General features: G+C 40.1%; 6 protein-coding genes across 6 annotated transcripts; 4 read left to right on the forward strand and 2 right to left on the reverse strand.

Annotated features, from left to right (window-relative positions):
* The first annotated feature begins 206 nt into the window (after positions 1-206).
* Positions 207-9,788, forward strand: pskh1 (protein serine kinase H1). Its single transcript, XM_088299430.1, has 4 exons — positions 207-540; positions 1,052-1,723; positions 3,958-4,875; positions 6,908-9,788. Exons 2-4 carry the CDS (start codon positions 1,655-1,657, stop codon positions 7,223-7,225), a joined length of 1,305 nt encoding a protein of 434 aa, XP_088155556.1. The 5' UTR covers positions 207-540; positions 1,052-1,654; the 3' UTR covers positions 7,226-9,788.
* Positions 9,789-10,218: 430 nt separating this feature from the next.
* mbtps1 (membrane-bound transcription factor peptidase, site 1) lies at positions 10,219-32,747 on the forward strand. The gene is made up of 23 exons (XM_088299300.1): positions 10,219-10,365; positions 13,198-13,757; positions 14,014-14,277; positions 15,590-15,805; positions 15,888-15,998; positions 16,156-16,265; positions 17,269-17,385; positions 21,671-21,738; positions 22,013-22,115; positions 22,316-22,467; positions 23,134-23,295; positions 23,920-24,064; positions 24,208-24,396; positions 24,531-24,703; positions 26,270-26,385; positions 28,486-28,642; positions 29,661-29,785; positions 29,860-29,937; positions 30,021-30,161; positions 30,263-30,394; positions 30,509-30,635; positions 30,884-31,014; positions 31,897-32,747. Exons 2-23 carry the CDS (start codon positions 13,541-13,543, stop codon positions 32,091-32,093), a joined length of 3,231 nt encoding a protein of 1,076 aa, XP_088155426.1. The 5' UTR covers positions 10,219-10,365; positions 13,198-13,540; the 3' UTR covers positions 32,094-32,747.
* Positions 32,748-37,097: 4,350 nt separating this feature from the next.
* slc38a8a (solute carrier family 38 member 8a) lies at positions 37,098-52,567 on the forward strand. Its single transcript, XM_088299412.1, has 10 exons — positions 37,098-37,298; positions 38,122-38,320; positions 41,962-42,118; positions 43,753-43,857; positions 45,121-45,178; positions 47,590-47,704; positions 49,583-49,730; positions 49,907-50,109; positions 50,189-50,240; positions 52,465-52,567. The coding sequence occupies exons 1-10, from the start codon at positions 37,098-37,100 to the stop codon at positions 52,565-52,567; spliced, it is 1,341 nt and encodes a 446-aa protein (XP_088155538.1).
* A 4,734-nt stretch (positions 52,568-57,301) lies between these two features.
* necab2 (N-terminal EF-hand calcium binding protein 2) lies at positions 57,302-175,896 on the reverse strand. The gene is made up of 13 exons (XM_088299526.1): positions 175,519-175,896; positions 166,626-166,650; positions 139,031-139,139; positions 135,386-135,411; positions 133,782-133,879; positions 104,049-104,185; positions 103,072-103,196; positions 87,932-88,011; positions 76,995-77,051; positions 64,513-64,625; positions 63,452-63,529; positions 62,885-62,976; positions 57,302-60,399 (listed from the first exon to the last, which is right to left on the reverse strand). Exons 1-13 carry the CDS (start codon positions 175,843-175,845, stop codon positions 60,371-60,373), a joined length of 1,296 nt encoding a protein of 431 aa, XP_088155652.1. The 5' UTR covers positions 175,846-175,896; the 3' UTR covers positions 57,302-60,370.
* A 1,385-nt stretch (positions 175,897-177,281) lies between these two features.
* hydin (HYDIN axonemal central pair apparatus protein) lies at positions 177,282-229,651 on the reverse strand. Its single transcript, XM_088298770.1, has 90 exons — positions 229,526-229,651; positions 228,550-228,669; positions 228,149-228,283; positions 227,464-227,663; positions 226,196-226,320; positions 225,615-225,804; positions 225,324-225,459; positions 224,881-224,980; positions 224,580-224,698; positions 224,268-224,491; positions 223,997-224,064; positions 222,947-223,188; positions 222,133-222,233; positions 219,958-220,093; positions 219,612-219,776; positions 219,352-219,510; positions 219,004-219,242; positions 218,653-218,914; positions 216,826-216,969; positions 216,604-216,747; positions 215,865-215,957; positions 215,344-215,564; positions 215,062-215,149; positions 214,546-214,755; positions 212,736-212,927; positions 212,478-212,652; positions 212,300-212,373; positions 211,954-212,081; positions 211,193-211,323; positions 210,818-210,945; positions 210,425-210,538; positions 210,141-210,218; positions 209,895-210,044; positions 209,553-209,792; positions 208,060-208,183; positions 207,879-207,953; positions 207,567-207,737; positions 206,301-206,471; positions 204,991-205,148; positions 203,799-203,873; positions 203,504-203,687; positions 203,262-203,391; positions 203,003-203,159; positions 202,361-202,442; positions 202,176-202,249; positions 201,870-202,034; positions 201,519-201,710; positions 201,231-201,431; positions 200,048-200,256; positions 198,626-198,808; positions 198,340-198,459; positions 198,103-198,262; positions 197,473-197,645; positions 197,184-197,382; positions 196,985-197,078; positions 196,774-196,867; positions 196,508-196,667; positions 195,981-196,063; positions 195,653-195,808; positions 195,400-195,499; positions 193,685-193,889; positions 192,755-192,987; positions 192,525-192,673; positions 192,248-192,434; positions 192,003-192,111; positions 191,550-191,789; positions 190,977-191,122; positions 190,368-190,571; positions 190,121-190,275; positions 189,851-189,945; positions 189,086-189,290; positions 188,394-188,594; positions 188,140-188,266; positions 187,113-187,278; positions 185,632-185,779; positions 185,349-185,556; positions 185,028-185,252; positions 184,454-184,623; positions 184,161-184,359; positions 183,926-184,081; positions 183,678-183,848; positions 183,396-183,505; positions 182,992-183,214; positions 182,484-182,693; positions 179,646-179,809; positions 179,178-179,328; positions 178,876-179,106; positions 178,570-178,794; positions 177,591-177,872; positions 177,282-177,488 (listed from the first exon to the last, which is right to left on the reverse strand). The coding sequence occupies exons 1-90, from the start codon at positions 229,622-229,624 to the stop codon at positions 177,282-177,284; spliced, it is 14,322 nt and encodes a 4,773-aa protein (XP_088154896.1). The 5' UTR covers positions 229,625-229,651.
* A 15,327-nt stretch (positions 229,652-244,978) lies between these two features.
* pnp6 (purine nucleoside phosphorylase 6) lies at positions 244,979-253,987 on the forward strand. The gene is made up of 6 exons (XM_088299243.1): positions 244,979-245,140; positions 248,179-248,342; positions 248,429-248,532; positions 249,180-249,355; positions 249,888-250,078; positions 251,373-253,987. The coding sequence occupies exons 1-6, from the start codon at positions 245,106-245,108 to the stop codon at positions 251,567-251,569; spliced, it is 867 nt and encodes a 288-aa protein (XP_088155369.1). The 5' UTR covers positions 244,979-245,105; the 3' UTR covers positions 251,570-253,987.
* Positions 253,988-260,435: the final 6,448 nt, after the last annotated feature.

Here is a 260,435-nt window from a genome sequence, read left to right on the forward strand (position 1 = left end):
CATATTCTGTACCTATCTACTTTTATTTAAGTAGGAGAGTTTTATTTAAGTAGAATCTGTACTTTTACTTGTACTTTTACCAGGGCAGCTTATTCACACACTTGGGGTGAGTTTGCCACATCTGTTTTACCCCCGTCAACGCCCTCCAACATGTTTTATTTTGAAAATATCAAGCGGAAAAAAACGAGTAAGTACTTTAGTGTGTATCCTGACTAAGAGAAGGTGGTCCTGCTCGACAAACACCGACCAGAAAAACATCCGACGAGGAAAGTTTACGGGGTCCAATGATAACTTTTAACTTGACAACGTATACGAAAGACCCCACCAAAAAACTGATTTGAGTCTGACCGTCGTTCTCACGGTGTTGAGAGGTTTTGACGATTTCATCATGAAGATAGAATTTAAAAAGTTCACGAGTTGAAAATGGAGAGGCCAGCTGAGTGATAGTGGGGTGAGGAGTCTGGATTTGGCAAATTTGGGAGTCCTGCCCTGCTGCTAGCATGCTAGTTAGCTTTGCCATCGCCATTCAGCACGAATAAGGTGAGAATTCAACTTTAGTTTTTATTGATGTGACGTTAACGTTTGCGGGTGCCTTAGCGGGATAAGACACACTGGCCGATTCCATTAATTTTTTTACTTTAGTCTTTGCTTGCGGCAAGTTGGGCATCTGAAGGGCCCGACTGCCCAGATTAGACGAAGTTTTGGAATCGTTTCACATAAGTAACACGAGAATGTTTGTCGGTAATGTGGTATCAACTTTTAAAAATTAATTTACGCCGAAATGTCATTATTTTAAGTAGAATAATTGTACGTAGCTCCCCGAAATGGGGAGGCGTTCTTTTTAACGGGATTTAACAGCAAATGCGCAGCAAAGGATTCCACAATCACATAAATGGTTTTACATTAATGATGTATATTGATATCCTACTGTCTTTGCATGGCAAATAATCCGAGTTTTAGCACTGCTTATACCGTGTGTCGCAAAAAAGGCACTCAACTGATACACAAATGTTTTGTGGTGGTGTTAACAGTATTTATGTTCTGTTTACAGTGTTCATCTGATTCACTTCGCCAGCTTTGCCTTTGAAGATACCGACGTTGACCTTGCGACCTCTTCCAGTGGAGTATTGTTATGCGTACTTTCAGTGGGAACTTTTATCAAAGTTTGCTCTTGTCCTCAAGGCAATTCATCTCAAATTTAATGTTGGATGCCACAAGGCTTTGCTCCCTTCTATTGTCAGTGGATATTGTGTCCCAAGCCTCGCAATTTGATCTGAAGTGTTCAAACTATTTGGTTGTCTGGCATGGACGTCAGATTCAATCTTCAGGCGCAATGACTGGGTGTAGCTATTTCAACCAAAGCAATCAATTGTAAAATGGAGTGATAACATATTTGCTGGAGGCAGGGGGCATCCAACATGTTTGTGATATTGCGGTAATGAAATAGTAGACGTTTTCCGTTAGTGGATGGATCTGACGCATTCAAGATCAGATCAGACTGCTGAATCCAGCTGATTGGGACGCCAGCCCAATTCATGAACTCTCTGTCTGAGTCGGGACACAGCTTGGACGATGTTGAGTCGGCGGATGCTGTGATGAAGCAGGACTCTTGGTGGCCTGCGTGGCTGGCTGGGCGGAGTCCCCAAGTTATGTGATGGGGTGCAGGAACAGTAAGGTCCTCCCTGAGCCTCCAGGGGATGTTCAGTTGGACTTGGTCAAAAAGGTCAGTAAAAGGCATTGTTTAAACTGTGCTCACTAAGCAGTTGATTAGGTACAGCTAGACAACCAGCAATAAATGGATGTGTGTTTCCTTAAATCTCTAAGAGAATTATAATAACACATTAGTTAGCCATTAGTTTTATTCAGTATTAATCCAGAAATACATTTAACTTAGAAGTGCTTCTACTCTCATGATTTTATTCATGACATAACAAATTATGGCCATGATCAATGCTGCAAATAACAAACACGTGTTAGCATTGTTATTAAGATGGGCTTTTGGCAACATTTTCCTGGTTAACTGTGGAAAAAATCGCTTTTATGCTATTTTTTACGTGTTGGGAGGATCGAGAATCTGTAACTGATTATTCTGAACTCCTTTTTCATACCAGTTTGCAGGACTGTAGTCAAGTCAACTTTTGAGTCCAAGCCCATATGTGATCAAAAGTAAACTTTGAGACTGAAAATTACCATTTCCACTACCACAAACTTTGAGAAAATTGCATACCTCTATTAGCTGTGTGAGCAGATAAACAAAAAAAACAATAATGAAAAAAAAAGTTGCTTTAAAAAATGGTGGTTGACCTGCACCGAACACTGAGAGACGACTACAAAACAGCGGCAAACTCCAAGCTAATGAATGAACAAAAATGCGTCCCTGCAGCAGTGTGTGCCAATTAACCAATTAACCAATCAGCTGGGTACTTAATTTTTTTAAAAAATGAAGGGGGATGTTAATTTCAGAAGAAAGATAAATTGTTGGACATGGTCTAGTCGCTAAAAATATTTTGCAATTCTGAATTTAGTCAATCAAAAACAGCGTCGTGTCCACTAGAGGGCACAGGTTCTTATTTTAGCTGTGTTGCGCTAGTTAAATTGTTTTCTTGTTTTGTAAGTAAATTACAAACTAATTATGCAAACATAAAATATAAACAATATACTACACTGCAATATAACATATTTCCAATGAGAGCTGCAGGAATTGAATGACCAGCGCTTTAGCTGGGTCTTAGGGCTCGCAGTACGCTCCATGTTGTCTCAATTGCTCCAAGTCATAATTACTGTAAACAGTAATGAATTCCAGACAAGATCAGTAATCTGATTATTAATATTATAACTTTTGTCATTGCAAAGGTAGAATATATTATTATTGGATGATATTCCACGGCGTTAACCGTATTGTCACATCAACAGCACCAACATGCCATGAAAACAAAGTTCATTATCACTTTGTATTCCCCATGCTGAAATTCAATTGCAACCAACCAGGACTGATTGCAATTGTCAGAGCCCGAGAGTGTGATGATACTGAAACTGACAAATATGGAACCATTCAGACTTGAATGAATTATTAAATGGTTATCCATTATACCTTCAATCTAACACTGTATTATGAAATGCACAAACAAAAGTATTGTGGCTGGATTATTACGCACATCACATGCAACAATGGCAGGGTGATGCCATATGTTATGCACATTATCGTAAGCACCTTCATATTTGCAGTTCGGTAATCAGTTCCTCCTATTTCTGGATTTCTTTTTTGGGAGGGAACCTAGACTCGAGTATTCGCTGGAATCCTCACCCATTTGATTTTGTCCTCAGGTCAAACACAAATCCAAGTATGCTGGTACCAACTTGTGTCCTTGTGGTGCAAAGGAACCATGTTAGTGTGAGTTTATGAGGCTCATTCAGACAAAACAAGTGCTTTTCTGCGATCTTGTAGCATAATGGTGCCAAGGAATTGTTGAAGTTCCTGAATATCGTTTAGACAAAAGAAATGCTGGATCGAGCCCTCCTATGAAGTTCATTGGCACCAAGATTAAATCCATGACGCTCCTCAATTCACTAACATATTTGTTTGGCACCAAGATGTTGCCAAAATAATACTGTTACATGAGATGGCTTTTGACTGAACACAAAAAACAGCAAATATGTGAGTTTTTAGCAAATAACAGAAGACAAGTTACCCCCAAAAGTCTGTGAATTTGCAACTATGTGTGTACTGATAAAAAGGAATTCATCTACCGATGCAAATGGGCGGGTTCCGGAAAACTGTGGCTACATTTTAATTCTATTGAGTGAAGTCTCGGTGACGACATATAATTTACTCGTAGAATTTCAAACCCAAATACAGATTCATGGCTGGGATTATTTAATGTTTTTTTCCCGTAATTTGTTATGTGCTGTTGTATACGTTTTACATGGAACTGACTTTATTTATATTTTTTCGACCAGGTGGATCCACCCCGTCAAACAGACATCTATAAGCACTTCATTCGAGGAGATGGAACGACTAGCAAGGTTGGTGAGGCCGGTGGTGGGGGACGCGACAAGGCAGGCTCCACCTCCCCATGTCTTCCTCAGGCACAGGCTTCCACCCCTGTTGCCTCCACCCAAACCCCCAAAAACCCATCTGAGGTGCCAGACCCTCAACGGAAAAAGGTGGCCAAATATCGAGCCAAGTTTGACCCCCGAGTCACAGCCAAGTATGACATCAAAGCTTTGATAGGTCGAGGGAGTTTTAGCCGAGTTGTCCGCGTGGAGCACAAGAGCACTCGGCAACCGTATGCCATAAAGATGATTGAGACCCGGTACAGGGAAGGAAGGGAGGTTTGTGAGTCCGAGCTGTGTGTTCTTCGGCGGGTTCGCCACACCAATATAATCCAGCTAATGGAGGTCTTTGAGACGGCCGAGCGCGTTTACATGGTGATGGAGCTGGCTACCGGAGGAGAGCTGTTTGACCGCATCATTGCTCGCGGCTCCTTTACGGAGCGAGACGCCACGCGAGTGCTGCAGATGGTGCTGGACGGCGTCAAGTATCTCCACACTTTGGGGATCACACATCGAGACCTAAAGCCCGAAAACTTGCTGTACTACCACCCCGGCGCTGACTCGAAGATCATCATCACAGACTTTGGTTTGGCCAACAGCAGGAAGAAGGGAGACGAGTGTCTGATGAAGACCACCTGCGGCACGCCTGAGTACATTGCCCCTGAGATCCTGGTGAGGAAGCCCTACACGAATGCCGTCGACATGTGGGCGTTGGGGGTGATCTCATACATCCTGCTGAGTGGAACCATGCCCTTTGAAGATGACAACCGTATGAGGCTATACCGGCAAATCCTCAAGGGGAAGTACAGCTTCTCTGGAGAGGTGAGGAGTCGCCAAATAACACATTTTCACAATTTTTCAGTTAGAAATCTTTGCTGTAACATGGCTCAATGTGGACACAATTCCTTCTAGTATCTTTCGTTCACAAGTTGATCATGTTTTTGTTGTATTATATATATACTGTCACGTCTCAGTCAAAAACATTTTATTTTTGATCAGAATAACGATAAATATTACTTTTTTTTTTAAATTAGAAGAAAACAATAATGTGTGTGTATGTATGTAGGTTGGTTTTATTATTACATATATTTTTAAAAACAAAACCCAGCAAAAGATCCAAATTCTGTCTGTGCGGCCTTAGGAGCAGGTCGTAACATTTGCAAAACATTTAACGGTTCATTCCGTCGATGTTACAATGTGGTAATCATTGGTTACTCTATGCTTGTTTGGGAAATGATAGCGTAACTTGAAAAAAAATTTATCCTAGTGAAAAAAAAAAGTTCACTTAATATGACATTATTCTTGTAGTTTTTTTCCCCCAGTGTTGCCCTAATACATATTTGTATCCCTAAATCCGAATATACTAGAAGCAGATTTGCTTTGTGTACGCATGCTAGACATTTTTATTCTGTTTTGGGTCTAAGACCTGATTTTGATATTCTGTTGTTAAATGTTTATTGCATGTTGTCAGTGAGCTTTACAAAGGCACACTCCAAGTTAATGTTTGTCACACATGCAGCCTTCCCAGCACAAATAATAGTCCAGAGGTTTTGCAATAGTTAATGAGAACCACAATGGAATTTTGTGGGCTTGAGTGCAGATTGGAGCTTTTCAAGTGCCTGATAGGTAAAATCAGTCCTGTCCCCAGATCTCAGCCTTAAGGGGGCACATGAAATGCGTACACCTAATATGCCCCGATATTTTAGATTTTATTGACAAAAAATAATTTTCCTCTCTATAGTGGGGCTCACTTCATAAGTTTACAGTATGCTTCTTTCTCGCAATGAGGTGCAAAAACCTGTAAACCTTGTAATCTGATATACAATAATAAATCTGTACATCGTTGGTTTTGTGTCGCGCACGTTCATAGTGTGCATTGAACTACAGGTGCAATGATTTATTGACTACGAATCGATTTATCAAATAAATAATTTTGATAATTAGTCATTTAGGCACCATGATTAATTTTGAATTGTTCTACTCTGAAGTTCAGCCTCTGAACAGTAACTCAGTTTTCTTTAGTGTTGTATGAAATAGACTTATTACCTTTGTGTTTTTTCAAAGGACATTTACAAACATTTGCTGTTCTTTGGAAAACAATCAACCGGTTTGGCTCTATTTCTGACATTCTACACACAACACCAGTCACAGAAACATAATTGGTTTGTGCATTTTTTTGCACTGCCAGTTTGAACTACTTATTTTGAAATGGAATTATGAAAATTAAAGATTTTTTTTTAACGTACTAATCGACAAAATATTTATGATTGACCGAAAATAATCCTTAGCTGCAGCTCCTTGAACATTAGTTCAGAGGTTATTTGCCCTTTTTGATTATTTTTTTCATTTCATTCTTTTGTAACAGAAGAAATAAAAATATGACTACACGTGTTTTCCGATCTAGAATGAAAGGGAGCAGAAAGATAAAATATTTTTTTTTTTATTGTAATTCACCAACTGACCACTAAGTAGTGCAATAACAGTGGAAAGGTAAGACTTACTGTGAATAGATGCATCGTGACGGAGTGAATACCCAAGACTTTGTTTAATCTATCAATCCATTTTCTGTACCACTTAACCTCACGAGAGTCGCAGGTGAACTAGAGCCTATCCAAGCTGACTTTGGGTGAGAGTGTGTCGTGCCCCATGAACTTTTCACTAGCCAATCGCAGGCCGCATATAGACAAACCAGCATTCACTATTTAGTTTCTTCAATTAACCTAAAAAAAAAAAATCATGTTTTTGGAACGTTTGAGGAAACTAGAACACCTGGGGAAAACCTATGCTGGCACAGAGGTGTTAGAACCCAGATTTGAACCCCCAACCTCATTTATCATTTATCTTCTTTCCCCAGCCGTGGCCCAGTGTGTCAAACCTTGCCAAAGACTTTGTGGAGCGGATTCTAACGGTGGATACCAGCGCGCGGCTGAATGCTGGCCAGGCTCTCAAGCACCCCTGGATCGTCAGCATGGCCGCTGCCTCCTCCATGAAGAACCTACAACGCTGTATATCTCAGAACCTGCTGAAGCGGGCGTCATCTCGCTGCCACAGCACCAAATCGGCCCAATCCACGCGCTCCAGTCGCTCAACCAAATCCAACAAAGCTCGTCGTGTTCGGGAAAAGGAGCTGCGCGAGTTGAATAGACGCTATCAGCAGCAGTACAATGGTTGAAGCCGAACTGGAGGGACTAAAAAAGCCAAAAACCGTCAGTATTCCTGCCCCCGGAGAGGAACTCCAAAAACAACCCGATAGGTCAAAAGCCTTGTCAACCAGTAAACTTTGACAAAGTGCCTGCTGCCAGCAAGACTGTCGAATAAATCCAAACAATAATCCCAGAAGTTGGAAGGACAAATTTGGCATAACATTTTGTTCAATGATGTTTCACCACATCATTGTCATTTCTCCGACCATCTGTCCATCCTTCGCTTGAACAGGATTGAGCACTCCTTCCCTTTTGTTCTGTTTCATTTTGTGTGTCTTGACTTGTATTTATTTATTAATGTAGATGGTCTTCATTCAGTTGGCCACTGGATTAAATGACCTTTTATGAGGATCTGTTTGAACATAGGTCTGGGGAATGGCGTGACTTGGGAGGAGGAGAGACATTCCCTCACACCCTCATGATTGATGACAATTGCTGTGAATTTATGTACTATTCAATTTGGAGAGTGGCCACCGGAGACTTGCGGAAACTTCAATGCAGCATTGAAAGGCCAAAATGAAGACATGCCTTCGATCTAAACTTATCTCATCTTGCCATAATTGTTCTGTTTAGTACTAGGATTTTGAACTCTCCAAAAGATTGTGAATCAGATTTTTTTTCAATTCTATATAAATCCACACAGCCTTGCCCAAAGTGCCTTACATAGAAGAGTAGATTCACAGTTTAAATTTGCGCTCCTTCTTGCAATCGTGTTCAATTCACAAGGTTATGCGGCCATTTAGTCAAAGTACCAGTGAGAAAAAACATGCAAGTTACACCTGCCGATTATAGCTTGAGACCACCCTCTCTGAAAACCAAGAAACCCAAATCTTTTTTTTCTTTAAATTAAAGCCAAGACTGCATAGGTTTGTACTAAAGCCTCCATTTTTACTAATTGTAAAATTGTTATCCTTGCATTTATTGCAAAACAATGTGTAGGTATTCCATTTATAATATTTTTTTAATAACCTTTACTTTTGATGCCACAATGACTTTCCTATTCTAAAGTCTGGACAAATATTATGACAGCTGCTCCCAAATGATGTAAAGTGTCATGCTGTCTCTTAGTTTCACAGGTTTACCAATCTAGGGCACATGAAGACACGCTTTACTTTTACTGGAAGCTAGTGCACGATAATCCAAAAGTGCCGTGAGGTAAATACCACTGACAAATATGCAACATTTGGGACTGAATGCTACTTTAATTTTAAATTGCAATGCTAGCACATGCAACTATGCAGCCTTGTGTGGAAGGTTAAAGGTGGCAATCGTACAATTCCTTTGACTTGCACTTATATTGAAAAACCTTATGAATAGCTAAGGATTGACAAACTCCATCATTTGAATCTTACCCAATACCATTATTTGGTACCGGTCAAAACCTCAATAATTAACAGGGAATTTAAACACAATACCAGCAGTGCTCCAGCTCCCATTGTTTTAACAAAGTATTGTTGCAACTGATTTTGGGCTGGATAGGAAGCAAATGGAAATTAATATTATATAATCTGTATACTGTAAATTTAAGTTCTGCTCAATAGGTGAATGTCTGTAAAATGATTAGACCTTGAAAACGGTTTCCTTTGACAGAAATTCTTGAGCAATATTTTATGCTGTTCAACTTTAATATTTCATGTATAATCTTACACGTTTCCCAAATGAGGAGTTTTATGCTTCCTCCCCCGCGACGCACTTTGGAGAAATTTGACAAATATTTCTACAAGCACAGTTTTATTCATTGATGTGGATGTTTTTGTTTTTTTTAATTGCTGCAATTTCTTCATTGAAAATGTTGCTGTGATATACAAAGAATTAGAAAGGCTGTTGTGAACGTTTTAAAAAATACTGGAACTTAGTTGAGCCATTTTAGCTGACCTCATTTTTTCTGTAAATCTTTGGTTCCCTGCGTTTCCCGGCATTCTCATTTTGTTGCTGTTATTTGCATTTTCCTTATGCACCAAGTTGTGTTATTCTGTGAAACGTGTTTTGAGTCTTTTTTTCTTCTACAGTACAGGAATTGAGGCTATCATTGCTACTGATAGCAATACATTGTCGACACAGGCAGCTGTTCAGTGCCTCATTTAGCAGATACTACACCTCATCACGGAGCAAGTCCCTCACAAAATGTGCCTTTCTGGTCTTTCAAGATTGATTTATCATTGACTATTACAATGTACAACTAGAAATCATTTGAAATGCATGAGTTTGCTATCTGCATGGAGTACCTGAGAACATGTATGCTGTTTCAATGAATAGATAAATTCCTTAGTTTTGCGAAAATGTTGGCACAATCGTTCTTTATTGTTTTCCATGTATATGATTCTGATTTGATATAAATGACAATACCTGAAATGAAGTTGACGGCACTTACCCAAAATAATTCATTTTTGATACTATGTATAAATAAGCGACCAAAATCATTCATTTTTGATACTATGTGTAAATGAGCGATACATTTTTAATTCTTCTACCATTATCGTTTTTCATGTCTCATGAGTCGTATGTGTCAATTAAAAAACAATTCAAACCTGACTTGTTGCATCATACTTTTTACTTTTACTATAAGTATATTCACTACTCGTAGTAGTGGACAATGGTTTTGTGACTGTTATAAAATCTGAGTTGTTAGATATTAACTGCATTTGTTTCCAAACAGCAGAAGCTTATTTGAAACAGTTTTCTAATAAATTAACTGCGAAACGGCGCCTCCCTATGGCCAACATGCTAAAATGACCATCATCGTCGGTTCTTGGGGTTGCCAGATCTGAGTAATATCACCATACAGTCATACTGTAAAAACCGACACACGTTTGTTAGAATACGTTCAATATAATAATATCAGAGATTAGTTACTTTATATTCGTATATCTCAAAACAACATGTTAATTTGTCCCGTCTCTATTTGGACATTTTAAGCGTTAAATCAATCCAACCTGGCATCCAACTATGACGAGACGTCAGTGGTCTGCGGCTGTTGGTGAAGATTGCTGCTAGCTTTTGTCCAAGGGAAGCAAAACACTAAACCGAGACGGTGACCGTGCGTCACCACAAGGAAGGTAAACAATAAAACCCCAAAGAAAAACGGGAGCTACGATACGGAGATATATCGGTGAGTAGCATCGTAATCATCTCATGAAAACCAAGTTTTCCCGAAAAAGACTACTACGTTAGCTAGCATATTGCTATACATGTGATAGTCTGCTGGCTCAAAATATCCCTGAACATACTTCTGCATTAATTTAAGAATTTCGATGACCTATTGACATATTGCTTAATACAAGTGGTCTTTTAAGCGTCCAACTCGTTCAGAGATGGTTGCAATTTTTATCGGTAGTATTTTCTCTTTGTAAACAGCTTTGTTTTATTATTTTCCCGAGCAAGTAGTCTATTTTTCCACTCAACTAGAAAGAATTAAAATACTTACTGTGCATGTAAATATAACGCGTTAACACAACGTGTTCGTGTGTTTTATTTGCTCAGAAGTAAACGAACTTTAGTTAGTGTAATACTAAATTTTTGAAAGTCCTGCACATGTCCAAATACTAAACTGCATCTTCATGACATTTTGTATTCCTTTTTATTCCGATGTGTTTGGTACACTGACTTATTGATGTACTATCCAAATACATATTGCTGAGCTGTCTCCACTGATTAGGAGGTTGATGGTCGCACTTGCTTCTAATTAGTAGTTGCCTTGAATTTGAATGCTATCTTTTGACTTAGTTGTTGAGACGAGTGGTCCCCAACCCTTGCATTCTCAGCTCTGTCTTAAACCGCTGGCCTTATTTTTTCCTCTTTTTCTTATAACACTGTAATATCGTTAGGTAAACATCCTATATGCCAAGCAGGAACTAGTGATTGAGCTATCTAGTTATTAATATTACATACAATACACCCCCATTTCCCCGAAGCAGATGTTGAGCTGCAGGTTAGTTTTAATTTTTGCATAATTAAGGATGATCAAAAAGTAATTTTCTATTGAAAGCAACTAACGAGCAACCACAACTACTTTTCCTTCTCTGAACCTGGTGGAATTAAAAACAAGTAAAACGGGTGGCACGGTGGCCCGACTGGTTAGCACAATGGCCTCACAGTGATACAGCAGCGGTCGTGGGTTCGATCCCGGCTCCGGCCTTCCTGTGTGGAGTTTGCATGTTCTCCCCGTGCCTGTGTGGGTTTCATCCGGGTACTCCGGTTCCCTCCCACATTCCAAAAACATGCATGGCAGGTCAATTGAACCCTCTAAATTGCTCCTAGCTATGAGTGTGAGCGCGGTTGTTCATTTCTGTGTGCCCTGCAATTGGCTGGCAACCAGTTCAGGTTGATAAGGTGACCAGCGACTTTTCTGAACTGGAAAGGGAAGAAAACCTACCTGTGGATGCATGTATGGAGGCTTTGTGTCTAGGTGGGTGTGTCTAAGTGTGCAACATTATCTTCTTTGGTTTGTGCCTGTGAACACACGGATGTGTATTTTATGACAGGAGTGTCCTCCGAAGCCGCCCAGAGGGAATTGATCTTTTAGCGTCCCAGAATGTTGCTTTTCTTGCTGCCCAAAAATGCTTTTGTATGCTGTTGTTGGTTTTATCCAAGGGACTGTTGATTGCACACGACATTGGCACACACAGTATGTAAAATCACATGCGCATCCCTAGTCATTTCTACATCAAACTGTGGAAATATAATAGCGATCAACCCAATATTTTGTATTTTATTGACATTAATTGTGAGCTCCTATGAAGGAAAAACCATATCAACTCCAAATATACTGTTTACCAGGGGTGTCAAACTCATTTTAGCTCAGGGGCCACATGGTGGAAAATATATCTAAGTATAGTCATGATCTACAACATAAAACTATTGGCGTCAATATAATGCAGATTAAAGCGATTTGCATGCTGTCCTGATGTTTCTAGTCGTTGAATGCGTCATATCTAACACATTTATGTCGTACTATTTTGTGTGTGTGTGTGTGTGTGTGGGGGGGGGGGGGCTTCCAATAAAAGCATGACTTAAGGTTGTGTTTTAAATAGTGACATCCAGGCTAAATCCTTGTTGAACTTGTTCTACTCGTCTGAGCATTGCTTGTAAATATCACGAATAACACTTTGACCGAAATAATTTTACCCTCCAAATTCGTCGGTTGGCCCTGTGGCTTTATCATGCTGTTTGATGACTCAGTAAAGGCATGGGCGTCAAACCTTTAAAAAAATGTAACTTGACTACTCTTACTTTTCACACACTGGAAATGTGTGCATTTCTTTACAATTTCACATTTCGTTTTATAAATAACTGCCCAGCCCAGCCAGCCGGAGATGCCAAGAGAGAGATGGCTGCAAAGTGTTGATTATGTCAGTGGCAGGCCGTGCATTTCACACGTAGGCCTTCAGTGAAGTCCTACTTAGTCCGACTTAATTTCAGATTGCGATGCAGGCGTGATAACTGTGCCACAGTTTTTAACCAATCAGGAGTCAGACACTCTGGCTAATTCTGATTGGCTGTTTGTGCGTGCTTCACATAATAACAAAGTTAATTTGTAGGGGGAAGCACAATTGTCATTGAGTGGGTAAATGAGAAACGACTGCTTAGTAACACTCCATTCATATGAACATAGAGTATGTAGCAAAGCACTGATTTGTTTTGCGTCTTTCGTTCTCCATTATCTGTATGTGAGATAGAAATGGACTCAAAAGTTGCACTTAACCGCTTGTTAGAAATGTAAACATTTGTTGCCTCTGCAGAGCAAAGTTTAGTTAAAAAAACAAAACAAATCCCAAAAAAACATTCAAACTCAGTTGAGCTGGGACAGGACCAATGAACAACCGATTCAGTGATTGGCCATCTGTTTTTTACTGGCCCACTGTTAATAGCACATTCTAATGTCCAATGTTTTTTATTTTGGCCATACATGCAGCTTGACTATTGTTTTCTCATATCTTTCCAGGTTTAAATAAAGAAAGGCCAGCGTTGATTGATGCCAACTCTTCCTTCATCGCTTCTCTCGCCATCGTCCCATTCTTCCAACTTTTCGGACAGATTATCTTCTCCTTTCTCAGCATGGCGGCTGTGTTCCTACTCTGGCGGTGTCACTGAACTCCACCTTTGCCTACCACCATGGAGAGAAAACGCAGAAAGAAATGATTCGAGCTGCTCAGAACATTTTCATTGTGGACTCACCTTTGGAGATCTGGACCTGATATGTTGTTTCATCCCCCTGACACAGGTTTTAGCTGCTCAAAACTGAAAAGTGCAACTTCAACAGAGTTTCATAAGGATACAGAAAACATATGATTTGTGCACTTTCACAACGCAAAATGCTCCTACTACCACTGTGGATTTCCATGCTTACGGGGCTGCTTGCAGGCTTCTTGCCTGCGGTGGAAATGGAACCATCGCCAGAGGGAAAATCTGGCCCTGGTCAAAGCCCGAACTTGGAGTCCCCAAACCCTAACTGCTCACATCTCACTCTCAAACTAGAGTTCTCCTCCAAGGTGGTGGAGCATGGTAAGAAATAAGCTTAGCTGGGCTGTGATGTGTAATTTCTTTGTCTTAACATTTCTGTGTTTCTAGCATACAGTATTTAAGGCAAAGTTAACATGGAAATAATTAAATTAATTTCCCGTTGCTGGTCATGACACTTTTATGTGCATTTTGAAGCAGAATTTATGCCTTAGTTGGAATGTGAAATTTGGTTGACAACCACCACGCTGAATATTTTCATGTCTGTGTCCTAAAACAATTTCTCCCACTTTGCATCTAGAGTACATTGTGGCATTCACGGGGTATTTCTCAGCCAAAGCACGCAGCCTGTACATAAGCAGCGCCCTGCGGAACGCAAAGGATGGCACATTGGAGTGGCACATTGTTCCCAGGGAGAACCCGGCTTCTGACTTCCCCAGTGACTTTGATCTTGTCCACATTCGACAAGCTTCACCCAGCAGTCTGCTGACCTTAGAAGACCACCCTTACATCAAGAGGGTCACTCCACAACGCAAAGTCTTCCGTTCGCTCAAATACATTCCTTGTAAGTCTGACTATATTGTAAGAAAATATCACCTGTTAATGGAAAAACATGTGTAAAAGTAGGAGGAATAGTGTATTTCTGAAAAGAAGCCGAAAAATGCTTACCTGCCATACAACAACTGTTAATGAAATCAGAGAATGTATTTTCCACTAAGTGTTAAAATAGGACCAAACAAGCCAAGTCTGGTTTTGTTGATTTTGGACGGTGAATGCATGTCTAAATATGTGTGTGTGTTGGGGGATGGGACAGAGACCGTCTGTGTTTGCTCACACACAGAGAGAGAACGTGAGTTTGTGTGGTGGGGCTTGCCGAAACAGCGGGGTACGCCCTGTGCCTGGCACTGGACAAAATACATGGGGAGACCCACCATTTACATAAGACTGCTATTCCTATTTAGTCATTTATTTTCAATAAAGTAAATCCAAAGTATTTTGACATTTGAAAATACAAGTACTGCATTCAACAAAAAATATTTGGGTAAGCTAAATAATTTGAAAAAAAAGAAAAAAAACAAAACATAAAAACAAACTAAACAGATACTATTAAGCTAAGGCGGCATTTGACCAAAGTTTGTTTTTTGCAAATGTTCCACATCTTCTTCTTCTTGGTTTATGGATGGATTTCAGCTATCTGGTGCTTACCTAAACGTGCGTAAAACATTTCCATATATAGTCAATGCCCCACAATAAAATACGCAGGACAGTCTTGAATATAAATAATTTGCCAATAAAAACAGGAGCACTCATTCTCACACATGTATAGTCAATATTGCCCTCGTTAAGACCCCATTAAACAACACATTCAAGATGGGCGTGGTGTGTTTCAGTCAGTCGTCAGCAAAATGGGCGTCTGTCTGTGTGACGGACTGAGAGGAACTTCACTCGATTAGTGACGATTCCACTGACAGACTTCGATTTGTGCTTAGTCCGTCTTTTTTCCCTAGTTTCCTGTCTGTGGTCAATTGTCCGCAAAATGGCCGTTCCTTATGGGCGGGACTCAAGGACCAGTCCGTCATTCGTCGGAATGCCCACATGTGCTATTAAAGACCATAGTTGGAAAATTGGAAAATCTCATGATTTTTTTTTTTTTAATTGGGGAGATTACTTCCAGACACACAAAGAAACTGGATAAGACCTTAATCAAGACTAATGATTAAATAGACCCCGGCATAAAGCACACAGAGAGATAACTTGTGCAAATGTGCAATTCATCTGTCTGAATGTGGTTAAAGATAATACCTCTATGTATTACCACAATTATAATGATTCACAAGTTCATTAATTATTGCATTTATTCTTATTCTAAATCCCAGCACCAGAATCTGCTGCACCCTGTAACACCACCGACAGGATGCAAAAATGGCAATCGTGGCAATCGTCCCGGCCTTTTCGAAGGACCAGTCTGTCACTGGCCTCAGGTTTTTGGCATTCAACTGGGCGCCACTCCAGTCGGCGCCTTCTGCGAGCCATCCCCCGCCATGTCGCCCAGATTCTGCAGGCAGATGTACTCTGGCAGATGGGGCACACTGGTAAGCCTGAACAATTTTGAATTAAGAGAAGGGTAACTTAAACATGTGAAGTGATCATTAATTTTTGCGTGTGGCCGGGCAGGTTCTGGCGTGAAGGTGGCAGTGTTCGACACTGGTCTGAGTGAGAAACACCCACATTTTAAAAATGTTAAGGAAAGGACCAACTGGACCAACGAGAAGACACTGGATGATGGTGAGCAGTACAAAATATGATATTCATGATGAACATTGTCGTGTGTTTTATCATGACTGTCAATGTAATTTCATCATAGTGCAATTAGGTGTCTGTATTGTAATGACTTAGAAGAAAAAAAAGTTCATTCAGGCTTTTTATTTATTTATTTTTCCAGGCTTGGGTCATGGCACTTTTGTCGCTGGAGTGATCGCGAGTATGAGAGAGTGTCAGGGCTTTGCTCCTGACTCAGAGCTGCACATCTTCAGAGTGTTCACAAACAACCAGGTATAGACTTCAAATTATTATATAAACCCAATCCCAATGAAGTTGAGTTGTTAAACATATATGAAGACAGAATACAATGATTTGTAAATCTATTGTTCATTGGAATTGGTGTTTCATTATACGATATAACTGGGTGCTATGATGGCCGGCTGGTAAGTACCTCTACCATCGGCAGAGTTCTGAGCTAGCGGGTTCAAATCCTGGCTCAGGCCTTCCTGTGTGGCGTTTGTATGTTCTCCACGTGCCTGCATGGGTTTTCTATGGGTAGTCTGGTTTGCTCCCACATTCTAAAAACATGATTGGTAAGGTAATTGAAGATTCTAAATTGTCAGTCATAGCGCTGCACGATATTTGAAAAATAGACGATACGGATGGTGACTATCGCAATATCTATATGATTGCAATATTTAACGTACCTAAAGAAATTACATTTTTATTATCTAAAGAAGTAAATTATTTTTTTCATGATGCATAACAATCAAGCTCAATGTAGTTTTAGCAAATTGGTTGGCGATGCACATTTAAGTGTGCATCTGACGATGCAAATACTGATAAAAGCATCCAATTCCATAAGAAAATGATTGATTGTCTTTGAGATATGCAAATTGCATAGGCCATTATCACACTATTGATATTTTTGATATATTGTGCAGCCGCAGTGGCGGAGTCTGTAGACGTGGATGTGATTGCAAATTGTCATTCGAAATGTGCCCTGCTATTGGCTGGCAAGTTTTTCGAAGCTCAGGGGACCCTCACCCAAAGTCAGGATAGGCTTCAGCAGGCCTTAGTGAGGATGAGCTGTAGAGAGAATGGATGGATGGACAACCCTACTGTACTAAAGGAATTTTAAACTTTAACACTGCTATTTATTGACATTTGTCTGTGAATCATATTGTAATAATTAACCATGCAGTAAGCATCCACGTCCAAATCGACAAAATCCGACTATAAGTGATTTTGCATGTTTTGTTTATTTTTCCCTTGTATCTTTTTTACTGTCCAGGTGTCATACACGTCATGGTTCCTGGATGCTTTCAACTATGCTATCTTGAAAAAGATTGATGTTCTCAACCTCAGCATTGGAGGCCCCGACTTCATGGATCACCCTTTTGTTGATAAGGTCAGACACGAACATAGTTGCTTAGAAGTTAGGTAATCTGTCAGTGTAAATGTTCTAGTTGGGCAGCAAAACACTTGAAGTTTTGCTTTATTCCTCAATGGCAGGAGGTTAAAATACTTATGAATCAAAATAATTATGTGAGCACATAATTATTGTAGGTAAATTAATAGATATGTAATAGTCTTGGTCAACTGTTTTATTTGAACCAGGGCCCAAGGCAACGCCCAATTGGAGTGCGCCCAAATTTTGCGATGTGGCGACTGAAACTGTACATGTAAAGCAGGCCGAAGTCTCCTTGACTCCCGAAACAATATTTATTATAAATATTGTTACTTTGACTAAAGGTTTTCGAGAGCATACACACATCGCTTGATGAGTCCCATTAACTTAAATGAGAGATCAGCGGGATCTCCACGGACTGTTGTTGGGTCTGGCAGGCGGCTGAGGCAATGTAAACATGATCGGGCTAGACAAGCAAAGCTATGGCTAAGCTCGTGGCTAATAGTGAGGATAAGTGGTTTAGAAAATGGCTGGATAGCAAAGCTATAACACGGCACTGTGTCCTACTGTACTTGTTGGTATACAAACGCCTCGTTTAATTGCAGCTATGGTGAGGGATATTTTTAACCAGCAACTCTTCTGCTAGTGTTATTTTTGTTTGAATGGCTCTAATTGGTCAATTGCCAGAGAGAGGAATTCTGAGTCTCCCATGAATCAGCTATTTTACCGTGAGTACAGTAGGTTGGCTGTGAATTGGTTATTTTGGAGTGATGTGCAAGCTGACGTGTTTCAGTACTACCGGTTAACACATTAACCGGATTCTGATTCCAGTTGTGGCCATTAGGGTGGTGTCAGTCCAGTAACTTTGTGTTTGCTGATCATAGCCTTACCTTAAAGTGTGAAGTAATTTCAGAAAATAGAAGTAAAATCAAGGTGAAATAATTAAGGATAAAAAAAAAAGCATGAAAAAGATAATTTCTCTTTCGATATTCAACAAAGTAACCATTTTCTCGAAGTGAGATCCTGGCGAGCAACAAAATTTGGGAGTGTGACCTCATTTCAAGAGCAACGAGGGGCTCCACATTGAAAATGTCAGAAATCGACTCAGAAAGCGATATTTCAAACTTATCTGAGGGGATCAAACTGTTTGAAGAGTTGGAAGAAGGAGAGGTTGTTGTGATGATGTAGGTTGGACCAAAAAAATATAATGCTGATAATCTTGTGCCTGAACGAGATGAGACCCATCAAGTTTTGAAGAATAGTAAGATAATATATACATATAATAGGCTGCGGTTATTAGCCTTGCGTTATTGTTTGAAATAAAATTTTGTGCCATGCTATAAATTACACTTGATGTCGGTCCATTTATTTTTAGCTTTTTTTTTTTTTATCATAATTGGTTGTACTCATAGACATAAGCTATTTTTAATGAATCATATAACACAGGTGAATGAGGGAGATTGATTTGTGATTGGCACCACCCATTTTTTAATATTGATTAAATCACACCTATTTTTTTTTTTCAAACCATTCAAGATAAACAAACCGGTTGAGAAAACAGAGCTCTTCGAAGTGCTTGGAACAAAGAACACTCGCCACCGCTTTGCAAGAGCAAAACGGGTCAATTTATGTGCCCTATTCTTATCTTTTGGCCCCTCAATTGTTGGTCTGAATGTGAACAATGCATCGGCACACAGCGCCAAGACATCAACAATGCAGTGCAATGGCTGACTGGCGACTCGGTCTTCTTGAAATTATGTCACACACCGTAGATTACCGGAGATTGCGGAACATGAGCATTTTCGTTGTTGAACACATTATTATGGGTATAATTATTAATCTGAGTGGGTTGCAGTAAAAAACCCCAAAAAAACCGAAGAAATGCTTAAGATAGATTTAGCTGTTAGTATTACTCAAAAAATGGTTTGCCAAGTTTACTTCACACTTGGTACTTAGTTTTATTGTTTTATATAAGTTAGACATTTAACTTACAAGGGGAATGAACGTTTCTTAATTCTAACTCTAACCATTTTTTTAGATCAATATTACCTTTTTTTTATTGACCTCCTACTTATCCTTACTCTAACCATTGCCTTTTATTTTTGTGGGTCCTTAATTATTTTGCTGATTATTTTGGTGACACAAACTGCATTGAAATTGTTTTAACTGCATAACTGTTAAATTATTTAATAAATATGTGAAACAAAATGGCTTGTTTACAACTCCCAACAAGTTGCAAGTAATTGTGGAAAAATAAAATGCTCCGGAGCTGTATTTGAACCCGTATCGTGAAGGGATAAAGCAGCACTTTCTACAGGACCGCCCCACCCACTACACAACCAGCTGGCACACTTTAACCGCCAAATAATTTGTACTTGTAGTTCTTGCGTGATTCACTGCAGAATAATGCTAGCTGGCGAGTCTCCTGACACGACAAAATAACCACTGCAAATTTTTAATCATTTGCATATCGTCCTCTGAACACGCTACATTAGTCGGAAGTGGGCTGGAAATGTTTTATTCTTTTAAGATGCAACATTAGATATATTTGTAGAAAACCAAAAAAAAGTTTGCATTATCGGTTTTAAGTAGCGAGAAGTTTTATTCTGTCGGTGGAAATAAAACAGTTATCGTGCGTCCATAGTTATAAAAGTCCCTGCTGTAATGGCTACGCTGTAGATGCACGTCGTAGTTGTCGCTCACTACCTCACTTGTGCTAGCGTCCACACTTGTGCACAGTAATGGGAACAGAGCTCTTCTTTGATTCATACGCCAGCAAGTTGGAGGTGGGGTACTGCTTTGGACTAACATCATTACAGATGAGCCAGTTGAACCTTTGCACTTCAGATTGAAGAAGGTCTTCAAATGAACTCCAAGCTAATTCCAGTTTTTAGAAGACACTTTCATCAAACGGTGGTACAGAAGAAATCCCTGCATCTTGCAAGATTTCTTTTCCTTTTATTTATGAAAATACTTGACTCAATGGCATGCAGGAAACTGTAAAAGGACATGATCCTCCTACCCACCTGACTTAAACCATTGTGATAACTTGTCGGCTGTTAAGCAGGATATTTAGCATAATCGAAAACAGTACACCGCTCAGACGCTAGTGGTTGCGGTTGCTGCAGCACAAAAAGCAGATTATCAACAGACATAAAAATTGCTAGACTCCTTGTTGTGACAGCTATTGAAAAGAAGGTCAAGGGAAAACTACCATTGGTTACTGATTATTTGTTTGCTAATTTCTTCTGGTAAATTTTCAGGTTTTTTTTTCATTAATTTTCCTGAAAATGCACCAGTGAAATGGGGAAAATATTACATTTTTTTTAATTTTATTTGCATTATGTGTATAATTGTATGAGCGCAAGCGCTTGTCTTGAGAAAGATACAACTTTTTCCATTTTAAATATTCAGGTTGAGCTGTAAGATTTTGCATTGAGTGAGAGCGCTGTTGTTGTTAAAAAGTAAAGTCAATGTTTGAAAAAAAAAAAAACATAATAATTGTTGATGAGGTATCTTTACAAAGAAGGTGAAGGAAGCAGTAGTTTTAGCTTCTTTATGGGAGTAAAGTGTTTTCTCCTGAAAGATTTTCATGGTTCTAATTATAATGATGCTTTCCTACCTTTCAGCACTTAATCATAAGAGCTCTTTAACAGTCTACTGCAAAATGTTCATGGTCGGTATTTTTTCTTTATGCCATGTCAAACTATCTAATTTGTCAGTGTTTGTATAAAATGTCATTAAAGCTCAGTAAAAGGAGGGGGATCAGCGAGTGGAACACACAAACTCACAAAAATTCAAATAAATGCAATATATGATGATGTCTTATATCAAAACATTTTGGGAGGGTCTTTTTTTTAATTATCAGTTTTGAGAATTTCTTAAAATTGGGCTCCTGCAGAAAGGGCATATTTTTCATCCAGGGCAAAAGGGCATAACACTTGAGCACCACTAGGGGTTGATGTTTGTTTGTGTTTAGGGCAATTGTGCTACTAACTTGGGTGTGTTGGTCAAATGCATTTGTCAATTGCTGTATGTTTTTACCCTTCACATGGACGTGTTAATTTTTCAGTTTAATTGATGAATAAAATTTTTGCCTTGTTTTAGCCTGCTGTTTGTAGCCAGGTCAGCGTTGCAAAATGACAATGTCTTCTCAATTGCCTTGCCTGTTCAAATAAATTATTTTTCATAGATTTCAAAAGCTACAGATAGTGATTGTATGCAAATCTAAATTTAACCTGTGAAAATAGCACATTTTATCAGGGGCATCTGTTTTGATGTACAGGTGTGGGAGCTCACTGCCAATAGAGTGATAATGGTCTCTGCAATCGGCAACGATGGACCTCTGTATGGGTATGTTGGTGACTGTATTGCAAAAAATCATGCTTCAGTTAACACATAACTGTTTTCAATGGAAAAAAGAAATAATGGGTTTTTTTTGTAATTAGTTGCACATTGGGTGTAATTTCAGCACTATAATTAATGACATTCAGAATTTTATCTGAAATCCTCAGGAAATCTAACTAACATGCTCCACAATACTCGACATATAGCGGCACTAATTCGGAATGTTTGCTGGTCAGTTCCGCCACTTGACATGCAAATAACATGGCCATCCTTTCGTTAGAACTCTCAACAACCCAGCAGACCAGATGGATGTAATTGGAGTCGGAGGGATAGACTTTGAAGATAACATTGCAAGGTTTTCATCCAGAGGCATGACTACTTGGGTAAGTCTCTGATGGAACACTATTGCTTCCTTATATATACTCCCATATCTTTTCTGTATTGTCATTGTCATCCTTAATAACCATTCACTAGCAGACATTGCATTGCAGAAACTGGAATTTACAATACCAGGGGGGGAAAAAAACTTTATAAGTCAGAGCAACTAGTTTCACAGTCTTGTATTGGACTCTTCTCTATGCAGGAGCTGCCTGGGGGCTACGGCAGGGTGAAGCCCGATATTGTCACCTATGGTTCTGGTGTTCGGGGATCAGGGATGAAGGAAGGATGCCGATCTCTGTCTGGCACCAGTGTCGCCTCTCCTGTGGTGGCTGGAGCTGTTACGCTTTTGGCTAGGTGAAGATCAGAAACTGATGCCTCCTTTTTGTGCTTCTGTTGATAAGTGTTTATGGGCATTTTCATTGAGATCGTTATTAGCATTCTTAGATTTGTTGCCCGTCTTTTACTAGTATAGTTAACATTTACCAGAGAAGCTGTTGTTTTTAAGAAACTGTTTTAGTTGAATTCTTAGTAGCTCAGCAGTAGATCTCTAGAGGAAATTGCCGTCCCATATATATATAATAATAATATAATAATTTAATTTAAATTTGGGCACCTTTCATATCCAAGGTATACAAAAAAGAAATATAAACTACAACCAAGTAGTATGGTATAATATGCAAGAACCAAAATAATTCTAATAAAAGAATGGTCATCCTCACAGAACTAAACATAATGCTGCTTTAGAAATATGTGTTTTGAGTCTTGATTTGAATAGTGAGAGAGGCAAAACGTCTATTGTGACTCGGTAGAGTTTTCCAAATGGTGGAATTTATTTGTTAAACCGGTTAGAAATGAGTTGCAGTAATGAGCTGCTGTGCTGTGTAGTACCCAACTAGCTTTACCACGGTTACCACTCATTTTAAAATAGGTGCTTATTGATTTTTCCACACCCTGTTTTTTCATCCCTAGAATATGACACCAAATTAATCATACTGTATGTACCTGTCCTCTGTCCTCCAGCACTGTGTTGAATCGAGAGTTGGTGAACCCAGCCTCCATGAAACAGGCTCTGATTGCCTCAGCCCGCAGGCTGCCGGGAGTCAATATGTTCGAGCAGGGTCATGGGAAACTGGACCTGATCAGAGCTTACCAGATCCTCAACAGCTACAGACCTCAGGCCAGGTAACACCTGTCGCATTAAGTGGCCGACTGAAAGGCCCGAAAACAGGTTTCTGATTGTTAAATGTGCTGTGCTCTTTCATGTTTTCCTAATATCTAATGAATAATGCAAAAGGATATTGCACTCCCAATATTGATTGTAAGCAATAATCGGGAGCCTTGCCATCATTTTAAAGAGAAATATGTTTAAAGAGCAATCTATAAGGAACACATCGTCACTGTCCTTTGAAAAACGTGTATGTGCTATTTAGTTTTTTTTTTTTTTTAATTGTTCACCTTAATGGGATGTGTAACGTGCAAACCCCATTCATGTAAAAATGTGAAACAAAGAGAAGAAAATAGTGGACCTAGGTGTTTTCACAAGACAGTGACGAAATTTGAGTAGACTTTACCATACTACTTGTGATGTTGCTAACTCAAGACTTAATACATTTTTATTTTATAATTCTATGCTATACTGTATAAATATATAAACATCACAAATTACTCCGGTTGAAAGGGGTAAATGTGTTCAAAACATATTTCCTTTTTTTTTTTTCCCAATTACATGATCACTATTTATCCTCCATGCACCAGAAAGATGACAAAACCAGTCCGTCGAAAATAACGTGTCCTTTCTGCTGTCAGTCTTTCTCCAAGCTACATTGACCTGACGGAGTGTCCTTACATGTGGCCTTACTGCTCTCAGCCCATCTACTATGGAGGAATGCCCACCATTGTGAATGTCACCATTCTTAACGGCATGGGTGTGACTGGCAGGATTCTGGACAAGGTGAACACAATTTTCAATCAAACTTTAATATAATCTGGTGATCTTGACGTTGAGCACAAAAACTCCTTCAAACTTCAAAAACTTCAAACCTGACCTGGTTTGCTTTGTGAAGTTGGTTCTAAATTTGTCCGTCTCCCATTCAGCCTATTTGGCAGCCCTACCTTCCCCAGAATGGGGACCATATTGATGTGGCGGTCTCATACTCGCCGGTGTTGTGGCCATGGGCCGGCTACTTGGCTGTCTCCATATCTGTTCCCAAGAAAGCTGCATCCTGGGAAGGGATTGCCCAAGGCCATGTAATGGTGACGGTGGCATCCCCTGCAGAGAATGATGTGAGTACATCGAGCCTTACTTGTTCTTTTTATCATTGCCGTGACACCTCTTGTCATTGTGGTCATTTGTAAAAATGGTGAAAATGTGCCTGTGATGTGTAGTTGCACTAATATCTCCCCATCATTTGTGTCAGTCGGAGGTGGAAGGGGAACTGACCTCCACAGTGAAATTGCCCATTAAAGTGAAGATCGTCCCGACTCCTCCACGCAGCAAAAGAGTGTTGTGGGACCAGTACCACAACCTACGTTACCCGCCTGGCTACTTTCCACGCGATAACCTCCGCATGAAAAACGATCCACTTGACTGGTATGTGTGTGCTAACCAGGGGTGGGCATTCAATCAGTACCGACAGAAAGTATGTCACTGACGGACGCCCGTTTTGCTGGCGACTGACGAGAAACTTGGGAAAAGGGAAAGACTAAGCACCGATGGCTGTCGGATTTCGTCTGTCACTTCTCAGTCCGTCACTAATGGACTCCCGTTTCGCTGACGACTGACGTAAACACGTGCTGCATGTCTGGAGTTTGTTCATTTGCAGGGGTGACTACACTGGGGTTGCTTCGAGCAGAGCAGAGGAGGGTTTTCTCCTCCTTCTCTGACACAAAAAAAAAGCATTTGAACATTCCTAGTCAATCTGGTCAACTGTGGTGCTTTCAACAGTCACCACTGGCTATGAGTCTGCTTGTAGCCGGCACTCGTGTTACCTTTGATTTGTTGCCATCACAACAGACATCTACATCTGTTTGTTTGAGTTTAGGGCTGGGCGATATATGACTGAAAAGTATATCTCAATACAAATATATCATATTGGTCTCATCTTGTATGACTATTGAGAAATTAGGATACAGAGAAAAAAGAAAAAAAATAGATTTAGCTAATTTTATTAAACATATAATACTTAACCTTTAATCATAGATCAACGTGCTGTGAATGTGCGTAACATAGTAAATAGTATGTCCTCAACGCTGACAAGATGCCGCTGATAAATAATACAAGTGACAGACGCGTGGCCCTGCCGAATGATGGACAGCTAAAATGTACTGATGTGCCCACTTCTGGTGTTAACTATCAAAATGTTTTCCACCTCTCACACCATCAAGTCTAATTCCAGTTAATAAGGCTATGTCCACACTGCACGACGTGATGCCTAATTTTTGTTAAATTCAACCTTTTTATGTACTCGTTCACATTACAAGATCAAATGCGACTTCGAACGTGAGCGTAATGCATCCGTAGTGTGACGCAGCAGTGTTCTGAAGTAAATATAATTCAGCATTTAAGGGGTCATCTTTTTATCATATTGACAGAGGAGCAATGCAAGAGGAGGTAGAAATGATTTGAGGAAATGAGGCGAGGCTTTTTGATCTGTTCATTTCATGGAGACGTCAACTAAAGATTGCATCATGTCCCGGAGACGTCAACTAAAGACGTCACGTTATTGCCGCGGGTAATCAATGAATCGTTTGCGTGGCTGAATTACTACTTTCACTGTAAATATCAATTTTATGCTTCATGTTTCAAGTGCGATTAAATCAAAGTAAATGTAAAGTCAAAATGGTAACACCAAACAATGCAGATTTACAGACGATCATTGTTAATAGTTTCCCTGCCATGCTGACCCTCCTGCGCGGAGCTAATATTTGACTTTTGAGCATTCATACTGCAGATGCATCACATAATTGTCCGATTTATGTCCACATATGAAAGACGCTCACGTTGAATTTAAAAAAAATAAAAAATAGACTGAAAAAAATCTTTGCGTGTCACATCTAGGCACAATTATCAAAACTGACATGCAAGTGTGAACATAGCCAAAATTAATTATCATTCAACTCAGTACAATGCTTTGTTTCCCATCAATTGTGTTCCTAGGAATGGTGACCACATTCACACAAACTTTCGTGACATGTACCAGCACCTGAGAAGTATGGGATACTTTGTGGAAGTGTTGGGCGCTCCAATCACCTGCTTTGATGCCAGCCAATATGGTAGGATTACAGATTGACATCATACCTCCTTTGGATATAAAATATATCCCCACTCCTGATTGAATACTTGTTTTTTGTGATTTTGTGCAATAATGAGGTTGTAGAAATATGTATAACCTCAAATTGCAATGCAGCACCTTTGGCTTTTATTACAGAACACAGGGCCAAATCTACAAAGGATGAACTGCGGCCGCTGATTGCTCCTTTGCTTGCACATATTTGCACTCCCAGTTTGCTTCGTCTTAATGTTCTATTCACAAAGTATATTGTGCTAATGATATACCAGTGCGAACACGCCCACAGTGTTTGACAACTGAGTGCACCTGATTTTCTCATAAGCCACACATGGCAAAGTATAAATGCTGGCTTTGCGCAAAGAACACCGTGACTGAACAATGGCAGCTAGGAAGAGAAAGATGACCGATGATGTGCGAACCGTACTGTCACAAAAAACTGTTATCAGTCGTCAACAAAATTCAAATCTCTATTTATGTCCACATAAATGTCAGAAAATATCAAAACAATAGGCTCGATCTGTTAAAGTTTCTGGATATCAGCATTTTCCTCAATAAGCGACAGCTGTGGAGAGGAAGATGATATTATAATCATAATCATTTATTCATTCAATGTCCATAAAATTAAAAATATCTGTGCGATATAGATCAGGTTATACAGAGATGTGCACAGGAATTTTGGCTCTAGGTGTGAGTGTGAGCGCGCATAGCATGCCCTGTGATTGACTGGCAACCAGTCCAGGGTGTACCCGGCCGACTGCCCGAAGATAGCTGGGATAGGCTCCAGCACCCCCGCGACCTTTGTGAGGAGAAGCGGAACAGATAATGGATGGATGGATCTTTTTCTCTTGTTGTAACTAATATCTATCGTGTATAGAGTTTTTCTGTGATGTTGAATTAAGATCTCAGCCTTATCACTCCATTTTGTCTCATTCTAGGTGATGTTTAGGACGGTGGTAAATAAATTAATTAAACTCTCTGTTTCTGTGACTATGAAGATGAACCAAAAATGAAATGATAAACTGTTTATTTAAAATATGAGTAAATCTAATTATAGAAAACACTGCTCCTATAGTGTGTGGTTTGCACAAATTGACTAACCCAGTACACCACACACAATGATCTTTCCATGGACACTGGTAAGCCTCGTTCCCCCAAAGCTCTCTGTCATTGTACCACAACTGACCAGTGAGAGACAGCGTGGTGCCATAAGACAATCAGGTTGTCGCAAAATGAAAATCAGAAGAAAAGAATAGAAACTCGGAGAGCTTCTAACTTATCTGTTAAATATAATGCGTTTGCCAACCAAACGCGAAATTGTGATAACTTGTGAGTAGGGCTGGAATATAAATAGATTTTGTCTGTTAATTCTTTTTTTTTTTTCATATATGTATAAAGCAGCTTCTTTATTTCAAAGCCTGCCCTGTTGACATGCACTGCTTCCTCTAACCTGGCTGTGAACAAAGAGGAGCTAGTTTACAAAAGCAGCCAGTGTTGCCAATGGTGATTTGGTCACAAAATTTAGCAGCTATTTTACCCCCTCTATGAAATCTCTTTTTTTTTTTCTTTTTTTCTATAAAAAAAAAATGACAAATGTATTTTAATTTACACCAAGGGTCTGACATGTTTTCCATGTGCAAAGAAAGGAGCCTGGTGGATTGCAATCACACTGATTTTTTTTTTTTTAAAACACTGTGGGCAATTATACGTCGCACCAGCAGTATTTGAAACTTTAACTGAGTGAGACGACAAATATTTTGTCAAACATACGAGACCTGCGAGGGTTCGGGTGTTAAGTGTTCGACAACATACAGAAAGACCACACAGACTATTATTACTTTATTTTCGGCAACTGCTTGACCTTCTGATCACTTTCTAATTGGTTCCGCAAATAATTGGTTTACACATCACAATCATGGAGTCTGTGGATCTGCTGACCTTGGTGTTCACCACACCTCTAAAGATGTGCGATCAAATGTTGAGAAGGTTTTGACTCAGTTTTAAAAGCATGTCGCTTCAAATATTTGCCACAACTTTAGAAAATGAGGAGAGACAAATAATGTGGACTCACTGACTTTTTCACCAGGCACATTGCTAATGGTGGACAGCGAGGAGGAGTATTTCCCTGAAGAGATCACCAAGCTGAGGAGGGACATCGACAATGGGCTTTCACTCATTATTTTCAGCGATTGGTACAACACTTCTGTCATGAGGAAGGTCAAATTCTATGACGAAAACACCAGGTACTCTCCTTATTCTTGACTGCTGCCCACAACTACTTTTGTATAACATGCATGATTGACATTTTAGTGACTATACAGTGAATGGCCCCTTTCAACGGCGCATTGTGACAGTTTACTGATTAAACAGCATTCACCTCACAACAAGATTAGCTGCGCTTTGCACACTTTTTAATCGATGCAAAATGTACCACATTGTTCGATTCCAAGATGTATTTACGTCTCCTCCTTGCACCATTCATATTCTACCCCGAGCCTTTCTCGCATTGAAGGGATTACATAAAGTTAAAAATAGACTGCAGCTTTGAAGGGATATGCTGAGGAAGCCCGTTTTTTAAGAATGGCATATCATTCATGGGCTGCTCATTTAAACCCTTGTAGTTTGTGAAATAGATTGAAATTGAATTATTATTATTTTATTTTTGGGAGCAATACACTCATGATGCTTTAATGTGGTGCAGTATTTCCTGAAATCTACTTGTATGGCTTTGGGGGAAATTACACTGAATGAATTGTTGTCACATTTCGTCAGTAAAAAATGTATACAGCATTACAAGGGTCACCAACCTTTTCAAAGCTTCTTAGTATTGATTGTGTGAATGGTTACGAGTTTCATACACACTTCTGAAATAAAATATTTGCTCGATTTAACCTTAATTCTATCAATGGTACTGGGCAACAGTTTTTTTTACAAAAAGTTTGGTATACTTTTCTAGATTGCTCCATTTTTTTGCGCTGATTCTGAATCTGCTGTGGGTTGTTTTGTGTAGCACAACAGGTTTTCACAATAATAACAACTGTTTGGCCTCGATTTCTCATTATGTGATTGGATCAACGCATCACTAATATTCAGTAATTATTTATGGGTTCAGGGTTAATTTCAGCAACAGATGAAATGTTTATTAAACCAAAATGCGCCATCACTGGTAAGCTATTTTTACAACAATACTCATGTAGTTTTTAAGGGATACCGCTGCGGTAGCGTATATAATTTTTTATTTATTTTTTTCCTCACTTGCAGGCAGTGGTGGATGCCAGACACAGGAGGTGCTAATGTGCCGGCGCTGAATGACCTGATTTCAGTGTGGGGGATGGCTTTCAGTGATGGGTTGTATGAGGGCGACTTCACTTTGGCGGATCATGACAGTAATCAAACATACACTTCTATGTCTTGTTCTACTCAGATGTCCATTTATAACATATTGTCTCTTTCTTGCCAGTGTATTATGCCTCAGGCTGCAGCATAGCTCGTTTCCCAGAAGATGGAATAGTAATTGCCAAGAACTTAAAAGACCAAGGTATGTATTTGTGCAGCTGTCACATTTTAATGAGGCTGCCTCTCAATGAAGATCCAATGTGCATGCTTGTTTTGTTTTCAAAGGTCTCGAGGTATTAAAGCAGGAGACTGCAGTGGTGGAAAGGGTTCCCATCCTCGGACTGTACCAAACACCATCTGATGGGGGAGGACGTATTGCTCTATACGGTGACTCAAACTGCATAGATGACAGCCACAGACAAAAAGGTAACTTTTGTCTGCTTTGCATTACACCTTTTTATGTGCATCTATTTCTAACAACACAATTTGCTAATCCAGTCAACTATTGTTGCATGTCATTTGCTCAGATTGTTTCTGGCTATTGGACGCTTTACTTCAGTACACATCCTACAGCATGACACCTCCCAGCCTAAGCCACTCCCACAGTCGAATGGCACCTCCCACAGGGACTGAGCGGCCAATGCCACAGAGATTAGAGGGTAAGCAGGGGAAATAAAACAATTTCTGTCGATGAGTGGCAAATACTTCAGCAGAAAACTACAAATAAATCACGTAAAACTGATTATAAAGATGTTCTCGTTCTCTTTTGACAGGTAACCATCTTTATCGCTATTCAAAAGTTCTGGAAGCTCATCTTGGAGACCCAAAGCCCCGCCCACTACCAGCCTGTCCACATCTCTCTTGGGCTAAGCCACAACCCCTCAATGAGACAGCACCCAGGTGGGGTTGACTAGATTCCAGCAGAGTAAAGTTAGACAATTTACTGCTCTGCATTTCTCGTTGTCAAGGCAGACATTTAATGACAAGTCACAGCAGGAACCTATGAGTTACCTTCCAGTTAACAAATATAAATAATCCATAGATGGATTGTCACCATTCTGCGCACTTTTAACTTTTAAGTTTAGACGAGGTTTGCGCTCAGACTGTATATCGTTTTATCCTGCGTGTGCCCTTTGCTTTGCTTTCAGTAACCTATGGAAGCACCAGAAGCTTCTTTCTGTGGATCTGGACAAGGTGGCACTGCCAAATGTGAGGTCTTACCGTCCCCAGGTCCGACCGCTGTCCCCCGGGGAGAGTGGGGCCTGGGACATCCCTGGAGGTGAGCATTAATTCTCTTATATGATTACTTGGTCTGAATCGAGTGTTGATTTAAATGCAATTTCTAATGAATGAATGTTACATTTTGGGTCTTACAAATAATGTGGTTGTAGGCATTAAAATCACTTTCGGAAACTCTATCTTTTGTATCTTGACCACGGTCGTAATTCAAAACACTTGCTTGTCAAATCACGTCTCCTCCACCTGTCGTGGCTACCTTGGCATTAAGAGAGTGGTTATTCAAAGTAATGTGGTTGTTTATAAACACGCAATATATAATTCCCTTTTTTTTTGGACAATACAATAAATAGCTTGAAGCCTTTGTTTTCTTTTAGCAAACTATTTTACTTTATACCAAACTGCTGCTTATTTTGTTGTGAGTTAAGTTGTGTTGGTTGCCACCTGAGCGTTACAAAGGAAATTATGGGCACTCCTCAAATGACTGCAATGTTTGGTTATTGTTACCTAACTTCTCCATTTGTGCCATGTTTGTAGCACAGTGGATCCACATAGGCACCTGTTTGTGGATTTTTTTTTCCCACATTTTTTTTAGTCATTTTTCACTTTTTTGGCTTTTACCTCAATATAATTCTTTAGCACATCATCAGAGCTGGGCTCTTGGCCATTTTTTGCCGGTCAGTCCCCCGCCCTCCGGCCACTACTATGGTACCGTTCCGGCCTTGTTCCTCTGGCCTTTTTCATAAAAATTGTCAGCCCCCAACCCCGTTCCGGCATTGCGGACCGCCCAGCTCTGCATATCATCATCTTGCATTAAAGTTTTGTTCTTTTTTTCTGCATTGAATTGGACTTGGGATGCGATGTTATAGTGGTGTCTTAAAATGCTAACTGTGACATTTGACCTTCCATCCTTCCATGTCCACAGGAATAATGCCTGGGCGTTACAACCAAGAGGTTGGCCAGACCATCCCGGTGTTTGCTTTCTTGGGGGCGATGGTCGTCCTGTCCTTTTTTGTGGTCCAGCTCACAAAGGCCAAGAGCAAACCCAAGCGCAGGAAACCTCGCATCAAACGTCCCACATACTTTCAGCAGACAACAAGTGGGAAAAACCCCACAGTTTGACCAATATGGACATGTGGTTGAACAGCTGGGCGTGCCTCCATAATGTGTACTGTACATTGCTTAAGGAACAATAACCTTGAACATGTGGATCACAAATTAAGTCCAATGGTGTCTTGAGAAAGACGTGTTCAGCAAGTGGAGCCTCTACCATAATGTGTGTATAACAAGTGACTTGAATGTGACAAAACAGTTTTTGTGCCAATTGTCCTTTCAAGGTGTCTGCATCTGTTTGTGATGTCATGAACTGTCTTGCAACGCGCATACAACGGGATTCTCTTCTGGATAGCCGTTTTAACCTTTTCCTCTCTGCTCAAGATTATTTGACCAAATTGAAATGCGTTTACTTTTTCTATTTATTACATTTGTTTGTACCCTAACATATTCCCACTCAGGCTTTCAGATGTACATAAACTGTTTAAAAAAATTAGGAATACACAAAGGAAACGCCTCATGCACACTTGATTATTCCCATATAAAAAACAATCGGAAGATCTGCTCTATATATCTGTTTCTCTACCTGTTTTTTTTTTTCTGTTTTTAACCTTTGTACAATAATCTTTCTTTGGATATTCTATTGCTCTCCCAAAAAACGACAGCGAGAGACTTCTTCAAATGAACTTCATCAATGAATACGAATAAAAAAGCATAATGAAACACACTCTGTACTTTACTCCCAGGCAAGTTCCTGATTTAAGGGTGGTAGTTCCTGCTGTTCTCAACTTTGAGCAATGGTTGTGTGTCACGTTTCTTATGTACGTAAGCCTTGTTGCCTTTGAGGGTACATGCGTTCATATTTGTATGAACAACTTTGTGTACAGGGTGTGAAATACACTCGATTCCTGACACCCTCTCCATCTTTTATTTAAAGTGTGACCACATCCTCCATAGGGAGAGAAAACTGGAGCACGCCTAAACATCAATCACACTGCAATCCCCCAGAAGCCGTTTTCTACAAGTAAAAAGAGCTGTTCTACTTTCTCTGTGTTGGGCCGTACCATGCAATTTTCACACTGTAATATAAAAAAAGTAATAATCTTACTTTATAAAAGATATCCGACAATCTCCATTTAAAATAACCAAATGGAAAGAATCACAGTTTTTTTTTTTGTCAGGCAAATGCTGAGTATGGCTTTTGTTCCAACTGTGACCGAGGCAACAACAGCGCGAGAGCCTTCTCAATATTACCAATTTAGTGACTTTTTTCTAAATATATTTTGTGACATACTACCACCTTGTGCAACAAATTCTGCTACTTTTTGTGCAGTCACATAGCAAGATGCTGAAATTCCTTCCAGATTAGATGTTTGTAGCTGCATCCAAACTGCAAATGAAAAGCACTTACGCAAAGTCAACCACCAGCTAATTTTTTAACCCAATTTAACAGAGTTGTGACACCACTATTGTGTCTTATGAGACAATCTCAATATTACAGAAGATGCCAACATAATTGTTTGCATGACTAGCTATTGAGACAGAAAATTTACGTTTGTTGCTGCTGTCTGATCAGTCTGGCTTGATTAATGTCATTACTCGCTCTGGGATTTAGTATTGGTCATTAGGTCAAATCAGTGATGCAGGTTGATTTGATCAGAGGTGATGTGCATCTGTGTGCAACAGGTCTGAGCCCTGACTGCTTTTGCAAGCCTAATAGGCCAGGTCAGCCTGTGAATTTGTCACCCGTCCGTAGCGGAGAACTAATCTCCCCAGGAACCTTGGGAAAGTGGGAAATGACTCTGAGGCCAGCTCGCTGTTCTAACAAGATTTGGGAAAGCTGGTGGTGAGTGGAGGTCACATGCCCTTTTCACTCCAAGGTTCCCAGATGCCAGAGTGTTCCTGTCTGGCCAATCAGGTCAACCGCTCACATACTGAACAGGCAGTTGAAAGAGACACCATGGCGACACGTCTTTCTCCCCGCCAGCCCCTCGAGTTATGTTCCTCCATTATATGTCCCAAGCCGACTTTACTGCTCACACTAGTCCATGTCCACAAGAGGGCCGACCAAACATCCAAACACAAGCTGCCCCATGGAAGATTAAAAAATGTGTCATGTGCTCAAGTAAAGATATTTAAATTGTGACCTTACTTAGATCTCAACTTTAATACCTGCGACCCGTGACCACTTAAGCCATTTAGAGACATCCTGTCCAAACCTTAAGATTACAATTGCAGCATCTTAGCTTTTTTTTCTTGACCCTGCGACTCAATCAGCCAACCAGTCTCGTTGCATGACTATAGTTGGAATTGAAAAAAAAAAAAAACAGTCAACAGTGGGCCTGGTCTGCTCTTGTGGATTTAGTTCCATTTTTATACCACGTCATGCGAAGCATTGACTACCTTTTGTGAGTTGATAGATCAAATGTTTGTCACATATTTAGCAAGTCTAAATTTATTTGTGTCATCCCGCTAGCCTTTTTTTATAGAGCTGTTTATCTATCTATAAATAACTGCGTCATAATCCCAAAAGTGTCGTTTTGGCGACAATTTTCTTTGTGTACGTGTGTGCGTGCGTGTGTGTGTGTGGGTGTGTATGCGTAACGGCTGTTAATGTTTTTACAGGTTTTTCCTGTTGTGCTGGGTGCTTCTCAGCTACTGTAGCGCCCACACTGGTGTCAAACTCTGCTCCTCGATGGCTACTATCCTGCATGTGTTCGACGTGTCCCTCCCTAAAAGACCCGATTCCTCTCATCAGCAAGCTTTTCAGGAGCCTGATCAATTGTATCAGGTGTGAGAGGAAACAAACATCTAAAACATGCAGGACAGTGGAGCACCAGAGTTTCACACCTGTCCTCCAATATGTTGTAGAGCAACTTGCTGTCTGCCCTGTAGATAAATTCATTGAAGGTGCAATGAATCATATGTTGACCTTCACGCAGTTGTTTGCTTTTGGGCATTTAAAAAAATAATAATTTAATGAATTTGTGGCAAAGATGACAAAGTCCAGAATGTGACTAACACTGCATTCCTGCTGTCTTCACTACAGTAAGCCCACAGCTCTGAGGTGAAATTTTAAATATTGGCTCTGGCCTTCCTACTCTATTTGAAGTTTGCAAATTGCTTGTTTTCCGTTTGCTTGAGAATTTTTCCCATATTGCAATTACATCCAACCATTCATTACCCGATCCACTTTTCACGAGGGTGTACCTCAATATGTATAATTTTCTGTGCATTTATTTTTGTGAAAAAAAAAAACATTCAAATTAAGTTCTTGCATTCAATTTTGGTTTCTTGTTTAGCAGTTTTGTGCTGAATGTTCACTTTCATGCAAGAAAGACCATTGCCCTGGAAAAAAAATACAATATGTGGTTATTTTGTTGTTTGCTTCAAACCCATTGTTGAGTTAGGATAGTCGATCTTTTATACATGCATTTAAACATGTATTTTTCTAAATGAAATCTTTTAAGAGCACGTGTTTTTCAAATATTTAAAAGAACATTTTTGTCATACATCTGGTAAGGAGGCGAGTGGCCCCCGAGTAGCACTAATTAACAATTGTGCCCTCCTACCTCATTTAAGTTGACCGTCCTTGTATTGCTACTCCTAAAACTACAAATAGTGAAGTAGTGTGTTAATAAACACCTCCACTTGTCTGTCCTTGGGTGTACAAATTCAAATTCCAGCCTTCCTGAGTTTGCATTTTTGGGCATTTGCGTTCTCCCTGTGCTTGCATAGCTTTCCTCCCTCCCGCATTCCAAGAACAAGTTTCATACGTTTACTTAAGTGAACCAACCAGTTGAGGGTGTATAGCCCACCTCTTATCTGTCATCAGTGTTCTCAGATGTGGCGTCTGTGTCCTTGAGAATATGTCATCAAAATACCTCATTGTTCAGCTTAAAGTGATTTGAGTAGTCGTTGTAGAAGTCTGAATTGTTTGAGGATGCAGGGAAACAGGTTTACGATTAATCATATCACAGTGACAAAAACAACTAGCCATACCTCTTTGGGGCTGACATGGCCACCCACATATTTTGAAGGCCTCCATGAACATACTACTTCTGTAATCGCATGCCTTTCTGTTCTCCCCATCCGGGCACAAAGCTGAACGTCAAACAAAACCGCTGCAACATGAAGCAACAATCGTCACAATAATTTGACGCTATTCTCATTTCTCTTTTATTTAACGTAACAAGCAACAAAACAAACTCGCAGACAAGTTGGCTACGTTGCTCACCCTCATGCAAGTCAAGTTAGCTGTGAGGATGGACTTCTCCTTTCTGTTGACGAGCATCATACATTTCTGTTTTGTGTCCTGGTCTCTGGTTTGGCAGAACTTTCGATCATAAAACACAAACCTGTGAATCTAAATCATGATGCTGTATGGACTCACATCCCGGCATTGTAAGCATCATGCATTCACGCCTCAAGAACTAGCAGCTTGGACCAAATTTGGAGGCTCACTGATTCTTTTGAGTGTAAACAATAGGTTTCTCCGTTACATATCAACAAATCCATGACAATTGGATATCGGGCCCCATTATAACATCTTCCTCCCGCTGAAATAAGGCACGGAAAGTTGCTGTCTATCTGACGTTCATTTTTCAAGAAATTTGTGCAATCTATTACAGTTAGATGGCTTGTATCCATGCCAATGAACTCCGCCATTTTTTGTACTGCAACAATGCGCGCAAATCATCTTTACGTCATCTTTGTTTACGAATGGAATTTGTGTCAATAGGCTTCAGCGCAACTGCGACCCTTGTGCGGATTTGCAGTACAAAACAAAATTATGTATATACGGATGGTTAATTATCATCAGAACTTGTAGTGGAGTTAGAATTTCTCTGGGAGCTCAGAGTAGCACCTGAAGGCATCGGTTTTCCAATTAGGGTCCGCCTCTCCCGCCTTCCATCCTCTCTGTACGGCACTTCAGCACTTCACACACTTTGCTCAGCTTGAGCGCTCACATGCTCCTCTCAATGATAAGGGTCGCGCCCCGGCCGCTAGTTCATGCGGCTTGAATGCATGTAGCCTTTGTCCGTCCCACTGAGAGTTTCCCGTCGGATGACTATGGAGGAGTTGGCCAGAGAAAGCATCAGCCTGCTGGCTTCAGCATCAGCCAAACCTCGGGTGGATCTGGCCGGGCCGCGGCTTGGCTCCCTGGGGGCCATCTTCATCATGCTCAAGTCTGCCCTGGGTGCAGGGCTACTCAATTTCCCGTGGGCTTTTGAAAGAGCCGGGGGCATCAACAGTGCGATTACCGTGGAGTTGGTAGGCTTTTTTTTTTTATTTATACTACTGCTGTCAAGTGATAATTTTTTTAAACTAATTAATCACAAAAAAATCATGATTAATTGTGATTAATCACATTGTTCCACTAGTATTTTTTGTGAAGCTTGTAACAGATATTTACTTGAATAATATCTTGGAATTGATGCAAAATCACCAAATATGAAGTATATTTAAATCAAAGACTGTTCTAATAGCTTTCTTTGATTCTTGAATACAATCTAAATGGAGACATCTTTACCGAGAAGCACAGCTAATATGGCACAATATTTGCAAAGAATGCAAATTATTTTTGAAGTAAATCAAACTGAGTTAATTAAGTTAAAATATTTAACTGAGTTAAAAAAAATTGGGATTAATCACCTGAGTTAACGCTTATTTTGACAGCCCTAAATTATACATTTAATTGAAATCCAGATCATCCCTGTAGACTATTTGTTGTTTGATGCTGATCTTTGGTGGTGTTGTATCGTTGATTTATTATAGTTATTATTTTTTATTTTCCTCAAATGGGAGTGTCAAAGTATTTTGATATATATTCTGCACCCAGTTATATACCATCAACACATTGTGTGACGAGGAACTTATATCTCAGTTTTTTCAGAACGTAATACTTATCACATGCTAAATTAAAGCGGATCTGACGAAACCAGAATTTAATTTATCTCACGGTTACTCTCTCAGTTTGAGTACATGTAAATGAGACCAAAAACAGCCGCCATTTTGGGGTTTTGGGATTTTCCAAACTACATTTTGACGTCATGAAGTTGGAGGTATCAGTGCAATCTCAATTTCTCCCACTCAGGTCTCTCTTGTGTTCCTTGTAAGTGGTTTGATCATCCTGGGCTACTCGTCGTCCATCAGTGGAAAATGCACTTACCAGGCGGTGGTAAAGGAGGTGTGTGGCCCAGCCATCGGTCAGCTGTGTGAAGTCTGCTTTGTTTTTAACCTTTTTATGATCTCCGTGGCCTTCCTTGTCATTGTGGCTGACCAGCTGGAGAAATGTGAGTAGGAGTGTTGGCTCTATATTTCCATTTCTATACTTTAAATAAGCAGCATCTGCTCATGACAATATGGTTTATTATTTTCTCTTTACAAACCACCAAGCAGGCCTTTTACTCAAATTAAATGTATCTTCATTTTCAGGAGGTAATCACGAAATTATGATATTCTTTGCCTCACCTGCACTGCAGCTACAATCTGTGTGTTTTAGCAGCTTGTTTCCTTCACTTTAGTGAAAACCGTCTGCATTTGGGTGAAGATCAGGTGACTGAGTGGCAATTTAATACACTGATGTTGAATAAACAATTCAATTCAAGTTGTGTAGTATTTGGCTGCATGTGAGAATAAGTACATACACTTCACAATCTATAATTGATCTGGATACTTCTATCTAATTAAGCACCATTCAATTTTAACCATTAAACAACCATCCCAGAATATTGTTTTCATCATGTTCGACACATGATCTGGTATGCTGTGGAACATGGGCTGTGCTTATACTTCTCCATACTTTTCTTTTCACATTATTGTACTACAAAGTGACGTCGTAACTATAACGCAACACTCGTCACTTCCTCGTTTATTTGGAAAAAATAAGGGAATAGACCATGTTTGGCCCACATCTGGGTACGTAATCTCTTGTAAAATTTTCCAAATATTTTGGGTTCGAATTCTTCAATTGTAAATTTGATATTTTTGATAAAAACGAAACAAAAATGGACCTCTGTTGATGAATGGATTTGTAATCCATTGTGGATTAGTGGCACCTGGTGGAATTATTATGTCAAAATTGCATACATTTTATTTTATTTTCATAAATCTAGAACATTGGTGAGTCCACACGTGTGTGCTATTTTTTATTTTTTTTTTAGAAATTATTAAACAATCTAGTGTAGAAAAAGCCATGCTCTCTTTGATAATTCAAAGTAGTATTAGTATTTTTTTTTATTGCACAATGTGCAACTAGAGGGAATACAGCGAGACTTCCCCTATGCCTTATGTTAGGGATCACATTAGGCAGTTCTCACCTGGACTTCAGGCGAGGAGCAGAGTTGCTTCAGCTTGTGCTTCCAAAGGCCGGATATTCATGGCTAACCTGCTACGTGCTTGGTGGTTGGATGGATTGAGATACCGGGGCTCAAGGTAGTTGAAAGTCCACTGCCGGAGGTTTTGGGCGGGTCTTGGTGCCTGTGGGTGCAAAATCCAAAACCAAACAAATATCCAAAAAGATGAAAATTATCAAGAGGCGAGAGGTCTTTCATCAGAGATCATGGTCACAGAAACATGGAAAAATAGTGCTGAGATATTTTAGAGAGCTCTAGGGAACCCTTGGAGAGAGTTTCTGGAGAGTGAACGAGCTTTGGGAAAAAAATGTTTTTGGAGAGCTAGCGGACGAAAGGATGACCTTTTATATACTCAAGACAGACAGATGGGTGGAGTATTCGCCCCGAAGGTTGAACTTCTGGTGAGATTAAATGAATTAACTTAAAGTTAGATTTGAGCCTATCGAATTGTGCTTTTAAAACCTTTCTGCAATTTCTAACTTGCATCAATTGTCATACTTCATTCTCATTTTGAACCCCTCTAAAATTCAGGCAACACGGATATTAATTTGACAATATATCAACAGTGTTACATCATAACATGACCAGGAGAATTATTATTATCGTGGCTTAGCGCATTCATCATTGCAAAGTTATCAGGATAAGCACAGTAAATCATACACAAGCATACATTCAAATATATTTCATTTCAATGTAGATAGATAAGACTGCACAGAAATCTTGTTGCTGCAGTTCCCATGGCGATACCTTGGGGCCAGCAATGCTAAATTGGTTTGAGGCCTGTAGTTTGGAAGTTCTACAAGGCATTCTTCAACTTCAAAGAGGGAAAGATGCCACCGTGTCTGGTCCAGGGTTGTTCAAATACACAACAAATTGACTGTAGGAGTTCCCCAGGCAACAACATATATCTTTAGAAATGAAGTTGTGTTGTATCTCCTTATTTGTTTCTTTCTGGGGATCGACCATGTCTTTGTCAAATCATATTGCAGGGATTCCCTAGTGATTCGCTTGTTTTGAAGTTAGATTGGAACAGACATGGTGAGGAGGTCTGAGCTGTGGAATCTTGGATGAGGAGACCTGGTCCACCTGAGGCTTATTTGCAACATATTTGAATTATGAAATGCATTATTTCTTTTTTAAGCCAAAAGTAATACAAAGTTACTCCAGCCACAGGCTCGAGCTCACGGCAGAAAATTCCTCACTCTTTGTTGATAAATCCACTGGCACTAATCACTCCATCTTACAATCATGGCCGTATTGGATGGGTCGAGTTCCCATCAAAGGCAGGAGCTCACTCAGACTGGCCGGAGCCGGACTGAAAATGATGTTGCCTCGTTTGACATGTCAGAGATAAACACATTTATTTTACTCATCCATAATTGTATACTATTTATCCTGCGGATGTAAAAACAGATACTCATATATTTTGAAGTACTTTATAATCATATTTCACTTTCCTTATTTGATTTTTGTCCCTTTCAATGAGACTCACCGGGGTGCCTTCTATTGACTGGCAATCACTGTTGAGTCACGGCCAAATTGGCCCGAATTATATGTATTGTGCTCCATTGAATTTATATCATTTGCTTACTTGAAAAACAACTACTTCCAATACCTAGTTGTAGACAGTCAGAACCAAATAAAGCAAGTCCACAATTACGTATCACTAAGCACAAACACAGGGCGTGAAGTTGAACTGATCACACTTCTGAACACTTTTGTTAGCATCAATGAACATGAGAGGTGTATGGGCTGGTCAAAAAAAAAAAAAGAAAAATGCTTGGGGTTACCGATGCAACACGTAATTAGTCTATTATCCATATCATAAACCAGTGCAATATCAACATTACAAAATAATTCCACTTTGACTCATGGGAGTAACTAATGATAGCATACTAGGGGTGGGCAATACCACACTTTTAGTATTCAATATCATCCTTGTGATTTAATCGATACTGATACGACTACTTCTTTCAGTTCTCAAACAGTTTTCAGTTTTCAAATTAATGGTTGAAATGTTTGATTGACTCATTGTCATGTGACCTGGACCAGTACAATACACCTCCATGTACGTTGATTTATATAATTTACATAATTTCGTCAAGTGGTTCCCTTAAATAAAATCATCAGGATCCCAATATATTTTTTTAAATAGATGTATAGTCTACTTAACAAAATGTATCTGGATTCAGATGATTTTGTTTAATGCAACCACTTGACAAAATACAACTCAGTAAATTCATCAAAACCCATTTTCAGTGTAGTAATTGAAGTCAATTCGAAAGTGATCCATGAACCTGGAATTCTTCTCTTCTAGATAACATCGAAATTTAAGGAAATCAATGTCAAATAAGTAGCGTTGTTATCAATACATCAATACTGCAGTAAAGATATCCCTATCCCATCCGTATATCGTGTCCATCACCTTGAAATAATGAAGTGGACCCACTCGAACCACCACGCTGCCACTTGCGAGTCGTTTGGTTTTGCAGTGCATTTGTCCAATTTTGTTCATTTGTTTCTTGCACTTTCAGCTCTTTCAGCTAATGGTGTTCTTGTTTTCTTATTGTGTCCATTAGTGTGCGGCTCGCTGTATGAGCTGGTAACCGGTTTCCCAGACTCAGAGATGCCCTATCACTTCTACACGGACCAACGCTTTGCTCTCATGCTTCTGTGTGCCTTCCTCATTCTACCTATTTCCACCCCCAAAGAGATCAGCATTCAAAAATACATCAGGTCTGCCTTCCAGTTCTGCTCTCTATACTAATGCAACACACACACACTGCTCAAGGAACTTAAGATAATTTGATTTACAGTGCAGTCATATATTTTGCAATTGCACTTATCTAGACCAGGGGTGTGAAATGCACTGAAGCTCAGGGGCCATGTGAAGCCTTAATTCATGTCACATGGGCCGGACCAGTAAAATAATCGAATTAGTAATATAAATAACAATTAAAAAAAGAATCACTAGGTTTTAATACAAAGCAATAAAGTACATTGGGGGAACACAATCGTTGTATTTCGAAACAAGGCAGTGTCTCTTCCCTACAATGCGCTATCCATCACCTTGGCTTTCTCATGAAATCACAAGTATGATGCCGCCTAACACATTATTGGCCTCACAAACCATCAGAAATGATAAGACTCTGACCACAGCACATAACTGCAGGGTCCGTGTATTATTTTTTTTGACTTTTAAATTCAGCCTGTGAATGACATGTTTTTGCCCATGGAACATGGTTGACACCACTGATCCAGTTTCAAAGTATCACTTCAAAACATCAAGATAAGACTTAAATTAAAAAAGGGAATGACAGATGAAATTAAAATGAACCATGATGGCACAGAAAAAAACATCTTTATTCCAATAAAACTCATATTCCAACCAGACCTTAAATGGCTCAACAATGACATCTGAGAAATTTACTTGTGAACAGTAAAGGCAGAGTAATGAAGGACATTACGATTTCAAACAATCAACAAACGACTCACTGATGATTTATGCATGTTTTTCGACAGCAGTAAGTCCCTGCAGCCTGGTTGATCTGAGATGTGTAATAAAAATATATTCCTCTAGGATTCACTGTTGCACTTTCTCTGAGTCAGAAAAAAAAACGTGAACAGACATCACATAGAATTAATAGGGCTACTAGACTTGTACAAAAACAAACCTTTGAAGAGTTTGAATTTGCTAGTTTATATATATATATATATATATATATGTATATATATATATATATTTTTTTTTTAATTCAATCCAATATTACCTCTCACCTGATACAGTTGGTTCCGCTAGGACTATGTATGTCATGTAATCACTCTTCACACAAAAAATGGGTTACCTGTGGGCTCTGGCGGTTCAAGACAGTTTTACCTGAGGTGGCAAGGTGGTGGCAGAAGGCTCAGTTGTGAGGTCAAAGGTAACACCCACTTGCACAAAGGTGGGAAAGGTGGCTGCTGCCACCTCTTGCCACCCTGTAAAAGTGCCTTTGCCTCAGGAGTTCATTTGTTCATCACAATTTGTACTTCTAGGCTAACGTGATGAATGCTTTTGATATTTATAAACAAGCGAGCGATTAAGCATCATGACAGTTGAACTAAATGCAAAAAGGAGTGTTTTCTATTTTTCAATGGATTCTTTGCAAATTTTTGTATTTTATGGAATCAGATTTACTTTGTTGTTGCTTTTGTGTAGTACTCATACATACACTTGCAGTGTATAAAGAGCCGTCATACATGAATAAAATTTGTGACAGGCTGACATGACCCTTTTCAATTCAGTAACCCATGTTCTCACACTCCAATAATCCACATTTCTCATTTTTAAGCAATGTCTAAATTTGTGTCCTGTCTCTTTCTACTCACAGTGTACTGGGCACTTTGGCTGCGACCTACCTGACAATAGCCATCATCATCAAATACCACATGATGCATTCTGTTCAGGTTCACATAATTCCACTCTCCAGCAGTGGGTATGTACGTGTACGTCTGGCTATGCGTGCTTTGGTTTGTGTGCGTGTGTGTGTATATACGTGTGTGTTTGTGCAATGGCGGTCTAGCCTGAATGGCACTCAGTGTGAGACCCCACTTTGGCCCTCCCTGGCGCACTTATTACTTTGGCATAATGTCAGTTCATTAGAACCAAAGAGAAAATCGCAATTTGCAATCATATAACCTCTCATTCCAGCTTATTACCAAATGCTTGAAGAAGCCTTATAATGTTTGTTATTAGCATCTCGCTGGATGCTTGCTCACTTGCTTTCAACAATTGCAAACAGGCACCCCACTGCTAATATGTATTTCTAAATAAACTAACATTTCGATGTCAGTTCATTTGAATCAGAAGTTTGTGAAGCAACCATCTTGGTGAGTGGCTAATGAGCAAGACATAACAATGGCTCATTCAAAGGCTAATGATTGATATGTCCTCATAACAATTTCAAGGAGCAATTGTTGTTGTTGTTTTTATTTATTTATGTATTTATTTTATGGCATGTTGATGTCCCCACCAGCAGTGTTTGTGCACATTCTAGATACTGCCTGTGTGTGTTTGTGACTAATCAGCAAAAAAATGGTTTTGAAATAGGGACATTTCTTGGTGTTGTTGTTTATGGCTTTCGATTTGCATGGTCGAGTTTTAACTTGCATTTGTACATGTAACAACTAACAAGGTTAACTGACAATAGTTTTCTGTAGTAATCCTGAGTCCACATGGTTGAATATATTTAATTAACGTAAATAATCATATTGCTTAGCTATCGTTGCAAATATTCTTTCTGGAGTATATACTCTGTTGCCCCAATAGTTGTTCTTCTTACGTCACGGATGAGCATGTACTTTGCATTGATTAATTATATTTTAAAATTGTACATTCAGCTTTAGGCTGTGTTTTGTGGGCGCTCGGCCACTCATTCTTTATCTTTGGTTTCACCATCTCCTTTAAAAGCAAATTTGGGTCTTCTGGGATATGCTTTTGGGCCATAACTCGACTTGACAGCCACAGTGACGCTATTAAGTTCGTTCCAGGAAATGTGGCTGCCATGAGTCTTAGCTATAAAACCTGCTTTGAATTGAGACTACAACGATGGACAAAATACATCACCATTCTGCGCTTCCTCATAGAACCATTTTCACTGTCTGGTTTTTACTGAGCTGCACTTGAAAGATGCACTCAAGGTTGTCTGTTGAGGCCAAATCTTTTGAAATGGGTTTGTCTTACATCTCTTTCTGCGTAGGATAAACTCCTGGGCATCCACGTTCAGCGTCATCCCAACCATCTGTTTTGGCTTCCAAGTAAGTATAACGGAAATGTTTTGGTGTTGATGATGTCTTGGCAACATAATGTTATGATCAGCAGGTAACATGGTCTGTCAATGAAAATGAAATAAAATGAATAATGATGAAAGAAAAGAAAATGTGCTCAGTAATGGCTGCAAAATCTCCAGTTAGTTTGTCGTAGTTTTTACTCTTCTTGACTCAAGCAGGAGAATTGGGTGGACACAAATGATCCATAAAATAGTTTTTCATGTTGATTATTTTTTTTATTTGTTTGTCTATAGAGGGACTTATACATAACTCAAGACCAGGTTCTCAGTGACAGATAAAAGAAAGATAAAAAAAAAATGTATTTCAATTGTGAGAATATTGTGTAATGTTACTTTCCTCTTCAGTGAATGGTTTAAAAGGTTTACAAAATAGGAATTTTTCAAAATGTGTGTGTGTGTATGTTTGAAAAATGGTGGCATCCAGTCACCTTTTGAGCATTCTAGCTGCTTCGCACTGATTCAGTTCCTTCAGAATTCTGGGGAAAAAAACAATCACATCTGCACTTATTGCAAAAGGTCAATTGGAAAATAAGAGTTCCAGTGATATGTTGGTGAGAAGTTAAGTGGTAGAAAACTGATGAAGGGAATGCTAGGTCAGCAAACTCATACCCTGAACTTTCTCAAAGATGTATTTAGCGTGTAAAGGGCACCTCGCTGGCAGAGGCAGCGGCAGCTAAGCACATCCCCATGAGTTTTTCATATTTACGGTAATAGGCAGGTCAAGTTGCCGAAAAAGATCAACCTATTCTTTAAAAACAGCACAGACTTGTGTGTAACTTCCCAAGTTGCCAAGGTAAGCCCTTACAGATGCAGGCAGGATCTTCTAAAGAGAAGGGAGCGTGCAAAAGGATTAGCGCATGTCCTCTCGCACAAATGCATACAGAGACTCACCCCCTCAGGGTGAGTGATTGCTGTGCAAAGGTCTGAATGGAGAGCTGATGAGATCCTGGCAAGTGGTGCTTTCTGCAGCAGGGAAAGGGAAATGAGATTTAAACCAGGTAGATGGCACCTGGGATCAAGTGAGGATACGAGTCTGTACCTTGGCCCATGTGATCCTTTAACAGGCTCACTCGTTGGGGCCCAAATCTTTCATTTAATGTCCTATCAAACTGCAGCTTTCCGCAGTGGGAGTCAGATAAAAAAATAACACTCAGACTTTGCTCTGGGAACACCTGAGGGACAAGAAAAGTCATGTTGGGGCTAAGAATGGTTCCTAGAAGACCTCTCGATATCTCTTCATGGATCTCGGCTGCAAAATACAAATGGATGTGGTTTTTTTTACCACTCAAGATATGTTTACCACATTTTCATCATCAAAAGGCACACCATATTCAAAGGCACAGTCTCAGTTACGGGTGCTAGTTCAGTATTTAACACTTACATGCGATGGATTGTATTATTGGGTGCAGGCATGGTAAAACATACGATAGCTTAAAACATACGGAAGCATGAATGCACGCAAAACTGAGTTCTGTTGTACTTTATTGAAGTATTTACCATGCCAGGTTTCCCTCTCATTATTGTCAGAGTCTTGTTGCCGTGCTCTCCCTCACAAATGATGCCGGCTTTTGCAAAAGCCCGAACAACAGCGCAAACAGACACATTAGCCCAACATCCACAATCCATTTACAAATTGTGGTATAACTTGCCCGAGTAAAGCTGCGTTCGCCGTTTCTCATCGTACATAAGACCCCTTCACAGTTTGTAAACCACGTGACGGCTTAGCTGAGAGCAATAAAACACCTAGCAAGCTTGTTTGAAAACTGTTAAAAATTATTCATTCTTTCATTTAATGTAGTAGCTAAACCAATAAGTTACTCTAGTTAGTTGCACCTCTAGTTTGTAGACCACATACGGAAGTCAATAGCCACCTCCACTCTGCCTTGTCAGCAAATTATCACATCATAAGAGAAGAGTAACAACAGAGCCAACATTTAATTGACTGCCTTTTTCCAACAACTCGCCCAAGTAGGACAATTCCGTGTCCATGTCCACATAGTAGCCGTTGCATCTTTGCACATTCACATAATGGATGTGTGGTAATGTCAGCGCCATGGTCTGCTATGGCTACTGATGCTTTCAAACTCAAAGGTGCTGGGGCAGTGCGTCATGGGTGTTAAACTTCACACTTTGGTCACACACCTGGTGTGCTTCCACCTCTGTCGTGCCCCTGATACATCCTAAAATGGATACATCTCGCATTGATATTTAACACACACGTCAGCAAGCCTACCAATATGTTATCAATAAGTCAAGTACTGTTCAATGAGCTACTTGGATTAGTCACAAGTCGGAAAAGTTGCTATGTTGGCAACAGTTGCTTGAATATGAATGGTAATGAACTGGATGAAACAATTATTTTTTTTCCCGGTGTTCCAGTGTCACGAGGCATCCATCGCCATTTACAGCAGCATGGAGAACCAGCGTCTCTCTCACTGGGCCTTCATTTCTGTGGTTGCTATGATTATCTGCCTCGTCATTTATTCACTCACAGGTCAGGTAATGCCCAGTATGCTACCCAACATGTAACACCTTTCAAGTCATGAAGCATAACCAGAAAAAAAAAAACATCAGGGGGTTGTATTTAGAAACAAAACCAACAGGAGGGACGCAAACATGTAGGAGAGCGGCCCTTCAGTTCGGACACCCCTGAGTTAATTGAATCAAAACTTGCAATGTGAGGTTTCACCTCCAAGAGGTGTTAATCCTTCGTACAGCTTCCAGCGTGCAAGAAAAAAGCTGCTGCTCTTTGCATGGGTGAATGTGAGCAATGCGAGATTTGACAGGGGATGCCTTCACTCAATCGTAGCTCCATCCAAAGTGCGTACATTTCATGAAGGTGTGTAAAAAAAGTAACACGCTTAAGTTGATGGAAGAATCTGCAGAGCCCCTCAAGTGGGCAGCAGCGTGTCTTTTCTGTATTAAGCAGAATGAGAATATGTCCCAAAGTGCCAAAGTCAACAATTTATGCTAAATGGGAGAAGTGGGCCCTAAATGTTCTTTCTTTTTTACTTCTTTGGCATCTCATTTATATATTTTATTCAAAAGGCATTGACTTGTTTTTACAATGCTACCAAAGTCTGATTGTATTAAAAACACAGAAATGCATTAGTGGATAATTCTAAAAAAAAAAAATCCATAATCCTAGACTGGATCTGAAATATTGATTATCTCAAGACCCATTCAGATAACTGCCAAACTTAGCATGAGCAATTATTGTTATAGTGATGCTATCGACTGTGACGTGAGGAGCAGAATTTGGACCCAGATGTAGACAGGACACGGAAGTAGTGATGTAAAAAAGTCTTTTTGAACAAAAACTACAAAGACAGCTGGGCTGGATGCAGATGACATGGAAGAAAACTTGACGTTCTGACAATGCGTCGCTGAGCAACTCGAGCTTAAATACTAACACAAAAGACAGTGACAACACCAACATCCCCATTGGGCTTCCATGTCTTAATTAGCAATAAATTCTTAGATGAGCAAAGAGATAGTCTCTACATTTTTAGATTTGAATTGTACCCGTGAAAAATTCAACGTTTGCTGTATCCCTGGCTACTCATATTGCAATGATTGAAAGAGTCATTGAGAAGAAAAAGATTGAATCATGTTATGAAGAGATCAAGTAAAAAAAAAAAGTCACATTTTCACTGAACCAAAACAATGATGTTGTTAATAAATAAATCTTTAATATTTGAAGGGATATTAATTATGATTTTATGACTTTGAGTAATGTTAAATCAGGTACTTCATTGACCACCTTGTAGCTCTATTTCCTTCGTGTGCTACTTGGAACATCATGCTGTATTGAAAATAACTAAAAGCCAGTAGGACTATTGCAACTATTATTGGATGGTTACATCAAAAAATATATATATTGCCATTGTATCATCACATTCCCTCCTGAGCCCTCCTGAGGAAGGAACACATTTTCGAGATGACAAGTTCAAACAAAGTACAACGTTCTCATCGTCATTTCTTAATTACAAAATTGGCAAAATTGAAATCTGATGCGGACCGTTATATTTTCAGGATGGTAGTGTATTTTCTGCAGATTGTTTGCAGGCTATCAATGACGTTTATGTGCAGTGTAAAGAACAGGGTCTCTGGTACATACAACAAATATTTTCATTACCTTCTCAGCACAATATTTCATCCATTGAGCAGGACATTTCTGACTGGAGCAGATTGAAGTGTCACTGCACACATTTTAAGATGGAACTGCGGTAGATATCGTCCGCAAAACACATTATGCTTCCCTTACCAACAACAATAAAGTGTGCTCCTCCACATTCGGTCACAGTATTTGTCTTTTGTGGTATTGTGCTTGTAAGTAAAGGTGTAGGATTGCTGTCTTTGTCTGTTGCAGGAGTTTATGGGTCCCTGACATTTGGGAAGGATGTGAAGGCCGACATTTTGATGTCATACATGGGCAATGACATTCTGATGGTCATCGCCAGACTTCTCTTTGGAGTCTCTATTATCACCATCTACCCCATCATCCTTTTGTTGGGCAGGTTAGGGGCATTTCTCATTAATGTCATCTTTATTTGGTTAATTTGTGTAGTAGTGTATTTATCACAATTCGAGAAATCGGCAAATGCAATATCATATCCCTTCCTCTCCATTGTCAAGTTTTATCTTCATTCTTCACATCCATGTTTCTTTGAAATATTTTTGCACCGACTGTAAGATCAGTGATCCAGGAGCCTCTGCTGAGTTGGTGGCGGAGGCGTGGCCGCGTGGTGACGGTTAAGTTTGAAAGTCGCAGTCGGTACACGCTAACGTTCCTGTGGATAACTGCGACATTTCTCATCGCTGTGTTTGTACCAGACATCAGTAAAGTCATCAGTGTCATTGGTGGGATCAGTGCCTTTTTCATCTTTATCTTCCCAGGTAATGTCTTGTTTTATGTCCATATTTTCTTACTTGTTAAACCCTGCTCACCTAAAAAAAAATCCATGTGTTTGACTAGGACTTTGTCTGATGTTTGCGATGCAATCTGAGCCAGTGTCTTGTAAAACCAGGTGAGAAATGTATTTCTTGGGTGGTTCTCTATTAGGGGTGGGCAAACCTTTTGATTTGTGGGACACAATGGGTTCTAAAATCTGACAGGGGGGAGCAGATGGATTGAGTGTTTTGGTAACCACAACTCACCACATCTCATACATTTAAAACATAGAGAAAACATGCTTTAATTTTAAATGAAAATTAAATAAAGCATAACAACAAAATATCTTTCTTCGAGTGTTTTCCTAGTGAGGGTACATTAGAATCAAAAGGAAAATAAAACATTAACAAGGTTTATTCATTTAATTTTTTCAAGTTTGGCGGGACGGATTACAACATTTAACGGGCCGCATGTGGCCCCTGGGCCATAGGTTGGCCATGCCTGTTCTATGTTACGGTATATCAAATCGGTATTGGAATTGTCTTTATGTAGCTAGCGAACGCTTAGTCCTCATTTTTTGTGACTGGCAAAAATCCTCTAACTCGGAGGCAGGTTCGAGTCGATGTTGGTAATCTTTCAGCCAATTGTAAGTGGGAGGGCTGCGCCACTGTGGGAGCGGTTACAGCCAATTTAATGGCTCTGCCCGTAGGCCCCAAAGACGAAAAGCATCCAGTGGGCGGGCTAAAGACAGTATTTATTTAGCATTTTATGGAGGGAAACAGCCTACTCTCCACTTCGTCATCCAGTCAGTAGACGTTCAGCTTCCGACTGTGTAAAAAACGCTGTGGCGCAGTGGGGTGAATGAGAAGGAAGTCATGTCAGTGAGAAGTATTTGATTCTGAACAAGAGTTGATAGCATTGTAGAACACATTTAGTACATCTTTTACACTTTTTTTGTGGGGAAGCTGAGATTACCTTGCAGTTTTAAAGAAATCGCCACAGCTTTTTACAAAAACCTTGTTTTCTATGTTTTTTTGTCCAAAATAGGTGATTTGGGTGAACCAAACCCATATTGCACTGCTGATTAGCAAAAAAATTGAATAAGATGGAAACAAACTTTTTGGGGCAAGAAAAAAAGAGGGTCTAATTTTTTATTTAGTAGTTTCTTTATTTACACAGTCATAGGACACAAAATTAAGCACTAGCGTCTTGACACATTTGCGCTTTAAAGTGCGCACTTGAAAAGGCCCCTCAACCATGATCATTCGAGTTCCTCCAACCCCACACAAGTGTTGCCCCGTGGGATGATTAAAAAAATATAACACAATGATCTAGAGGGGTTTGCTGTGCTCTACGGTACTTATGAATGAAATATATTGTGGTGGAAACGTCAATCCTGTGCCCGCACTTAGACATGATTTGAGCAGGGCGGATTGAGTTTTAGCCATTAAATTGTCACCCCGGCAGATGCATCTCCAAGACACTCCTTCTGCTGCGTTTAATGTGCCTGTAAAAAATCTTAACGTGGCTTAATGTTAGAAAAATACGACCAATCGCCTCCATAATTCCATATGCACACCTGCTACTATGCCCACTTCAACCTCGGAAAATACCATAGAAATAGCCATTGTATTCTGGATTTTATGGGCATTAAACCTTTAAACGACATGATGCACACAAAAGAGACGATTATGGTACTGTGCATAAAATCTCATGCATTAGTGCAATCGTTTAGATATTTTCAAACACTGATGTGGACATTGGTAGAGATGTGCACATGTTTTTGGGGGGCAATTGGTCATCATTTTCTGATGTCAAGCATTTTTTATGGAGAAGGAAACACTTCACGCCTATCAAATCCCAAATATTGAGCTGATTGTTTTGATAATTTTAGAGGTTGAAGTGGTCATAAGTAGAAATGTGCATGTTAATTTTGGTGGCACTTGGTTGGATTTTTCTTACTCTAAAGCATTGTAAGCTTTTTTACATGTGGCGTTAGAGACTGTGTCGCTGGGCCGCCCTGGCCAGCTTTGCAGAGATCCAAATTGGCAAACATAAGCAGAGAGCTTTGCTGATATGAAAATTAGGATCGCCCGGCTTTTTCGCCACTGTGCAGATGCTGCACCAAAAGAGTCCTTGATCATCAATAGACGTAAGATTCAATATAAACGTATGTGAATCAGACCTGCCAAACTGGGTGAATTTGGAACCATGCTCCCAAAAACTTCTGACTAAAGTGTTCGTTAGGGTTAGTTTGTTTTACGTGTGCCTTTTAAAACAAATAATGACATCTTAATTCACTACTCATGCAAACAAGCATGACCTTTTTTCCATCTTTTGTGCATTTTTCACCTTTTCAGAATTGTTCTCACGCTTTGGGGAGTCGTCACCCTGCTATGCGGCGCGTTCATCTTTGGCCAGAGTACCACCATCGCTATCATGCAGCTCCTTGGGAAGATCTGACACTGAAGATTAGATTTTATCTTGCCGTCGCATGACATTCAAGTTCTTCACTCTTCAGGACTTCAGTGTGCCCTTTGAAAGCCAGTTGCTCATCAGCCTTGATGACAACAAACGTAGACTCTGTACACTTCTGAGCCTTTTTATGTGTCCTCCATTGTTTCTTTGACTTAATTTTTTACAGTTAGACCCTAATGATCACTGACTTATTGCCTCTTGTGAAGAGAGGATATATAATGTCACTGCAACTTAATCACACTCTTCTGCCTCACTATCATTTTTGTGCAGCAGAAAAATGTTGTAGTCGCTTGTTTGGTCAAGACAAAGAGAAAGAGCTTGGGCTCAGGGTCATATGAAGTGTCCAGCTTTTCAAAGTAAGGTTCAGTACAGCAACTGTATTGCACTGTAAATCTAATGCAAGTCAAAACAGTCTTGATTTGAAAACACTTGGATGCTGAATGCTGACAATATTTTTGGAGGTTGGTATTTCAGTCTGCAAACTACCACATTGTAATATAAAGACATCGAATCGTTGATATTGGTGGCAAGCCAATAACTTGAGTTCAGTGTTTTCTTCTCTGTGAAAAATGGGGCAACAAAAATGTTTTTATGTGTGTGTAAATACTCTCCTACTAGATTAGTTTTTTAAACAGACTTGAAAGTGGTGAATAGATTGATGCAATATTTTTTTTATAATTTTTTTATTTAGAATTTTTTTTTAGAATATTGTCCAATTTTCTTTTTTGAGGTGGGGGCACGGTTAAAAATTCTGTGTTTCGGAAATAAAACTGAACTAAAACTATTTATTTTTATTTAAATTATTTCAGGGAATAGCATTTTACGAGAATTCACAACTGATAAGCAAATACATTTATAATCATTCTATATCATCATTAACAAGGAAGTGTTTCACATACATACACAAATAAATAAATAAATAAATAAAATAGTGCCTGAAAAAGAGTGGGAAGGAGAAAATCTGATTGAATCCCACCCCCCCTCAACGTTGTTCCAGCAAACTTCTTGAGTGCTTCTTCCAGGATCAAGTTCCAAATGAAGGCCTCTAGATTGCTTAAACAATCAAACCAAAGTTATTTAGTGAAGTCCAAATCTTGTGTTAGGGTTATGCGAATAACTAAACAATGCCAACAATGGTCAAACTAGTACACCAACAAAATGGCAGAAAAAGAAAGAAAAGTCATACCCACTCACCAGAAATGTCAGTAGACAATGCACCACAAAGGCAACAAAACAACACAAAATGGCACACGTGCACAAAAGCAAACAAAAGTACATACAAACATTGGCCAAACAAACTTACTGCAGAAAAAAATGAAGACTGTTGTTCTTTGCACTGTCACCAGACCATGTGTTTGTAAAGCAATTTAAATGTAACAATTTTGACATTGCTTGCCTAAAATGCAAAAATGTGACTTTTACAACTTGATACTGGATGTCCATTCATCTATTTTGTGCACTTTATCCTCACCAGGTTCCGGGTGAGCTGGAGCTAATCACAGCGAGACGCGTGGGTGTACATCCTGGGTGGCCAAACATTTAAGTCTCAAGATTTAAAACCACCCAAACAACTGAAGGTTATGTCCATAACAGGGGACAATGTCAAAAATACAAATCCTAGTTGATTTACTAGGAATTCCCCCCAAAACTGTGATACACATACAATATATGCTTAAATTGATACTGGTTTTGTTTTTATTGCTGGTAACTGGAGCCCATGTCTTTCTCGGATGACGTTGGATGAGAAGTGGGAACACCACGTACTTTGCCAGTCAAATCGCAGAGCACAAATAGACAAACAACCATTCACACTCACGTTTAAAAATACTATATGAGCAGGTCTTCAATTGACCTAAGAAACACCTGAAACCCAAGCAAACATGGGGAGAACATACTTCCAACAGAAATTCATACCCAGATCTCCTGAAATGAAGTACATTATATATTCAGTGTAATGTGCTGTATATATTCTGTGTGAATCCCAGGGAAAGCACTCACAGAGTTAATCGTGCAGTCAATGCATGCATATCAAGGCAGCAAAGTGTTTTTTAGTTTTATAGCTTTATTGAATTTGCATCACTACATTTTCTAGAATCTTGACAAATACTTGCATCCCTTCAATGTCTACTAGGTCTGTTTTACAGAAACATACATGAAGACTTAATAGTTAAACAATCTCATAAAATTGAATATTCATCCTTTGAATGCCGCTTTTCTAGTCATACATATGTATAGAATATATTTTAGTCTCTGTTTCCTTCATACTTAAGGACTACTAGAAAAAGGAGGAAAACAACGTAAGAAATGCACCAAACCCATAAAGGAATAGCATGGCCTAATACTACGGCAAAGAAGTTACTGGACATTCAGTTGACATGCACTCAGTTGAAGAATAGAAAAAGAACACAATCACAGAAGGAAATAAATGTCGCCTTGATGATGGGAAATTTGGCAAATTCCTGACTTGGAAACTGGAATCATGTACTAAGACTCGTTGAGGTAAACCCAGGGACATCAACTCTCAGCATTGCGGGAGTGCTGATGCCTCCAGGAGGCCACGTCTCCATGTTCTGCATTGCATGTCACGGTCAGTCCTTCAAGTCTGGAAACATTCAGTCAAGGCCTTTTTCACTACATTTCAAAGGCATCACTATTTCGTTTTATGACAAAGCACAAGTTGTACTCAGGAAATCCAAAGTAGAGAGTCAAAACAGGTTGCACAGTGAACAACATTCCGGAATGTATCAACGGGGAACAGTATTGGCATTCTGACAGTTCATTTATCATCAACCTAATTGGAGCGGGCACGTTGTACATTGTTGGGCTGCATTGACACCAACATTCCTGTATTGTCAAACAATACATCCCGTTTTATGACGTGCAATCATTGAGCTGTCCAACATGCCTCTTCTCCAAATAGGCTTACAGCAGCTTGGTCCACACAGATTTGACACAGATTCTATTGGCACAGAATTGCGATTATTGTTAAATGAATACATCTCTTTGTAAGGCAGAATATCTGATACCTTTATATTAGACGTTGTTCCATTGAGAAAGTGGTCAAAATGCTGTAATAATGCCAGTAAAACAGCGGGCTTCTTGATTGTGACCTTAGACTTGTTAAATTGTTTTAAAAGCATGCTCTCCACACTCGCTATTGTTGACAGAAGAAAAAGTTGACTTAACAATGAATTGGCTGGCGAGGTGGTCGTTTCGAACAATTATTTCCCGAACACTAGATTTGCAACAAATCCTCATTATAAATAGACATCAACGAGTAACTATCAAGTCACAACATTGATCCATTTTAAATTGTGCTTTTTGAGAGATTCGTAACTTCTACGGATTTTGGGTTGGCGCTCATTGACGTGATGGGCTCACGAAAGTTCATAAGACCTTAAGCCAGAATGCATCAAAGTTCATAAAAGAGCCAACATTTTTTTTCTTTTTTTTCCTCCACTTCAACCGTAACGTATATTCCATTGAATAGTGGCGATTTATTACTTAACTGCAGTATGTACTTGGCATTCGTTTCTTTGTTACTTCCTGTTACAGTACCTACTCGAACAGCGACTGCTTGGTCAAAGTTACAATAATAAGACAAGATTTTGCACTTCCATGTAGTAAGCAAGCCACAAGGTGAGATTGTTTCGCAAGCTTTGCAGTGACTGAAACGTCAACTGTAGTCGCATACCGCATCTCCATTCCGGTTTGCGCTTGCCGCACTCTCAAGGTTATTTTGTTTGTCGTGTGTGTTATTGAATCTTTTTCTTTTTCTTTTCAACACAGTATTCACATCTTGGTGTGTTCGAAGAATAGAGCCTCACTTTTTAGTTTTCTAAGTCGGCTATGATTTGTGAAATCATTAACTGCATGCCAAGTAAATACATGACGTCAAATATTACAGTAGATGTTTGAATGTATTGAGCAGGCATAAATGGAACATTACCTTGCTTACTGAGAGGTAAAATAAGTGAAAACACGTTTTGAAAAATATCCACCCTTTCCATATCATGTCATGATTATTAAGGCTTTTATAGTCAATGTCAAGAATTTCAGATGGTATGAAACAAGTGTGTGAGAAGCCACTGCCAGTTTCACTGAGAAAAGATTTGTACCAGCGCACTAAAATATTGAAATTATTCAAATATATTCAAATGATAACAGCATTATTCATATACATATATATACACACTCCCTATCCAACTTACACAGCTAAAATGAGCTACCAATCGTCATAGTAGACAAGTATGACACAAACAGTGCAAAAACAAACTAAGTTTCATCTCTCTTATCTCTTCTGTTCAGGTAGCAGCAGACTCTTCATCCAACAGTGACTCAACAACTAGTTTGTTTTGTTAACCCTGATGTTAAATTAATGTTAAATCGTACAAGCCAAAGCGCTAAAAAAGTCTCTTAAGCAATAAGTGAAGCTTGTCAGAGGTGTCAAAAGCATAAAGTGTTTATGTTCATTACTCAAGTAGAAGTATAGGTATAAGGATTTAAAAAGATTTTCAAAATCAACTCGAGCTTTTTACTTAATAGTATAAAAGTAACGGTTTCTGTACTACTCAAAGTATAAACGTAAAACTAACACAAGAAAAAAAAAAGATTGTTTTCATTATATTCAATTTGCCCTGATAGTCGCAATACATTTTCTTGATTAATCTTGCGTTCAATGAATAATAATCAGATAAAGCCACCCCACCCTCAAATTTTTGATTTGGCTTTAAGTTTGGGCCATGTCAAAGCGGCACTGTCGGAACAAGGTTTTATTTTCCATTTTTGGGACAAACGGGACTAAGAAAGGCTGGAAGTAGGTTTTCGTCTGTCCCTTTAATCGCCCCTAAACGAGTCAAGAACCGCTTGTACTGTATTCAAATATTTGCACTCAGAGCAGAATGGAATCTTGTAATGCTGTTGTGCACTGGCCCTTCAACTGAGAGTTCAACTGAGAGTGCGCTAGAGCAAGTGAGAGAGAGAGAGCGCTAGACTCAAAAACACAGAAGCGAAACATGCGACTTCGTGAAGAAGCAATTGAGAGACAAAACAAGCATCTTAAGTTACGTTTAATTTAAGCAAATTCAGCGACAGTGTGAACCCAGTCCTGTGAGCTCACCTGTGAATTTACCTATTGTGACAAGTCTGAGAAAGGTTCCGATACGCTATGTAACGATAGTTTGGTTACGCATCAATTGGGGAAAATAAAATGTCTACACGTATTGGACACCTATTATTCTAAAGCGGCTAATGTGGTTTGTACAAATCCATTTTCTTATGGCTAAATTTAGCTCTTGTGGCTTTTAATCATGTCATTTTATAGCCAGGAAATTACGTAAAATTGATGTAATTAGGAAATTAGTCAGGTAATTTGCTTGATATAATGTTTAACAATCATGAAACAGTCTCTCGTCATGCACGGATGCTTATTTCGGGGGTTAGGGGGTTGAAATGCAAGAACGGAAGCACTTCAAAAGGACAAGGACGAACGTGGATGGAGGGCGATTATTTTTAGGAATAAGGACGGAAGGGTGCCCAAGTTTTTAGACGGAGGGTTAACCAGATTAATAAGGGAAAGTGCCCATCTCTGGTTGTCTGGCTTTGCTGACTACGAACCTCCATGCTGCTGGTGGACTCGGTTGGGACTGCGACATCTTCTGGCAAAGCTAAGCGAATACGTTCCGAAATGAACTACTCCCAATTACTTGCAACACAGCCACAGCTCCTAAGCTCGAAGCACCTAATGCTTGTTTTGCTGCACTCTCAATAACCGAACGGCAAATGTGAGCGATGCTCCGAGTTTCCAAACGGAGTGTGAACTGGTGCGGTTTTCCGAATCTGCCGGTCCGTACATGTATGTGTGGCGAGTTGTCGATGATAAACTAGAATGAACACAATCCAAAATGAAAATGTAACGGGCTTCTTGTGCGTGCGTAAGGAGTAGAAAGTACAGACATTTGCATAAAAATGTAAGAAGTACAAAGTAGGCTGAAAAATAACTACTCCACTAAATTAGAGATACACAAATGTTCTACTTTAGTAGAGTAATGAAATATTTTTACTTTGTTACTTAACACCTCTGAAGCTTTGAAGAACCCTTAAAAAAATTACTTCATCATATTTGTGTTTGTTACAGCTGCAATTACATTTATTTGCAAAATGTGCAAACTGAATGTACATAGATCGCCACTTTGCAAAGAGCGTTGAATAATTTTCAGTGGACGTGCCTCATTGTGACGATGGGCTTCGCAGACTATTTCCTTCTGAGGGAAAAAAAAAGACCGTTACTATTTCATTTCATTGTTATCTTCCACTGCAGACATTAAAATTGTTGTAAATTAGTTGTAATATTGTTCTCTTATTGTTACTTGGATGTGAACTAGCAGTCAGTGTTTAAATATTGTGTAAGTGGTCATACTGACATTTTGCAACACGAAAGTGGGGTTCACCCACGTATGTTACAAAAACTCATCAGGCTCACAAATTGCAGTGTAGCGGTTGAGTCAAATGATTGTTTGCAACTATCATAATATGTGAGGGAAAATTCAATACTGACTTTATGCTTATACTCTTTATATAATGATGTTTTTTTTTTTTCCTGAAAAGTTTCATTGTTTTTCTCGACTTACTGAAGTGTGACACGTTCGCGGTTCACTTCAGATGAGAGAAAGTGTTCAGTCGTCCGAAAGTGACGGTAATAATATAGGAAGTGATATTGAAGAATGGTCATATTTGGTAGCATCAAGAGTGGCTATACAAAAGAACGGTCGATTGAGCCGACCTCTGCCAAGGCTGCACTTTGGTGTCCTACAGATGGCGATCAGGTCTGCCATCAAACATGAGTCAGCACTTTCTCAATGATAAATTTGCCATATCCCTTTCAAAAGGTTTTGTGAAACTGGGTTGAATATATTTGAATAATCATCATGATGAAATAAAACACATGTATGTATTGATTTTAGTGAACATTTGTGCATAAGGAAATAAAATGCAACAAGCAATTGTTTTGATCAGCCATGTGGGCGTTCAATCGTGTGAAGTTTTTGGTCAGCATTTCGAACGGATGTCGCACATGTCAACTGCTATTCTATTGCAACTTCAGCAAATTGTTCAATGAATTTCATGGCTAACGATCAAACAGTTAATTTAGTCTGGAATCTTTCTTTTTAATGAAAATAATTACTTAGAAATATGCACATTTAAGATCAAGTTTCAGTTTTTAGCCCAACTAATGTCGGAATATTTTGGGTTTGTGCAAGGTGATGTGAGGATTACGTCAATGTTTGTTGTTAGCTTCAAACAATAATAACAATAAGAGAAGAACTTCCACAATTTCCAGAATGTTCTCGTCAACTACTTGATCAAATGTGAAATGAATATCTCCTCTGGACTTGCAGCTTCATGGATACGTTTTCTCTAACACATTTAGAGCATGTTCAAAAATGTCTGCATTCTTTCCAGAGTCCTTCGGGTTCCTGCTACATGAAAAGGTTAACCCAAAGTTCTGTGCTACATGACAAACTCCAACCAACTAGAACAGAATTAATGAACTGACCATATTATAAATACTGAGAAGTAAACCACAATGTTTGGATGCAAATGTACTTTTGGAAAATGCACTTTGTTCAATTGTCACTGTAGTTGACGCCATTCATTTGCACTGTGTCAACATGTATTTCAAGAAGTTTGGAGGGACGTGAGGGACGTGACAAGGTGAGGGGAAATGCAAGGAGAAGGTCGAGAAGTCGCTGTCCAAGAGTCTTGGAGTATAGCTGGATACGTTCATGCTCAGGCCTTGTTCACACTGCACCAGGCGGCTGCGGAGAAACGGGATGAAGAGGTTGGGAACATGTAAGACGTGATGGATTGAAAAATCAACTATTTCAAACATTGCCTCGCAAAGGCAATGAGCCCATTTCAACAAGGTGGCTTCCTTCCGACTTTCAAGTACACATGCATCTTACAAAGTCAAAATGGCAACATGACATGAACTTTAGCACTAAATGTGGTTTTATATTTGTATGATACGTGTTCTGATATTTACATCTTTCCTGCAGATTTTTTTTAAAGACTGAACAAAAGTGGTTAATATGTTGATATTGGACCAATGTGATTGTGAATATATCACACGAGTCATTCTGACATTTAGTTTTTTAACTGTACTCAATTTTATTTTAATATTTTGCCAAGCTAATTGAATATTATAAAATGTGCCTTGCCAACAAATTTGACTTTAATGGTAACCTTGATTTGGTCCAATTAGAACGGCATATGCACTACTGAATAACACTTTTCTAGCTGCTAAGTCATGCTATTTTAGGGAGCGACCTGCTCTGCTCATCCATCCTCAACTACACACCCACAGTTGAAAACTTGTCATGTTCTGTTTTTTGTATTTTATTATTTTGATTGTCCTTGTGTCCCTTTTTTCAAATCAAACTTTAGTCTCATGAGGTTTTTGTGTTCACCTGTTCTGTTTTGAGTAATCCAATCATCTCCCTCAGCCACCCTTGTCTTGTCCAGGTGTTCCTCGTTGTCTGGCCAGTTTGCTTGTATGAATGTGACGTTGAGTAATTTTATAGCGCACCAAAAATGGAATGCAGGTGCGTGCTCTTGGCGATCCAAATGGTTGACAAAATGCGCCAGTGCGTTCGGCAGTTCAGATGGAAACAGTTTAAGCACAAGCTGCTGATCAGTTTGGAACACAGGCTGTGTTCGGTAATTAATTGGAGGGGGAACGTGCTCTGCCTTTCTGAACATGCACACACACACACACCCCCACCCCCACACACACGCACCCCCCCCTACTCAGTATAGTTCAGGGGCGTCAGACAGTATTTCCCCAAGTTCTCTGGTGTCTCTCTGTTTCTCTGTCTGTTCATGATTAACATATTCATGTCATTTTCCCATTTACATTGATTCTATTTATAGTGTTTTGTTACGTGTGGCCTTTTTTTTTTTTTTAAATTATATTATTATTTATTTTATTTTTGACCCTTGTTTTCTTTCTTTTTTTTTTGGGGGGGGGGTACTTTTTTCAGAACCTCATGTCCAGCCTTCCTGCTTCCCTCCACTTGAATCCCGATAATGCAACACCACAACAAAACAGTCACCAAATCAAGGTACAGCTGATCCAATCTGAAACAAAACTAGAGTAAAGATTGTTATAGTTTCCTTGTGACATTAAACTGAGGTGAAAAGATCGTGTTTATTTGATGGGGTGGGATGGGGCAGTGATTGATTCGAATGGCTTGAAAACGCACCCTGAAACTAATGGAGTCACGTTATCTGCAACAGTGGCGGCAACATTTTGAGGTAAAGTATAACATAAAAAAATGTATGTGTCCCTTTCCGAAATTAAATGAACTTCATTATAAAGATCAATAATATTCCATAACCCGCGGCTGCAATTTTGGTAGAAATAATGAGTGAATGGAGCAGAGCTGCCCTGAACAGCTGGGAAATTAACTGAACTATTGAAATGTAGATGTAATGAAAGACTTGGAGTTGGAAAGGTTTGATTCTGTTGATAAATGTGGAAGGAAGAGGAAAAAAATGTGAAATAATTTTAATTTGGGAATTTTACTGTCATAAGTGTGGAAAAGAATTATTGTAATATAGAGAATATTGTACTGTAGCTCCCAACTTTGTTCAGACTGATATGAGCAGTTTGAATTTGGAATGGGAACATTTTTGTTGAACTTGGGTGACGTATGAATGGGTTTATATGTCAGCATAATGTGACATCCTGGGAGACGTGGCAATTTTTGGAATGTGGAAAGAAAGTCCTCAATTTTGCAAATCTTTGAAAGTTTGATTTTTTTTTTTGTATCATTTCAGAAATTTGGAGCATTCTGCCATTTACACAATTGGGCTCTATTTTTGTTCCCAGTCCAAGTCTAAAAGCACCAGAGCAGTCAACCTGTGCACATGGGTGGAGTTTTCCTTCTTTGGTATTTTGAGACACTTTGCACAGGTAGAATTGGGTGTAATGGAGCATTTGCATCTTTGTGCACTGTCATGGGAGAGAAGTAATCTTTTCTCGGCCAATCTAGTAGCATCAAAATTAGGGTGATCTGAGCGCAGTATGCCCGAATATGACATGCTTGAAACTGCAGAAAGAGAAATGCACTCGCTGAGGTCCATGCATGACATTGGCAGGCAAAATGCAAGCTATCCCCTTGCAGATTATGTGTTCATTTGTGCATGTGACATTTTGTTTAATACTAAATGAGCTGTAATTTAGCAAACAAGAAAGCTTGTATGACCTATTTTTAAGTTTTGTCATTTTCAAGTACTAACCTGGCACGGCGACAGAGGAAATGGCCTCTGGCTGGCACAGCGTGTCCACTTTCACATGCTGAAAGGCTTTGTTGGGGCCTGACTGAAGGTGCCTGGAAACATCATAGCGAGCTTGAGGTTGAGTTTGCACCTACAGTACATCGGACACTCACACACAAACAGTCGACAGTCCTTCAAAATATTGCCCTTGGCAATTCCTGTAGGAGTTAAAATATTAATAGCAGTGAATATCTGGTGCTGTATGTGAGCGGCAAAGCAGAAATTTGAAGCAGCTTCAACCTCAGTAGCTTTGATACATCTCAAGTGCTGCAGCCATTCATAAAGAAGGCAACAGTGTTTTTCATAAATTAAAACAACATAGCAAAGGATAAAGTAAATGAAACAAAGGAGCTGCAGTGATGTCAAAGTTGATTAAAATGTCAAATGCGCTAAATGAATGAAATATTATGAAAAAGCGGGTCCTCCTAATTGTGCATTTGCTTTATTTCCTATGCCTTCTAATGAAAGCAGTTGACTACTTTGAAATGGTTTGTTTTGTCGCAGAAAATTATCTAACTGCGACTGTACCTTTTCCACTCGTCCTCTCCATCCCAGAACTCATAGATGACAAAGGATAAACCATCTGGCAGACGCACTGCAGTCACACTGGAAAAGAGACAGACATGATGAGTAAGAACGGCCAGAAAATGTCCGTTGTTGGGTAAGGAGAGACTAGATTTTTATTAATTTTTCTGTCTTATACCATTTCCACATTTGTCATGTAATTACAACTTTGAGTCTTTTCTCAGTACTACTGTAATTTGTTCCTGGTACATACCGACTCACAGAACATGTAAAATTACAATGCATGAAATGGAAAAAAAATAATATTTGAGTTATTTGAGGCCTGAAAAAATATGTTAAAAAACTGGGGAAGAGAAAGAGGTGAGAAATGTTCATGTATGTTAAGCTGCAGCTGTCGTGAAATGCACTATGCAAATACAGTCGTCTTTTACCACCATCACTTGACATTGACCTCTTGCATGTTATGGGATGTCTGAGGCCGTTCTCACGTGGAAACTGCTACTAATACCAGGACCATTCATAATATACTGAGAAGCGATTTGGGAAATGGATGCAAAAGGTCTTTGAATCTTTTGCAAAATAATAGACTAACTTATGCGCTGAATAAAATTCATTTCAACAACCTGGACAAAGATGATTTCCCCTCTTCCCCACCTTCCACATTAGGGAAATCAATAAAATCACTCATTAATATAGATCAGACTATAAACACTTTGGGTGCCATATTCATGCCCATGTCTAGAATAAAGCATGGGTGCGGTTTTCTTCTGTAGGCGGGTGCACAGAGAAATGGGCTTTTGCGCCGTTTTGGGAGTGAACACAGCTGATTTGCTTCCCTGCCAATGGAAAAATACTCTTTATATTCAGCACAGGCGAGGCAGCAGAGTGTTCTTACTGAGTTGTAATCAGATTTCATTGGAGGAAAGTGCAGAGGGGAAGAAATGTCTTTGCAGGAAGCGTGAAGCAAAGTGAAATCGGGATGAGCATATGTATACGTTCAGTATGCGCAATATCAATTTTCCTGAAAGTTAGGAACAAAGAAGACAGTGTTGAAGGAAACTTACTGAAAGCAGTCTCTCTGAGTAGAAACATTCTTCAGGTATTGTTTCAGAGCCTCACAATAGTCACCAAGCTTCTTCTGGGAAACCACCATCTCCTGACGGATCAGCAATAGTGACTGCACAGAGGAAATCATTATTTCAAATCATTGTGTTTACTCCATGCACACAACATTTATTGAATGTATTAAACTTTATTAGGCTCTCAGGATTTCAGTTTCTCGGAAACCATCAATGGTTCACTCTAGTGTTTTTCACAAGTGTGTGTGTGGTGCCATTTAACCCAAGCCCATCAACTGGAGACTAGAAATACAATCCACAAAAGACATGAAAGGAAAGAAGTTATTTATCAATTCCCATGCCCAACTGCAATTTCTTGCCGGCCAGTATGACGATTATTCACATGTTGATTCAGGCTAAGCCAACACAGTACATGTGGTCGTCAGTTTACCCAGCAGTTCGCTTCCAACCGTGGCAACAGAGGCCTTAATTTGTTGTCTATCCCTAACAAGTGTGGTAATAGCCAAGTGTCCTTTTTGTGCTGCATGATGCTTTCTTTTTCTAGTTTTGTAACTGTTGTATGTTGAAAACCAAGGACTGCTGTATACATTTTATCATGATTCTATTTCAGTTTACAATTGCATTTGGTCTGGTTTCATAGTATTGTTTCCTCATGTGCTTTTTTTGTCTTCCTTGTTCGGTTTTGTATCCATCTGTACTCGTCATGCTGGTCCCTCGTGTAGACTAATTAGGGCCCTCCAACCTTTTGTGTCCTGTGCAGGTGTTCCTCGTTGTCTAATCAGTTTGCTTGTATTTAAGTCCCTGGTTTCTTTCAGTCTTTGTCGGTTCAATGTCGCTGTCACGTTACAATTAGTGATGTGTTTTGTTGTTACTCATCCTTTTCAGGACGTTAGTGCTTTTGATTTACTTTTTTTTTTTTTAAAGAGTAACCCTGATAGTTAATACATTTTGTTCAGTACACCCTACCTTGCATTACTGCAAAGAAAAAAAATAACTTACACAGAGCAAATATATAATTTATTTTACGCAAATGAAATAATAAGATTTATATTTCTTTCATCACATCATTTACAACTGCATCAGCTATTAGGAGTACCTTCCCACTACATGTGTAAGGGCTTCTGCCTTCAGCCGAGGAAGGATATCACTAGTTTTCAGATTATATCAATCAATGATGGTTACGCAGCACGAGAAGAATTACAACTCACATCCAGCAGCTCGTCCATGTTCAATATATAAAAAAATAGTACGTAAATAAAGGTATCAGTAATTTATTTATTCTTTTAATAAATTATGTTCCTAACCCGAATTGTTCGTAGAAAGATCCGGTTGTAACTCAAGGTTCCACAGTCCTATCTGATGCAAACATTTGTACATTGTACATTCATGGTGTAGATTTCTGTCTATCCACAGATAAAACTAAAACAAATACCGAGACCTCCTTTCACAAACGCTGTAGCACACAAACAATTCCGCTATCCGTCTATTTCCATTGTAAACATCTGTCTCAACATCTGAGACACCCACACATGCACATAAACGCACTGTATAACAGATATGAATTGTTGTTGAGTGTACATCCCATGCAGTACATCTGTCCAAACATGGCAAACCTCCAGCCAACTCAATTAGAAACGTAACATTACCCATCAGCCTTTTGTATGTGATTAACTACAGCCAACTGAGCCTCCATCTAAAAACGAGCAAGTTAAACACAACTATCGCAAGGGCCATATTCAGTCAAAGAAAAGCCTTTGGTAATTAACCTCTTTACTGATATACTGTAATATTGATGAATAAGTGCCCGTATCCTCTCTCCTAACTGAATAAATCTGTTTTCAGTGTAATTGCTTTCGACTCCGCGAATTATTTCCCAAAAGTTGAATCACCATGAAAATTAATGTTAGTTGCTTTTGTTCTGTTGATAACGCAACTTGGCGCACTGGCAGTTGGCGTGTGGCTGGGTTTTAAATCCGTTCATTAACCCCAACGCAACCACACATAATGTTCAATGACCTGCAAGGAATGTTAAGCAAAAGTACTCACGTTAACTTGTGAGTGAATTAATGATACTGTATTAGCAAAAGTAAGACTACGCCAAAATGCTGCTGAGTAACTGTTAATGTTCCCAGTGGGGGACTTTCACAGTGAAATCATGGTCTGTAATGATCTCCCATTAGAACCTTTCGCTTCATTTATTTGTTCCTGGGGAGAGCCCACATAGATGGAACATTCACATTCAACAAAGAAAGGCTCAGATTCAAATGCGAATCCTCTTGCTGTGACACAAAATGCACTCAGTGCTGCCTTCCAGAAACAGCATAAAAATATACCATCTCCACTATGGTGGGTTGTACGATATTGGCTTCTGAGTGTAATCCTTGCATGTATAGAATGCATAATATAGAATGCGGTTTTATATTATTTATTCATGTAGAATTGTAAATGCCCTATGTTGGATTACACAGCGTTCAAGATTCTTCATCGTCATTGCAGAAAAGACAAAAGAGAATTAAGGTGCACTCAAGACCAGATTTAAATCAAATAATACAAAATATACGTAATAAGCACTTCACCGTAAGTTAAACTCCTATTCTGCACAACGCATTATATCATATACTCAGTACCGGCACACGCACTTGAGGGATATAAGTCCATAATATGGCAACGCTGGGGCAACAGTCCTAAGGACATACAGCCCGAAGTTGCAAAAGTCCATTGCTCATAAATCGGAATTAAATGGTCGTTCGTGCAGTTATTAGTACAATAAAAAAAAAACATAAAAACCAATGGACGAGGAACACCTGGACAAGACTCAAAGTGTTGGGGGGAGCTGATTGGGCAAAAAAGGGCTTGCGTAAATTCACACAGGTGGACACAATAAGAATAATGAGACAGACAAGCCACAAAAGAACACAAAACTAAAGTAAAAAACCTAAATCAACAAATCTGATTGAGACACAGTAGCTAAATTGTTTAAATATTTTTTAACCAAAACTAATCTTCAAAGAATTTCTTCACTTCATTTTGTCCAAAAGATTGACAAGATCTACAAATACGGAGCAAAATAGAAGTCAACATTTTCCAAAACACAATTTGAAGTCACCATAATATCACAACAACAAAATATTTTTTGGGGGTTTATATCACAATATGCAGTTCAATAGTCTGTGTGTAGCGGGATCATTCATGTGGGAAAAGATGAAGTATTCTACTACCCTTGGATCGCTTTCAACAAAAAGCAGTATTGTTCATCCATACGGCTTGTAACGCGCACCTGTTTTGTTACGTTTGTCAAGTGGTGTTTGGCTCCCAAAAAGTCACGAAGAGTCCGATATTCGTGCCAAATGCAATTCTAGCGCAAAGCTCAGTCAAACTACGCACATGGGTGGAGTTCTCTTTCTTTTGGTGCCTTGGTGAACTGGGCTTAGTGGGGCATTGGAAGTCGACTTTTCCCAGCTACAATTTGGATCAAAATAAGGGCGGTGAAAGCGTCAACCGGAATACACCATTGCAGAAATACAATGCAAAAAATCACCCGACATAGGGATCAGGAGCTTAAACTCTGGGCTGCCGGCTGGCCAAATTGCCTTAAAACCCCAATAGAACGAACAACTAAGTCTGGCATCTGTTATACACTTTCATATTGAGGACCATTCTTGAAGTAAACAACGCCTTGGTTCAGGCCAAATACCCCTATAACATGCACAATCCGTTATTGATCAGCTGAGCAACGTGCACCAAATACATTTACATCGACTGGGGGAATTGTGTGTGTGTGTGTGGGGGTGGGGGTGTGTGTGTGGGTATGTGGTGGGGGGTGTGTGTGTGGGCGTGTGCTAGCACACGCACACACAGATGGCCAAATGATGAGGATTAGGAACCATTCACTTAAGGATTCCGAGCAATTGTCCCATGCTAGTGTCTTATTTTTGAATGAAACACATGATGTTGACCACTCACATCCGCAGAGTGTAGATTTGTCTGCCTGCATCTTGATCAAATGCACCAAAATCTCGTTAAACGGCCTGCGCCTGAAATTAGCCTTGCTCTTTGCAAGTCCAAATACGGTCTATTTTATTGAACCGAAATTGCTGATGCAAACTCCCAGGGAAGCGTAGCACGTCTACTAAATTCACAAACATGCTGAACTAAACCATTGTTCCTGCACGAAAATGACGATGTGCCTGTTTTAACGCCGAGCACACATTACCTGCTGTCACCAGATTATCAGGTGCATCAGAGCGAGGTTGCTTTGTGTGCCGGCACGCCCTGATGAGCGCAATATCGCCCCAAACGCGCTTGACTAGACTTACCCTGGCACAAAAATTGAGTTACACTCAATTTGTTTTTTTTAATTTCTTTATAATTGGTGACCTCGGTTACATTCGCATATTGTACATATCAGTCCATATTACACAGTGTAATAAAGTGCTCAAATAATTAAAATGATTTCGCGCTGTCACCTTTCTGTTTGCAGTTTAATATGGAAATGGCCTTGGGATGGAAACAATTTTGAAAACTGGTGGTGCATGTTTTGATGTACCTGTGGTATTTTTTTGGAGGGTAATAGTTGAAATGTCTCTTTTGCCGGCAATGGGAGATGCAGATATCATCCAGGGCACGCAGCTGCTGGTTGATGATGGGTGGTCTTCATGATTATTTATATGGAGTTTTTGCCTGCTGTAGAGCTGCTACCATGGAGGCCGTGTGTGAGGACATTTTCAAAGGACCCAAGTTAGAATACCATCAAGAATTCTTTGACAGGTTTACTTCCTGAGAGTTCTTACGAAGTACAACTATTTTCTGCCTTCTAGCGACGTGGTGTTTGTATTCCATTTGAGAACCTCAGAAAAGTGTGTGCCCAGGAATTCGAAGCTGGATATTCTTTCTACCTCTTCTCCATTGATGTGCTGTTGTATATATATATATATATATATATATATATATATATATATATATATATATATATATATATCTCCTATTTCTTCCTGAAATCCATTCTAAATTATTTTTTATGGTTCAATTATTGTCTGTGCACCACTCTGTCAGGCTCCGGATGTCCTTGGTGTGGGCCTTAGGCAACTATCCCCACCAGTCCACCACTGTCATCATGTCTGCACGTTTATGTTGTCGGCGTTATCAGAATCACCTTTATTGGCCAAGTATGTAACACAAACAAGGCATTTGTCCCCGGCAGCTATCTCCATATTTGTATCTAGTGGTAGCATGTCAGCCTCAGAGTCAGGACATATGGGTTTGAATCTCTGTTAGAACAGCTCTGTGTGGAGTTTACATGTTCTCTCCATCTCTCCCCGCGCTCCACTTTGCTCCCTCATCCTCAAAACATGTGTGTTAGGCGAGTAGAAGACTCTGAATTGCTCATAGGTGTCAAAGACTGGTTGTCGATGTGCCATTCGAATCGTGACCAGCCCTTCATCTCCCGATTGAGGACAATAACTCAACATTTACTTTGACTTTGTACTGAACACTTACTGTGAGCTTGACTGCCCTTTGCACAGTAGATTTTGTATTGTTTACTTTGTACATTCAATGACTTTTGCTGCAGCTGTACATTGATCTCATGTACTTGTACCTTACCGCCAATTGCAGAATATAATTCGGTATTTAGTGTTTTTATATTATTTATTTTTGTATTCTATTTCTTTCATTTTTTGATACACAAACCTCACATTGCATTGAATCTGATAATACTACAGTGACCATAAACTCTTTCTATTCTTTTTTCGTATATTATTCTATTCAACAGAGATCTTTTAGCATCTAGAGTAGCTATTGGTTCTCAATTATTAGTTTTTAGCATGCAATTGTATCGAGCTATATTTTCCATTTTTCTAATAATCAATGTGGCATGGTAAAGAGCAAAAAGTGAACAAGCCATGTAGGCTCTCACTTAGTATTCCGTTTGTGCTTTAATGTATAATCTCAGTGTCTGTACAGAGTAAAGGCGGAAGAATACTACATGGGGATGTGTAGTCAGAGGTGGTAAGTCTAGTGTTACCATGGCAACTGAGGCATACTCACACAGAGGTCTCACATTTCATTTTGCTCTCAACCCCTCCCACATGCCCCCCATTTGGACCTTCCTTCCCCATTTCTTCAATTTCTACAGCATTCCTATTCTCCTTGGAAAAACCTTCCTCTCCTTCCTGCAAAGCACCCCTATTTTTTTCCCCTCAGCCCCAATCTTCTCTAATACATTTTATATAGATTTTCTAATTGTTGTCATTCTCTGAACTCTGCCTTTTCCTGTTCTCACTTTTCGCTTTGGGCTTGAGCAATCCGCCATTTATTCAAATTTAAAGTCAGGATCCCTTTATTACTACTGCAACGCTTTGCATATTGTTCTTTGGACTGCAGTACTTTGGATATAGAAGGCTGGGATATGGTTAATGTGGTCCTAACCTGCAGACTGCTGCAGTGGAACGAAATAACATTACAAACGGGAATCACAGTTCACATACAGCGGCGTTCCAAAAGAGAAAATGTTGACCAAGTCCAGGCAGCAATTCAAAATTTCAAAGAGCAGTATTTGTAATTAAGAATAAGGACTTCAAAATATTTGTTGCTTATAACATAATATTAATATTTGTTTGCTTTTTTTAACATAAGTATAATTCTGTTTTAATAATTGTGTTATTGTTAAGGTAACCGGGATCCCCATATTTTTTATTATATTATATCTATGATAAAAATCTAGCAGCCTGGACACAAATCATGTTGTGTTAGCATTAGCAATGCTAAAAAGATGAGTCCAGAGGCTAGTAGACCAAGCTATAAGATCCACCCTTCTTTCATTTTGAGACCTCTGTGGTTTCATGATCAGAAAGTATTGTAATAGCTACACTTCCGATGCACAGGACTTGCAAATTCTCTTCGTTTGTGCCTATGCAAAACCAGACAATCTTTTTGGGACTTTCACTTGCTTATACTCTAAGTTGAACTATATATCGTGACTCGTCCCTCGCGCCCAATCCAAATTCTCTCTCTATTTCTCTCTCTCTCTCTCTCCTTTGTCGGCAGTGCCAGTAATATTGACATTCTGATTCACGTTCATTGAGCAACTGTCGTAGTAAAATAATGCATGCTGACTCAGAGAGACAGGTAATGGCAATTGGAAGATGTGTGTGTGTGTGTATGTGTTTTCTTCCCAGGAAATGGACTGTCCTGTTTGCATTTGTTACATCCGCAGATTTGCCAAAAGGTTTATGTTGCCTTTGCGTTTGAGAGTTGACTGCCAAATACAGATGTACAGAGCCTCAGAGGACCGCATGAGAAGCCCGCAGGCTTCTTGTAAATATAGCTCTCCAGTGATGAGACATTGTGACTTCTAAGGAATGTTTTAGAAGTTCATCATTATTTGAAAATTTGCTGAGATTTATAGAAATAAAGAGTTGCATATTGATGTGTATTTATCTATCTCCCACCTTGGTAAATCATTGTTGATAATTATTGAGGGAAAGCATTGACATTATCAGTGTCTTAACATTGACCTCAATTCCAATGAAGTTGCATGTTATGTAAAATGAAAATATAAACAAAACTAAGATTGCTGTCAGGTTTATTCTATTAATATATGTGATAACTTGTATAATATATTCACCCTAACTATTGGCAAATTATTTTCAAACTATTCAATTGAATTTACCACAAATGCAATATAGTTAATGCACAAAGTGATGAATGCTATTGGAGTTTAGTTTTGTTTTATTTGTGCAGAATGCACTCATTTTGAATCTGATGCCTGGAACATGCTCTAAAAAAGCAGGGACAAGGTAAAAAAAAAAAAATAAAAAATAAGGCTGCCAAAGTGGAGGAATTAAAAAAAAAAAAAAAAATGCACTCCTGTTAGGAACATTGAGCAGGTGAACAGATTAATTGAAAACAGGTGAGTTTCATGATCGGCTTCCTGAAAAGGCTCAGGTGTTCACAAGCAAATTTGGGGCAAGGTTCACGACTTGGTGGACAACTGCATGAACAAATAGTCCAACAGTTTAAGGAATGTTTTTTTTTTTTTTTATCTAGAATTGCATACAATTTAGGGATTTAATCATCTACAGTCCATAATATGATCAAACAATTCTGCACATAAGCGGCAAGGCCTGTTACCCTCGATCCCTCAGGCATGACTGCATTAAAATCCAGCATCGTTGTATAAAGGATATTGCCAAGTGATCTCGGGAACCAATACCATTGCCAGTTAACATTGTTCATCATTACATCCCGCAGCCTATCCGTCAAAATGTGCCTCTATGTAAAACCAGTACATGGGCCCAAAAAAGTTAGGGTCCACTAATGTAGAGAAAAAAAAACTGCAAACCTACTGACATCTAAATTTTACACTACAGAATGAGACCCCAGCTGTTCTGCTAAATAAAGTACGTGTCCACACTCTGCCACGAGCTGGTGAGAAATATTTGCTATACAAAAGTCGAGTTAACACATTTTCATCTGATTCATCCTTGGTGTGATTATACACATATATATATATATATTCATCTGTCCATTTTCTATACCAGATATCATGTTTGGGGAGCCCATCCCATATGCAGTCGGACTAAGCCCGGACGAGTCGCTAGTCAACCACAGGGCATACACTGAACAACAATTGACTTGTATAATCACACTGTCACTGAGTGGGAAATGAACGCAAAGTGCCAAGATTGAAGGGCACTGCAGTAAATGATACTCATATTTTATCGATACTGTATTAGTTTTTGCAACGAGTCTTAATTTCATGAGCTTCTATTCCCACCTTTTCATTTATGAATTGCTCTTAGGTGGAGCAAATCCAATGCAGTAACAGGCAGCTAAACTGTGGCTTTTAATTCAGAGGAGGAACCTTTATTTGTACAAAAGCTTGTGGACTTGTGGGGCAAGCAATTCTGTTGACCTGTAGACAGAGGTGTTATTCCTACATTCTAACTTCCTTCACATTAGCAGTTCCAATTTACTTTTCCGGTAAAGCTAAATACAGTCGGTGTCGGTTAATTTTTCCTAAAAGAAAAAAAGAGACATCTATTTGAGTGGAGGTGTTTATTTATTTAACAGGATAATGTACCCAGCTATTAGTTGCGACATGGCTCCACTATTCGAGGCAATAGGGTAGTTCCATTTGTATTGTTTCGGGCACAGAATGCCAGTTTACCAGAAAGTCAATTGTTGATTGTCACTGCATTCATGGAAGATTAAACTAAACAAAGAGCAATTAGAGGCTGCACTTCTGCAAGATGGGAAATTAGCGTTGGAGTAGTTGGGTGCTCTGTGTAGAGAAACCTTGAGTTCAGTTAATTATGTGTTTCATTGTGACAAATATGGAGCTGTGTGGAAAAAGTAGAAGAGAAAAGGTCACATTCATCATGGTAAAAAACACCCGAGAGTCTTAAAAAAAAGAAAATCCCTTATTCTAAGAAAGAGAACCCAGTTCTGTCTCCGTGACCTCATCGCTTTCTTCTTTTCTATTACCTCCTTCTTATTACACCATAATCTCTGCCCGCCTTAGCCAAGTTGCATTTGCCATTTACAATATTCTACCGTCTTATCTTCTTGCTTCTTGTCTTCTCCTTGAAGCGTCTCCAGAGGATCAGAAGCCTGAGCCGATACGGCAAATGGGCTTGGTCCACCGCACTTCAAATGACACACATCATTAATAGTTTCATGTTCTTTGCTTACAATGGCCCACGACAAGCAAAATGCATCTATAGTAATCCATCTTCTTACTGGTTTCAAAGTGTATCTCATACACGTGATTATCCTCTCCTGCATGGTGGCACTGGACGCCTCAGCAACTTCAACCCAAGCAATCACAGGGCTGCTTAGATGTGGGTAGTCTTGTGGCTGCTACTTCATGCACAATCACTCCAGTTAATGAGATTTTTTTCCATCTTTTGATACTCTCTCAGAAGCTGAATAAGTGAAAGCTATCCACCTTATTCCTGAGGGCTCTCATGCGGAAACAATTATGTTCTTCCGGTAAGAATTTGTTATTTGTTACAGCGGGTTTTTCGACTTCACGGAGCAGTTTATTTTACTTTTTTTTCCCAACCTTTTCTAAGTGATCATAAGCTTCCATTGCATTGAAAAATATTTTGCATGGCTTGGCAACATGTTGCGATGTTGGTGGTTGTGCTAAAAAGCAGACAAAGTTGAATCCGACTACAACAAGAGCAATGTTTTTAACTGGCTGTCCAGATGAGGACGAAACAATGATAACCCCCAGTTTCCAGCACCTTCCCAAGTCTGAGGACCATCGAAAAAAAAAAACCCCTGCTCAAATAGCTTTCCTTGATCCTTGAATATGAACTAAATGGACTCATTTTTACAGAAACTTTTCCTAGAAACAATTCTCAAACCTTACAAAGGACATTTTGTTCTGCCAGCAAGCAGCACACTCCAGCATTGGTTTGCAAGGCCCAGTGGTAACTTAAGCAGTGTATTTTGTTCTGAGATGATGTGCTAAAGATGTACAGCTAATATGATACAATGTTCGAATTGGGATTTGCAAGATATGCAAATTAATATTTGATGTAAATAAAACCGAGTTTAAATATTTGATCGCGTGATTTAAAAAAAAAAAAAATAATCTTGAGTGAACGCTTTAATTTTGAGGGGTGCACATAAGTGGTGCTTAGTTGCACAAATGCGCAGAAATTTGAATAATGGGCTCCAGTTTAAGTCCATTATCTTTTGCGCACTAGAATAGTCAGCCAGTTTGACTGCGGTCAGGCTATCAATTCGCAATTTGAAGTCAAGTCATCTGCCAAAGCGATTTTTTTTTTCTTCTGAAGGCCACCTTCAAAATAAAAGCTAGGCGAGTTATTCAAATCGAAGTACAGTCCTACTTTTTGCACTTTTATTATGGAGTTGACCCACATGGCGCGTCCGTCAAAATACTGTATGTCCGTGGTCAGAGGTGGGCAATTAATATTTTGAATGGCCATGCATCCATTATCTGAGCCACTTCTCCTGACGAGGGTGACGGCGTGCTGGAGCCAATCCCAGCCGTCTTCAGGCAGTAGGCGGGGTACACCTGGACTGGTTGCCAGCCAATCGCAGTCATGTGACTCACTTGTGTTAAATATGAATATAATATATTTTTTATAAAACGGTAAACTCTATTGTTTTAATATGCTGCCATTTTTTTTAGCTCTAGCAGAAAACTGAAATACATATATTAATGATAAACCTTGGCCAGATTTACCGCAAGTCTTTAAATTCATCCATGAGGTCAGTAGGATTAGAAAAAAAATGAGCACAAAACAATGACCTTTGGTGCTCAATTGAGGACATTTTTATGTATACAACCTTGTTTAATACATTTGTACAACTATATTTTATTTTTCTTTAATGCCAAGTATCATTCTTTTTTTAGTTAGGATCAAATGTGTAACAATGCAAAGCAAACCTCTGTGCAACGTAGTGACTCTACGGCAGAATCAAATTTCTACTGAACGCCAAACCATATAAAAGGGAACCAGTATCTTGTGTCAAATAGTGCTGGCGATTTATGACTAGAGTGATTGCGGTTTAAAACCACTAATTGGAGCTTGGGGAGCTCATTTGTATGGATGAAAGTACCAAGATAAGGAAAAAAAATACTCAAGTACATTAAATAAGTATTGTATTGGTACGTCATTTCTCAACTCTGAACATCAGGAACATGGCCGGTTAGTTTTTGAGTAAGTGTCTTGACGTGAGTTTTGGTCCTCTTTAGCTGCATGCGAATAAGTGGAGCTAGTAGCTCAAATTTTGGATCGTAAAACAAAAAACAAAACTAAAAACGGCTCAACTCAAGTGAATATACAACTATAACAAGAAGGCAACACTAATAGTAGCATTTTACACGAAGAGGAAAGGAATGCCTGAATTACATTTCATAACCACACGTGACTACTTATTTTTTTTTTTTTGGTGGCAGTCAACTGGATAAAATAAAACATTTCTGCAGAGATGACTATGCTGGTGTGAAAATAAATGAAACGAGGGCCAAAAAAGTTGGCAGCTACAGTATGCTCAAACCTTGCTTTTCATGATAACATCTAAAAAAAAAGGAAAAACTGGCTCACACACTGCCAGTGGCTTTTCAAATGAATACTGTAAATATATCCGTTATTTCCTCAGTGGGTGTTGGATATTAAAAGTTATGCGTGACTTCATTCATTCTTCTCCAGAATACCCAACATCAATAAATGATTCACATGCAGACAATAGCAAAAAAGAGAAATCTTTATCCCGGGAAATCATTCAAAAGCTTGACTTCTACTGGATTGAAAAAACACAAAACAGGACCATGCAGGCTATATAACAGCGCTGCCACCCCTCAGCCTCCTCACTAATTACATCTGTAGTACTGAAGAGGACATTGCTTCCATAAGGACTTCTGACTGATGCTACACCTGAGGCTGTGCATTAACTTTCGTACTCTTAGTAGTTTTGTGTGGACTTACTGCACTGGTGGTGCCATCTGTGTCTGTTAGCCTCTGGTGCAGATCAAACCAGACTGTCTGTAAGGAAGCACAACAACATGTCAGTCACCTAGACTGGACAGCAACTAAGAAAGAGCGTGCAACATACAAAGGCCACTTAGAGTAGTAAATGGAACAGATCAGAAGAGGTGATTGTAATGTGTGTGTTTTTAAATTAAAATGTGGATTGGGACATTCGTGGTATCTAGAAGGAGATGGACGGTGTATGCCAATAAGAAGCATAATGTGAAGGACAATAAGCTTTGAAATTAATCTCCATTTTGCAGGTAACTGCAACTATCACTCCAGGGGGGGACTTCATACCTTATGTAATGTGTCTCTTGGATTTCTGGCCCTTTCACCCATAAGAAAACTTCAGGTGGTTACTGTTATTGGCCTTGAGTGAAATTCTGCGCTCAAAGTTACTTCATTATGTCTGAATAAGTTCTTCCATCATCAATGGGTGCATTGAAAAATACTTTGAGCATTTTATAGGTGGAAAAGTGTTACATAAGTTAATACAGTTCACCAAACAGCGTGTTGCAGACTACAACAAGAATAATAAAAATACTTTAAAATGAAGACATCAGACAGTGTCAAATGTCTCATGGCGATATAGCACTTGGATATACATATATGTGTGGTCTACCGAAGGAAGTGTCCAGGGGCTTTACATTGGCATATGTGCGGTTAATGTCGCTCTGATGTCTCCATTGAGTACGCTCCACTCTGACAACTTGGGAGTCATGTACATTTTGTATAGTCGGTCACGAGACTTGATGAAGGCCCCTTCCAATTAAGTGGCTGGTAAATGCGATGGCTCCAGTGAATAAATTATGGCTTCCTGCTCACTTAAGTGATAACAGCAGGGGATGCCTTTGAGGTTTGGCTAAGTGGGTAGGTGTCTGTCACACTCACACACACACACCCACACACATGCAAAGCTGATAATTTATGATAAGGTGATAACACACTCAGATCAGAATTGGACAAATTCAAATTCAACTTCACTCTGTGTCAAGACAGAAGCGCAGCACTTGTTTTTCCTTTGACTTATCTAATATTATATACAGTACACCACATCATTTGCGTATTTCCTGATGGAGCTGAAGCAACGAAGGTGAAGTGAGATTTTTTTTTTTATCCATGCAGAATGTTTATCCCATTGGGAGAAATCTATGATATTGTGTGTCGGTTGGCAAGAAAGGGGCTCTCGAGGCCTAATTACCCGTAAATTTGCTGCATATGTGCCTCAGGTTACGGCAATTCAAACAAGATGAATAGCATGAAAGGGCACAGTGAATTTGTAGTCATTTTCCTTAACATGTTAAATTAACCTAGCTAGTAATCTTTGGTTGTAACACCGTGATATTAACACATTTGCAGGTATTAACTATCAATGGCTAATAACTGTAACCTGGAATGTGTTCCTATCACAATCGACTAATCTTTATCATACATTAGATTTTCTGTCACAAGATACAGTACATAAACAACAAAACTTGTTCACTTGAATATTTTCTCTTGCAGGTGACACCAGGTATTTCATCTGATTTAAATAGCTCCAAACAGAAAGTGATTGCGTTCTAAGAAAAATAAATTAAGTGAAATAAAGGCAACAGTTGTGTCTAAGGCACGACACATCATGACCTTCTACCTTGTACATATTTTGTAAACATTTCATCAATTACATCTTCACAACCTCATGGTGATATTTCTTTTGCAACTTTAATACGGATTCCAAGTAGGTAATACCAGGCAAGAACAAGATAAAGGAATATCCAAACTCCTGATGAAAGCCGCATGTTTCAGTCACGACAACAGCAGATGTAATGTCAGGCCCTCTGAAAATTGTAATCCAACACAAAATGTCAATTTCATTTCTTCTGGAGTATACACACATTCATTGAAGCATTTTCCCTCTATTTGCTGTCATCCTCGCAAAGCCCAATTTGGAAGCACTTGAAATTATGTTAGAGAAGCTACAAAGAGAATCCATAAACCTTGTAAGACCTCCAAAGTGAAGAACTATCACAGGGGACACCGCCCTCTTTTAAAAAGGTTGATTTGAGCTAAAGAAATAATTTTTTTTTTTAATTTAGAAATGATCTATAAATTGGCCATTAAGGTCTGCCCTGCAATATAATCATCTATCCATCCATTTTATATTCCATTTCTATTTCTATTAATTCTCTTATAACTTAAAGACATTTGAAACCATTTTTGGCAAAGAAGACACTTTGCATTTATGAAGTATTGAAGATTTTTTTTTTTTGTGGTCAAGAACTTGAGGTGAGCGCACACTGAGTGTATGGGCAGCTCGTGCCGGTGACATATTCTACTATTTTAATCAATAACAGTGTAATGAATGAATTTACCCGTGAGCATACCGAATTAGAGATTGAACATTATTTGATGGTTTTGTTGTGTTGATGTTATTAGGCAACAGTATATGATTGTGTTTTTCTTTTCTCAACAGCACTTAGAAAAGGTAATCCATACCTTTAATATCTCAGCTGGTACTGACTACTGTCATGCACTTTATTTTGGAGTGATCCAGTCCTCCCTCAAAAGTCTCTAGTTGGTGAAAAATGCTCTTGCTCGCCTTCTAACTGGAGTGCGGAAGAGGGAGCACAGAACCCCAATTCTGGCCTCTCTTTGGTGACTTCACCCCTACTCACCAGCCCGCTGCCTCAGGTCTGCGGACCAAATGCTGCTGGAGGTGCCAAGAACTAGGCGGGGCCTCAGAGGAGATCAAACTTTTTCTGTTAGTGGTCCTTCCCACAGGAATGATTTTAAAACCCGTTTAAAGATAATTCATTGGCTTTCGCCCCAACATGATACCGACTGTTCTGCTGTTTTCTGGGCTCAACTGCATTTGTGTTAGTAGCGTTAATTTGTGTTTTAATTTAGCGCTTTGACTGTCTTTGCTGTTGAATAATTGATGTTTTGTGTTATACTGTATGTAAAGTGCTTAGTTACAGCTGCGGCTGTTTTGAAATGCGCCATATAAATCAAGTTGTATTGTAATGTATTTTTTTTTTTGGATTTCCATAAAACTAGTAATTTTGAAGATGCAGGGATCCTGCCTGACAGCGACAATATGCACATCCATAAATACATACACGGCAATAAGATGTACACGACAGCTGGACAGTAAACAACAACTGAGCCCGAAATATAAAATAAAAGTGTAGTCTTACACAGCCCGCAAGCCTGACAAATTGTGGTGTTTCATCAGGAATGTAATTGTCATCCAGGTAGGACTATGCTCGATGCAGATAGAGGACAGTCTCAGCCGCTTCAACAGCTTCACGGTACCTAAACTGCTGCAGGTCCCGGTCCAGAAAGTCCACCTTGCCACAGTTTATCTTTAGCTACAGGTGCTTCTACTCAAGAGCTCGTTTACCTGCTAGTTGAGTAGAAGCGCCTGTGGCTCAAAACAAACTGTGGCAGAGTTTACTTTATAAATCTGGATTGACACCTTTGTCAGATCGTAGGATTTGCATTTTGGTCGTTGAAATGACGTTTTCCAAAGGACAGGGACCTTCCCTGCCTGCAGGCTCAGGTTGAAGAGCACCTGGCCACTTGGTCTAGACAGATGGTCAGCATACTGGTATACACAATATCTGCGCCAGCCACTTTCTTTGGATGAAATTTATTCAGCTCCACTCTCATCTCATCATCTGTAAGGGGCAGTGGGTGGCTGAGTGAAACAGGTGACACCCCTGTAGTGTTAGAGGTGATACAGGGAGAGGGGCTTCTGCCAGGGAGGAGAAGGAAGGGCCGACATGAGTTGGTTGGAATCTAACTGCTTAGTCAAAAATGTTAAAAAAGTGGTTGAACTCATTTGCATTCTCAACATTACTTGTGGAGGCCTGGTTGCTCCTTTGCTTGTAGCCGGAGATGGACTTCATTTCCCTCCACAACTCTATGCTGTTATTTTACTGCCGCTTCCTCTCCACTTTTATTTTATAATCCCTCTGAGCCTGCTTTGCACTTCCCTTAAGCCCCTGTTGCATTTGCGTAGTCATTCCTAGGCCCCCTGATTGTGGAGCCTTTTAATGTTGCAGGTGATCCAGGGCTTAGAGTTTGGAAGACACTGCACAGTCCTAAGCAGGACAAACATATATACAGAAAGTCAAGTAGCTTGTGAAACAGTTGACTTTCCTTTTACTATCTGTGTCCCACTTCTTCCCCTCAGTGTTCTGCAGTACATCCCAGTTTGTGTACTCAGTACTGGCTTCTGGTGTCAACCTTTTGAATGACAGAGTGGTTCCTGATTGTCTCAAAACACAGAATTCATAGCAGAAATCAAGGTTGACTACGTTGTGAGATGACAGGTGGGAGTGCTAATGCAGTATAAGCATCCTAAATATATGCATACAGCAGATCAAATGTCTTTTTTCCCACGTGTTTCAATTGACATTCTGAAAAAAAAAAGTTAATTGTGATGTGAGTCTGACATGGTTAAAATCTCCTGAGAATAAAATGAACGCTTGATGGTGACAGATCTGGATTCTCACAACAATTTTGTGTATGACATCACATGCTACTGCCAGCATGGTGTGTAGCGAACCACAAATCACAATCAACGGGGCAGCCATCCGGAGGTAGACCTGGAAGGGCCTCTTGAGGGTGAACACCTCATGGCTGGGCCGGAGCCCATCAACAGCCCAAAAAGACATTGTCGGGGCTGGGCGCAATGCGAATTGGAAGGTGACTGAAGGCGAGGACCTTGGGAGTGCAATTGCCACTTATGGAAGCTAGCTATAGACATGAGGACTGTCACCTCTCTGGCAGGGAAGGAGCCTGAGCGGGTATGCGAGATAAAGAGGTACTCGATATAGTCAGGCTCGCCTCGACACAGAGATTTGGCTATTCGGTCCAAATATGACTACTGAAAGAGTTTTGTCCACATTGATGGCAATAAGTCAGATGAGTTCATAGCGAGGGTTGAACTCTGCCAAGACTGCCCTGTCATAACCTCTATGAACTGGATTTTTTTAGGTGCATCCAATGCAGGTGTGACCAGAAGGGAGTCCTTTTTTGTGAACTCAGTGATACATTTCTGCTTTTTTGCTGATGATGTGGTTCCAATGGGCTTATCAAGCTTTCAACTCCTCTGTGGCACACTCAACAGCCAAGTGTAAAGAAGTTGGGATGAAAAGTGAAAATCAGCAACTTGAAATATGAGGCCATAGTCCTCAGTCGGGTGCAGTACAGTGGCGGGACAATGGATGCGAGAGGACTACAGGTAGATTAGTGTAGAATCTGCAGTAATGCAAACTTTATTCATTCCAAACCAAACAATGTTTGCGAATTATATTACGAATTAACATTTGAATGCTTCTTTGATGTCAGTTTCACATTGAACTTGGAAGTCCGTGGGTTGTTTCTGCCTGTAACTCAGTTGAGGATTGAAGAAATGCCAAGCAGTTACTCTTTGGAGGACGGTTCATTGATTCTCAGTTTGACCTTGACTTTCTTCTCCCGTCATACCTAGACCAGTTAAACTTCAAAGCTTCATTACGTTGTCTTGCATGATAATTATTTAACTGCCAAAGGCACATTTCTTCTTTTTATGCCATGGGAAGAACTTGTAATAGTAGTCCAAGCTATATTTATATTACAAAGGTCATTTTAAAGGTGGAACAGTGGCCGACTGGTTAGCACGATGGCCTCACAGTGCAGAAGTCGTGACTTCGATTCCAGCTTCCGGCCTTCTTGTGTGGAGTTTGCATGCTCTCCCCGTGCCTGCATGGGTTTCCTCTGGGTACTCCGGTTTCCTCCCACATTCCAAAAACATGCATGGCAGGTTGATTGAACACTCTAAATTGCCCCTAGGTATGAATGTGAGCGCGGATGGTTGTTCGTCTCTGTGTGCCCTGCAATTGGCTGGCAACCAGTTCAGGGTGTGCCCCGCCTACTGCCCGTAGATAGCTGGGATAGGCTCCAACACCCCCCGCGATCCACGTGAGGACAAGCGGTACAGATAATGGATGGATGGAAGGTCATTTTAAAACCTTCTGATCGCCTAAAGTAGCCCCATATCTCACATCTCATTACTGAAGCACAAAACATTTCACCACCACCTCCTTTTTAGATGAGCATTGCATCGTTGAGAACTCGTGTCCATCCACCTGGAACTCTATTCTTTTGGACCATGCAAAAGTAGCTCAGATTCACCAGTGAATAAAACTATTTGAATGTATATCTGAGCCCATTTCAAATGTTTATCCTTGTGAGCGCTGGTTAGGGGTGGCCGAGACAGCCTTTGGAGGATATCGAGTTTCTCCAACAACATCAGATTCACCAGACAGCAGATTCGTACAGTATAAGGCGTCTTTCGTAGCACTCAGTGGAGCTGTTTGAGGAAAGGGGTGATGTGATGGAGGGATGGAGGGTGGTTCGGGTGATGTGGGCAGCTGAATTCTGGATCAGTTGAAGTTTAATGGGGGATTTGTCAGTGAGGCCTAAGAGGAGGTTGTTCTATATAATTAAGCAATACGATTAATTTGCATGACATATCTTTCTTAAACTGTACCTGTGGTGATCAGAAGGAAATGTACATATGGTTTATCAAGAAAAACTGAATTCAAACTTGTGTTGGGTTACACTGGTTGTATTAAGGTAAGCTTATAATTACTTGCGGAACCTATTTGTCAGCATGCCATGGCAGCTAAACAGGTGACAACCCTATAACGGTGCCTGCAAGAAGCGGGGTGGTGACGTAGTGGTGCTGCAAGCCGTCTTTGGCCATAACTCCAATTCAACATGGTGTTTACTTGGTCAGATTCTGACGAATCGGAGTCAGTCTCCCCATTTCCCAGAGGTGACTATTCTGTAAAAACTGAGGGAAGATCCGTCAATTGTCGATGACGGATGCCAGTTTTGCTGACTCTATGTTAGACGAGTCCAGTGAGCAGTACGGAATAAATAATCAGCCACCACATGCGAAAGAAGAAACCTGTCTGTGACGCGGGTCATGTTACGTCCTTTTCATTTAAATAAATGAATAAATACATATCTGAGTCTGAAGGTCCCGTTCATGGCAAGAAAAAAAAAAGACATATTTACACCCATAAGCAAGCGAACTGGCATATCACTCAATTGCAACTGATGCGTGCAAGGGACGGGACGTCACATCTGTTCCAATCACCTTGCATCAATATTAACCAGGGGGATACTTTTGGCAAACACAAGACGAGACAGAAAAATTGGAACACCGGATATTTATCAAGTTTACAATATTGCTCTGTTTCCCAATCAACACCTTGAAATGGGCTGCTGGAGGTACTCTATAATACACCTTTATCTGAATGGACATGTTTACTCTCTGAATCACACACCGATAGTACAATCATCTCACGTGGGATTTCTCAAAATATGCCAGGTTTTCATACCTTTCGCAAAGCACTGGACTAGTGATGGGTAAATGAAGCTTCAAATCTGCTTCATGAACCAGTTGTCGTATTTTTGGACTCCTCTAGATGGCACTCTTTGATCAACATTAGGCTGAAAGCACACTAACTTGCCATTTTTTAAACCCTTCATTAGAACCAACAGTACCATCAAACGGACTAAAAAATACAACAACTGTTTCATGAAGTAGATTTGAAGCTTCATTCTCCCGTCACTACACTGGACAACAGCTTAATCATGGTCTTGGTGTCAATCGCGATCAACCAGCTGCTTGCATGGCTTTAACTCAGTAACTGCCCACCCACACAGTTTTAAGCTATTGATAAAGCTGCCTGTCAACTGCAGTGAATGAGTAAAAAACAAAAACAAAAAGAAAGAAAACGCCCGCCTAACAACTGTTTTGAAATGTGTCAATTTATTGATTTGCAGGACAGCCAATCATTTGATTGTTGCATGCTAGACGGGCAAAGCATTCACGCACACACGTGCGGTCTAGTAGGCACAGGGCCAGCCAGCAGGAGCCATCCTGGTGTGTCACTGCTGTCGATTGGGGTGGTGGTGATGGGGGCAGGGACCCTGCTGACCGGTGATTCACAACAGTTCATCAGCTCAGAAATAAAATAGGCAGATTATTTTTACTTGTTCAAGCACCTCACATGCTGAAATAGTGAGGGCACGCCTGTACTAACTTCCCTGTTAATGTGACTCATTTGGTATCAAACCTGTCTAGGATTTTAGAGACAGAGGAGAAGGAACATTTTTAGAGGGGAAAAAAAAGCACGCTTATTTAACCAAAATATTACTTCAAAACAATTTCAAATACAGTGTAAATACAGACAGTCAATCATACTCATTCACAATGCCAATGAATGGGAACTGAACCCACACTGCCAGCATGGAAGTGGCAGTGAAAGCAAAGATAATCAGTGGAGATTGTGAATCTCGAATTGAGATTTGCCCGTAGCATATCTGTTTTTCCTAAATCAGAAAAAAAGAAAACAAAAAAACTATTTATTATTTTTATTTTTTAACTGTATGTTGATTTGTAACAAACGCTACATTGCTATCATACCAATTCTTGATCACATACTTTAGTGGCCTGGAAATACTGCGTTAGCACTTCTGTTAGTGCCTACATTGCTAGTCAAAGTTGTGTACATTTCTTGTACAAATGTTGTTGCACACGAAAACGATAAGACTATACTGGATGTTATTAGAGTGAGGTTTATTATTAGTGTCTTGCAGGGACATGCATATGTTTGGCTTAAGCTTCCATGTTCTGCAGCGCTAAGTCAGTACAGAGGGACATTTAATATTCAACAGATATTCACCACCATGCATAATATAATAAATTTAACACTAATATGCCTAGTAAAGGTATAAAGGCTCTTCTGTGGGCAGTGTCTTTACAGATGGCGGAAAAGATGTGAGCCATTAGCTTCACATTACATGATATCACTTATCATATTGTATCTATACGGTAGCCATGCAAATGCTGTAGCAATAACACAATTGTCAAACACTGCTCAGCTGTTTAATCAAGACTTTGTGCGTGTTGGAGAGGTATGCATAACTGCACCACTTTGGATGAGTGTCTCAGACACATTTCATCAATTGAACCCAAGTTTGACTCATGATATAGTGGTTTAATTTCTGCTCACAAGACGACAGGCTGAGAAGTCAGGGGTCTTTAGGTGAGGCAATGTTGCCAGAGCTGCGCATGTATCAACAAATACTGGATAACACCGTCTAAACACAATATAGCAAGGATATTGTCCAATTTCTTTAAATTCCCTTTACAGAGACAGAACCTCTGTGCAGCCTTTTTTAAATTTTCATACTCATGTGTATCAATGAACGACAAACCAATTTTGAAGAGGCATCCGCTTTTGAGACAGCCATATAAAGATGAGATGGTGGACATATAGATAGACCTGCAGACCCGAGTGTGATGTTCAAGCGGTCGATGTCTATGACTCCCACTTTTCATTGAGCTTTGGAGCAGTCTTAGTCGAAAGGTTTCTGTCTACATTACATCAGCTGGTGAAATGTATTTTTTTTTAATTATTATTTTTTTAAGAATGACGTCCAATGAAGTAAAATAACAATTTTTTTTAAGCGCAAAGAAACCCTGAAAAAAGGGGTAAATCAGACCGGAATAAAGAACTATATAATTTTCCTTTGCACAGTAGTAAAAGCAGGTTGTTGACTTAAAAAAAAAAAAAAAGATTCCAACAACTGTGACCCAAAGGTTTTCTGTCTGATTGACAGACCAACAATTTTCATTACAAGATTTCAGTATTCTTTTTTTTTTTTGCTATGCTTGGGAGACACTTGAATGAAATAAATCAGTATGGATTTAGCTTTGTCATGACTGCAACATATAATGACGTCCTAATAATAGAAATCCCGTCTAAATCACAAAAATGTGCTCTTCGGACCACATAATGTCACCCATTAGGCACTGCAGAGCATTAGAGGCTCTCTGGATTCAGAGTCATAGTTGATGTTTATTCAACAGGTAAAGGCCGAAAGGTTACAAATAAACCCGAATCATAGATCCACACGTGGGTCCTTAAACCAATTTGACAATGTAGACACAGTACAATCCTGTTAATCAATGGTTTGCAATCTACCCCGGACCCTTTTGTCGTACCATGAGTGCCCTCTTATTCATACGTGTTGATGATTCTTCCAAAGTAGAATGTAGCACATCTGGTTAGTAAAAAAATAATTTAATTTTGTCTCCTTAATTTTAACATTTAATTCTAAGACATTCTGAGTCTTATTTTTTTTTTAACTCAAATTAAACAAAAATAAATATGATGCCTTGAAAATGATTTTATAATATAACATAAAATAAGGGAAATAAATAATCAAACCTCTCTTATATATATTAATATCCCACCAAAAAATGATGCGCCTTTGAATTAGACCCCTTTAAACGTTAATGACTGAGAATATTTATCTATTTATCATCTTTTAAACAAAATATGAAATGTTTCCCTGGAAAGTGATCGCATACAAGCCCTGGTTGTGAAACATTGCTGCACATTACAACACTTTCTTTTGAGTGATTTGTCTCTAGAACTGGACATTGATTGTCCTTTAGTTATTCATAGCTCCTTCTGTCTGGTGTTGTGGTTCACTCGTTCAGAAACAGCTGAGTCTGCTTGGAGGTTCCATTAGGTTTATCATATCGTATCCTGGACCAAAACAACTCGCCCCCCTCCTCCTTTAGCGATCCAACCTGCTCCGACCCTCCTCAAAGTTAGAATCTTCTTGCAACCATACATTTATACAGCTTCAACGAGTGGCAGCAAGATGGAAAAGAACAGCTAAAAATAGATTACATCAGATTTCATTTTACAGCGAGGGCATGGCAATCTGCGGACACTAAGAGTGAGTGAAGCACAGGAGCAAGAGGAGTTCAATTACAGGATGAGGGCAGACACAGACATGTACAGTATGTGCGCGTTTGGATGGTTTCTTACTTTATTCTCCAGTCGACCGATGAGTTCAGACAGGCGATTGATTTGCGCTTCTAGACTCTCTTTCCTTACTTCCATGGCACCTGCAGAACATGCACGCACATGTAGAAATAAATGTATACTTGAACATTTATTTATAGATTATCTCCACAGCTTTGGTGATAAAGTAACAGTCTTGCATTTTATTGCCCTCTCAATTTATTACAGCATAAACCAGCCATTTATTAAATACTGCAAATCCATTTGTGACAAGTTAATTACAGCCACTGCAGTCCGTCTGATTTTTCATTTGCATCTGAATTACTTCAACAATTTCAGTCACTTGGTGTAGTAAAAACAAAAAAAACAACAACAAAAAAGTATGCATTGATGTTCTGTCAGCTTGAGATATAGTTGTGCATTAAACAAAATATTGTAATTAAGGAAATAATGAGATTGTCCCACCAGTCACTTTCCCCCCCAAATTTCCAATATTTCACAAATTCTGCTTGTGTATGTAACCATATGAGGACAACTGCATTAATAAATGAGAAGGTAAACATAATCGAGACATCTAGTTGTAATGCAATGCAGTTTTAAATGACTGTGCACAACAAAAAACAATATGTACTGTACACTGAAAGTGTAATACCTACAGCTCTGATTAATTATTAAATTTTGAGTCAAAGGATAGGCTTCATGTCCTCATGTTATGGCCATTTCTAAGTTAGGAAGTGATCTGATGAACCTCTCGGTGGCTGATTTATTTGAGAATGAGGAACTGTGGAAGTGAGCAGAGCTACATCGATGTATGCTCCAACAGACAGCTTCAGTGTTCCATGAGGTTTTTATCTGAAATCGACGTACACTCACTCGCAAGCGGTGTCGGACAACACATGCGAGCTAAGATTGTGGTAACGCCTTTTGTTTTTACGGCCTGAAGCTAATTGTTGCTATTAGCTGTGCCGTTACCCTACTGTTAGCCGGGATGGTAAGAGGGGGGGAGTAAAGATCCATGACCGCCTGCTGGCTGCCTGCTGCCAGCCGTCATCTGCCACCTGAGAGTTGACACGATTTTAGCGTAGCTTAATGTCCGAAATATAAAGAGTCAGCGTTCGTGTGTGCATTCTTGCTCTTGTCTGTGGAAGTGAAGGAAGGAGAAATCAGCACAGTATTTTTGGAGGTGATCACATGAGGTCACCTCTGATGTAAAAAAAAAATCCAAACTTTTGTTTGGAATGTTTTTATACCACAGATTGAGGTGGACAAGTGTAGAAATTTGCATTAGAATTTTGGTGGCGATCCGTCACCGTTTTAGAGGACAGTATGTATTTTAATTTTTTTTTATTATTATTTTTAGCCCTACCACAATATAGTCGTTGCAATTTGAACTGTACATTACATAATAAAATGTATCTGCTGCATACTGTCCATAATTATTATACCATATCAATCATGATCAGGGGGTGCAGATGGGATTTTGGAACATGCGGAATTGGGACCAAGCTAATAAAAATGTAGAGGGTGCCACAGGATTGTCCCAGTCCCTGACCATAGTAAATAAATAAATACATAAATCGGGTGCCATCAACTCCCATTCCCACCCTGCTTCTGTACAGAATGACTCCCACTCCCATACTGCTCTCAATTTGGAGGTCAGCTACATTAAAAATGGACATCTGTCAGTTTTTTTTCCCCCGATTAAATAATCCTGCCTCCCTCTGTTCCCGTCAGCTTTTTATCCCGAACCATCCCAATCTTGTAATTAAAGGTAAAGTGGACTCCCATCCCATGGGAATTCTGAAAAAATGTCAACCTCTAATAAAAAGCTAATGTAAATTTCATAGGCGCTTTTACATAAATAGCTCTGACGAGTGATTTTCTCGCACTGTTGTAGAAACGATCCTTTCAAAGTGCAAACACAGGCAGAGATTTATAGAAAAAAAAACCTGTTGATATTTATCTGTTCCCTAATTATTGTGAGACATCCTTACCATGATAAGTGTCTGAAAATGAATGTCAATGCGAACATTATTAAAGGCAATTTGAGCAAATGTGTTATTACAATAAACAGACAAAAAGTACTTCTCAATTTCGCAAAGGCTGGTGAGCCCTGTTCTAGCCGTCGGGATTGCCCTACTCACGGAAATTAGAGCAGCTACATAAATAGAAATGTTTAAAACTTGACTTATAACTTATTTTTAAATGCATTCAGTTGAACATTTAGTTGGCCTGTTTGACTGCCGTTTCTTTTCTTTTTCTTTCTCCTTGCTCTCCCTCCGGCGGCTTGGAGTGGCGGCTAGGTGATGATGAATTGGATAAAGTTGTACGGATTCTGCCTCAACTCATCTGTACAATCTTTGAGGTGGAACACCTCCTTGGACGCGTTGCTATGGAGATTTCCGTATTGACCAGGCAGATTGCTTTTGAGGAGGACCCACTATTAAAAAGGTATATATATATATATAATTTATATTCTGGACATTTGTTGTTAAACATGCTTTTAAATTGCTGCTCCTGCACTCCTGGTTAGAGGAAATTTCATTACCTTGAACTTGTGACAATTCTAATGAGAACAAAGATGAATCAAAACCAATCTAATGACAAGGCTAATTTTCACTTTTTAATGAATGACAGGAGCCTAAATAAACTGAGAAAACATCATTAATCATTGCACCTCTTTGGAGTAAGTTCTCCTACTTCTGAGTGCAGTGTGCTTGTGTTTCTTTGCACTCTTCCCCCGCTCCCACCCCCACCTGCAGTCTCTCCAGAGCACTCTTCCACTTTCTTCCCCCTGATGGCTCCCCACAGCTAATTGGCGAGCTGACTGCCCAGTCTTCATTAAAAGCTTTAACAGCCAGTCAATTAGCAGCTACCTTCCTCCACACCAACACAGACAGAAAATCATCAATTAAACCAGAGCCTGTAACCATGGGGGATTTTGGACATTAATGCCAAATGGTAATTTTGACAGACTTTGAAAATAAGTGTCCCGGTCAATTGTAAAAGTGAATCAGGAATTACAGCTTTCAAAATGAGAAGACAGGAGGCCGCCTTTTTACTTTTTCCTCAATTAAAACATACTTTCAGTTATTCCAGATTTAACCCATTTAACATTTTTATTGTGTGCCAGCCAGCAGCTTAATGTTAACATCAGTTATAGTGAAATTAACTGGCTCTTAAGTGCAATGATGCGCCTTCAATTTGATATATTAGGCAGGTCTGGAAATTAGTTTGGAAGGGCTGCAATATGGTAAAAGTCATGAAAACCAGTTGAATCTGTATTATAACGTGATTTATATGGCATTTAGAAATTTTAAGTACCATACATTGTAGGCGTGTGTGAGTGGCTCATTCCACACATTTAACAATCGGGGCTCTATTTTTATATACAGGCGCATGTGCATTCTGGTGCTTCATTCATCTTTGATTTCGTGCCGGGGCAAGTCTAGTTTACTATGTTTTGGAATTTGCCACACTGCGCAATGCCATGCTGGGCATTTTGGTGGACCGAAGGCGTTTTCTATCACACGACCCGACACACCTGACAATTTAATGATAGAGAGTAGACTAGACCTTAGACCAAATAAAAGCAGGTCTAAGTTGTGGCGCAGGTGATGTAATACAATTAGTCTCATTATTATTATTCATATTATTACTACATTTTTAAATATATTTGATAATTGTGTTTATTTTTGCGTGTGTGTGTGAGTGTGTGTGCTTTTCATTGTCACACACAGACACCCGATCGGGGTTTATTTTTATAGATGTTTGATATCCGCGATTGGCTAGCAACCACTGATGTGTGGCATGACATGCCTTTTTGGCCAGGTCACCATTGTAAAAGAAATATTCAGTTTCAAATGGGCTCCTACCATCTTAAATGAAAGGTAAATAAAAATGATAAAATGGACTGTGTTGAGAAAAGTATGCAACAAAGACAAATTAAGAAAGTAAAATCTAACTTTTTACATCTCATTTCAGCCGACTGTCACCAAGACAAGCCGATGGCCGTTTCCATATTCCATTGTTAATCCTTATATGTGTCTTGTGTATAGGAAATGTGGGTAAAGAAGAATTTAATTTTTTGTTGTAACACTGTTTTTGCTGTGAATGGTCGCCATTGGTTCAAAGATGTTCTTTTTTCATTTTAAGAATGAATTTACACTACCAAGCAATAAAGACTCGATTATACACACTAGTCAACATTTCAGCGAGTAAAAGTAATTTTATTCTGCTGCAATATTTTTACAGCATGAAGCCATTTAGTGGCCATCAGATGGCTGAATACTTCACTCTCCCTACAAACAGTTGATTACATCGCCAGCAGTTCTCCACCAACATCAGCAGCCCTGCTGCATGCGTATTGATTTTTGCCCAGTGACAGTATGAACAGCGCATGAAGCAGTGCACACAACTCCTCTCGTCTTTGCAGCAGCTTCAGCTGATTACAGTTGGTCTGGTGCAATTCCCGTAATCTAAAATGCCTGGACAGCTGTGGGTTACCACTCGGGCTTCATTCAGTCTAGAAAAACTGCACTGCATGATCAATTCGTGTACTGCCAATAAAAATGTAGTGAATAAAATACATTTTGAAGCAAGATTTGTTGTAAGTGTGCCCAAGCATGATAGAAACATTGTTCTTTGCTCATGTTAACATAACAAATGATCACATGTAGCTTGTATGTGTACACACGCACGCACACAGACAACATGTACTGGGAAAACCCTGAACAATTAAATGCAGCTGATTTAAAAAAACACAATGGAGAGATGTTGTTAGCCATTGCACAGAAATATAATACAGCAAGCGTCTGCTCAGCCTGGATTCAGCAGGGGGATATTTTTAGCTCTTCGATTCTCTTTCCCCCACTTTCGTTCTCATCTTTTGATCCTTAGCCAATTCATCCCCACTCCACTGCAATTCCACTGCCTTGCATGTTTATCTTTCTCTTGATCAAGTTACACACTCCGTACTATATAGTGGCTATATCACTAGCGCAAAAGAACATTCTGTGCTTTTTTATATGAGCACGAAACAAGACTAATAAAGAACTCGAACACAGTAAGGGAATTCATAGTTGGTTCCCTGGTGATGGTTTAGCTCATATACAAAATCAGAAGAAGAGAAAAAGGCAAGAATGGAATTGGAAATAATTAATAAATTATTCAGGATTGTCTCCACCATCTGCGTACATTAAAAAAAATGAATGTTGCATGATTTTCCAATAACCCAAAGAGCTACAGTATTCTACATAATGATAAATATGGACAGTCATAATTGACTATATACGTTTTATGGCAATGGAAGAAGAAATAAAATAATATTGGATGAATATACTGAATGTGTTCAATTGTGAACTCGGAGACTGTTGATGAACTTCTGGATATCCTGGATGCTGTTGTTCCTATGACCTAATGATTTTGAAATCAAAGTGAAGGAAACCAGAGTGTAAGTAGAAAGGAACTAAACTTTTGACCCATACAGACAATGTCTTTGTAATTTTGACTGAAATAGTAAAAGCTAGACAATAACACTTTTTTTTCTGAAATCATTCATAAGAAAGTTAACAATACAAAAAAACTCATAAACAGAGGTGGGGGTTTTACCCTATTTTGCTGGTCTGTCCTGCTTTGTGTCCTCCATTCATGCCCTTCCGTCCTTACACTCTCGACCTTATTAAAAAAAAAAGAAAGAAAAGAAAAGAAAAATCGCCCTCGGTCCATCTTTGTCCTTTTAAGGTTTTTCCGACCTTACCTTTTAGCAGACGCAACCATCTCACACTCCACCAAAGAAAAGAAAAAAAAAACTGAAATAGGCGACCGGCCAAGGTCTTGGAAGCATACAACACAGCCAGCTTTCTTTACCCGCTGAGCGTATCTTGTGAGTGGATTGAATTGTTTGCAACTGTCTAAGCGTCCTGCAAGATAGAATTTAACTGCCAACACAACGGCCGTCAGTCACCAGACTAACTGCTGACTTTTTTTTTGAGGATGATTAAGCATATAGTGTGGTTCCCCTTTTCTCTCCTACCCAAGGATTTTGGGCCCCAGGAAAATAAATCTCACTGAGAGTCATATTATTTTGTCAGGATTATGATTTTATTAGGGCCCCTAGAATTCTTCTCCGTATTCCCCCTTTTTCGGTGGCCCTGGTCCTACCACAGAACAACTCTCTCTTCTCTTTCTACACTCTACCATCCCATAGCTAATGGAGGTCACAAGCATGTATGCTCTCTTTTTTTTTCAACTGGAAGCAAAGTGAAGTCACTCCCTAATGCACAAGCGGTTCAACTGGGGCACCTGCTGCAAAATTTAAAAGAAAAGAAAAATGATCTTCACTAAAGAGTTTGTGGCTCCAGTGGAATCTTTGAAATGGTTGAAATGAAAAGGCTCTTTCGTTGCAGAGAATTATGTCATATATATATCATTACTTGCTGTACAGTGACAATACAACAAATATAACACTTAATGTAGGAGGGTATTTTATGTATTGGGGCAGTATTTTTAGTGGTTGATGTGGCCAGAGATGTACACATACAATTTGTGAATGGGTAATTGCTGTTTTCTGACATATTAAGCGACGTAGGAGTTTTATTTATTTTTTTAACACAATGTGCCTCTCTACTTCAGTGTTCTGGACCCTCGTTATTTCCAAAAATGTACTATTTTCAGACATGTTATGCCGCACTTCAGGACTTTCACATCCAAACATTCACTTATTAGTCGCATATACGCCTGCGTATCAGATCTTATTTTCAATGAGGCCGTGATGGCTGTTGCAGATAAGACTGGCCAGCAACCAAATAAAAATGACAACACTGTTACTTTATATTTTTAATGTCTTAGTGATAAACAAGTCAAGGTTAGTATTTCACAATACACAATACAACTGCGATTGGCTAGCGACCAGTTCAGGGTGTCCCCCGCCTACTGCTCCAGCACCCCCTGTGACCCTCATGAGGAGAAGCGGTACAGATAATGGATGGATGACATAATAGCGATTGGTCTGCGCTATATCATATTGTGCAGGATAATACCAAGTTGATGCAAGAACCGTCCATATTTGGTAAGCAAATCAAATTGTGGGCCTGTGATTTTTTTTTGGTAGGAGATTCTCACCCCTCATATGCATTCTTAAAATTGTGCAAGCAGAAGGAGCATTTTGATTGAAATAAAAATGTTAACGGCAAAAGATGCACACCGAACTGCAGTGGCTCAGCTCAAAATTAAGAGAATTTGTCATGTGAGAATGACTACTTCACAATGACGGCAGAAACAGTCGTTTAAGTACCCAGACTGCTTGAAAAATGTTGCAGTCAAGCTGTGTTTTCTGCAGCTATTATTGAGATAACCAAGGGGGAAAAGCCATTAATGTGTGTGAAAGGCAAAATGAAACCTTGTTACATCACCTGCAGCTGCCAACGGTTTTATCCAACTGAACTAGTGTAGCAGACAAGTGTGAAGTCCCTGCAAATTCATCAATGGTACGAATATGAATATCAAATGCAATAAGAAATGTAATAATTCATACTGATCTGATTTTCTCAGATATAAAATAGTTATTTTGGTTTATTATTTTGGGATTGTATGACCTCTATGTCTTTAAGTTATTAGATTGTTGTCATTGATGTGCAGTTAAAACTGTCGCTAAACAACGAGACACTGCATTAAAGAGAGACTTTGACTGCGCATTTTGAGGTACTGAATGGGAAACAAAGCAAGATTGTGAAGTTTGAGAAATATCTGGTGTCTCCACCTTTGTGTCTTGTTTTGTAGTTGCCAAAATTGCTGACCGCAATCCCCCTGGTTAATTTCATGAAAGGCGATATGGTAGGAACGGTCGTGATGTCACATCGTTGACTGGGCCTTCCCTTGCAACCACCAGTTGCTATTGAGTGATATGCCAGATCATTATTAGTGTCATATGAGTGGTTCTCAGAACGTACTGTGTAAGAATGTGGCATGAGAGCTCAAAAATATTTTTGCTTTTCTGCTGCTGTGACGGCGTGAGGCTAGCAATGAAGTAACAAGGACAAAAAATGCTGATGAACTGTTTTGCTGATTTGATTCTGGAAATTCTCACTCGTTTGTTTTTAATGGCCAATTTGTTTTAGTCACCACCGATTTGAGTATTGCCGTACTGCTTATGGGTATTTTTTTGCTAGTTTTACAACAACGCTGAACCATATTTACAATTTCATATGCACTTATGACAAGCTGTTGACTCTGAGAGATGGCCAAATACATGAGACTGAGTTCTCCAATAAGGATGAATGAGCATTGGCAGTAAGCCTTAAACATAATTATCGTACCATTTCTGTCATGGTATGTATGACATTGAAAATAAGGTTACACGTAAATATAAAACACAAAATGGTTGCAGTATGTACACTGTATTTCTGTCTGGTGGCTGTGTCTCACTGGTTCAAACACGGAAATTGATTTTTCGTCTATAAGTGAAAGCTTCTGTATATTTGATGGGCTGTACTTTGCAAAGTCGCCACATCATGCAAAGGCAATTCATATTTTGAATCGCCACAAAAGCAGTGGCCGAGATTATGGCAGAAATACACTGAGTGTTAATTGCGCAGCGCAGGCTTGCACAGTTCAGTTCAGTTCCTACCAAACCCCGCTGTGCATTTGTTGTAATGGAAAAGCAACGGAGGCCTACGAAAAACACCCAGCATAGACCATCATGGTTTTGTTCTGTTTTCAGTCAAACCTTCACCTACTGGCCAACCTACTGTAACATTTAAAAAGTGAGCCAAAGCCACACCGCAACACAAACATGCTGCTGTTGCCCTGCTGGTAGCTGGTGGCACCAGCAAGACTTCAGTTGGTTACCAGCTATGAGCAGCTAAGGACAGTCCCAACATGCTGGTCCTGCTGGGCGCCTGTGGCTCAGTTCATAGAGTGGGTTGCCCAGTGACCGAAGGTTTTAGCTGTTCGGATTTTGTTTTGCTCTTGATGGTGTCAGAAGCAAGACCAGCACGAAAACACAACAAAATATGTATGATGTTTTTTTTTTGTTTTTTTTTAGCACTTCATGCTAATACCTGACTTAATACCTGAAATCACACGTTGCTCGAGCCCATCAAAATTGAGGCACAGCTACATCTAAAATGATATGCTGGGTTTCCAAGATTAATTTATGATTGAATGTTATACCTACTCAATCATCTTAATAACATTCTGCGGCTATATATCTATAATGTCAGAAACGTGACTGTGTGCTGACAGTGGTATAATTTTTTTGCATCGCCAACACATTATTTTTTGTGACTGTGTGCGTGCGGGTGTGTGTGCGTGTGTGTGTAGTGGATGGCCAATGGGAGTTTTGTTTGCCGATGCAAAGCTTATTGCGCAGAAGCAAAAATGTGTCTGCCAGAGTTATTATAGTTTACAAATTTTAATTAAAGTTAGTTTTTATTACGTTTAGTTTTTTTCAATTAAGTTTGTTTTAATTCGTTTTCTGGGTGTGTTTGTCAGTTTTTATTAGTTTTAGTTTTTCCCAAAACACTGAGTTTTAGTTATGTTTTAATTAGTTTCAGTATTAGTTTTAGTTTAAAAAAACAGTGTTTTACATTTGATCAAGATAAAAAAAAGACCATGATAAGTATTTTGCTGTAAAAATTCTATAAAAATATTCTTTTAAAAACATTTTGATCATGCTGTGTACAGTTTAATGTTTTAACAGTTCACGGACTTTAAGTCACGATAAGTGCCGTGCATACTGCTTCTAAAGTTAGAAGCAGGCATGCATGCATGCGCCGAAATTATGATAAAGCTCGGATGCCTTGTTAGTCAAGTTGTCAACTTCTAAAGTTGATTTGTGGGTTGAATTATTGTTAAGAAGTATTAAATCTGAGAGTACATTTGTTCCTATATTGTATATATTTTTTATGCATGAAACAAACAAAAAAAAAAAAGAAAAGCACTTTTAACCTAGCATTGCGTTTCGGGCTGCGTTAAAAGTCAAGAGGTGGTGAGCCATTTAAGCTCATGCAACACACAAATTTGCTGCTGATGGATGATGTTATTTCTGTACGACAAAGATTTAGAGGACTACAACTCCCGGATGACTGTACGACCTTCTCTTCTTCTGGGAAACGGCTGTGCCATTATTATCAAAACAAATGCTTCTAAAAACCCTGAAGGCTCGTGCATTAAATTAATTGCGAAAGATGAAATATAAGCACATTTTCTCAACAATTATACTTAGTTTTAGTTAGTTTTGTAAACGTAAAACGTAGTTTTGGTTAGTTTTAAATATTTCAGCTGAACTCATATTCACTGTTTTAGTAAATTGAAATTGTATGAGCAGAGCCATGTATGTTTGTGCTTTATCTGGCCTGCCAAACATTTACATTATCAAGCCCCTTTAGCTAAATATGGGATTGCTGTCATTTTACTAGCAACACTAACAGCAAATGTCACATTTATTATATAGCAAAAACAACAACAACAAAAAAGGAATAGAAAACATGTAATGTTACATCTTAATGAACAGACCAATAAAGTAGTTAACTAATATTATACCGGTGGGATTGGATCATCTGACATCTCTACTTTTCTCATGTAATAGATACACAATACTACAACCACTTTTTTTCCTTTTCATCTAGTTTTTTTCTTTTTGAGGGCCGTAAGTGATACATTTGCTTTATTTAGTTGTCTGTGTTCAAAAGCAAGCCTACCAGTAGGGTGGCGTCTGTTACGAAGATTCCTTAGCCTTGACGTGTCATTGCATTTGTCGACCCCTTCAGCTTTGGGCCCAAGGCATGACAGTCAATGGACTACTAGTTTATAAAGCTGTATATTATTTACGAGTAGCTATAAATTAGTCCCAGTAGAAGCATTTAGGTGTCGTAAAATTAGACCTGTGTGTCACTGTCAATGGTCTGACTCATCTCATGCTCATAGTGCACAAATGAACACCGTTGTGCCAGTGTGAGGGTTAAGGGCCCAACACATTTCCAGGAGTGGGTAATTTAAAGGGAAGACAACGCAAAGAAAGTCTCTTTCCCCCCAGGGATAAGGTAATCAATAACGTCAGAAGATATACTGATTTCATGGTTGGGAGTGTTATGTAATAAACAGAGAATCCTTGTGTTGTCATGTTAAAAATAGAATACGGTCACTGACGTGTTAGTCAAAGTCGAAAACAAGACTTCCAAACCAATGAATCTGAAATACATTACTGCCTGTAATTTATTACAATGCTCGGTCAATAGTACCGAGGTGACAGCAACATACAGGCAAGTAGTTGAAAGAGAATTTCCACAGAATTTATACGCTGTGTCAAACGCAACATGACCAAGTGAGGTCAAGGATGAAATCACAATTTGTTGAAGTTCTCTCCAGTCACAATTTTACACCAATCTTTCAGCTTTCATGGATTGTTTTTTCCCCAGAGGAAACTGGTGTCAGAATTCAGGTCAGTATATTTGACCATTTAAGAGATGCACTTTTCTTCTCTGCTATTCAATGAATTCTTTGTGTATTGATGTTTTAAATTAAAGTATACTTTCTCATTTCCCTTTCCTCATTTTACAATTCTACCAACCCCGCTAGGTAGCCCAAATGTGATTTAATACAAAATAATGTGATTTATGTGTAGTTTATGTGACAAATTGCTTTTCAAAATAAATCTTGTGTTCTTTCATTGTATGCTGTGGCAGTTTAGGTTGAAATAAAAAATCACTGTACAGACACCCAATAAAACAAATACGATTTGTAGGCACTACTGTGTGCCAGCGCCATAAGTTGCTGATGAGTGAGTAACTTTTATAAACGGAGCTTGTGTTTTACACACAGGCTGGTGCAAAGACGGATGGAAGCTCTTTCTTGTACTGTTTGTCGTAGAGTGTATCATGACAACATCTGGACTTCACAGTTGACAGACTTTGACTTTGATAATTGCTTTGCTGCTCAGTAACTGTTCATCAGCAATATTGCTTTTATATCATTTATTTATTAAAATTGAGAGCTTTAATCTTTGCCCTAGTGATCATTTGCTAAATCAACAATCAATAATAAAAAGAAGTGCTGTGGGTACATTATTTACACCACAGATATTAGGAAACTATAAAGCCTGCCCTGTTTATTTTATAATAAACATATTGCACATTTAGGATCCCAAGTGTTTTTCAAAATTGGACTCTTTCTGGGGATTTAAGCAAAAATAAATTAATACAAAATAACGAACAGAAAAAGGCAATCAGTGTTTCTACATATAATAAACAACAATGACGACATAAATTGAAGGCTTTTTTTCTTATTAGATTATGCAAACCAAGAAAAGACAAAAACCAAAGTCTGTAATTATCCACAGCCTTTGCTATGATTATGAAGCTCGAAAAGCAACTCAGCTGCATCCTGTTTCCACTGATTATCCTTGATGTTTGTGCAGCTTAATTTGAGTCCACTATTTGGTAAATTCAATTGACTGGACATGCTTTGGAAAGGCACAGACTTGTCTATATGGAGTAAGGTGCCCTCCACAGTTGCCAGTTCATGTCAGAGCACAAACCAAGCATTAAGTCAAAGCAATTGTCTATAGACCTTGAAGACAGAACTGTCTCAAGCCACAGATGTGAGAAAAAAAAATATGCTGCTTTGAAGGTCTCGATTAACACAGTGGATTCCATAATAAAACAATACAATACAACTTTATTTATTGAAGAAGTCCACGAAATCAGGCTGTATATGTGTACTGAATGTGGCTATCTCCAAGCCAATTCGTTGAAAAAGGTACAAGGCAGCATGCCTTAAGGCACCTGAAGGACGGAAAGATCATCAGAAAAAAATTCCCTTGTCTCAGGAGTCACAGACTAAATTCTTGAAGTGCAGAGCCTGGACCTTGACCCTTTTTTGATGGTCAGTCCCCCGCCCTCAGGCCGCGACCAAGGTACCGTTCTGGCCTCGACCCTCCGGCCTTATTCATAAAAGGTGTCGACCCCCGACCCCAATTCAACCCGCCGCCCAAAAACAGAAAAGCGGCCTTTTCATGATACTGCTGCGGGAGAGATGCTAACAGCAGAGGTTTATTTAAAGATTATTCGCCGGCTAATTATCATTGAAATCCGCTTACCCTATTATGGGCTTATTATGCTTATCATTAAAACCTCTGTTCTCCAGCAGGGTTCATATGGAGCTGTATTCCGATTAGAAAGAATCGGAATGGCCAGGCTGCGTCCGTTCGAAAATCTAAAATGTATCCTTGCTTTTTTAACCCACAATGGCCGAGCCGTGGTGACATAAATTGATGGTGTTATGAGGGGTATTTAATCAAGTCGGACTAATTAGGACTTTACTGAAGGCCTTCATGTGAAATGCACGGCTCGCCACTGCAAGACAGTCAAGCAAAAGGACCACACAGAGACATCATTATGTCAAAGCCAGAGTAACCAGAAATGCAATGTTCGCATAAAATAGCATTATTAGCTTTCAATGTTAAAAGTCTTAGTTGCTTATAACTGGCACATACTCCAATGTTTGTTCTCAGGAGTCAACATCCGGGGGGAGGGAAAGTATTTGTTTTGAGCCATGTCAGGCACGACACCACTAATTCATTGAAGGCGACGGTAATTTGGCAGCTTGCCGTCTTACCAAGTGAAATTGCAATCTAATGTTGAAGGGCACTCGCTTTATGGAGGCATACGGTTAAATTAGCCAATTGCGGCTTCGGGCAAGTCACCATTCTTTTGGGATGAAACATCTGTCGAGGGCTGGAGTTACTGAATCTTTTGGTATATGGATAGCCTATATAAAGTAATAAAGTATCCGCATAAAAATATAATAATGCTAAAAAATCTTAATCATAAACAACCACCGGGTTTTCATTTTTTGATCATCAACATTTAATACTTAAATTTAATCTGTGCATAGCAGCACATTGTTTTCTCTCCAGAAACTGTGAGATTTTACACAAATCTTTCCCCACATTTTTGTTTGAGACAAAGTGACATCACAAGCCCAGTAGTGATTTTGACAGTTAAAACGACACCTTTGAGCAAGCCTGGTTCGTTAAAAAGTATTCAGGTGGAACAGCGAATGTGTCAGGACGTCAGCAACAAAGTGGGCAGTCATTTACGTCTATTAATGCTGGCAACAGGCGGTGTATAATACTATCAGTGTATTTTTTTGAGTGCATTTAATTAGCAATTGAACATCATTTCAAAATAACGTCGGTAGGAGACCAGTCAACTCAGCCATTATGCCATTATCATTAAGATAAAAACATCCCAAGGCATTGATGTCAATATATTATTTGGTATAGCAAGGCTTATTTTGAATTTTACTACGTTACTACATTGGTGGCATGTTTCTGTCATGCATAACATGAACAATTGTTGCTGCGGTTAGCTTGGCTTCTTCTTTCTGACAGTGTCCACGTAAATGTAAATGAGCTGGTACTCGAGGCAGAATAAAATGCTGCAAGCCTTTTTTTGAACAGATACCCAAACTACTCCAGGACCCATTTCAGCCATTTAAAGAAGCACCTTAAGATAACGACAGTGAGTAATAATAATCATGGAAACTTCTTGACACATGCTCACATTGTCATCATTATTCCCATCATAAATTGATTCATTGAATTTAACCAATGGGATTTGATCATTGGATTGCCAAAATAAATCATGTTCAGTCAAGTAGACAATGTGGGTTGACTGTTGTCACTGTGAGGACCACCGAGGGTCACCCCGGCCAGAGGGCCTGTACCTCAGAGGCTTTCTTAAAAAGGAAAAAAAATCAGGAGGTAGATGTGTGTCTTTTTATTTGTTCTCTTTACAGTTTATTGTGGGCATTGTAAATGTGTTTTCACACAGCAAAATAATCATGGACACTAGGCCTACACAATATTTTTACACGTATACATTGATAAAACTAAGAAAATGTTGAAGTTATTGTCATCCTTATCTTGATGATGATATAACGTCATCTGACATGGCCCATGACACAAAACCGTGTGTGCGTCTGGGTTAAGTGGATGAGAAACTGCTGCGTGTCAGTGGAGCATCCTCTGCCTAATGATTGCGGGTGTAAAGGTAATCATACAAGCAGATGATGGATGGCTTCAGCCATAAAATATAAGGAGCTGCTGCAATCTGCGTGTATGCGTGTAGGTGTGTGTGCGTGTGTGTGTGTGTGTGTGGTACCTGAGGCAGTGTTGATGGTCCTGACAGCCTCCCTTGCACTGATTCTGTTGTTAGGGGGATAATCAGGAACAACATTGTCATGGCGCCTCTCTGACATCCGGGGGCTCGTCTTGGCTGGAATATGACTGAAATAGAATGGAATAAATTATTGAAAACTATTCATCTTGACCAATTCAGAAAGCCAATTTTCAGTGCCCTGAAACACTATTCACATGCAAACCAAAGTCACACGTTTGTTTTTTAAATGACAGTACATGCAGGATACAGATGACGAAATAGATGTTATTTATTCACTTCCTACTGCTTATCCGTGCAGGATTGCTGATATGCTGAAGCCTATTTCAGATCACTTTGCGCAAGAAGCTAACGTTTCCCTTTGACTGCCCAAAAAAAAAAAATCACAAGGCATTTACATCATCACGTTAGATTAACACCTATGGGCACGAGCCAACAACGAACATGAATGGGGATGCATGAGAAATCCAAAAGAAAACACACACGCGCACACGCACCCACACAGGCGCACACACGCACACACAAGGGGAGAACATATAAACTTCATAAGTAAGACCTGAGCTGAGATTCAAAACCCAGAACCTTTCAAGTGTGAAGGAGATACCATAAGCAAATGCTCAACTGATATACCAGAAAGGCGATATTCAAGCACTTACTGTTAGTGTGTGCACGTATCAGTCGTGTATTTCGTGAAAGAAACATGCTGTGTATATACTCTTGCTTCTTCTCATGTACTGAACAAAGTCAAATGTCTTCATAGATGCACTGGATGATATTCTGGCCCACAATAAAAGGAAAAACTTGAAGGCTGTATTTGAAATATATATTTTGTGACATCGGTCCTGGAACATTTCTGACACACCTCATATACAAAGCGTTATTTTTCAAGACATACATTTTGAACAATATGCACTGATATATACTATACATGGATTCAGGAAAACACTGCACCAGGGACTCACCCTGACTGGCAGTGTTGTTCATCAATGGCATCCACAGCACTCTCCACTGAATTCAAAAGCGACTGGATCTGATTGGCTGATTCTTTCAGGAGGAAACGGGTCACAAACTGCTCCACGTTTGTTCCTCGCTCATACACCTGTCCAGAGAATGTCACAGTTATTTGAGACAAGATACAGTATAACATATGTTTAGAAGTTAATGTTTTCACAATCCCATTTATTTTCGATCATCATTCTCTTTTGAGTTTCTCCCTTTGAGAGGAATTCCCTTGAATTCTCCTCTTGCATTCACTTCATGGTTGCATCATGTCATCTCATAGTGGTCAACAGAATGCAGGAAGGAAAGAATAACAGTGCTCTCCAATCTTACAAACTACTTGTGGGTGTGAAATTCATTGCCTCATTATTGGCCTCAGAGATTGGGTCAATCGAAACAACAACAAAAAACAACAACAACAACACCTGCAATCATTGAAAGTCTGGGATTTATTGGAACAACACGTACAAGAGAGAAGTTTTCCAGTTCAAAGCAAATCTCAGAGTGCAACCGTTACTCTGATGTGGCCTAGGATGTGAATTGGTTATTCAATTATACTCGGATGTCAAGCCATTAAATAAACAGGATAAAAAGAAAACCATTTCACACTCATGTTAAAAAGCCTGTTGGAACCACTCATGTAAATGTCATAATTGACTGCATTTGCACTCCGGAGAGCAGAGTCAACCAGTCATGTCAGCTTTACTGTCAGAAGTCACAGTTCAGTGATTCAGGGAGACAATTAAGGTTCCAGTGTAGTCAGCCATTCTCTGCTGCTCTCTAATCAAAAGACAAACACTCCCAAGAGACGCACATTCACGCAGGCCACATTGACTTCCATTATCTCAGTTGATGGCTTTCATAAAAAGGTACACACACAGGTCCACCCATCATTAAACATGCACTCAAACAAAGAAACCTAAAAACATACAATCATGCAAAAGCCCTGTTATTTCTTGCGGAGATGTTCTCTAGAGAAATGTTTGCCAAACTATTGAGCGAAGGCACGTAGACATCCATCCATGTTCTTCTTATTATCTAGGGTCGGGTTGTGTAGGCAGGAGCTCTAGCAGAGAAATCCAGACTTACTTCTCCTCAACCTCTTCATCCAGCTCTTCCGGGGGCTTCGCCAGATGTTCACAGGCCAACTGAGAGATGGAGTCCTAGGTTATTCCCGGGGCTTCCCGAGGTGGGATGTGTCCAGATGTCCTCCTCGCAGTCCCCAGGAGGCCCACCTGATCTGGCTGGTTAATGAGACAACTATGAACCCCTCCCGGAGGACGGAACTTCTCATCCTATCTCGAAGGGACGGCCCCGTTTCAGCCCACATTCAATTTTAGCCTTTTATATCTATGATTTTGTTCTTTTGATCATGACCCAGCCAATCAATTGCTTACTTTTTAGATCAACTCCTTCTTCACCTTGACAGATCGCCTACATCACTGCAGATGTTGCCAAGAACTCCATTTAGGGCAGGATCGCACCCCCGACCAGAAGAGGGCAATCCACCCTCTTCTGATTGAGGACCATGGTCTCAGATTTGGAGGTGCTGATTCTCATCCCAACCCCTTCACACTCAGCTGCGGACCACTCCAATAAGAGTTCACAAAGCACGTGTGCACTGGTTTGTGGAGAAGTCTGTTGAGGCTGTAGAGCTGCTCAACTGTTCCACGGTCAGGACGGAAACTACACTACTTTCCTGGATTTCAGATTCAATTTCCCGACAGAGCTTCCTCTTCAGCACCACTGAATACACCTTACGCCATAGTGAGGTCCATGCGACGCCAGTCCAAGCTCATCTGTGAATTTGCCTTGTGTGATAACAAGAGTCTGAGCAAGGTTCCGGTATACTGCGTAACAATAGCTGCGTTCTAGTAAAGTAAAGCATCTACCGGTGTTTAAGGCATAGTTATCGCCCATTTAACAATGTGGAGACCCGCGGCTAGTCATCTGAAACGGCTAATTTAAGTAGAAATTCGTTTTTATTGCTAATGTCCCGCCTCGGTCAGTATCTATTGTGGCTTTTAATTCGGTGTGTTTTGTAGTCCGGAAATCATGGTAAGTGGATGTGAATGGGAAATTAGCCAGCTAAGGAGCTTAAATAATGTTGATGAATTGTGAAAACTCTGCCGTTAGCCCCTCGTCATGCACGGAAGCGTTATTTTTTTTCAGTTAGGAGAGACAGAGTGGTGAAATGCAAGGACAGAAGCGCTTTAAAAGGACGAGGTTGGACGGGGTCCAAAGACGATTATTTTAGGAATAAGAATGGAGGGACGCTGATGAAAGGGTGCTCAGGTTGCGAACGAGAACAGAGGACGGACCGTCAAAATATCTAAAAAATCGCTGCAGATGACACAATTGTGGCCGCAGGGCAACTAATCCACATTAGTAAAAATTGATTGATTGAGATTTAACCGTCTAAGAGGGCACTGCCCAGTAGGCAAATCATTTGTGGTTCAACGCACAATATTAAGACTTTTATTATTAAGCATATGGATCAGATGTTGCATTAATTTTCTGTACAGCTTGGCCTCATTACGGTTGCAAGTGAGCTGGAGCCCATTCCTGCTGACCTTGGGCAAGAGGTGGGGTAAAGCCTTGTCTGCTCGCCACCTAGTTGTATGGCACAGAGTATAAACAAACAGTTCACACACACTAATGGACAATTTAGATTCTAGAAACTTAAACTAACGTGAATGATTTTAGAATGAGGAAGGAGGCTAGTGTCTCTGTAGAGAGCCCACATGAGTACTAGAAGAACATTCAAACTCCACAGAGGAGGGCCCAAGCTGTGTCAAGACTACCACCTCTTGACTGTGAGACATGACAACCACTACTTTTTTCATTTTTCCATTAAATTCTCAACTCAACTTGCCTCGACTCAAGTTCATTTATAGACCACTTAAAAAACAACCACAGATGACACAAAACTGGGAAAATTAAGCAGGGCTCAAAAAACACCTGTTTGACTCTTTGCATGGGTGAACAGCATAATTGCAAAGGTGTTAAGGTTATAAAAGGAGCATTAACATCTATCAACAATGTCCAGAAACGCTGTTGGCCCCAGCTCATCTGAGATGGACTCATATTCAGAGTAAAAGTCTGTTGTGGTCTGATGAGTCCACATTTCAAACTGTTTTGAGAAATCATAGAACTTGTGTCCTCCGGGCCAAGGACGAAATGGAACGTCCAGGTTGTTATGAGCAAAAAGTTCAAAAGCAAGCATCTTTGATGATATACAGGAGTGTTAGTTTTGTTAAAAGGAACGGTGATGCAACACAGTGGTAAACATGCCCCTACCACAGCTTGCAAAAAAAAAAAAAACTATCAGTTTGTCTTTGTAGTGTGTAATATAGGTTGAAAGGGATTTGCAACAGATTGTGTTCTGTTTTTATTTACATTGACCCCAATATCATTGGAATTAGGGTTTGTAAAAGAGAATGGGAGTCCTTGCTACAGCAATGGGCTCATCCGGAAGTGACTCTGGGCTCGATTCTCATGACCATGTAAATCCAGCGTAGCCTGTGGCACAAAAGCATGGAAATAGCTATGCCGCCCAATAGGATGATTTCAACAATTTAAAGGGTTTGATGCGCTCTGTTAACATTTAAGGATACAATACGTCTTTCTGCCACCCAATTCTCACTCCAAGACACTCTTGCAACGCCGGCCCGCCCAGCTTGGCAGAGACCCATCTGCCAAATAGACAAATCTGCGCAGTGAGCATTGCACTGATATGAATATCAGGATCCGCTGGCATTTGTGTCAAGGCGCAGATACAATTAAAAAAAAAAATAGAATTTCAATGCAGACTCTTAACTAAGCTTTGATATAAGTGCACTTCTGCTACACCCTGATATTGTTTCTTCCCATACAGCAATTCTGCACACGTCTATCACACTCTCCCCCTCAGCCAAGTAGGCCCTAAGGGCCACGCTACAAAACCTAAGATAGAAACACTGTGATCTATAATTCACACAGATCATTGACACAAGAGAATGTATACTCGCCCCCTTAACATAGCCTGGCAATTAGCTACTGTACAAAATATTAATAGCATCAGTGTGTCTGTGTCTTTCTGCACACATTTTATCTTGAGTTCAAAGTAGGAAAGGCAACTTAGTCTAAGTATTTCTATGTTGTGATTGGTGAAGGACCACTTCACATCTCGTCGCATCGAACAGGCGTAATAGCTTCATTGTAAATATTCATTTGAAGTCTTGCACATCTTGTCTCAATATGCCCCTCACTGACACAACGTTTCACATTGTTTATTACAAAATGGACCGAAAAGGATGAGATTGGGTGAATTTAATCTGGTAGCAGAATTGATTGAGCCAGCAGGTGCACAGAAGTAGTGTGTGAAAATCTTTGAGTGTGTGCGTATGTGTGCATATTTCTTCCCTCACTATCATCCATCGACACATTTGCTCACTTAATGGCACACAACACGACCTCTCCCTGAGCTCCAGCACACTCACACTCCAACAGTTTATGCAATAGATAAAGAGTTTAAAGGTAGAAATACTTTCGACTCTAAAATGATCATCCCTTCATATCTCGCTTGAACACATCCCAAAGACTGGCATCAGAATTTGGATGGATACTTTATGGAACAGCAGAACTAACTAAATAACCTTTCTAAAATGAGTTTTAAAAAAATATTAAAATGAAATAAATACAACATACATGGCTTTCTTTGAAGAAAGATGAAAAAGACTCCAATGTTGTCTCTCTCTCTCGCTAGTATTATGAGGAGCTGTATAAAGTCTACGAGTTATATACAAACTTGTATATATGAGGCTGGTTAGCAATGGTAGTAATTAGTAAACTGCATGGTATTGAACAAAAACACAGGTTAAAAAATGTCATTTTCTCATGGTCTGAATAAAAAAAAAGCATTTACAGTTTGAAAGAAGAAGCCTTTAGGTATACTATTACAATATGTTCACACACAATAACATACATGGAACACACATTAAATGCAAAAATAAATGTGTATTTATTATAGCCTCTACCGTCCAGAACATTCTCCAGGACATGAGACTGGAGAAGATGTTGAGAGATAAGTGAATCCAAATTCTCCTGAGGAAAGCTGTGGCTTCTGGTACTCTCTTCCACACTGCAGCACACTCGCATATTGCTGTTAATGCACTTTCTTTATTGTGCTTTTCAAATAGCTTCAGGCAGTACAATGCCATATCTCAGACTGCTGAGGTTTTCTCTCTAAAGGATATTGGAGCTGTCGGTTTTTTTTAAAATGCTTATTTCTTCATATTGATGTGTTCTGTCTTGGCCATGACAATCAATGCAAAAGTTAATGTTGCAAAAAGTCTATTTTATCTCATAAAAGTTGTGGTGTTGAAAGGAGGTGTTTTTTAGTAAAGGTGACCTGGACAAGACGGAGGCTGCCCTTCAAAGTAGAAGCACTCAACAAAACAAACAAGAAAAAGAAAAAAATCAACACAAAGTGGCCAAACATTCAAAACCTACCGCGGTGTCATTCATGTATTGAATGCACTCTTATTCCTCATATTTCAAATTAGCAAGAAAGCATTACATATATATTTGATTTCATTCACATAAACTGGATCTAGAAAGTATTCAAAGCGTTTAATTGTTTATTTTTTTAAATTTTATTAAAAAAAAAAATGATCAATTGATTTTTCCCATTTGTACCTCAAGACAATCTTGTCTCGACGGCCTACAGACAATTCCTTTTAACTTCATGCTTGTTTTGTGAGCTGACATGCACTGTCACCTGTGGGACCTTTTAGACAACTGTGTGCCTTTCCAAAGCATGTCCAATCAACTGAATACACTGCAGGTGGACTCCAATTATACTGCAGGAACCTCTCATGAATGATTAGTGGAAACATGATGCACATGTCTGTCCTGTGACTGGCTGGCAACCAGTTCGGGGTGTAGTGCGCCTTTCGCCAGTAGTCAGCTGGGTTAGGCTCCAGCACCCTCCCACGACCCGGTACAGGATAAGCGGTGTGGATAATGACATGATGCACATGAGTTCAATTTTGACCTCCAAGGCAAAAGCTGTGAATATTTACGTACATTGTGATTTCTCTGTTTCGTATCTAATCTAATATTTTAAACTGCTAAAAAAAAAAATAATAATAATAATAAAAATGAAACCCTGCGCATGCAAGCCCCCAAAATACAGAACTTGTATTTTCACTTATGTGGCCCTAGTTTTATGCCCAACAGGAGTCTAGCCCAAAGTGTAGTCAAATGTTGGCATAAGTTGAGTTTTCTCTTCTTTGGCTTTTTCATAGACGGGCGCAGTTAGAAAGGTCCATTTGCACCGTGGTGGGAATGAACATAGCCGATTTGATTACAGTCCAATAAAATAGACACATTTCCTTCCCTTTAAATTCAGTGCAGGGGAGGTAGACAGACATAACAGACTTGCTGAAGTCAGTGCGAAAAGTACCTTTGATAAGAAACTGCAAGAGCTCCACTTGCGAGTAATGTTAAGTTGGCCGCTGTGAAGTGGGCACTTGGAGAATGACATCAACCCCCAATCATGCATCTGTGTGTGGCAACCAGACCCCATTCAACTTCCCCTCGGTCGCCACAACACACACACCCACCCACCCCCACGCATGCACGCACACACACACCAACACACACACTTACACCAGTTGTGCCAGTGGTACTGTATGATTTAAAAATATATGAATATATTAAAGATAATGAATAACTTCACACTGATGTCATGTTTCTGAATGAAATACCAATACCATCAACATAACACAGAATGTTTGCCTGCATCTCAATCAAATTCATCAAAATCCCATCAAACCACCTGCATCACAACTTAGACCTGGTTACATCTGGTCTAAAGTAATGTCTAATTTTTGTCATGAAATTGACAGGTGTGTAATAGAACATGTCCTCAGACCGCCTGAATATCCAGCGTGACGTAGCACAGTCTGACAAAAAACACGGTAAACTATACCTTCCCTGGCACGAATATGAAGGTGTGCCAGTATATATGCCAAGCACAAGTGTACTTGCCTACTAAAATAGATCTTGTGGAGTCAGCACTTTATGTCCAAACTGAACTGAAGCTCTGCTTATACTTAGGTTTTGACATGAAACTGTTTCAGATGATGCAGTCCCACTGCTTTTTGCCATCTGTCAAGTCATGGATGGAAAAACTGTGAGGGTGTGGTATTATGCAAATTAGTCAGTTAACACAGTGGGGCAAGATTCAGATTGTAAAAATCACACACATTACTATTATTCCAATAATAATAATAATATTATTATAACTATAATAGGTACTAGTATTATTTATATATTGAACATTGGTGTGGTCACTAAACTGAACATGACTTTAACCATGACAAACAACTGGTCCAGAAAAGAAACTGAGTCAATCTGATTTAATCTTTTTTGTTAATATTTACTTGTTTTGTAGAAGTTAATTTTTGATGCATTCAAACTCTTTTATGTGAATCACACACTCTGTGTATCATTCACTTCTTCTCATTTTATCAGCAACAATTCTGTCAGCTGACATCCACGCTTCCCTGTGTCTCTCTTCAATTTGTAATCTGATCCTCGTGTGTGTGAAAAGCATAGTGGGTGCATGGAGTGATCATGGTGGGACAGCAGAAGTGTCAGAGTGGAGCGAGGAAGAAATTATCCTTCAATTATTCTTGTAGGAATAGTCAAACAGTCAGCAATTTAAAAAAAAAAAAAAAAAAAAAAGACTAACAGCAGCCAAGCAGCTCCCGTTGTTCACGTCAAAGAATCATATCGTGTGTGCCAGCTTGTTGGCTGGTCAGGGTTGGAGAAACGATTATCCAATTTCTGCATACATAAACCATGCACTTTGATCTGCAGGTTTTTCCAATATAGAAATTTGAAGACATAAATGTAAGCGAAATTGTTTTATGTTGTTTTTCCAGAGCTATACTCTGAGAAATTGCCCTCGATTGATAGAGGAAGAGTCATGTAGTCAGCCACTGTCTTGACTATATTAGCATCACTGCATTCTAAATTAAACCTCAGTCCTTTAAACAATTCAGCAACCATAATTTGTCCTGCAGAACTGGAAATCAAAAAAAAAAAATCAATCCGAATTTTCTGAGCAGCTCTCCTTACATTTCAGTTTTGACAGTATAGTGTTTCAGATCAGTGTAATCAAACAGTGGTGGCTGATTTAAAGGGAGCATGCAGCCAGGATGACTCATTTTTCACGCAAAAAAACTCTTGTTTCATGTTTTATTTTCACCCATCAACACACTCTGTATGTGTGTCTGCTATTTTTATTTAATTTTATTTTTATTTTTTTTTGGTTGCGCGTCTGCTTGTGCGGCGCCTACGGGGGACATGGAAATTGTGTTCTGTCCATGCAGTCGCCAGAGAGGGACGAACTAGACCCACCAGAGTCGACCTGAATTACTGATGGGAAATAAGTGATGGACGGATGCTGCCCACCCCAGGAGAAAATAAAAAACTACTCTCAAAATAACCTTTTCTGATCATCAATACCGCCACGCCGCCTTCCCACTTCCCATGTCTTGGTTGGAACCGAAGGAACCGGACAAAATTTGTCCATTCAAAATCATTGTCATTGTACATTGCTTATAATTTCCAGAAATAGAGATCAATTAGCATATAAATGTATTGTCTACTTAGACCTAATTCAACCCATGAAACGCTTTTCTATGGCTCACTTATAAGAGAGCAAAGGAGGAAATGAGTTGCTGTACCTGCTGAGCTCCATATAACTCTCAAGCTGGGAAGACAAACACTCACACACCTCTGCATGCACTCACTTGTAAGAAAACAAGTATAACATGAGGATGTTAGCGACAGTTTTTTTCTTTAGGAGTCACAATAAATTAGATTAATATAGAGCCTGTCCAGTCACGCAAGGACACTTAAACGTCGAAAAACAAAAAAAATTGGATTGGAGCATGCATCCACTTTATATTGCTTGTTGGTCAGCTAACAAAAATGTTGCATGGGAGAATGCACACTTCACACTGTTTCTTGGCCAGCCACAGTCCTGAGGAGGTGGCAGGGCAGATAGCACCAACGTGAAGGTACAGCATTTAATGAGGGGCTATAGGAGCCAGCCACTGGGCTGAGTATTTTCAGAGGTTGAAGTGGACATAAGTAGGAATGTGTATCTGAGTTTTGTTAAACTAAAATGCTGCCGGTGTTCCTTCATTGACGTAGTCAGGCTGAAATACCGACCATAGATAATGGGTGTCATTAAGAAGTGCTGAAAGCAGTCATACCCCCCCAAAAAAAACACTCTTAAATCCTTAATGGATTGATCAAGGTTGTGAATTTTATTACTGGTATCATTTTTACATACAGACCTATTCCAAAGTCAATGTCAATTTTATTTCATCAAGTGCTCACACAAAATAAAATCATCTGGATGCAGAAGCATTTTTTTAAGTTGACTATACATCCGTCCATTACCTGAACCGCTTTTCCTCGCAGGGGGTGCTGGAGCCTATCCCAGCTGTCTTCGGGAGGTAGGCGGGGTACACCCTGAACTGGTTGCCCGCCAATTTCAGGGCACACAAATACAAACAACCATTCGTGCTCACACTCATGCTTAGGGGCAATTTAGAGTGTTCAATCAACCTGCCATGCATGTTTTTGGAATGTAGGAGGAAACCGGAGTACCCGGAGAAAACCCACGCAGGCATGGGGAGAACATGAAAACTCCACACTGGAAGGCCGGAATCAACCCCACTACCTCTGCACTGTGAGGCCATCGTGCTAACCAGTTGTCCACTGTGCCGCCCTTGACTATACATGTTTTTAAAAATAAATCTGGATGGAGATGATTTTATTTTCCGCAGCCACTTGACGGAATAAAATGAAAATGAAATGAAAATTTAACACCCTTTTTTGATGGCTATGTCTAAATTAAAGTTGCTATACATGCATTACTTAATGAAAGCATCTGGATTCAAATGTATTTCTTAAGTACAGCAGTACTGTTCTTTTCAAATGTGTCAAGAGTCGCCTTGCGGCGATGAGGAGGTGGACCCAAGAAGCGAGGAAGCAGGGGTAGGTGAAGCTTTAAGGAGATTTATTGTGGAGCTTGGTGGGGACGAACAACGGGGCGTGGGCAAAGAAACAACACAGGCAACTGAACGAGACTAACTGGACGATGACAAGGACCAAACACGAGACGGGAACGAGCCAGGCGGACAGGGAACGAAGACAAGTGCAACAACGGGAGCGAAGCGCAAGTCGTGAGAGTCCGAGGTGACGTGGCAACAGGAGGCAAACAGGGTAATGACCCGACACTGCGTTGTCGGTCTGGAAGGTTTAAATAGTCCGGGTACTTAGGGGAGCAGATGTGAAGCAGGTGCGTGATGATGACTAGGAACAGGTGCGTGATGATGACTAGGAACAGGTGCGTAGCTGGTGAGAACGAAAACAATAACAAAGGCACATGGCAGGGAGGTGATGAAAACAATAACAAAAGGCACATGGCAGGAAGGAGGGAAGAAAATAATAACAAAAACACTGACGTGGCAGACACGGGTCATGACAGTACCCCCCCCTCAAGGGACGGCTTCCAGACGTCCCAAACGAAAACAGTCAAAAATGAAACCAAGTCCAAGAACGAGGGTGGGCGGAAGGGGGCCGGTAGGTGGGACCAAGGCCCGCGAACTAGGCCGGTCTGGCGGATGTCCAGGGGGCCAGACCAGCGAGCCCCGACGGGGCCATTCGGGCGGACGTCCGGGAGGCGGGACCAAGGCCCGCGAACTAGGCTGGTCTGGCGGATGTCCAGGGGGCCAGACCAGCGAGTCCCGACGGGGCCATTCGGGCGGACGTCCGGGAGGCGGGACCAAGGCCCGCGAACTAGGCCAGTCTGGCGGATGTCCAGGGGGCCAGACCAGCGAGTCCCGACGGGGCCATTCAGGCGGGCGTCCGGGAGGCCCGATCAACAAGTCCACCCGTGAACACTCAGGCGGACGTCCGGGCGCACCCGAGACCGGAACGTGGAGCGGCGGCTGGTCGTCCAGCCCCGCCGAGTCAGGAACGTGGAGCGGCGGCTGGTCGTCGAACCCCGCCGAGACAGGAACGTGGAGCGGCGGCAGGTCGTCGAGCCCCGCCGAAGCAGGAAGGTGGAGCTGTGGCTGGTCGTCGAACGCCGGCGGGACGGGAACTTGGAGCGGCGGATGATCGTCGAGTGCCCGCGGGACAGGAACGTGGAGCGGCGGCTGGTCCTCGAACCCCGCCGAGACAGGAACGTGGAGCGGCGGCTGGTCCTCGAACCCCGCCGAGACAGGAACGTGGAGCGGCGGCTGGTCCTCGAACCCCGCCGAGACCGGAACGTGGCCCGGCGGCTGGTCCTCCAACCCCGCCGAGACAGGAACGTGGAGCGGCGGCAGGTCATCGCACCCCGCCGGGACAGGAACGTGGAGCGGCGGCTGGTCCTCGAACCCCGCCGAGACAGGAACGTGGAGCGGCGGCTGGTCCTCGAACCCCGCCGAGACCGGAACGTGGAGCGGCGGCTGGTCCTCGAACCCCGCCGAGACCGGAACGTGGAGCGGCGGCTGGTCCTCGAACCCCGCTGAGACAGGAACGTGGAGCGGCGGCGGTTCGTCGGATGCCGCCGAGGCAAGGGCGGCAGGCGGCGGCTGGTCATCGTCCACCGCTGAGGCAGGAATCTGGAGCGGTAGTGGATCGTCGGACGCCGCCGACACGGAGGCGAGAAGTGGCGGTGGTTCATCTGGCACCGCAGGGCCAGAGGCGAGAGGCGACGGCGGTTCATCGGACGCCGCCGAGAACGGGACTTGGAGCCGCGGCGGGCCGGGCGCAGCGGGGACCGGGACTGGTAGCGGACGCAGGGCGTGCTCCGCCGCGACAGGGACTTGTGACGGACGCAAGGCGTGCTCCGCCGGAACAGGGACTGGGGGCGGACGCAGAACGTGCTCCGCCGGGATAGGGACTTGTGGCGGACGCATGGCGTGCTCCGCCGGAACAGGGACTTGTGGCGGACGCAGGACGTGCTCCGCCAGAACAGGGACTTGTGGCGGAGGCATGGAGTGCTCCGCCGGAACAGGGACTTGCGGCGGACGCAGGACGTGCTCCGCCGGAACAGGGACTGATGGCGGACACAGGGCGTGCTCCGCCGGGACAGGGACTGATGGCGGACACAGGGCGTGCTCCGCCGGGACAGGGACTGGTGGCGGACGCAGGACGTGCTCCGCCAGAACAGGGACTTGTGGCGGACACAGAACGTGCTCCGCCAGAACAGGGACTTGTGGCGGACGCATGGCGTGCTCCGCAGGAACAGGGACTGATGGCGGACACAGGGCGTGCTCCGCCGGGATAGGGACTTGTGGCGGACGCAGGACGTGCTCCGCCGGAACAGGGACTTGTGGCGGACGCAGGACGTGCTCCGCCGGAACAGGGACTGGTGGCGGACGCAGGGCGTGCTCCGCCGGACCAGGGACTTGTGGCGGACGCCGAACGTGCTCCGCCAGAACTGGGACTTGTGGCGGACGCATGGCGTGCTCCGCCGGAACAGGGACTGGTGGCGGACGCAGGGCGTGCTCCGCCGGAACAGGGACTTGTGGCGGACGCAGGACGTGCTCCGCCGGAACAGGGACTGATGGCGGACACAGGGCGTGCTCCGCCGGGATAGGGACTTGTGGCGGACGCAGGACGTGCTCCGCCGGAACAGGGACTTGTGGCGGACGCAGGACGTGCTCCGCCGGAACAGGGACTGGTGGCGGACGCAGGACGTGCTCCGCCGGACCAGGGACTTGTGGCGGACGCCGAACGTGCTCCGCCAGAACTGGGACTTGTGGCGGACGCATGGCGTGCTCCGCCGGAACAGGGACTGGTGGCGGACGCAGGGCGTGCTCCGCCGGAACAGGGACTTGTGGCGGACGCAGGACGTGCTCCGCCGGAACAGGAACTTGAAGCGCTGGCGAGGCGCCGGAGCGGGGGTCAGCAGCTCTCGGGAGGCCAGAACAGGCCCCAGCAGCTCGGGGGGAACCGGGACGGGGCTTATCATCTGGCGGGGAGCCGGAACGGGACTCATCTGCTGGCGGGGAGCCGGCACGGGGCGCGGCAGCTGGCGGGGAACCGGAACGGGGCTCGGCAGCTGGCGGGGAACCGGAACGGGGCTCGGCAGCTGGCGGGGAGCCGGGAAGGGGCTCAGCAGCTGGCGGGGAGCCGGGAAGGGGCTCAGCAGCTAGCGGGGAGCTGAGACGGGGCTCAGCAGCTGACAGGGAGCCCGGACGGGACGCTGCGGCTGGCAAGGAGCCGGGACGGGACTCGGCAGCTGGCAAGGAGCCGGGATGGGACGCTGCGGCTGGAGAGGAGCCGGGGCAGGGCTCAGCAGCTGGCGGGGGGGCGACAGAGGGCCGGGCGCAGCAGTCGGACCGGGCACAGCCGAACCGGGGGCCCTGATCCCTATCAGCCTGCCGCCATAGGGAATCAGGGGAATGGGGAACACGAGGGACCGAGGTTACTGGGGCTGGTGAACGTGAGCTAGGGGGTGCCAGGGGAACGTGAGCAGGTGCTAAAACCGATGGTGAACGAGGTGTGCGACGTGACCGTGACTTCCGAGATTTTGGGCGTGAAGCGCGCGAGGTGGAGTGGGAGGTGGTCTTGAAAGACTCGAACGAAAAGGGTGTCAGGAATGGTTCGGGGGGAAGAAGGTGACTGGTACTAACTGTGTCCGGGGTGCGCTGAGCGTCTAACAAGGCGTAAATGTAGTCGGCATCGTACTCGTGATCCGAGTCGACAAAAACGTGCGGGGCGTAGTGCTCAAAAACTTCTGCTAAATCATTATCAACTAAAGCGTGAGTGGGTGAATTGGCCTGGTGATCAAAATTGTCGTCGGAATCGGAATCAATGGTACAGTGGGGAGGAAGGTTGGGAGGGAAGTCGAGGGCGTTACCGTGAAACGAAGACGAGGTACGGGGCTGGTCGGCAGGCTGGTGAGGGGCAGGCACCGGAGGCTGCACGGTCGGTGCAGCTGACGTGGGGGCTGCATGGGTTGCTGCAGCTGACGTGGAGGCGACGTGGGTTGCTGCTTCTGACGTGGAGGCGACGTGGGTTGCTGCAGCTGGCGTGGAGGCGACGTGGGTTGCTGCAGCTGGCGTGGAGGCGACGTGGGTTGCTGCAGCTGGCGTGGAGGTGACGTGGGTTGCGGCAGATGACGTGGAGGCGGGACCCCTTTCAGCCAGCTGTCGGTCGGCCAGCTGTGCCAGCCTCATGCTCTCCACCATCTTGACCTCCAGCTCCGCCATCTGAGCTGTCAGCTCCATGATAGCCTCCCGGGGTGGTACCGCGGCGGCGCCCTTCTCCGCGATCGAGGCCACCTGCTCCGCTATCTGGGCCAGTCGTGCCCCCAGCTCAGCGCGGCGGGAGTCCAAAAGGTAGGCGGTCTTTTCGAACAAGTCCTCGTAATCTGGGGAAGCGGGGAGCGTGGCAGACGTGGCGCTGAGCTGATCGGCGGGTTGGTGGGGGGGGTCCGTGCGGCGGTGTCCATGACGCCGCCGCGAGCCCCTCGCTGGGTCCTTCTTTCGGGGTCGGGTCATTCTGTCAAGAGTCGCCTTGCGGCGATGAGGAGGTGGACCCAAGAAGCGAGGAAGCAGGGGTAGGTGAAGCTTTAAGGAGATTTATTGTGGAGCTTGGTGGGGACGAACAACGGGGCGTGGGCAAAGAAACAACACAGGCAACTGAACGAGACTAACTGGACGATGACAAGGACCAAACACGAGACGGGAACGAGCCAGGCGGACAGGGAACGAAGACAAGTGCAACAACGGGAGCGAAGCGCAAGTCGTGAGAGTCCGAGGTGACGTGGCAACAGGAGGCAAACAGGGTAATGACCCGACACTGCGTTGTCGGTCTGGAAGGTTTAAATAGTCCGGGTACTTAGGGGAGCAGATGTGAAGCAGGTGCGTGATGATGACTAGGAACAGGTGCGTGATGATGACTAGGAACAGGTGCGTAGCTGGTGAGAACGAAAACAATAACAAAGGCACATGGCAGGGAGGTGATGAAAACAATAACAAAAGGCACATGGCAGGAAGGAGGGAAGAAAATAATAACAAAAACACTGACGTGGCAGACACGGGTCATGACAAAATGTATCTGGACGCAGACCTTATTTTGTGCAACCATTTGATGAAATGAAATATAGTATATTCAAGGCACCATTTTTCAATGTGATTAGCAGGAAATGATAAACTTTGTCAGAAGTACTCCTACACAACCATGCAAAAAAACTTGAGGCGGGAAGAGTGTGAAGTTGTTAAAGAGCTACCAGCGGGTCAGAGTGAATTGCAATCAGATGTCAAGCCCACAACGTGACAACCTGACACTGTACAGATACGGCGCCAGCCTTATGGGGTTTTAGAAAGACATGAGAGGGAAATGATGGAAGTGGCAGCAGAGATGAAGAAGAGTGACTGATGATGCCGGAAGAAAAAAGATGGGAGGACAGGAAAGAAAAAAGCAAGGGAAAGAGAGTAAGAATAGAGTTAGGATCAAGAGAAGGATGGACTGCCATTGCGTAAAATCCTTAAGTGTCTGTCCTCCATCTGTTCTCTTTTCACCCAATTACCAAGCTACATATCTCTCTTCTTCACCCCAAAGTATGCTGCATTATTCATGCTTGGGTGTAACCTCATCAGTCAACTCACCCAGCTGACAACAACTCTGCCAGTCGGCTCTCCCTTGACGCACTCAAACATTATTCACGTCCGCATTAACAGCGAAAGAATTTCAAGACGTTCACATTCTCAGATTTGTGCCGACTTTCTCACTCTAGCCTGATGTGTTTCGAATAACTCCTTTAAACGATTAAAAACAAGGTAGGCATGCATCTTTGAAACTTTAAGTGCTGCAGAACTGGCAGCTCCTCTACAGCAACTTTGCAACTCACCGAGAGTGGCTTCCTGAAGGTGATGTCGGGATGGGAGCAACATTTTTTTCATTCCTTCTTCCAGACATTTTCTGTAACACTACACAGGTCAGAATCAAGGGAAGCTGAGGTCTATCACAGCTGAACTAGGGTGAGAGACGGTTACATCCTGGACATTAACCAATAAATCGCACACAGCTAGACAACTATTCTCACACACATAGTTCAGAGTTGTAAATCCGAACCGTGGAAGTGCATAGCTTGCCATTTGTACAACAGAATAAGTCATAGCTTCTTGCAAGAATATTAGTTTGTGTTCAAGTAAACAGGCACACATTTCAGCCCAAGTCAATTTGTGAGTAAATTAAGACAAGATCATCATTACTTCAGTAGTCATCATTTTGTGACATTTTAGTTTGGTGGTGCGCAGTGAAATTTCCCGAAAGTAAAATGGATGATTTGGCTCAGTAAAGATTGGTAATCACTGGATACATACAGTATGCATTATTTGGGACTGTGGGAAGAAAGCAGCAATGTGTTGCAAACCAAGTCAATGTCATTAAACAGTAGTGTCTAGAAAGAAGAATTAGTGTGTGAGAAATTTGGCCTCAGAAGATATTTGCACCATTTTTCTAATTGTGGGACGTTTTCCCCCTCACAGCATCTGCAGAAAGTAGATTACCAGATGGCTACAATCATGTTATGAAAACGATTGTTGGCGTGTATAATGTCTGTGCGTGTGTCTTTTTAAGTTTTTGGCATATGATAAGGGAAGCGCATTGCTTTGCTGTCAGTGAGTTTTAGCATTTAAGTCCGCAGATGGCTGAAATGTCATCTTGTTGATAAACTGCACTTGCAAAGCAAATATTCACATTTCCTCTTATTTATCCACTGTATTATTAATACGTTGCCAAAATGGGTTGCACTGATTATCACTACCATTAATGGGTAGAAAGTAAACACACATGGTCCTCTTTGCCATTGTTAATTGTTTAAAAGAGTTGTGTGAAACCTGCAGATTTGCACAATAACCACACATTAGACAATGTGGCTAATAATTAAAATCCATGATTCCCCCCATAAAAATCCAATTTCAAATCAATTTCAATCGATTTGATTTGTTTTCCTTTCTATACAATGATAAACCAAATGAATATTCAAAACTCTGAAGTGGTCCTTTAAACCCTTGCCCTTAATACAGTTTAACAAAACGTTTCAAATGTATCGTAAAAAATGTTCACTTGGGCATTCGTTTGGTATTCAACAAGCTGTCACTGAACATGACGTGATTCTTCCTAACTGAATTAACCTTTGTCCCTGAAAATGTCCATAAAATCCTGAAACTTTTATACAGCACTCCTGCTACGTGCCAAGGAGGTTGCCTAATTTGTAATTCATTCAAATTTCGGCATGTAAATAATCTTGTTTACAACATGAGGCTTTAGAAAAACTTTTGTTTTCAGTAGGCTGGATTTATGTAATGGTGTATTTAAAGGCCTTAATGAAAAAAATCAATCAGGCAACTGCAGCTGATCCAAAATGCTGCGCCAGAGTCTTTACAAACACCAGGAAACTGGACCACATCACACCTATCCTCACATCACTCCACTGGTATCCAGTGAGATAAAGAATACATTTTAAAGTCTTGCTGCCGGTCTATAAATCACAAAGTGGTCTTGGACCAAAATTCATGCAAGATGTATTAGTACCCTATGAAGGATCCAGACGCCTCAAGATGTCTGGGACAGATCTCTTGTGTGTTTCCAGAACCAGTACCCAGTACCAAACAAAGTGAAGCAGCATTTAGTTACTCTGCTCCTCGCTTGTGAAACAAACTCCCCGAAGACCCGAAGTCTGCTCAAAGTGTCACTTTATTGGAATCAGGTCTGAAAACATCAGTGTTTACTTAAGTATAATCATTATTATTCTCCTGTTTTAATCTCCATTTTGACGCTATCTTTAAATATATCAGGGCTAATATTTGGTCTTAATCATTTTGATCAAAGTATTTTACTCAATTTCACTGTGATTTATGTAATGTCTTAATGTTTTGTTTCTCTTTTTGTAATGCCATAAATGTTTTATGTAAAGCATGTTTAATTGTCTTGAAATGTGCGATACAAATAAACTTGCCTTGCTTTTAAATTGCACCCCCTCTCACAATGTTACCATTACCCGAAAAAAAAATGATGAGGGTCTCATGATTAAACCTTTGAATGCACGGTTATTGTGAAATTACACCCCCAGAAGTTGTCCGCCAAAAAGTGACACACTGTCACTAGATGAATAAAACATACGGCACTAATAAACACGACACTGGTGAATGTTTTATTCATATGAATAAGTCAAAGGACAGACTTATGTAGTTTATCACAACAAAAGAACGCACCATTGAAGTATATGTGTGTTAGTATGTAGCTACTTAATTGTATAAATGGGTAACTTGTCTGAGAATGTTCAGAGCGATCGACTCCTTTATTACTGGGCTCCTTGTGATAGGTAAGCAATGTGAAATACCGTATTTTCACCACCATAAGGCACACTTCAAAGTAAATTCTCTCCAAAATGGACCAGGCGCTTTATAATTATAATTATAATTTAATAATGTGTGCACCGAGTTCCAAAACCTGTAAATGTTGTTGTGTGACTTTGAAGAATACTCCGCTTGATCGACTGTGAGCATTGCCTACCGACACGCTGCTTATCTAGTGAAAGAGGACGCTAAAGGCACCGGTATATTGTGCAGCAAACAAACTCAGAGCATGGCATCATTCCAGAAGGCATGATGAAGGAACTCCACTCGCTGGACATCGGTATAAACAAGCGCGTTCAAAGTGAAGTTGCAAGCAGCATGCGAGCGTGGATGACTGATGGCAAACAGAGCTTTACGAAGACTTGGAGGCAACGCCGGGTGAGTCACGGCACAATTTGTGAATGGACTGTCTGCTTGCACTGTTTTTTGAGCTTTTACAAAAGCCATTATCATTTCCGAGGAGCTGCACAGCAACGAGACTGACTCTGACAAGGACAGCGGAGACCCTACCCTTCACAAATACCTGCAAATGTTTGCCGCTCAGTTGAATACGGGCTTTAGTATCCTCTCTGTTCACAACCATGCAGTCAGTGTTAACAGGGGCAAAGCAACACACCAGCAAAAAAATTATTTAATAATAATATTATTGAAAATGTTAAATTTACTCGTTGCACATGCCCAGGCAGATTAAAAATGTACATGCAGTGTCTCTAATTTTAAGGGCAAAATGCAACCATAAAGGACAGTGGGGAGAATAGTACAATGAACAATGCTAGAATGTCTGAAATATATTGAAATGTATTCAGTTGATATCACATCCCACTCCCATAGTTTTGTCACATTCCCACATCCAACATAATGGATGTAGAATTGGAAACTTGCTTACTAAGAAACAGAAACCTTGCTCCCAAATTGCAAGAGTAATGTGAGCATAATATAGAGGCTAAACTGAGGTCAGTGGACCTGTACTATAAATCAATAGGCAATAAGTCGGGAATGGCAGTAAGGAAGGTACATTTTGCAAGAAATAAGACGCATGGTGAGTGCGAATGACTGTCCGTAGGCAGTGGCATTATTTTTATTTTTTGCCCTGTTTAAGTTACAATGGAAATATTTACACCCTAGAAAAGGGGTGGGCAAATTTTTTGATTGGTGGGCCACAATGGGTTCTAAAATTTGACGAAGGGGCCAGGAGCAGATGGATGGAGTGTTTTGGTTAACGTCACCTCATGTGAAAAAAAAATATATATATATTTTAAATGAAAATTAACAAAAGCATGACAACAAAATATCTGCGTTTGACACACCAACGTATTTAGAAAATAAAACATTAACAAGGTTTATTCATTTAATTTTTTTTCAAGTTTAGCGGGCCGGATTAAAACGTTTAACGGGCCGCATGTGGGCCCCTGTGCTGTAGTTTGCCATGGCTGCCCTAGAAGAACAAACTGTAGCCACAAATACAATTTACATTGTCCATATGCATATGAAATGTAACGCTTTACATCTTTCTCAATGAACTGCAAATTAGCCCTGCTGAATAATAAAGGGACAGAAAACCCAGCAAATATATTCTTTTTGATGTTTGAGTCCTGCGGAAGCAATCTTCCTGCCCCAGAAAATAGTAATGTTAACCAGCAACATATTTGAAATTGTATTCTATATTTGATTTGTACAGTCTTCATGGATACTTTACATTGCAGAATTATTTACCAATGTGTTCATATGAAAATAGTGACTCCTTGTGTGGTTATGTCAACATATATATTTGCAAAGGGGGGTTTTACAGTTATTCTCAATTAAATCGTCCTGTGTTGTGTGTGCATGTCCTGCATAATCTTGGCCATGACTCCATTAAAAGCTTTTGAATTTGGGATGGCAGCAAAAGAAACTATCCCACCAATGACACATATTAACGATTGACTGATATTTTTAACACACACTGTGCTACTCCTTTTCCCTCCCCATCTTTATTTCTACTTCGCAACAATAAACCCCTCTCCGCTTTCCTCTTTTCTGCCATTGATTGCCCTCTGCTCATCCTGCTCATGTTATTGTATATTGAAACACTCCCTCACCATGCTCTATTTCGCCGTAATCCTCAAGACAAAAGGCGAGGGTGAAGTGCATGAGGTGGAGGTGCTGGCAGACAACGGAGCAGAGATGAAAGAGTAGAAGATGATAACAAGGAAGTGAGAAGGAAGAAAATGTGAAGAAGGATGCATTACAATTTCCGGGGTAGATTTAGAAAAAAAAAACGATAAGCTTAACAAGATGACAGGGTGGCATGCGTGTGTGTGTGTGTACACGTTGAAGCTCAGGGAGAAAAAAGGAAAACACAGTATTAATGAGAATGTCTCGTTAAAGGAAGCGTTTATACAAGACAGGAGATTTAATGAATTCTTGCACATACACATACTCATATGAGGGACTTTTACTTTAATCCATCTTCTCCCAAGCCAATTAAAATTGTTTTCTAGAACAACCTCTGACAAAAATAGTTTAAAAAAAGACAGACATGACCAACTGAAAGAGTTTGACACTCTTGCTCTATTTGTAGACAATTAATTTGTTCATGAGTTTCATGTCATTGAAGGGTGAAATTGTCCTGTCATTAAGTGGAAAATGAGTGAGAGCTTTCACAATTCACTTTCAAACTATGTATTGTCTTCACTCGTATCTTAAGCAATTATCAGTTATACTTGAGCAGTCCTCCATTTTGGGAATGGGCACTCTCAGTGACACACATACTGTTGTTAAAATGACAACAACATAGTATAGCGGAGAGGTCTCCAAGTCCGGTCCTTAGGTGCCCCCACCCAGACTATTTGTTATGTTTACACCTGATTCAAATGATCAGCACGACAGCAAACCTGTTCGTGATCCCTCATTTGAATCAGGTCTGCTGGAGCTTGGGAAACAAGCTGCATAAGGGGTATCAAGGACCCATGGTATGGTGTTTCAAACAATCTGTCACTCTGAAGACAAAATGTCTTGAAGCTGACATCCAACAGATTTTTATCATTTGTGTTCAAGACGTAAGGTTGAACACCTATGTGACAGCACTGTATATAAAAAAAGTATTTATATTCTTGGAAACACACTTTGTCACAAATGTTTTACAAAAAAAAAAACAACACATTGTTGTGAACTTCTTGTTCCTCTTTTTTTCGGTGTGATACTCCCACTGCATTGGGTCTTCTCTGGAAAAAGTCAGAAGCATGAACGCTGCCCCGAAAGAATAGGTGCTATTCTGTTTGTTGTTGTGTAATAATTTTAGTTATGATCCACGATGACTTGTTGGGAAATGATTTCCATACACCTCGTCATTATATGCATGGACGTAAATGCAAGTGTATTGTGTTGCTACAAAAATAAAAGTGCGATGCTCACTGCTTCATGAGCGCCACAATAGGCGCTTTAAAAAGACGGATGGAAATTATTTTTACAAATAAGGACCAAATTGTAAGGACGGAAGGGTATCAAAGTCGCAGATGGAGGATGCACCGGGAATATAGGGACAAATGTTTGTTTTCTAATGCAATGCAATGGCAGCATATGAATAATATACATACAGACAAAAATAGTTTAATCTATGTGAACAGAGTAACAACACAAAGTTTGAGAACTGTTCAAGAGACGGCAGTGGGAGTTCTAGCGTCGACAAACGGCGACCTTGTGAGGGTGGTGGCTGCACTATTACATCAACAGGAAATAAATGCCGACAAGACCTCTCTTGAACTACACATTTTTCTCCGCAATTGTTAACAACCCAAAACCTCCACTATTCATCAAAGCGGCGTTGCACGGTGAAGAACCTGTATATCAGGGCTGGCACACAACGGTGTTAGCTCAATTTATTGTCCTCTCTCCTCTTCTTCACAAATACATGCAACCACACACATAAAAACAATCCTAAAAAATAGCCCATAAACTTGATAACTGATAGAAGTTGAGGTAAAACGGCTTTTACTGGAAATATGTCACACCACTCTGCAAATATTCTGTAGGTCTTTATTTAAAAATGGCGTCAGCACTAAAATTCACCCCCTGAAAATGAATCTGGAGTGTTTTAAGGGCTTTTTCGGGATAAAAAAAAAAGTCTGTTTTTTTACCCTTTCTACGTCACAGCAAGGAGGCAAGCATTGTAATGTGTTTTTTCATTCCCTGCTTGGTTTGTCACATTCTGTTGTTACCTAGCGTTTGAAACTGAAGTGATAAATTACCACTAAAATTCATATTCACTTTTCCTACCCTTGTCCATTTCAACTTAGAAAATATAAAAAAAAAATATTGACATCAAATATGCGCCCTATGATTAAAAGACACTATCACTTTCACAAAATAAAATATTGTGCTGAGCAATTAAACAGAAAAAAATAAGCTTACAATGGAAAAAGGAAACTCAATAGTGGGCTATGAATGGATATGAAAGTCATTCAGTGACGAATTGAAAATCTGCATTGGGCAAGGTGGAACTTTTGTTCCAATGAGATTTCTGAAGACGACTGCCTGAAGAAAAAATTGCACATTTTTCACAGTCTTTGTTGATATGGGGTACATGTCAGGTAAAGGCACTGTCGTTAAATATTTAATAAATGCACAAGTTTAAGTTGACAATTTGGACACTTTAACAGTTTAACTACCCTAAGGGAAAAACAATTGATCAGATGGAGAGGGTTATCATGATATTTTCAGAGGTTGAGGCGATATAGACACTTGTATCTATTATGCAGAAGAAAAAGGGCTGTACAAGATTAGGTAGTTGTTATGGATTTCTCTTAAAAAAACAAGAAAAAAATTATTTATATTTATATATATATATATATATATATATATACAGTTGATCAAATATCCAGATATTTTTTTGGGGGAAGGGGGTAAATATGGGCCATCCTGGTCAAGTAATCTCTTTAAGTGTAATATAATTAACAAGATCTAAACAATATTTTCTGATTAAAAATATGTGCAATATCCGAATGTACATTATCACACTACTAGAATTGAACAAATTGAACAAGAAGACAATGTGCTAGAGGGTGTGGCGACCCTCCTGTTGTGGCTGCTTTATTCTCTGTCCAAAGTGATTGGTGATATACTGAGTGAGTCTCTGCTTGTTTATGATGGTCTTTCTATTGGACTTTCAACACAATGTTCAGGTGCATTTAAGCTTGGTGAGGAGAAGACGTTGCTGACAACATGCAGGCGGGTTTGTTCCAAATTCACAAGTTGCATTCACGGTGGACGCACCACTGCAAACTCAGTAAACAGGTGGTGAAGTTATAACGGGAGCTAAAACATGCTTCGTCAGCTGCTGGACCCTGTGAACTCGTGCCTGCTACCAGTGGTCGGCTCTCCCGGGAAGCCACGGCTTTGCTAACCTATGCGCTTCCTTCGACGCGGGATGCATCTCCAGCTTTTGAGGAAGCTTTCCAGAGCTTGCTGGGGTCGTTGACAAAAAGAACGTTTATCATGAGAGGGGGTTTCTCGTCCAATGACCTGGATTTCCTCTGTCTGAAGGAGGCTTGGATAGGTGCCGGTGAGTACCATGCTTTACTTGAATTATTGCCACCTGATTGTGCCGTCTTGGACTCCTGAGGACTTAAGGGGGTGCAGGAGGAACAATGAATATTTATAGAAACTACGGTATTTAAAATATAAACAATGTCCTGTATATTTGTCACATAGCCATGAAGCCACTTTCTTTGAAATAGGCCAAGCTGTCTACATTCTGTGCAAATACATTCAGGACTTTCTAAAAGACTTTTAAAATATTTGCGAATATCATGCTCCATTATGAACGTCGCCTGCGAGCAAGCCTGACATATGAACAAGAACATACTTTATATACCTTGCTTGTGGTCTAACTGTGTCCAACTTTAAAGTCTTGGACAATGTGACTTCGATTATATTATTTTTCTCTTTGATGTCGTCTTTTCCAGTTCCTATGTTCAATCTGCTGGAGTGCAGCCGCCAGATCTTTAAGTCTCACATTGCTGGTCAGTTCTCTAATACCTTTGATGATTCAAAGATGGAGTAACTCAACTCTTGGTTCCACTCATCCTGTAATGCTCTACTCGATTCACTGGCTCCTTTAAAAACGATTAAGTCAAAAGCTAGACTCACGCCCAGGTTTTATGACAGAACGTGTGCAGCAAGGCAGGAGTGCCACAAAGCCAAAGATAGGTGGAAAAAAGTCAAGCTGCACATCTGGAAAGACTGCTGGCCCTGCTATCATTAATTTGATTTTTCAAATCTTTCAAATGGTCTCGCCTCACCTTAAGTCGCTGAGCTCCTCCCCCCCTACGGACCTGCGCAGTGCTTCAGATCAGAAGACCAAACTCTACTCGATGTACCGAGGACTAAGCGGAGGCTCAGATGGGATCAAGCCTTTTCCGTTGTCTCTCTTTGGAATGGCCTCCTTTTGCACCATGTACAGCAATTTGATATGCCGCGGAGGTTGTTATAAAATGGTTTATACAATGCCAGTAAAGTTGAGTTGAAGATGTTTTGAATGGACCGTTTTTTTATTTATAATTGCATGCTTATATGACTTCCATTTATACTGCAAAAGGTAAGCTGTCTGAATGGAAACTGATTTCCATTGTGACTGTGGCGGTGACAATAAAGTTCTAATGTATTCTCCTCTGTACTCTATATTTTTTTTATTTTATTATTCATTCCATATACTTATTTACTCTTGCCATATCTCTTATTGGTTTGCCTTTAACTTATATGGACCCCAGGAAGATAAGCTCTTGTATATTACAAGGGCAAATGGGGATCTAATAAACAAACTTATTCCATAGATCCATAGAGCCCTGTGAAATATACAACCAATGGAAATACATGTTCAATATTAATATATACCATTATTATACAGTATTATATCAATGCTAATCGCACAATACAGTCTGTTTTATGGTTGTGAATGGTGGTGTATGTAGATAGCACCACTAACTTCCTGAAAATAGAATAAAAATAATAATAGTACCAAATATAAAATAATACAAACAAATACCAATGAAGAAGCCATAATGATGAGAATACAATTTCCCCCCAAAAAACTACAACGAACAAAGAACGACCCAAATGCATAAATTGGCTTCATTAATATGGCCAACATTTCTTAAGTACGATCATAGTTTGGGTTGAAACTATGATGGGATGCACTGTTTTCATAGACACTAATTATATTGATCCAATTAGGGCTTCCGTGTTCATGCATCACAATGTTTTGAAATGGACCAAACATAACAGAAATAGGAGTCAAACAAGAAGAAGCCTTTGTGATTTCCATGTGAACAAAACATAGCTTCGACCATTTATACTTGAAACTTATTTTTCAGGCATTTAATATGAATAAATGGGTCCATGTAAACGTAGCCACTGCCACATGCACCAATAACCATTGATTCAAAATATGCAAGTGCATAACACCACAGACATAATGAAAGAATCAAACAAAACAAAACAAAACCCACTAAACCCCACATACCCAAAGATCCCCCTTCTTGATACACCAATGTATTTATGTAGGGCAGTGAACCCCAACGTGCCTTTATTATGACTATCTTTCCATTAGGCATTCTTTTATCCTCTTTTTGAAAGTAGACTGGTAAATGCAATCTTCGTTGCTGGTTTTATCCCTTATCGTTTCTTTACACATAATTAGGAAGATACATGTTATCATTTACTACCGTCACTAATCTGGCAAGATTATTTTAAATCACAAATAACACTAATTAATTTATGATTAGCTGTCTGTGACAATTTATTAATTTAGCCTCAGGCAACAACGCCACAATTACTGAACAATACCTTGACATCAGACTAATTTATAGTGCATAAAGATATTGTAAATATTAAATTTGCATGTTTCTTGTCCTCTTCGAAGCTCGAAGGAAACTTGGGTAAATGTTGCCTCCGGAGACTGTGTCAGTGGAAGTACACACATTGGTGGATATTACAGTTTTTATTTAAAGGCTACACCGTTGTACTACTCTAATTTGAATACTCACAGGAAGAACGAGCTGTACATCGCTAGTCACTGTAAAATATGCTAGTCCAAGAGAAACCATCACCTATCAGCCTGAATTGAAGGTCATCTCGACGTACAATCATTGCGCACATACATGCTCATAAAATTTGACCTGTGCTTTTAACCCATCTCTGTACTGAGCCGCCTTTAAAGAAGGGTTAACGGCGAATTCCTCCTTTCCTCATGTATCCATATTTATTCCTCTAATCAAAACTCACTGGACTCTTAAAAGGCTCAGGCACAGTCTGCAGACTTTGCTCAAACTAATAACACGCTCCATCTTTTAACACCGCCACACCCCACCATCGCTTCACATGTGTCTCGAGATTATTTTGTGTTTCATGGATTTTGTCACAATATTGAGGGAGTATAGCACGTAAACAAAACAACACTAAAACAATCACCTCTCCATTGAGTTTCTTCTTTCTTCTTTTTCTATACACTGCAAATGGGCCAGTGTTAAAACTTTTGTGAAAGTGTTAAAAAAAGAATGTTAGTGTCGCATTATCACCACTCAGTCATAAAACAGCCAGTGTAGGCCAGGCTTTAACATTGCTACGTTGTTAAAGTGGATTCCACCCCAATGGTGTTATAGTAACACCAGCTGATTTGCAGTGTAGACCAGTAAACACAAATTTCACAATTCACTAATTTATCGGGTTGAAAAACTGTACTCAAACCAGTCCTGCCTCTCGACTCTAAGTAGCTACTGCTAAACTACAATGTCATTTTATCCCATGATAAGCACAGATAACCATTCTCAATAGTATATGGTCTGCTGTATGAGTTAATCTATAAAAAAAAAAGAAAAGAATAGTAATAGACCCCATTATCGGCCAATATTTGGCATTTATCAGCTTCTTACTTTTTTTATTTGATTTATTAATGGCCAATAAATTAAAAAAATGCTTCATTTTGACAGGCTACAAAGCATCTCTCTCGCTGCCTGCAGTGCGAGTAGCCCTGGCTGCAGATTTTACTGCTCACAGCACCATCTGATTGGTTCCTCTTGCAGTGGGTAACAGCCAATTAGCAGCTAAAGCTCCAAGTTTGCTCAGCCTTCTCAAGAGTCACACTACTGGAGAGGTCCAGTGAACAGATGAAGGTACGACCACAGACGTTAACAAAATCTTAATACATTTCCGTCTTCTACGACTTACCACTACTTGTAACATTAATATGAGCCTGTTAATGTCATATAAAGACAATGGGCAGTTCTTACCGCCACAGTAAGCTGCATTGCTTTGAGACTAAAGCTAACGGCTGCTCCATTGTCAAAATGCAGAGCTAATTTGCTACTTCAACCACATCGCTCCGGAGTTCAACCCCTTGAAATAAAGTCACTGCTACGACTGATAGGCAACTAGTGATTAAAGTAAGAAGTGAGTGAGTGCCAGATATGTGCTAGCCACATGTCATGAAAGCTCAACTCAACCTTATAGACCACTTAAAAACAATCACTGCTGCATACAAAGTGCTATACATGGTGCAAAAACTGACGGCAACGCGCTACAAGTGGAAGTCCAGTCGTAGAAACATATAGAGCTATAGATTTTCATACACACACACACACATATATATATATATATATATATATATATATATATATATATATATATATATATATATATATATTAATAGGCTTGTATGTTGACTTTTTCCTATTCTTCTATTAATTTAAAGATAAATACAACGTTGGCCTTTATTAGTCCTACAATTAGGAAATTTGCAAAATGCTGGCGACTGAACCCAGGACATCATACATGCAAAGCACACGCTCTACCACTGAGCTACATCCCCTACTTAGACGCATGTCAAAATAAATAAAAAACAGCGGACAGTACTAAATCAGTACTATTGAACTGTGCTCATGACGATCATTTATTACCCCTTTTTAAAAATGTCACTTCCGGCAGCTCGCCCCATTTTGGAACCGATTTGCCTATTTTCGAAGGTCTGAAAAAGCTTTGACATGTTGTAATGCACAAAAGCTGTTCAATAAACACATGACTAAAGGTATTTCAATAAAGTGAATTGTTGGAGCTTTTATTTGTCCAAAATGCTGACACCATTTCCTCCACTTTTTTCCACAAACGACAATATGCTTCAAATATCTGCCGTGAAAAAAAGGCATCACTAATAAAGACAAAGTTCATCCCCATTAAACTGAGCAAGATGCCAATTCTCCTGATTGGTGAACCAGTGCTACAGTGAGTGGAAGAGAAACAAATAATGAAAATCTAAAACTCAATAAGTCAGGTCTCCTCACATCACCATGTGTTCATTTTGCGGCGCTTGAGCCTGTGTGTGTGGATGCATGTGACGGTGTAGCCTAGAGCTGAAAGATTATGACCGAGCTGGTGGCTCGAGATATGGAAACACAAGAGCAGATCCAAGACAATGGACAGAGTCTCTCTCTCACACCCACACACACACACACACCCACACACACGCCGAAGAACAGGCAACGACTACAATATCAACTGGATATGGGAGGTAGCTGTGGCCTAGCTGCTAAATATAGCTCATGGGAAAAACTAGGATAAGTGATTGCCATGCACATACACACATAACACAATACACACGCACACACCCACACACAGGTTCACTTAAGAGACAAAATTGATATTTGATAGTTTCTAGTAGTCCACAATGTGAACGCATGTCATTCCTGACTCCCTGCTCAGCGTGAGAAGCGTGTGGTAAATACAGTTTGGGTATGAAAAGGGATTTTGCGTTTTCGCAGCCTTTGCACCCTGCAGCGGCAGTGAGAAGAGCAAGCGTGACTACACTTTCTCTATGCCGTGAACTATTTTCCTTTTTTTTTTTTTTTGTCTTAAGGCCATTAAAGGTGCGAAACACAAGGCTGAGAGGATGTTCTCTGAGGACCAGCAGGGCAGCCTGTTGTGTTAAGTGAGAGTTGAAAAAGGTAGGGTTGTGATTTAACACTACAGTGGTTGGTAATTCCTTGGTGTTGACTTGAAACCTTAGTAGAGGGTTGGAAGAGCTTGTAAGTTTTTCCTCAGTTCACTTGAACACTTATCAGAACTCTGGTGGTCATGTGGTGGATAACAACATTCATTATGCAGCGAACTCACAGAATTTGAACGAAACATTTCCTACGTGCATGTATTCTGTTTTCGCAGGCCTAAGCCACAGACACAAGACAATAGAATTGAAAAAAAAAGTTATTAAACAAATAAACTCTTTCTTTGTATTACCTTTTTGGTGAAGTCCATGGCTTTGAGGATGGAAAGGTTGAGTGTCTCCAGTGAGGCCAGAACTCCCTCGTAGTCCCCCATGTGCTTCGCAAAGTAGTCTGAACACAAAAATATGTGCGGACAAAATTATTACGATGCTCCCATTAAAGACATGATTACTGCACGGATAACCAATGATTTTGTCCACGTGTGTCTAGTTTGGCAACATGCTACAAGAATAAACTAGAAAGAGGAGAAGCCTTTGAAGAATAATAGTGTCACTGTTATGAAATGTATAATAAACCAAGCAATGATACTTGAAAATAAGTCAAGAGGGCATTTTCTTGTTTAATTTACAATATAACAATCTATTGCCCAAGTCGGACAACATTTGTACCTTTTGCACCGTTCTTTCTTTTTCCACACGTCGAACGTAATGTCATTTTCTTGAGGTGAGTTGTATCCTTCCAATATTAGTGTATTTTTAGATTTAATGGCCACTCATGACAGATTACTGTCTGCCGTGAACTATGCCAGCAGCAACATCTCTTTTTAGTGGACTGCAATAATTTGCGCACTGTATAGTATTTGCTTTCTGGAGAAGTTGTTTGAACTGAGAAATTTGAACAACATCAATGGGTGAGTGAGTTTTATGACTTACAATCAAGTGTAAATTGGCCCAAAGGCAATTGCCTCTACTGCTACTACCACTCCTGCTATTACTGCGACGACTACAATTTGTGACTAAATTTAACAGTATACTGTCATTCAAAATTTATTTCACACTAAAATTGTAAGAACTTTCTATTAGCGCCCTGATAAATAACACCTTCAAATATAGATACCGTATTTTCCGGACTATATGCCGCTGCGTTTTTCCTAGATTTTGAACCATGTGGCTAATACAAGGGTGCGGCTTTTCTGTGGATTTTTTTTTTTTCACCGGTAGGGGCGCTCTACTGTTCAGAAAATAAGCTAAATAAATCGAGATATTTTTTCTCTTGGTTGTGTTCTGTTTTAATCAGCAGAGTTGTTGCTGTGTAAAAGGCACTGTTTTAACAATCTGTTTATGTACATTTATGTGCATTCACAGTCCATAATAATTCTGTACATGCAGTAAACAACTATTTTTTTTCATAGAAAACTGCGGCTTATAGCCTGGTGTGGGTTATTTAATTATTTATTTATTTTCAAAAAGAGTTGTCATTTGTTCCTTTTTTTTTTTTTTTTTTTTTTATTATCCGTGCGAGTTTGCTCGATTTGTTTCTGCATGTGAAGTGATTCTGCTACGGACCGGTATAGCTAGTGCAAGTGAAATGGCTCTATTCTAGTAGGATCTCATACCACTGACCACCACAAAATCCTGAAAAACGTCTTGCTGCGCCACCTAGACAGGTAGCTGTGTATGCAATCTAGCATAAACAAATTTGTCAAAACTCGATTGAATTGCTTGGCCAACCTTTATGTTCACTGATATATTAGTTTTGGAGTGTTTGTTAAACTAAATGTGACGATTGTCAACGTGACCCCCTCCAAACATTTCCCTGCAAGCAGCCTTCAGTGGAAAAGCTAAAAAAGAAGCACGCATTTTCGTATGAGTGTGTGTGTGCATGAATTATACTTACCACAGAGTTCCTTAGTGTCAACATTACTATCACATCACGGGACATCGCAGGAGTGGCAGTGGAAAAGGTAAGAAGGAAAGAGGGAAGGAAGGACAAGAGTAGGGTCACAAAAGGACAGGCTTTTGCATTCAATATCAAATACAAACACACATTTAAGTCAGGTCTGGTTCATTGTGTGTCAGCCCGAGCAGGAGAATAAGTGATCAACAGGGATGAGCCATGGATGGATGGAGAAGTAAAGAAAAAAAAAAAGAAAAGAATTAAAGCAGAGCCAAAGACTGGGAAATTGTAACTGATGACGAGGAGATGGAAAGAAAGACACCATCTGTTCAGTGCCTGAGTGATTGTTCAGTAAATAATACAAATGCCATGAAACGATCCAAAAATAAATGCACTTTTCCATTGCTATTTCACAGAGGATGAAGTGAAGAGGAGAAGTAAATATTGTAATTATGTGCCCCACCGAATTTGATCCGGGCCAAGATTGTCTGTGAAGCACCAAGACTGCATTTACGTCAAGTTATATTGGCAACATCTGAGATTATTAGCACCAAACAAAGTAAGCGTTGTATTTGACACCATTGATTTGGTGACTTGTATGTTTGATTACATTAAAAAAATAAATAAATATATAACAAAAACACTGCTATTGATTTCCACAAAGATATGTGTTGCGGAAGATGATGTTGGTGCAAATCTGGATAAGTGCGGACAGATGATTGCTAAATTATCTTCCACTTGAGTGAAAAAGAAAACACTGGCTCTCGTAGAATGCAAATGGCAACGTTCTGTCCACTGATTGCTGAAGACTTTCATCATTCTTAATGAACCATATTTACAGTCTTTAAAAAAATAAAAATAAAAACATCATTTTGACACTAAATAAAAACATCATTTTGCCACTTGAGGAGTGATAAAACCATTTGCCTACCACCCCAGAACAAAAAACCCCAAAGAATTTCATTTTTGTAATGATTATTGGACTGTTGTCCTTTTTGTGAAACACAACAAAAAATGTGGCTATTTCTTCATTTGTTACGTTAATCCCTCGATTAACATTGGTGAAGATGGGCAGAAAGAATGACAGACAAATGAAGGATGGGCTTGGTTGGTTGGTTGGTCTGGGGTAGAGTCATGCCATACGCTCATCCTTCCGCATTAAAACATTTAACAATTTGCTGCTGTCTCAGAAAATGCTTACACTGTCATTTCAGTTTTTATTTGAGCAAATCCATGCCTTTACAGCTTTAATATAGGAATACTGAGTACTGGTGTGTGGGTGTCACACACACTTAATTGAAAGGAATTGAATCGTTCTTGTCTCCACCCACCACAAAGGAGGAGATTAATAATACACCTGCTCCAAGCTGGCAGATATGTGAAGGGCAACATCATGATTCTGCATCACCATTTATCACACTGACAAATATGGTGTGTAGAGTCGTGATTAGTACTGTTGCACGCATAATATCACGTCTAATTCAAAATAAAAATAACTTCAACGATACGTTTCTGTTCTACCTGGCTTCATTTATATATTTTCTACATAAATATATGGCTGTCGTGTAACTGAGCCAAGCCAATGCTGATCACAGACACACACAATCACTTCTCCTGATTGCAGAATAGATGGCCTTGATTAGCTCATCATATTTGGTCCACACAGTGATTTAATGAGAGTCAATCAAGGAGGACCAACTGCAATAATGACTGGTTTATAATTATTATTTAACAGTGCAAAAACAAGAGGATCATATGAAAACAGATCACTGCCTGTTTCAATATGGAGTAAGTGGAAAGGAGCTGACCAAAATATAAGGGACAACTCTTTGCTTGCATTCACAGACAAAAAGATGATGCAGAGATGGCGGACTCGAGTCACGTGAACGACAGGACTTGACGTGAAACCCAGTTAATAGTTTTAAGTCTGCATTTGAACACTGTTTGCCTTTTTAAGGACGAATTCAAGAAAGAAAGGAAAAAAAGAGGGGTTTTTGTTCATTCATGCCAACCTGGCAACCCAGTCATCACCACATGTCAGTGTGTTTTCCCATTACCTCACAAAACCCAGAAAAGGGGCAGCCAACGTCACAGTTTAGCTAGCAATATGCACACTGGTTTGGGTCCATTTGTGAACATTTAAGTACAGCAGAATCACATAACTGGGAGTGTGGGGGGTGTAAACTGTCCAAACCGTTCGTTTTGACTGTGATGTTTTTGTTCGTATGTTCATGCAAAAGTTCCCCCAAACTATATTTAACCAGATGAAGTGCTGCAGCCTTCAAAAGTAGCTTCTATTCCCCATAAAATAGTGTCACTGGTGTGATGCAAGTAATTATTTTTGGAGAGAAAAAAGTGATGTGGAGAAATCTTTGGATTCAAGGATGGTAATTTTGATGAAACTGGGAAAAAGACAAGCAACATGCAAAATCTGAAACTCGAAGGAGAGAGCAACATCTGTAAAATTTAGTTTAATCTGTCTGACGCATATAAATGAACCTAGGATAGCAAGATTAGCTCGAAGTACGTTCTGCATTTCATTTAGAAGCCAATAAACTGAAAGATTACAAATCATGGACACTGTAATCTTGAAACGAGGCCGTTTAAAGCAGCAGTCGTTAGTGAAGCATCGACATTGAAACATATATCGTTAAATAGAGTAATTTTCTGATCTTGTGGACATCAGGCATATTTGATGTCGCCACGCCCCCGTAAATTAATGCACGTCAACTTCAGTGACACCCCACAAAGTTAATGCCTTTTGTTCACCCATTTCCAAAGACTAATTAGTCTTTGGCAACAGATTGGCACTTGAAACGACATATGTAGTTTTTAAATCTGATGATTATACACGTTTATGCTCTCATTCAGAGCATATTTCAGGATTTATCACATTAAAAGTGTGCGACTGACATAAGGTTTAGTAAAAAAAAAAAAAAAAAAACATTATTTAGATGTCGACAATCATTTTAGTAGTTTTTCATTTCATTTTTAGGGATGTAAAAGGTCATTACATTTTTAGAAGTATTGCACATTTTGTAGCCGGATCACTGACAAAAAATATTTCATCCCTCCAACATATGTTTCACGATCTATAACTTCACTTATGACTTGCTCGAACCAAGTCTAACTGGACTTGCTTGAAATTTGGTGGTGACTCAACTTGACTTGCTTTTTATTTCCATAGTGACTTGGGACTCGCTTGGTGACGTGAAGATTACAACGACAAACTTACCTGTGACTTGCACATATTTGATTTATTTATGATGACACTGATTAAAAATTCCCAAAAAAAATCACAGCACGAGAGTGACCTCACACAACTGGCAAGAACAAAATCTTTGACCAGTTTGAGTGCTGTATATTATACTCAAATAGGCCTGTCCTGCTTTCTGCTGCCACCTTAAAATCTCACATAAATGGCACCTAAAATTATTCATAAAAACTAACAGATTTAAACAAGCTATAATGTGTGTTTTTAATTTCCTTTGTACAGGCTCCAAGACCCGAAGGACACATTCGGATAATGTATGTCAGCATATGTGTATCACAACTGGGTATTTAGAACAGAAGGTTACTGTGCGCCAACAGAGTAACTGGAGAAAGTGTGAGTGCACCAAACTCGAATGCAGGATTTGTTCTCACCTGGTGTTATCAGAGTCAATGGTATGAAACAACTTCTCTAGCTCTTCCTCATTCAGCGTGCCATCAGAGAAGAACGCCTGGAACTCATCGAGAGAGAGTTTACCATCATCTGAAGGAGACACACAAACGCACGCACACAATAATGTGAGGATGCAAAAATGTCACTGACATATTTAGTTTAAGCTTTACTTTTGCAAGCATCTCGGTTTGCGGCTCGAAACATCCTTTTTTTATTTGAGGAGCAATTTTGCTTCTCATTGACTTCTTTTGAGGAGCAAATTACAAATTTTGACGAGCATTGTTTTGTCGATTAATCCCAGGGACCTGGAAGTGGAAGTCACCGGAAGATGCTTCAGTTTATTGCAAAAACGCTTTTCCCTGATTGTTTAGCAGGGTCAAACAGAGACTGTCGAGCTTCCCGCCTCCCGAGTCCCGCGCAGAGAGAGCAGAGGGCGTCTGATGATTTTTAAAAAACATCTCGATGCATTTCAGACGTAACGTTAACATTCCCTCAGTAATTTCTGTAACGTTTGGCAGTTCTGGGTTTTGCCACGTAAACGCGGCTCAAACGCATTATAGATTTACAATGAAGCAATATAAGGCGCAAAATGCTAATTTTGCCTCACAAACTGTGATGCAATACCGCTTCCCGTATTTTGAGCGCTGCTGTTTCTTTCTTTGTTTCTCTTCCAATACCTGCAGCACTGGTTGATCAATCAGGAAAGTTGACATCTTGCTCAGTTTAATTGTGATGAACTATGACTTTTTAATGTCATTCATACTGTTGGCAATTGGATTTATGAGAATGCTTGCGTATACTTATCTTGAAATAAAATTACATTGGCGTTTATCAGTAGAGCAGAGAGGCAGGGCTGGTATGAATATTTTTTTTTCAATCAGATACATTAATGACATTTTTTTTTTTTTTTACAATTTAGAGGAAACGCTGTTTATCTCTATTTGCTTGTCCTGAGTATTGTGTTTGACTACCGTCCTGCTGATAATAGCGAAAATGTTCTTCTCAGTAATGTGGGCGGAGCCTAAAGGAACCCTCTTCATAATACATACCCATCCCTATGAATCACTAGAAGCAGAAGGCATTCTCATGATGGGCTACATTAAATATTGACGGAAATTAAAAATGGTGAAGTAGATCACTCAAGCGTTTCTGAAGTTTGCATGTTCTCGTGTGCTTGTGTGAGAACTCATCACCAACTCTTCTCTAACAGGACAAAGGCAGGGATTATAGGTCAAAAGTTGCTTGAATTCCTCCTTGTTAAAATTAAAATAAAAATGTGAAAAGGTAGCTTTGTTGTGTATGGGGTGTTGCATTCTTTGTCGTTTTAGTTAGTGATTCTCAGACAGACCTGATAAATATAGAAATTCCAATGTATTTCTTTGTCACTTTTTTTCTCCGCCATTTCATTCTTTCCACACCGACTCAGGCTAGTGCTGTCCTAACTAAGTCTAATTGCATGAATTGCTCAAGCCTGCTCAAGAGACGAAACCTCAACCAGAACAGTCCATTTGTAATCGATTCAATGCCCTGAGAAACGACCTGGATGAATGAGGCATTCTATCTAGCACCTACCAAATACTCATACAAATACACAGCATGGCTGCTGTCATTAATCCCTTTTCAAGCTACCTTGAAATCAATCCAGCAAGGCTTTCAGTCAAGTACAAACCAGAAAAACTCCTGCTGCCTGTCTGAGTCAGTACCTCGGCAGGAACACAATGTCGATTATGTTTCAAAACCTCCAGGCACTTTGGAAAGCACTTGAAAAGCTCACAAAACAGTATTGGATTTGTGCTCCTTTCATAAAAGCCAGTGTTATCTAAAGTTTTGTTTCGGTTTTTTATTTTTTTTTGGGGGGGGGGAGTGCAGCTGTGGAACTCAGATAATATTTATGGGCTTTTGCAATTTTTCTCAAGCTTGTTGTTTTTGATTCACTGTAGCAAAGGTTAATGCTTTAGAGGGACACACCAATATGGTTTGCACATTGCCTAACAATATGCACCATGATAACAGAATTGCTGAAGAACTGTGTGAGCAACAGTTTAAGAATGTTTCTCAATGTACAATTCCGGGACATTTCGTCATCTATGGTGGATAGAACATCATAAACAGATTCAGAGGATCAAAAGAAATCACCCCATTTAAGGCAAAAAAAAAATAACAGTGAATTCACCAAGACCTCCAATCCCTCAGACGGTACTGCATTATCAGCCGACATCGGTATGTAGGAATACTTCAGAAAAGCGAGAACCACATTTTAACAACCACACCCAAAGTGAAAAAGTGTGCTGTGGTTTGATGAGTCCACACTTGAAATTGATTTTGGAAATCATGGACGTCATGTCCTCTGGGCAAAAGAGGAAAACAATTATCCTGACTGTTACCAACACAAAGTTCAAAAGCAAGCATTGGTGATGGTATGGCAGTGATTTAGTGTTCATGGCTTGGCTAAATTGCATTTCTGTGAAGCCACAATTTTTGCTGAAAGGTACATGCAACATATGCTGCCATCCAGACAACAACTTTTGATGGGATGATCCTGCTTATATCAGCAGAACAATGCCAAACGGTACTTTGTAGGCTGGCCTGCCAGCAGTCAAGACTCGCGTCCCATTAAAAATGTTTAGTGCCTTATGAAGTACAAAATGTGAAAATGGAGACCTCAGACTGTTGAGCAACTGAAGTTGCATCATCATCAAGCAAGATTGGGCAAGAATTCCACCTACAAAGCTCCTACAAATGTCTATAGTGTGTTGCAAATGGAAATGTGATGTAACACAGTGGAAAATATGCCCCTGCCCCAGCTTTTCAGTGTCATCCGTTGCAGGCAGCGAATTCAAGATAAGTGAAGATTTGGAAAAAAAAAAAACAATAAAATGTTTCACTTTGAACATTAAGTATCAAGTTTTTGCAGTGCGTTCAATTGAATATAGGTTGAAAAGGTTTTTCAAATCATTGTATTCTGTCTTTATTTCCTATTTACAACACATCACAACTTTATTGGAAATGGGATTGGATATTGGACTATTGCAATATGACAATCGTGACTTAAGCGATAAATTCAGCGGTTGTGTCTAAATGCACTCCGCTCGCTGCTCAATCTTTGGCTCCCTCACGACGTCATATTATTGAAGACCTCAACTGTCATAAGTGTGCAAAGAGAGGAGCAAGGATCAAGGCCCATAACATACATCAGTCACGTAAGTAATATTGTTTTATTGATTAGAATGCTGCTGTGGACATGTTAAAGCTGCTGTAATAACCAAGCAAACGAGACAATTCATCTGCGAAACACGTCAGATTTAATTGACGTGTCCATGAAGTGACATTGAGGGAAGAAAATTTCATTCCTCCAACAATTTCTTCCTGGCTTGGTCCTCGCTTCCTTGATAAAATCCCTACTGGGAGGAGCTAACAAAGTAAACAATAGTGAAATGACATTTTTCCAATGATCAAACTAAAAATGTCTTTCGCTGGTCATCTCTGCTTTAGTTTGCATCACACCTGACCAGTGCCGTACGAGGGAAGAGCGCAAAAAGTATTTTCATTGAATGGTAATATTATTACCCTTAGTTGGAAAAAGGATATGTTATATATCGGTATTCACTGCGACTAAAAATTTAAATTGTAATACTAAGAGTTTTTCCTTTTCTTTTTCAATCACAGTCTATAGATGAATCTTAAACTATTTCATGACTAATTCAAAAATATGTTGGAGAGTATTCCTTCATCATGATGATAATGACCATTTCTTTAAATAGTCCTGATATGCACATCATTTTTTTTCTCATTTCATCGCCATCTATTAAGGGGGATTTCTCTGCTGGGTGGACTGCAGCAAGGGAGGGGTTTTTCCTGGATTCACTGCTCATATGACTGATTGTCTCACCACATGATGCAGAGCTAGATATCAAATATTCATTCCCCTGCCCTCAAAGTGTGCTTGTCCTTGAGTGTGCTTGACTGGATGCAGCAGGTTGAGCTGTGGGGCCACTGCAGCACAGTAGAAAACCACAGGGACTTCAGCCTCACAAAGGGTCCAACTCAAATGTGCTGCTTGCTGTAAGTAGGCTTCCTTCCTCCTTCTACTGTGTCCTGGGTGCAGGATAAGTATTTTTAAGGAAGTCTAATTACAGCAAGGAAGTTGTGCTTTCAACACATGTTTAATAGTCAGTGTGAGGCGTTGCCAATGTTACAAGTTGTGGCGTTACTAGGCCTTTGAAGCCCTGCTTGATGAGTACCAAGGGAGGCAGTGTAAAGGAGTTAAAGGTGAACTCTCAAGAGAGGAGTGCATGGTCGTGTGTGTGCATGTGTGAAGGGAATTTAGACAGGATGGCAGATGAAGCTGAAAAGTACAGCTTTTATCTTGCTGAGAAATATTACAACCCCTATTTTTTTCTGGTTTCCAGCAAATAATCATGAACTTAGAATTTTATGACTGTAACACTTTCCAAGAGAGCTGGGGCAGGGTCATTTTTTTACCACTATGTTTTTTTTAAACGCCATTCAGTAAACATTTGGCAACTGAGGACACTAATTGTTGAAGCTTTGTAGGTGGAATTCTTTCCTCTTCTTGCTTGATGTAGGTCTGGACTGCAGGCAGTCGAGTATCTGCACTCTTTTACGACACAGCCCCGCTGTTGTAACACGGGCAGAGTGTGGTTTGGCATCGTCTTGCTGAACTGAGCAGGGCCATCCATGAAACAGATGTTGTTTGGATGGCTGCATATATTTTTCCACAACCTGTATGTACCTTTCAGAATTAATGGTGCCTTTGTGGCGGACATTAGGACCATGCCTCTCACCCAGCAGGCATCCCGTTTGGGGGCGTATTCATGTTAATGTTTGTTGGCGCGAATTTGTGATTGTGCGTTATTCTGTTGTTGGCAGTCTTGGAATAAAGACGTGTTCACAGTCAGTCGTGTGTGCTCATTTCAACTGCCACATTGGTGACCCCGACGCTGAGTATGTTTCAAGTCGTAGATGAAGAGGTGTCTTCCTCGGCCATGCCGCCCCAACTCCCTCATCTTGCAGCCGTCACCGCTACCGTGAGGCTACCGGAGTTCTGGCAGAGCGATCCGGCTTCGTGGTTCCAGCATGTGGAAGCGCTTTTCCACCTTCGTGGAATCACCTCCGATGACCCGAAGTACTACATGGTCGTGGCGTCCCTCGACCAACTGACTACACGTCGTGTTATGCAGCTATTGCGAGCACCTCCACATGGCGGGAAATACGACGCGCTCAAACAGCTTCTGCTGAGGAGGTTCTGTTTGTCGGACTCAGAGAGGGCAGATAGGCTCCTTTCCCTGCCCGGTTTGGGCGATGGCACGGCAGTGGATCTCATGGACAATATGCTGTCGCTCTTGGGTTCGGATGAGGGCGGTTTTATTTTCCCGCACATTTTCCTGAGACAGCTACCATCTCCGGTGCGCGCAGTGTTGGCTAACTCCGCTTGTCTGGCGACCGGCGATCATCGAGGTTTGGCTGAGGAAGCGGATCGAGTTCTGCTGGCTACGAGACGGTTCGCCGTGCAAAGTGTGGCGGCCGATTCCACCCTTGGGACGACACCAGACGTGGATCCGTCAACGGTGGCCGCGGTGGTCGTTCGAAAGCGTCGTGGGAAGGTTCTCTGCTTCTTCCATCAGCGGTTCGGCGCCAGGGCTCGGCGTTGTGTTCCCCCCTGCACCTACGAAGCTCCGGGAACCTCCAACGCCGGCGTTCAGTAGTGGCTGTGGGCGCCGGCAAAGAGAGCGAGCTGCTTTTCCTTACAGACTCGTCCTCTGGACGACGTTTCCTGGTGGACTGCGGGTCGCAAGTCAGCCTGCTTACACCCTCCGCCGTGGACAAGGCGGGCGGCGTTTGCGGACCACCCCTGTGTGCGGCTAACGGCTCGCCCATCATCAGCTTTGGTTCCAGGTCGGTGACTCTGTGCTTCCATGGACGTGATTTCCAGTGGAACTTTCTTGTTGCCGCAATCACGGTTCCCATTATCGGCGCGGATTTTCTGTGTGCACATGGACTGCTCGTTGATGTCGCAAACCGCCGTTTGATTGACGCTGTTTCTTTTGCTACTTTTCCGTGTGAGGCTGGGGGACTCGGGCCATTAACGCATGCGAATTATTTGGCATCGGGTGACATTTATCAGCGCCTGCTGACAGACTTTCCCTCCCTAACGACTCCAGCCTTTTCCACCGCATGCACTAAACACGGGGTGGAGCATTTCATACCCACGGTCGGCCCGCCTGTTTTTGCTCGCGCGCGTCGCCTTGACGCGGCCAAATTGGCGATAGCAAAAGGGGAGTTTGCTACAATGGAGCGTTTGGGGATTGTGAGGCGTTCTAACAGTCCGTGGGCCTCGCCTTTACACATGGTGCCTAAAAGGGATGGTTCCTGGCGGCCTTGTGGTGATTTTCGTCGCCTTAACAATGTGACTACGCATGACCGTTACCCCATTCCACACATTCAAGACTTTTCCACCCGTTTGGCGGGCACCACCATTTTTTCAAAAGTGGACTTGGTCCGTGGTTACCACCAGGTGCCTGTGCAGGCGGAAGATGTGCCCAAAACCGCGGTGATAACCCCGTTCGGTCTTTTTGAATTCTTGCGCATGCCTTTTGGACTGAAGGGGGCAGCACAGACTTTTCAAAGATTGATGGACTCTGTGTTGCGCAACCTCGACTTTGTGTTTGTTTATCTTGACGATATTCTGGTGGCCAGTCCTTCACCAGAGGAACATCTGTCGCACTTAACAGAGGTTTTCAAGCGTCTTGATTCGCATGGTCTGATCGTTAACCCAGCGAAATGTCAATTTGGTCTGGCTGAGATTGATTTCTTAGGCCACCGGATTTCAGCACAGGGCGCGGTCCCCTTGCCCGCCAAGGTGAAGGCAGTGGTGGATTTCCCCCGCCCGGCCTCAATTAAGGCGCTGCAGGAGTTTTTGGGCATGGTTAATTTTTATAACCGGTTTCTCCCGCGTGCGGCCCACCTCCTGCATCCTCTTTACAATGCCTTGAAAAATAAGAAAGCTAATGATACTGTCGAGTGGTCTGCACGGCGGGAACAGGCTTTTCAACAAACTAAGTACGCCCTGGCGAGTGCGACTCTCCTGGTCCACCCGATTGCGACTGCGCAAGTTGCCTTAACTACAGATGCTTCTGATATAGCTGTTGGGGCAGTGGTTGAGCAGCTCGTGGCAAATGTGTGGCAGCCTCTTGCGTTTTTCAGTCGTAAGCTGCGGGATAACGAACGCAAGTATAGTGTTTTCGACCGAGAGTTGTTGGCTTTGTACCTTGCGACGCGCCACTTTCGCTTCCTTCTTGAAGGACGCCGTTTCACGGCTTACGTGGATCATAAGCCACTTACGTTTGCGATGTCAAAGGTTACTGAACCATGGTCGGCCCGTCAGCAGCGGCACTTGGCGGCCGTTTCAGAGTTTACGACGGACGTTCGGCACGTGGCCGGTAAGTGTAACCCTGTGGCTGATTGTTTATCGCGCGCGATCGTGTGTCCAGTCCAGCTCGGGGTTGATTTTTCGGAAATGGCTGCCGACCAGTCCGTTGATCCTGACATCCGCAACCTCAAGGCAGTGAGTACGGCTCTTAAGCTTGAGGAGGTGGTGTTGCGGGGCAGTCGCACTGCTCTCCTCTGCGATGTGTCCACGGGCCGCCCTCGTCCTGTAGTTCCGTTGGAATGGCGTCGCCGGATTTTTGATTCGATCCACTCCCTGTCACACCCTGGCGTCCGTGCATCGGTCAAGCTGGTTGGGGCAAAGTTTGTCTGGCCCGGGCTTCGTAAGGATGTCAGGATGTGGGCAGCGGCCTGTGTAGCATGTCAGCGTGCCAAAGTCCACCGACACACCAGGTCGAGCCTTGAACCTTTTCCGATTCCGGCCAGGAGGTTCGACCATGTGCATGTGGACTTGGTAGGTCCCCTTCCCCCTTCGCAAGGTTTTACTCACCTACTCACTATGGTGGACCGGACGACTAGGTGGCCAGAGGCGGTTCCTCTGTCCTCCACGACCTCGGTGGATATAGCCCGTGCGTTTCTGTCGTCCTGGGTCGCGCGTTTCGGCACGCCGTCCGATATCACCTCGGACAGGGGCCCCCAGTTTGTATCTGAGCTCTGGTCAGCCTTGGCAGTATCGTTGGGTGTGCGCGTGCACCGCACTACTGCCTACCATCCGCAGGCTAACGGTTTGTGCGAACGTTTTCACCGGTCACTTAAAGCTGCGCTGCGAGCTGCGTTATCGGACGGTAACTGGGTCGACCGTCTGCCATGGATTTTGCTCGGCTTACGTTCAGCGCCGAAGGAGGATCTTAACGCCGCTCCTGCTGAGTTGGTGCTCGGTCAGCCGCTTCGCGTACCTGGTGAATTTCTGCCAGACGGTTTGGACGCTCCGCCCTTTTCCTTTTTGTCGGGGGGGCCCCTGAGCCCTGCACCGGTTCACCACTGTGTTCCCAAGGTATTCGTGCCGTCCGCGCTTATGTCAGCCCGTTTTGTTTTTGTGCGCCACGATGCCCACCGCTCGCCCTTGCAGCCACCGTATGACGGCCCGTTTAGGGTGCTGGAGCGCGGCGATAAGAGTTTTGTGCTTGATATGGGTGGGCGAAGGGAGTGCGTCTCGGTAGATAGGCTAAAACCAGCTCATTTGGTTGCAGGCGATGTGCTGTTGCCGGCCCACGTCCCTCGCCGCGGTCGCCCTCCAAAGTCCACGCCCTCACTTCCGCGCGACGACGTTGTGTGTCGTGCTCCCGCTCCTGTCTCGCCTGACCCCCCTGCCCACCGGGTTTCAACTGCACCACTAAAGGATGGCCTGCGTAGTCGTTGTGGCAGGCCGGTGAAGCCCCCGGTGAGGTTTTCGTTCTGAGCGACCTTCTGGGTGTTCGGGGGGGGGCTGTGTGGCGGACATTAGGACCATGCCTCTCACCCAGCAGGCATCCCGTTTGGGGGCGTATTCATGTTAATGTTTGTTGGCGCGAATTTGTGATTGTGCGTTATTCTGTTGTTGGCAGTCTTGGAATAAAGACGTGTTCACAGTCAGTCGTGTGTGCTCATTTCAACTGCCACACCTTCACAGATGTGTAAGTTACCCATGCCATCGGCACAAACACAGCCGCATGCCATCACAGGTGTTGGCTTTTCAACTTTGCATTCATAACAGTCCGCACGGGTCTTTTCCTCTTTGACACGGGGGGTAGCGTCCCTCCCAAAAGAATGGGTGAATGACACCCTGGGCTTTGCCGTTTTGATTGATCATTGCGGTTTGCGCGTTGGTATGCTTTCAAAAGAGTGAATTTGTATCCTGGTAAAGCATTTTGTACAGCAAATGGTGTAGCAAAAGCACTATAAAAATGTACTTAATTTAACAGCTACTATTATGTCATTTCATCCACAAATCTTCATTTCATTCACCGTCGTTTTAATCCACAAATACGGAATGGCGACAGTCAGGCTGATGTGCAACCATCGCATTTGCAGTATGCTTCAAGTTTATTATTTCCAAAACAGACAATCAAAACTGTCACTCTCAGAAGTCAGCAAATAAAGGCTGGCTCATTTGTATAGCTCTCTTTCTGTCCCGCCTCACACAATTCCTTCTTCTCGTGATCCTTAGGCGAAAACATATGGAGGCTGGCATTCAGAAGGGTGTGCTTAAGAGCACAGAATGATCATTTGTAGTGCTTTCACGCATTGCATTATTTTGAAGATGCTTGGCATAACCTCTCCTGAACAAAATGGATACTCTTCCGTTTCGCCTGGGCTCAGATATTTATTCAGACTTGATGGCCATAACTATTTCTAACCTAGCTCGCTCTGGCACAGCAGTGAAGCAGCACTGAGAACCGAGGCACTGGTATTCAGCAGTGACCCAGTTTACTGTTCCCAGCCAGCAAACCCAGTTAAACCTTCTTAGGAATTCACCAGTACAACAGAAAAAGCAGAGCAGCAGACATTTTTCCACGCAGTGAAGGCAGAGAACTCATCTACTGTATTCATACTCCTAAATTACTCATGGTGATTGACAGCATCTCTGGTCCATGTCCGTCTGGGTCACTCACTGAAATATTTGTCGTTTGTTCGATATCTATTTTTTTTCCACATGGAGAAAAAAAACTAAATCCTTTGCTGTAATTGTTTTGATCACTTATGACATTTAGTTTTGGTTGTTGGGACATTCACCATCAGTTTCTTATTTGTTCATTTTTTAAATTTTTTTTTTTAACTGGAGGAAAAATAGAAACATACAATAGCTGTCTTATCAGTGTTTATATTTGAAGGTTGGAAACGATTAGATTGTTGTCATTTTTTTCACGTTGAAATAAGATTGGGAAATTTTGAAGCTTTGATATCATTGCGTTTTAGGTCTAAAACAATTAAGTGACACAATACATGGCTGATTCATACAATACAAACACGATCTCATCGAGCAAACATAATTGAGAAGCTGTTTGATCCTCCGCGTGTTTATTAGTCATTCAGTAATCAGAAGCTTTTGTGTCACTGACGTGGTTGTTGTGTCATTTAAAACCAAAGCAATCTCCCAAAGCACTAACAAAATAATTGCATGAATACAATCACACTGATACAAAACTAAAATTCTGAAAAAAAGGCCGCGTTGCTGGAGTCACAACTTGAAATGATGTTTTTGGTAGTGGGAGTGTGGCTTATGCTGGAAATTGGCACGTTCCCATGACAGTTTGACATCAATTAGAGGAGAATCAGACTGCTGTTACGGTTGGGTCCCTTCGTCTAATAATGTGTGGGTGCATACTTTTACGAATGCCACATTTCTTTCTTTCCAAATTCTGCAAAATGGGAGGCAATTGGTTGTCAAACAATCTGTTCCAGGAGCGCTTTGAGCTAACTTTAGTCAACATTAGTGCAACAAAGCACAAAAGCAAGCAATCCTGCAACAGTAAGCAAATTTTTTTTTATATACCAGCTTGCTGATATGGGTTGTTTGTGAGTGTGTTGACGTGTAGTTTGGTCATGTAATTGGAATGTGTCATTTCACAATGTCGTTGCTACGTGTCGCGAGACAAAACATTTGTTAGATGTCAAAGTATATGTCGATGTAAGTGTCGTTAGATGTCTTTGTAGTATTTTCTACAATGTAGCCTCAAGCCTTAAACTGGGGGAACGGACAATACGCCGCTTATGGTGAAACCAGAGGGCATCTGTCTGACCTTGCCACTCTTACGGCCAATTTCTGTTATTATTTCATTGAAAACACAATTCTAAGTGCACATTTCAGGTGAGGAGCCCTGCATGCGGTAATAACAGCCTCTCAAAGAATCCGCTTCACTTTTTCCAGTACAGTGTTGTAAAACGTCTAACCTCTGCGACTACTACTCTTAATCCCTGGTCAGACTTTAGAATATAATGAAATTCTGTACAGTATCAAATACACATTTAATCACAATAATAATAAAAATACATTAAATGAATGCCATTTTGAAATTGCATTAAAGATAACAAACACAGTCAAACCGCGGTTTCCATATACCCCAGATGTCGAAAAAAAATTTCACAAAAATTATGTTGCTGTTTCTCCAAATCTTTTCCTTTTGGCTTGTCCAATAAGGGGTCACCACATCATGTCATTTTTTTCCATCAAAGTCGATTTTCCTCTCACTCTAACACATCATGTCTTCTTTCACTCCATCCATCAACCTTCTCTGAGGCCTTCCTCTTGCTGTCTTTTCAGGATGCTCCATACTCATCACCCTTCTATTGAAACACGCGCTATCGCCCTCATGTCATTAATCTTCGTCTCCTTGCAGACTTCTCCTTTTAACAGCCCTCACAAAAGCCACAGTAGGTGTCGCAAAAAGCCACCGAAAAAGCTAAATACACTGAGGTGTGGTTTGAGGTCTCATGCTGAGCTCTTTTGTGACAGCATGTTGACAGTATGCTTAGCTAAAACTTTGGACGTATATGATGGCCAAAGATTCTGGTCAAATTTGGAATTGTACGACTTCAGGGTAATTCAAGTTCCCGCCGCACTCCACAAAGTATTTTGACATGCTAATTCGTGCTATGAACATTGCGAACAGAAGCCGATTCATTTGCATCTAGAGATTTTTTTTTGTATTAATTCTCCTCTGCTGTCTTTCACTAGGAAATGGGCTAAGCTGTGGTCTGGAATGATTCCAGCATTTCAGTTCTGCAAGCTGCGTCAGGCCTTTGAACCTATGCTTGATGAGCACCAAGGGAGGCAATATCTTCTGGACAGGCAAGGCGGTGTGAAAGAGTTAAGGGGGAAAATACATGAGAGTGGCGTGCATGTTTGCATGTGAACGTGTGACAGAGAGAGAAGAAATGGTCTCCAGAGGTCATGTTTTATTTTCCAGCGTCAATCTAAAGGAAGCATTGCTGGTTGTCCCAGTTGTATCTCACATCCGTCACACATCATCGCAAAGAGACTAGACAACAAAATCTTCATTCTCGTTAGTTCTTGAGTGCAATTCTTGTCCTAGAGGGTTAGAATACTTTTTTTTTTTTAATTGTTGGTTTTGTCTCCCCCAACGGCTTCTCTCTTCCCTTCATGCTGTTTAAGCTTTAGATTTGGGGCTCTGCATGATGGGTTGTCATAGCAACAGGAAGAATGGGGAAGTGACCCTGCTTTCAGAACGAGGGCACCACCATATTTCTCCTGCTGTACCAGTAAAGCACATGCACACATGTGCATGCATGAGCATGCAAGCACCTAGGTAGACAATTCTGCTACTATTTCATCTTCTTCTCTGTCTTCATTCCGCTAACTCTTAATCCAACTTAAAGCTCCCTTATCTCTGCCTTATTATCAGCTGTCTTGTCTCAGACATTGTTGGTTTGTGTGTGCTTAGAGGATAAATGAGGTACAAAACTTAATGTCACTGATCTGTCAGCTTCTTTCTTTTTTCCCAATCAATCACCACATCCCACCAGGTACACACACGCAGCAAACAAATAATTTTGCATCTCACTGAACACCTGCTCAAGCATTGTTTTAAATGAACTAAGACGATTGTTTTGCTTCTCCATAGAGTGACAGACTGCTGTTAGGTATCAAGACACGAAAACACATCGCACGCAACAATCTTGTTTGGGCGTTTATTCTTAAATGGATTCTTCATGGAATTGCCAAACATTTGAAATGGAATGTCAATAACTGAAAAATAAGCAGAAAAGTGGTCAGTGAGGCTGCCAGCAATCTGATCAATTCAATCGTGAATTTATGGCATTTTATGTTTTGTGCATGTCTCATCTTATTCATATTTCTGGGCTGTCGAGTAGCGTTGCGAAACAGAATGGAGGGAATAAAAATGGGAAAATGTTGTTTCAAATAATCCAGGGTTGAATTTTTTAGTCATTAACCTTGAAGTTGTGTTTGAATAGAACAGGATAAACGATATAGGTAAGATAAAATGCAGAAAAAGTGAAGTGCAATGAAAACAGAACAACAGCACTTTGTAATTAATCTTGTAAGGAATCATTTCCCAATCAGCACATGAAATAAATCTTCCCATTGTACATCTATAATATTAAATCAGGCAGAGTATTTCAATTTCCACACATGTCCACTCTCTGTCCGAATAAAACATCCTACAACAAAGCTTCAAATGTCATCCATGATGTCTGCTTGTCATGATTTCGCCAAGAACTGATTCACTGGCTGAAGATTAAAACATTGGTGTCATAGAAATGTCAGCTCAACTCTTTGAATTGACATTTTAACAAGCAGCAAGACTAATGAGTCAGATCTACTCTATCCGCCACTTATACAATCCATCATTTAGTGATGACTGCATAAGGGCAAAGGAGGGAATGTGCCGCACTTCATATTGTCAGGATTTGGTTTTAACATGTATTTTATATTTAACGCCGAGCAGTGATTATTAATGTGTATAATGAACCGCATCGTGAGTGAAAAATGTGTTTTTTCTTTCTTTTTTTTTTGGGAGGTCTTCCAACTCATCTGAAAGCCAAAGTGGTCGGGCTACACCTTAATGTAGAAAAATACCAATGTAATTGAGTGTAACCATCAGTAAGGTAAATACAAACAATTCACAAAACAAAGTTGATCCGGAACCGGAATACAATTATTCTTTGTGATTATGTCCCATCTCCTGAATGAAAGATAATTTCCTGTGTGTAAACACCCTGCATCGGTCTGTCTTTTCAGACGAAGAGATGAGACACAGTGGATGATCAGTTTTCACTTCACTCTTATCTGTTTTGTGTCACAGAGCAGAGTAGAATACCGTAATATGTAATCATCATCAATCTGCTGTCTGGACATAATCATGTTATTAGAGGAGTGTGGCAGCACACAACGTTGCGCAGCGGAGAGGATGTGCTTTATCTGCAGGTTCATGAGGAACTTTGTGTATGCGTGTTTTGGGGGATGCAATGGGGTTTTATCGTGATGGTGAGTCGTCCTCTGTGATGGCGGATAATTGCCGACTGAAAGAGGATATATTTCAACGCCTGCCTTGACTGCACATCCAACTATCTGAAACCCACTGGCAGCCTATCCAGCTCCCTTAAGGGAGATCTCATTTGCACAAATGGTTTGATGGTTCCTGTTAACAGCCAGATATACTACTTTGCCCGCCAATAATTGACTGCCATTGCCCACAAAGGTGCTTTTTAATGCAGCGTGATGGTGTTTAATGGCAGATAATAGAAAGTCAGTTTGTGAAACCATGTCAGTTTAGCATGTCGTGTCCGCCTTGTTGTTGTTAACATGGTGAGATGGCAGCACTACAGATTAATGAACTTGCAGTAGAGGATGCCCATTTTGGTACAACTGATGTCACAATTAACTACTTTTATGACCTCCTTACCAGTGTTGGGCGGTCAAGACATTCTCTGATGTGCTAATATAATCATGACCATATTTAGAATAAAAGTTTATTTATTTCTTCACATTCATCTCATATTATAGCCCAGTGTTACATTTGCAGGGGAGAGTTTTTTATTCAATTAGAATTCAGCTGGTTTGTGTTGCCCCGCATATTTCATAGTACACCTTCAGAATCAACTGAGCAGGCCTCTGTGCCGTGTGAGTGAACGGGCTCTTAGAGTTGATAGACAGTTGCAATAGCCAATCAGATTAAGATTTGGAGACAGTAAGCCTTCTCTCTGGCCTCACGTTGAAGGTGCAAACGTGTCCTGTGATTAGATCATCACTTGTGAGAAGGCAGCGCTAAAAAATTCCAAGCCAGTTGTGGGCAAACTACGGCCCGGGGGCCACATGCGACCCGTTAAACATTTTAATCCGGCACGCCGAACTTGAAAAAAATTAAATGAATAATCCTTGTTAATGTTTTATTTTCTAAATTCCGTAGTTTTTCAAATACATATATATTGATGTAATGCTTTTGTTCACTTTAATTTAAAATGAATAATTTTTTTCTCCGATGAGCCGAGGTTACCAAAACACACCATCCATCTGCTCCAAATTTTAGAACCCATTGTGGCCCACCAATCAAAAAGTTTGCCCACCCCTGAATTCTAAACTATAGTCTTGCTTTTTAACCCACAATGGCCAATGGAAGTAATAGTGTAGATTGGATTTCAGATATTCTTGCAAGGCCATTTTTAAAATGGACCTTTCAGGAGAAGCTTGTCTCGTGAGCCAATTAAGTGTGTGTCTGACCACACTTGTCCCAAGATGTGACTGTAAATGTGAAGGATTGTTCGTCTATTGTGCCCTGGAATGGCTGGTGGCCAATTCGGGGTTTACCTCGACTATCCCCGTAAGACAGCTGGGATAGGCTCCAGCACGCCTGCGACCCTCGTGAGGAGAAGCGGTCCAGATGATGGTTGGATGGATGGAAATGCTACACCAAATTGTGCTGTTGCTGTGACAGATGTTTCATTATAAGCCAGCTGGTGAATATAACAACGACAGGCAAGCCTGGCAGTAATATGGCATCATCACCTGAGAGCTCGGATTTGAGATGCCGCTCCAGGAGGAAAAGAGAAGAATGGCAGAAATATTAAAAAGCTTTTCCAAAAAAGACAAGTGGTTTACAGTCACATGGGTCTCTGCACAGACATGGCTGTGATACGCTCTGTAGACTCCAAAGAGACGAAAAAAGTACCTACAACATGGTTTCCATTTATTTGTTGCACAATTTTACAAAACAATACCAGTGAAATGTATATGTAATTGTGGATATTTCACAGCACAGGCCAAGAAAGAACTAATTAAATGAGAATCACCAAATACTTTTTCCCCCTCTCTTTCATTACCATAATATTTTTGAAAAAAGACAGAAAGAGGGGTGTGAAGTTGTACAATTTGGTGCCGAAACGAATAAGTTATATATCATCTTTTATTTCAATTGTAGGCTGTGTGTATCCCGCCACAGTGCTATGCTATGTTTTTGTTTAACGTACTGCTGTCCTGCATGCTTGTCAGTACCACAACTGGTCGGATTTGCAGTAATTGAACAAATTGCTGAAAGTAAAACCAGGATTGGCACCAATGTCACTCCATGTCACAATCTTTTATTAAAGCTTAAAGTTGATCAAATGAAAATAATATAGCGCAGAATGCTTAAATATCTCTCTCCAGATTTCTTGCTAACTTACTGGGACAACAACAACATTAAAGCGATCACCTGGCCAGGATGGTCCATTTTTCAATAACAAGCTCAATTCACAATTTTTTTTTTTTTAATCAGGCATATGATATTTGAGAAAATTTAAAATGTAATAAATTAGTTTGGGAAAAATCTGTTAACTACCTACTCTTAAAACAACCCTCACTAGTCAGCAATATAGCCTAGGTTGCTATCTTGAGTATGTTTGAATGGTCTGTCAAGTATGACAACTTACAGTATGTACAGTACAGTATTTTTTTATCTTGCATGCGCTTCTTTCGCAAAGGACCGTGCCTAACAGACTTCACCATATGACATGCATGAAAGTTGCCAGCCGAGGGAATACAAAAAAGGATATCTGAACTTGCAATTCCCTCCACATCCAAATTCAAATGCACATTCCCGCTCTTGTCCAATTCAACCATTAAAAAACAAATAAAAACGACCCTCACAATATTTGTTTATTTTTTTTATTTCAGTTTTTTTCTCATAGCAGCTCACATTTAATGTCAATAAAATGAATGACATTGTGCGGATCACATTTTTGTTTTCACAGATTGAAGTGCAGAAAAGGGCATATGAATTTTGGTGGTAGTGATTGGTCGCCGTTTTCAGACATGAGGTGAAAAGAAAACGAGACAAGCCAAGCCAGAAAACAATCTTACAATGCTTGCCTCCTAACTTCATTGATATGGCCTCTCTGCTGTGTCAATCAAGTAGTCTCCGAACAAATTGGGAGCATTACAAATTACTCAAATTAGTCACAAAATAAACCTTTAATCACTATAGTTTTTCTGGGGGTGAATTTTAGTGCTGACATAATTTTTACATGACATTTTTACAGAACTATTACATACTGTACAGTAAGTACCAATGTTTAGCCCAATCAAGTATCCCTATAAGATGTTCAATTTTAATTGATAAAAGGCTCCCTATTTATCATTCAAGTTATAAACGAGCACTTTGTAAAACCAACCTAACTTTTTAATTTTGTCTCATCGCAAATTGAGCCACATTTTGACCTGATAAAAAGTGGAAGACTCTGACCCAGAACAAATTACCTGGGTTAAGAAGGGGTTATTGTTGTTGCTATGGAAACAGGAGGTCAGAATGACACTTGGGGCGGGGAAGAGAAGAAATTCATGTTGTAACCAGGGGCAACGGAGTGGTGTTTGGTGTTGAGCGTTATTGTACGCTGATCTGAACAGAAGTGAATGGTGCTCCAAATCAAAAGCAAGATTGCTATTAGCTTGGACTTCAAAACATTCTATTTTGACCTCCTTCATTCCTAATATTTTTACTTTAACATCTAATAAAAAAAATATTTTGTAAAAATAAACAAATGAGTAAATAAAATGTCATCTTTGGTGTGAGAGAGTTAATTATTTATTACATGCACATCACACGCAAAAATTCAGACACACCCAGCAAAGCCATGTAACTAATGATGGCATGTAAATGTCATGTGTTAAGTCCCCCTGGTGCTTTCATCTTGTAACAGAAGACCCCCGCTCTTCTAAAAATATACACTGCGGGTGTGCAGAGCTTCTAACCAGAGCACACACATACTCCACTGAGTGGAAGCTCCCAACCGTTAACTCATTAGGAAAGAAGAGGTGCGGAATCGACAGCGGCAGCCAGATTCTGTTCTGAGATGGCGAAAAAACACTGAGCAGCTTCTGATCATCAAGTACTGCCAATCAACCACTGTAGCTTTGCTCAGCACAGAAACCCTGCTGGTTGCGACGCTGGCACGCCTCACTTTTCAAGCACTGAAGTATACTTCCTCAGACATTTCCTTTGCTTCAATGAATATGATATTGGAACCACAAGGACACTTTCTAAAGATGGCTGACTGGCTAAACTGAATGATCAGGGGACAAAGGAGGTGACCGATAAGCCAATGGTCATTTTGGCACAGCTCTGTGGAAAGAGGAGAAGCTTCCTGTATAAACCAACCACGCCTATACAGTGTCATGCAGTGGCCAGACAGAAGCCACTCCTGGTTGGAATTTGCCTTACAAGCACCTGAGAAGCTCCCAACTCCATAAGAGACGCCGGCCTCTGGGTTGATGAGACAAAGATTGAACTCTTTGGGGTGAATCCCAGGCACTGTGACCCCGCATAATGCGGTGGAGATGGTTTGCACTGGCAGGAATAGGGAGTCTCCCAGTCAGGAATGAAGGACAGGTAGAATCCAGAAATGTACAAAGACATACTTGACGAGAATCTGCTCCAACACTCTTGACGTATGACTCCACTTAAATAAGTCATTTGAATTTAATTTAATTTGAACATCTACATCGGTTGCACATGATTAAAATGTGGTAGGCTGTTGTCATTTTGGAGGACAAAAAGACATTACTTGAATGAAAAAAGAGTCAGTTTCCCACATTTGAATCATATGCAAATGATGTACATGTTTGTGTTTTTAGTGTGGGGCAATAGTTCATCTCCCCTTTCCTGCCACTCCGGCGAAGTGCTGAAATCCTGGTGTGTGAATTTCTTTTGACGAGACCCGACCTACACAAAGTATTTATTTTTAATATTTTTATTTTTATCCTTTGATAATAAAAAACTAATATTTTGTGTTCACTTATATTATTCACATTTGTTTGTTAAGCAAAAAACCCCAAAAAAACCAACAAATGCACAAAAAAAAAAAAGGAAATAAGGAAGAAGGCAAACAATTTTTCACACCATGTAGTGTGACGGTCGTGATTGTAATGTGTACGACACAGTGCAGCCTCAATGTTTTGTGCATGCATTTTCTAAACTACTTATCCTCACCTCTCTGCTGCACATTATTGGATATCTTATTCTGGCGATGAAACTTGACTTTGTACTGCGGTTAGCCTTGAGTAGTTGCACTGAAGTGAAGAAATCTCAGCAGTTGCATATATATCCAAGCTACGTACACACACACACACACCCCCGCGCACACACACACACACACGCACACACACACATATATATATATAAATATATATAAATATATATATATATATATACATAACATAACATTTTGTTCTATATATGTATATGAAGAGAGAGATTTTTTTTCCACATCACATATCTATCGGTCGATTGATAGATAGATATTTGATTACCTTAGTGTGCATTTACATTCCAAGCCAAGTAAGCATCTACAACAATTGCTTCGTAGGGTTTACTTCAGAATAAAAGTCAACTAAGTTAAACAAACAAAAAGGTTTTTTTTTTTTGTGTTGGGCAACAAAATTAAAGTTTATGGAACAGGTGGACCAGTGGCGTGGAGAGGGCTGGGCCAGGGTGCAGCCACAGCTGTACAGCAACAGAAATGTAATTAGGTGCACGTGTCGCAGATCAGTAAAATCAATGTGGATGCTGAGGGGCCATCCTGCTGGGACCGAGGGAACATATACTTTGAGAAAGGTCTATCCGCACCCCACCACCACATCTCTTCTCCCATTCGTCAACGGAAGTATTTCGGGCCATGTGTAACAGATGCTAACTAGAGTTGCGTGCTCAGAAAAAAATAATGTCACTTTCCATGCCTTCTAATTTGGTTTCGGGCTTAGTTGGCAGCCCAGACTTTTAGCTCAGCGTTCAGCGCTCTGCGTTCCCAAACGGGAGGCGTGGATCCTCGAGTTGGATGGACATCACAACAGTAAAAACTCCAACCATTTTAAATCAGTGATCCTCAAAGTTGGGTATGAGTATCACTTAGGGATTCCCTTTAGAAGTATGTGAAAGAATCACTGCCTAGTTACACTTCAGTTGTATTTAACTTTTTAATACAAGACATTTGCATTTAATCATTAAGAATTTGTGCTTTATTATTATTTTATTACAACCAAATTTTTGTTAAGTTAACAGGCAATTCATTTTAATTGAATTGTCATCTAAGTTAACTTTATATATGTTTTTCTTTCGTATTTTACAGTCACATGCAATATCATTAAACATACTTTAAAACCCCTGTCTTGTTATTGATGGAAACCTAAGCCGACTTCACTGTTGTATTTTAACACTGCTCATCAGAGTGGTACTTGCTGAGCAATTTATTATTTCAGTGTTGTTGGTGTAAAATATTTGAGAACCATTTCATAGTTAATATTATAATGTTGAGTAGAACTTAACCTTTTATTTATTGTGTGTATTGCATGTATCAATAATATTAACAACCAAACTTATAGTGGTAACCTCACATCAATGTATGCAAGTCTTTGTACTAATTAGGTACAACAGTCCTGATTGTGTTGCTGCCACACCAGGAAGCAGCTCCACTCTACTGTTTGTTGCCAGCTGCAATGCTACGTTTCTGTCCAGTCTTGACAGCAAAGATAAACAAGCCTCCCGAAAACCTGTCTGCTCACTGTCATTATGCCAAACATAATCATGATGATTAGCAGACGGTGGATGAGTCACAGGACACAGAAGGCCAAGAATTAAAAACCCATCCGCTGATTGAAAGTCTGAAAATAATCGACTTGTTTATATCCAAAGTCAAAATTCATCAGAAAGGTCAAGGTCTTCAAATCACGTCAAACTCCAGGTAACGTACAGCTGGATAATCGTTCTGCATTTTGTTCTGTATATGTCCCCAAAATACTTGGGAATTAACAAACATGGAATCAACATGTATTGTGTTGACCTTATGTTTTTGTAGGAATTATAACATACTATACTATGCTGTTTCTTTTCTTAGTTACCGCAGAGGGGTTCAGGATTATGCCGGTTTATAATAATAATTATACAAATAGTAAATCTACTAGTGAATTTAAAGTGCCAAAAGATTTCCGTGATGTACAGGTATCTATGATATATCAAGGGTATATTACAGAAGAGGAAGGACATAATAACAATTATCAAAGTACACGGAGCTTATCCTCTATAGGGTCTCAAAAAGCTAATGATTAACCCAGCAGACTTGAAAAGCGGACGGCACCCTGATCGTACCAAACCCACACTGTTGTTGGGATAGGCGCCGGCTTCTCGTGACGCGGAACAGAAGACTAAAATGATGAAGAAAATGGATGGATGGATTATGATTATTTTCAGTCAGAAGCTATTGAAAAATTGAAGTCAATGTAGTGACCTGTTTAAGTCTTGTATGGAATTCCCCTTTAACTTTCCAAAGTGCACCTGCTCTGTGCGGGGAGGTACCGCAAGAAGAAACGCTAAACTAGATACTGCCAATTGAATATTTCATAGTTCAAGGCTACTGCACTTGCAGCATAACAATGCATTTAAAGCCAGATTACTATACACACGTACACGTGCACTCACTCACACACTCCGTCGTGCACAGTCACGCAAAAAATCTTGAAAACACTGATGCGTTAAGCTTCTATTACAGACTAGCACAAATAAAAATGCCTACTGAAGCACATTGTGTGCACTTGCTGAAAAAAAGGATGCATAATGTAGAGGCTTAAAGTTGCAGTGTATGGTTCGCCCGTTGGTTCTATAACTGAGATCGTAAAGTCAGTCTGTCCAATGAAATCATCACCATTTCCTTGATTCTCTCGCTCTTTTCGCTCGGCTCATTTTCTTTGTTGTTGTTGTTGTTGTCACTGCCTTGCTTCCCCACACATCCCTTTGTGTCGCACCCTAAAATATGCACCTTTCTCTCTTTCCACGTCCCTCTCATTAAAACGGTTCCCCGGTCTTCTCCCAAGAGGCAGGCGGAATAAAATTAGCTCCTCTTCAACTTGCACTTGCTGGTTCCTTTCCCTTCCTTTTCAGTCTGCTTTCCATACATCAAAGTTTCCTTATAATAACCATATTTCCTCACAGTATCAACCAAACCCTGACTTTTTTGATGCAGTTTTGCTGCACCAGGAGCAGAAAGGGTGTTTTGTCAGGACCAATCAAACCTCAGCAGGGTCCTCCAGCTTTCGAACAGCTGCTCCAGAGAAGATAAGAGCAGAATCTGCAAGTATATCAGATTCCTTTTTTTTTTCCTTCCAATGTATATTTATGATTTATTTCCCCCATTGTCTACATGTGCTCTGTGATTGACAGCTGACCTGTCCAGCACACAGTTTGTGTTTTCCCCAAGATCAGCTGGGAAAGGCTTTGACTTTCCTGAGGGAGTGTCTGTCTGACTTCCTGATCCTCCAGGCCCCGGGTTCGTCATTCAACGGCTCGGGCATGACTGGCATACAACATTGCATCTTTTTTTATTGACCCATGAGGCAGTTAGGGTTGAGCCTTATGAACTCATAAGGTCATGATCAGGAAAATGAATCATGCTATTTCTCTGTTCCAGTATCTAAAAGCTAAAGCTTATTTTGTTTGTGTGTAGAATAAGAGAGAGCTGCCCTGATTTTAGTTTCACTGATATTCTACTGGTTCACTCGCTTAGCTTCCGAGCAGACAGTGTGGGTGTTCAGTTCCGACTCAGTCACGGTGTGTATGTGAGTGTGATTTGCCATTTTGCCCAACATCAGCTTAGATAGCCTTCATCCTTCAGCGACCCGGGGCAGGATTAGTGTAGACGATAATGGATGGATGGGCTTCACAAGTTTTTTTTTCTTCTTATGTAAACACCTCTAGATAAGAGTGAAGTGCAAAATGTGAATCTATTTGAACAGGCAGAGTATGGAGATAGTTGAATAAATAGGTGGTTTCAACACCCTCCAGAAGGCCATACAAACAAAGGATGTTAAGAGTTCATTTAAATAAAGGAGTTGAAAAACAATACAGTCGTCGCTTATTTGTGGTTTGTGGGCGGATTTTCGAGCATTTTTCATTCTTAAATGTGTCTATATGAACTAATTAATATATTACTATCCATACATCTCAGTATGGTTTAGTGCATTCATACAGCACGGAAAAATACACCTAAAATAATAAACAAAATTAATCTCTGACAGTGTCAATAAGCACTATTGAATGACAGAAATTAAATGACAGCTCTTATATTGGATTTTGTGAGAGCTATGCTCACTGGCAATGGAACTGAACTATAATCTTTGAGACATTTTTTAACATTTAGTAGCTACAGAATTTTTTTGACCAAAAAGTCATTTATAGTAAGTACATGAAGTGGACATAATGTATAAAAGTCTTTAAAAGCGCTTTAACAACAGTCACAAAATAATGTTCTCCACATAGTTTTCTCTGGGTACTACGGTTTCCTCCAACATTCAGAACACATGAATGGTTCGTCCAGCTCAAGTGCTTCAAATCCTTCTCCTCCCCAGCCACTAATGGTGTGACTCAGGGCTCTGTCCTAGACCCCCTCCTCTTCATCACTTACTTCCTCCCCGTTGGCCATATCCTTCGCAAATTGAACATTCATTTTCACTGCTTCGCAGATGACACCCAGCTCTACCTCTCTTGCAAACCAAATTCCACATTCCCTCCCACTTCCCTGTCCTCCCTCCTTTCTGAAATAAAATCCTGGTTCACTTCTAACTTCTTAAAATTTAACAGCACTAAAATGGAACTCCTTCTAATTGGCACTCAATCCACCCTATCTGTTTAGATTGGCACCACCTCTGTCTGCCCTGCCCATCCTGTGTTCCACGTCTCACTGATCAAGCCAGTGGAATTCTGTCCTTTGGCTCCTCCCCCTAGTCCTTCTCCACCTTAACGCCTTATTGATGGTGAGCCGGTGTACACTGTCCAGGAGATTTTAGACTGCAGGAGTCGGGCGGGCGTGTCCGTGTCCAGCACCTGGTAGACTGGGAAGGCTATGGGCGGGACGAGCGTCAGTGGATCCCCCACTCCTGGGTCTCTTTTGCGCACCTTCCACGCGTTGCTTCCATCCAATCCAGCTGGTCCACCAGGGGGCGTCCGCCAGGGGGGTTACTGTCTGGGTTCGTTTCTCAGACATTTTTTTTCAGCACCCGAGTGTGGGAACTCTCCAGCGCCATAACTGTGACTCATTACAATTACGGGACTTCTTAAGCGCATTGACTACAGCACGCCATTGTGGGATTATTCCATTTTGTTCATTACGGTTGTACTAAGTGTTAGATTTTTTAGACTTCATTGTTGCATTCATAGTCCAGTTTAAGTATTTTTGTTTTTTTTGTTTGTTTGTTCGGTTTTCGCTCGGTTTTGTATATTTTGATATGCTTGCCTTTTGCAAGCGTTTTGTGATCACTTTGTGTTATCCTGGCTCTTTGTTACCAGCGTCTGTCATAGTAATTTGTCGGTTTTATTTTTCTGTCAGAAATCTCTATGTGGTCACTTATCCTTGTCTACGTTTTTGGGATCATTTTTATCCGGTCTCCACCGGAACCTGACAAAAGTATACTGTATGTATGATTGTAGAAATTGGATAATAAGACATGCGAGCAATGTAGCAGCCTTTGCGTCCGGCCGTACATGCACATTAGTGAGTTGAGGACGTTTCTTTGGGCAAACGCGTTAAGGAGAGAGGGAGTAAGGAGTGAAGTGAAGCTTCATTCAAATCTTGCTCACAGCTTCAAGACTACATTCTCCACCTTTAAAATACTGTATCTTTAATAATAATAATAATAATAATAATAATATTGCCTTTATTAGTCCCACAATGGGGAAATTCGAGATTCGAACCCAGGCCTCCTGGGGAGACTGGGTCCGGAACGCGGCGCCTTAGACCACTCGGCCATCCTGGCAGCCAATATTCCCTTTATTAGTCCCACAATGGGGAAATTCGAGATTCGAACCCAGGCCTCCTGGGGAGACTGGGTCCTGAACGCGGCGCCTTAGACCACTAGGCCATCCTAGGATATCTATCTCAATTAATTTCTCCTGAATATCATCAAGATCCTCAATGTTGTTGTCAATGAAATACGATTAGTCGTCATATTTGGAGTTTATATGAAGACTGATTTGTTCGCAGGATTAAGGGTTCTGATTGCTTTAACCACAATTTATCGTCGAAGAAAAAATGTAACAGTTTTTTTTTAATGCCATATTTCTTTCAGTCAATACACATCAACTCAGTTAATTTGAACGGAACACTTGAACCTTTGAAAATTAAAAACTTAAACCAAGAGTTACAACCCTTATCACTGCTGCCATTGAGGAAATAATGAACACACAGCCGCAAGCCAAAACCAGCACTGTCTACTGAAGGTATAAAATACAGTCTAGAGTAATGACTCCCAAATTGTGGGTCAAACCAAAAAGTAGGTTGTGGTACCAATTTAAGTGGGTCGCAGACAGGTAGTAAAAATGACACAGGCCCACAGTTTACTGTTAGATTCTGGCCTCTTTGGCGCATACAGTAATTAGATAGTGGGACTTAGTTTGATTTGTTTGTTTGCAGTGACCTTCCATTTGTTGGTTTTGCATCTTTTCTTATCTGTCTGCACCCTTGCTCACTTAAAACCAGTTAAGACCGACCAAGCTTGGAACACATAGCCACGTTCTTTAGGCCAGGTGTGCCAAAGTCAGGTAGTCAAGAGCCCTTATCTAGCCTGTTTTACATGCCCCCCCCCCTTCAACACACTTGATTCAAATGATCATCGCATCTGTAAGCTTTGCACAAGCCTGATAACGATCTTGATCATTTCAATCAGGTGCATTGGAGGAGGGAAATTAAAGTAGGCTGGATAGGTGCCCTCGAGGACCGGACTTGGGCACCGCTTTTATTTTTTTTGACAATGTCATCCTCTGTGTGTGTGACTAAGAGAGTTTATGCAAAGGTAATCATTTTGGACATGATAGTCATTCTTGTCCATCTGCGTGATTGATAAGCCAATGCAACCTTTTCACAAACCTTGATGTCGTCATGGCAATAATGTCACTGGGATTTTAGGACAAACATTGTGAAGAGGGAGACCCAACAGCTGGTTCAGTGTGCGTTTATGTAAAGCTATTCAGTGTCACACACCATCATGAAAACAATCTTCCATATTCAAAAATCAATGGGAAAATAATGAATCGAAACCTCAAGAAATCACATTAAGATAAACCGATAAAATACAAATGAATAACCTTCATATCAAAAATCATCTGTCAATAAATTTTTCTTAAGCCAAGATGGAAGTAAACTTTTCTAGATAGTTTTCTATTTTGCGCTGATTCATAATCTGCCCTTGTTTTTTCTCTTGGACAAAGTGATTTATACAATAATAATAATGATATATTTAGTAAAATTTATTAATTAAGAATCAGGTAAAGCAACAGGTGGATTTTCTTTTCTGAAACGTCATAGCCATGAATTACAACACATGGAAAAATATGTATTGTGCAAGCAACTATGGGTCAACTTAACAACAAACAATATAAATGTCTCAAAAGCCTGATATGCTTTTGAAATCAGCATCAAAAACACATTTAGTGACACTTTAAGCCATCTCTGATTAAAATTTCCTGTTGCCCAGTGTAGTTGTAAAGTTAAGATTATTGCACTTCCCTAAAATGCAAAAGAAAATCCACAATTTTTGTTGTAGTTGATATAGTGCTGAATTTGCGCGAAATTGTGCATCAAAATAAGTTTCATGGTTTGTAAAATGTCGGGAACATTGAATGAATACCTCTCACGCGTCATTTGGTAATACTGAAGATCTAGTATTGCAAATATACATCAAATTTTTGTAATTTGGGTAAGTATCCATTCTATTACATATATGTACTATTACATGTGTGTTGCAATATATCTTTTTTTTCATTATATAGCAGATCTATTTGCATTGTACTTCTCTAGACATTAATTAAGAATAGAAATCAAATATCACACCTCCCAATTCACACATCCTGTCACTTGGTCCAAGGAATTACAATAGGCCTAAACATCATCATGCATTACTTGATTTGTGATAATCCCCAACCTCTAGCCATTTTAATTATCGCCCCAAAACATTTTTAAGGTAATTTTATGTTCTTTTTTTTTCATGTTTATTCATGTATAACGTTGTTTTGTTGTTTCCTGTGACACATTCATCTCTGCTTCATTTCTATGTGATTTCTTTTCCCCTAAAATTACAGCGGCAAATGACAAAGTGGTACTGTAATGTAAAATGCTTTTAGTAAATTCAACTCTACTCACCGTCTTTATCAGCTCTCCTGAAGATCTGTGGACACAAAATGAACGCGAGTCAGTGTCAGTGAAATTTGTTGTCATACTTAATTGTTGTACTACTTAACAATATTATCTGTTCATACATTTTCCAAACTGCTTATCCTCACAAGGGTCACCAGCAGGGCACATATCGACGTCCAACCATTCACACTCACAACCACTTCCAAAGACAATCAAGAGTGTTCAACTAACGTAAACCTACCGTGCATGTTTTTTGGAATGTGCATGGAAACAGAGTACTAAGTACCCGCAGACAACCTACACAGGTATCGGTAGAACATCAAAACTCCACACAGGAAGGTCGCAACCCAGACTTGAACCCACAGCCTCTGCACTGTAAGGCAGATGAGCCCCTGAAAGTTGTTCTTTAAAAAATATTGTGAAAATCTCACATTTGGCTAATTAAGCCTAAACTAAATGTCTGTTATTTTTTTCTGAGCCCAAGTGGTTATCAAATCCACCTCACAGTTCAGAGGTCGTGAGTTTGTATCCGGGCTCCGGCCTTGCTGTGTCGAGTTTGTATGTTCTCACGGTGCTTGTGAGGTTTTGTCCAGGTACTGCGGAATGTTCCCATGTTCCAGAAACATGCACGTTAGGTTCACTGAAGATTCTAAATTGTCCTGAATATGAGTGTGACTGTGACTGGTTGTTTGCCTTTGTTTGTCTATACTGTATTTGCCCAGCCATTGGCTGGCAATCCGGCTAGGATGTTACCGAACTTATGGCCTGAAGTCAGCTGAGATAGGTTCTAACACTCCCACAACCGAATGAGGATAACAGGTAGATGGATGACGGGATGTTTGCATGCTTACACTGACTTCTTGAGGAGTAAGAACACTACAAAGCATCATTTTCTGTGTACTCCTGTGTGTTGCTGTATTGATCCTGTCACACTTCTATTAATAAGTCTAAGACTCCCTGTTTTATTCAGAGCCTAAATTCCTGTTCTAATTTCTAAGTATACCTTCCATGCAAGTTCAACGTTTCAAAAGACACAATGGGCTGTCTGGTAAATATCACAATTCCGTCAAATAGAATTGTCATTCCTTTCCACAAGACTGTGTCTGCCGGTGTGTCTGTGTGATGGAAGCAGTGCAAGCCAAAAGATCTGACAGAGAGACGTGCTAAAGACAAGCTTCAGTACAATAGTCATCCACTGCTGTTCATACTGTACCCATGCGGAAATCACACACATTAACAATTCTAATTAACTTATTTAATAATTAAGCATGGAGAACAGCGAGTGAAAAAAAAAAAACGAGACATTGCTCATCATCTGACCAATGCAGTATTTTCTTTTTATCATTTGCATTTTTATTTTTTTCCCCTCTGGACCATGGACAGACTTCCCTCTGCTCTATGGGGGATATAAGCGTGTATACACATGGAGATTTGTGAAGATTCTGTGTATATTCGCATAGGTTTGCATTTTCTGAATGTTTGCTGCTAATGTTATACATTGACGGCTACATTACGCCGACATCTTTGCTGCTCTAACACTGCAAATTTTTAAACACGCAAAGGAATATTCCCAAATTTTAAGTCAAAGTTCACATGTCCCAGTGTCTTTTGTTCTTTGAACAGCTCTTAAAAATGTAGCTCTTCTACTTTTTATTCACAAATGTTTAGTATACTAAAATATTTGTTTAATATTCAAAGACGCATTTACATGGGTTTCACACAGAAATTGTAATTTTCAACAAAAAAATTATTCACATTTCTAAAAGTAAACGATAGAAAATGAGTGTAAGACTTTCAAAAGGGTTCAAATTAAATGACAAATAAATATTGTACTTTGTTGGAACAATCGTGGCATTTCCAATGCGTACTCCAGTTTTCTTCCAATATTCAATAAACATGCACGTGTCACGTGAGGAGTGGGATTTGGACACAGAAGCAGATAGGAGACAAAGGTGGCGACGTAAAAGTCTTTATAAAAAAAATTCCAAGGAAAAACAAGTAGGGCTGGATTCGAAGAAAGCTGACATCCTCACTCGAAGAAAGCTTGACCTACTCAGTAACTCGATCTTAAATACTCAAGCCTATATGACATAATAAAAGAAGCAGAAAAGGACCCTAGCTACTGCATAGCCACTGATACGTTAAGTTACCTCACAGCATGTTAGGTTTATTGAAAATCCTACATAGTGAGTGTAATGGTTGTTTAAACTGTATGTGATTTGGGACTGACTGGAGAGTAGTCCAGGCAATTGTCTTGGGCCTTAAATCAGATGGGTTCTTGCCACTAGACTGCAGAAGGAAATGACCAAATTCAGCCAACGGTCTGATACAAGCCTGGCTTGCACATGCAACCAAACTAATAGTTAACACATTCAAAAATAAAGGAGGAAAAAGACCCTTTACTAACCAAGAGACACATGCTAAACAACTGTATATAAGGGATAAAATGATTTAAGGGATTGGCTCCAGCACGCCTGCGACCCGCGTGAGGATAAGCGGTCCGGTTAATGGATGATTGGATTTACATCTTCAAGCGTAAAGCATTATGGGATGAGGTCATCTGCTCACTGTTGTCTGGCATTTTCAGCATGTTGTGGTCTCATGTGTACATCTTAATGAAGGAAGTACACACATTCTCGTTTTCAAGATGGAAATGCAGTCCCTGTTCGAGCTGTGACTAATGCAGATGGTCCCTGAATTTATGCGTTAGATTTATAAACAATGTATTACAGTATTAAAACTGTCAAAAAAAGCCTTTATTTTATATTATAGACATTAAAAAATTATTAATGTTAAGAGAAGTCAAAGTAGACTATTTTTTTATATAAAAATACGGAGACTACATTTGTTGAGTGAAATCAGGAAAGACTCAATTTTGTTGAAACAGTAGACGAACCAGTCTTCCGATATGTGTGTGTGTTAACGTTAAGATCATAAATCACTGAGATGTCGCATCAAAAAGACTGTCTTCATGTTATTTTTTAAGAAAAAATTCATCCTACCACATTACTGTTCAAAATACACTCGCAATAAAGTTGGGGTTGTTGGCGTTGGCTGAAAGTAACAAAAAAAGCTAAATCAGTTACTTTGACAAGGAAGTAATCAGTAAAATAACTAAGCTATTTCAAGATAACTGTGGCAGCATCGCATACAATGACGACTGTCAATTCATGCACTTTAAAACACACGTACACAAACACACTCTACTGATTAATTCCGGTCTACATGAGCAATGAGGAAGATCTTTTTTTTTTTCTCTCTCTCTAACAAATACACTCCATATCTACACTCGTAATTGTGGCAATGAATTCACAGTTAGTGTGGATCTCTCTGGTATTGAGAGCACAAGCTTTCCTCTTTCATCAGTATTTTCGAGCGCTGCATTTTCATCTGCCAGGAAAGTGTATTTTGAAAAGGCAAAAACATACAGAAAAGGCATTTGGGAGGTGAACAGAGAGGAATTGTGAGACAAATTTGTCCCATGCTAAGTTCCTGAACATCAGCTGAGAGTTATTTCAATTATATTTATATTATAATCACATGTATATATATATTTTTTTAAGAAAACGTGCCAATGTGCTTAGTCGATGATCATAACACTCCAGCAGTGTCTGGAAAACTAACAGCTTTGATTATTTTGGGTATCACCACAATGAGATCACCAAAATGCATTTCAAATACGAGTTGCAGTCAAAAAAAGTAATGAGCTCAGTTCAACTTATCCGACTTACAATTATTCTTTTTTCCCAAAAATGTCAATAATGTGTATTTAAAATATTCAGATAAATATAAACTGTTAATAAATGTTGTTCGAACGTATCCGCTTCCTGTCAGCCATTTTGGAAATGATGTCCGTCAAACCGATCATCCACGAGGGGTTCCATTGTGTGCGAGGAGATACATTGCAACATCTTCGATCGAGCAAGCTACGCACGTCATGCATGAACGCTCTGACATGACTTCACATGTTGTCCAAAACTCCCGTGTGCACAATTGGAGTTGTCCAAGCTCAGCCCTGTCACATTGCAAGTTGTCTTGGCTTGAACAACTTAAGGCAAATCAAGCGTCAACATATGTCATGGTGAAGTTCTACATGGATGGCTGCAACGCTGAGCCTGGAAAACTACTGCCAAAATTGTCATTCTCACTGTGTGATCAAGTAAGTTGATCATCTCTCTTTTATTTCTACATTCAAACTCATACAACATTAAATTGGTAACATTATTTGTTGGGCAGCTTTCCAACATGCTAGCCGCCCTGGCTAAAGTTGGCTTAAAAGTGCACATTATATGCATACACATCAGTGAGTGGTGTGACTGCGGTCTGCCACGCGAGGAGGCAGGAGTTAACTGAGCAAAGATTCAAATCTTGCTAGAAGCTTTAAGACTGCATACTGCACTTTAATAATGTGAGAAGAGTTCAGATACCTTTTCACAGCACCGTCTAAACATGCATATGACTGCCTCCATAAAGTTTGACACATGATGGAGGAGGCTTTTGATCATGAGACGTTCCTTTTATCCAAATAATTTCATTCCAGAACAAGGGAGGTTTGAGGATATAATTGGAAAGAATCGAGAATATTTGTTTGCCACCTACTGACAACAAAATTGAATTCACCAAAAATCAAGAACTGAAGTTTATTGGCATAAGATAAAGATAAAGATAAAGATGTCCTTTATTAGTCCCACAATGGGGAAATTTGAAGTGTTACAGCAGCAAAGATATAGATCACACAGAGTCGGCGGCGTAATGTAGCCGTTAATGTATAACATTAGCAGCAGACATTCATAAAAAGCATGCAAATATACACAGTATAAACGTATCTAGTGTAAGGAAACACTCCTAATGCCTGTCCATTATACAGAGGGGGAAACGCTGTAATGATAAAAACTACTGAATGATTGAAAATACTGCAATGATAAAGATATTACACTGATAAAAGTACTGTAATGGTGAGAGTACTGAAATGACAGGAAAGTACTGCAATGATAGAAAATACTGCAATGATAAAAGTACTGTAATGGTAAAAGTACTGCAATGATAAAAGTACTATAATGGTAGAAGTACTGCAACGATGGAAAAATACTGCGATGATGAAAGTATTGTAATAGTAAAAGTACCGCAATGGTAGGAAATACCGTAATTATAAAAGTACTGCAATGATAAAAGTACTGTAATAGTGAACATCCTGCAGTGGTAGAAATACTACAGTGATAGAAGTATTGTAATAAGAATACTGTAATGGTAAACAAAATACATCATTGGTCGATGTTTAAGTACACCCTTGGCTGAAAGTACAGTAGTAGTATATATTGCATCCTAGGACTGCACAATTGCACTAATGCCCTCCTGTTTGTAGGCCTGACCCAATGCCCATGGACGAACAGTCTCAGAAGCAGTCTTCCAATTTGTGCATGTGTTTATGTTAAAACCATAAATCGCTGAAATGCTACAAATCCTTAAATGTCAAGTTGTTTTGCATTGAGGCTACCGCCTCAGGTGGACTAAACTCAGCAGAAAATAATTAGCGCTACTGGAGAGAGAAACAGTTGAAGAGAGTGGAAATCTTACAGTTGGGGCCAGGGGTGTACTGTATGTTCCAGTGTTTGAGTGTGCAGGGGTAATAAACTGAACTACAGAGAGAGAGAAAGAGAGAGAGAGATGGATGAAACATATAGACAAAAAGGAAACATTGACTTTGTTGCCTGAGTTTGCTAAGCATGTATGTATGTTTCGTATGGATGTTTCCTTTGTCTTGCGGTAAATACGTTTTCAATGTGAACATAACCCGTGAACGGGTGGTAGGGTGTCCGACTGGTTAGCACGATGGCCACACAGTGCAGAGGCCGTGGGATCAATTCCAGCTCGGGCCTTCCTGTGAAGAGTTTGCATGTTCTCCCCGTGCCTGCGTGGGTTTTCTCCGGGTGCTCTGGTTTCCTCCCACATTCCAAAGACATGCATGGTTGGTTAATTGGACACACTAAATTGTCCCTAGGTTTGACTGTGAGCACAAATGGTTGTTTGTCTCTGGCCATCAGTTCAGGGTGTCCCCCGCCTACTGTCCGAAGACGGCTGGGTGGACCTCCGGCACCCCTGTGACCCTTGTGAGGAGAAGCGCCTTAGAAAATGGATGGTTGGATAACCCATGAATATTACATAAATGATAAATACTACTCAGGATGATTTTAAAATAGCCATGTGGCTATTCAGACAAAGCCTGTTTTAATAGGCAGGGTGTGTTACATCTTTGAAGGAAAAATATATTTCCTCTGATGTAACCTGTTTATAAGGCTGACGTTAAGCCTGTTGTTGTATCACTGCACCTAGCCACTCACCTATCTGTAGTTGCTGTTAAGTATTGTGGCAATGACGACTTGCCAGAGCTTAAGCTTAAGGTTGGTTTCTCTACTTATGGGTTTATATAAGAGGCCACAAAACTCTATTTTTATGTGTGTGAGGAGCTAATCTGTACAATCTGATACAGAATTTAGTCACAATGTACAAATCCAGAGAGATTCGATATGATGAACTAGTCAAGCTCATGAGGAATCACCACAACACGGAGCTCTTTAAATTTCATAGACACTTTATGAAGTCAGGTGAGTTGCAAACTTTGAAACCGAGTCATGGAAACTGTCATTGTGATTTTGGGGCAAGACGACATGCTTTGCGACAAGTTGATATGCCGTGTGTAAACAATGATGCCATTCAGAGGCGGCTACTGAGAGAGACACCTCCATTGACATTCAAGAAAGCCTCAGAGCTTTCCCAGGACATGGACACGGCCGCTAACGATGCTAAAACAATAGGAGAGGAAATGGAGGCTTGCATGCAGCGGCGGTGCAGCATGTCAGAAGGGAGACTGGCAAAGAGGCTAGTAGGTGTTCAGGGACACAATATGTAAATTACTAAAAAATTAAAGTGTGTCATGCTTCAGTGTGTCATAAATAATTAAAAAAAAAATTGTGACAAAGTGCAAGCGTTTGAAAAGTAAAGCTAAACCTTGGCAAGGAAAAGCTGCGCAGCTACTGGTAGCCACTCAACACCTACGGGATGACCAAGAAGCAGCGTGTACCTACAATATGTTTGAAGTAGAAACATATTGTAGAGTGAGTGATGAATATGGAAAACAATGAATGCTATATTAAGCTACAGTCACAGCTGAAAAAACGTGAGTTCACATTTGAGTTGGATTCAGATATCAGTGAGGAAGCCTCCAAGCAGCCATGCAGAACTGGGAGGCCTCCCATAAGCCCGTCAAAGATCAAGCACAGAATATACAGACTATTGCTAAGTATTGGAAGGGCAAGGTCAGTTCAGAAGAACGTGGACATTGCAGCAGATAATTAGACGGGCCGGGCTGCTGAGAGCAAAAGGCAGCAAGCGCAGTCTTCTGGGCATTTTTGGGGGCTGCAAAAGTTAACTGGCACACGCATCAGCCACAACGGAGGACATCATGCAGTGTGACAGTAATGTGTTTGGGGATGAGCTGTGAAGCTCCATGTCGACCCAGAAGCCCTGTCTTGCATTTTTTAAATCAGTTAAATGCCCTACGCACTATGAAAAATAAAGATGAGCAAGAGTTGCATCGGTTTTCATCTGTTGTCAGCTCCCATTGTTCCAATTTTTAAGGCAAAACAGCTTGGATGTCTTTTTTTGTTTGACAAAGTCAGCCACGCTAAACAAAAACAGCCGCTTCAGAAAACTGCAATCAGTCGTCAACATTGTCTATGATACTTGCCAATGGTTGTCACAGAGAGCGCCACCCAAGACTATTGACTAGGAGCTGGGCTGGGCTTTTCTCCCCAGGCCGCCCCTGGTGACAGCCCAATTTCTTTCCTGGTGTTTGGAGCGACATTGAGGGCTGGCTGACTGTACGAGAGGCTTATATGTGGGTGTGCTGCTACATCTAAAATCTCAACTCACTATTATTTATGTGAAGGTATGAGTTAAACTTCAGTTCTAGCTCTAGCTCACAAAATGAATTGGTTGGACATCCAAACACTATAAAGAGACCTCCATCAAACAATTCTCCATTTGACATTATCATTGATATCCAGTTTAAGGTTCATACATTAATATACTTTTTTTTCTTCATTAGAAGGCCAACCCAACCAACTAGTAGAAATTGGCTGTACGCCGAAGAAGTGGAAAAAACATCATCAGTAGCTACGAAAGTCAATTGATGAGTGTGCTTTATTTGCTTACCAGTGAGGAGCAAGACCATAATTCTACTGTGCAAGAAACTTAAAAGATTCATATAAATAAATGTTCGATGACCATTCCATACCGTCCACAACTTTATGAAAATTCTGCACATTCATAGACCAATTTCATCGTGCTACAGTAATAGAAGAGTATACGGGTGAAACTAAATATTGCACTAGTTGACATCTGTGTGCTTTTAGCACTCACAACATTCTCCTTGCTAAAATGGACCGCTTGAAAGTAGCAATGCGGATATTATGTCAACTTGTGCACGGTTTTGTCTCATCAATGTTAGTTGTCCTATAGTAGCCTCTGCAGAAATGTCATACAGTAGTGGAAGGCGGACGTGGATTGGGGGGGGGGGGCGGCGCAGGTTTTTTTTTTAATCATTAAGACATGTTCAGCGTAAGCCCTACTCATTATAGGACGCTGAATTGTCTTAGTGATGAGGAGAAGTAGCGTACGAGTACAAGATGTGAATCACGCATATGGAATAAATGCTCAAACAGCTTTTCATAGTTTGCATCATGAGATCTATGATACAATCTTTTATCATTAGTTGCTATTCTTATGAATGTATCCAATGAGGTAAGATATTAGCCTTTGCCTTCCAGTGCACCATTAAATGGAGCTTCAGCGTGCGTAAGTGCGCTCTGCCACTGGATGTCTTGAGCCAGCTCGTACTTACATCCAGAATAACGGAGATGCCTCTCCGCGGTTCCGGGGCGAAGAACTGCTCTTGAGCCACTGCCACCTCCTCCTTGCTGGAGGCATACTCCCGGCTGGAGATGTTCTTGTTGTCGCTCATTTTGGTGACGATCCAGCGGACGAGCCCGTCAATTCCACCGGGCTGAGCGCCGCTGTTTCCGGACTGTGCTGCCGTTTCGGACTCGCTGTCCTGACCGGCTACGGGCTTGAGGTGTTCGCGGCTTTCTTGGGCTCGAAGTTTGGCTTGTTCTTTGTTCAGCAGTTTGTGGACTCCGTCCCTACAGTAGCGCGCTGCCTGCTCGCACATCCTTTTGCTCGGGAGCGCTCATGCTGCGCTCTATGGGGGAGAAGCCTCCCTTCCCGCTTACATCACAACCCCACCTTAAAACACACCCACGCTATACGGAATTCACTTTTACACATCAGCCTACCGAAAGATGGACTATTTTTCGACTATTTCTACGTTGGTTTACAAAAGGAATTTGTATGGTCAACTCGAGATGATGCGTTTTCTGGTGTCTTCCTCCAACTTTTAGAATAATGACCTGCCCTTAATTAACCAGAACGTTAAAATGGCTGTGTTGTTGAGTTAAAACTATGTCATTAAAAATGCTGTTATACGGCTTACTATTTGACTTCATTTTCATAGTGTGAGTGCTGTGTGTTTAAAAATCCCAGGGCTGTGCCTAATTTGTAGCGTTTTTTTCTTGGCTGCACAGCTTCCAGTTATTTATTTATATAATATATACTTTTAGTTAACTCACATGACCCGTTTGGCAGTTTTTACGCGGATGCCCTTACTGACGCAACCCCTATTAATTGCACGACAGTGACAGATAATCGTATGGCCTGCCTGGTCCATATAACAATATGGATATAGCTGAATTAGTAATGAGATGTGTTTATTTAACCAATCAAGAGTAGCTAAATGTTTTTTTTCCTGTAGTAGATATGTTACATGTAATTGCATGCATGCTGTTATATAGGACTTTTAGTATTTATGATTTCCATTCAGTGGTGGTACTAAGAGGTTGATTTAGTCAAGTTTCCAAGAAGACTCACGTACCAAAGCCACGGGATGCCTCTGGTACATAGGCTACCATCTTTTGTTAAACACAGAATGACATCAAGAGTAGAAGTGGCCATGTTGACTTTTTTGGGAATTTCCAACTAATGGTATGTCCATAAAGAGATTGTGGGACTTTGTTCTCAGGCAGGAGTCGTTCGACAAGACACGAGTCCCCCCGTGTGGTCATGAGTCATAACTGCAAGTACCAATGCAGGTTGCTTTTCTTTTTCTCTCAAGTTGCAGGCTCGTTTTCTGACTCACCATTTGACCTTTTTAATGTTCTTTGACAGGTGAAAGAACCATTTATTTGTTTTTTAATCATTTTTGCAAGATTCTCTTAATTTTTACTTCCATATCACATGCCTGAAACAAGTGGCTTGACATGTGTCAAACAGAACATTTTCAACATATATATTGCATGCTTTTCAATCAAATATATTTTCTTTTCAGTGACTGTGTGGCCAAGTACCAAATGTCCCATGGACTGTATGCTGCCTGCTGGTCGAGTGATTGCTGCTGCTATATACTGTGAAGCATTGTTGGAATTATTTTTGGAGGGCATGAGCTTGTTTACTATTTATTTGTACATGTGAGAAAAAAATCCTTTTTTTACAGTAAGACACAAAATTATGAATCAATATTATTTTTTGTTTCTGACTCGGTCAGTGTTGGGACTAGGATGACTCCAGCAGGTTGCCTCTCAAGTAATAAATCCATGAGCAGGCACTTTGTGTATCTGTACACTGGTTGGAGATGGTCAATTTGCCAATACATGGCCCTGGCGATCCTCCTTCGGGGGCCACAAAGTACACCTGGATGGGCTGTGTTTTTTTAGAGAGGAAGGTGTCTGCTGCTTTGACTGTAAAACAAGGGTTGTCCACCTGCGAAAGAGACCGCTGTTTAGTTACATACTGTCTATTTGACAGCGATGGACATATTTTATAGCAAATGAAGTTACTTGATAGTGAAGTCATATAGAGTACCTGAAATGAAAAAACTGTGGTCTGCAGGAATACATTCTTGAAGGGGATAGAGATGCTACGGCCATTCCTAATGTTGAACGGGCCTTGTGTTTTGGAAGGGAGGCCGACCCCATGTAACACAAAGACGTATTCACCCCCAATTCCAGAAGACAGGTGAAGCTGGCCTTTCACCTCTCCAAGCTGATAAGGCTCGAAACACACCTCCACACTGACTTGAGAGCCTGTCTGGTTACCTGGCAATGCAGCCACAGTCTTGTTCACAAGGAACGCTGGGCAGTCAGTCTGCGTTTGAGTAAAGAGAAAATGGGACGGAGAAACAAATTATGCTGTTGTTAAAATCCCTTAAAAGAGACATGTTATACATTTTTACAGTTGAAAAAAGTTCCTAAGTGTCTCTACATTGGCGATCCTACGCTGTCTAGAACACAAACGACCACCATCCCCTGCTTATGAGTTTAGCGTACCATACAATCAGGGTAATGTGCAGGCTTCATAAAAAAAAACCAAAGATAAATAATTATAGTACAATTCCCAAACCGTATTTTTGGGCTTGCAAAAATCAACCCATTTTGAGGGGGTGGTCCCCTTGATGTGAGAGACGGTTTACCCCGCCAAACTGTTGAGTCAAGAGAGGGTTGTGTTTCCGTTAAAATGATCACCTGAGGCAGACATGGGGAATTGCAACTAGGTGAGTGGCTTTTTATTGGGGAGGGACCGTAAAGACAGTTAAAACATTTTCACTCGTGGAAGCAGCTCTTCATATACTAGATTTCGTTCACTTGTCAGTTAGTCTGCAGATCTGTGCATGTGGCTCAAACACGTCACCAAATATAAATACGCTCCCTCCATCTCCACACCGACAACTTCAGCGATCAAGCAATTTACCCTTTATCAGAAGCTAATACTGTCAGCGCGTGCTAATCTGTGCAAAACATGAATTGCCTTTGATAATTGGCCTACACCACACTGTTATTCCTACCTTGCAAGCGTATTCTGTTTTGAAGTGGGAGAAGTTGAGGAACTTAACAGCAACACTGTGGCTGCTCCCCAGAGAAGCGCTGAACTGAATAGTCTTCTCTGGCGGTTGAGGCAGAGCTCGAAGTAGAAGACCATAGTGGAAGTAACCAAGGTCACTACAAAACAGAGACAGCCGGGAGGTCGTCTCTCCGACACGGAGGGGCTGGTAGTCGAAAGTCAGAGCACCCTAATGAGAGAGAAATAACATAAAAAAAGTGTTTGTGGGTTAAAATCAAAGTATGTGGTTATGCCCTGTGTACTATTTTACCTTTGACATTCCTGGAACAGTGTGCAGACTGGGTGCACTGATGTCGGGGCATTTACAGTCAACTGTGAGGCAGATAGGTGTGCTTAGGGGGTTCTCCACTTCTATGGTGGCAGAAGTCTTCTCCCGGACATTTGACACCAGTTCGACAAGAGTCAAGTCTACCGGACTGGTAACCTTGAAGTTAATGATGTAGAACAAATACTCCCCCGATGCTTCATTCAGAAATGTCACCTAAGGAGAGAGGATGGTGTGACTCACTAAAATAATTAAATCAGAACTCAAATGTGTGTTAGTGTTCAAACCTTAGCATTGTATTGGCCCTCTCTAAATGTGTAAAAATGAATCTTGTAGTCCTTCTTAGACAGAGCCGGAACATCAATGTACTCACGACCCTTCAGAGACACCGTAGTGTCCGGATTTTCAGGGCTCAGAAACTCTGTAATGACAAGGAACCTGTCCAGAAATAAACATCTTTGTCACTTCAATATGCATCAACACGTTTCATTCTACAGAAATAGGAACATGTATTATTTTCAGACATCCATGACACATAAATATTTAGTTCAACCAATATCAGCAATAATGCACAAATTTGAAGACTTTGAATATCAGTAATAATGCACAAATTTGAAGACTTTGGGTCACTGCACTTGAGTTTTTTTTTGCTCTGTGTTGAAATGTGTACACAGTAAATGAAATAAAATTAAGAACTAAATAATTATCAGAGTTTCATCAGAAATAGGTGTGAATAAAACAGTAACATGTTTTACCGTTTCTGCTTTGAGAGCCAGTTGGTCACAGGGAGTATCTGTGTGTGATGCGTCTTGGCAGGCAGTTCATTTACAATCGTGCTCTCTGCTTTAGGAGCTTCAGCAGTTCCTTGTAGCGAGTACAGCACGCCAGCTCCATTGGGGAATGAGAAAAATACTGACCCCTTGAAGATAAAGCAGAAATAGACAGGTCATATTGGAGATGGCAATGTCTCATTTTATGGTTGTACTAAATGTTACAGTGTTACACATCATTTGAACGACATCAGTCATTGTTTTGACATATTTGATGTTGATCTTTTTGCACCAGCTGAAATAAAACAAAACTGCAGCTAAGTGTCTGGATTAATTTTATCTGAACATTAAATTAGACACAGAGCAATTGTTGTGTTAAAAAAAGTTAGATGTGTTGTTAAAGAAAAACATTATCTACATTATTCAGGTGCGTAACTTTGCCACAAAAGAACCAAAATGCCACAAGACACATAAAATCAAAAAGTACAAAATCAACAAAAGTCCAAAGATGAGACACAAAATGACCAAATCTGGGAATAAACAAACCAAAATGAGACATGAATCTGAGAAAATGTGACTAACAGGGACAGCAACAGACACAGCAAAGACAATGAAGTGAAATAGACAGAAACCGTCAGCACATGTGCCACGGATTGTGTGGGGCCCGCAAATTGTGCAAAAGGTGCAGCCATAGCTGCCATTGACTGGAAGTCCAAGCAGAGTTTTTTTCTACTATAGATTTAATATCATTTTAAGTTGCAAAATACCCAAAACAACCAATGCTGCCATGTTTGATAAGGCACATCCAAGAAAGTGGCGCAAGTCGATGACATAACACGTACTGTCCCGATTCTACAATTTTCGTACGATTGTAACATGCGCTCTCGAGCACTCAGTGCACATAAACTATGCATACACTTCAATGAGTTCCGCAGGGTGTTGTGTAGGTATTGGGTCCTGAAATGCGGCAAAGAATGAGAAGGCAAATGTGAATGTGATAGTAAATAGGAAGCAATTTAACAGTTAAATTCCTTTTTGTTTCGTTTCTCCTTCAAATCACTAGGACAACTGAGTAGTTGAAAAACATATTGCCCAAACAATCGGTTTGCTGATTGGATTAAAATTAAAAAAAAAAAACGGGACGCCGGGAAGGGACCTACATAAAAGTGGCACAAAACAACGGGGGTTAGCAAAATCCAACCATGGACTCAGGACACAAAAATCTGAAACTGTCCCGGTTAAAACAGGATGAAGAGTTACCCTATTACATGTTTTTCACAGATTGGGGAAAATGTGTGCCTTTGTATTGTAATGTTTCCTTTGTGTATGTGTTTTTACAGCGTTTGTATATGAATATTCGTCATTTGAAGGAATCTCACTCCTGAAGTCGATACTAATTTAGCATAATGGAATCTTCCATTGACTTCAGAATTAGCGCTAGCGATAACAACAAAAGGATCCCAAGCACCCTCATCAAGAACTCAATAAGGCTGTGGACTCCAACTCAGGCGGCCAACTCAAAGCCAGTTAAATATCAGTGAGCGACATGGGCAACATCCAGGAGGAAACAACATCCCTATGTCAGTACATCAAGATGACAGCCCCCAGGGACGACCTACTCAGTAAATGCCTCAGACAACAGAAGCCCAGTAAGAAGAAGGTGCCAGATGGACTGGCATGCAAAGACAACTCCCTGCATGGCATGTACCAATGTCAAATTGAAGAAATGTCTGGCATTGAGAATACTTACCAGTGGCTGGAAAAGGCTGGACTGAAAGACAGAGGCAAGAATCATGGCAGCACAAGGGCAGGCCCCAAACTCAAGATCAATAAAAGACGGGATCTACCACATTAGCCACGATCCTAGGCGTAGGCTATGCAAAGAAACTCCAGAGACAGTGCAGCATATCACAGCAGGTTTTAAGATGCTGGCAATCAAGGCATACATGGAGTGGCATAATCAGGTAGCAGGAATAGTGTACCGGAACATCGACTAGAGGTCCCATAATCAAGAAGGCAGACACCTCAGAAGGTGGTTGAGAAAATCCAGGCCAAGATCATGTTGGACTTCCAGATCCAGACCGGTGATAACCAACCACCCTGACGTAGTGGAGGTGGATAAACATCAGAAGAAACATTGGCAAAATATCAAGGACTAAAGGAAGAACTTGAGAAAAAGTGCAGCGTAAATGCACTGCCTTTACTTGTGGCAGTTACTACAAGGCTGGGTGGATGGCTCCAGAGGATACCAGGAACAAAATTCGACATCTCCATGCAGAAGAGTGCAATACTGGAACAGCTAAGATCCTGTGCAGTACCTTCAAGCTCCCAGCCCAAGCTTCACGGAAATACCGCCTAAGTGGGCAAGTAAAGGGCGGCACGACTGGTTAGCATGATGGCCTCACAGTACAGAGGTCGTGGGTTCGATTCCGGCTGGAGTTTGCATGTTCTACCCGTGCCCGCGTGGGTTTCCTCCGGGTACTCCGGTTTCCTCCCGCATTCAAAAAACATGCATAGCAGGTTGATTGAACATTCTAAATTGCCCCTAGTATGAGTGTGAGCGCAGATGGTTATTCGTCTACGTGTGCCCTGCAATTGGCTGGCAACCAGTTCAGGGTGTACCCCGCCTTCTGCTTGAAGATAGGGGGTAGGCTCCAGCACCCCCGCGACCTTCGTGAGGAGAAGCGGTAGAGATAATGGATGGATGGATGGATGGGCGAGTAAACTTTTTTTATATTATGTTAAAACATGTTCACGATAATTAGAATATTAAATAAAGACAATTAAAGGGAAAATATGTTGTCAAGGCAATTGCTTCTTTACCAAGTGTTTCTTTCCATCAACAGTCATGGTCAGCGGTCTGTAGGTAACCACATACGAGTTGCTTTGAAGAGGCTCAAGAACCACAGATGGTGCAGCTCTCCAGTGCTTGCCATTGATGACAGGTCGTATGCTGCAACGCTGGTTTGTCGGGTTGACCACAGACAGTGTCTGGGTGTGTGAGCCACGCACTGGACAAGAAAAATTGATCACCTGGTAGTGAATAAAAGAATAGCAAAACAATTTAGAACAGAACAAGACAAAAAAACAATTATAAGCTAATACTCAATGATATGCATGAAGAATACACTAAGATTTGTGATCAAGATGAGTCCCTCTTCATACCACTGCTGAGTAGAGAGCAGTAAATAAAATAAAAATATACAAAGAGTGTAGTGGCAGTCTTCCCTCCTCAACAACAACAACAACAACAACAACTCGACAGAATTACAGACATAAATATATATATATATATATATATATATATAAATACTGTAAATAATAAGCAAACCTCTTTGTTGGAGGCGGCTGCAATGCAGGAGCCCGTCACAGTGAGAGTGATGAGTGAAAAGGAGCCTTCGATGCAGCAAGTTAGGTTTTCATATCTTGAATCATTATTCAAGCGAACGGGGGCAAATGTAAATTCCAAAGGAACTTCCGTTCCTGGCTGGATAGAGCCTTTACTTGGATGGACGGACAACTCGGAAGGAAAGTCTTCAGTTTTCCAGTGAAACCTTTTTATTTGTTCCAAAAGCAGAAGAGGGTGGGGTTAAAATTGGATTGTTTGAACAAAGGAATCAAAATTGCTGCCATGGCATTTCCAATTAATTAACATTGACATTAATAGTTCAGAGAAATCTTTACTCATTTTGTCTTTGCTAGTCTATGAATGAGACGATCAGAAGTCATGCTTACTGGGCACAAAGTTCCCCTGTGTTGCTCATGACAACTTTCTTTTTGCCCTGGCAATGCTGGACAACTGCTCCAAATCCCAAGTGGTCTTGTTCTAGACGCACATCTACACCCTGAAAGTATGAATCAGAACCACATTATCCTACCTAACAATAATGCAACTACCAAAACACAATTGTCTCTTGAATTTCTATTTTCATTGATCATCACTAACAAGAAATTAACAAACATTCCAGAAAGGTTACTTGTTTGCCTTTCACATACAGCTACTAATTTGAACTGTACCTGACAGCAGCCCTGGATGGTCAGCAAGGGATGTAAATAGCTGTCAATCTCAGCCTTCAGCTCAGCAGTAAAGGGAGAAATACGCTGTTGGGGTGTGAACAAAATCTCGACATTACATGAACCTTGAAGACATTTGAGGTACATCTCAGCTTCTGGACAGAATGATAAATCCTGGAGGTGAAGAAACAGAGAAGAGGTCATGTCCAACTATTTGCTGACCAAACCTAATTTAATTTGTGCTTCCTTACCTTGATGTCAAGATGTAGCTTTTTTGTGTCAAGCTGCAAGGTGAAAGAAACATCCAAAATACTTCGATTGACTAGCTGCACCCGTTTAATAACTTTCTGACCTGGTGTCAGATTTCCAAGTTTCACCTTCTGGTGCTTGGGGGCCAATACTCCCAACTAGAACAGGATGGTAAAAAAGTGTAGTAAGTGGGTGAAGCTTGGTTATCCAATTTCAGTGAAACACAGGGGTGGTCACCTTCAATTCCACTCCTTGTCCCCAAATGGCAACCTGTTCTTTGATGCAGCTGTTTATTAAGAAAATGATGTTTTCATGGTAACGCCGTGGCTCACGAGGATAAAAGGTGATCGGAACCTCCACCACAGCACCAGGGGACAAAACATCTGGTCTGAAGCCAATTTCCAGGAACGAGCACTTTCTCGATTGACATTTGACACTAAAGAACAGAATGACATGTATTCATATCTAACTACATTCCTTTATGTATTTTAAATCTTGATTTAACTAGGACAAATACCTGATCAACTAACCTGATGTCCCTGTTGCCTTTATTTTTCAAGACAAGGGTGTGGGATGCTGGCAACATGCCAGAACAATACACAAAGTTTTTGCCAAAGTTGTACTTTGTGAAAGAGAATTCAAGTTCGGGTGACACGCCGCTGCCTTCAATAGCGATGGTAAACAATGGGCCTTTATTTACCTGAATAAACAAAAGCAGACAGCAACAGGACTCAGGACTGTGTGTCGATAAGGAACGTTCATATTTCTAGGTCATTCAGCGTTGACGCCGTCAATTTACAAAGTCTCAATTGTAGTCTTGTGAAGAACATATACTGAATTCACAAGAATGTCCTGCTCTCAAAACCTCTCGTAAACTGTAAATTAGTCAGTCAGTTGTTGGGCTACATTCTTTAGTTCAACCTTTCACAAATGCATATATTTCATACAATGTAATGTGGCTTATGAAGCCACTTTGGTCCATCCCGTGCTTCTAAACTTGTGGTATGAGTCCACTTTTTATTTCCACAAAGCATGAGCCCGAATGCGTACGTGTTGACCCTTTTTTCTGTATTCAAGGATTTTCTTTGAGTAATTGCATCTTACCTTGATAAACAGTCTGGTATCTGTGAGTGTACAACTGGACCGAGGAGAAAAGAAGATTGCTGACTGCAGCTTCTCCCCAACAGCTATTGTGCAATGCTTTGGTTTTGTTACTAGGTTTTGAAGCAGCTCACTTGGCCCTTCCAGTTCAAAGTTTGCTTCCATGTTGTGTCTCGCAGTGGTGTTGGTTACCAGGATATTAAAGGTTGCTTGCTCTGAAATGCCCACCTATAGAATACGCATGCAGTCACACAATGTCCAACTCACTTTCGTGCTTTTCAGTGGCGAGGTTTTTCTGTCGTAGCCAGGAGGAGGAATTCTTACCTTTCCAAAGTCTAAAGTATCCAAAATGTCAGGACTCAGCTCTCTGAGGCCTCCATCCGGATTTTCCACTTGAACAGATGCAGTAATTGTAAAACAAAGTGCCTTGCAAGTGAGGATGAGTAGCTTTGACTTTCTCTTCACCTTCAGGGTTATTCTGAAGCTGACATAGCCCTGCCGGCAAGGACTGAAGGACACTTGCAAGGGGAACCTGCATCATATGACTCAGGTCAAACCTCAACAAGTTGTTTTGCAGCTCCATTCTGTTACATTAAAAGTCTTGTACCTGTCTTTGGCTGGCACGGTCCCAGACATTGGCTGCAAAATAAGGTTGGACTCTTGGTCTTCACAGAGTAATGATGGCTGCAAAACAGTGAAGTGAAAGGGCTCCTTTTCTCCATTCACGAGATTCGCTGTTTGTGACACTTTATTACCTAAAGACAACATCAAAATAGTTTATGCATTTGTAGTGATGATGTATTACATATTAGTAGCTGCTTTGTGATAATTACACAATGCAATACATCTTTATTTGTATAGCGCATTTCTAAAAAATACAAAGAGCATAATGCTCCCAGCCTCGTTTTCCCGCTTTGACATTTTGCCAGAGTGGTGCATTTGTTCTGTGACCATGCTCGTAACTCAAAATACTCATATCGCAAATCATCGTTACCCATTGAAATGAATGAAAATGCCATTAATCTATCCATTATCTGAACTGCTTCTCCTCACCAGGGTCGTGGGAATGCTGGAGCATTAATTCTCGCTACTCAAATTAAAAACAACAACACACATTGTGTTTTAAATAAGAAAAATAGCACTGGACATACTGTATAAAAATAATTAATGACATAGAATGTAAAGATTTAACAGGTTGTGCGTCATGATTAATTGATTGTAGCTTTTTCTGCTATGTGCGACTTAGTCACTGGGCAGCAGTACAATAAAAGCATGCCGTAAAATGAAAAAGAGTGTCATCTGTTCAAGGTACGCACTTCGACTCACTCCTTAAATAACCGTGTGTGTGTGTGATCTGGTTCTGTCTGGTGTGCAACACAAAGTAGACATCAAAGTGTAAGTCGAAAGTCACCTTATTTGAACTTGACACACAGGTAATTTTCTTTACTTTATATTAGTTTGGCAGTTAACTTTGACTGGGATCGCTTTGTTCGAGACTAGAAGAATCCAATCTATCTCACTAGGTCTGTAAAACCATCATATGCCAGAAAGCAACGTACATTTTAACATGATGAAATGGCTATCATATACCCTCTAGCTTGCAGTGACATCCATGTCAAAATGTGTCATAAGACAAAACATGCACCTAACGCGAGAGAACGTGACCAAAAGAAAAAAGTACTGCGAGATGCTCGTAAAAAATGCATGCTTCCCGTCCTATGGCCAATCATGTTTGTCCATCCCATCCCCTGTTTTGTTCTATGTCCATCCTGTTTTGCCCACAGTGGCCTGAAATATGATTGCCAAGACCGCAGGAAACATAATATAAGCAAAACATTATTAGGTCAAACTGACCACGCAAACAGCAAGAACATGTAATTTATCGCCTGCTATTCGGGATCTTAGTCAATCAAGCACTGTCGACAACAACATTTGTCATTTTAAGAAACAAACTCATTCACTACCAGCAGAGTAATATGTAAAATAGTAAAATGGATCTTTGACGTCTTTAGCCGTCAATGGTAGTGAATGCGTTAACGCAAATACAGATTTTAGACATTTCACTGGGTGCCCATGGATGTGACATACCAATAAGTTGTTCGCCAAAGTCGATGTGAGGTTTTTCAAAGTAGATAAGAGGTTCTCTCATGGAGCCCACACAAAGGAATGGCATAGACAGGGACAGTGTCTCAATCACAAAGCTCCAGAATGACTCCACATCATTCACCTGCTCAGCTACGTATTTAAAACACATCTATTTGAAAACAAAAAGATCATGTCGAAGGTTAGGTAAATCTTGATTCTTCAAGAGAGACTAACACAGACAAGGGGGAGCCTATCCCAGCTGTCTTCGGGCAGTAGGCGGGGTACACCCTGGACTGGTTGCCAGTCAATCGCAGGGAACACATAGAGAAACAACCATTCACATGCACAATCACACCGAGGGACAATTTAAAGTCTTCAATCAACCAACCACAGATATTTTTGGGATGTGGGAGGAAACCGGAGTACCTGGAGAAAACTCACGCAGGCACGGGAAGAACATGCAAACTCCACACAGGAAGGCCGTAGCTCAGAGGAAAAAAAACAAGCACTGATCCGATCAGAAAATGGCCCAATCTATTAAGACATTTTTTTTATTTACTGTAAAGAGGACCCTGCTATTCACATGGCATTAGGACCGGCCCATGAATAACCAAAATTTGCAGATAATTGAGGCACAATGAAATTAAGCAAATTGTTCTTAATAAACACTGAATAAAAAAAAAATCTGATATTGGGAACTGACTGCATATGCTGAGAAACCTTTGATATATTAATGATGAAAGCATACAACGACTTTGGAGTGAATGAGATTGTGTTTTATGTAGTGTCTTATTTTAAAAATCCGATCAATGACATCATTGATAGATCAGCAAATTATGACATTACAAGCGGTCACCGAATTTGCATAAAATGCAAAGTCCAACCACGCTGGTCAGATCTGTGTATAGTCTACTCCTGTGTGGAGTTGCCCCCATGCTTGTGTCAGTTGTCTCAACGTAACATCACAACTGCATCAATAATGCTACGCTTGTAATCTTTTGAGTTGCATGGTTGTAGCTCTGCTCCTGACCTCTGACATCTCTCCAGGCAGAATGCAGCCATATGGGGTGAGGCAGCAAAATGGACTGTTACCAGTGTCTTCACACTTCCATTGGAATGTGTATGGTTTAGTGGTTGGGTTCAACACAGTAAAAGACCTGCACAAAGAATAGACAGCACATTACTCATGAGCCCAGTTCATTTTCAGATATTTTAGTTGTCAACTGAAGTAAAAGCCATAAACTAACTTGTAAATTGTATAAATATAGATTTTATTTCCTTAACCTTTTTGCTGGGGTAAAGAGCCCAAGTGTTTTACATTCTATCACTCTGATGTTAGGTTCCAAATAAGTCCTGAACACAGGATTGCGTCGGCACCCGCTGATGTAGTCAGAGTCTTCAAGGTCAAAGTGGCAATGGGGCAATAAGCTGCGCCCGCAAAACGAGATAGAGGGCCCCTGAGCCCCACCACGTAAATTAGGGATTCTGGAAAAAATATAAACAAGGAAAAACCATCAGGCAATCATGTTGCTATATCATTGCAAACACCCTAATTATGAAGACAAATGCTAATATTTCAAGATCCATTTTTAATTAGCAAAAGAAAAACGTCAACATCTCCCATAAGACTGCCATCTGTAACAAACTTTTCTGGGTAAAAGATGGGTAACATTTGCTAAATTAAATCTGAAAGCTGCAGCTGAAAGACATACTGGGAACACTTTTTTTTCAAGATTCCTTGAAAAATTACACCTGAGTAACAGATTACTTGACTTTAAAATTTACTTTACCGGTTTCTTGATTTTAAAAGTAATTACCATATTTTTTGGAAGATAAGTCAATAAAGTGAAAACATGTGTGCCCACTTCCTGATTTCTTTTTTTTTTTTTTTTTGTATGTTTGTCACACTTAAATGTTTCAGATCATCAAACAAGTTTACATATTAATCAAAGAAAGCACCTGATTGTCAGAATTACCTGCAGTGCAATTTCCCCTGGAACTGGGCTGCCTCCAAAGGAGAAAAGCAAACGCAGAAATTTTGTGAAGCACCGGGCAAAATGGTCCCAATACTTGGCTCCACAGTAAAACAATGCATATTGGGGCTTCCCATCAGGAGAGACCGCTCAGTGGTCAAACTGCTGGCGGGCTGTTCTTCAGTCAAGGTCCTTGATGACATGCCTCCTGTACATGTATGAGGGTACCGCGTTAGCAGGATTAAGATGCACACGACAAGTCACAACACGAAACTAATTGCGCAGAAAAATATCTGCTACAAGAGCCGCAGCTTGACTTTTGTCCTTGAAAGGGTAATAATGCCCAGTTACATTTAACACGGTCTTAAAGCTTTTTCACACTGCACTTGGTTTGATTGGTGTTCGCTGCAGTACGGCAGTGCCCTACCATCTTGCCCGAATTTAGAAGCACTTGTATTGCAGCCAACGAGGAGGTTAAGAGAAGGCTTTACCTGCTGGTTGGTCTATTACTTTTAGCATTTTGAAAAAACTACATCAGGCCCTCTCCTTTTAGATGGCGCATTCTGACGTACCCACAATGGCGCTCTCGAATTGCACTTTTTCAATTTGAGGGTGCAGTGTGCGTCGACCTTGCACTGCTAGCACATACACAATATTCACTGTTCGTTGACAGGATGCCGTGCATTGCTAAGTGCAGTGTGAAAAAGATGGCCGGTGCAGGTGTATAAGATGTAGCTATTCTTAATTAACCAACATCAAGTTATTTACCTTCTTGGTTTTGGCTGACTGGATAGCTGCTTGATTCTATCGAGACTTGCCAGGAAAAGTCCAATTTCACAGTACCCTCATTAACTATCTGCACTCTGCACATAAAACAAAGGCACGAAACTCTGTAAGGAATTCAAACACACTTGCAATTTACAGGGCTGATGCATTTAGAAGTAAAATCAATAAGGGGGTGTTTTGTCATTGTCAGCAACCATTTAGCTTTATTACTTAGATTAGATGTCTGGGTGGGGGTGTAGCAACGTAACTTACTGGTGAGTGCTGTTTTGGTAAGCCAAGGTGTCTTTGAATCGGATATTTGTTGTGTTGCAGCTGAACTTTACAAAGTCACAAACTGCACTGATACGTAAATGCAAATCCCAGTCTGAGCCTTTGACCACGGAGCAGCCTGGCTCAGAATTTTGTTTCTGTGCATAAACAAACATGCAGTTCTCTACATAGATGCATACTTTTCCACTTTGCATAAAATTAATAGGATTGTGCATGTCAACATGCATACCTTATTCTTTCCAGTTGGTTGCGGCTGTGTCCACGTAGACTGTATCTTCTTTTGGTCATCCCAATCAGGAACTTGATCCAAAGGCAGCTGGAATGTCACCTGACAAATCTTGCATGTAATTAGCTGTCTTGTTAGTGTCACTCGTCCTTTGGCGCAGAAGATGACTGTTACTTCCTTAGAACAGCCTGCATGGAGGTGTCCAACCTTTCGGCATGAAATACAATAATATCATAAAAAGAATTTCTGGCAGATGTAAATTGTGAACAGAAGCATACAATTCGACAAATGGGCTCCATTCTTAGTATGTTACCCTTGTAATTTGCAGTGCATTTGAAACCATTTTTTTAAAGAAATAATTATCACACTGTATTGTATATAATAATCTAGTTACGGGTTAATCACTCGCCCAAAGTCTACTGGAATAGGCTCCACCTCATCCTTGACCTTATATTGGATAATTAGTATAAAAAATATGTAATTAAAGCCACTGCTATTTCTGAACCAGTTTCAGTTCTCAATGCATAAAATGATCCCAAAAAATACTACATTTACAGCAACAATAAATGCATTATTTTTGACTTTGAGAAGACACTTCTCCACAGTGTTTACCTGTGGTGAAAAGGTGAGATTGGAGTCTTCAGAGGGCCACTCAAACCTCACCACCTGGTTACTGCTGCTGTGATTTATCAAAGTGATACTCTCTCTGACTGGACAAGCTACGTGGCAGTGACCAAAACTGAGCAGATCAGAATAATCTGTGGAGACACAAATCACTCTGTTAATTTAAAATGACAATAATTTCATTTATATACAGTAATAACTTCCTTGGCACAATGTTTGTATGTCTTTGACTTGGCGGCTATGTTGTCCAACCGCCGTAGTACACTTTCTGAAACACCAATCCAAAAGGTAAAAAGAGTGACTGTGGGATATTTTGGATGTTAGCTAACAACATTAGCCTCTGATAAGTGTACATACTTGATTTTTCTGTGAGGTTCTTGAAAAGTAATTCAAATTACTCAATATAAGGAGGAGTTAGGGGAATCACAAACATGAACAGCTAAGAAAAAAGGGTTACCACAATTTAAAAAATGCTGGAATCATTTATTATGGTACACAACTGTACTGCCCCACTTCTCTTTCCAAGTAATAGTTGCTTCATACAATACTTTTAACTCTTACCTTCCTCATCATAGTTTGGATTCATTTCCCGCGGCGGCTTTCTGATGTTATCAAGACTGACGAGCTGTTGGTAAGCCTCTCCCGTTACTTGTATTGTAGCGTTGCTATAAAGGCTGTCCTTTACTTGCACTGAAATCTTGTCATCCACCCTCAGAGGTATGTTCGAGGAGAAAGTGACCTCAAATTCAACCCTCTCATTGATGTCAAGTTTCAGACATGCTCTGTGGACTAACCGAGGCGCTGTTGAGAAGAACAACTGAGTGAAAACTGTTGCAAGCATCGTAAAGATGCCTTTGTTTGGTGAATAAAAGGAGAAACGAGAAGTGAAGGTCAACAATTTGATGCAGACATGTTGCTTTGATTGATTGATTGAATACAATTCACAACAACACTCGACATTTAGATGCAAATAATTATTTACAGGAGGTTTTTCTTTCGTTTTGTTTTCTTTACCAGAGTCAAGATTGTCCTCAAATTGAGTGAAGTCGATAGTGTCACATTTGTTTTCAGGAGCAGCTCTGAGCGTCAACACACTGTGTTTATCCGTCATGTCAATCTGGACCTTTATAAAACAAACAGGAGGATTGAAAACAAAGTTTCCTTTGTCTCATAAACGATAAAAATAACCAATTGTTTGACTACAGAAAATCAATCTAGAATATGTTGGCATACATTATACTGTAGGTGTATTCTCTCACCTGAGCTGGCACATTGCCATCATTTAACAGCACCAAGGGTAGGGTATTAGTACGTCCTACCAATGTGCGTCTGAACAGCAAGACTGGACTTGATTTACTAGCCGGGCGTATCACAGACACAACTGGCAGACAGCCTTCACCGAGTATGTCAAACTCCAGGACTTTGCTCTTTAGGTTTGTTGTTATTCTTCCATAAAGAGAGGATATAATCAATTTCAATGTGGCTCTTAGAAATGAATCAAAGCATTCTAAAACATCACACCATCCTGAAGCATACCTGCTGCTTTTATCAAACATGGCCTCAAACACAGCATTGTAGAGATGCATGGTATGTGGCGTGAAGCTCAAACAAGTGAACGCGTGGGATTGGCCGGGAACGAACAGTGTTGGGGAAGACAATTCAAAAACATCCACATTGCCGGACATCTGTAAAAAAAAAAAAAGTGGTAATTTTATGCATTCTTTAATTGAGATATATTAACCCATGCAGACTCGACAGATCTTTACCTTAATGCCAACATATCTGATGCCCAAGTTGAGCGTGTAAGGCACCTTGCTGTTGTTGGTGAGTTTTAAGCGAGCCTGAGAAGTTCGCCCTACGAGAATTTTGTTGAAAATGAGCTTGTTCTCTTCCAGGAGAAAAACTTGTTCAGCACTGAAAAATTGTTGGGATGATAGCTGGTTGATGCTTTGACACAAATGATGCTCCTCGAAGATGGAGGCCATGTCCAACACGATGCCTGGATGACGAAAGAAAAGTGTCAATTAATGAAGAAAAAAACAAAAGAGGTGCCAGATCACACCTCATCTATGCACGTCCCGCTTGAGCGACTACAGCGGGTTTGGGATACTCCAGTCCTCGAGGGCCGGTACCGTGAATGAGGAGGGAGACATTAAACATCCAGGATATCGGCCTTTGAGGACTACAGTTGCTCACCCCCCGGTCAACATCATATAACATACTAAAGTTTATTATGATAACCTTCTAACCTGACATGGAACTAATTGTGGGCAGCCAAAGGCATGTCTGAGCAATAATCATGCTAATTAAAATCTTGCCAAACCAGTGAGGTGGGTAGATTCTATCGGAGAAGTGTGCACTAGTGCAGCTCCGACAATATTTGACATAAAGTAACGTCATGAAATATGGGAGAAAAACAGTGAATGTTGGTAACAGTTTTAGCCTGGAATCAATTCATTTAGTTTGCATAGTTTTCTATTACAAGTTGTTTAACAGCATTTGAATGCAATGTGTTGAGATTTAGAGGGGAAACTGTCAGGAAGACAAATTAAAAAGATAGTTCTTTGAGCAGGAACGTACAAGGTACAATAATTGTGATCCTTCAATTGGGATCTGGTGTGAAGCCCCAAAAAAAGCCTCTATATTTTTGCAGTCTACAATTTAAAGAGGTAAGAGCGAAGCAAAGCGGTTCCCACCTGGCCTACAAATGTCAGCAATCAGTTTGTATGGTATGCCTTCAGGGTGGTCCGAGGGGTCACGGCCACTGATGTCGATAAGCAAATTCTGGCTCCAGCTGCCAAGCTGCTCAGCTATACACTCAACTGTCACTGCCTGCCGGGTCCTTGGCTGCATTGTTCCCGTGCATGGGAACACCGCAAACACCCCTGTGGTGAGTCGATTCTGGATTGCAGAAAAAGGGAAGTAAAGGTTAATATTTAAAATGTATTTATTCATTTCTTGAACCAGGTATTCTGTGAGTGTACAATTTCAAAGATGAATTGATTCAGATGTGATGAGCCCTATTAGATAGATCTTTTAAAGGTCAGGCAAAGTAATGGAAATTTAAGGCTGTCTCAGTGCAAGATATTAAAGGTAAAACAGTTTAGATCCATTCCTGGATGTCATTGTATTTCATTCATAAATCAGACAACAACATACCGAAAACCCTCTGAACCAAGACAATTCATTGAATGCATCTCCTGTGTCACATGTGCTGTCAATAATCATCACTGGAATACTTACAGGAGGAATATGCATATACATTTCCTTGTCACCATATACACTTAGCTTTTTCCGAGTCTATTTGTCTGTTCTGTTAGCTACAGGTAATTCTGTTAATTTAATGATAATAATTTAGAATAATTTAAATTAAAAAAATAATTTAAATAAAATAATAGTTTCCGTTATTAGTGTTTGTTTGCGTAGTTTAGATTGTGTTTGGGTTTTACAGTTTAGTTTATGTTCCACTGTAGTTTTTTCACATCCTTTTGTGTGACTGCTCCTAATTTTCATGCAAAAAAATTGTAACCTGTGACTGATTGCCCAGGCGCGTTCTACTACATTACTTACATTCATTTATTCACCCCGTGAATCAGAAAATCAACCCAAGTCATTGCACGAATATTGGCCACAGTCAATACAGTCATTTGAGAATGTCCTGAATATAGATGGAAACCACCAGTGTGGTACAGAGGATACATTGCAGCTCCATTGGGAAATGCCATCCATCTTCTGTACCGCTTCTCCTCACTAGGGTCGCGGGGGTGCTGGAGCCTATCCCAGCTATCTTCGGGCAGTAGGCGGGGGACACCCTGAACTGGTTGCCAGCCAATTGCAGGGCACACAGAGACAAACAACCATTTGCGCTCACACTCATACCTAGGGGCAATTTAGAGTGTTCAATCGACCTGCCATGCATGTTTTTGGAATGTGGGATTAAACCGGAGTACCCGGAGAAAACCCACGCAGGTACGGGGAGAACATGCAAACTCCACACAGGATGCCGGAGCGGGATTGAACCCACGCCCGATGCTGTCTCTCACTGTGAGAGACAGCATCGTGCTCACCAGTCGACCACCGTGCCGCCGCTAAAGTGACATAATAGTGCAAATGGGAAAGTCAAAATGGATGGAGCCATGTTTTGTTAACAAGGAAGTCACTATGGCTTATCCTGTTCTACTACTTTGGTCAATATCTGCACGTCAAAATACCGTAATTTGTTCTGGTCGAAAGTGTGATGCATGAACATGCAAGTCCCAACACAGTGCATCGGATCATGATTTTAATCCAAACTCTGATCGGATTAAAGAAATGTTGTCCATGTACACGTAACCAGTGAATGAATAACTGAAACCATAAAAGTATGGGTCAAAGGTTGCCCGTTTACTTATTTCTACTTATAGTTTCTCACCTGTGAGACATTTGAATCTTTCTGGAAGGATTCACTCCTCATTTTGGTCCCAGGTGTATGAGACTTCTCTGAAGTGCTCTCTCGAGTTGCTTTCTTACCACTGTGACCAGCACAAAAGGACACAAAATACCGTTTACTCATGTACAGTATCTCCTCTGATAAAAGATGTATCATGCAAAGACAAATACAATAGGAAATACAATTATGCACATTGCACACAAATATTTGCTGTCATGCTGTGGTGCTCCCCTACCCCTGCCTTGCTCGTGGGCAAATGCCGATACCCACACAGGAGATGGTGTAATGGGTCTCAAATATTCCATTGTTCTCGATAATAAAAGTTTGACTTTTCTTGGAGCCATAAACAAGAGGACCAAAGTTGATGTCACATGAAGGTGAGATTGTGTATCTATACCAGATTAAAAAGAAAATAGTGTAATTATTGCATTAGCAAAATCAACTTTCCTGCCACATGTAAGACACAATGATAATCTGTTTTCATTTATGATCACAAAGTGTTAAGTGCAGCATTAGCAAAATACACATTTTGTACAAAAAAAGAAATGTCATTTGAATTAAACCTGGAAAAGACGGACTGGACTGAAACATTGATGGGTAAAATGGCTACGATATGTCCTCCATCTCCAATGCTGGGTTCAATCACCTGCAGTAGACAAATACAGTTACTTATATCACACCACTTGAAATTGTTCCTGTAATGTTTCAAATAAATGAACACATTTGAACAACAAACAGATGTGAAAATATACAATATGTTGTGTCATCATAACTTTGTGTCTGCATTCTCATTTTGACCTACTTTTTGCCAGTATGTCCACTGCTCTACAAGGTACAACAATACTTAGAACCTGCTAAACATAATTTTATGATTGCATCCCACGCTACACCAATACCCCCCCTTGGATTATGAAACCACAATCGGGTTGTAGCTAACACCTGAATCTGTTTCTGCAGTTATAAGCCGGGCCGTGGCAACAAAGGTCGTGAGGAGATGGGGTCAGGAAGCCAGTGAAGGGTTTTCATTTTACAGATAGGAATGTGTTCTGGTGTATATTCAAGTGTTTATGGTGTATGCTCACAGTCATACCTGACAGGAGAGGACAGGCTTGTCTGTTATTGACACTTCCTTCTTGGGTTTGCAGACAATCTGAATCGATGTGTACTTTTTGCGAGGAATTAAGGTACCACTTGCAGGAGACATCGTGAAGGCAGAGATTAGGTTGGGGTTTTTGTCTCCAACTAAAATCCTGGTTAAAAAAAAGTCAAAAGGAAGGGTTGGATTATTATAACACATATTCTCTCTATGTAGGAGGCCGAACAATATTGCAGAGTTGTAAATATGACTAAGCTCACTTGTATACAAATTCATATTTTCCTTGGTTTTTCAATTTGATGGTACGTTCTACCTCTTCAAAGACTTTTATAGTTCCAAAATCCAGACAGCCATCTGCCACAGAATGATAAGAGTATTGCATTATGAATAAAATGACAATACTATGCTACAGCCATAGCTACAATAAATATCTCTACTATGTCGGATAGTTTAAGTTCTTTGGATTTGTACCTGGTGTGATGTCCATAGCTATATCAAAAGCCTCAGCAGACACCTGTATTTTGTCAGTGTATAAGACGCCCAAAATGTTTTCTGCATCTGAAACCTAAAAAAAAAGAAAAAAAAACAGCCCATAAAGACCAAGAATGACACTGCCCTGATAAATAGTACTCCCCACAATTTCATGTAAAGATGCATAATTGCAACTTACCTCAAGGCGCAATTGCTTTTTAATATTCAATGGCTTTTTGGCCAAAAAGTGCATTGTCAAGAGAAGGGAGGAGTTGGGTAAAACGACACTGTGGTCCTGAGATACACTAAACTCATCACCAAGTTCCTCTAAGCCATGAAGCCTCCACGATATTGGCAGAGGAGTCCTGTTGTGAAGCTTCACACTTCGACTCTCTTGCCTTAAGTGCAGAAGACATCCAGTATAATGCAAAGTACAAAAAGGCTCTGAGGCAGGGCTGACAAATACTGATTGTTGGAAAAACAAATACCTGTGAAGTAAAACCCTGTTGAAATGCATACGCTTGCTTTCTAACTCCAGCTCTGGTCTCACTCCCGTGCAGGAGAGAGCAATGGTGAAAACCTCTGGATTGTCCTTGATACAGCACACAATATTGTCCTTGATTTCACCTGGAGTTGTTGGGTAAGCCCAGACAGTCAACTCCTGTCAAAATGGAAAAATAATCCACTATTACATTGTCGTATTTGTTTATCGAAACAATGAATAGCATTGAATGTCTACACTCAGTTTCAGATTTGGGGTATGTCATTCAAGACGATACTGATACTAGTTAGAGGTCTTGGTAACATGAAAAGCAGAACGCTTTTGAGGGGTGAGAAACAAGCAATTGTGAAGCGGAGAGAACATGGAAAACCAACCAGGGGCATTGTACAACCACTGGACAATACAACATCGACAATACAAACATGACTATGAAAAAAGAAACCACTGGTGCAATAAACTAGTTGTCCCATGGCTACTAAAAAAAGCAAGTGGTGACTAAAAACTCTTCTGTAGCTTTTGTGTTATATCAAACAGTCTGGCAAGGTGGAATAATATCACAGTGTGACATTAAAACGGTCAACTACATGAGGTTATTCAAGGTGAAAGTTAATGTTACCTGCTCCTGCTCAGGTTGCAGAGTCATGCTGGGAGGATCTAACAAATATGTGATGGCCTGTGTGTCATTTTGGAAATGGAACTGAACCTCAGCCTCGAGTCCGGAGTTGTTTTTGATAACCATTCTCTCTGTGTTTTCTGGATAGCGATTGTCCTTGTACCTGTAGAGACAGACATAACCAAGTAATATGCAGCAGGAAAAAAACAAAAACAGTAGCAGCCGCATTGCTCTTCTCACCTGTCTCTGGTCTTGCTACAGAGTAATGGTCCAAACTCATAGAATCCAGGATTGACAACATATGTCCTTTTAACCCCTTGGATGAATTTTGGCACATCTCGACAATAGGGAAAAAGAACCCTGTGGAAATATAAAAAGAATGATTTAAAAACATTTCCTCATTAATATACAAAGTACAGTATAGGCTCAATCTGTAAACTGATGTCATTTCTATATGAGATAATTGTGAAATCTGACAGTGTGAAACAAAAATCCACATAATTATAGTTCACTAACTCTGACTAACTTGTAGTCTTTGCAGAAGGAGGGATATGTGCAAATTCCTTTGCAGAGGAGCTGGTAGACTTTGTGAGTCCCAAGTAGCTCAAAGTTGAAGGTTTGTTCAAATTTCCCAGGTAAACCAGAGTAAAACCATATCTTCAACACCACTTGCCCATTTGCTGGTACAACCCAGCGGAATGCGGTGAGGCTGCACACAAAGACACAAAGGGTCTGATTTACTAAGATGCCAAACAGCTGGCGCTAAATTGCTTGTTCGCTCCAGTAGATTGCACGTGCTACAATACAAAAGGAGTCATGGGGATTAATTTTTCAAACCATTTATCCTCGAATTAAACAAGTTTCGCAAATAGACATATTGCTCATTTTATGATCGGATTAGGTGATATATAGATAGATTTTTTTAAACTTGCTGATTGGAGATCGGTTCCAAAAATCTTGATTGTGTAAATCTTAAAAATCATGTCGCCAGCTACACAGAGCTATAGATTATCAAATAAATGAGTCATATACCTGTCATAATCCATATATATCCATGACTGATGTTTGAAAAATAGAAAATAGCTTCCAAAGAGCAAGTGTCCTGAAGTCTGCACTCACTTCGAGGTTGTGCTCATCTAAAAAGGCTTGCCTTATGTAACTTCACGATATGACTAAATATTTCCACCATTTTCCAACTGCCTTAACTACCTAAATTCAACTGGTTATTCATGATTGATGCTTGACAAGTCAGCCAGCTTGCGGTGGCGGAATGTAGCACCCCACCTTGGTCCTATCTATTGCACTGAAGAGGCAGTACTGCAAATGCCAAACCTTTTGTGAGAGTCTATGGGTAGATTTGTGTTCCTCAGAATGTCACAAAATCAGACTACAGAGTTGAACGAAACAACTTTATTATCTATCTATAGTTAGCTTTTTTTTAATTCAATATGTCATCTTCATTATTAATTTTTGACTTAAGGTTTCCAGGTGACTCAACTGAGTGGTGGGCCCTGCCCTAGTACCTTTAATTGACTGCTTGCCATTGGGAATGACTCCTTCAAAACGGAAGTCATTATAACAATAAAGAAAATCAACAATAAAGAAAAGAGAACTGCTGTACGAAACCTTGGGTGGCTGATAGACACGGACAGTCCCTTTGAATCTTCTCGTGAAAACGCAAGGACTCTGAGTGACATGATACTCTGGCAGTCATTCAGGACTCAAATAAAACACTATAGTTACCACAGTAACGCATATTATTATCATTAAAAACAACATTTGGAAAAAAATATCTATAATTGATAAAACCTCTGCATGCAAACATTAAGAAAACAATAAGTTAAGCAGTTATGAAACAAAAAGCTCATAAATGAGCTTTTCAAATAGATTTACAAGACAATGAGAGTTGAAATGTAATGTAACTATATAGATTATTATTTTCTTTTACCTCTGGTTGCGTTTCTGCTCCACACTTGCATGGTGGGGATCTTGTTCAGTGATATCAGTCGTGGAAGACACAAGTGCAGATGTTAAAGTTTGTTCTAAACCTTTGACTTTTGGAAGGGCAGCAGGCCGTTTGACACTCTTTTGACTCTCTCTGCCCTTCTTATCTTTTTCCTTCATCAGTTTTGCACTTGCTCTGCGACCTTTTGGTGTCTACAGGACACAAAAACATACAACACTGCATAGTTGTAATTTCATTGATTTACTTCTCAAGGGTACCTGAACAAGAGTAAGCACCATATTTACATTTCAAAAGGTGACACAATTTTCTTGTCTCCTTTGAAAGGGAAATTCTCTTTTAATTGGTTGTATACACACATACAATCTGCACGAGTATATTATACATGCAGACAGCCTGTTAATTAATGAAGAACCAATCATGGCCACTGAAATAGCTTTAAACTGAAAATCAGCCAATAAAACTCAAACATTGCTTTATAATTGTGACTCAACAGAAAAGTTAAAAAAAACTAAATCAGACAGTTTTGGATAAAATTGACCTTTGCCCTAACTTGCATTTGCTTTTATTTTCTGTTTTACTGCATGGCTGTTAAAACTGTATGACCTGACAGCAGACTGATAATAAAATGATCTTTGAAAAAGAAAATCTTCCCTCTCAGGCCCAATGTACATAAGTACTGACTTCAAGTATTTTTTATATGGTTCTTCACTACGCCTCCATGCAATCGCAAAATAGTTCTAGACCCAACCAGTGTGAAGCCTTAAAAAGAAATAAGAATTTCGGCAGATTTTAGCTTTTATTGCCTTTGGTCATACACTTTGATCAGGTGGTAAAGAACCTTTTTCATTTTTTTTTCTTTTTAGATTCCATTGTGTTCCAAATGTTTTTGTCCCATTCCGACTTCTTGCTTTTACATATTGTAGCTCCACATAAAATCTACTTAAGATCCAAATGTGCCAAATGTAAATTCTAGTCATTTTTTTAACTCGTCTTAAGACAAGGGAATGTCAGAAAACTTTTATCAATCAAATATGTTGTTTAAACATAAACACGGGGATGTCAGTGTTTTATAAGTCCTCAGTCATGGGTGCATATTTCAGATATTATCGTCAAATAATTTAAATGCAAATTAAAAAAATGCAGATTTTGTATTTGGAACGTTTACCTTTATTGATTGTACATCTTCATCATCTTCCTCTTTTCTCTCATCTCGTTCATCTCCTGCAGAACGACTCAGAAAGGTGAAGCAGTTACAGTTCAATTGTCTTTTAGCTCGCTCCCTATTTTTGGGTAGATGAATCACCGAGAATGTAAAAGGTGGAGGGATAGGAAGTGTGCCTGTTCCCAAACCCAGCTCATCTAGTACCTAAGGAAGTTAAAGAGGGCAATCCAAAGGTAAGAACAGGAACTATACAGGCATAATCAAGAGGAAAAAAACATTTTTTGGCTTTACCTCATGTAGTGGGGGCAGGTTTTTTCTTTTAAGCAATTCTAATACATTTGGATAGTCTTTGCCTGAGAGTTTAAGAACAATATGAGGGATGATTGGTTTCTCTGCTGCCTTTTCTGCTTTGGCTGGCTCCATCTGATTGTTTGGAGATGGGATCTTGCTCGTGGATTTTTTGCTCTTCTTTGCTGCAGGAGCCTGTAAAAAGGACCATTGAATTAGGAAGATGAATATTGTAGGGAGGCGGGAAGTTTCAGAGAATGGAATTTGTCAAATACAAAGAGCATCAGTTCATCTCCATACAAATGTATTTATGTTAGTTTAATTACATTAAACAGCAGACGGCAAGACAAGTACCTGCTTCTCTGCTGGGGGCTCCTCTTGGGCTGGCTGAGGCTCCTGACCAGGAAGTGGAACCCGCAACACGCCGTTCTCACGATCCCAATGTTGGAGAATGTGTTCCACCTGGGTTTGGCACTTTTCATATGCACTGAACATACCGTGCAGCTTATCTACCGCGGGCTTGGCAAGAAGATGACACATATGACAAATTAACTCACAGTATGTTGGCTTCCATTAGAAGTATACCAGCTGATTCCGGAAAAAGATGCGGGGTACGCCACAGACTGGTCACCAGGCTATTCTTTTTCACGGTGAACCTACCATTTCTGCTTCTGCATCAGACTGCATGTCTCTATTGGTTTCTTCTTTACTCTTTTCTTCTTTGCCTTGCTTTGCTACAAGAATAGAGAAAAGTGATAATACACCATAATGCAGACATTTTCATACTTTGCTAATATATAATGAAGATAGTTTTTGCATGAATTCTGTAAATGTGTGGTTGGCACCATCATTTGAAGGTTGATCTTTCTTGTCCGCCAGTGATTCCTTTGAGGATGGCATTCGAGGAGCTGCCATGGCACTGGATGGCTATAGGGGAAAAATCGACAGTGGTATTTGTTGTTGGTATATACATTACATATACTAAATATATTACCATGAACATTCTGTGAAAACTACATTGTCAAATTTCTGCCTGCAAAGCACTTTCAGTCGAAATAACAAATTTACCGGATTTCCTTACACACATTATTAGGGCTTTCAAACTTATCGCGTTAATGGGCGGCAATCATTTTTTGTAATTAATCGAGTCAAAATATTTGATGCATTTAACGCTTGACGACGCAGAATGACCCGCTCATGCATCACCATAACCTCACTCAGCAGTGCAGTCAGCACGAGAGCAAACAGCATCTCAGTGATCTCAGACAATGAGATTTTGAGATCGTCAAAGCTGCGTTTTTCTTTTGTTTTGTTTTTTTAAAGGGTTTGCCCCCCCGTTTATTTCCTTTTGCAGGCACACACACTGTAAAATTTAAGATGCCGATTGGAATATTTTAGAGTGTATTGAATTCCCCCTATTGGGAGCTTGTATGAGCATTTTTCTTTTTTTTGATGAAAATGGTTTCTTGAATAATAACTACAAATACCTGCTTACTCTCCACTGAACCTTTCTTCCTCGACACTTGTTTGCTTTCCTTTACTGCACCCTTTTTACTCTTTTTTTTCAACTCATCGAGTTTGACTCTCTTCAACTCATCTTGTTGCTTTTTCTCCTTCTGCATTTTCCTGATTCGCTCAAGGACTCTGTCAGACAGAAATGCATAGTGTTTAATGTTAGTGCCAAATCGGTAAGTAATGAAGATACTTGATTGTGAAATTTGGAGGCTGTGTTTACTCCAATATTACTTGAGTTTCTTTTGTTTCTGTCGTTCAATAATACGCTCCTTCTCTTCCTCTGGCAGAGCTTCATATTCCTCCTCATCCATGTTCTGCAGCCACTCCTCCTCTTTCTGTGCTTTTTCCTTCAGCAGGGCATCTGATGAATGCCCAGGGTGTGCACGCACATGCACACACAGACAAATACATATTCATTATAAATACACAATATTGTATTATCATCAACAAAGTAGTTGTGCATGTTAATTTACCTTCAGCTTTTTTTTGTGCCTTTTTCCGAGCTTTTAGGGCACTGTATGTGTCAGCTAGATTGATTACATAAATGTGTTTCCGGTTATTAAGGGCCTTGAGAACAACTTGAAGAGAGTATGCCACAGACTTGGTGTAGACTGAATCCAGACCATAAACTATGATGCCGCAATAGCAGTCATCTAACTGCACGGAATGGGCGAACAAAAAAAAGAAGAGAGAAGTAGTGATTAACTATATCCGTTCTGTGATGGAAGTAGAGTACAAACATCTGGATAATCACAAGTGTCATCTTACCTGAAACCTCTCCGATAGGATTTCAACCAGGAGGACTTCAGGCAAGAGATTGCTGAGTGTGGCCTTATCTATTGCCTGAAACACAAAATGGTGATTCTATGCCAGAACACTGCCATTAAGTTTTGACAACTGAAAAAGTGTGTTGTTATTGTAGAAAAAGATTTATTAAGAATGAAACAAGTTTTGGCATGAAAAAAATTCCAATGAAAAATAAAATACAGCCAGTGTTGAGAAGGGTCTTTCAAAGTTATTCAAAGTTCAGTTCACGTTAATCTTATTTTTTTTTTAATTAACTTGTTCAGTTCATAGTTCAGAATGTACAATAAAAAAAGCTTCTTGTTACAAAAAAATAACTTTTTCAGACATTCTTTGTTTTTCTAATTATTTCTGCTACTACAGGCCATAACCGTCAAAATACTGGCATTTCCGCATTGTTGCCCAGTGTTGTGGCAAAACCTTCCTTCCTCCACCACCACCCCCCACTAATAACATTTTCCTTGGTGCTCCCATATTAAAGAATGGGGAATCCAGTCTAACAGACGGAGGCTTCATAACGACAGTAAGTTTCAAAATCTTCTGTCCATACACCCCACCTATTGACACAAATTTTTTGGGGGGACATCATATATCAGCAGGCTACTATGTCTTTCATCATCCAGGTTTTATGAATAGGGAGATAAAAATAGCTGACCGTTGGTTCACCTGTTGTGTCATAGGCCTGCATCTCAATTAATTCCAAGGGTGGAAACTAATGTACTCTAAGTGTTTCGTCTGATGCCTTAGAAATTAAATCGGACAAAATATGAATTACAGTTGCGTGATGTGGCAACATCGAAAATTAAACCATCGAAATTCACAAAAGTTTTCACACGGACGAAAAATCAATTGAGAGTTTAATCCAGCAACACATAGCCTGCCGCTGTCAAAAAATAAAAACACAGTATTGATACGCATACACTATTTTTTTCCAACGACATTAAACCCGATTTACAATTTCATACGCATGAGTATAAAAGAGCAAAGCAAATGTAGTTCAAACTTGAATATGTTCATGCTGTGTATCATGCTTTTTCCCAAAAAAAAAATTTAATTATGATTCTGTTTGGAATTTTTTCAGACCAATATGTTACGCGTTTCCAAAGACAGACCAACAAATGTTAAATACACTCGTTTAGGACTTGAGAAACTGTACCTGGGTACTGCATGTGCCCCCTTTTTCTTTTGGAGCTTTTAAGTCACTGCCGCTGTTTTCAACGGGTTTTGAATGAGCTTCATTGGTAACTGAGTTTGGTACATCTGTGTTTTCACCAGCGGAATCCGGTCTTGAGCCGATGTTAGCCGATATATGAGCTGGAAAAGAATACACATGTTGACTCTAATCCCTAATTATCAGATAAATCAATTTTTTTAGTAGTTAGAAAAAAGCTGCATCACTGAATGTGATACAATCTCTTTGAAGGAGACATTTTTTCGTCAATTGCAAAGTACTTAATGCTCCTAATTTTCTCCAGACACACATCAGATCCTTTGTCAAATTCCTTCAAAAATCAAGAACGTTGCACTTAACACATCCCATTTCTTATCCCACCTAACACCAAAGAAAGCAAATATACTGTATTTTTCTACGCTTTGCTGAACACAACTTTTACACAATACAATGCAGGGTAGAAAAAGTAAGTGACCCTTTGGATTTATTAATGGGGGTGAGCCTCATTTGGCAGCATAGCCTCATCCAAATATTTCCTGTAGTCACAAATCAGTCCCACCCAATAGTCATTAGGAATTTGGACCATTCCATTTTGCAAAAAAAAAAAAAGTCATCTGGTTACAAATTAATATTTTACTTTCGTTCAAATTCACTCTCTCTGGCTTCTGGCGTTACGAGGTGTGACAGAAAAATTCCAAAACTGGTGTCACGACAGAGTTATAAAATGACAAGATTTCCACTTGTAAGTTTTCTTCCTGGAAGGATCCTTCCAGGATCCAACGTAGCTCCCTTGTCACGGCCATCTTGATGTTGTCCATTTTTTTTCAAAACTTTATAAGTCCCTTGATCTTGGCAATCACATGAGCTAAGTAAATGAGTAGAATTTGTTTCATAATTTTGGGGGGCAGGAAGTGTTGAAATGCATCGACAGAAGCGCTTTAAATGGATGCACGATTATTTTATGAAACAAGACGGAGGGGCGATGATGCGAGGGTCGCGAACAAAGGACGGACCGGCAAATAGGGTTAAGCGCCCATCTCAGGTTTCATTCGGATTTTCACGATTTGCAGGCTGGCCTGGTCCCAACCCACACAGCTAAATGGTTCACATGTGTTTTCTTGCAACTGTATATAAGTAAATAAGATTTATTTGGTTAATTAAATTTCACACTTGATCAGGGGGCATCCACTCTGGAGAAACTATTTGAAACCAAGCAATTAAAAAGTCAAAATTCCATTATGGCCCTTTTAAATGATGCCATAGTCTAAAAATTTTGCAAGAGCTATTGTGCCCACCAGCCTCTTCCATCCTCTGAGCGTGCTCAGCAGCAGCATGGTTAAACAGCTGTCTTCCAGCCAGGCTAACAAGGGAAGTCCCATGCATGAGTGAATCAGCGAGCATAGCATCCATACTTAGACAAGCCCCTCCATAGTGGTTTGCCAGAGCAGCCGCTTTGCTGCTTTGAGCTGAAAGAAGAGCAGATAAAAAGTCACATAAAAACTCAGTGGTCAAAGGGTCATCATGATTGTCTGTTAAAAACATTCAGGGCATATCACGAGACCTGAATAAAATGAAATTAGGAAGTGGAGTTAATGACTGTACTAGTATACTAGCTAGCTTGCAGCTGGCTGTCACTTACAGTTTTAGCATCAGTTATATGTTTTTATAGCCCGATAACGATTCATAAAACCATAACTCAGTAAGTAACCCACATAAAATTCATGGTGGGAAAAAGTTTGTATGCTGTTTAGAGGTAATACCCCATTCCGCCACAAGGTGCCGCATTTCTCTTTTACGTGGTGAAAATAATAATATATATCATATCGTGATCAAACAAGCAATCTCCCGTGAAATGTCCAAACTGATGAACATTACTGTTGAGTGTGCAAGTACCCATGGCATGGGTAACTTGCACATCTGTCAATGTTTCATTAATGCTGAAAGTTACCAACAGGTTTTGGAGCAACATACTGTATTCTGCCATAAAAACGTTATTTTTCATGGACATTGCTGATTATTTTTGCATGACAATGACAAGAGTGTGAGTACTTGACTGGCCTGCCAGCAGTCCTGGCCAGCCTCCCATTGAAAATGTGCTGCGTAATTGCAATTGCAATCAATTGTAAGTGCAACTGAAGTTATACATCAAGCTAGAATGGGAAATAATTTCAGCCACAAATCTCCAACAAATACTCTCCTCAGTTCTCAAACCCTTATTGTGTATTGTTAAAATGAAAGGAGATACAGTGGTCAATGTGCCCTTGGCCCAGCTATTCTTTTTTTTCTTTTCTTTGCAAGCCATCAAATTCAAATTTAAAATGAATGAATTTTTGCCAAATATAAGATATATTTGTTTGAACATCCATATCTTGACTTTGTAGTGTATTCAGTTGAACAGAGATTGAAAAGGATTTGCAAATCATCGTATTCTCTTTTTATATATGTTTTGCACAATGTCTCAACTTAACTGAAATTATCTTTTATAAATAACCACGAGTGTTTTTTTTAGAGATATGCTTTATAGGGTTGATTAACAGTGTTTTTTTGTTTTTTTTGTTTACCTGTTAGTGGTGCTCCATATACAATAATAGCAATTCCTCTGCAGTTCAGAGCAGCTAGACCTTTGGGTGACAGGTCAACACCCATGTAGCAGGCAATGCAACTGGACAGAGGGTTTATCTCTAGTGTTCCCAGACTCCCAGTAGCTTCTGCTTTCATGACATCTGAAATGACTAAATTACACATATTTCCATGACTCTTAAAAGAATAATAAATAATACCTTATAATAATAATAATTTGACTCTTCAAATGCATATACCAAAGGACCTCGGGTATTTTAATGCATTTGCTCAGTTTGAGCAGTCACACTCACTCAGTTCAGTTCTGCGTCTTTCACCCCTTTTGCCGCCTCTTCGTTTTTGCAGACTTATTCCACCTACGTTTTTATCTGGAGCATAAATGTAGATTAGGTCATTGAATTTACAATAAACACAGAGGAATCAAATCATTCCTGACAGATGCACATGGTCGCCAATGCTTGATATTATCATGACCTTTTAGTCGAGAGTAATGATCCTTGTAGAAGTCCATAAGTTCTACGGGAAGATTCTCTCCGGCATGTCTTGGAGGCAACAGCAGTACATCGTTTGCGTCATATCCATCAAGTAGATTCAGGATCTTGACAGTGATATTATGGGGGACAGAAAGTAAAGAGGAGTTGCATTTAGTATAAACACAGAGAGAGAGAGAACGGGAGAAACATCAGAAACATTTTGTATTTCAGTCCGCTATTTCTTGTAATGATATGCCATGCCTCCAATGCGGAAAACCAGAGTAGTTCAGGAGATGTTCAACAGCTGGAGGAAAATATAGAAAACCTATGTTTAAAAAAGACTAAATATCACATTTTAGGCGCAGCGTGGTAAGATTGGTTAGCTGCCTCATGTCATCATAAAGTCGGTGATTGAATCTGTGAAATGTATTCGGGCTTTCTGTGCTTATCTGGACGCTTCCTGCCACAATTAAAACAAACAAAAAAAAAAATTGTATTTTTGGTTAATGAAAGACTCCAAAACAGGAGTCTCAAACTGCAGTTCCCGAGGGCCACTTTCCTGTTAAGTTTTTACGTTTCCCTCCTCCAACACACCCGATTGAAACGATCAGCATCGTTATCAGGCACTTTTAAGAGCTTGCTCGAAAATGTGTAAAGGTATGAATACAAATGATTGTTTTGTTTGCTTGTGCCTCGTGATTAACTGGTGGCCAGTCTATGGTGTACTCTCAGAAAGACTCTCGCTCAACCATATCCCAAATAAGGACACGTGGTGCAGAAAATTGAAGTATCAAATTTCAGTTCAAGTGGTTTGAGAGTTAAATTGGAGAAAGTATGAGTATTACTCATAGGTAGGATTACATGGACCAGATAATGTGCCTTTTGTTGGGGGGCACGCTAAAACAGCATGAGATCATTTAAACCAGAAGTGAGCAAACTACAGCCCGGGGACCACATACGGCGCGTTAAACATTTTAATCCGGCTGGCCGAACATGAAAAAAATTAAATGAATAAACTTTGTTCATGTTTTATTTTCTAAACATTGTGGTTTTGCAAAGGCAAATATTTTGTTGTGATGCTTTCGTTCACTTTCATTTAAAATTAAATTTATTTTTTTTTTCTCAGATGAGGTGAGGTTATCAAAACACTCCATCCATCTGCTCCTAGTCCGGCCCCTCTGTCAAATTTTACAACCCATTGTGGCCCGCCAATCAAAAGGTTTGCCCACTCCTGTTTTAAGCTATGATTTTACAATATAAATCACACCCCCAATTTTAAAAGATGCAAAAGTTGGGGACAACATTTTTTTTTTTGTGCCCAAACAGTTCGGAGAATGAAAGAATAAATGGATGGATGCAACAGCATAGCAATGACAATCACAGCCAAAACAATAGCTTTTACATTACACGTTACACGTGCAGGATATAACAATGATATTGAAACTAATAACACAATACGATATGTCATCACATATATATGACAGAGCTCTCTACCTTTTCTTCCTTCAGGTACTGTGTGTCAAACTCGAGAGAGTAGAACTCAATGGGATAAGAGCAAGGGTTTTTAACGATGACCTCTGCTTCAATCTCCATGCTGAATGGCAGACAAGGCCCCATGATCAACTCTGGTGGACAAAATACCAGTTCTGGGTTTTCACCCTGTCCCAGGGCTGTGATAACCACTGGCTGGGTGCCCTCAGTTACAGTTATTATTAAATGCCTCTTGTAAAGACACTGCAAAGAAATCAATTCATTGTAAGTCAATGTACTCGTCTTCATTTTTCAACTCACATCATTGCATTATTTCTGCGTTCTCAAAAAGGTGAATGTGTTTACCCCCTCAGTAGGACTGAACTTGACCTGCACATTGGCCCGATCGCCAGGAGTGAGCATGCCAGAGGAAGGAGTCATCTCAAACATCACAGGTGGTGGCCGGTGCTGCTGCAGGTATTTGCTGCGCTGATGGAGGGGCAGGAATTTATCGACCTGTGAGAAAAGTAGAACAGGGATAGGTCTCACCCTAATGCAGTGAAATGTATTAACCTGGAATTGAAACTGACATTTGTTTGTTTTGTTGAATACCTTTACAGGCTTTACATCCTCCACTATGCTCCATTGGCAGGGCACGGATTCATGATTAAATAGCTGCATTGTCTGAATCTGATGGAATATAAAACTAGACATTTTTAGCCGATGACTCCACTTGTTCTGTACTTAACGTTTTCCACTAGGCAACACACACTACTCACACAATTCTTATGTTACTCTACAAATAATGAAATAAAAGTAAGAATACTGAAGTGAAAATACATTTGGTTGAAAATCATGTTGCCTAACAGCACGTTCATTTATCACACCATATTTACCTTGCACAATCCACAGCGCACCATGTCAAACTGTAGCATTTCTGAGGAAACAGAGATGGACGGCACAGTCACCACTGCACAAAGACGCACCTGCACTGAAGGACCACCTATGATCTGGAATCAAAAATAAAATATTCCGTAAATCGAACAAAGATTATATTTATACTTTGTTGAGTGTACATTGTGAAGGATGTGATGATTCTTCATTTAAAACAAAGTGCGCACTGGATGAAATGAGAAATATCTGAGAGAAAATAAATAAATAATTATTCATGCTTACAGCGCCATAGATAAAATATAAAACAGAAAACTGTTAGAGATTATAATGTGAGTGTTATTTATCTTTGAATTGAAAATCCTGGGAAAAGATAACTCAGATGAGGTAACAAGTACCTGAATGGGAATGAGAGCACTTCTAATCCCCAGTGACAGGTTGCCTTTTTGGGGATCAAATTCCACGGTGAAATTCTCTTTCTCACCACACGAAAGGTTCCTTATGCTACCAAATTCTACTTTAAAACCTTTGAAGGACCAAGCAGAAAATCACAACATTTTAATTGCATATGGCACTAATTAGTAAGGATGGCACAAATGTAAAGCATCTTTTGACTGGGGACAATATGGAAGAACAATGTAATCCTGCTCCATTAAAAAATTCATTATAAAAGATTCTTTTTGATAACTTAACATTTAAAAGTATCACATTTTAACTCAAAGTGATGAAAATGGGAGATCAACTTTAGTATGAAACATATGCAAATGCATTACCTGCAATGACTTTGGAGTTGGCATGGAACGACACAGGTAACGGCCCATTATTGGTAATCTTAACAATGTGTTTGAGGACTTGACTCGGAACAACATAACCAAAATCCAGAAGATACTCTGGAAGGACAAACCTAGGGGAATTGGAAGGAGATAGCATTAATGACCATTGATATATCATCGGCCACAGAGCATAATTGCTGAAGTCATATTTCAATGTTTTGGAAAACAAGAAATTCCATTTTTAGAAAACACAATTTTTTTCATTGACGTAACACAACACCTAACCATATGTGTGATCAAGTAAGCAAAAGTAAAAAGATGCTTCATTAATTGCTTAATAAATTCGGCATTTAGGCAAAATGTGCCATGACTTGGGCATTCCTTACTTACATATAAATGCAAACATAACCAAACCAAAATAGTTTTACTCTCCTAAATGTAACCACATTAACCAAGTTTACATGCTTAACTTTTTTTCGGTTCCCACCTTTAATCAAGAGAGACGTGATTGGGTTGAACATTGGCACTTGTACATAATATGGCTCTGTAAAATGAGCCCCCAGAAAAACCCATGTGGTAATTTAAAGTGTATTTATTAATTCATTCAGATTAATGATGGCCATGTTTCATTCATTATGTCACATATCCAAAACTCTTCATCTAAATGACTAGGGGGAAATAAATCAGCTCAAATTTAAGTCCACTTGTTGGAGCATGGTTTTTCAAAACATGCACTTGTACGTCTGCTTGCTAATACATACTTGCTGAGTTTGTTCCATTTTTTCGTGGAACCTTGTGGCTTCCCCACCTGCACAAGGCTTTTGCTCACAGCCAAAGCATTTTCTGTGACCAGCATTTTCTCAACTTCCAAAATAAGCGTCTGTTCGTACTAAAAGAAGACAAATGAGTTCAAAGTCCATTTTTATATACAATTTACCTGTATAAATGCTCATTACAGTATAGCAATAAAGCTATTGAATGAATCTGTTCCAATCTGTTCTCTATATTATAACCTCATTGAATTAATTAAAACACATCTAAAATGACCTCTTCAAAAAATAGAGGATTGAAAGTGCAACATTGGTCACGTTTATTTTGACGACTAACATTAAAGCCACTGGTAGCCTCCATTTTGACTGCTTTTCGGACACGGTCAAACACATCACTGTAGCACTCCTGAGCTGTAAAGAGATTAGAGAATAAAAAAAAAAAAAAAAAAATCAATCATCTCACTGTACAAGAATACGTTCACATTTGTGTCTATGTGTCATTGGTCAGCATTTACCCAGGCTTCGGGGCAAATTCAGGGAGATCTTGGGGAACACTCCCTCGCCTGTGAGTGTGATGACCTGCGGTGGTAAGTGAGCCACAACCACCTCAAACCGCTTTTCAAATTTCTCAGGGATTCCAGGGAGGTAGAGCACACGCAAACAATATTTGGAGCCAGCCTCAACATAACCCTGACACACAAAACACTGAGTTGGAAAAAGGACTACTCGGTACATTAAACGGATCAACGTTCATGGTCTCAACCTCAGCTCACCGTAGGGGGGGCGAGAAGCGGTTGACCAGGTCGAATCTCCTCGTTTTGCTCATCCTCAATTTCCAGCATTGTATCTTGCGTCTCTTGTTCCACTGTGGTGTCCTCCTTTTGAGGCTTTTGAGTACTGAATTTAAAGCCCACCTTTCCAGTATTCCTCAGAATCACGGTCGACTCCCCAATTTGATCAAAACGCTGGAATATACACAAATGTTTTTTGTTTTTTTTACTTTTTTTACTTATGAAGCAAATATGCATATGAAATCAATTTATTAACAAAGTTAGATTTGAGCCTCTTGAATTGTCCTTTTAAAATCTCGTGGCATCTCTCCTACGCATCAGAATCAAGGCGGTACGAAGCGGACGCCCGAATACCGAGCTTGAAAATTGCGTCAATTGAAATTACCGTATTTTCCGGGCCAAGTCCCTAATCTTCCCCCAAACAATCAAAGCGCCTTTTAAAGCGACGCGCCCATTATATGGACTAAGCATCACTCGCGACCCTCAACCCTTTTACTCATTGGGCTGTTCGGAGTGCATGTTAGCACACGCTGCTGGACAAAGTCTGAGTCATCTATGCTTCTAATTGACCGTGACTTATACATTATGTGACTATGGTGTTTGGGTGATGGTGTAGGAGAAAGCTGGACAAAAGGGCAGCTCTCCACAATGTTGTAGTCTGTCTTATCATTTATGTTATTGCAAGCAAGAAACGTCCCAGGTTTAGACAACAGACAACAAGCCCAAAGCACAACAGCACATCTCTCTAAACAGCCATGCACATCTCTCTAAACAGCCATGTGATTGGCTGAGTCTGAGTGGCTCCCAAGAAGCCATTGCTGTAATTGGCGAAGGCTGAGTGGCTCCCAAGAAGCCATTGCTATCATCTTTTTGTGTTATTTTTATTTCTTTTGGGTATATAGATGGCATGAGAGATACATGTTTTGTGTTAATCTTATTTCTTTGTTTCATTGTTTGCTTGTATGCTGAGTTTTTATTTGGTTTTGATTTGAAACCGTGACTCTAAGGAGTGTGGTGACCAGTGAAGTCCCTCCCCTGACGTTGTCGAGTAGACTATTGTCTAGACACCTTTTATTGGTTAGAGTCATTGTTATTGGCAGTGGTTCCTAATAGTTTCATGACATCTGTCAAGTGGAGCAGGGTGATATCTCTGGCAACGATTTCTTAGGGGATTGAGTGCTAGTGAGCTGGCATCGGCTAGCGCGAGCAGCTGAGCTAGCGCCTTGCAGAGCAGCGCGCCTAGTATATGCATTAAATACGGAAATAGCACCCTCAACTGGTGTTGCACCCTTTGATGCAGCGCGTCTTATGGCCGTAAAAATACGGTAGACTTGCTGTAATTTTGTACATGACATTGTCACGTAAGCCGTCATATCTCCGCTTTCAGGTGATGTAGTCAGCCGTGTGTGTCACGTGAGCAATTGAAGTCCTGCAATTCTTGATCGTGAATACGTGTGTGAATTTCACTAATGTCCACGAAACTGTTACCTGTAACTTGTACTTGAAACCTCCTATCCACAATTTAATCTTAATAAATGTGTCGCACTGATGCAACTGCTCATCTATTTTAACAAAGTTAAACAACACTTGCGTGCACTTACCAGGCATCGGAACGGGGAACCGAAATTATAAAATGTGAACAACTATTGTTTGGAACCATTATAACTGCTTGCGAACATCCGGTGAACATCTTTGCAACCTTTTGCAACCTCTAATGACCCGTGACAAAGAAACAATATTTGCTACATTAGCAAGCTGTTCATGCAGACTGGTATATTAAAGACAGTCATACCTGCAAACCAAAGTCAACAGTAGTTGAGTCCAGACTGAAGCTGATCTCTGATGCTTCTCCTCTGAGTCTAATGTCATATATCGGTCCATGCTCTACTTGGCATTGTGCGATCACCTCTCGAATAACAAAGTCCTGGCCATGGAAGATGAACGTGACCAACTGTTGCTCGCCAGGTTTCAGATGCCCAATCATTGGCAAGACATCAAAAATCTACAGAAAGAATATAAACATCAGTTCACTTCACCCTACTATTATCACATAATAACTTTCTCCGTAAAATGTGCACATTAGGTGAATTGAAGATTCTAAATTTTCAAAAGGTATGAATGTGAGTTTGAATGGCTGTCTATATGATCCCCAACTCCCTTTGCCAACTGTCAGCTGCGACCGACTCCAGCTCTCCCCTGAAACATTCAATTGGATGGCTGGAGAATGTTGTATTACAATCCATTACACATAATAAAACACTGTTTCGAGATTTTCAGAACTATTGTTAGCTTGCATATTGAACTGTACCTCTTGCACACACACAGAGCATTGTGGGACGTCCTGGTCTGGGACAATACCTTCGTCACTGAGCGCACCTATAGAGGGGTCAAAAGACCTTTTGGGGTAGAAGTACGATGTGGGTAAATTAAATAAATATTCTTTAAGACTTCTTGAAATCCACAAATACAATTACAAAGATAGCAAATACAAGAAATGTACAGAAGTATTTGGACAGTGACAAAGATATGGAAATAAAACAAGAAGAAACACTTAGTATTTATGTATTAATGTGTTTTAGTGTTGCTATACCTGATGACACAATGTGTATGATCCACCAAACAGGCCCAACGGTAAAATACCGGAAGTGGGGAACAGTTTGTCATCGTGACTTCTTGGTGATTTTCTGTGGAATTGAGCACGCTGCCAAAATCCACTGTCATTGAAGAAAAATGGAGGTTGGGATAATGGACTTCAGCATGCATTTCCACCTTGTCTTGTTGTGGGTGTCCTATGTAGCACATGTTGAGAGTCTGGAAAACATGACCAAGAAAGAAAATATATGATTCAAATATATGTTTTTTATTTATTTTTGCAGATTTCCTTCCACTTTAAAAGATTAACTGGTAATTGACCTAATGATTTAATTTTACATGATGAATGTTGCGATATACATAGCTGATTGCCAGTTGGAGTTTTCCCCATGACACGTCAATAATGAGAGTAGATCATAAAATGGATTCTAATATTGATTTTTTTTTTAGTTTAGCTATAGCAAGGAAGAAAATGACACTTTTCCCAAAAAATAAATATAAAAAATACTTTCATGTTACCTGATCTACCACTTGCGACAACTGACCATGGAAGCAAGTTGGATCAAAACATATCCACAAGCGAGTTTCTTCCCCTTGAACTAATGTCATGCTCTGAAAGAAATACATTCTGCAATTAGATCCGGTTGATGCAATAAAAAGATAATCATCAACAATCTTTATGGCTACAGTATTATACAATAGAACATGGTTGTGCACTTGCAACAGGCCCCTGTCGTATTAAATTAGAGCCCCAACCTTTTAAACAAAGCACACACTTTTTTTTACTGCTTTGTGGTCGTACAGACATTGGGTAGGGAAATAAAAATACAACAAATTCTTACATGAATGCAGCAGATAATGGAAAACAATATTGAGATCAGTGTTTTGTTTTCAATTGCTTCAGTGCCAAAACACATTGCACAAATGTTGACAATTTGCCTCAGAGACCCCGCAATGAAAATGTTCCATTCTGCCATTCTCGTGACAGAATGTTTTGAAGTGCCCAAAGCGTCACCGCCACACATTTTCTCATTGGAATGAATGTGTTTAAGCAACCCATTGCATTCAAGTATATGAAGCAGTGAATGTGCAGTGCAAAGTAATTTCAAACTGCATTAGACGGGGTGATCAATGATAAGCAATGGCACTAACTCAACTATGTTGTTTTTTTAGCTCTAAGACATCACATTGCAAACATGGATGACATAGAGAAAAAAACAAAAACAGTATCATCCAAGTGGGAGACTCGACAACATACTTTTGTGTGAGCATTACTCTGGACTCCTGGTATATCGCACAGGGAGAAAGGAGTAGCAAGTGACAGCTCCATGGACAGAGACAGAGATGACACATTCTTCAAAACCAGCTCCTCATATAGTTGGGTAAGATCTTCTCCCGGAAGCTGCAAATGGATATAAAGGTTAGGAATTGGTGACGGAAAGTTAAGAAAAAAAATCATGATCACAATTCTTTCATCAACCTTTTCGATGTAGAATTTCAGCTTCTGCGAGGACATACTGAGTATAGGGGTTACAAACTGGCATGTCAGTTCCACAGAAAATATATGCTCCTTAATCCCCTGATGACCCACAATGCCACAGCAGACTAGACTCTCTCTCACAACCTGAGGGGGCAAGGTAAGGTTATTTGTATAAAGGCAATGAAAGCAGACACATATCCTCTGAAATAGTATTCAGTATCTCTACATGTTTACTCACAAGCATATAATAATATTTCACCACTGCGTTAGTTGTTAGCAGTATGAGTTTCAAAATTTGGATTATAGACATAGATAAATAATAGTACATGCAGTATACCTTATAATGGGCATACCTTCCAAATCGAGTCCCAGTCAAGCATGGGAGTGACCAGAAGCCTCATTTATCACAGAGTGTGTTGAACAAATTGCAAATTTGTTCAAATGACTGAAATTTAGAGGGTATAAGCGCACAAAAAAATCTGTTTTTATCAAAAGTGTGCACACTTGTACTCACACCAGTAAGTAATATGTGTCGATAAATATCCCACTCATTCTAAACTGCCACGCTCACGCACGTCGAGCCTCATTTGCATTGAGAAACGCTTCCTATAGACCATTTATATAGTAATAAATCCAAAATCATGGCAAAAAGGGCGGAAAGAAACTCAGAAACCGACATTGAGGTAATGGCTGACAAGTAGAAACAAATGAATACTGTTTGCTCACCTCCCTCCAACTGCAGCTCCCTCTCAAGGTTTCTCATTATTCCACAATGTTTTTGTTTTTTTTTGTTTTTCCTTGCCTTCTTGGGGGTTACAATCAGGGGATGTTGTTAATATTTATCAAATGTGGACATGCGAAGCCCTTTGAGACTTTTTTTTTGGGTGATTCAGGGGTATATTAGAAGAAACAAAAGAAATAAATAATGCTGGTGTTACCAATAAAAGAACAAATGCACTGACATGAACTAATGATTTAAAAAAAACAAAAAAACATGTCAATGCCAACAGACGAGAAGGATCTCTAAAAAGTGGAGGACGAGCAAAATATTTGGATCCCCGTTTCGCGAGCTGTGGACGCGTGACCTCACCATTGTATACACATGGCCAGCCTGCCTCAGCTTCTTATTTGAGCCACAAACCCACAGAACTTCTCTGTAGAATAGTTGAATCATGTGTTAATTACTCCAATCCATAGATTTTAGATTAATTGTGCATTTGTTCAATGAAATCATCTCCTGTTCATGTTCAAATTGTTGAGCGATGGTAAAATGTGGGTGCAATTAATGTATAGGGAAACCCTTGTTTCTTTTCGACTTGTTGGTGATGTCTGTCTTTTCTCTAGCCGGTTTATCTGTAGTTTCACTGTTCTACCAGAAAGTTTTGCGTGAATGGATGGTCAGAACTATGGCTAAATGTACGCAAATCGTCGTGCACAAGTCCAAATTGATAAATCCCATACTTAGGAATGTTCATACACACGCTTTACTTCCACTTCTGTGCATTTGCACGCTTGATAAGTGAGACCTCATATCATTGAGGTCTTCTGAGACTGTCTGCCTGTTTGTATTGCATCCGTACAGTGTGTAAAGAGTCATGTGTGATGCTACAAATAGGCATGATGGCCCATGTTAAACATGCTCATAATGCAAGAAAGGTCCCAAAAACTTGTAAAGGCTCAACTGGATTGTTGACAGACTCGGCAGAACACACTTGCATGAAACAGCCAATGGTAACAGCCACTGGTAACCTCATTGAATCGAAAATACTGTATAACAAAAATACTATATTGTATTCAAATGGAAATAGTGGGTCTTATTGTAGTCACCTTTGGGGAATCTGAAGATCCCTTCAGAACCATGTCAACCGAGCCACCCGGGAAAAGTTCCATACGCGTCGGGCTGATGTTGAATACTGGTCTGTCTTCAGTTGGGAATGTCCACGATACACTGGTAACAGAATCCCTCTTTTTGGTAGCTGAGATGAAGGGCAGGAAAGTCCGACCAGATGAGCATTCTATCTTCCAATAAAGTCGGTGTACTCGTTGGCCGTAGTTGGTCACCTTGAAATGGTATTCGCACGATCCATGGCTTAGGACAGACATAAAAAAAAGAATTTATGACAATATACGATAAATGTTCAAGTGATTTTTATTTTCAGTTGAATCAATTCTTACTACCTGAAGTGTGTGCCAAGGTCAAGATTTGGATATAAGGGTTTGTCACTGACAATTGTGGTGCCTGTGCCCGTTGCAGACAGGGCAACAGTGAGAGTTTGACTTCCTTGGATGAAAATCTCAAGTTTGTCATGAAACAAAAGTGTATCTTTTAGGTTTGCCACAACCTTAAGATCTAGTTGGCCTAGCGGCGGCACTTCGCCTTCATTGGGTTCGACACGCCACGGGGACTTTCCTTGGCTCTAGAGAAAGAGAAAATAAAATCTGTCTGTAAGCTATATTTCTCTCTTCTTTTTCTACATGATGTCAGTGGCATTTATTTAGAGGCGAATTTAAGTTGCGTATTTGTACCATGCGTGCTGTGAAACACGCTGGAATAGGTGACTGATTGGAGAGGGGAATCGTTTTTGCAATGTCTGTCAGAACAGGTATTTTGCCAAATTCCAGTTGTTGACTCTGACACTGAAGATGAACTATTGGACCACGGCCAGTGCATGACAAGAGAACCTCCTGAAGGGAAACAGGAGACACAGGGACAAGCAGACAAACACTATGTTAAGATAAAGACATGACGGCATCTAAACGAAAACGATAAGTGAGCACACACTTACCAGTGGTGGCTGAATGCCGCCAAACAGAGCAATGTAAAGAGTGGGATGCTGCTTTCCAACATCCTTGACCAGTAGAAAAACAGGGAGGTCTGCTGAGCTGTGAGGAAGAATCACTCCCCTCGATAAAGAACTTCCAAATATTACTGAAGGGCTCTCCTCATATTCCTAATTATGGGGAAATAATAATAATGTATCCAATTATCCTGTGTTGTGTATAAGTAGCTTCTGTTTATGTGTATGTACACTGATTGCTTGCGTTTATTATAAAATACTAGAAACTCATGATCATAGATGAGCACAATATATCTCATCAAACTCCTTTTTAAGCAACAGAGGACTGCTTTACCTGATCCAGCATGCCATAGCAGACAGGAAGGGCGCTTGGGTTCGTTAGGCGTACTTTCTTTTCATATGGGTGATTAAGAAAGCACTTCTGAAAGTCCACCACTGGGGTCTCCACTATGATCTCTGGAACAATGCACCTGTCCACAGAGCAGAGGGCGAATGGAGAAAATGTTTTTTGAGTCTCACTTGCCGGGGGCAACAATATTGTTCATGACTATACTATCTGATACACAATCATGCACTAATGCAAGTCAAGTCAATTAATTTATTAATATAGATGCATCAAGCTCAAGCGCATTTCTCTGAGATCGACGCCATCAAACTCCAAGAAATCAATTTGGATAATGGACGAAAACTTGAGAAAAGATCCCAGATGCAGCCATCCTACTTCCAGGATGACTATTCTGCAGTGGATACCATGTAGGCAACATTAATCACGGAGAATGATCAACGAGGGAGCTTCATTGATTTTTTTTTCTGATAATTGGCACACAAGATGAACTTGTCAACGCGGAGAGGGTCTGAGGGAAATTGTGTTCAGCCGTTTGTCTGCTGCATGTGCCGTACACACTAAGGGGCATATTCTCTCGTGTGGTGCACTGCTACGCTGTTTCTACCATGGACTTAAGGATGTCACTTACGTACCTTCATGAAACGTATGCACTCTAGGTGGAGCGACATTGAATTGAGGGCGGCCTTGTCAAATCTATCGATGCACATATTCTCACTGAGACGTAAAAGGACTGAAGGATTGTATTATGGTAGTGGCATTATCTTAAGCATTTACAAACAGAAATGTCGATCATTATCACTTGCAGGTTCATATTTATATATATTAGGCTGCCAGGATGGCCGAGTGGTCTAAGGCGCCGCGTTCCGGTCCCAGTCTCCCCAGGAGGCCTGGGTTCGAACCTCGAATTTCCCCATTGTGGGACTAATAAAGGGAATCTCTTATCTTATATTTGCTGCAGTTAAGCATTTATTAAGAAAAAAACCTTTATTAAATGAAACAAGAAGAAACGTGAACTGTAATGAGAAGTGATAGTGTTTATTGGTTTTATTTATTCTGCTTATTACCAGGGGTGTTTTTGAACTCCTTTGTTTTTTATTAATTTCTCTGAAACAAATTGAAAAAATTGAAAATGTAAGCTACTATCATTTCACTGATAAATAAATAAATCCCGACTGGATGATCCTTCTAAGCAACTTTCCTCTTGCACGCTCAAGAGTCTGTACTAAGGACTAGCTTTTTGAAGGTAAAACATCATATTGTACATTTTGATTCAATTAACTGCTTTCGCGCTATGCTGCTGACGAGTTTGTGTGAAAGAAGAAAATTCAAGTAAAGGTGTGCAGGCGTGCTACAGCCTATCCCAGTTGTCTTTGGGCAGTAAGCAGGGTAAAATTATAAATGCAAATACACATACTCCTTCAAAGTAACCCTTTAGATGAGCCACGGACGTCAATGTGGATGATCAGTTTATACTTTGTAATCCATATGCAAATTCATTTTACGTTTAAAGTATGACACACTCTATACTGCAAATGGGACTCTATGGAATTCAGGTATAAGGAAAACTCCAAAATCCTGCAAGCATCCTCAGAATTCAATGGGTCACACCTCTTCGTAGCTGTTTTCACTGGTTACGCATTTGAGTGTGCCAGAAGCCTAGATGGGAAAATCACTGTGCCTTTGAAGTGCGTAAATAAGGCGCATGCGGAATTGACAAATTTAATTGCCCCTAATTGAATTGATTAAAGTGTATGAAGTGCACAAGTGAAAATGTTTTGTTTGTATGGACACTCTATTTATTTTGCCTCAACTTCCACCAGTCGAAGCACGGACTAAAAGCGCCGCCCGTCGCCATCATGGAAATGAAAGCTGTACTTTGCATTGGTGTTGCACAAGCCTGGGTGGGGTGACCAGTCGCTCTTTTTCATAAAATAGGACTATTCCCTTGAGAAAGATTAAGACACAAAAAATTCACACATCAAGAACCCAACCCACAACCACTCAACTCTAAAGATGTGCGAGCCACATGCTCTCCAATACTGCCCATTCCTACAATAGTTTGTATAAAGTAAATATTAAAAATGTTTATAATTTGTTTTACCAATCTGTTTTTAGTCTTTATTGACTACTGGATTCAGCTTGGTTTCTACATTTGTTTCTTACCTTGCAATAATGGGCAGAGCCATGATCTCTTTTCCAACACCCTCAACATCTATTACCAAAGCCACTCTGTAATTTTTGACAGTGTTGGAGCACAATGACACCTGTTGAGACAATACACCAACATACAATATGAAGAAATTGGAATGGATGGATGGATTTGGCTGCAATCACATCACATCACAAGCAAATACAGAAATGCAATCACAAAAAAAACTATTTTCACTGCTTACATCAAGAAAAATGTTAAAAAGGCCTGTTTTAAGGTTTTTTTTTATTTTAATAATTCTGTTAAACCACAATTAAAAATCAATATCAGATTTACATTGGTTGATTTTCAATAAATCTCTATAAGTTTCTCCTTTGTCAAATTCAAGATATTTCTGTATAATCACAGTTTTTTTTTTTATTCCTGGAGGTGCACCAACAGTTTTGCCCATGAGTGTAAAATGTCCTTTTGATCAGTGAAATAACGAATGTTAAATCAGAGAAAATGAGGTAAAGAGCACTAAAGCAAATACATAAACGAAAATATCAAAAAGATGACACAAGAAGGACCGTTAAAAGTGAATATATATTCATAGCGATGTTAGCATGTATTTACAATATTTTGTTATTTTTAAAGTATTTTGTATTTATTTTGTTACAGTCTGGCAAAAAGTTGCACGTGGTGGAAACGTGGAAATCTTAATTTCACAAAGTAAAACTAATGACCCCAAGAACAAATGACCAGTGTTTAAAACTAAAAATTGAGAAGTGGGCAGTACAAAAACTTATAATTCTTAATTAAACTTAATAATTTAATTTTCCACTGTACCTTGATGCCGACGTCTGCCATGGCCCGCACAGAACCCACAGCAGGACTGACGGTGAACTCAACAGGTGTATCACCGATGTCATGAAAAGCACTGCCTTGCCAGTTGTTCCTGCACAACTCACACACTTGCTGGTCACTGGTCACACTGGGAGAGCCCATTCCGTCTCCCACAACACGCAGGGAAAAGCTCATTGGAACAAAGGATGTGTTCACGAGGGAACACATTTCTGTTTGAAGGAAACCTGCAAAAAACATAGAAACTAAAGTCAATATTAAAAGTAAATGATCAAATATACAATGTGAAACATAATGAGGTTCCTTGAGTTAATTGCATTTTCTTTCAATTAACCTGAGGCTTGTATTATTACTGAAAAAAAATACTGTACACCAAAGGAGGTGCAACAACTTGTGGTGTGGTGTGGCACAGTGCTCAGGGGAGCATTTCCAACAAAAACGGCAACAGTGCAAAAAAAAAGAAAAAATTATAATTACTTTGATGGCTTACTACCTCTAATTATGCTACTGCTAAGCAATATTTATCGTAATAGGCACCACCCAGTGCAATATAAATGGGGTGTGAAAAAATAGGTGCTAAAAGGCAAGCCAAAAAGTGGGGAGTTATGCCCCCCCCCAGTTACTTTGCCTCTTTTACTCTGGAGCATGCAGGGAATTTAACCATCCATTCATACTTTAAAGGGGAAATGGAAATTTGACTTTTGAATTGTCCCAACCCACTAAAAATTAAACAACAAACAAATGCGTATGTGTGCAACCCAATCCGAATTATGATGAAATGTGACATCACTATTGACCTAATTTATACAACCACCTTCAAAGCCCCATGCAGAGCTATACTTGTGCTGCACACCCCGCAGTGCAGCAAGAAAGCACCGCAAACTCAAAACAGGCTCACTTTAGAAGATCAGAACTTGAAATTTGTGCTAAAATTCACGATCACAGATGTGACTTGATGTTATTTTGACATCTGAAAATAACTGCTGTGAAAAAATGTCTCATTCAACATATAGTGTACTGTAAAGGTATACTCACCGTAGGCAACATCTCCAAAATTGAGTTCGGAAACGCTGAAGTGAAAAGTGGGCCCAATAACACAGCCCCTGAAACAGAAAACAAAAATATAAGCCATCACATGGTTTAAATATGTAAAAATAGCTTAAATGTCATCTTTGAAAATCAAAGATAATATAGTATAAAGGTGAAAAATCAATCAGACCATGTGGTTTGATACTGCCACCATCATTTCTTTCTCAAAATCTGAGTGCCCTGTCACAGTAAGAGAGGTATTATATTCTAACTTCACCTGAAGGTAAGAGTAAGTGGCAGAGGCTGCCCCGTGACAGCGAGCAGTAAGCCCTCGGAGAAAGTTCCCAAAAGGTTGCTCTGGAAGGTGACTTTAACCACATGGCAAGCCCCGGAGCAAATAACACCTTTCTTGGGAGTGAAAGAGAAAAATTGACCAAAAGTGGTGCTCGGGCTTGAGAACTCAAAAGGGGCATCAATCAGCCCGTGGTTGGACAGCTGCACCTGCGGGAATCCAAAAAGGATTGTGACATTTTGTTACAATATTACCATGCAATGACTGGTTTTATTTTTTTTTCTTGCCAAGCCTTACCTCATAAGACACAGTGTGACCTATGAATATATTTTTCATATCCATTAGGTTACAGTTGATCTGCATTGCAGGTCCCAAACCATCGCCCCTGACTGCCAGAGGGATGCGAGATTTTCGGCCTAAAAGTACAGCGTAAGGAAGTTTATTCAGCACACATGACACAAAGGAAACAGAGTAAAACAAAAAAGACATGTTGTACATTCCAAGTTAAACCATCAGCCCGCAAAAGATGAGCTGTCATTTAACTCTTAGGCTTGTTTCAACCCAATACGTGTGATGTGAATTCCAGCCAAACACTTACCCGTGACATCACAATATATGGTTTCTTGGTATAGTTTGGATTCATTAGGCTTGAAAACAACAGTGAAACGTGCGGTAGTATTCGGCCATATTTCTCCCACCTGTGCCATGTTCAAAAAATGGAAAAAAAGGCATTTTAGAGTCAATGCAAAACAAGCAGACAATCCTTTGCATGAAGACTGAAGATACTGAAACAAAACAGGTCGGGCTATCTGAGGTTTCTTCAGAAGTAAACCCAAATACAGCCATGTTGAAGAAGTCTAATTTGCAAACAACAGCTGCATCTTACTCCATGAAAATATTCTCCTTGTGCATTCATGCTTTTACAGTTCATTTCCACATCATCAAAATGTATGGCCAAGTCTCAAATTTTCAAAAGCAATGGCGTGACAATAAGAAAAATCAATGAGTGAGAGGATGCAGATGAAGACGTCACAAACACACCGCTGGTTCTATTGTTAAGCATCCTTGTGAGAAAGCGAGGAGGCCCGTTCGATGATTGGCTGTGGGGGGTTCAGACTGGCAAGGAACAAGCAAACGTGAATCCACATTCTGCTGCGACGACAGCACTGAGCAATCCCTAGAGAAAATTATACAAAGAGTAACAGGACATAGAGAGACAGTTTGCCAGAAAAATCAAAAGTAGGACTACAGGAAACTAACAATAAGAAACGCTTCCAGGATTGAGACTCATTTGTTTTGTGAGTGCGTGATTTATATAAATAGTATACTCACGGGTTGTCTTCCGGGTGGCTTGACCGTGTTGTCCAGTGGTATTTAAGAGTGGTATCACTACTATTGGTGAGGGACACCGTATGTGTGTTAGACAAAGAGATGTAGGTCTTTTCCAAGTGAAGGAATTCAGGGATAAGATTGAGCTTCAGCTCCACACAGGAACCCTGCAGGCTGATTTGCACATCTTCACCTGAGCAGAGGTTATGGAGTGAGACGAGTTGGGATAATAAACAACAAATCGAACAAGTTCAAGACTTGAGTAAATAAAGTGTAAATTGATCTTCAGAAGAGTAAATAAAAGCTAAAGTTTTCACAGCTATAAGTCGATCATGTATTTCTTTTCTTAGGCTACTTTCAAGTGACCCTTATCTTGAAACAATCACCAAAACCAGCAACATTGGCAAAGAAGCACTTTTTGCCACCATCGGATCAAAATATACATAAATTCACCTTGACACCTCTGAGTCAGATTTCTGTCCCACGGGCACATGGATGTAGAATATAATATATCATATATAATCACCAAAAACGTAAAAATACTGTACATGATACGTTGCGAAATATATTTCCATATATTGTACCAGTATCGTAGTGAAGCAACAGATCCTGGTGGTGGTCTCCTGCAGTCATCGGATTGAAAGCCACGGTAATTTGCATGCTCTCACCAATATCAAGAGTTCCAGAGGAGGGGGTTACTGAAAAAGGTCTGAAATGGAAACGCCACAAGTTCACAGAGTGATTAACTTTTGTAATACCCGACGCTCCGGCCGGACGCCCATTTTTTATGAATAAGGCCGGAAGGGTACCAAGATAGATAGTGGCCGAAGGGCGGAAGACTGACCGGCAATAAAGCATCTGCTGTGATGTTTGCAATTGGTGCAGTTGTGTTATTGCTTAAATATTAGGAGCTTGATTTTCAGTATCTTACATTTAGAAATAAATGTAATGTTTTTTTCAGTATATTAAAGGAGGCACACTATGCACAGTTCCCATGAAACATGTTTAATTTATAATTTTCAGGGTCTTATTTGCTGAAATGAGCCTGAAGGGGCGCTGCTGTCGCATATAGAAGAGCCACGGCCTCTCTTCTGAGTGCTGTGCAATCCAAGTACAGCTTTGTGTTACCATGACAGCCAGGGGAAGCTATGGTATGGGATGATGCAAGTGGCTACTTGCCCAAAAGGAAAAGTGGCTGCCCAAAGACTGAAATAAAATGAGAGTGCTCATAAAGTGAGTAAAGGGTTGATTGGATTTTACGTTGTGGAGATGGCACTTTGTCACAAAGCTGTCGAATTACACCAATACAGCGTACACGTTGCCAAACAGCACTAACATACGTACTTGTTTGTGCAATTGGCTGAGCAGGCCCTTCGGAGACACAACTATTTGTGTACAAGCAATTAAAAATTAATGTTCCATAATATGCCCCCTTTAAATGACAAAGCATGGCACAATGGATCAGAGAAGCTTAACCAACCCGTAATTTGTGCAACCAAGTAATAAAGACAAAGATGTCCTTTAACTCGTTTCATACCATTGACGGATAAATACGTCAAATACGTCTATTTTTTTTTCCCCAGCTGGTAGTTAATGAGTTAATAGTCCCACAAAGGGGAAATTTGAAATGTAAAACACATTTCATCACAAACCTTTAGATATTTTTTATTTTTTTGCCTTGTGCTTCTAAATGTCAGCAAATGGGATCCACACGATGAAGCTTTACACTATGAATCAATACAACTCAGCTTTAGGCTGCTAAATTGAGTTTCCAGGAATGAATGGAAATATTTGAACTGAGTGTTTTTTTACACATAGTTGGTTATAGTTCACAACTTGATTTTAATATCACCTCTGTGTCTGTAATTTGAAGATGGCTATGCGATCTCCAAGGTTGCGTACAAGCTGAGTCCTCTGAGTGGAGGCTTTCACAAGGCAGTCGGGTAAATGTAACTCATCACGGAAGTTCAAACTGGCTCTTGGGCCAATGGCACGGATCGGCACCTCAAACTGCTCCCGCTCGGTCACAAAAATCAGAGTGTGGTGATAATCCTGAAAAGAAGAGGTGAAGAACAGGTATGAGAAATTACTTGGAAAATTATGTATTGTATGAAGTTCAATCTAATCTAATCGTGATTATTTCTGTTTACTCTTTGCATTCTGGGACAACATGTGCTTTACTTCACAAGTTTGCACAATCAGTGTAGCTATCCGTAGAATTCCCGTATGAGCTTCCACATGTATGCACAAAACATGCTTTCGTGAACAACTACTGAACCCCCAGCTGCTCCTGATGCTGTGTCATCCGGCCGTGAGTGAAAGTCAGTGTGAATCACTTCATAGTTGGAATAGCGCTACACAATTGAAAAACCATTAACAATAATAAATCAATGAAACAAAGTAGTCAGTCATGCAGCCGGTGTGATTAAAATGACATATTTATTTAAACAAATCATTTAAAATGTATGAATGTAACTGACAAATCCAGGAATTGGTGTATTTGAAACTAAGTAGTGTCTTAATGAAAGTGAAGGTACCTTGTTTTCCTGTGGAGTGAAGCAGACTGTGAAGCCCACCGACAGTCCTGCTGCTACTTTAGTCTTTGCCTCCTTTGGACCTTCAACTTGGAAGTAAGCGGACTCCTGATGCTCCAGCTTGACATGCCGTGATATCTTGACAAGAAGCAAGCACAAATTGCCAAAAGCATGAGAACAATCCTCAAATACACAGAGCATAAACACACAGTTGGAAACACTTAATATGATTTATACCTTGTTTTAAGTGCAGTTTTACAGACAGGACCATTATATCTGCAAGTATTTTGAATGCCAAAACAGGCATAGAAACACACCACACAACCATTTTTCTTTCTTTTGTGCTGCTTTGGTCCAATGCAAGGTTAGCACATGGTATCAGATCAGATGTGTTAAGTCCACACCTTATCATTGTTGAACAGCTGCAGAGGTAACCTATAAGGCTGCGCAGGAATGAAGTTCTGGAAAACTAACTCGGGTGGGTGGGGCTGGAAAAGTGACTGATCGACATCCACCAAGGGCATCTGCAAACACACAAGTGAAACTACATTGGTGTAGTTTTTTCCTAAAAGAATTTTGACACTGACTGTAATTACAATTGAAGATGTCAAGTTGAATGTGAAGAAATCACATGCAACTTTAATTCTTCAAAAGTAATTACCAAAGACAATGAACAGCACCAATACTGTCATAGAATCATATTGCACTCTTCCATCCATCTATTTTCAATACCACTTGTACTCATTAGGGTTGCAGGTGACCTACAGCCAATCCCAATTGAATATGGACAAGAAGTCAGGTATATCCTGTACTCACTGGCGACCAATCGCAGTACATCTGTATATTGTAGTCGCATTACCATAGCCATGAATCATCTGGGTGTATTCCTTCAAGTAAACTAAGACATCTTTTTAGACATCAAATGCAGTCTCTGAGTTATTGTCATTATTTTCTCATCATCATACAGTCATCCCAAACTGATAACAGAAAAATTAATGTCTGTGAGTCCCGACCACAATTAATTGTGAGCATATATTGTATATAAATGTAATGTGTGTAAAATTAAATCTAAATAAAAGTTAATGTAATGTAAATTAATGTAAAATAATTAAACAAGGGCAATCTTAACTCAGAGGCCAAGGTCAAGTTAGTAGCAATGCAATTTGTTCATTGCCGCCTTTCTACTTGTCCCAATACTGAATTAATCATAACTAATCTATCCATCAATTATCTAATCAGGGGACTAGTGCATGCAGTTTCAAAAAGAAAATTGGATATAAGTTGTCACTGCTCTCAGTGGTACAGCGGCTGAGAAGTTGCACCTTGTTTTACTTGTTTCTTCAATAACCAGCCATAAAGGACAGAATAATTAATTATTACTTTTTGATGGGCTGTCATGCTCGGATCAAGTAGTTCTAGTAATCGAGGGGGGTGCATTTCGGTGGCCTCTGTCACGCGCAGTTTTCTAGACTGCAACATCTTCGGTGTTTAAACATTAGGCGTCACCTGCAATGGAAGCACACACTATATTAAGCTAATAACAATGACACTGTGATTTATTTTCACGTCAGTGAATAAAAAAGTAACTTACAAAGTGTAAATATCACAAATTACTCTTTAGTTGCATGTCTAACAAACTAAACATTTTACGTACAGCCAAATGTGTCCATGCAGTCTTAATACACGTTACTCGGCGACGAGTCGTGTAACGTACGTTCTCGTTGGATTAAGTAAATAAAGTAGACTCTCGTCACTGGTAAACAATATACACCACTTATGGTTTCATAAAACGAGAAATTACACATAGAACAAGAAGTCAATAAAACAATACAAGTCTCACCCGACTCTAAAACCCAGACGTGGGGCTCAGCGTTCATCGGTTGAGTTTTGTTTCCATGGCGACGGACTCGCGACACCTTTACTAACACGTGCTCAGATTGGCTCAAATTCATCTGCGCGTGGGCTGCTCTAGTTGAAATGATATTCAAGCAAAACAGGACTCAATAAATCGTGAGTTCCAGAAAAAGTTAGTTCACGACCCGGAGGTCATTTGGATGACGTCATGAAAAGAGGGACGAACAAAAGAAGTCTCGTGATCAGTGTGAAAGAAACTGTTCATAAAGCTGCAAACAAATGACGTCATCTCACTATAGCGACAGTAAAAAAAACAACGTATCACTGCTTGCCTTGCAAAGGATTCATAAAAGCATATTTAGTAGGTTCAAAACGAGTCTCAAGAATGGGCAGGTGACGGCACCTCAGTTGTTAATGTTAGAAATTAATCCTATTTGATGATCAAAACTTTTTGTGGAACTTATCCCTGGTCAAAACTTTCAGTGGAACTTGTCCCTTAGCTATAAATATAAACTCTTGAACAATTATGTGGGCAAATGAGTTGAACCTATTTTTCAATAGGTTTGATCAAATGTCTGACCCCGCTCAGGCTTCCCTCATCACATGGATTCACGACTACCTCACAAACCGGCCACAGTACGTGAGGACACAGGACTGTGTGTCTGACGTGCTCCTCTGCAGCACGGGAGCGCCGCAGGGAACTGTTCTGGCTCCCTTCCTGTTCACCCTCTACACCTCGGACTACAAATACAATTCCACAACCTATCACCTGCAGAAGTTCTCTGATGACTCTGCGATTGTCGGCCTCATCACTGACGGAGACGATCGGGAGTACAGAGGGGTTACGCAGGGGTTCGTGGACTGGTGTCAGCAGAACCGCCTCCAAATCAACGCTGGGAAATCCAAAGAGCTGGTGGTAGGATTTCCGCAAGCGTCGGCACTCTCCACCTGCACCAGTGAATATCCAGGGAACAGACGTTGGGAGGGTCTCAACTTACAAGTACCTGGGTGTTCATCTGAACAATAAACTGGACTGGAGCGACAACACAGATGCTCTCTATAGGAAGGGTCAGAGCAGACTCTTCCTACTCAGGAGGCTGAGGTCCTTTGGCGTTCGGGGAACACTCCTCAGGAACTTCTATGACTTGGTGGTTCCTCCGGTCATCTTCTATGGAGTGGTCTCCTGGGCAGGAGGCATCTCGGGCCGGGACAAAAAGAGACTGGACAAACTAGTGAGGAGGGCCAGCTCTGTCCTGGGCTGCTCCCTGGACTCTGTGGACTCAGTGGGGGGCAGGAGGATGACGGCAAAACTGTCATCAATGCTGGACAAACCAGCCCACCCACTCAATGACACTCTGAGAACACTTTACAGCTCCTTCAGTGATAGACTTTTACACCCTCGCTGTACCAAAGAGAGATTTCGCCGCTCCTTCCTGCCGACTGCTGTCAGACTTTTTAACAAGAACATTGGGTCAGGCCTACAAACGGGAGGGCATTAGTGCAATTGTGCAGTCCTCGGATGCAATATAAACTACTACTATACTTTCAGCTACTACTGTACTTTCAGCCAAGGGTGTACTTAAATATTGACCAATGATGTATTTTGTTTACCATTACAGTATTCTTATTACAATACTTCTATCACTGTAGTATTTCTACCACTGCATGATGTTCACTATTACAATACTTTCATCATTGCAGTATTTTTCTATCGTTGCAGTACTTTTACTATTACAGTACTTTTATCATTGCAGTATATTTTATCATTGCAGTACTTTTACCATTACAGTACTTTTATCATTGCAGTATTTTCTCTCATTGCAGTACTTTCCTGTCATTTCAGTTCTCTCACCATTACAGTACTTTTATCATTGTAATATCTTTATCATTGCAGTATTTTCAATCATTCAGTAGTTTTTATCATTACAGTGTTTCCCCCTCTGTATAATGGACAGGCATTAGGAGTGTTTCCTTACACTAGATACGTTTATACTGTGTATATTTGCATGCTTTTTATGAATGTCTGCTGCTAATGTTATACATTAACGGCTACATTACGCCGCCGATCTGTGTGATCTATATCTTTGCTGCTCTAACACTTCAAATTTCCCCATTGTGGGACTAATAAAGGACATCTTTATCTTTATCTTTTATCTTTAACTTTGTGGTCCACATGTAGGCAATAATATCCACTTCCTTGCATTAAATGTAAACCCACAAATATTTACGAAATGACTTGAAACTGGTCAGAATGGAGTTAGACTAATGCATGTTTGTTAACCAGACATGTGGAAAATTTCCTTCGACATTTTTTTGGGGGGCAAAGCACATCAACTTTGTAAAAATGAAGCGTAAAAAGAAAAAATGCCATACTTACTGTGAAAAGTGGACGTAGCTCGGTTATAATCTGGGCTGCCTTATTGCACCCTCCTCATGTTTCTTAGAATGGTGCAGGGTTTGGTCCATAAACATTTCAAGACAAGTAAGTCATTTCGGAGTAAAATTTGCTGAACAGCGTCAGAAAAATTGAACTCAGCCGCAGGTTAATTAGTCAGAACACACTGCGGAAAACAGCCAAGAAGTGGTAAGGACAAAACATGTAATACAATTATTAAAGTATTTTGACAAGAATCCAAAAGCAATTTGTGTGATATTAATGTTCAGTATATTTTTCATGTATTCTTTTTATTTCCGAAACTGTATTTTTTCTTACGTTGACACCAACAACATTATGGGTATATTATTATGTGCCAAATGTTCCTCCAATGTAGGTCCATTGAACTCTTTCTTCACGGCATCCATGTCTCGCCAGCACTTATTCCAGACACTCTTTTCAGTTACATGTAATGGGGCAATTTCAGAAAACAGAGCAGGATAAATTACAAGTAATTCAATTCAAAAGAATTACGATGTAAAGCCATCTGAAAAGTTCTGCCCTTCCTCATTCAATTGACTCTCGATGGTGCAGATTCGTGAGCACTATAAAATGTTTGTACAGATGTAAAAGGTCTCACTCAAGAAGCCCTAACATCATTTTAGACCGACAGTGTTGAATGAAGACTGGCGTGTAGTGTATAATGTGAATGTATGACAGCATCCACCAGGGGGCAGTGATGTACTGTGAGAAGATCAGCACTTGAAACAAAAATCCTTGATCCATCCAACCATAAATTTTCTTTTCTTTGTACTTGTACACACTGAATTCCTTCTTACTCTAGTGTACAGTCAAACAGGGCTTGGATAATTTGGACTCTTCAGTGTACTTACATTTTCGTTTTTGGAATGGTGCAAGAAAATCCACATTTAAACTCGTTGACCAAAGGTGACAATTACTTCAGATTGTGCCAGCTGTTAAAGTGTCTGTGAAACGATCATTCTGTTAAATTATGCTATCGGATGGATGGATGGATGGAGATGGATTTCTAGCAGGGATGCGAATGAATGTTCAAAACGGAGGGAAATTTGCTCAGTGATCTCTGATACCTCACTGACTAAACGTGTCCATCTTGAGTCCCATGGTGTCACCAGCCTTGATCAATTCACTGATCCTTTTTTCATCCCCAGCATTGACACCACTGCCCCCAGCAGAAAACAGTAAGTGGACAACTACTTGCCAGTTGTGGAATCTGCTCTGGACCCTGTGCAATTTGGCAACCAGCCCCGTGTTGGCATGGATGATGCTGTCACCTACCTGATTCACTGTGTTCACTCACACCTGGATAATAGTGGAGGCTGTGTGAGGGTCATTTTTTAAAAGTGGATGCTAGTGCTGATGAATGGATGCTGTTTACAAGAAGGCCAGTGCAGCAAGATGTCACACATGTTATTCCAGTCTGTGGTAGCAACTTTGCTATCAGTCTCTGTCTCTCCATTGCCTTCATGACAATTAAAAATACATGACTCAACACATTCATTCAGAAAAGTACAGATTAAGGAAAACTTTGGACTGAAACTAATCTCAATTTAGAATAAGGGACAAATCTAAAAGAAGAAAACGAGTCTTCTTTGCAATTCTTGACATTACTGAGTTATTTTGTTGATAGTAGTGGCAACCATTACAATGCTGATGTTTCACAAGTTGCTGGAAGGACGCTGTGTTATATGTATAAATTATCTATGTACTTTATACAATTATATGTTTGGTATTTACGCTGTTTATAGTCCGAGCGGAAAGTGTAGTTTGATTTAAAGGCGCAAGAAGAATGGAATTTCAATAATCCCATCACACTTGGTCAGCTCCAACAGCATGATTAGCATTGATTGCCATTAAACGCGGCCCAAGTCAAAAAAGGCTTTGAATCCAAACTTGGATTTGTGCCATGAATGCACAGTCTATCAACCTCCATCAATCTTACACAGGTGCAGCAATGACCACTGCAGTCAGTTCTTCTTTCTCTTGTGTATGAAGTTTCTAGTGACCAGTCAAAAGATTAGCAGAATAAAATAGGAAAAGTCTATCTAACACATATCTGCATCTGTATCTATCTACGTATATAGAGCAGTTCGGGGTCATTTAAATGCTGGAGGGGTCCACAATTATTTTTCTCAGCACAACTTAACATAGGATCACATACTTCCTAACCAGATGTATGTCTAGAAATGTGACAAAAGACCATTAAATATTAACCGTTTTTATAAAACATATTGGATTACGGAGTCAGACTGTCCTATGTGTGTTAGCGATCGTAGGTCCTCAGAGAAAGTTCCCACTGAAGAAGGTGACTTTTACAGTTCGGTTGGCCTCAGAGGAAATAATGTCTTTCTTGGGAGTGAAGGAGAAAAAGCAACCTGGAGTGGTTGGTGCAGGGTCTGGATAGGCCTATAAGAACATTAATCAGCCTGAATTTAGACAGCTGTACATGCAGCAATCCTGTTTGAAATGGATTCTCTTGCAGTGGATGAATGCAAGAACAACCTTACCTCGAAACAGACTGTAACGAACTAGTACATTATTCATATTCATCATGTTGCAGTAAAGCAGGACTTCAAGGATGATATTAAGACAACTCAAGTGAGGTACAATCCGACTTGTAGGACCATTTTTCTTCAATTATTTGTGGGCAGAAATTTATTTAATTAATAATTATTCATTTGAATTATTGATTAAGTAAATTAATTCTGATTCATCAAATATCTGAGTGGATTATATTCAATTTATGAGGTGAAAATAATTTAATATACTAAATATAGAACTGAAATTGAATTATTTTTATTAAATATCTGGATGACATTGGTTGAGATTTAGTTTTTGAATGGGTCAAATTATATATCTTATAAAAATGATTATTGATATTATTGTACCAAACCACATATACTATTTTTTCCCAGTTAGATTTTATTTTCTAAATATAATTATAGCCCATTCAGGCTTTTTCCAGTATGAACTGGTTGCCACACAGTAAAAGCAAATAAAAATTTGAGAATAAAATATTCATCATACAATTCTGAGTAAAATTTACTTGAGAATTTTTCGCTGAATAATTTACTGTCAAATTTTACTGTGCTTACTGGGACCAAATATAATGTACTCATCTGATGTACAAGCCAGTCGACGACTGTAGCGCCTAAAATTACTTTGAACTTCATGTGACAATGCACTATGCAGAAACATCTTTTGAGTTATCATATCATATAACCGGATATAATGATAATGACATCAATTACATTATCCCATCAGATAATTTGTATTATTTTAGTCCCTCACGCAATGAGAACTAATAAGTGATTCAAAAGGGATCAGATCTACAAGCAGTATTAATCATGGAAATGCATCGCTAAATTCTAATCAATTCCCATTCCTGCCCCGGGTCCTGGGCTGCTCAGACATTCACCAAAAAGGCAATAGAAATGAGGCCGGGTACCTTCCTGCAACAAGGTTATTAGGTTAAGAAACTGTTGGCAAAGTAGTTTTTCGCAGAAGTTGCTCTCAAGTTATTTCTCGGTTCAACAAAGTGAGAGGATATTGCTATAAGGATGGAGGAATGACTACACATGGTGCATAGTCTGTCAGTGAGGAAGCACACTATTACAAAGCAACAAAGGATCAGTAGCAACATTCTTTCAATTGTACAGTATTTCAGAGCACTTAAAAGAAAAACAATCACACAAGAACAAAAGGAGTCTGCTGCACTTTTTAAGACATTAACATTGCAGTGAGTGGTGTCCGTACTGTCTTATATTGAAGCACGGTAAGTGATGTGATGAATGACAAGTAAGCAGGCTGGGAGCTAGTCACCAGATATTTTGGAAACCACTTGGGTGGTATTCTTAATCAGCACAATGACAGACAAGGGAAGACAAATGATGAAGCATAATGTGTTGATCGGCCATATTTCCTCCAACTAAGCCTTTAATACCCACTAATACCAGAATGGGTGGGTGCATACATAGTTTGACTACTAAGCACTTCACGCAAATGCCCTTGAAAGTTTACATTGGGACTGACATGCACCTCTTCAGCCGTTTTCTCCCACATGGTTCATCTCTTGATCGTTTAGTGTAATTTGTCTGACTCCTGTCCCCCTGTGGACCGGAACCTGTCAGAAAAGATGCTTGGTGCCAAAGGGGAATAAAGGTTTCAGCTCAGGTCAGACTACCTGACTGTCCTTGAGGGAAAAAAATGCCCACACCCCCACATAGGGTAAACATGAGAGGCCCGATTTACCAAATATACTCCCGTCTGTTGACAAGGACAGCAATAATTCTGTACATCAGCAGGGAATACTGTGGATATCAAGGGACAATTACATTCAGCACCCTCTTTTGGACTTGGCAAAGATAGTGAATGCCCGGTTGTAAAGCATATTATCATATTTCTTTCATTATGAATACAAGAATCATTTAAATACACTTTCCTTTACAGTTGAGTCTAAAAGTTTTAAAAGCTCTGGAAAGGAGTCAATAAAAATGAGTTTGAGAACAAAATAAGACGAGGAAGTCACAAACAAGCTGGTTCCACGGTTTTGCATCGTTATGAGAGAAAACAGGCTGTGGGGTCAGACTGTCAACGAACAAGGGAATGCTTATCCTCTTCACAATGCTGCTTGAGCACTGAGCTGTCTCCTGAGGGAAGGAGTTGGGGGAGGGAAAGACAAAACCTGAAGTGAAGACAAGGTGTTCAGAGGAAAACAGACATTTTTGAAAAACAAAGCTGTGCCAATAGAATTACAGTGACATGGGCTATTTATAGCAACACCGCAAAGATTTGATTCATGTACAGATCAACGCTGTCTTTGTATCTGTGAAGATGTTGCTGCATTTTGAAATTGCTGAAACCTACTGTATTTCACCTCCATACATATGTACCTGACAATATGAGTTCGATCAGTTGTACAGTATATGGTTGTTTCGAAGTGCGATATTCAATAACAAAATAACAGTGAATCATCAAATTATTAGTTGTTGTAATTATTGTGATCTGCAATGCTTTCATTTATGTATAACATTAGCAGCAAACATTCGGAAAAGCAAACCAATGCAAACCAATACACACTTACATCCCTCAACATATACAAGTGTAAGGAAACACTCCCAATGTCTGTCTATAGTACAAAGGGAAAATCAATAAAAATGCTGCAATGATAAAAAATGCTGCATTGGTCAATATAAATGCACCATTGAATAAAAGTACACAAGTAGGGTGCGTTGAGTATTGCATCATAGGACTGCACAATTGCACTAATGCCCGCCCGTTTGTAGCAACAACCCAATGTTCTTGTTAAACAGTCTGACAGCCGCTGGCAGGAAGGAGCAGCGAAATCTCTCCTTTGCACAGCGAGGGTGTGACAGCCCATCACTGAAGGAGCTATGGAGTGCTGTTGGAGTGCCCTGGAGTCCACTGATAAGGCAACCATCATTCATTTCTTTCTTTTATTTTATTGTTTTAATGTGATTCAAAATCACAATAAATAAAGGCATTATTTCGTATTAAAATGTAAAGTGAGTCATAATGTTCAGGTAACTTATTTGGGTTTTTAACCTTAGTGAAGAGTGGAAAGTAGGAGCGACTCATTATGAGACGACCATGGAAAGAGACTCAGTAAGCAAATACGCTTTGACAGACCTATCCATAAGAGTGTCACACTATTAGAACAACACCTGATCCAGTACTTAGTTCAGAATAGAAATCACAAGTGACTTGGTGGGAGGGTAACTGCAGTCAAAGGCAACTCTCCTTCTTTTATTTCATAGATTTAGTGTGGTTAAAAAGCACAACAAATAAAGACATTATTTGCTCTTAAAATGTTAAGTCATAATTTTCAGGTAATTTATTTTGGTTTTAAGCCATAGTGAAGAGGGGGAACTTATTTTTTTCTTCCCCATTTATACACTGTTGCACATAACGGCCACAGGAGGCGCTGTACCTAGAAGAGTAGGCAGAAGGTTGTTCAGAAGATTTGTGTTAACTTTTATTCCTTTCGAGAGAATGTTCCCAATAAGGTATATATGGTGCTATTTGCTTTCATTATTGTTTCATGAGACTCCACTTTGTTGTTGTTAATTGCTCTTTTCTTAGTTTTGATGGCATTCTTGGGGTGTTGTTTTAGCTTGTAAAGACATGCAGACAACATTAAATGTCTGTTCAAACCAAAGAATGAAGTTGATCCTTGATTGAACTCAAAAGGAGTAACCCTATTATTGTGAGGCAACTTTTACGATGTAAATAAAATACAACATATTGCAAGTTTCATCTTAATATTTTCTTGATATGTTTTGGCCATGTTTATATATGTGCACATTCAATTTTGGTGACAATGATTACGTGAACACGAGAAGGTCAAAAAGGTCCAATATGGCAGCATAAAGGGAACGTCATTATTTTAATACTTAATCGGCTTAAACCTATTTCAGGAAATCAGATGCCATTGATACTTGCACAATTAATCTTCATAACCCCTGATTAATAGAATGATGGAAAAATATTTTGGAGTGGTGTGTTACGTTAATCTTGGCTATGGCCTTCCTGTGTGGAGTTTGCATGTTCTGCCTGTGCTTGTGTGGGTTTCCTGCGGGTGCACTTCATCTTCCTCCCGCATTCAGACACATCCATGTTATATTAAGTAGTGAGTATAAATTTCACATTAGTATGAATGTGGGTTGATTTTCTCTTTGTCCGAGCACTGACAAGCAGTCCAACCTTTATCTCATGCAGTGGCCGAAGTCAGCTGGGATTGGCTACAATTTGTCGACGAGCTGTAGAGAAAACAAACGAATGGATAATACATATTTTTTGTAGGTGTCTTGTGATGCTGTTGAAAGTAATGATAACAGAAGAAACAGCAATACAACACACACTTTTAAATAAAAAACATGAAAAATTAATTACTTAAAGTCAAATTATCATTAAACAAATGAAAGTGAATACAACTGAAATGACAACAAAATTGGGTATTGGTGCGATCATTTATATAGAATTATCAGATCAAATGATTTAAAGATATTAGATGACATCATTGAACATTACTCCAGTGTTTGCTATGTTGTAAAAAGATGGAATTATAGTGAGATGAACCGTAAAATATTTCCGGTGAGATTTGTGGCATGAGGTCTATCTGGATATAAAATATCTTAAATTCTAATGTCATGTGTTTCACCCTATGGAATTGTGATTTCCCTTAATAACATGATAGATTATTCAAATGAATCTTTCTGGAGTTCCAGTAAATTACAAAGTTGCATGTGACAAAGTTGCAGGTGACAAAGTATTCGGTTGTTAATAACAGTAATGAGTCTCTTTGGAAGGAGCCCAGAGCCCTCATCATCTTGTTTATACATTTTTCAGGGAGTCAGGCAACACAAAAGATGCAAAACAAAATTTTGTTTTAAACCACTAGATTACATACACTTGCCCTGTGTTTGTTTAAATTCAAATCAGAATGACTTTGGCTATTGAAACACGGGCTTCATACCAGGCTGATGGGCAGATTTTCTTTTTTTTTTTAAACAATATTAGCATTCCTACATGTGTTTTCATATATATATATATATATATATATATATATATATATATATATATATATATATATATATATATATATATATATATATATATATATATATATATATATATACGACCGGAGACTTACATATCATAAGTGATTCTATGTATAACCTATAGTGAAATCCCTTCAGAATTAGGCTAATTATCACTAACACATTTCCAATGAGAGGGCTAAGTTATTTGCTTTTGCTTGAGAAACAGAGTGGAATTCCTTGAAATTCTGTATCTCCTCGTTCAGAGGATGAGACAAAGGAGAACATAAGAGACAGAGGACGACTGATGGAAGGAAATGAGGGAGAAAGAGATTAAAAATGGCAGAGGGAAAAAGCAATTATCTCTTGGAATTCAGATGCTATGACAGCAGTTGAGAGGCAGGGAGAGCTGCAGCTTATTTCTATGCTTTCATCATCACTGCCCCCCACAACACACAGTCCGCCACCCCTCCTACAATGTGCTTTCCCTTTGCACAATTTCTCAACTTCTCGAAGCCCTCAGCTATCTTTGATTATTACTCATACAGCAAAGCTGCACTATGAACAAGTGTCTTTTTGAGTGCAAGCACACAAACCTGAATGAGGGTGGCAATGTTTATGTGCAGACACCACTTTTTTAGAGGCTGCTGTGGTGAGGTCATCACAGTGTGCTGTAACTGTCAGCACAGATCCCTCGGGATTCCCTAACAGCTGGCTGCAAGTGCATTAAGATACGGCGAGACGGTGAGAGGATGTGCAAAATGGAAAGCTGGTGCATGAATGAGGGGAGTATCTGAACATTTTTGGGAGAAGGAAGAAGATTCAAGATTTCATGCTGTATTGGAAAACACATTATATTCAAACTGCACTCGTTTTTAACTGACCACAGGAGAACAATATGCAGCATGTGCCTCTCTTACTGAAAATGGCAATGGCCACACTCTGAGGAGTCTGGACTTTTTCAGGCATACCCAGCTGAAACATACATGAGACTGGTAGAGGCCGGCCGGGAAAGGTGTTAAATTAAACATGATAGTGTCTTGACGGGGCTGTAAGTGATGTTGTGGACCAGATCCAGCCTTCTCTTTATAAAAGCTTCATGATGCTGAATTCTGAAAATGTCGCCTCTGTTTCAGAAAACCTGCATACGTATTGCTACATACTGTAGCATTTCTGCACCTCTAAGTCAAGGGAAATACAGTAAGACAATTGTTATTCAGTGGCACATTTGCATATATATTTGAATGAACCCGAAAGTTGACTTATGTTATAAATTCACAACAATCATACAGTACCTATGTTTCTGCTAGGAGAAATTTTTCTACAAAAAATAAAGTTGATAAATGAAAATAGCACCTTAAAAAGAGCTTCCTTTTGCCTTCCTAGTTACAGTGTAGAGTCAGAAAAATGATGTCAGCATTCTCCCATCCTCCCTCTCCTGTCTGTCTGTCTGTCTGCCTCTGTCTCTTGCTTTCTCTCTCTCTGTCTGATTCTCACTGTCTCTCTTTCTTCCACTCTCTCTCTCTTGCTCGTTCCGCTCTTTCTAACACACACAAGTACACACAAATGAAGGGAGGAAGCAGATTTTTGTGGTGTGCTGCTGTGCTTTTATTTCCTAAACACCGTGGGATCTTTTTTTTTTAACTCATTTGCCTTTTTGGGGGTTTCAGAAACTGCTGAATTAGCTTATGAGAAGACTTTGAAGTGGAGGGCTCGGATAGAAAGATTAAGGCTGATTTGATACTGATTGAACCTTTCCATTGATTTACTACCAGCTCATCATGTTTGTTTGGGTTAAAACTTTAAATCACCTCACACTTCAAGAGCATCCTTACCTAGACTTTACAACAGAATCCACCCGAGTTCAATCACATGAATCAATAATTTACTAAGGATAACAGTTGTGTGTTTATTATCTGATAAAATCACAAGGCGGAGCAATAAGTGCAGTAAAATGCATTTTGTTCAACTACTTATATTATGGATTGGTTTCATGTTGTTCTGGCAAGCTAGCTGAAGTTCGTTTGAAATCTTCAAAATGCTATCCCTGCCTGGTGTGACTCCTTATGTAGAACACAGAAAAAGTCCACTGACCAGTTAATCGATAATATGTACTAAATAATAGGTTATAGAGGTTACGGTACACAGTACCTTATTACCCCAAATTTGTGTTAAATATTATTCCTATTTATCCTGATTTTTTAAATGTAGTTAAGTTGAATTTATTAATATTGCCCCGACTCAATATTAACCACATTCTCTCATCTTAACCACTCAGGAGGACAAGGAAAAACACTTTTGAGATAAAAATGAAAAACCTCGAGAAGGGGCTGCAGATGAGGGATTCCCATTTCCAGGATGATCTGGCGACTATTAATGCTCAGTACCGAACATTGAATGTAATATGGAGCTATACAGTGTTAGAATAGTGTGAGAGGCTATTTACTAAGTTGAAGCGCTGCAGAAAGACATCTTCGGAGAAGTGGGTCCTTCTCAAAACAGAACTCGGTTGGTCAATACGGAACTCTCCAATGTAGGTGGCCAACCTCACATCGTGTCCCTGATCAGTCGGTACACAATCCGTTCACTGACATTCAATTTTGTTATCGTCACTGAGCCCCCTCTCCAAGCTATGGGAGGAAGGCGTAGGAGAAAGAGACGAGGCGGCAGTCAAATACGCTAGCGTGTAGTTCAACTAAATGAAAGGGTATAAAAATAAGTCTTAGGCAGGGGCGGAGCTACGTGGTGGCCACACCCTGCGACTCTCTTAATCTTATCTTAATCGTCAAGTTTTAAACTTTTCAACTGACGTGACGGATCTAATTTCCGTGGGTATGGAGTTCCTGAACAGAAAATGTTAGAGAACCTTCTTTTGGCTTTTGGGATCACTAAAAAAACCACCGTGTCGTGAACGAGAGCAATACGTTACAATAGTTGAGCCGAGACATAACTAAAACATGAATTATGATCTCCGCGTTTCTTGCAGATGGAATGGGACAGATCTAAGCAAGGTGAAAAAACACAGTTCAATATTTTTAATGTACATTAGGAAAGGTGGAGTTGAGTCATATATAACAACGATAATTTTTTGTTGAGTCACTTTGGGTAATATAGTACATTTATCAAGCCTTAGCGTGACAGGAGCTGTTGATAAGCGGGGTATAGGGGTATCAGTACTCAAGTGCAAAACCCTTAATAGCAGCAGAAAACAACAATGAATAATGTCTTTGCATTTTTCTAGCGCTTATCCTCATTTTGTTCCCATTTGAGTTGGAGCTTTTCCCAAATGACTTCAGGCAAGACATTTGTGATGAGCCACCCAACCATCACTGCTTATATTCCCACCTATAGAAAACATTTAAGAGTCTTCAGTAGCATAAAATACACAAAGATGTTTTGGGAACTGTGAGATAAACATGATCACTACCAGAACACCGGACATCAAAGGTTACCCACCTTTGGCCGCCATTCAGTCCTCTATGCAACCGACCCTTTTGGTGAGCCCTTCTGAAGGGGAACATGTTGCCTCTTTGAGCAGTGCCCGACCAGGCCTCAATGAAGCAGGTCCAGCCACCAGGCGATGGCCAACAAGCTTCACCTCTGGGCCTGGGTCCAGATCGGTGTCTCAGTGACTCATGTCCGGGGTGGGAAAACCATGTTCATTTATTGTACATCACAGAGTGTCTTTGAGCTGTGCTTTTTCTGGTCCTGTTTGTCATGAATGAAACAACTTGGGGCAAAAAGCCCCGGGCAACATAGCTCCTAGCATGTGGAGGATTTATCGGGTGTGTTCCAACTGCCTCCATAGAAAGGTCTAATCAGGCATTCTGGAAATAAAATTTTAGATTCAGGAGACAAACGAAACAAAAAACATGATCGTGAAGTGTATTTCTAAATTGCTATGATTGTCAAATTTTGCTTTTTTTTTTTGGAGTCAGTTAACAATGTTAGCAAAGGCTCACTATGTTTTGATGGCATAAAATTCGATACCCAACAATAATTAGCTTCCTTCTTCTCAGTATGAGTGCTTTATTAAAGTAAAGGAAATCAATTTTGCTGGCAGATTTTTTGTTCATTGTGCCAAATCAATAAAACATGCATTATACATAATCTACACAAAAATTCTCATTTACTTTTGTACTTAAGCGCATTTCACGGCTGATTTACAAGTGCCAGTGGTAACACTTGGAATTGCTCAAATCTGGAACAAGTTAGTGTTGTCTCTAGTCCACATATGAAAAATAAGTCATAAAGCAGACACAGATTGAGTGATTGGACAGATTGGTAGGGGAAAGTGTAATTTTGATTTTTTTTTCTCTAATTGTTTTTGGGGATTAAAATGCCTGCTTCATTCTTGAACTATCACATTGTTTATTTGTCTGTTTAGCTATATTTAATTGAGATCATTTGTCCTAATTGTTTTGCTGTTAGCGCTAAACTATTGTTAATGCTCTCACGGTCACTTGTACCAAACGACTAAGATGGGAGAAAGTGAAATGGAAAAAAACAAAAAATTGCCAGAAAAGTGTGAATCTTGTCACGAGTGCATAGTGGAACCTTTTGTACAGTTCTATGGTTCAGAGGTTAGCCCTGAAATCTGCAGAACCATTGAAATTCCGTCGATATGTTTTGAACAAAAAGCTTTACATACATTACCTACCGATGGGGTAAATTTTTTGTTTGTGATGCTGCACATTTTAAACCCTCTCTATCCAAAGAGCTCAAAGTTCGAGAAAAAAAATGTTCCATCTTGCAGTTGTTCCCGGCCTCCCTTATTGTATTACTGTTATTGTACTTAAATAAAGGAGTTCAATCAGCAGTTCTCCTTTCATATTCAGTGTATTAGTTTGCACAGACTGTACGTAACCTTAATGAGAACAGAGTGCGAGTTATTTTTTCACCTTTGCGCTTTTTTGGAGTCTGCAGTCTGGCAGAAAATTGAATCACAACTTTTAGCTCCGCCGTTCTGTGTTTGTCTCCGCCCCTTTTCCGAGTACCGATGGCGTCACAACGTCCAGCGTCCGCCTTTTATTAACTCTGCTTCGAAGACTGGAAGTGAAACTCGGGAAGACTTGTTTAAAAAAAAAACCGACCCAAATAGCTTCAATCGATTGGTCCCGCTCATCAGAAGGACATGGCGGTGCCGTCCGGCCTCTCCGACCCGTGCAGGTACGAACCTTGAGCTGCTTAACTGTAAGAAGCTTGCTGAACCAAGCAATCAATACACGACTGATCAGCTCACCGAACAATAAAATATTTCACCTTCAAGGCTTTTTATATTATTTTTATACATTAATGCTATTTGTGATGTTCGCCAATGTAACAATTCCGGATCAGCCTCGGGCACTGATCCTTCCCAACAGGAAGCGCAGCAGAGACGAATGACTCGCAGAAATATGTCGTTTAACTTGTAGAAATGGGTTGTTATTATTGACTTTCTGATCCACTGATAACTTCATATCTTGACAAACGACCGAGCCGTGACTCGGTCGAGTTAAAGGGACGAGGTGATCGCTGAAAGCTGACAACACTAACAGCACCACGGAGAGCTCCAGGCCCGCCCCCTAGCTCTGACGTACAAATACTGCTTGCTTATTTATTCATTTATTTATTTAAGTAAGTAAATATACTATGACTGTACAGTAGTGTTTACCAACTTCTACTGGGCCAAGACATCTTACCTCATCAAAATCTTACAGCATACGACCCCCAAAAATGTTGCAAAGGGTACGATATGTATCGTTCGAAAAATGGAGTAACATTCATTTAGATAGATTTTTTTTCGTTTTCAAGAAAAAGAGGTCATAAGTTTTTGCTTATCTCTTATGAATAACAGAAAACGTAGTTATACAAATATTGCTTTTAAAAAATCATTCCCATTTAATTGATAGTTATATAATTATCCATGTATTTTTCTAATAGGATTGGCAGTTGGTTTGGGATTAAATGACAGATGTCATTTCGGGTGATCTTATTGAAAATTTTAAATGGGGAAAAAAATAAAAGCAAGGAGATTACTTAGGTCCCAGCAGCTTCTTTGACGTGGTCATTTCTTCGAAGACATATATTTTTTCTTTTCCTCTGGATGAGCGAGTGTGAAATCAGGGGTTGTTTAGTTGAGCACAAAGCTGATACCTTGCAGGAATTGAAGAACACACACACAAATATAATAATTTCTGATCCATGGTGTCGTTTTTTTTTCTTAAATAATCTTTATATATTTTCACTGATTGGCCGCTTCATTGTGTATACTTGTATGTAACGTGATCCAATACAAGAATATCAAAACTGTTGCTTTTAGAAAAAAAATATAATGATAATTTCAGATGTAATTTATACTTTTGCAGAGGTATTGATTCAGCAATATGTACATCCTTATAGTGCTTTATAAGTGCACTGCATAATATTGAGAGATGGTTCGAAAGTATATTTTGTAAAGTAGTATATGTTTGCAAATGATCTTTTTCCCATAGAGTTATTATCATGAAATTTATCAGAATGTGCAAGTTTATCAAATGAAGTGTCCTGGCAGTGTAACAAACATAAACAAACAGCGAAGTGTATACACATTCCCATTTTAAAATTTCTTTCACCAGAATTTAGATGATGGTCAACAGCGTAGTGTATTTCTCACTATAATGTTGCTAAAGTTGGTGGAATCTATATACGTATATGTAGTTCCGCTACTTGAGTTGATTAAGTTCTTTAATTCACTGACTTTGGTTAATTTTCTGTTTCATAAATTTGAGTAGTGAGCCGTAGCATTTGAATAAAAGACAGGGTCATGGAGAGGAAAACACAAATGAAAAATGTACCCAATGCTCACATTCTATTTCCTGTTCTGTGTAATCAGTAACGTAACTGATAAGGATCATGATGCCGGACTTCTGCATTCGATTGTATGAGTAAAATCCTGCAAGTTACTTTTTTGATAGATCAAATTCACATATTTTTGGGGAGGTGGGCATATTTTTTGTATTTTATTCTAATTAAATAATTGGCATTGTTTCTTTCTCTTTGTTAGTCTCTAATGAGCCAAAAAGTTAGGGCAATAATATTTTCTGGTCCACTGAGAAACCCAAGTGTGTATTTAAACCTGTTTTTTCTGTATTTTTTGACACTTTTTGTTTCTGGTTTTCCTAAATTGGACTGTGCAACTGCTGTCGGATAATTTCTCAGGAAAACCAGCAAATCATAATGTCTTTTCTTTGGGTTTATGGTAACACACGTCCTGCAAGTCTATTTGCCTCAAGGTTAATCTTTTGTTTGATGAACGACTGACAGGTCGGCAAATAAAGCACTACCAGAGAAATGACACACAAGTAAACCGACACTGATCTTGCGGTTTCAAACTTCTATAACAGAATGATAAGCATCACTGCTCACGTCAGTTTCCTGAGTTTATGAATCACTGATTAAGGAAAATGTTGGCCTCCAAAATGAAAGGAGCTGCAGTCCTTAATTACAACAGTCTGATGATTCAGCGTCGCGTGTGTACAATGCTGCCATTAACACCTCGGTTAAACGTGAAGGGCAACCTCTGCAAATGGCAGCCTGTTCCATCACTCCTATGTTTCGCAACAGACCGAAAATGAAATGCAAAAAGGCTTTTAAACCATCTGAGTCTCTTCCTCAGGAAGTGTGAAGACCCTCTTGGACACATTGTCTTTGGCAATATTCTTCGCTCAGTCTACATGTTGAGCGGCCAAGACATAGACAAAAACCTTCCAGTTTTTGTAATTCCAGGAAAAAAAAACAACAGTTTCACCAATGGACGTGAAATTCAGTGAGAGGATGCACAAGAAAAAGCCTCAAGATTCCATCCATGCCGAAGTTAAACAGGAAATTGGTCATTTTTGTGAATTTAATGGCTTGTGCAGACCTTATGAGGGAGTTATCCGGAATAGATGGGCCACACCAAATTGCAAACGTTTTCAGCCTGGAGCCTACTAATGTGGATGGAGCTTAGCATGTGTTTATTGATCATTTCCAGAATTTGCCGTAACAATGAGACATAAGGGCCGTCTTTATTTTTGTCTTTTTTTTTTAAGGGCCTCATTTTTGTAACTCCTTTTGAAACGTGTTTTAAATGTGACACAAGAAGAGTAGTGGTTGATATCTGAGGATGAGTGTTGACATGATATTGGGACTCAAAGTATGAGTCCTTTGTCATTAATCAGCATATTTCCTATGACTTTAAAATCCAGTTATGAAGCCTGCAAAGAGACTGCTGACTGGCTGCTGGCCCGAACCAAGCTGAGGCCCAAACTAGCCATCATTTGCGGGTCAGGCCTCGGTTCTCTGGCTGACCAAATGGAGGACAAAACAGTTTTCCCTTATAAGACCATTCCGGGTTTCCCAACTTGCACTGGTACGGTTTGTATTCTTTTAATTGTATGTTTTTTGCAGAAATGTGCCAGAGGAAAATCAATTTGGTGTTTTTTGTGCACTGTTTAGTGGCAGGTCATGCTGGTCAACTGGTTTTCGGGAAGCTGCAAGGCCGGGAGTGTGTCTGTATGCAGGGTCGATTTCACGTCTATGAAGGCTACACCCTACATACTGTAAGAATTGCATGAATCAAAAGTGCTTGTGAACTTTAACGTTCATGGAAATTCATAGATTTTACAAACTGCTGTCTTTGGTTGGTGATTTACTAGCAAGCATGAACTTAAAATTTGCTGTGTGTGCTAAATTATGAGCAGCAGGTTAGAAGATGGTTCACAATTGTGTCAGAATTGGATTGACCTTTGTAATATTGCCGAGAATGTATTACACTTTTATTTTATTACGGGCTATGTTGCGCCTCTCCGCATGAAGTCAACAATATCGTAAAAGCCAGTTTTATATTCAATAAACACAGGTTTAATGTATTGTGATAGTTTTGGTATCCAGTTAGGACTTTGATTCTGATCTTTGTCCCATTCTTTGTGACTTAGCCAATCAAACATTTTCTAATGAGCAAACGTTTAACTTACTGTACATATACATGTAAAGCCAACATAAACAATCAACGCTATTTCATACTAAGTCTGAAATTCATTTTGAAAAGCAGTCTATTTGATAGATATCCATTGTAGCCCAGAGTGGTGCCACATACAATCTCCTTTGACTCATCATCATAGTTGACTCAGCTTGATAAAATTCAAATTGAGAATATTGAAAACAAAAGAAAATACCAATTCATAACGCACAATATTTACGGCCGTAGGTGACGTACCCTGTGCGAGTCTTCTTCCTTCTGGGTGTGGAAACTCTCATTGTGACAAATGCAGCAGGTGGACTGAATGGCAACTACAACGTGGGGGATATAATGGTCATTAAGGATCATATCAACCTGCCGGGTTTTGCTGGGCAGAGCCCACTGATTGGGCACAATGATGACAGGTAACGCAAAATATCCAATGCAATATGCAGTTTGCAATATATTTAAGGCCCACCCAACAGATTGTGATGATGTGACCAACTGCACCCAAACTGTTTTGCAATATGCAGGTTTCAGCAACTAGCTTTCATGCGTGACTGATTGTCGCCAACTGGTTTTGCCGCATTTCGGAATTTGAATTGCAGGTGAACACCATCGCAACATCGCAAAAGTAACAGCCAATCAAAAAATTTGTGTCATATGCAAAATTAGGTTTCTGTTTCAAGTTGTACCACTGCAGTACATACAATAAACATGGAAATCACAGTGAAAAGCAAAGTGTTTAGTGGCTTTGTCGGCAAAATGCAGAAAAATTGAGTCAATGAATGGGGCAATCATTGCTAATCGCCTCGGAAATATGCACACACTCTTCATTGTACTCGCCTCTCTTCATATTATAGCAAGCTGCCGTTCCGTTCAATTTGTGGTTGAATAAATGCAGAACTTGTCACACCTCTAACATCGCTTCCTCTTTTCCGTATGCCTCGTCCTCAGGTATGGCGTGCGTTTCCCTTGCATGTCAGACGCATATGACCGCAACCTGAGGGCTTTGGCCATTCAGACAGCACATGAACAGAAATGTGGCAACTTCCTACAAGAAGGGGTTTACTGTATGGTGGTTGGACCAACATATGAGACCATTGCAGAGTCCAACGTCCTGCAGAAGTTTGGAGCAGATGCTGTTGGTAAGTAAATGTCCTTCATGCTCTGTGGTGGTTCTTAAAACAATGAAGCTCACATAACTGCACAGTTTGCACAGAGAAAATACATTGCACAAGAAAGCACAATTACCTCAGTTCCTGCTTAATGTTTTTCAATTGATTTTTTTTCGGCCTCTCATACACATATTTACTGTGATTATGACTTTACAACAGCACGCTTGGACTTCCGTATGAATTAAGTTGGAAGGGAACTGATGAATTGAGAACTACTATCAACTTAGAAAGATCAGTTTAAAATGTTGCAATAGTGCTGTTGTATATATTTTTTTTAAACAATGAAAAAGTAGTTGACCACCACATAATTGTGTTTTGGGAACTGCAAATTAATATATTAGCTGATCTTTTTTATTATTATTATTTTTCAATTAATAAAATATACTTTTCAATATTTATTTTTTTCAGGATTTAACATCCTGCAACATTTATCCCTCCTGCCTCCCACTATAATATTTATCAGTGTTTTTTTAATTAGTTTTGGGGGGTTTGAAAACAAAAATGCAGATTTTTGCTTTTTGAGGCTGCTATGCCCCGCAAATACCGGTGGTCAGCTGTATTTTTTCAATTGTTAAGACGCAGAGGTTGATCTTTTCGTTTCGTCTAAATTAGGAATTTTGTTCTGGCTCCAGTATTCCCACATACGAATGTACTTTATTAAAACAAATTATGAGACAATTTTATTTCTTCTGAGATTTCAAGCTACAACTATCGACAGGATTTTCTGAGGGAAACTTAAAAGCATGTCTATAGCTTCTAATCTTGCATATGTACCATATCTACTAATTTGCCCATGAATTTTAATGTGGATATTTTTTCTGACATTGTTCGAGTGTGTCGCTAATGTATAATGGAAGGAATATTGAGCTAATTTGATGATTATATCAGAAATTGTAGGCAATAAGTAGCATCAGCAATTGGTCAGAACCACATTGATGAAACCAATCTCTGTGGTGGAGGCAAAAAATCGGAAATGCTGTAAATATATAGTCCTGACCTGAATCCATCTCGTTGTGTGACGTTCTGTTGAATGTTTCTCATACTGTTACTACATAGTGTATAGAGTAGCGTACACACATTCAAACACCACCTGAGTGCTGTACAGTTCCAACCTTTTTGACCAGTGTAAAGAACACACACGAGACCTGGAAATTACAATGAACGTCAATAATTATCCAAATTTAACAAAGGGAACATGAATGGAAGGTAAAATCACATGCAGTAAACGCTATATTTCAATCTTCGTCTGACTTCTGTCTTTTAGGTATGAGCACAGTCCCAGAGGTAGTGGTGGCTCGTCATTGTGGCTTGCGGGTCTTGGGTCTCTCGCTGATCACCAACAAGACCTCGACAGATTATGACAGTAATGAGCGAGTGAACCATGAGGAAGTGTTAGCGACCACGAGACTTCGTGAACAAGAACTCCAGAGGCTTGTCAGACATCTTGTTCCAAAGATCTAGTGCCTTCAGTCCAAATCTGTCGGAAACAAAACCGTATCCATACTTGAACAATAGCATTAAGATAATCATGCCAGGTGTTCAGTTAGAGGGGGAATCATCCAATTTTAAGTAGGTGATAAACTGGGCGTAGAATCAGTAGCTCATACACCATAACTAAACAGTTGGCCAATCAGTTGAAGCTCGTCAATATAGTGTGGTATGTGGCGTCTCCCTACCGCAGCAGTCTCACGAAAAATTATAAGAAAAAGTGTCATGGATTGTTGTGGAGGAGGTTCCAAATGCTGTGAAGTGAGGCAGAAATGCAAAACGGAATGTGTTTAATATCCACAAGAACATAATAAGGCAAACAAGGTACTGGGCTTTTCAAAAAAATACTAAATATAATGAAGGCCAAGACAACAAGGCTCAAAGTAACTGAATAGCCATCACTGATGTTATGGTACCAACTTAATGTAGAGGTGAAAAAATACTGAGCCAAATGTAAAGTCACATTTATTGTGAGACACTTTCCCTAGACCTGCAATAAACACGTGTATGGCTGACAAACCCGCAAACCCCAAAACACTTCATGGTACTCTGGCATAGAATGAAACACCCCGAAACAGCAGTCTACACTGCAACCAATAAGGTCTTTTAATCGCCGTGACTATCACCGATCGGACATCGGCTTAAAAAAATAAAATCATCAACAATGCAAAGAATTAATTCACCAGGTCTTCAGAAACATGCCAGTCTGCCGCGACAGGATAACTGGGGGTGAATTAACTAGAAAATTAGCCGATTCAAAGCTAAAATGGACAGTGGGTACCAGCAGAATATACTGAAAAAAATATAATAATTACAAATATAAAAAAACAATTTCAAATCTTCTTTAACCACCAGTTAAAGCTACTAAAACAATTTTAAAAAGTTGTAGCTGTGTGTCATGGACACCCAACACATAGTCACATGCACAATAACTTGTTCAGGGTGTACCCCACCTGCTGCCCGAAGACGGCTGGGATGGGCTACAGGATGCCCGCGATTGTCGTGAGGATATGCGGTTCGGAAAATTAAGTATTATAAATAAATGAATGCTGTCTTTGAATTAAAATCTAAAAAAGACATGACATAAAGCATGCAAGTGGTTCAGTTTTATTCCCTCTTGTTGCACATTGAGCAGAAAGACTACTACTAACGAAACAATAATATTATATAGTCCTCCAACAACGGCAAAAACCCCATCTCACCTGGCTATTAGCAAAAGATTTTTATACTACATCAATAAATACAATCTTAATGTGGCTCTAAGGTACAGGATAGTGTTTGAATATTTTTAAATGAATATTTTTTCAAATGACATTTTGTTAAATTTCAGAACAGCTATGACAGTAGTAACACTCAATAACATTAACTATTTTTGTTAATTTGACAAAATAAATCTTCAAATCCGCAGATAGAAAACGCACATACACACACACACACACAAATATTGTACATACAATATTCATAAAAAGTAAAAGCATAATGCAATAAAACAATACAATCCCAACATAATCTATAAACAATATACAAAGGGAACAAAACAAAAAACAATAAGGGGGTGGCAGGTTTCTACTCAAAGACAACAGTCTGTTTCTCAACGAAAGTCAGAAAGCGGCGCCAAACCTTCAGAAATCCATCTCGAATATTAAGGTGCATAGCTGATATAGATGATACAATGCAATTTTATTTATATAGCGCATTTCACAACAGCTGGAGCTTTAACAAAACGCTTTCCATATGCCGTCATGTAAATTAGCAGGTAATTAAGTACAACATGGTGTGTTGTTTATGAAGGGAAACTACGTGCAGTATGAGCAGTAAATCAGTGCACACCGTGCAACATACGTGTCAATACTCTTAATATTCAGGATTCATTAGTTTCATCATTGTTAAACCTGACTGTCATCAATTATATCACATTTGGTGCTCCTTTATATACGTTGATGAGACAAAAGAGCTAATTAAAGGGTTTTGTTGGGAAAATGACTAATTAAGTCACAATGTAAACAAGCCTTTTGTTTTCATTTTGTTTTAATTCATGTCACACAAATAATTCTGATTGGGAAGAGCTACAAATAAGAGTGAATGTTGAATAAATTAATCACTGAGCGCACCTTGTTCATACTTCTTTCCTGTGGCAGTAGTGTTGATTGTCAATGACTGTGTATTTTAGCTACGGATCAAAATAGTTTTATTTTTGCATTCTTACCTTTTAAATATAATTGTTTATGAAATTGTAGGGGACGCATGGTGACCTGGTAGCACATCTGCCTCACAGTTCAGATATTGTGGGCTCAAATCTCAGTTCTCCATTTTCCTGCCACATTCCAACATGTCCAAGTTGTGACGGTGCCCGACAATTGTGAGAATAAATGAGTTTGGATGATCTTAAAATTTTCACTCCGTTTCAAGTTTTTTTTAAATCTTTGTTTTTCACTAATTTTGTATTGTATTGTACATTCTTATACCACAACAATTACAGAATATTTGTATAATGGACGGTATGCTAGCTAACTGGTTAGCACATGGCGCCTCACAGTAATGAGGTCATAGTTTCAGTTCTAAGTTTACAGATGAGTGGTGCACGCGTAGCCTAGAAGAGGCCTTGGTGAAAAAAAAAGTAAGTCAAACTCACAACAATCAGAGCTGTGATCTTCCAAACTAGACATGGTTTCTAGTAGACGGCATGTTGTAGGTATTAACATCGCCTACAGTTGAAGAACAGGGGCCAAGCCTCATCCAAATAAATGCGCATGTCTACTCATTCCCACTTCACGCTCGATAACTATCCTGACCTCTGCTTTATGTCACGCATGTCCTCACCGTGATCAGCAAAGAAGCAGTGTGCTCGTGTGCGCGTCCTCCCAGCCTCCATATATTCTGTAGCTCTCTCAGTGCATCTGCTCACTTCCACATTTCCTCATTGTCATATAAATCAGTCACCAAGAGGTCAATCCTTTTGATATGTTGAAGTGGTCATAGGTAGGGATGTCCGCATGAATTATGGTGCCAATTGATCACCGTTGTTGGACTTTATAAGCAATGACACAATGTACAATGATTTCCCATGGAGAGTTTGTAATCGGTCCCTTTAATGACTTCGAGCGAAACATGGAGAGAGCAGAGTGGGGCGTGGCTATTTTCCTCATTAAAAGTAGGCATTTTTCAAGTCGTCACTAATTTCCTAATTTCTCCAAAATGAAATCTTAAATACTGGCACAACGCTGCCAGGTTTCCATGGCAACCAGCATCTGCATTGAGGAACGCTGCTGATCACCATGATCTATCAACAAAAATCTTATATAGAGTATAGGAGACATTGCATCTGCATGAAAATTTTACAAGTCTGAGGGTGAATAATCAGCTGAGACACAGCGGGTCCGAATATAAAAGTCCCCCTGCCTTGGCAAAGGGAATCTGTGTTGCTTTTAGTAAAAAAGGTTGTTGGATGTGATAGTTATGAGTTTGTGAGTAGCACATGCCACTGATGCCAGACAGGTGAACTAAATAGAAGAATGAGTAAGGTGGTGCCTTTTGAATCATTTCCCCAATGGAAAAAAAGTGTTCCCGGGTGCACTCGCGACAAAGTTGTTTTGTGTGCCGTACTTCTGATTCACTTCGACGTGAAGTGCAGTGAAGTCTTTTGCGACACGCGTTTCCTTTCCTTTGGCACCAAACCAGCTGAATTTAACAGCTGACCCACACGCAGAGCCAGAGCTGCATGGGACAATAGACGCTGCACCAGCTGTTTGTTATTCATTTATATTACATCATTTACATTAAAAGATGCAAGATATTTTCAACAAACCAATTAGACATTAGACATTTGAGCAGTGTGTCATCATCATTTTAGTCGATCACGTCTCGACAGAGAGCTGTCTCTCAAAATGTAGTTCTCAGTTACAAAATCCTGGTAATCGATTGATTTATTGGTGATTGTGAAAACAAAACAAAACAAAAAACAGACTTTTCAAGGAAAGAGCTGATTCAACCTTGCTCAAACGTTTTTCCGCAGTAGATGCAATTTAGAACTTCCCGCATCAAGAGACCACAATGGTGAAATATTGGGATGATCTGTCAAACAAACTTTTGCAGTTTTCACTGACCTCTGATTTGGTAACTCCGACCGGGTTCCTTTGACCGTTCCATTCATTAGAGCGGGAAAAGGAAGTGAAAACCTTTGTCAGCATTCCACTGTCAGACCATTTGTATTGTATTATGCGAATAGAACCTTTGAAGGGGAATGTCACAATTTTAAATATATTATATAGCATCCATCATTTTATATTCAATGATGTATTTCTCATATACACGTTTGGATGCTGGTCCGTATTTTTCTGTTAAGTGAGGACACATTTCCTGTATTTGTGCAAGAAATGTTAGCTTCCTGAAGTTAACTGAGAAACAATTATGCATTTTTGCCATAATATAAAACAATGCTGTGAAATGCAAACTTTCAATTCAAACTACCTGAAGGATTAAACATTTCTGTGTAGCATACTTTTCATTCACTACCAGCCAAGTAAAAAAATAAATATATATATTTATCTTTTGTCTTTAGCCGTCAGTCGTAGTAAATGAGTTAAGGAAGTAGAGTGCCAAGATGACCCATTTTTCACTAACAAGCACGGGTTATAGATTTTTTTTGATCAGTAAACTGAAATTAGTTATCATTTTTTTTAGCTATTCATTTTGGAGAAATTTGTAAATAAGTGACGACTTGAAAAATGCCCACTTTTAATGAGGAATATGTCCACACATCTCTCCACTCTCTCCATATTTTGCTCTGAATCTGATTATAAACTCTCCATTGGAAATCATTGTACTTTCATGACTTGTAACATCCAAGAACTGTGATCAATTGGCACCAAAATTCATGAGAACATCCCTATGTCCCTATGATCACTTCAACATATCAAAAGGATTAATCTCTCCTCTCTGTGGCTGATTTATATGAGAATGAGGAACTGTGGAAGTGAGCATATGTATATTGATGTTTTCTTTCAATATATTATGCAGCCCTAATTTAAAGTATGTGTGGAAAGTAAGCTAAAATATATATTTAAAAAAATGAAATCTCTTTTGAAGAAATTCTAATAAATATGACAATTTTGTACATAAAGCCTCTAGTCTGAAAAATCCAGCTTTAACAAAATATTTCTTGCTTTTGTTTCAATGTAACAATGTAAACAATGCAACAGTAGTCCCACAAGGATATTAATTTAACAAAACAAATGTCAGTTCATTCTTTAGAATTCTTCATTTCATTGTTTTCTTGTCCATCCTGTGTTCCCGCGGCTAACTATAAAGCAACGCAGTCGACTATGCAGATGAACTCGTTCACCATCAAGTGCTAAACGTAACGCACCTCTCGGTTCAGTGACTTCAAGCACGGCGGTGAAACAAAGACGAATGAACGGGATATTGTTTTGTTTGTATGGGCTGATATTTGTGCCACTAGAAACTGAATCTGAATATCATCGATTTGAATGTGAATTGCTTAACTTGAATATTTGAATGGAAAACTGAATATTTGAATTGAAAAATGAATTATTGAATTTATAACTGAATTATTGAATTACACGAATTGCATAATTGTTTAATTTGAATCTGATTTTTTCCATCTACTATTTATGCAATTCAATAATTCAGTTTTCAATTCTATAATTCAGTTTTGAATTCAAATATTCAAGTTCAGCAATTCACATTCAAATTGATATTCAGATTCAGTTTCTAGCGGCACAGATATCAGGCCACGGCGGTGCCTCTAGGATGAGCAATGGATTCCAGATACATAGATCTCCTCGTCGGCCTATCAGCCCCTTCGTTTTGAAGGTCGCAAACTATCATGAGTATCGCCACCCGCCATCCACACCATGTGTTACTTTGATTGTGCTTTTGCAGGACCGAAAGAGACCTCTGGAGGGCGCCAAGCGTCGGACACTTGCAAGGCTGGTTTCTGATTTGTTCAATGCAAATTTCTCTGGCGTAGCTTATATTTTATATCTTATAGTCCATGCAATGGCAGCTGACAATACTAATGAAAAACTTAACGGCCTTAAAAACGAAGGTGCTGTTTTATGGGCTGATATTTGTGCCAGATTGTCCGACGAGGTGATCTATGTATCTGGAATCTATTGCTCATCCTAGAGGCACCCCTGTGGCCTGATATTTGTGCCACTAGAAACTGAATCTGAATATCAACTTGAATGTGAATTGCGTAACTTGAATATTTGAATTTTAAACTGAATTATTGAATTGAAAACTGAATTATTAAATTACATGACTTGTAAATGGAAAAATTCTGATTATAATTAAACAATAAATATACAATTGTTGTTTTTCAACAATTCAGTTTTCAATTCAAATCTTCAAGTTAAGCAATTCACATTCAAATCGATGATATTCAGATTCAGTTTCTCGTGGCACAAATATCAGCCCATAGAAAATGACTGTTTTTTGTTACATTATTCAGTTACATGCAGCCTGCAGAGGTGTGTCCCACTGTGGAGCTGAAATATTAATACAAATAAGCCATGGCATCACTTAGTATGACACCCATATATGACTAGTTGTTTTCCAGACACAGATCTGGTAATTGGCTATATTCCAAAAATGTCGACTTTGAATCAAAGTAGTGAAGAAATGCAGACAGAAAGTTAAGCACAAAATATTCAAATTTGTTCGACGGAAATCTGCATAGGCTGCAGTCAACAGTGCACAAAACCCTTGTATTGATTATTAGGTGGTGATGGTATGAGGAAATAGAGGGGGACACCTTTGCTGAGTGCACACTCTACATCATTGGTAAACACGTTGCACAGTCATGTGCCTGAGGGCATTCTGAGTTAGCATTGCCCCAATTTTGTGAAAGTGACTTTTCCAAGCTTAACTGAAAGTGACTCTCCACTAGTGCACCGGAGCATCGAAGCACTGCTTGCAGTTTGGAGCTGGAAAATTACTGTTACCTTTGTGCAAGATCAAGTTCAGCAAAGAATCTTTTCTGAGCATGATAGTGCAGTTTTTTTCCTATTCTTTTTTTGTTCAGCTTATTCATGTTGACTGGCGAGTTTACATTTGGTGACGTCAGCATTCATTTAGAGCATTGAATACTGTTTACCCCCGACATAGAGCATGAAATGATGTGGTGATTAAACATTCCATCTTCTGTTGGGAAGCTCACTTGCTCAAGAAGCAAAACTTTCAGCTCCATCGCCTTTAAAAACAAGTTCAGCATTTCTTCAAATGTGCTAATTCACCGTTTTTCAACAACATGAAAAAAAGAAAGAAGTAAAAATTGCTTTTGAATAATTCTAGCCAAGCAAAAACAATGAAAGCTCAAGGAAATACCAGTGCTCAAAATATTCTGACCAATTCCGCTCGATGCAAGACTGGGCGAATCAATCTTGTTTCATAAGAAATACATACCGGTATTTTAAAAAAAATACAATAAAAATGCCCCATCCGTGGGTCATCAACGTATCCAAGTCTCGATAGAAAACAGGAGTACTCTAGTTTGAAAAATGAAAGAGAACCTGATTCACAAGATCTACAATCTAGAGAGCTGAAATGTAAACAAAGAATAACGAACAAACTAACGCTGATTTCAATCAACGTTCTGAAGAAATATGTACAGCAGGAAAAAAACATCATTATGTCGAATGGAATTCTCTTACATGTTTGTTCAAACATTATCATTGCATCGTCAAAGAGAACAAGCCGTTTTCAACACTTTGGACTGGACGATAAAAAAAAAAAATTTAAAATTGTAACATGATGTTACAATTTTACTATTATTTTTTTTTACCAATGTGTGGGACTGACCAATAGTACTCATTACATTCGTGAAAAAATTTGAAATTTACAGATTTGTGACATACAAGGCCAGCGATACGTAAATAGAAATACAATGCAAAATAAAAACATCTTTAATTGTTCTTATATGTGTCAACTCGGTTATCATTTAGTCATGTTGGTGGGGATAGATAGATAGATAGATAGATAGATAGATAGATAGATAGATAGATAGATAGATAGATAGATAGATAGATAGATAGATAGATAGATAGATAGATAGAAAGATGGACATATATGCTGCAAATAAATACAGCCTTAAAACAAATTTTAACTGCAGTTTCACCACAGTAAAGTAATAATGGTATCCTCTTAAAGTGCAGCCTCAATAAGCACACACACACTTAGATATCCACGAGAGGGGGAGTAAATCTTCAGAATGGATTGCTTCACTCGGAGTCCATTAGGCCCCGCCCAGCTTCTCTCATTAATTGTGGGTGAGTAGGTCCTTCTCATCATATAAAAGTTTATTTTAATCATTTCAAGTACAACTAATCCATTATTTTGAGTCCAATTTACTTTAGATATTCACTTTCTCCCAAGTGTAAATTTTACTCTGTTCAGACTGGTAACAAATGTAGTCTTTTCAGAATATAATTTTCCTCGATTGGAGTAAAATGTACTCAATGAAATGTATTGTGTAGCAGCATATCTGTCAATTACATTATATTCAAGAGAATCCATGTCTTTCACAGGTTCTATCCAATAAAAAGAAAATGCTTCTTGGAACGGATGAACTGTGGTTCGTCATTGCTTTTTACTTTACTTGAATATTATCACGGGTACCAAGTAGTAAATTGAGTTAAGTAAATTTAGAGTTGAAGCATTGCTTTCTTCATCCATTCTCCATGGCTTTTCTCGTCATACTGTACAACGCACTGGATGAAGAAGGCTTGTTTCTTTCCCCGCAGAATTTACATTTATTATGTGGGCTAATCACTGCTTCCTGGAGGAAATGTGGGAAATGTGATTAGTGTGTGAGCTCTAA

Source organism: Idiotropiscis lumnitzeri, chromosome 6 (assembly GCF_059441095.1).
Source record: "Idiotropiscis lumnitzeri isolate Australia: NSW breed Sydney's pygmy pipehorse chromosome 6, RoL_Ilum_1.0, whole genome shotgun sequence".
Taxonomy (NCBI): domain Eukaryota; kingdom Metazoa; phylum Chordata; class Actinopteri; order Syngnathiformes; family Syngnathidae; genus Idiotropiscis; species Idiotropiscis lumnitzeri.

Coding starts and splice junctions, on each gene's coding strand:
- slc38a8a (XM_088299412.1), top strand. CDS start 37,098: ATGGAGGAGTTGGCCAGAGAAAGCATCAGCCTGCTGGCTTCAGCATCA. Junction 43,858..45,120: donor ATTCCACTCTCCAGCAGTGG/GTATGTACGTGT, acceptor CTTTCTGCGTAG/GATAAACTCCTGGGCATCCA. Junction 45,179..47,589: donor CCATCTGTTTTGGCTTCCAA/GTAAGTATAACG, acceptor CCGGTGTTCCAG/TGTCACGAGGCATCCATCGC.
- necab2 (XM_088299526.1), bottom strand. CDS start 175,845: ATGTGCGAGCAGGCAGCGCGCTACTGTAGGGACGGAGTCCACAAACTG. Junction 135,412..139,030: donor ATTGACTCTGATAACACCAG/GTGAGAACAAAT, acceptor GTGATGTGATAG/TAATGTTGACACTAAGGAAC. Junction 64,626..76,994: donor CAGATGGCACCACCAGTGCA/GTAAGTCCACAC, acceptor TCCTCTGTGCAG/TCACTATTGCTGATCCGTCA.
- mbtps1 (XM_088299300.1), top strand. CDS start 13,541: ATGATTTGTGCACTTTCACAACGCAAAATGCTCCTACTACCACTGTGG. Junction 13,758..14,013: donor CTCCAAGGTGGTGGAGCATG/GTAAGAAATAAG, acceptor CTTTGCATCTAG/AGTACATTGTGGCATTCACG. Junction 22,116..22,315: donor CCAGAGGCATGACTACTTGG/GTAAGTCTCTGA, acceptor TTCTCTATGCAG/GAGCTGCCTGGGGGCTACGG.
- pnp6 (XM_088299243.1), top strand. CDS start 245,106: ATGGCGGTGCCGTCCGGCCTCTCCGACCCGTGCAG. Junction 248,343..248,428: donor GGGTTTCCCAACTTGCACTG/GTACGGTTTGTA, acceptor TGCACTGTTTAG/TGGCAGGTCATGCTGGTCAA. Junction 248,533..249,179: donor AAGGCTACACCCTACATACT/GTAAGAATTGCA, acceptor TTACGGCCGTAG/GTGACGTACCCTGTGCGAGT.
- pskh1 (XM_088299430.1), top strand. CDS start 1,655: ATGGGGTGCAGGAACAGTAAGGTCCTCCCTGAGCCTCCAGGGGATGTT. Junction 1,724..3,957: donor AGTTGGACTTGGTCAAAAAG/GTCAGTAAAAGG, acceptor TTTTTCGACCAG/GTGGATCCACCCCGTCAAAC. Junction 4,876..6,907: donor AGTACAGCTTCTCTGGAGAG/GTGAGGAGTCGC, acceptor TTCTTTCCCCAG/CCGTGGCCCAGTGTGTCAAA.
- hydin (XM_088298770.1), bottom strand. CDS start 229,624: ATGTTGCAGTCTAGAAAACTGCGCGTGACAGAGGCCACCGAAATGCAC. Junction 200,257..201,230: donor AAGATGTACAATCAATAAAG/GTAAACGTTCCA, acceptor TGTGTCCTGTAG/ACACCAAAAGGTCGCAGAGC. Junction 197,383..197,472: donor AACAGGGTTTTACTTCACAG/GTATTTGTTTTT, acceptor TCTGCACTTAAG/GCAAGAGAGTCGAAGTGTGA.